This window comes from Numenius arquata, chromosome Z (genome assembly GCF_964106895.1).
Source record: "Numenius arquata chromosome Z, bNumArq3.hap1.1, whole genome shotgun sequence".
NCBI lineage: Eukaryota > Metazoa > Chordata > Aves > Charadriiformes > Scolopacidae > Numenius > Numenius arquata.
In genome coordinates this window covers 14,885,851-15,174,208 of record NC_133616.1, presented here as the reverse complement: position 1 = coordinate 15,174,208, position 288,358 = coordinate 14,885,851, and the positions used below count along the sequence as shown (strand labels likewise).

Below are 288,358 nucleotides of genomic sequence, written 5' to 3'. Positions count from 1 at the left end.
TCTGCATATAAATCTTGCTCTTGATTTGAATCACCTGGGAAAGCAGCAAGCTTAGTGGATCCTTTGCCTTTTTACTACAGGAAAAAAATATCCCTATCTGCAGCAGATGAAATCTGTAAATTAGTCATTCAACAGGTGCTACAGTGAGCCAGACCTATAAGAATATTTAGGGACTGTGAGAGAAGTACTCTTCAAAATCATAGCAACTGTTGTAATTGCTCAAAGGTATACACAGAGAGAAGTACACCAGAATTCTCAAAAAACTTCAGATATCTGAGCACCCTCCTACACCACTCTCACAGGTCTGCAAAACAAGGGAGTAAGTAGAGAGGCAGTATAACTCAGCCTCCCCCAGCAAGCAGCTGGGAAAGAGCGTTGCAGAGTATCTCTGGCCTTCAAACACTCCTGTCCAGACTGGGAAGGACTGATAGGTACAGTAAGGATGACCTTTCCGACCTGGTGCTTCAGATAGGGCTGGAGGACAAAGAAGTGCTGGGTTGCTGTGTGATGCTTGCTGGTTTGAAGGAATCTCAAAAAGAAGTACAGAGCTTAACATGACATGGAGGCTATAGCTACACCATGCAGGGCAACTTGTCTGCTGCAGTCAGCTACAGGATTATGCATCTATTGGTTGTCACAGGGTTTCTAGTCCCAAGCACTACTGTCCACAGGCATGCCTGTCTGGTGCAAAGAGGACAAGGAATGATGCCTTAGCTCTCAGCCGGAGCACAAACATCCAGACAGTTTAGGCTTACCCCATCATTAGCAGAATGGAGACAGAAATGAAATGCCCCATTTAGTGACAAGTGCCTGCTGGTGAGAAACTGGGTATTCCTTAATTCAGTGGTGTGAAGTGTTTACTAAATAGGCAGAGGAGGCAGCTGGAGCTTGTAGACAGGAGGGTAATGTGTTTATACCACCAGGTCCTTGCCTTTAAAGCCCAGCTGCAAGTAGATAAGCTCAGCAAACCACCCTCTTGCCTGAAAATAAAACAGTAGACCAAAGAAAGCTACTCTTGTAATTTCATCATTGATTTCTAGTGGAATAGTCAAATTACTTAGATTTTATAACCAGATTACTTGACTTTTGAAACTCTCAGGAGATGCCAAAACTTGCAGCTGGCCCTGTCTAGGTAAATGCATTATGGAGCTCTTGGTAAAGGCCTCAAGTAACTCCTGTATCCACACACGACATAGTAGCCTAACTTCAACTTGTGCATATTTTGCAGCTCCTTTGCTGTTTAAGCACCAGAGGTAACAGGATGATGGTCAGCTAATAAAGAAACTTAATTGTTTTCAAGTCTAGGCTCCTTTAAAATTAAAGCAAACCACAGTTTCTGTAAGAAGTTGAAGTTTCCTGCATGTCAGCCACAAAGGAGGATTTTTTTGCAATCCTCGCCAAAGACTGGGTATCCAAGCTCAGTCTGACCAAGTCCTCAGTGATGCTGTCTCTTCTCAGGACAGAACCACCATCTGTTAGAATCACATTCTGGCTTTTGTGTCTGGGCCATCTCAGAGAGACCACATTTTGATCCATCACTGAAAAATTTGACCTCGGCCCTTACTACGCCTTAGGTGAGCAGCCGGCAGCTGAGGCAGTGATCAAAGGCATTGACTGAAAAATTGGGAATAAGCAATAAACTCAAGCTTATCCTACTAGTCTGATAAAGCCAGAGAGTGAACATAGCCTTGTGCTCTAGGACAGTCAAGTATAAAGCAAACTACCAAGTTGGAAAAATTCTCATGAACCACACATCTAATATATGTGCAAAAATAGAGTGTTAGGGACTTCTGAAATATGCTGTTGCTGTGTATTCTTGTATAAGGACACACAACCTGTTGAAATATGATTCTGATAGGTGGAAAGTAAAGGGAGTTAGCAAATGGTTGCACTGCTTGGGCCTAACGGGTTAGGGCTGTGATCAGCAGTGCAAACTGGTGGCCAGTTAATAGCCAAGTTCCGCAGGGGTTGATTCTGTTAAGCTTTTTTCTTAGCGAGCTGGAGAGTGGGACAGAGGGCACTCTCATCAATGTTCACAGGGTATTAGGAGCAGAACTTTAGATACTGGAGGAAAGGGTGGCTATTCAGAGCGACCTTGACAGATAGGAGAGAGAGGCTGACAGAAGCCTCATGGAGTTCAACAGAGTGAAATGCAAACTCCTGAATTTAGGAAGCAATAACCTACACAATGGTACAGGCTGGAAACTGACTGGGCAGAAAACACGTTCTCAGAGCAGGACCTGGGAGCTGTGGTGGACAAAATGCTGGACATGAGTCAGTGATGTGCCCTTGCAGCAAAGAAGGCTAACGGCATACTGGGCGGCATGAGCAAGCATACCATCAATAGGCTGAGGAAGCGATTATTCTCCTCATTCAGGCCACATCTGAAGTACTGAGGAGCCCAAAACCGGAGGCAGTGCAAAATACACACTGACATCTTGGAGCAAGATGCGCAAACAGCTATCAAGAAGGTCAGGGCCTAGAACACATAACATACAAAGAGAGGCTGAGGGAGATGTGTTTGTCCAGCTTTGAGAAAGCTCAGGCTGGCTCATCATTCTGTCTACATTTCTACATCTACTACCCCAGTGGGAAGGTGTAGAGAAGGTGGAGTTTGACTTGTCTCAGCAATGGAACAAAAAGAGACACAAAGTAATACAAATTCTGTATTTATAGTCCATGTAAGGTACTAGTGCTTTTGGTCTAACTGGGATCATTTTTGCTACTTGTAACAAAATTTGTATTGTAAAGATGCCACTCAGCAAGAGTAAGGCAACCAGAACCTGATTCTTGATTGAAGAATGTTATTTACTGTAATTATGGTTAGTTTATTTTTTTTTATGAAGCATGAAATCAAGGAAGAGACGTTGCATGCAAGCTCATGAGAACATTCTCATAGAAAGGACAACTCAGTTTGATTTATGAAGCTATCACAGTTCAATTAAGCTCTGATCAAATGTAGCTATTACTCAACTAAATTAAAGGATAGATCCAAAATCAGTTTTTCCCTAAAAATTATGCATTCCATCTCTAAGAAAGAGGCCTTGTTAAACAATAGTGGGCTCATGTACTGCAATCACAAAGGGTACTATTACTTTGGACAGGAAAGCAGAAAAGCCTGATTTTAAAGCCACATGATGTATGCACACAGAACAAAGAAGAGACTGCCTTCAATACATCTCTGTTCAAGGACAACCTCCAAGACCAAGGAAATGTTATAGAACTGTCTTACTAAGGGCTCCCATGAACTTTTCCTTCAAGTAATATGCTTTATCATTGACAGAAGGAAATAGGAAACACATCTAGAAATGCTTTGTCTCTCCTGATAACTATGCAGATGTCTAGGACCCACCTGGCACATAACGAAATGATGTTTTGATCCTCAGCACTAGCTCCAGTCATGGGTTTGGTCTAATATCCTGTATATGTGATCCATTAGAGCTCCATTTCTCACCCTCACAGCTAATACATGCCCCAAAGAGCTCCCTCCTGAAAATAGCAGATCTTTCCACATGGCAATATGTACACAGAGAATGGTGTTGTACTTTTGTATATTCCTTAAATGCTGTTATGCGCACAAGGTGTTCTTCATTTTTGCTATAGAACAAATGTTTCACACCTAGTTCCTTTCCCTTTCTGTTTATGCAGGAGCAGTGAACAAGATATCACCCATGTGGTTTTTGTTGCTGACTAGAAAGGCATTTTTGTTTGGCTGCTGCTGGCTGCTTCAGTTACAGTGCTTGGAGAACACCTGTAAGGTGTTCCATAAAAGACAAAACACATCATGGTCATCCCTGCTATGCACACACACACATTCTGCATCTCTGGGCCTGCAGAGAGTCTGTGCAGTATTACCACAGGAGCACCTCTTTCCTCTGTTCACCACCAGCTTCCGAATCCCTACTGTGGGGTAGTCCAAGTTTCATCTTTGCATGTATCTTCATTTTTAACATATATATGGTAGGCATCCATCAAAGCAAAAACTATTTCCTTCATGAGTAGGTTTGTATGAGGAACTTAAGTTCAGTTGCAGCATTGCTTATATCTACATTCCTAACACATCTCGAAAGAATTCACAATTCAACAGTAGCCCCTATGGAATGCGCCTGTGGAGGGAACCAAGGAGCCTAAGAGCTTTCAGTGACCATACCTGCATATAGGAAGAGAGAAAGTCCTCTTACCTAAAGTGTTAAATCTCGTCAGTACATTCAGTATACAACACACCCCATATGTGATGCTCTTGGCTCAGTAAAGGAATAATGTGGCTCAGTAAAAGCACAGTCTTTTTATTACATCAGTAAGAAGTGTAAAACATAGCTAGACTTTCTGATTACAGCAAAAGTATAAAACTTACTACTTTTAAGAAATTTACTGCACTGGTCTTTCAAAGAAAATGCAGCAGTTGATGCCCTCCACCAGCTACCTGTGACAAAGTCATACTGTCCCACTCTGGTTTATTCAAAAATAGTTACTTCTGAGTTCTTATTTGGAAGAACATTTGAAAATATCAGTTTAACAGCCAAGAGACCTGAAACATTACTGAGCAGGCCAGATGGATATATTTGAACTGCATTTCTCTGAAAATCAGGTGGGAAAAGACTATTATTAATCCCAACTCATCGGTCTGTCTATTTTAAGACATGTTTGTCTCCTTGTTACTATAACAACATTTTGGTTTCGCAAGGGGACTCTGCTTCTTTTATTCCAGGCATAAATTGGAAATCTTATGTAACACTTGCCTATATCTGGGAAGGAAGCTGCTTCTTTGCACCAGGCAAATACTACCTACCATAAAGGAAAATAGACATACTCATAGGTTAGGCGCAGGCATAGATAGCTTCTCTACTGATGTTTAATTCTCTGCTGGAGTTACCCATTCAACAGGGTCATTTCTGTCTGTAATAAAAATGAGGAGGACTACTTTTATTTTAGGGAAACTACTCCAGAAAAAGCATAGATACCAGGGACACCTTTTCTAAGTAGAATGGATGGCTTTTGAACTACTTCCACTGCTGTAAAAAAGAAAATACATTCTAGGTAACATCTAGTCTGTGCAGAAGAACTTGCAAGTGCATATGAACAAATATAAAAGGACTGAAACATCAAGAATCAGGATGAGAAAAACAATCTTTCTTCCTATAACCATTCTGAGAGTCAGGGGAACTGGAAATACAAATTTAGGAAAAGAAATTTGAGCTAGCTGGTATTACTCAACTGCAGTGGTATGACTCACATGACTGGATATTAAACTCATTGGTTACAGACTATTTAAGAAAGACAGCAGGGATATTATATGGTTTAGAATTACAAACAATTGAGAAAGACAGGACCTTGATTGTATACTGATTCTTGTATTAAATTATAAATCAAAAAATGCTAAGACAATATAATAGGCTATTGAATAGGCTGAGGAAATAGAAATAGCAGTCCTCTTATTTCCTAAAACATTCAGGAAAACATGTGTCCATCCAGGGAATGTCAATTTAGGAGGTTTAGCTGCTGTGCAAGTACAAGTAGATCAAGTAGATGTAATTATACTGATGCTTTCCCCATGTGGAAACGGAATAAAGTGCTGATTAATAAACCTACTGGGTGCTTTAAAAGATCCAGTCTCTCAAAGCTGAAGACAAAAAGTGAATGGAAAGAGAAATTTAAGTGCAAAGAACTGGAAGGAATTACCTCTGCTGCTGCATGGCCTTTCCAGTGTCACAGCAACCGTGTTCTTGAATTAGTTGAGCATGTTGTGCCATAACGTCTACTCCACCTTCCCTGTATGATACAGGCCTCAAAAAAAAAATGCAGTGTTTTCTGCCAATCTGATATGGGTGTAAATACTTTCTTAACTTGTCTTCTGGAGGTCAATTTAATTTTGAGCACTTGAGAAGTAATGAAACATCTATAAGGCCTATAATACTAACACACCTTGCCAAATATCCCTCCTGTAGTTGTAATCAGTTATTAAGTATTTATTGGAGGGCTCTGTTTGGCTTTTTCTGCAGCTCATAAACCATGAAGAAAGAAGAAAGTATCCCCTGCACCACAAGGTGACGAGTAGTCCTGTAGAAATTTGGGACTGATACAGTTTGGTTTAACAAGCAGAACAAATACTGTTCAGAAATCCTTCAAACCTTCTTTGGGATACCTGAAAAAATGTGAAAGGTAATTGGAAATTGGTAAAGGTTTTCCTAAATGCTCCAAACTGACAATCATTACTGATGGTGGCTGTAATTTTTTAAAAAAACAACATCAAGAGGAATGAACATATTTATAACAGCTGAGTATTTATGCGTATGGAAAACACTGGGCCACCAGAAAGAATAACATTGGTTAAAACACACGTAAAGGAAAGGGGAAGTTAAAGAAATCACTGAAACTCCAGGGCCATTAAAATTAAAGATGAAAGGACGAAATTACTTGAACTTGACAGACAAAAAGTCTTACGCAATAGTTATAAATATGGTAAAACTATTGAGCATGTTAACTTGTGATTGCCACCAACAGAATTTTCCAAGTTTATATGTCGATGTTTTTGTATTGAGCTTGGAGTGAAGTTGAATTTGTAATTAGTTCATCTGCCAGTGAAAATTACATGGTTTTTATTCAAAAAAAGACTGAGAGGGTCTTAAAATACTCTGTAAACTGCATTTTTGTAAACTTGCAAAATGGCAAGCTAACATGAGCCAGGAAGATCATGGAAAGACTGTTCCATCAGAAAAGCATTACAATGTTATAACACAATGAATGCAAAAAGTCTTAGCTTATGGAAGCCCCAGGCAGCTGATATATTGTAGCAAGCATCTCTGAAGGGGAAGTGGATGTTTCTAATGGGATCCTAGCAATATCTGCATTTATCAGTATAATCCATTGCAGAGGTAAATGGGATGTGAACTGATCAGTTATACAGGCTGGCCTGGGTGACCTCTTAGGATGTATTCATTTCAGCAGCATCACTTTAACACAGCTAAATGCTATGCCGTATACCTAGAAACACAGGCTGCAAGGTATGCTGTTAGGGTAGAAGATCGTATCCTGGAAAGCAACAACACTAAAAAGCATATTCAAACATTTACTGCCTGTGCAAGAAGCTAAATGAAATTCTCAGATGCATTAGCAGGAAATCTGAAGGTGGGAATAGGGAAGTAATTTCATACAGAAATTAGAGAGCCTCTTACTGGAATAATCTTACCAGATCTGGTATCAACAATTCCTTTTAATAAGGAAGCTGACAACTTGGAAATTTTTCAGACAGACCTGCAATAGGGATTCAAGGAATTATGGTGAAAGATTAACGCAGTTAAATTTATTTTGCTTGTTCAAAAGGTGGTGTAAAATAGGTGGGGCAGAAAACTTTCCAGTAAGATCAGAGACTTGTGTGTGAGAGCGTGGTACATCATGAAAGATAAAATCTGTTCAGGTCTATAGTACATGGAAAAAATTACTTGAACTCCAGGCTTGTGAAAAACAAGATTTTTTAGCCATTTATTGCTTTCTAAATTTCTGTTGGAAAATCAAAATCATCTATGGATTTGTGGCTGGAAATAGTCAAGTGGCAAATTCTTCATACTTCATGTAAGTATCAAGGAAAATTCTTCCAACAGACAGTGTCTCTGTAGTTTAGCAAAGAAGTTATACTTCAATTAAAAAATGAAGAATATTTTTTGCCTTTTGTCCTAGTTTCAAAAACAAGGGACATTTCACCAGTCCTCTATCTTTAGAAAAGTTTCTTGTTGCACATCTTGAGAAATAGAAGAGAATTTTAGGGAACAGTTGGTGTATAGCAAATAAATTTAATATCCTGCTAGCATATTGTATTTATATCATATTCAGAACCTTCACTCCTAAAAACAAAACTCTGCATTACATTAGTTAACAGTGCTCATCTTCTAATCACTCAGGACAGGTCATTAGTAGGTGAAAAAACCAAATTTGCTTAAGCAAAATGCTAAGTTACTGAGTCAGTCCTGTTACCTTTCCAGTAATGGCAAAACCATCACAACCCACCTGTGTCATTACTTCACTGGGATTTGGTGAGGTGAATTTACTACGATTCTTAAAAATGTCCTAATTTTCCCTGGAGCTGAATTAGAGAGTGACTATAGCAAAAAAAAATTGCAAAGGCATGCAAGAAGAATATGAAGTCACTCAGTTTAGGACTTGTAAGAGTCCTAGGATCTTGGATTTGCACTCAGATGCCTGGAAACATTAGTAATCACAATCCACAAGGGAAAAACATAGGAGAAAGCAGTCTTTTGTGGATGTCACAAAGGAAAATCTTGTAAGAAACACTTTCTTTCATGAACTTCCCACTCTTGGGATCTGAAAGTTAAGTCAGGACCGAATGGTTTGAAATTGCTTACGTATCTCAGCAGCTACTCATTTATTAATCACTTTTGCAAGCAATGAAAGAGTAGTGAATAAGTATTCTCAGAACTACAAATTAGCTTAAACCAGAACTTTGACTTATTGGAGGCCTTTGTTGTTCATATGTAGAAATATTTGACTCATACAGATTATTTTTTTCAACACAGGAAAGATGCACTTCTTTATAAACACATGCGATATAATTTAAAAGTACACTATATGTATGATGAATGTACCGTGTCTCTGCATTAAAAAAAAACATGTTTTTTTTCAGACAAAATCTGAATTGACATTGTCACTGATTTTCATTCAACAATAAGGTATCCTGCTTCCTGTAGCACAGCAACTGTGAGTGATACTGAGTCAGATTCTTTTATCAGTTACACTGGCATAAATTCAAGATTACTTCAGTTACAAATCAAAGTAACTGAGAGCAGTATTCAGTTTGTCATGCTTTTGTTTCTGAGAACTTCACATACCTCATGAGTCCTGGAAAGCCTGTTTGAATCATTTTCTTAAGAAAATGTAACTGCAGAAACATTAAGATACAAGCCTATGAAGGCATGTTAGCTGTGTCCTTGCGAGGCACTGCATGAACTAAAGAACACAAATTCTTCCTGAAAATTGTTTCCTGTTGGAATTCACAGTCTGAGACTAGGAAAAATTTTCTGTGATGGCTTTATACTGTGGCTTATTTCTGTTTTGGTGGAAAATGCCAAATTTGCTGCTTAACTATTTTTATTTTTATATTATAGTGAAGTTTCCTGATTAACAGCTGCATTATCATATTTACCACTGCTTGTTTTCTGTCCTGAGTGAAAAAAATACATCTGTGATTCTTTCTTACTTCTTCTAAAATGTGTGTTTTTAGATAAGCAATGAAAGGGGAGAAGACACATACAATTTAAAGAAAAAACATGAAAATGCTCATTAGTAATCTTTTAAAGTGAGATAACAGGATGGTTTTCCTGTGTAGGAAATGCCATAAAAGAATCCAGGAAAAATTATCCGCTGAGAGTGCAATCACATGATTCCCACGGGGAAGGAAAAAGCCTGGTTGTTTAAGGTCACAGTTCAAGGGACAGAGCAGTTGATGTCTGTATCCCATCAAAGCTGAGTGCTTGAATCAAGCTTGTAAGACATTCTAAAATTATACCACAACGACAAGATGTGACTGCATGGTTGGGCCATAATACGAAGAAAAAAACCCCAACATTTTGTATGTCAGATTATTCCTGGGAAAAACAAATTATTAATAATATGGTAAGGGAAAAACAAACTATTAATAATATGGTAATGATTTTTGTAATCCAGGTTTTAAAATTTTAGCTGAGATATTTTAAGGAGTAACATTTGTGTAACTAGCTGTGATGGCACTCTCAAAGTAGAGACATGCACCTCCACTTTTCCAAATGGAGTAAATTAAAAAAATATTTTCAAGTGACAGCCATACAAAAATTTGAAGAGCGCTTTTTGTTTTGTTTTGTTTTGTTTTGTTTTGGGTTGGTTTTTTTTGTTTGTTTGTTTGTTTTAGTAGCAGCAGTCTGTAAAAGAAACCGATTGGGAAAAATAGGGGTGTTACTTCACATGGTTTCTTCAATATGGATTTTAGAGGGTATTGAAGCTTCATTTAACAATGTATTATAATATTATAATTGAGGATAATGTGGTGGCATCATCAGTTGTTTAATAGCATAGAACTTCCACTCGAAAAACAAAGGAAAATTATGACAGTATGCCCTATATGAACTTCGAAAAATGAGAATAAATATTTCCAGTGAAAATACACAAACTGATCATTTTCAGCTAGATCCATAGCTGGTGGGCAGAACTACATTTCTATGGAGGCCACTGGGCACACATGTTGCTGGGTCATGGACCCATGATCACTGGTTATGGAACTCTGCAGAGAAAAGGAAAAGGCCTGGGGAGACCGCTCTTCACTGCATAGCCTCTTTTCTAGTCTTACAGCACTAATAATTTGAAAGCATTGTTGTCTCTGAAAGCTGAAGTTCAATTCATACCGATTCTCTTAACATCATACAAATTCTGCCTAATCCAGAGGCAAAACTGGTGTATTTGATTCCAGTTCCTTTCTTGGTCTTTCTTCACTCTCACCCTGATTCCGTTTCTTTTGAGTGGGCGTAAGGGATTAATGAAGACATAAAAGGGAGAAAACACAACTACAATGTTAACACCTGGAATGAAGGATGTTGAAGGGTCAGAGTGTGATTTTAGCCAAAAGAAAATAGTGGAAAAGATGGAGATCTTGCCTACATAAGTAATGAGTCTGTTCTGATAACAGATACATGAGTTTGCTAGTTTTGATTCTTGCATAATTGCTAAAACATTTTCTTTCAGAACCTCCTGCCAGCTGGCCATGTCTTCCTCTCCCACGCCGTGTAAGTCCAGTGGTTAAAGCAACACCCAGGGTGTAGAACAACAGGTTCCCATCTCCTCTGTCCAGCTTGGAGGAAGGGTTTGATTTCTTGTCAGGCAAATATCCTAAATTTTATACATTGCAGTATGAAATGGAGGGTCTACCCCAGACTCTCCCATTGGACAGCAAAATAAGAGCCTGAAGCAGCAAGGGAGAAATTCAGAAGAAGTATAAGAGAAGAAAATGGAAATGTCAGCCTGAAAAACTCAGATTCCCCAGCCTTTTAGAAGCCTGAATTGTCACCAGCTTATGGTGGCAATTGATGCCAGGGTGACATTGACATTTGTCACCCTGGCAAACACATAACTGTGGAGCCGGCCCAATGGGTGTAAGGGGGAAGAGATATTAATGTAGGGGAAGAATGGTGTATAAACCTCAGATCAACCATCTTCATTCCTTCTTTTCAGCACCTGGATCTGGTCTTTAAGCTCAGTGGTACCTCTGTCTTTTCTTCTGACCTTTCAGACTCAAATCCCAATTGCTTTAGTACAGGAAAGAGAAATCACTAAGCCAAAATATTTTTAACAGTGAACCGAGGAACAGCGCTACCAGTGAGGAAGGATTTATCTAAAAATAAAATAATCAAGCATCCTAGAATAACTTCCAGACTGTTTCATTTTATAAATGAGGACTACTGGCACAATGTCTGTATCTCAAGGCATATTGTCTAATACACACAACTAAATAAACGTTGATAACCTCTAGCCTAACAGAACATGAATAGGAAAGCCTATGCTGCAACACTAATTTGATATATTGTTCTCCTTTATTTTTTTTTCTGCAGGTGCTATTGGCAGCTTTGCCTGTTCTGAGAGGAAAATTTCCAAAAGTCACTCTTTCCCTGCCAGCACAATGTTTATATTCATGCTACTACTTGTTGGCATATGATACTGAGTACTATGAATGATTATGCACTGGTGTATTTTTTCTTAATGAATGGGACACATTCACAGAGGATTAACACTGGCCTTTAATTCTTTTCCCAAAGTTATTTTTAATTTTATTTGTGCAAAATATAGGAAATTCAGTTCTTAAAGCAAGATTCTAGTTACTTAACATTAGCCATCTAAAAATTAGAAATTTAGTATATACCATTTATATAACTTCCCTTATAATCATAGAATGGTGTAAATTGGAAGCGACCTTAAAGATCATTGAGCTGCAACCCTCCTGCGATGGGCAGGGACAACTCCCACTACACCAGTTTACTCAAAGACTTGTCTAACCTGGTCTTGAACACTTCCACGGATGGGGCATCCACAACTTCTCTGGGCAACCTGTTCCAGTGTCTCAACACCCTCATAGTGAAAAATTTCATCCTGATATCTAATCTAAATCTACCCTCTTCCAGTTTGAAGCCATTACCCCTTGTCCTATCACTACACACTCCTGTAAAAAGTCCCTCTCCAGCTTTCTTGCAGGCACCCTTCAAATACTGGAGAGCTGATATATGATCTCGCCAGAGCCTTCTCCAGGCTGAACAAGCTGAATTCTCTCCGCCTGTCCTCACAGGAGAAGTGCTCCAGCCCTCTGATCGTCTTCGGGGACCTCCTGTGGACCTGCGTCAACAGGTCCATGTCCCTATGTTGGGGACTCCAAAGGTAGATGCCGTACTCCAGGTGAGGTCTCACAAGAGCAGAGTAGAGCGGGAGAATAGAGTAGAGGATAGATCAGTGATCTATCCATCTGAAAAGGCTTGTAAGGTGAATTTTCTACTAACAGCTCCTGTGCCTCTACAGTGTTGGAAAAGGAAAACACTCGTTCTGAGTACCTGTTCTAAACTGCTAAAGCTAGGTGAGATAGATCTCAGCTAGCTAACAGCTGGGTTATATATAACAATGGAAAACTGTAACATACAAATTATATTGATTACCTCAGGATAAGATTGATTTTCTCTCTTGAGGGTCAGTCTCTGTCTGGTAAGTTCCCAATGAGTATGGCTAGAAATTAAATGAGAAAGAAGCTTATTTGAGTTCATGGAGCAGATGCTCCCAAATTCATCTATGTTTTCAGCAGACCAAAGAAGCAATAGCCAAGAGTTACTTTTCATGAAGTACAACAACTGAAGTATTAGCATTATATGAACTGAAATAGCCTCTGCAGTGTTTTGGCACTTCACAACAAAGTTAGTATTACCTTCATTCAGTTTACAGAACACAATTATATTATCTTAGAAAACACATTGCTAGTTTGGATTCTTTAGCTCCATAAATTACATGAGAGCAATGGGCAATGCTGATTGTCTAATTCCTTAGTGACAGTACACACAAGAAGTGATACTACATGGGAAACTGGAGTATTTGTGTAATAATTCCTGTCCACATGCACACAGGCAAAGAAAGTAGACAGTGGTGTCCACCTTGTGCATTCCCGTTTATCTGAATGGCAATAGAGTTGAAAAAGACATTTAGATATGATAATATAAATCTATAGAATGAATTGGCACTTTTCACGTTCACAGATAGTTGCACTAAGACATGGTGTATTTTCCTGATGGCTCAGAGCCTGTTCTGCTGTCTTACTCTGTTCTTTTACAACCTGACAGAAGTTGATGATATAAACATATCCTTTTCCCAAACGCTGGGGTTGTGTGTGATTTAACCTTTAACTCCTGCTTGTTGTTATAGGTTAGATGTCAAATATTTCTTGCGAGCCTTTGGCAAGGGTTTCAATAGGTTTTCGTCACTCTTCCCCTAAGTAATGGAGGCTGCAGTTGGAGAAACATCGCAGGGAGGTCTCCCTTCCCCCACCCTCTGGCCGCTTCCTCCAAGCTCAAACAGGAAAGTGAGGACAATGTAGAGAGACCAGCCATGGACTCACAGTAAATCTGCAATTACTTGAAATGTCACTTCCTGTTTTTGAAACGTACACAAGAATAAATACCCTTCTGGGCCATGCCTCGAAGCCGAGGGGCCCCAGTGTGTGCACTCCCGGCACTGCTGGGGCCGGGGGCGGCAGGAACACAGAGCCGCATTGCTCAGCCAAACACCCTGACACTTCCAGGGGTGACAATCAATCTTCCTCTAGGGGCATATAAGTGCTATTTGAAATGTGTACATGGGATTTTATCACCACTAAGGCTGCTACTTTTGCCTTAGAAAACTGGGGGGTTTATGAGAAAATAGTTTATACACATATGACAGGCCAGTTTTCATGGCCAATCTGTATGGAGTTCAATTTGTCAGAAGTCTTGGGCCGTGGCAGTCCCTTCCACTTTTTCCCTTATAAACATCTGTGTAACTGTTTTCAGTAGATCCTGATGAAAACACACACCCCACACACACTCCACACTGTGTTCCTCCTAATGCTTGGGGTGAATTTTTTCCAGCTGTATGCAGCCTCCCGTCAGCTTTATCACAATGACAGCCCAAAGTGGGCTTGAGCATAGGCTGCAGAAGGGGCAGGAATGGATTAAGTCAACACTAGCTTAATAGAAAGCTACTTAGAGAACTGTGGTGTTACTGTACAGGATATTTCAACTCTGTAAGCAGTATTCAAGCTGTTGAATAAAAATTTACAGTAAGTTCCGGCATCACAAAAATGCTTTCCCAACTCCATGTGCTTGTAGACCAAGTTCCGTGTTTTGGAAAATGCAGAAGAAAGCTCTGTAAAATACTGCTTCACGCCTCTGAGAAATACAGCAAGGTGCAGTTCCACGCCTAACTAATAGTGCCTTGCAAGATTCAAATATATCCCATTCATAAAGCAATACACATGCCTGTATAATTTCAACCTGTACTCTGAGAACACCAGATCAGGCATAAAGGGGAAGCCAGTGCTGCTGGTTCTGAAAGGCTGACAGTGCAAAACGTGTTGCCAAAATGAGCAGATATTCAGTAAAGTCAGGAACTGTTCTGTAGAGTAAGCATGTGTCACTCACTGTCTAAACTGTTTTCTGAGAAACTCTAGTTTAAGAAAATTGCTTAAAGCTCTCCAAAAGTATTTAAAAAAACTTTCTGGATGTTGTTCCTGGACAACCCTAATGAACCCAGAAATTCACCAGAAATTTTCATTTGTTGCCGTTCTCCTTATTTATATTCACCACTTGTTCTTCCTGCTTTTATCTAAATAGTCATTAAAGAAGGAAAACAAATACAGAGATAATACAAAAAAGCTTAATGTTTGGTTTTGTTGTTGTTGTTAGAATGCGATTGCTTTTCTGATTTCAAAATGGCATGAACAGTACAAGCAGGGAATCAGGCCCAGTCAGCATGGGTTTATTAAAGGCAGGTCCTGCTTGACTGACCTCATCTCCTTCTATTACATGTTGACCCGCTCAGTGGATGAGGGAAAGGCTGTGTCTACCTGGGCTTTAGTAAAGCCTTTGACACTGTTTCTAACAGCATTCTCCCTGAGAAAGTGGCTGCTCATGGCTTGGACAGACGTACTCTTTGCAGAGCAAAAAACTGGCTGGAGGGCCAGGCCCAGAGAGTGGCGGTGAATGGAGTTAAATCCAGTTGGAGGCTGGTCACAAGTGGAGTTCTCCAGGGCTCAGTACAAGGACCAGTTCCGTTTCATATCTTTGTCAACAATTTGGACAAGGAGATCGAGTGCTCCCTCAGTAAGTTTGCAGACAACACCTAGTTGGGTGGGAGTGTTGGTCTGCCTGAGGGTAGGAAGGCTCTACAGAGGGATCTGGACAAGCTGAATTGAGGGGCTGGGGCCAATGGTATGAGGTTCCACCAAGCCAAGTTCCAGGTCTTGCATTTGGGTCACGACAACCCAGCAGTGCTACAGGCTGGGGGAAGAGTGACTGGAGGGCTGCTCTGCGGAGAAGGACCTGGGGGTGTTGGTCAACAGCCAGTTGAATACAAGCCAGCAGTGTGCCCAGGTGGCCAAGAAGGCAAACAGCATCCTGGCTTGTACCATGAATACTGTGGCCAGCAGGACTAGGGGAGTGATTGTCCCCCCTGTACTCATCACTGGTGAGGCCCCACCTCGAGTACTATGTTCAGTTTTGAGTCCCTCACTACAAGATAGATATTCAGGTGCTGGAGTGTGTCCAAAGACAAAGCTGATGAAGGGTCTAGAGCACAAGTGTTATGAGGAACGGCTAAGGGTTGTTTAGCCTGGAGAAAAGGAGGCTGAGGAGAGACCTTATCACTCTCTACAACTACCTGGAAGGACGTTATAGCAAGATAGGGGTTGGTCTCTTCTCCCAAGTAACAAGTGATAGGACAAGACAAAACGGCCTCAAGTTGCACCAGGGGAGGTTTGGATGGATATTAGGAAGTTCCATCTGAACATGAGGAAAAACTTCTTTACTTTGAGGGTGCTGGAGCACTGGAACAGCTGCCCAGAGAGGTTGTGGAGTCTCCTTCTCGTGAGATATTCAAGACCCACCTGAATGCGTTCCTGTCCAGCCTGCTCTGGGTGATCCTGCTTTGGCAGCGGGATTGGACTAGGTGGTCTTTGAAGGTCTTTTCCAACCCCATAGCATTCTGTGATACTACTAGGACTAAGGCTTCTTCCTGTGGGATAGATTTTCATGTCTGAAATATATCCATGCTGAGGATTTAGGGTGAAAAAAGCCCTGTTTATATCCCTGCTAAGCTTGTGACCACAGCTATAGTAATGAGAGCAGAGGTGACTCCATCAGAAAATCCTTGATATTGTGGGTTTTTGCAATTCCAAGCGGTCATTTAGGAATACAAATGGAAGTCTTGGAGACCCAATAATAGCTTTTTTTTTTTTTTTTTTTCAAAAATGACATAGTTTTTCATGTAGTACTATTCTTGTCAAAAATATTAGAAAGGGGTTTTTTGGAACTGTGCATTGTTTCCTGCCAGCTCACTTGCTGGCTCTGGATAAACTTATCTCCGAGATCACATTAAAGTTAGGGATGCCAAGGTTTCCATATTCCCCATTAGGCAGCTGGGGACACAGAGAACTCTCAGGGTCTACACACTTAGCTGCAGAACTCCTATGAAATAGTTTATAATAAGGTTCCTAGGGTTTTGAGACTTTCCACACCTTAGCTGGTAACCTAGAAAATGATAAGATTCCCAAATTAAATTTGAAGTCTCATCATGTTAGAAACTTCTACTTCCCATTGCAGGATACTTCAGCTTTGGCTTACTCAGCCAGGACTCCAAAGCAGCGGGAGATCTAAGGGACACCAGTTGTTCTTCATTTCTTTAAGAAAAAAATAAATTTAAAAAAATGTTTACATTTTTCCATAATTATAAAACACAGAAACTTCATTTCTGAAGAGAACGTCACCATTTCCAATAAATTTGGGGGGTGTAATTACTATAATTTCCTAAGGACAAGAAATGCTAATTGACCTCTTAATGGCTTATATGCTTTAGAATTCAGGAAAGCCTGTGGGATATTTTTTGTTGCTGGTATTGAGTAAAAATGAAAAAAAAATAAAAATAGCCAATACCTACAGAAGCAGATGCATTGATATTTAGGTACCCAATATGGACCTGCTGGCACCCAGTGGGTTCCACCATTTTAAGCTGGAATCACCCATGTTGTTCCACAAAACTAACAGGTACATAGAGCATTTGAAAATCAGAGAAAAAACTATAATTAATGACTGCAAATCTCCTTTGGATAAACACAAATTACTGGCTTCAGAGAGAGACATGGATTTTTAAGAAAAAATTATTGGATAAAATTGTGCATACATTTAGGTAGAAAGCAAGGCAGTATATTCTAATTCTCACTACTTTTAACACACACTTTATGCATATCATCCTTTACTTACAGTGGTAACAGAGAGAGGAAATCCCATTCACTGGGCCTAATAGTCTGCAAGCTTCTATTGCCACCAACGTGGAGCACAGGAATAATAGTTAAAAACAAGAGTGCTCTATAGATGTGTACAAATAGGGGTGGGCTGGATCCTAGCCTTGATGTTACTTCAGGGCTTGCACTGTTACAATGACAACAGTTCTTTATTATTCTAGGTGCATTTCTCTGTTGATGCTCTGGTTGTAAAAAATACATTAAGGAAGAAGGGGGTCATACAAGGCTAACTTTGAAGTTGGAAGTGTCCTACACTGTAACAAATACCTTTGTCAGCATGTCACAGCAACACACAGCATAAGCAGGTATCAGAACCATTTATATTCGTTTTTAAAAAGCTCCATCCGCTCTGTGCTGCTCCCATTTTTGTCTTTCCTGTACATGAAAAAACAGAACATTTTTTTCTTGAAAATCCATATACTGTTTTGATCAGATATAAAACTTCTTGATTTGAAAAATAACCCATAATATGAAATGGTCATCCTTTGCTGTCATATTTCCTTGGTGTTTTTTCACCGGCTGCCACACCTTGATCCAGTCTCCAAAGAAGCAGGGGTAAAACGATGCTCTGCATTGCACAGCAACTGCAATGTTATGTGACTGATACAAACACACCCAGTGCACATGTAGGGACCAAAAGCAGCATCTGAATTCTTCATATCCCTCCCCCTAAGAACAAAACCCATATCTGAGCTCTATACTGAACACACAAAGAGCATTTGAAGAATCTGAAAATAAGAATTAAAGTGTGCCTGTCTGATACAGATTCTAATCCTTTGAACAAGTGTCTTTGAAAGACTTTTTATTTCTTATTTCATTGTTCATATCTGGGTTTTTCAGACTCACTAGGCTACCCCACAGGTATTTGTAAATGGGAGGAAATGCAGAGATTTATATTTAGCCAGCCATTCATTTCTGGGGATTTGGTCAAACTGGAGTTCATGCATTCAGACATTCCCTTAAGACTATAATATGGTCATCCTTAAAAATCAGAGGATTTAGGAGACTTTCTGATTCAAGAGGCTTACTGCTAGTTTATAGGAATACAATTAGCATTTGCACGGAATGCTAATTTTACTGTAAGACTCCCATGCTAAGAATCCATGAGTAAATTCACTGTAATAATCACTATATTTTCCATATTACTTCTAACTAATGGATTTAAAACTGTTCCTTTCTAATACACTGGTTTAAGTGCTATATAAATCACCAGTGATTTTCAGTATTGTTTTATAGCAATTCCATGGCTAGCAATGTTCAGTTAATTTTATTTAATTTAGACAAATGTCTACATTCAGGAAGTCATTGACATGATTAACTTTATTTATAAGTACCCAAGTTCGACAAAGGTCTCACCTCCTTCTGCGAGCTGATTCATACAAAAAAAGTCATGATTAAATTCAGCAATTTATTGATTCAGCCTGGAAAATCTGTACAATTAATCAGATGGAAATAAAGTCCTTTGTTTCTCACTTTTCTGACTACCTTAGACTTTCCTATGATTACAATTGTTATTATATATTGTTAGCCAATATCTCCCAGTTAGCAGGTATCTCTACCTTGATGTTAAGTCGATTTAATTTCTTTATAGAGGCACAAAGGTTAGCAATATATTTTTGTACTCTTTTGTACTGTTTTCAAATGGATGTGGATATCTTCTCAAATTTCAGCATATTCTGGAGAATATCCAAGGTCAGTCATAAACATAAACTAGCAGATTATATGAATTCCATAAATTATTCAGTGTCATCATTAGCAAACCTTTCTCCTAATTTCCATTTCCTTTTGACAGGAATAATGACTTTGTTATGAAAAACTTTCAAAAGTATAGGAATGTGAAACATAGGCAGCCCAAATCTGTTTAATAAACCAGTCACAGATTAAAGTCAGTTACACTGTAGTTTGTGGAACAGACTGAATAGTACCAAACAAGCTCTTTTATAAACAACAGCCAAGCGTAGGAAATAACATAGCTTCTGAAAATTGCAATTTGTTTGTCATTAGTTCATATTAGCGTTAAACATGAAGTACCTCAAAACTGTAACAGTAATTTGAAATGATACCTACAGCAGTACGATCAAACTTCTGCCAATCGAAGTTGGCCTTTCGGGATTATGGCTTGTCTATTTTCCATTATCTTTCACACAAAGAAAATCAAATGTAAACTCCAACCAAAAGTCCCTAATACAAGTAAACGTCCTTCCTACTTTATTTGTGCTGCTAGCTAGGTGATCCAGTAGTCCTTAATTCACTTGACAACTTACTTCTGTAGACAAAGCAAGCAGTAAAACAGGAATTATCAGCCAAGACAAAAGTTTGAAAAGTTCCTGGCAGGACAGAGAAGGAGGAAGCCCCCATGTGATGTAACTCAACATGGCTCAGTTGAAACCACCAGCTGAGAACCTTTATAGCTTGGCAAAGATTTAAAACAAATGTCTCAGAACATACACAGCCCTTATGCAAACCCTCATAACACAAACTTTCTTTTCAGTTTAAACCCTAATATGGCTTTGTATTAAACTGCTTAGCTCATATTAATGGAGTTGCATGTTTTTTCCCAGGCATGACAAATAGCTGCTGCTCTTTCATGGTCACTTGAAAGTGCTGAAGCTTCACCAAGTCTAGTTATGAAGTTGCTGTTGCTGGTTTATGCCTATATCTTTCAATGGAGGTGCATTATAGGATTTGCCTTTGTACTAGTTCAGTCCTGTCTCACTGGGTCTCATTTCAGCAAACATGTAAAACACAGTGTCTTGTAGCCCACTGCTGGCAGCGTGTGTGAAAATGGATGTGAAATTAAGGGGCTTGCAATTGCTTTGAAGGGATGGTCAGACCAATATGGAGAGGTAGTCTACTGTAAAGGGAAAAAACACTTAAGAATACATATTCTATTTAGATTTTATTTCCTCAGTTCTGGCATTGGTAATATTCTTCAGGAAACTAAATGATGTCATTTCCTTTCTACAGGCAAGTTACATAAATGCTGGAATACAGCCACTTCAAACAGCCTTCAAACAGATGGCTGTGTGTATAAATGCCAGAAAGTGAGAGCAGCCACTTGCAGTAAAAAATGTTACCCCACACATGGTATAATGTTTATTTTATAACCTCTCTCATGGACTTACATGGTTCATTCTTCTAATTTTTCCAGGCACAAATCCCTTAGGAAGTAACTGTAGAATACTGAAGTAAAATAAATTAAAATTGTATAAATAAAATAACTTGAGCAGAGCAAAGCTTAATGTCTCAATAGGTATCAGCCACAACAGACAGCAGAATACAGACAGATCTCAATACCAAAAGTTTCATTTGTTTAGTTATTCCAGAATTGAACTTTGAGTAGTAAACCAGTGAGACTTAAGAAAACCCAATTCAGTTTAACAGCTTCATAAAGCCTGGTAAGGAACTTTAATTGGAGGTGTGATAGCTGAATCCCTTGAACATGACCCCATATTTATTGTAACAAAAGAAAACCTGTCCATAAGACAATGAGCTAAGGCCAGATGCTATACTCTGCCACATAGGAGGAGCAAACAGAGCAACTCGGTCCTTAGAAACAGAGACACAAGGACAGAAGCCAGTACTACATGACTAACCTTCCTGGAAAAGCTCATGCACAGGACTGCGAGCCGCTGGCAACCATAGTGGTACACATCAGAAAAGAGAAGGAAAACAGCACAAAGGAAGGGACTATCCTACAGGACACACTGCCCCCAACCCAGTAGACCTACAGCCAGTGCAGCTGCTGGAGGTAATGCTGTTCCTAGACTCATACAATCATAGAATAGTTTAGGTTGGAAAAGATCTTTTAGATCATAGAGTTCAACTGTTAACTTAGCACTGCCAAGTCCACCACTAAACCATGTCCCCAACATGTCCCTCCTCACATTTTGCCATAGTGGGATGAGAAGCAGGCAATACCAGGGGGTCAGCTGCAGCACTACTCTTACAGTGTGAGGAAGGGACTCAAGAACACCCTGAACGGATAATGCTAACATGAAAGAATTGGGGAGTCCACCTCTGGGTGTTACAAAATCCCACGATGCTTTCCAGCACCAAAATCTTCTGGCTTGATAAAACCATGCACTGAAAATAGTGGGTGGGATTTTTTTAAAGGAGTTCTGACTCTGTTAACACAATGGGAGAAGTCCCTGACTTCAAAAGGAGTGGCAGAAGGCCAAAGCACAACACTTCTGAAGTTTCTATCCAGGCAGTTTTGAGGCTATTTTCTTTCTTGCCTGCATTGCAAGCAAAAATGTTGCCTCCAGTGTCATGACTCTGCCATGTGAAAATTCAGCTCTTGAATGTGCAGACTGGTTTCCCTCAGGTGGCAAAAATCAGTGACAAAGGGGTCTGAGAATATCATCTCTGCAGTTTAACTTGATTTACTCATTTACTGTAGCCTGGTAATGGAGGCAACCACAAACCATTACAGGCAATTTCCTTTTTCAAAAGTTTCCACTCATACAGCAGTGTCTAGTTCCCAGGAAGCTTTTCTGTCCCAGCAGCCTCTTCCAAATACAGGAAATAAAGTGAAAGGAAAGTTTCAGCTGGATGCCGCAGCTTATTTCAAGGACTTTTGCATAACAAAACAATACAGAATTTCTTCAGAGTAGATAGGGGCATTGCCATTTGAATTCCTGGTAGTAATAATAACAAATAAAGTCTCATGATATTGCCAAGCATCATATTAAGCTTGTTGGACAAGGATCAGTGAGGTTTCCAGGGGGCTGTGATGGAAGGCAGAGATGTTTCCCTCTCCGTCCTTGCTCTCTGTTCTCCAGCCATTACAATGTCTCAGGGACGAGACCTATTTTCTGGGATGCTTTACTCAGTTGTAGAGGATGAAAAAAAGCAGCATTGACAATGCCAGGATCCTTCCCCACAGATCCTTGGGGGCACCACATGGGCAGCAGCTTGGCCTGGCTGCAAGGGAATGAAAGGCATGTTGCCTGCTGGAGCACAGTTAGTGAGAGAGCAGCCCATCTCTAACCCTTTCCCTCTCCGTGCTCTGCAGGAAGAAAGGCTGTGCACACAGCAGCATCCTGCCCTGGAGGAAGCACTGCAGGAGACTGAAAACAGGGGCACAGCAGGGATGGGGAGGGTAAGTCAGTACTGGATCGAGCCAAGGCAAGAATTGCAAGATAAGGTGCATGACTAGTATTGCAGATATCAATATCAATGGCAAATAACTTCAGCATCACTTGATAGCACACTATTTTTGTGCAATGGGGTTACTGTCCATCAGTCCTGCTACGGCTACAAACTTGCTCGCCTGCTAAGAATGGTAATTGTGAGATTCTGTGTAACAGTGCCACAACTGTCAATGCCTGCTATGTAATTCAGTTCTTAGTTCAAAGATTAGGCTAACAAAGACCACTCTGCAGTATGGCAGCAAATGGCACCAACCTTACTTTAGAAGGTAACAATCCATTTTCAGTGCCTCCGTGCCACGTTTTGTATCCTTGCACTACAGCCACACAGAAAGAGAACTGTCCTTGAGTACAGATACATCAACAAAATAAAGTCCCAAGCCTTAGCTTTCAGTCTTTTTACAGGACATAAAAAGTTGGTCAGAAGTCCATAAATACTACATTGGCCTGTAACACCTAATTGTATGAAAGAGGTTACACAAGAACAGGGTGTCCTTTCAATTCTTTGCAGTAGTGATCAAAGCTAGCAGTGTGGCGTAAAGACCCCGCACAGGCCAGTTTCATGTTCAGAGGAGTGTCAGAGTAGGCAAGAGGAAGGGAGAGAGTACAAGGGTTACACAGATTCCTCCACCCTTGTCTAATTCTGTCCCCAATGAAAGACTCTGATTAAAACTCTGCTCTAAGGCTACTCATGAAGCAGCAAAACCCAGTGCTATCTCTTGCTGTGGCTGCCAAAGCCAAAGTTTAGTCTGAGTCATTTGTGCGGTTTGCCTTATCGTTCAACACTGTGAGGGGAAGATCTGCTCACTCTGGCATTGCTCTGTGCTCCCTGTGCAACAGGGACAAGGAGTCACTTGGACAAAGGTACAAGCAGGTGCTGGAAAATGGAAGCACATTTGTTTCTCTCATCTACAGCACTGTCTTTTTTCATCTCCAAGGAGACTGATTGATCCCCACTGCCAATGCACCAGAAACACAGAAATCCACGGCAGTGAAACCATGAGTCAGAACTCCTCGATACAACTTGAACTGTTAAAGAGCCAAGAATCAATACATTCTGCCGAGGAAACAGACCCAAACATAGCAGTCATTGCTGCAATCAAACCACTACTTTTTTACTACTATTACAAGTTCTTTACTTAAGGTCTTGTGACTGTTTGGAATGTCAAACGTCTCCATTCAGGATGTTTCTTGCCTGTATTTTGTGTGTATTTGATTGCAAAAGAACAGTTTAGAGATCCTATTACCTTAAGGTAGAATTGTGTCCTCAAATGTTTTTATACTTCTCTTGGGCTCTGCTGCCTGAACTCCACCAAATAGTCTAATAAGTTCCATATGCACATTTTTTTGAAGAACACATTTTCAAAGCAGCAAATGTTTTGACGGATTGGCTCACAGAGAGCCTGAATGCTGTTATACACATCGTTTAGCATTCCACAAGGCCCCCACTGTTAAATTCTGGGAATGTGGCCAGGGTGACCTACCTAATACTGCACTAACTAGCTTAAAAAAAAAAAAAAAAGAAATAAAAGAGAAAAAAAATAAATTCTTAACCATTGTGCCGCACTAAAGCATATTTGGAATTTGAACACGTATTTGCTGCCCTGGTAATTTTTGTTTGAGGTGTGTGGGAATTAGGCTGACACATAACCGGACTCACAGAAAGAATGTTTTGCATAAAGTTAAAAATATATTTTAAAAGTAGCTCACACACTTCATCTAAAGCAGAAACTGGGGCCCCCATCTTGCAAGAAGTTAAACACCACCTGAGAAGCTGAGCCTCCCACACACATTGAGTTCAGGCGAACATGAGCATGTCCCACACTATCTAAAGAACACACCAATTCATTATAGAGCTTGACGCTTCATTGGGAGCATAGTGGAAATATTTAAGAGAATGCAGCAAACACATATGCCTGTAATTTAGCTATATGAGTGCATCCATTGGAAAAAAAATGCTCACACATTTATTTTGGTTAAGGAAATGTTCTAATATTTTTAAAGACTTAAACTCCAGCTTTGATTTTTCCATTTCTTTTTTTTTCTAGTGTCAATTTGTTATTTCTCTCTTCATTTACTGCACTCAGGTCATACTGTTCTGGAAAGCAGGTGTGGTTCTGCTAATTTCTTTACATGTTGAAGACTTGAGCAAACTGAGAAACAAATGATCGGTTTAATACTGCAGCCTCTGATCCCCCATGCTGAAACCAAATGATGCCTACTTTTTCTCCTGACAGAAAGAAATAAAGAAAGGAATTACAATGCATTTGTTTATTTGGAAGGGGAAACTTCCTGATCTAGCATACTCATTCTGTGTATATAACCCACATAAAATTCAGTATCTCACATTAGGCCAAAGAGAGAAGAGAGAAAAGCAGTAAGGAGGATATGTGGGTGTGAAGACATTCTGTGACTCTGCACATATGATGAAAGACAAGGCAGGGTTAACAGCCCAGGAGAGTTCAGCAAGACCGACATTTGGGAGTAGACGTGTTCAGTAGCTGATGTGGAAATCACATGTGTAGTTACCATAAGCCATATACGGCATAATTTCTTTCACCCAAGCCAATTAGACTGCAAATACAGAAAGAATTAAATGTATGCATATGTTTGTGTGTGTGTACGTCTGTGTGTCAAAGCAGCTGTTTAATGCAGGAATACATGTACCTGCAATAGTAAACTGGATTTCCAAATCTGTGCCACTGTCACACCACTATATTGGTGTCACACCTCTAGGCTTACTTACTGGAGATGGTTTTTGCTGAAGTAATGCTTGGTCCAACAAGATGTGTTTTAGGGAGCAAATAAGACTTTGTAGACTGAATGGCTTAATCAAAAACTGGGGATATTTTATGGTTACCTGCCCCTCTTCAAATGTAGGTTACAGGTTTCTGTTGTCACCAGCGGCTACGCTGACCTGTTACCCCAGAGGCTGGAATGTTGCTGGCTGTGCCTGTCACCAAGAAGCTGAAGGAATGGAAAAAAAATGAGACATTTGCAAGCTCCTAGCAGTCTATAATGACAAATATAACATGTCTGGGACATGCTGTCAAGAATAAGACACCAGCTCTGGACAAAGATCAGTGGGGGATGTAAGTATTTGTGCTAAAGTGCAAAGGTATAAATGTGATGTTGAAACCATGTATTTGAATACACACAACAGCAACAAACTGTAGGAGGCAGAATAAGGAAAACCAGCAAAATTGCGGTCCCGTAACCTTTGTCTGTTATATCTTCTTTACATTCTGAATACTACCTTGCAGTGCCTTATACAATTTACTGTGTGGCTATAAAGCAAAAAGTCAAAGTTTTATCTGTTGAAAGACAAAGTCTTTGGCATAAATGTCAATGTAAGATACAGATTGCCATCCTGTACCACTCTCCTCAGTTGTGCTGGCACAGCTGTTTGTGCAGCAATGCTGTAAGGCGCTGTGAACCAACTTACAAACAGATCCTATTTTTAGAAACACTCCCAAAAACTGTGTTTTCTAAAGCTGACGATCTTCTCAGTCTGATTCATCAACAGCTGCACAAACTGTTGTGTTGGAACATCTGAAGGGGTGATGCATTAACTGGTATAATTAAAATAGTATAATCGCCAAAGACTTCATTTTCTGAAAACACAGCCTGCTTTCTATGTATATTAGATGTTTTTTCTCCTAAGAAACTGACAAGTATTTCTCCTTTGAGAAATGTCTGGGAATTACTAAACCAGCTTATAGAGGTTTACATACTTACAACAACCCTCAGGTTTTACTGTCATGTGGTGCTTTCTAAAAAGCCCTGTCTAAAAGACACAATTCTTATTGCAGCAGAGACCTAGGGTTTACAAATGATATCTCTTCTATACCACTGATCCCCAAGGGCTGCAATGTAGAACAAGTTTTTCAAAATCAAGAAAAATAAATGTAGGGAGTCTTAGGAATTCAGGTACAAAACAAGGGTACCTTATTGCTCTGACCTCGTTAATGCCAATAAGTGAACAAAACATTGATTTGCAGTGAGTTTTGCTGCTCCTGCTGTCATCACCACTTCAGGACTACTTTGCTTAGAAAAGTTTAAGGCATAACTTTGAAATTATTGTTTTATCTGTTCTTTATTTTGTCAGAATACATGTTTACAGAAGAAAAAGAAAATCTCAATAGTATATTTGAACAATCCACATTCCAATAGCAAGCATTGCCACAAGAAACATTTTACTTATCCAAATGGTGATGTGGTCCCAAATTGTTTGGATTTGTGATGTTCTAGTGATGGCACAGGGGAGAGAAGCTTAATCACAAGAATTCTTAGTTCAGCTGTCTACTCATTCAGGTACAACAACCAGCATTTTTCAGATCATCCTTTAACAGGCAGTTTTCTGTGGAGAGATCATAGAATCATAGAATCATAGAATGGTTAGAGTTGGAAGGGACCTTAAAGATCATCTCGTTCCAGACCCCCTGCCATGGGCAGGGACACCTCCACTAGAGCAGGTTGCTCAAAGCCCCATCCAGCCTGGCCTTAAACGCTTCCAGGGATGGGGCATCCACAACTTCTCTGGGCAACCTGTTCCAGTGCCTCACCACCCTCACAGTAAAAAATTTAATCCTAATATCTAATCTAAATCTCCCCTCTTCCAATTTAAAACCATTATTCCTTGTCCTATCACTACACTCCCTGACAAAGAGTCCCTTCCCATCTCTCCTGTAGGCCCCCTTCAGGTACTGGAAGGCCACTATAAGGTCTCCCCGGAGCCTTCTCTTCTCCAGGCTGAACAACCCCAACTCTCTCAGTCTGTCTTCATAGGAGAGGTGCTCCAGCCCTCTGATCATTTTCTTGGCCCTCCTCTGGACCCATTCCAACAGGTCCGTGTCCTTCCTGTGTTGAGGACTCCAAAGAGGGACGCAGACTCCAGTCTCATGAAAGCAGAGTAGAGGGGGTAGAATAACCTCCCTCGACGTGCTGGCCACGCTTCTTTTGATGCAGCCCAGGGCGGGGTTGGCTTTCTGGGCTGCCAGCATGATGAAAATAGATGAAAATAAAGTTATTCTCATGTAATTACAGAAAAGACTTAGAACATTTCGTTTATGCACACAGTCTGCATACACAAAGCTCTGTATTTCAGATTTCTGGATGTGGTTTTAGCTGGCCTCTCACTTTAAAATTCTTGTTTATTTAAAGTCCTGAATGCCATTCTTTGATGAAATGGGTTATGGTTTTTTCATTGCATTTTGGCTGATAAGAACGCCAGTAACAAGAGATCTTCCTAACCACTGGGAAATCATGAAGAGTCACAGATTATGGCCTGTGACAGCTCTGGGATACAGGGACTGCCTCAAGATGAAAACCCCCTGGATATCACACTGCCCCAGCTCTTAGTGGGGTTTGGTATTTTCCCTGTGGCCTCATCTAAAGCCATGGCCAAAGCCAAAGTCTTTCCCAGGACCAAGGCAAGGCAGGAAAAAAAGAAGAGAGTTCCCCATCACTGCTCCAGTGTGAATGTCACTTAACATAATTTATGGACCAGTTTGTCTCAACCCACCACAGGATCCTACATGCCGTCACAAAACCTTCAACATAATATTTTCATTAAATTCAGTTCTGATTTTTTTTAATGTGGTCATCAAGCTAACTCTCTCTAACAGTCCCTCCTAAGAAGTGGGAGAGAGGATATGTGTGCTAAATGCATTATTCTGTACTTCCTGTCCACCAGGGTTCTGTTAGTAAAGGGCCAGCTGAGACCTACAGCTCACTCAGCTCTGCTCTAGGTTGCAACTACATCTGGGACTTCAAGCAGCTCCAGGGTTATGGGGTTGGCACTGGCCATTCTGTGGTCCATGCTCTCAGTTTTGCTCAACAGATGTTGGGTCTGTGACCCACACAAAATGTGGGGCTGTGCTGCAAATTTAGTAACAATGCTTGAAGGAGTGAAAGGTGAAATATTCTTTTTTGAACTAAATATACATGTAAGGCAAAAATGTAATTAATATGCATTTGAGTATTAGCGCAGGACGTGTGTGGAGCAATTATCTGTGTAAAGAGTTTGACAAAGCATTTAACTGCAAAATTTACAAGACTTAGTTTTGTCACAATAATGCCCATTATTCCTTCAGCAAATGCTGTTGTCGTTCTACATGCCCACATCACTTTTACTGTTGCTACTTGTAGTTGTTTGGAATAAGCCATAACAGTTATTAATAGCCAATGGGCTTAAATCTCCACCATCTCCTCTGTCTGATACTAAATATTTCTTCTTAAAAGAATAGCAGACATTCATTTGAGCTTGTGTAGGTGTTTAAAACGTCATTTGCATATAGAAAGAACAGTACATTTGTAAATGTCCTTTACAACAAAACAGAGAACCTGCAAGAAAAACCAAGCAGGATCTGTGTCCTCTGTGACCTGGTTTATCAGGGCGTTCACTTGGTCAAAATTTAATGTAAATAATGGTGGCTTCCTCTTGCTGACAGTCTGAGTGTTTTTGCTTGATCAGCCCTAGTAAGGAAAAGGGTAAGAGAAAGATTAAATGATCAGGCCACAAAGAAAAACCCTATGTGTAACACTGCAGAGCAGCAAGGACCTATCAGTGATGGCATTTGCTTATTTCTTGAGCCTATTTAGCACTGGTGTCACCTTGGAAACAAAAGCACACGGACTTATACACACTTCATTCAGCTACCACTACGTTGCATTGCCACATGATGATTCAAAGTGGGAGATCATTTTGAAGTGCAGGGAACCAGGAGGACGTGAGGACCACATTAACAAACCTTGCTGAAGGGCCTTGGGGCAGGGGTACCTGCGGCTGAAAGGGCTCAGATAGCAGGACAAGCTGGTGGACCCAGGAGGAGAGGCTGCTCATTGATTGTACACCTGCCTGGAGACCCAGAACTTGACAGGGCAACAGCAAGGACAGCTGTGTTCCTCTGGGCATCAGGCTGGAATGGCACCTGCAGAAGAGGTGAGTTAAAAAGGTTCACCCACAAGAAATTACGCAAACTCCACCCTAGAGGCTTTGATTTCCACAGGATGCAGTCTTGGTCTCAAACCAAGCATCAAACCAAGCACAGCATCATACTTCCTCAGTCAGTTTAAGGGTAGCAGTCAATAACAGTACCCAAATCTGGGGGAGCCTGACTACTCACAGTTTGTCTCTGTACCAGTGGTGACAGTGTTTAATTTTGCTGCAGCAGCAAGACACAACAAGGGACAGTGGGTATGGAGGGGCAGGAGGTATGTGGGGCGTTCAGATGAGAAAAAGAGTGTAGAAGGGATGAATATTATTGCAGAGGCTTTCAAAACTTGAAGCCCCTTCCCTTGCCCATGACATCCTTCTGCCTGCCCACTAGTGCTCTTGAATTAGAAAGTATACTAAGATAATAAAGGGAAACTAGGATATGGAAGAAAATATTTTCCCAGCCAGGAAAAGTACTACACCTATCCAAAAAAATCTGCTCAGATCTACCTAAACAAATCTGTACAAGTTGTGTTTCAGCTGATAAATACATCTCCATCAGGACTTTGCAGACCAAGGCAAGAAGTGTGTCAAGGCACCAGGGTCAAAATGTAATTACCTTGTGAAAGGGCCTGAGAAAAGTGTACACACCAGAAACCTGTCCCCAGAACCCAGGTGGCCTGAGAGCACTAACCACAGAGGAGCGTATCCAGCCAAGAGAAGCTTTGTGCACAAGAGATGCTTATGGCAGGGAATGTCCTCCTGAGAGAGGACAGGGCTGTGATGCTGGTTTCAGGGCTCAAGCTCCCTCCCAGCTCCTTTCCCCACTGCACCCCACATTGCTGCCAAGCCCCTCTGTCTCCTGGCTCCTTCCAGCCCCTGTATCCTCCCCCGCGGCCAGGCCCCTGTGATTTGCCTGGCACTTACCTCTTCCAGCCACCACCACCACGGGCCTGCCAACCCTTCACCTCAGATGCTGGCAGCAGAAACAGGCAGAGGTCAGATATATCTTCTGAATATTCATCATCTCTCTCCCTTTACAGCTTGGCTATTTTTGCTGAACCTGAACACTGAGCACTGAACGATAGCACCCCCACTTTCCCATTCTTTTCTCCTTCTTTGTCTTTCTCTTACTGAGGACACCCCAGCCTGTTGTTATTCCAGCCCGCAGTACATGCCCTATCTGTCAGAAATTTCCATGGTGAGGAAAATAACCTAATTGATGTATTTTTAGTATTTCACCTACATTTGCCAGATGGTCATCCAGCAACCATATGCCCTGGTGCTAATAATTAAACCCCTGTAGTCCATTATAGCCCACCAGCAAATGCCATGGGACCTGAATAACAGAGCCAGCCACATAGCTTTAGCAAAACTTGGCAGGAATATTCAGCTGGTTCTCTTTCTTGTCTTTTCCTCCTCCACTTCCCTGCCCTGACTCCTCTTTTGTTAGTTTTGGAGACACTCATTGACATAGCAAACACACTACAGAAATCAATACTTAAATTCCACAGGGTTCTGGAGGAGCTGGAAAGAACTTGTAACGGTGCTAAGATGTGCAATGTTGTCCAATTCCCTCCCACCTCCCTCCCCCTGGTGCTAATTACAGCAAAATAAAAATTCAGCTCTGTCCCAGGGATGGTGCTTGAGCCACAGCCATTATTCTCACTCCTCACCACTTCCACTGTCCAATCCACCCCCGACTCTGAGTCATCAAAAATGCCTTTAGCCTTCTTCACTACTAGCAAACAGGCCAGATTTAGTCAGGCAGCAGGGCAGCAACACCAGGATGTTGCAACACTTCCAGACTTTGCCACTTCAGTCATGCAATCAGCAGAAAATGGGAGAAAAGAAGAGGCAACCAAGTTTTACTTTTGTCACTATTGAATGATATTTATCATTCTCTTAAGAGATATCAAAAAAGCTAACTCAATGCTGCATCATTTCACATTTTATATAGGTGACCACCATTTAGTACTGTATGGATGGGAACAAAAAGTTGTCAACATAAAAAGTATTTTAATGTCAACATAAAAAATATATATATATCCATAGATACAATGAATATTTTTTCAACCACAGATAAGACTGGAATTGGTTTATTTCCTGACAGTACAAATGGAAAACTTTGGGGCCACATTTGCAGTGTAAATCAGCTCCCTTTCATTCAGCCACTAAATTCAGTCAAATTTGCTGCAAGTACTGCCTTTCTGAAAATGGTAGTTCTATTCAGGCTAAATAGAAGAAGTCATGGTCCCCTTGGAATCAGGCAAAAAGTCTTCATCTTTGAAATCCTAAATGATATTTGAAAGGAGACAAGAATAATTATTTCCATTTTACAGATGGAAAAACAGAGGGAGATCAATTAGATTACCCAAAGTCTCACAGCACATCACTGAGAGCATTTCCTGCCTTCCAGATATAGACCCAAAGCCTGGCATAGTCACAGAACACTACTGTAATCATCTTGCTGTTTGAGACACCAGCCTTGTTTTTCTCAGGTCTTCAATGAGTTTCTCTCCTATTTTTCAATCATTTCTACTCAGATGTGAACGATTTGTGTCATAAAGGCAGTCTAAGGTGTCTGTTTCACCATTAGGTCAGTGAGAAGTGTTGTAAACTGTGAAACAAATACCATGCATTTGGGTAATCTAAAAAACGATCTTTTCACTTTCGGTTATTTATTTGTTATCTCTTTCTTAATTAAGTTTTTAAAATTTAATTTTTCTCTTAATTACGTTTTTAAAATTTAATTTTTCGCTTTTTAAATCTTGTCTCTGTCTCTCTCCCTCTTTCTCTCTCTTCCTCCTTTTCTCTCTTTTTCTCTTGAGGCTAGCCTAAGTACAGCTGTTAAAAATAATACAAGATTTGTTTTTCTAAATATTTAAACAGGGATTCTTTCCAGTAGACAGAAGGAAGAACACTGCCTACAGGGCATGTTGTGCCAGCTCTCCTAAGACATTCCTTGTTATTTTTCAGCAGCCAGCATAATGATGTGGTTGAATAACATTAAATGAAATAAGAGCAATATCACTGTCCTGCATTCCTTTGGCTGAATCACAGGATCCTTTTCATGACAGCAGAAGGATTTTATAAAATTCTTTTAACTCTTTTAAAATAATGTGTGAAGCAAGTGACTATTTCTTCTGGTTGTTACTTCTTATGGTAGTTGTCAGTTCTTCAGGATTCTGTGTAAAAAGTTCCAGAACTTTTTTACAGAATCTGCAAACAGACATAAAAGCAGCAAAATCACAAGGTGCAATCTGCCATTTTGAGAACTACCACAGATATCAATGCAAATTTTTTAAATGTTAGAACAATATGCTGATGGTATCTTCCTTACTGAAATACCTGTTTAAGTCCTTCAGTAGCTGTACTTCTCTACTGTTAAGTTATAGTACTATAAGTGAACAAAAAGAAAATCCCAGGAACTTTTGAAGCCTGGGTCTTCTAACAGCAATGCATAATGAAATAATGATGTTCCCTATGGACATACATGGACTTATTCCTGGTTTTAGAGCACCCAGCCATCATTCCAGCTTTAACCTCTTGTTTACCTCTATTGCTTCAGTACCACACTGAACCAGGACCTCACACTGCTGTGAGAGACATCTCGTGGGGTAATGCCTGTGTCCTGTCTTTGCCAGGAAGGAAGAAGAGCAGAGCACTTGCTCTCCCTCTGTGTCTTCCAGGGTGCTGTGAGACTGCACTGTGCTGGAAGGGTGGCCAAGTGCTGCCAGGCTGAAAATCTCTCCATCATGGCAGGGAGCTCTGCTAGATCCCAGACTTCTTTCACTCTTTGCTTTTCAGGCACAAAATGGAAAATCCTTACCATTTCTGCTCTCGATGTGCCATGATACTGGATTTATTCTGGTTCTTCAGTAATAATAAAGTCTCCTTCTTTGCTTTATAGGATCGATGGATTTTTTAGACATTTCAGACCTGTTGTAAACACATTCTTCCTGCTGAAACCAGTGGAAACCTTTCTGTTGACTTAACTGAGAGGAGGCTTGAGCCAGTGACTTCCTTCCTGCACTTCTATTACATTATCATGACCAGTTACTTTTCTTACTACTGACAAATGTTCCAGGTCACTGTAGTAACCTCAAAACCTTTTTCAGCATTCGGTAGTACCAGTATCTGCTGTCATTTTAAATAACAATGTCATAAAATTCAATAGTGTGAATTTTTCTTAAGAGAATGATAAATATATGCTGAAGCAGATAAAGAGTTAAAGCAGAATGAACTCTAGTGGCTAGTGTATGCTTACTTTTCTGTAAACCAACCAGTTTTCTTTCATATTTACGTTCCTATAAATGCCCCATTTCCTGTTGTATGTATCTGTTATGCTCTGCTATTAACCTAAATTGTGACTGCCTGGATAGAAACTGCCACCTTGCCTTGGTTCTTTTTTTTTTAAACTTTTTTTTTACTGCACATGGTAAGAGACAGGCTGGCTGATGACTGAATACTGCTGCTTATACAAGGGGTGCACGTACAGGGATGTTTTGCAGGCTTGGGCCCTAGTTTAGTTGGTAGTGGTGCCAGAATTAATATCTATGATGGACTAGGGTGTCTGAAAAGATGGAGTGTCTGCAAAGGCTAGGGATAGCTTGATATGCCAAGCTTCCACAGTGCCCTCTGTACCAACAAGCAAGAGCAAAGCTGTCATGGTTACATGTGAGTTGCTCAGTGAGGGTCTAGCTCTCCATGTAAAGCATCATCTGCCTCCACAGTCTCTGGAGAAAGTTTATGGAGGCTGCTGATGTTAAATTGAAGTTAGGCCTAGCAAATGTCCCTCAGGCAGTCTCCTGGAGCTGTCAAACGTGGCCATCCCTATTCCACAGCAAGAGTCCTCCATATGTATCTTTACACCGTGCTCCATCAATTCTAGAAAAATAAAGCTGGCAGAGTAATAACAATATTACTAATTAAGCCTACTTGTAAAGCTGTAGCACACACTCAGATAACAAGTGTAAATAAACTCTCCAAATATTTGTTAACATCACAGAAAGACACTTCACCACAGCATTTCAATAAAAAGGAAATTTTAAATGTACTCTTGGCAGTAATGGTGTGTAGTATGACATACTACACAGACATTGACTTTACCAGGAGTGATTAGACATCAAGGTTTATTGATTTACGAAGTAAATATTGGTGCAGGATGAAGGCAAGGTTAATATTTGCCTTAAGGGACAATGAATTTTCATGATCGACAAAACTTCAAGTTAACCAAGGCCTCTAACACCCTCCAGGTTAGAGTTGTGTTAACCCAGAACAAGTCTGTTGAAGTAAATGGAGTTTGAAAAGAAGACTGGAGTTAGGCTTAAAGTATTTTCTCTTTTTCCTCAAAAAAATAGCCTGATATCACAGTTATAATTTTGAAAAATTTTTTATAAAAACTTTAGTCCTGTAGTAGTTACTGCTAAATAGAAAGAGAAAATGTGGATGTAGGTCTATTACAGTGTGACATGACTGAAGAATCAATGCAAGGAAAATTATTTTAAACTTCTGAGATGGGAGCCAAAATGAAATAAGTTAATATGTAAGGTAAATGAAACGGCCAAATAGTTTGAATAGGTACTAGTTGTAATGGTCACAGTTTTAGAAATCAGTAGCTAGTTTCTGAAAAGATTAAAAACAAGAAAATTCGTTTTGAGTTTTAAACCCCTGAATTTGCCTTGAGAATAATCCCACCAAACTCACATAAAACACTGCTGAACCCTAATTTTAAAGAGTTCCCTATCTGGTCTTTTCCATCTCATCACTAGTGGTAATTTTACTTGCATATAATATAAATGTAGATCTCTTAGGATTACCCGATCTGATCAGCTATTTTGTTACTTGAATGTCATATGGATGATTTCAACAGAATTAAACCAGTAAGACAATGGAAAAAATGTCCTTGCAAATGAGACAAACTCATCTCTTTTCTGAAGCCTGCCTTTTCTGCTGGAGATGTTCCACAGGTCATATGACCTAAACTCTAGCTTCACAAAAAAAACCAACCCAAACACTTTAAATGTCCTTTCAAGACTTTCTCAGAAGCAAGGATTTCCCATCATCAATAATACATCAGGTTCTTGTGCAAAGGGCAGCCACGGAGGATTCTTGCAACATCAAAAACAAATCCATCCTTGAGGGATCTTTAAAGCATATTTCAAAATATGTTCTAACCAAAACAAGCAGCACACACATGGCAGAAACATTTTATTGTCACTTCTCAGCCATTAGTCACTTCTGTGTGTAAATGATTTCTTACACTGTTATTCTACTACCTGAATGTTATGGTGTTCTCCCCAGTTCCTGAAAAGACGAAAAAGAGGGTTTATTGTGTCCCTTTCTTTACATGTAAGACTGATAACTTGATAACGGTTTTGCAATCGCTTTTCCAAGGACAAACAAGGAAGAAAAAACATCCAAATTCATATCACCAACGTGTATGGAGGACTTTGATACCAAACTCGCTTGCCCGATGTAACCTCAAAAGGCACAGCATAAGAGTAAGAAAAACATGGCTCTGAAAGTATATGATGTTGGTATTGGCAGTGAGTACTGCTGAACTGCAGTGAAATACAGGATGTTTCTGCTGTTTCCTTTCTGCAGAATACATTTGCTTTTGGAAGGGTTTTTTTAAGGCATTTTCTGCAAATATAAACTGTCTGATGTAAATGGGTTGTTTGCTAGTCTGATCACTTGTTACAAATAATTTATTTCTCCTCATCAGGAATAATTGTGTCTGACAAGGGCACATTTAAAGTTCCAAGCAATAGTGAAAGAAATTGTTTTTTTTTTAAATTGCAAAAGTCAAAGTAGTTTGTATTGTACATAGAGATTCAGGCAGTTTGGCACATGCATCCATGTAACCTTACATTCATGTTTATTTATCCTAACAGACAATAGAGCTGAAATATTCCAAGTTGAGTTCAGAATTCATGCTTTTACTTTCAGGGGGAATTTGCTCAGTCCAAAACCACAGAATTGATCCCAAAGTCATAAATTATATTTTTCTAATGACAGTCCTAATTGGAAGGAATGAGCTACATCATACTATGTTCTAATTCTTGGGTTTTTTTAGTAGTTAAAGTCTAGCAGCCAGTCTTAAAATATCTCGGTGGTGTATTTCTCTATGGAATAACTTGAATGGGAAATGGTGTGGAACTGTGTGCTAAAGTGAACTCAAGCCTCGCCAAAGACAAGACTGTTGGTTCATGACAACTGCAAACATTTGTAGCTTTGTAGCACCTTTCTTCCAAAGTGAACTTCAGCTGCCTTAATTATCGCTGCAGCTGGCAGACTGACTGGCAGAATCTGCAGATATTTGCCTTGGCTTTCTGACATGTGAGACCTGGAAGCGTGCACACAGCTTGTACAGACCAACTGGGCTGCAATCAAGCAGCACATCTGACAACTGAGTTAACTCTCACATGCGAGCAGTTACCCTGCATACAAACCTCTCTTCCAGGAGGTACCAGACCTTCTGTGTGCTCACCAGACCACTGACATCAGCCCAATCTCCCAAGACAAGGGCAGCAATAAGAGAAATTTGGCAGGAGTCAGTCATACTTGCCAACAACTCTAAAAAGCCCCACTCACCAGTCCCTTCTCTGTGGCTTTGCAAGCATCTTCACTGAAGGTGGGACTCTCAAATTGTGAACAGCCCATGAACAGTGACATATTTGGGAAACGCCAGAGAGACCGTGGCCACCCTGTATAATAAGTTTACAGCAGCTTACAATGTGCCAGCCCTATCTATCTGGGAAGTCAGAGTAGAGCCATTAGCTAGTATGCAAGAAATCTGTTTTTCACAATTTTGTCTGCAGAGAGAAGCTCCAGTGCCAAAACCGGTTTTCTCAAAACCCCACTTAGTTGCTGACAAATGAGTAACCACCTAAAATCTGTAGTTGATCTAGTTTTTCACACTGATGCGCTCCAGGCAATTAAAGTTCTGCTTTTCAGCATGCCTAGAAACATTTATCTCAACCAGTCTGAGTCATTCAGCACTTGTCTTCCCTTTGAGCATACATTTCTTTCATACACAGACCCTAACCTAGGCGTGATCTGAACACAGCATAAAATCAGAGTCTGCATAAAGCATGGACAGGAAGAGATGGGACAGATGGCTCCATTCCTGGAAGTGTTCAAAGTCTCCATGTTTAGAGCACTCAGGCAGGACACTAACCCCAGATTCCTTTTCTGAACCTGTCAAATCAAAATATCAAACCCACATTTGCCACAGCAGATAGACACCCTTTCTGCCAACCCAGAGACTCAAGTGCCCTCATTGCTCCCTGGGATTTCATTTTTCCATGGCAAGTGAAAGAGCTTCATTGGAAGAGATTAAACCTGATCTCTCCCTTTCTCTTCACTAAACAGTTCCTTGTACTCAGAACCTTCCTGCAACAAGAGGTGACTCCAATACCTTTCAATAAGAGGAGTTAGTACTTGGATATCTAGTATCTGCCTAGTTACAGGGGGAATGGCTGATGTCACCTCCTCTTCTGGAGGTGTTTTTGTCAGGGAAAAAAAAAGAAGAAAAAAAAAAAAGAGCTAAAGAGCTGTTTTTCTTTTCTGAAGAAAGACTGTAGGCATCTAACTTGGGGGATGGCTCAGAAAGCCAACCATATCCTGGGCTGCATCAAAGAAGTGTGGCCAACAGGTAAAGGGAGGTGATTCTGCCCCTCTACTCTGCTCTCATGAGACCCTACCTGGAGTACTGTGTCCAGCTCTGGGGACCTCAACATAAGAAGGACATGGACCTGTTGGAGTGGGTCCAGAGCAGGGCCACAAAGATGATCAGAGGGATGAAGCACCCCTCCTATGAGGACTGGCTGAGAGAGTTGGAGTTGTTCAGCCTAGAGAAGAGAAGGCTCTGGAGAGACCTTCTTGTGGCTTTCCAGTATCTAAAGGGGGCCTGCAGGAGAGATGGAGGCGGACACTTTACCAGGGAGTGTAATGGTAGGACAAGGGGTAATGGTATTAAACTGAAAGAGGGTAGATTTAGATTAAATATTAGGAAGAAATTCTTTACTGTGAGGGTGCTGAGACACTGGAACAGATTGCCCAGGAAAGTTGTGGATGCCCCATCCCTGGAAGTGTTCAAGACCAGGCTGGATGGGGCTTTGAGCAAAGTGGGGTAGTGGGAGGTGTCCCTGCCCATGGCAGGGGGGCTGGAACTCAATGATCTTTAAGGTCCTTTCCAACCCAAGCCATTCTATGATTCTACTGGAATCCCAAGGCAATTCCAAATAAAGAGAGGCTCTTTGCTGTAACCCAGAACAAGTTAACTATGCCCTGAAGAAAAGTGGCATTCAGTTCTCCTAAAGGTTTTTAGCCCCAGGTTACTTATTGTAAAATCTTTTCACATGTTTCGACTCTATTAGACATATTCAGGCCACTTTCAGGGGAAGAAGCAAACTCACAGAGAAGAGCTCTGGGGACATAAATTCATCAGGAACCTGGAAGGAACCCAGAAGCACCAGGGCTTTCAGACCCATTCACTTTGAATGTCACTCTGGGACTGCTATTCTGTCCCTGGTTGAGGAAGGCTGTTACTCAGGAACCTCTGCACTGTCCCCTACTGTGGGTGGATGTGCCCTAATTCAGACAATGGATCTTTTGCAAAACATGAATTGCAACCCTAAATTTCACTTTTGTCTACCCACCATATCTGCTGATGGAAATATGACACCAATTTCATTTAGTCTTTGACTTTCGAAGTCCGAATCATCTCTAGCCACAGGGATAGGCTACACACAGAAACTGAATGTTTCAAACAGCTTCAATTTAGATAAATGAGAATTATGGGACGAAGATGTAAAAGTAAATTATTTTAGACTGATTAATTACTCTTTAGTTGAGCAGTCCAGTGTGATATGTCCACACAAAGGAGTTGAAATATTGTAATAAACTGATATAGAAATTATTTTAGAAATTATTTTATGCAATGCCTGTGTGTAAACTTCATATAAGACCATTTTGCATCATGCAGTCTGTAAACAGAAAATAAGCAACTGTTCATTTTTGTAACATAAATTTCAGTTTAAAAGGTGTATATCTGTTTTGCTGTAAATAAGTCTAGCCAGAATGTATTTTCTCTTTTTTTTTATATTTAATAAAAAGGAAAATATACATCTATTTTTTAAAAAATAATAACTTAGAATTCTTATGCCTGAACATAATCAAAGTGGAAAAAAAAAATATTATGGCTCTTCTTTGTTCTTTGTTAAAGAGTTTTGTCACAGAATTTGTTACAAATAATACCCACATTCTATGAGTGTGATGAATGAAAATTAAGAGACAATGTTCATGAAACTCACCATTGTTTATTATGAGATAATAGACTCCTGCTGCTGTATGAATGTGATTGGGCAAAGCTGAGGCATTTATGGAAAATAAACATTGAGACAAAGATGACAATTTCACTTCTGAAACTCAAGATGTTTTCCATGTCTATACATTATGTTATTTGTTATATTATACATGCAATACAGTTCTTAACAATTTTATCTTATCAAAGTTGGCTCTGTAGTATAAGAACTTACTATTTCCACACCTCTGAAGACCTGTATAAGTCAGTTTTGTAAGCATAAGCAGTTCTATTAGAAAAAATAAAAAGATTTCTCCAAATACAGACTAGCCTAGTGAGTAACAGTATAACACCAAGTTCTCGGGGGCAGATTGCGCCTTTAAGATGCAGTTTTGCTTTTTTGCAGTATCAACATGCCTGATCCATCCCAGAGATTTCTGAAAGTGATTGTGTATCAAAGAGACCACAAACATATCCGGACAGATAGATTTATGCCATATATTCTGACTGAAAGGAAATTGCTGTGCCGCAACCAATCAGGGACAATGGTGTCCATAAATAAACAATTATCTTAAGTGAGCTTTTTAGTTGTTGTAATTAAGTTATATTCTCTGCTATGAGCACACTCTTGAACTCTAATTGGATACTGGAACTAAAAGCATGGGCATAGATTTTCAGAACAATAGAAACTCAGGGTGATAGTTACCACAAGCTAGTCATTTACCCACGCAAACAGACAACTAATGACAGGGTGCCACAAACTGCTCAAGAGATACCTGTATCTTCCATGGTCTTAACTAGAGAGAGGTTTTTTGGTGTCTCAGGCAACTCTGGTGGATGGTCATTATTTTCCAGCAGCTGAAAATGAAGGGACTGTGACATAAGGCAGATGTAGAAAGTTGATTCTCTATTAAAATAGTCATATACGTTGTGTATATGGCCTGTTCTGCTACAAAAGAGCATGTGATGAAACCTTGAAACCCATCCCTTCTTGTCCTACTATCCTCAGGTATTTTTGCTTATCATTACATTAATTCTGTAAGAGGATACAGAGGCCTTCATTGTTGATCACCATTTAATGGTGAACCCACATCAGCTGAAGCACTAAATCTTCACTGTCTAAGGATTGCTAGTACTTTATGTGATCACGTGTTTCGTGAGTTTTGATCCCATACTTCAGTATTCATGCGATATACTGGCCAATTGTTTTGTGTTGTGTAACTAGCTGTAGTGTCAAGATCTAAGCATCATGAAAAAGACAAGATTTTGATATATGTTTGAGGGGATTTGTTTCTGCGGTGAAATAAAACCTAGAAGTTTTGAAAAATGTCCATGTGAAATAAAAATTCTATGAGAGATCTACACCTAGAATAAGTTGGAACGTTTCGTAGCTCAGCTTTAGAGGGAGGTTTGGGAGGAGAAAGAGGAATCAATAAGAGGCTGCCTTATTTCTTCTACTTCCCATTCCCTTCTCTATCTGCATTTTGCAATCTGCCATCCCTAGTGGCATGGTCATTTCTGGTCTATCAGACCCTTGTGCCTAGCATGGCTTAATCAGTAGTCTAAGTTACTCTTTTACTGTAGCAATGAAAGAAAAGCAAATAGTTAAAAAGTGACTAGGAGTCTTTATAATTGCTGACCTTCAATAGTCTATATAATGTGACTTTAGGCCACTGAGTAATAAATAGACTAGTGTAATATTTACAGACATGTCTGGAATGCAGTGAGTTCCTCTCTTCTCTTTCACGAAGTCATTAATGGTTCTGTGAGGAATCAGACTACTGCTGTTCCTGTTCCCCAAAAACACTTTTATCTCATGACAGTTTATGCTGATCTTTCTATTTTGTTTTGATTTGTTGTTCCCTGATCCATTTCCCAAATCCTGGGTTTTACAAACTTTTGTAAGGGGTTAAAAGTTTTCAGCAAATCGTTCTGTGAACTCAGTCCTAACCATGGATTCCCCAGCCCAGTGATCAGAAGACTTCTTACAGACAGTGTTTCTCAATCAGTTCCTTTCAGGTGGAAAGGACCATGTTGTTTGTACGAATAGAAATTTTCCTAATAAAAGTACACAACTCTCCCTCTTTCCCACTCCAGCAGCCAGTTTCCACTGCTTTGAAATTCTGAACACTGAAGCAAACGGGCAAAAATAGGAAATATGTTTTGGAGAGCAGAAACAAAAACATATGGGGGAACAGTTTCTTGCTTTCCTTCTTTCTTTGCCTCTAAGACAAAATCTGAATGTAATGGTGGCTTCAAAAAGACCCAGCCTTGCAGAAAGAAAGAGTGGTCTTTGGTCTTTGAGCTGTATCGGGTACACAGGATTTACTTGTAAGAAGAGGGAAGGGATTATTTCCAAAGAATAAAAATCAGCACTTTTGAAGAAGTAGAGCAGATTCATAACGTTGCAGAGTTCCATTAAAAAGTTTAGTAATTGTTTGCAGCTGCCCATTAAAGCTATTTCCTTTAAATCCCATGGCACTGAAGGCAGAAAGAAAGAGTCTTTATGCCAATTTTTATGCATCTTAGTGTTGGATAGAAACCCCTCTACTGTGGTTCCAAACCATTTTTGGTTTGTTTCTGTTTTATTCCAAATACAGACAATACATACAGCCACTTAATGTTCCAAACCAAAAATAAAATCACAAAGAATTAAAGGAATTTACAGAAAATGCATTAAAATCCTTAAAAAAAATGCTGAGAACTGATCAGTTGATTAAATACTGAATCTGTATCTGCATCCAGTCATACATACTCTACAAAGGTAGAATTAAGCTTGGCGTAGACTCCGTGTCATATAATACCACAGTCCGACTCAAATCTGAGATTTAGTGTCCACTAAGATTTTCATTCCAAATTGTAATATGTTTTGATTTTAAATGTATGCTGGTTGCACTATGACTCAGCAAAGAATTTGGCCCGCGGGTGTATTACAGAAATGTTGCTCTCAGCTAAACTCATTTACCTTGTAATATTTACATTGTGGAGCTAAATTTGACTTTCAATAGAATGCTTTTTATCTTTCACATAACTCATGGCCTAATTACCCGCACAGACCTCACTTCCTTGGAAAACAGCATTATTAAGTAAAGGCCTAAGGCATTTTGAACAAAGCCCAGAGATGTTGGGTCCAAACAATATCTATTTTCCAAGCAGTACGTGGAATGGAGAGTGAATGGAAATTTTTTTGAAGGAATTTCTCTGTGAGGTCAGTACAAAGGCGATTATCACACTTGGTTATTTTTGCACAAGAGCAAATAAGGAAATGTGAGAAATCTGTCTCATGTTATCATCTTCCTCTGATATTGGACAAGCTATTCTTGGATTAGTTCAGCAATTTCTTTCCCTTCCATTCCCGACCCCTCCATTTCTGCACATGTGCAATAAACATCTGTGTTAAGACAACAACACATTTCTCACTTCGGACCCATTCCTTTCCCTTTTTAGGGAGAGCTGCTCTCTAGAGGACTCAACAAGTGGCAGCATGTTAGTATTTATTTGTACTTATTATAGAAAAGACAATTTTTCAGCATTATAACATCACTGTTTGGACAAGAGCGTGAGATACAGAGAGGACTCAGACCACAATTAAAGGTCATTTTAATCCTGTCTAAACTCCATCCACTTTGCCAAATGTTTCTGTCTGACAGAACCACTGCACATGATACACACTAAGGAGGAAAAGAGCAAACAGATATATCTTATGCAAAGACATCTTCAGCAAAGGAAGGGAAAGAGCTAGAGTCTTCTCGAAACTACTGTGTTGTTTGTTGAGCTAGTCAATGCACTTTGAGAAGATTTCTCTGACGCGGTGACTGGGATGCCACAAAAGGACAAGAGTAGAGACTCAGTTAAATACATTTTTCACAGGAAGAATTTATCATTGTGTCCCACAGAATCTGTGCATTACATCTTGTTTGGTAACTGCTCCACATCCAGTCATGCCTGGCAAGCAATAATTCTTCCATTTCAGGTTATGCTACAGTGCTCTCATTTCCCTCTTACTTTTTCTTGCAATATCCCAATAACAAATTATCAGCACAGGCATTTGTAAAAGAGAAGCCCGTAATATCCAGCTTCCACCTCCCATAGACAAAGAGGTGACTTTTGCTACACAGCTTTGTGTTTCTCCATGAAATATTTTTACTTCCTTTACTACAAATATAACTATAAAAAATAAGAATTACTCTCTTTAAATATACAAGAAAGGAAATGAGTAGTGTACGAAGTAAGTGCTTGCACAACCTGAAGAGACATAGCACATGAGACAGAAAAGCCACGTAAACAATAAAAGTAGTGGAGTAAGAGAAGAATGATGGGAAACTGTGACAAAAGGAGAAGAAAAATGTAAGCCAAGGCTTACATGGTATTCAATGTATTTCTACTTTGCAAAATGCGTTTGCTTCTCCCTTTATCTACGTCATTAGGCTTTTGTTTCTTACTTTCTTCCTCTTTAGCAAGAAAGACCAACAGCTCTGCTGCAGTCTGTGTCTTTTCTTTGTGGTACACATCTGCCTGCATGCTGAAAGTGTCCTTTTCACGTGCACAGATGGTTAGAGCTGCACCTCAATTTCCCTGCAATGATCTCACAACAGCTGATTTCTCCCTTGCAACCCATAAGGCTTTTTCTTGGTCTGCTCTGTTTTGCGTATCCGCCTTTTAGCTGCACCATGTGAAGTAGTGCAAAGGCTTCCTTCCAGAGCTGAGTCACTGGGATCTCATTGTGTTCACCTTCAAATCTATCATTTTTGCACCATGACATGGCTTTGAATATTATTCTTAATTAACCCCTGTCTGTCTTTTAGTCTTTCTCTTTGAACTACAGCAATTTAACGCTTGATGTTTTCTAGGAAACACACAAATGCATCCGAAATCAACAGATGACTCTGTGTTTACTCTAGGCCAGACCTTTCATATCCTGTCAATTCAGTTTTTAAATGACACACTGTGATCATTTGAGATGAATTTAAGAAGCCTGGCTTGCAGAGTTTGTGCTTTTACTCTTCACAGTGAAGGCAGACAGGAATGTCTCTGTTTCTGAGTTTGCTCCCCTTGTTTCTTGCTTATATTTTTTAAAAGCTTGAAATCAGAAATAGAGTCTTCAGTTTGTTCTCTAAATTTTCTGCCAATTCTGTCTTTTTGGAAAGGGCTTTTGAACACTGACTAAATTCCTTCCTCTTCCACTTATTTGATTTAAGAGACACAAAATTTGCACCAGTTCTGCAGTCTGCTAGACTAGAGACATTTCTAGAGACACCACTGCATTTTTCAAATGCAAAAATAAAATAGCTTTCAAAACACAACAAATATCTTAAAGTTTCAGACCATCTTCCTAAGTCATGCAAAGATGCACTCAACTGACTCCTCAAAAAAAAAAAAAAAAAAAAAAAGGCACACCCTAACCCCCCAAAATAGAAAAATTTCTTCTATCCTTCTAATCATTTCATTAATCACAGACTGTTTTACATTAACCTACATTTTACAAGTAGAGGAAAAATAACCATTCATTAGGTTTTTATCTCTATTGTACAGTGTTCCAAATGACTTATCAGATTTCCAGGATTCTTTTTACCACTATATTGGACACTCCACAAACTACTTACCCCATCATTGTCAGAAGGATCACAGTTCTGAATGAGCCCAAAGGTCTCACTAGCCTATCTCCAAGAGCAGCCATAAGTGGATACCTGAGGAAAAGTATAAAAGAAAAGCAAGCGTACAGTGTTTCCCATTTCTACTGTCTTAGCTTCCCATACTTTTTACCTCAGGATCTCCCTGGTCTGGCTGTGGTTTCCACATACTTAGTAACTCTTACTGGGTTCTTCCACCCTGAACTTGTCTAGTCATCACTTGAGCCCAGGTGAGCTCCTACTTATCATACCATTCTTTAGTGAGGAGCTCTGTGGTGTAAAGAACCACCTTCTCTGGTGCAAGCCTTCTTCCTGCCAACCTCACTTGAAATTCTCCGGTCCTTTCACTGAAAGAAAGAGTGTTTTCCACCCTTCCCATGCCTTTTGTGATTTTATAGACCACTAGTGTATCTCCCCAGTCATCTCTTTTCTACACCAAAGAATGCTGGATTACTAAGACACTCCCATATTTTTATGACAAGAGATGCACACTTTTAAATATTGAGTAACGTATATGTCTGGGAATGGAGTTTGTCCTTGAATGTAAATCACAGAATCACAGAATCTTAGTGGTTGGAAGGGACCTTTGAGATCATTGAGTCCAACCACATAAAAAAAAAAAAAAAAAACCACAACACACAAAAACAAACAAACAAGCAAACAAAAAAAAAACAACCCCCCCCAAAAAAAAAACCAAACCAAAAAAAAAAAGCACCCACCAACTAAACCCCACACCCACAACCTCACACACAACACCCCACCACAAACCAACAATCCCGGGCACTACAGCATGCCCTGAAGAGCCATGTCTACACGTTTCTTAAATACCTCCAGGGATGGTGACTCCACCACCTCCCTGGGCAGGCTGTTCCAGTGCTTGACCACTCTTTCAGTAAAGTAATTCTTCCTAATATCTAATCTAAACCTCCCTTGCCACAGCTTCATACCATTTCCTCTGGTCCTGTCGTTATTCCCTTGGGAGAAGAGGCCAACCCCCGCCTCTCTACAGTTTCCTTTCAGGTAGTTGTAGAGGGCAATGAAGTCTCCCCTCAGCCTCCTCTTCTCCAAACTAAACATGCCCAGTTCCCTCAGCCTCTCCTCATAGGACTTGTTCTCCAGACCCCTCACCAGCTTGGTGGCTCTCCTCTGGACATGCTCCAGCACTTCAATGTCTTTCCTGTAGTGAGGGGCCCAAAACTGAACACAGTACTCGAGGTGAGGCCTCACCAGTGCCGAGTACAGAGGCACGATGACTTCCCTGCTCCTGCTGGCCACGCTATTCCTGATACAAGCCAGGATGCTATTGGCCTTCTTGGCCACATGGGCACACTGCTGGCTCATGTTAAGCCGGCTGTCCACTAACGCTCCCAGGTCCTTTTCTGCCGGGCAGCTTTCCAGCCACTCAGCCCCAAGCCTGTAGCGTTGCTTGGGGTTGTTGTGACCAAAATGCAGGACCCGGCACTTGGCCTTATTAAACCTCATCCCATTGGCCTTGGCCCATTGATCCAACCTGTCCAGATCCCTCTGTAAAGCCTTCCGACCCTCAAGCAGATCAACACTCCCACCTAGCTTGGTGTCATCTGCAAACTTACTGAGGGTGCATTCAATCCCCTTGTCTAGATCATCAATGAAGATATTGAACAAGACTGGCCCCAAAACTGAGCCCTGAGGGACACCACTGATGACCGGCCGCCAACCAGATTTTGCTCCATTAATCACAACTCGCTGGGCGCGGCCATCCAGCCAGTTTTTTATCCAGCGGAGGGTACACTTGTCTCTGCCATGATTCTCCAGTTTCTCCAGGAGAATGCCGTGAGGGACGGTGTCGAAGGCCTTACCAAAGTCCAGGTAGACAACATCCACAGCCTTCCCCTCATCGAGAAAGCGGGTCACATGGTCATAGAAAGAGATCAATTTGGTCAGGCAGGAAATGCTCCTCAGCTACCTGTGGAAGTTCATCACTTTTGCCCTCTGACTCCACCATGTTTGTATTCAACTTCCTTGACTGAATGTACATACTTAGAGTTGGCCTATAAGTATCTGTGTTTGCTTCTAAAGCCTTACTGAATAATAAATACACCTACAATTTCTGAGCAGGTAAAGAGAATCTCTGTGCTATGGTTCCAGTGAGAATTAATTTCATTTACAATGAAGAGCTTAAGGATTAAAAGGAAACAAACCCACCAACAATTTGTAGGATGATGTGGTACAGTATCTCTCACAATCCATGGGAACTCACAAAGAGCAGTTCCTCATATGCACAGGCAGATTAATTTAATGCAGTATTGAAAACCAATACCCAAACAATTATATCACTATAGCCTCACAAATAACATTTTGACTGAGGTCAAAATTTCTGCCACGTACAAGTGGTGGGTGTTCTGGTTGAAGTCAAGGAGAGCTACACCCAAATATAGAAGGGCTGAATTTGACTCTTCCTGCCTGCAGGGAGAAAACTGGACTCCACACTACTTCTTCAGCTGCGCTTGTCAACACCTCCTCAAGCAAAAAGCTTTTTAGCATCAGTAAATACTGAGTTGCAAAATTGAGTCTTATCATATTGTCTTTTAGTAAACTAAGTAATGGCATGTAGTAGTCTAATTAACCCAGATTTATGGCAAGCACAGAATTATCTGTTTTATTTGTACACTGAACCCTAGATGACACATTTTATCTAGCTGTAGAGATGCGTAACTGAAAGCTTTGGAATAATCCCAAATATTATCTGATCCACCCAGTTGCATTTATGAGGATTTATTTCTCCACTTATGTCACAAAGAATTTCTTTCAGCTCAGCTGGTGACTGGCACCATCCTGGCTGCATGGCACTTGCAGGTAAAACTTTGACAGTACTTCAGAGATGTCCACAAGGAGAACGCCATCTGTGCCACGTGATACCTACTTCCTCACACATTAGAAATAATGACAGTTTTAAAAATACTAATTACTGTCTTTTTCAATATAGTCCTGACATCAACAGAGACACATAGGACGGGGTGCAGCTGCAGGCACCCACGATGCTTCTGTGACATGAAACATTTCGCTACCTGTCATTGCCCACATAGGGGTGCTATGTGGGTGTTGACAATTATAATTGCAGACCAGCCAGAGTTCCCTGCCACAGGAAAATTAAGCCTAAATTTTGAAAGCTAAAGTCCATGAGGCAGCAATATCCCTACAGCTCTTCTACCCAAGACAGAGGCTTCTTATATAGCACCCACAGAACCTCCCCTGCAATACCTAGTCTGAGCAGCTGGATTTATCACCCTCTACAGAACGAAATGAGGAAATCTCTAAAAAATCTCCAACTTTCCAAGAAAACCCAAAGATTTTCAGCCTTTCTATCAAAGCAACATCTATTGCAGAGCTCCACAAGCTGTGCAGAAGGCTGAAGCAGCTCCCACAGGCACACAGAACCCAGAACTAGACACAGGTAACTAGGTATCACGCTAATGCTGCTTTACTGTGCTCATGATGGATAAACTGGTCCACCCTTACTCTAGAGAATACAGCTCATTTAGGCACACCCTCCAGCTGAGTCAGATGTGCAACAGAGTGCAATAGGTCCCCCTCTTGTTCTCAGGCTACAGATGGCTTTAACCCTTCCTTTACCAATATATGTGTCAATTTTCCTTTGATCTTTTATTGCAAAGGTTTCGTAGTGAGACACTTAGTTAAGCTCTGTCTCTGAATAACAGGAGCTATAGACACAGGACTCTGTAAGTATAACTTGTGCTTAAACAATGACTGTCACTAGTCACTAGCACGCTGGCAGAGAAGTGGAGATTTTTTCTTTTCCCTGACAAATGCCATAGTTAGACACAAATGAATAAACACATCTATCCAAACCCCATTCACTTTTAACAAGTAGGTTTTTTTTTCCTTCGGTGCCATAGCATATACTGATTCATTTTTATGAGGTCCATTTATGCAACGTCTGCACTGTCTTCCAATTACATCAGATTATAGAAGGATTTCCTCACAGTGTCAATTACTTCTCTGTATATATTACTAACTGAATGCTGATTAGATCTTCATTGCTGTACAAATAAAAGATCACCCTGATAGACATGAATAACACAGTTATTGGATGAATAACACAGTTAACAAAATAGTATAAAATACCAAATTAAAGGTCATAACTGCAGCTACTGATACAATTAAATGAAATATGATGATTATTATTTATCTTGGCTTATTACAAAAAAAGGTAATCTACTTCATCTCATTAGCTGTTGAATTTCAGTCACTAATTATGTACATTCAAAGAATTGCTTTCCTATTATGCCAATAAAAGGTTATATTTGAGATCACTGATTCTTATTTAAATTTTACTATCAAATACATCTTCCTTATATAGCTATACTAATTTATCTTTGCTATCTGCATAGATGCACTATAATTCTCTACATACAAATAAACACATGCATACTTGCACTTAATCATGTCCCTTCAAGTAATATGAGTTTCCAAGCATATAGTTATGTTCTTTGGGCCCTTTTTCCTATTAGGAATGCACCTTTTGACAAACAGAAAAGCAGCAGAAACAGGAGTTCCAATACACTGAAAATAGCCCATTTACAATCAATATTGTCTAAGTCAATTCTCCTCGAAAGAAAAGAAAAACGTTCACAAACTGGATGATTCAGAAATTCAGAACACTCAGTTCCTCAATTTGCCGCAGCTGTAACACTGCACTATTATGAATAAATATCCCTGTGTCATAGTTATCTTACTCAATTTTCACTTCTCCATGATCCAACTTTATTCTCAGTCCTGGAAGTGCTGCGTGAGTCACTCTGCACTTTGCATTCATAAATCTGCACATGCAAGAGTGGGATCTAACTAGCTTGGACCAAATTCTGAGGTCCATTCTCACTGGGGCAGAGAAACATTCAAGAGGAACCTTGAATGTGGCTCCTCCACTCAAGCAATGCGGTGGGAGATAACGCTTCTCCATTACCTTATCTGGTAGAGGTTCTCTGCGTCCCCAACAGAGAAATGCTACCACACACATACCATCCATGGTCCCCAGAAGAAGGGGTAGGAGAAGGAGGGATGTGTTCTGAGGAGGTCTTGGTGCGGGCCCCAGAAACCAGAGAAAAAGACAGTGGAGTCCCACAGAGAAAATTCTGGTCCCACAACAAAACCGGATTACTTGAGAACATGGACATAATGTGGAATAAGTGAAATAATGGAAAAAAACCCTCCTTGCCCCTACCCACAGCCTCCTCTTACCCCAATTATAGCTAGTTTAATAGTTTCACAATACTTTGTGGTTTTGCAATACTTTTTTGGTGGTTTTTTTGAGAAGAATTCAAGTATATCACTCATCACGACTATGTACTGATTTAGCAGAAAATCAACATACAGAGTCTTACTTAACTTTCACTTCTCCATGCAGACAAGCCATAAGGCCCCAGAGTTCATCCTGTACTCTTGGTGGAATTAATTATTAGAGACTTGGAGGAGTTGAAAACCTTCTCTCAAGTCAGTAGACTGGAAAGAAATACGTAGACGTAGTAAATGGAAAGCCACTTTACTCTCCATTCTTTTCCCTTTACTTCTGACATGGGCTAGAACAGCTGCTAATTCACCTACCCCATGCAGTGAAGAACCTTGCTTTTCCACTCTAGCCCCCAGGTAGAAGTAGGCAGGAGTGCAAGAGATGGGCTACTCCTGAGGCAGTTCAAGTGTGTAAAATTGCAATCTAGATAGATAATGCACTTCCCTCCCTTAGTCTTTTTACTTCTGGACCTTGTGCTGTATACATAAAACAGAGGATCCCCAGTCAACTTCTATTCCCAGTTCTCCATTTCAGTTACAAACTCCCATTTTCAGAGGTTGGTAATTGGGTTTCAGGATATTTTTACTGCACTGAACTTGGGTGTTCTTTTCAGAGAGCTGGAAGGGAACTTCATGCTTCTGTGAGTGCCGAGATGATAACAGCAAACAGCAAAGAGTGCATCATCTGCAGAGCAGATACATTCAGCTCCTTTAGCACAACCTGCAAGTGTACATTACCTTTTGCAAGGGAGAACTATGCTGTCATGGTTCTCCTGTGGTGTCCTCTCTCTTGCAACTACAGCTCACTAGTACTAGTTCTGGTAGAAATTTGGGGATTGTTAAATAGGAATTAGACTGAGACCAGTGGCAGTATTTGACATACAGACTCCCCAGCCAAGAGCAGTAATGGCAGCTTTCAAGAAGGACCTTTCGCCAGCTCAGTCAGTGTGCTGGCCCAGCACAGCCTGCAGTGTAGCTCAGGTTCAGTTTTCAGTTTGTCCCAGCATCCTTGGCCACTACAAAATTGTCAGATGGAAATATGCACGCAAGCTGCAAATTGTGCTGAATTTGAATGTCAGGTGAATTCAATTGCAGGTCTGTTTTGAGCTCATGTAGCTATACTATGACATGAATGCAGTTTATATGTCTCTAGTTTGCAGGGGTACAATTAGGTCATTGTACCACTTAACAGCAGCTCTGACAACCCATGTCTTGTATTGTCCTCTCTCATCACATTCCTGTGGCTTTTCAAATCTCATCATAAGTATTGTGGATTTTAGCCTTCTCTGGGCCTCCTAATTCTTCTAAATTTCCCTCTCCTGTTGAGTTTATACTGACTGAAAGTTTTCTTTCCTATCTGAACAACTTTCATGTACCACTTTTGTTGCCCATAATTTGTACCATGTACTCTGCCTGGTCATGTGTTTACTCAGTTTTGCACACTGAGATGCTGGGAGTCCTACTCTCAGATTTGCTCACACTCAGCTGTACTGTTAGGGACTGCCTGTCAGGGTACAGCGGTACTTTACTGATCATGGATAGCAGCAAATGACAGGGCTTTTTGAAACATTTTATTCTACCTACAACAAGAGGTCCCAACCTTTGCTTAAGTCTCTAGACCCTATCAAAGTAAAACCGTAAATAGGGAGTTGAGATGGGAGCTGTATTTTTAATTGTTAGTGAAACTAAAGCAAATAAAAACCAACATGATTCACACATGCAAATCCAAATATCTTAACACTTTTACACCTCCCGAGAGTTTTATCAGGGAGATAAAATAGCGGGGCTGCAGTGTGAGGGAGGGCAGGCAGGGAGCTGAGGGGATGGCAAGGCGGGCAGGAGCACAGCCCATTCCCGCAGCACCCAAACAAGATGAAGAGAGCAGGTCCAGTGGCAGCAGCCAGGGTCAGCCATAGCCCACTGGCTGCCGGACACAAGGATAAGGCAGGTCTGAGGTCAAAACTCATACTGGTGAGGCAAGGCGAGGAAGAGGAGAGCATGAGGGCCAGCACAGCACCCCTGCAGGGACCTCATCCCGAACACGGCTCCCAAGCCGAGAGCCACCCCAGGCCAGACTTCTATCAACTGTTTTCACAGCAGCTTGATCCAAGGCTACGCAGCTGCACCATATCAAGGCTGACCTTGAACACAGCTTCCTAGGATGGGAGAAAAAAATTTCAGGGCCAGGTGGTGCAATCAGCACCCTGGCAGGTTTCTGGTGGCTATCACTGAGGGCTTTCTGTTTTCATTATTGGTCCCCACACTCTGCAGCTGGCCTGAGCCATGCAGGGTGATACTAACGGGGGCACAGGACTAGACTCTGGGGTCTGAGCATGCTACGATAGTTTTCCATTTGTGTGATGTCACAGAAGTTTGGAATTGCAATATCACCAGCACAGTGCCTGTCACTGGTAAAAAGGTAAAAATGTGAATATGTACAGAGGCTATTTCCATGCAATGTCCCCACTCCCAAACTATATCCTCAATATGCTGAAAATCTACAGAAAAATGTCTAACACACCGATGCACAACTGCACTAGAGAGACCTGCTAGCCTTTGGCAGATGTTTTTCAGAGAGTACTCTGTTCCTAGAAGGAAGTGGATGCACACATTCTCCATAACTTATATTACTAGTTTACTATTTTCTGGCTACCTTTTTTTCCTATATAAGCTACATTCATTTTCCAGACAACAACAGGAGAAGATTCTCAACCAACAAACAAAATTAAAGACCATTAGGAACATTAATGTCTATCATCACCACTGTGTCATCCTGCATACTTAAACAATGTTCATTATAGGAGCTCTACAAGTAGACTCCAAGTTACCTTCCTGTGAGTTTTCAAATTCTGATTATCAGGTTTCTCAAAATAATGGAGAAATTCCATTCTTCTAGAAGATGGACACGCTTAAAAATGTCTGTCCTGTCACTAAAACAAGGTGTACTCGATGTGGGACACTGCTGCAGCACATTCTTTGTGCCCTTCATCACCTCCCATGCTCTGCTTCACAAGGCTACTGGCTTTGTGAGATCTTGGGAACAGGGATTATGGGTTTTTGTACTTGGCTCAGATGGCCTGATGTCAAATTATAGCTCAAAGTAAGAAATCAGTGGAAGACAAGCATTTATTTGTTGTTTACAAAATTTTTATAGTTGTTTATGTTTGAAATTTGAATTTTTAAATATTATGGGTTTTTCCCTGAAAAGGGTTTAAAAAGTAGACATTTAAAATTATCCAATTTTTTAGCCCATAACCAAGGCTAAACAGCCTGTACCTTCCAGATTTAGGGATTCCCAAAGGCTGAAGTGGCACAGCCCCTCCATGGAGTCTTGTGAAAGGGAGGTGCAACACCAGAAAAAGTCAGAAAATTACTGGCTGCTGTATTTACAAGAGTCCGCACATAGCAACCTCAGCAGGGGAACACAATCCACCCTCGAGATCAGCTCTGTTGCAAATGAAAACAAAGTTTCCGGAATCATAGTACTGGAGAGGACCATAAGTCCAGTCTCCTACAGTCACAGACAACCATGTAAAAGAGTTCTTTAGTCCAGAAGGGTCCCCACAAACCACAAAATACTTCCCAACACCATGTAACAAGCCTATGACCTGTGGTGTGAAAGACCAAAAGCCACAAAGACTCCAGCATGCCACAGGAAGAGGGCAGGAAAGATCTAGCTCAATCCTTGGCCTCTGCAGAAGCAGAGATGAATATTTTGTGAATTGTTCTTGGGTTGTGCGTTTTTGATTTGACAATTGTTAGTTAAATAAATTTCCACTCATGCTAGATACCTAAAATTACCTTTAAAATAAGCCCAAATATTATATTACGTTAGGAGGAGAAAATTGAATAGCCATGAGTCCCTAAAACCATTTGCCTTTTGCCTCAGCTTTGTTAACTACTACTCAGCTGCTTCCCAAAGGAGCTGTGCATTAGCGAACATTAAATGCAGATACGTGTTATACTGAAGTGTCCTTCCCTGTAAGTAGCGACTGAAGAAAGGATTCTTCAGCCTATGTTACAAACTGTATTTGCAAAAACCAATCAGAAAATGTGTTTGAGACACAAACCTGTGATTTTCCTTTTCTATTTTAAAGCTCCAAATTTGGAGCGAAGCCCGAATTTGGATTTTGCCCTCTCAAAATATCCTATGAGCATCTGGTTGGGCTGGTGGTTAGTTTGTTTTTGTGCTTCCTACATGATAAATGATATCCATGGTCACATGTAATGTAGCACGTATTTTTATTGCATTTGCAAAAGAAAGGCAACAACAACAATAGCAACAAAAGTTTGATTCCAGAGAGATGTAGAGACAATTTGGACTTGGCAGGCAAATGTTGCTTTAAAAGTGGCCTGACAGACCTCCCAAAATATAATGAATATGGCATCAGAATATGCTGAAATGGGAATTTTGGTTTGTTGCAAAATTAGAGTATATTATTTTCCCTTCATTGCAGTTTTGCTGTCTAGTGTATAGACTATTTTCTTAAAAAACTCTCAATCCTGCTGTTCTCAGTAGGAGTTGCATATTATGGCAGTGCTGTTGGAAGTCTTCCTTAGAATGACTGAAATGTTTTTGCAGGGTGTCAACTTCCAAGTCATCATTAATGTTTACAGTCTCAATAGCAGCTTGCATTGCTATAGTAACCCTTAAAGGAACATTCCTAACAGAAAACTATAATAAACGGAAGGCACATTTTTACCAAACACTCATAACACAGGGATTGTTCCTGTGCTGTTTCAGAAATTTATATTTTAAACAAAGGCGACCTAAAGAAAAAGAGGGCCTCTCATGCTAGCAAATCAGTTTTATATACTGCTTCATGATGGGATGTGACAGAACTTGGATAGATGCCCCCTCTTAAAAAATATAACTTCTGTCAGCTCTGATTAAAGCAAGTATGGGAAGGGGGTTAAGGAAAGTGAGGCTTTTTGCCAGAAAACTTTTTTGTGAGGAATTCTGTGACTATTAGTATAGAAAATAAGTCTACCATGATCTCTGTATTTACCTCTACGCCAAGTTACAGAAAACAAAGCTGTATTCTGAGTATTTAGTGCCATGCAATGTAGAGAGATCATCGATATAGTAGTTTATGGTCTATAGTGTCACTTCCTCAGCATGCGCTACAGTATATGTGGTAATCATTTTCCCAAGCAGAAGCAAATTCTGTTAAACCTTGTACCTTTTTATAATCCGATTTTTGTAGGTGAATTTGTTCCATGTTTCTCTAATATTTTACACTGTTTATCAAAAATCCAAATTTATTTCACAAAGAAGTAGTTTAGTATCTTGCATTTACTAGGAAAATCCTGAATCTCTTTTACAAATCATTTGTCTCCTAATAACAACAGTGTGCTCTTATCTTCCAGACTGCTTGGAATGTTACAGCTGGAGAAAGCAGATCAAATTTGAGTGTTTTCAGATTTGTCAAATCATAATAATTTTACGACATTGCAAATGTCTTTTAACAGTGTTTTACATTGGCTATGACAAAAAGAAGCACAAGGTCTAATTTTACTTGTAAAAATATCTGAAAAGCAGCAAGAGGAAGCTTTTTATGAAAAAACCCTTAGCAAACAGGAAGCTTAGAGGAATGAGCAGTCAGAGAAGTAAGAGTCATATCCTGATGCTGATCTCACAAATACCCTACAAACTTTATTTAGTTTGAACTCAGAAAATGGCTTTTCCCCAACTTTCCTGCCAGTGTGAGTAAAGCAAAGGCAAACTAACATGGTCAAAGCCACAAAATGAGTGTCAAAGCTCCAAGATCTCAGGTGTCTAAGCTGAAAACATTTTAGATTCAAACAGAAATCATCTTAGGTTGTTAAAACTCAGTACCTCAAAGAAAAGTCATAAAAGATCTCTTGTTTTCAGACTTTCAGCCTACAAAATGGGAAGAATGAGCTGACCTAATGAGATGAGGCTGTGGAGCCTGCACATTTGACAGCGATCATATTGAACTATTCTATTTCTTGTCTTCTGTACCCAGTATTGTCAAGCCTGTATCTTTGGGGCCCAGATGGGTTCCCATAAAATTAATATCAATTAAAATAACAACAAAGATCACTGTTTTTCCATTATAGGCAAAGCACCACAAACCTGAGCCTCCATTTTCTGCTACAGGTCAGGAACATGTAATAGGAATTTGCCTAATGATGCCTTATGTCGCTTTCTGTAAACTAAAACCAAGTACAATAACTCTGGGTGAAATATGAAAAATTTTATATGGCAGTAAGGATGGGCCATCTTGAACAAAATATTATTAGCCAAATTTTGTAAATTTTAGAATAAATGAGATTACACATACATGGGAAGAGATGAGTCAGTGCAGATGGTCTCCAAATGTGCACCTGTCATTGATGTGGACATGTGTCTGATCATGAAGCCTGGTACAAAGCTTGCATTTAATGAGCTGATGCCAGAGGCTGACAAATGAAAGAACAAAAAGGAAGAGGCAACAATTTAATTTCATTCCTCATGATGTGTTATTTACAACGTAGAAAAGGAAGATGCAAAAATGGGAGTTGCCAATAAGGCAGCAAAGCTACCAGAAGTCAAGGAACTCCTACCAGGAAAATCTCTTCTAGAAAATCTGGATGAAGGACAACCAGAAAATCCTACCTAGAGAGGTGGTTCCAGAGAATTCGGGAAAAGAGAACCAGACAACAAGCAAAGGCAGTACATGCTGTCTTATGTGAAAAGAGCAACAATAGTTCTAAAAAACACTGAGAAATAACCAAAGTGAGAAGAAAGGCATAATGAAAGGTGAAAGGCACAGAAATTATTGATTGTTCTCCCTACAGCATGTACTATGTGGCCAACACCTAAATACCATAAACGTATTATTAATTTTCTACAAATTATCACCTATGTTACCTTGAGGGTGTAAATGGGATGAGGAGTGTGGAAGAACACAATTTACCCAGGGCACTGTTAGCAAACAAGTTAAAGCCTCTACCGAAGCAGGTTAATTTCAGTATTTGCATAGGAGACCTGAGTTCTAAGCACACTTTGAATGTAAAGTTAATCTGTAGCATAAACCAGATCCCTGAAGCCCAATCTAAGCAAGTCCAGGCACTAGAAGCAATTTACTTATGAAGGACTCTGTGAATGCACAACACAAATGTTATGATCTGTGTTTGGATGGAATCGGAGCTCCACAGAAAAATACCCCAAACTTATTCCACTATATTATGTGTTTCTAACTTAGAGGAACAAGGTACATGGGCTAAAAGAAAGATGAGCATCAAAACTCTACACAGGACTGCATTGCTTACTTTCATCCAAAATTTTTTTGAAAGTACTTGTACCACCTGTTGAGCATTGTTACATAAATATGCCAGGTCTGGCCTTTCAGAACAGAATACTACTCTAGGATGCACTAACTGAATCAGGATGACTTAACCTACACAGCAAACACCATTTGAGGAAAATTTCTGAAAGTACATGGACACAGAAAAGCTGCAACCAAAGTAGCTTCTTTAAAGACAATAGAAAAAAGAACAGTGTGTGTTTCTTCTTCTGGATGACTGATCCCAACAACGTTGTTTCCTGGCTTTGACTATTTCTGAGCTAAATACAAAGCTAATGTCACAACCTCATGTAGATGTATCTTATGCCCTTTGGGCACTGGTTTATACTTATAGAATCATCAAATCATAGAATGGTTTGGCTTGGAAGGGACCTTAAAGATCATCGAGTTCCAACCCTTGATGTACTTGTTTGAGCTCCTTAGTTATGTATTCATTTGTTTACTTGGCCGAATTCAAAGGTGTGGCTTAATTCTTAGAATTTCAGATAAAGTTATATGATATCAGATTCCCTTCTTCACAATCTCCATTATAACTCTAGAGAAAATCTTTGAAAATGCAATAGAACCCATATTGGCAAGGATATCTACACCATATTATCTTACATCAAATAAGATTCTGTGGGTTCTTCTGGATTTGCTTGGATCTAAATTGTGTACAATGCGTAATATATGCAACTTCACTTTACCTATCACAAGGGTAAAGGACAAGCTTGAATGTTGACACAAATAGGCAGGGAAATGTGCAGAATGTCAAAGGCAGGTTTCAATTGACTGAAAGGAGTAATACCAGATTTATAAAACTGTTTAGATACCTAAAAGTCAAGGCATTTCAAGAAGAATTTGCAAACGCAGCTGATCAGGTCAACTGTCAAACTCCAGTTAACAATCTGTTCAGGTTAGGAATGATGGGCAAGACCCCAGAAGAGGCTCACATGTTTGCATGCTAAATATTTTGAAGCCCTAAAGCCAGGCACCAGCTGTGGACTCGAAAAACAAAGCCAGAATATATAACGTGCACAAACAGAAGGAGCTACAGCCAGCCAATGTGAAACACTGCCAAGAGGGAGGTGTCTGAAATTCTCCCTCTCTTCTGGACATAGAACCTCTCCAGAGAAGAAGCACACTGTAGCCTAAATCCCTTCCTGTATGCAGGAATGTATGTGCACATGCACTGTCATCCAGGCTACAGATAGTGGCCACTCTTCCTTCAAGACAGAAAGTGGTCACTCCCATTACTTAGACAGTAGCCTCACAGTCAGAGACCGTGGCTTGGGTATTGGTCTTTCTTCGTCTTGATGGTTGCCAAACAAAATACTGTGTTTGTTTATTTAGCATGGATGGGGGCAGTGTGCTCTTTCAAATGAGATTATATTGCCTACCAGCATATTTTTTGCTCAGAGGAATTCATGGTCCTGGTTGACCGTATCAGTGACCAAGCACTGGGTTTCAGTGACAGAAATGTCACTTCTGCTACAATTAAAATCTGCTGGCCATTGAGCCAAGTACAGCCATGCTAGGAACAGAGGCACTACATAACCTGCACACCACGACCATAATGTCACGTGTCAGTGTCATTTTATGTCACTATTGTGTAACATAAAAGCATGCCTACCCTCCATGCTGGTAGGGTGACACAACCACAGACAGGCCTGAGGCAAACTATAGCTGTAGATGTGAGGAGATATGAAAAACTGCTGAACAATTCCACAATGTGTCTCTTGTTTTGGAAGCCTGCATTGTGATCTAAATCTAAAATAATTGATTTTACCTCACATTGCAGCTGGTTAAGGCACAGACTGAGAGAGATGTTGTACATCAGCTGAGTGGCAATAGCTCTTACGTTTCTCCTGCTCAATCTCTTCTAAATGGCTGAACATATTACCAGTTTCATAGAATCATAGAATGGTTAGAGTTGGAAGGGACCTTAAAGATCATCTCATTCCAACCCCCCTGCCATGGGCAGGGACACCTCCCACTAGACCAGGTTGCTCAAAGCCCCATCCAGCCTGGTCTTGAACACCTCCAGGGATGGGGCATCCACAGTTTCCCTGGGCAACCTGTTCCAGTGTCTCACTGTCCTCACAGTAAAGAATTTCTCCCTGACATCTATCATTTCTAATTCTAATATTATCTAATCTAAATCTACGCTCTTCCAGTTTACAACCATTACTCCTCGTCCTATCACTACGTGCCCTTGTAAAAAGTCCCTCTCCAGCTTTCTTGTCTGCCCCTGTCAGATACAGGAAGCCTGTTATAAAGTTTCCCTGGAGCCTTCTCTTCTCCAGACTGAGCAACCCAAACTCTCTCAGCCTGTCTTAATACGAGAGGGGCTCCAGCCCTCTGATCATTTTCATGGTCCCCCTCTGTACCCACTCGAACAGGTCCATGTCCTTCTTGTGCTGAGGAGTCCAAAGGTTGATGAAGTACTGCAGGGTGGAGAGCAGAGTGAGAGCCGAATAGAGGGGGAGAATCACCTCCCTCGACCTCCTGGCCACACTTCTTTTGATGCTTGAAATTTAAATTTAAATTTAAATCCCTGGGGCAGTCAAAGCCTGAGACACCCAAACGCGGGCCTCAACAAACAGCCCTTCATTTAAATAATTATTCAAGTCTATACTTGATTGATTTCAGGAGAAACTATTTCCAAGACAAGTTTGAGGTCTGTTTATGATCCAGCATTTGGGTACCAAGGCTGTTGATGTGTGGACTGCACTTCCCAGAGATACGCCTACAGCTACACTAAAATGAACTATAGATTGTAATTTTAGATTTTAAAAGAGTAAGGATGCTTTTTTGCTTCAGATATTCTGCGGACTTTATCTTTAACTGAATTTATAAAAAGAATTGGTCAGCAAGTCCAAGTCACATGAGAAACTTGGCTGAGAAGTCCAAAGGCTGAAGTACAAATTCTTCCTTCATGTTTCCTTTGACATACTTTGCCTTCTCCAGTTGACAGCAGTGAAGCTTCACTGAAAACGTACATTCTAGGCCAGTTTTCCATTAATTTTTATTCACATATATATTGCAAAGTGAGAATCCTGTAGGGACAACTTGAGCATCAGAACTACTACATCATTTGTGTCAGCCTTTTTTTAACACTAAGACACAAGTTTGCCAGTCCTCTTACATTCAGTCACTTATTGTGTGTCTGCAACATCTGTAGCAGCACAGGGAAGTGTACAAGAGCAGACAGTTTACCTTATGGCAAATTCCAAGGCAGTATTTAAAGTTCAAATGAAATTCCAGCATTCAAAGTGGGAGGTTTAAGGAAAAAAAAGTCCCAGATCTGTCAGTGAAAAGTTTAATTATGGACCAGATGACACACACATAGTGAAGCCCACAAAGGCAGTGACACCACTGTGGAAGCACATTCCAATAAAATCTTAAAAGATTACTTTAATAATAAACCATGCATTCCTGAGCAAGCCATCGCAAGATTAGCTACCACATTGCTTTGCTGCAAGCAGATTTTTCACAAACTGTTACTGATACCATTTTCAAGGCATTCACGAAAGTTGATGTCTTCTGAAGGTCTCTGCACTTTGGTGTTTTTATTTCATGCTGCTACCCCAGTTTCCACCCAGACTGGAATCTCAGTGATCCTAATGACAGACTGTGGTTTGGGCAGAGTTAACGTCCAGAAAAATGATAGAAAAACTCACTGGGGTGAAGGTTTCCAGCTGCAACTTCAAGGTAATTTTAGACCTGCTGAAAAACGGCTTGTGTTTGCGAAGTGCTGAGGCCGATATTGTTCTATACAATAAGCAGTTAACTTAAAACAAAAAAACCTTGGGCAGGGACTGAACTTATACCAGCAATAGTAAGATCAGACACAGCAAGTATGAGAAAAAAAAAAGTCATCATCCTGAAAAACAGCACTCTCTCAACTATAATCTTTTAATAGTCAAGTTTAAAGTTATAACAGCCATTGTCCATTTGATTCTGTTTTTACTGTAGAGAAGTAAAAATCCTTTTACTTTTCATAAAGTGTAAAGCATGCCCTTTAAGTCTTGCAGTGCAGTATAGACGAAATAACTGAATTCCTGTGGGACTTTCTGCCTGGATTCCTCCTACACTTAGAAGGCAATCCTATTACATATGTTTAATGTAACAGTTCTGAATCTTAGCATTTAGCTCAACAATGTGGGACATCAGGGGAGCTGTTCTAAGTTGAATTACAAAATAGATAGTGCAGTCCTTCAAGACTCGAGACATTTTTTATTCTCTAAGAAAAATGTAATTTCTTCCAGTTTGCTATTAACCATTTAGCAGTAAAAAAGTTTTTCTGTGAGATTATTATTGATGTCCCAAGTGCTGGTAGACAGTGAAGGACCTCTTGGCATTTCTGTAGTAGATATATTTTCACTGCACCTAAAAAGGGGCTCTTAAACTGCTCTCTATTGGAAAATGAAAAGTATTTTCATTTCTTGCAAGTTCAACAACAAATAGTATAAATCATATTTGTAACCCCTAGTGCAACTAGTCAAGACATTTTAGTGAAATGTGCCTGGGCTTTGTGTTGGGCAAAGCACAAATGATAATCCTGCTTACGCCAGCAGCAGGCTGGACTGCTTTGTAGAAGTTGCTTTGTTACTGCACCATGTTTAAACTCGGCACAATGTCATCCTTCATGTTAGGCAGCCTGTGTAACTCCCACAAAGCATGCCGAGCAAAGTATTATTCTTTAAAATACAGACTGCCCCAGGACCAAGAAGCTCCAGTCCTGCCAGTAGGCATCTAGCACAAGGTGTTCAAAACAATGTACTGTGTGGTGCAGGCTGTACAAAACCAACATTGTTAAACATGAATACGACAGTGTCCTGAGGAATTCAGACCTAATCCTGCAAATACTAACGTGTGTAGCCAGCAACCTGTTAATTGTAGCAAATGCCTCCTTACTTATGTGGCATGCACTTCCTTCTGTGAACACTAGGCTAGTGTATAAAAATATGTCCCTCGTGTCCTTTTTGGTTAAAATTAGCACTTCTGAAATGAAAGACAGATACAGGCAAGTGAGACCTGACTATCAGCTTTTAGTCACCTCAGGCACAGGGCTCCTACCACTTTTGCTATTCACAAAAAAGAGTACGACACCATACCAAGGAAAGTATTGTATTGTTTGATAGCTCTGGATGTGGACGATGAACAAATGCACCCACCAGCTCTGAACCCTGAACTCTCCAGTGGTAAAATAATTTTGCACTAAATATTTCCCTCTTCCAAAATACTTAGAAGTATCTATCAAATGAATTAAAACTATTTCCCTCTTCCAAAATACTTAGAAGTATCTATTAAATGAATTAAAACTATTTCCCTCTTCCAAAATACTTAGAAGTATCTATCAAATGAATTAAAACTGCAAGAAAACTGTTGCTCTTTTTTTCTCTTCTTAAATGTGGTATTGCTCTAGAGGGCATTATAACAGTTTTGAACAGGAATATTTTGCACTGTTTTGAGAAAATAGATGTTAGGCTAAGTTTACAGCCTTGAGAAAAAAAAATAAGTTCTGCTACAAGGACAAAAATGTGATTTTTTATCAGAGGCTCTTTCATACAAGTTGGAAAACAGCTGTACTGCTCTGGGAAACAAAACATGATAGATGTCTGAATAAAGATGAGTGGGAAGTACAAAGGTCAGGTCTGGATGTGACCCAGAAACTGAATTGCACCGACCCAATATTTTGGTTCAGCTAGCCACAGATTTGTGGGTGCAGAGAGGGGTATTTTGGGTTTGACGGTTTGGGGAAAAAAAAAAAAAAAAAAAAAGCTGTTGGTTTGGTCTTGGCTTTTTTTACCACCACCACTGCACCCACCATGTTCATGCAGACACATGAGGGGACCCATTTTCCAGAAGAGTGTTTTGGGCCCATTGATGCCAAGGAAGCATAAATACCTGTGCCCTGCAAACTGTAGGCGCCACAGGTTTTGGTGCCCCCCACAGGGTCCCCCGGTCTCCCACACCACCCCACTCCCCTCCCGGCGTGTCCTCCGTGGGGCTCCGACCCCCTCCCAGGAGGCTTGCTGCCCCGGCCCCCAGCTCCCTCCCTCCCGCCCGCAGCAGGGGCCGGAGCGGCGGCTCGCAAGGGGTTAAGCCTGTGAGCACCGACACGTTGAGGGGGAGTAGCCGGGACCGAGCAGCAAAAACATCATAGCACATTCCTGGGTAGTCCTCAGCTGCCAGCATCTGATTAAAACCATATCTCTCGCTGTGAGTGGCTAACTAATCTGAAGGCGAGAGTACAACTGAATATTTAACCGGGCCCCCGGTCCCAGCCAAGGCTACCAGCAGCAGCCGTCGGATCATGCACGAAGCGGCACGGATCTAGCCTGTAAGTAGCTTTGCGAGCGGGGCTTGGCTCCCGCAAAGCCACCGGGGGAGGGAGGAGGAAGGGGCTTGTCACCGGGAGGGGGTGCGTGTGTGTGCTTTTCCCCGAGGACGTGCCAGTGTGTGGCTGCGGCCGGGGGCTAACAAAACGGGGCGCCGGGAGAGCGGCTGCTGCAGCCGCCGCCGGGCCGGGGCTCCGCCGGACTCGGCCGCTGGCATCTCCCCGCAGCCGCGGGCGGAAGGCTGCGGTGGGGCCGCGATCCGATGCCGGCGAAGTGGCGGCGCTGGCCGGGCGCCCGGGAGCGGCTGGGGGGGCCCGGCCCCGCAGAGGGGAAGCCGGGTTGCGGGGAGCGTGTCCCGGCTGAGACAGGGTGGAAGCCGCCGGTGTCCTGCTCCCGGCTCCGACAGGGCCGGCGCCGTGAGGGAGCTCGAGTGCAAAGCAAAATAAACGTGCATTTTCACTTTTGGTGTGTGCAGAGGAGGGAATTCAGCAAAAAAGTAAATCAACACTAAATTTCACATAAATAGCTGATAAGAAAGAATCTCTCTAGTAGCAGAGGGGAGGAAAGGGTTAGGATACTGTGAAACAGGGGTGGGTTTTTGTTCTGTTTTCTTGAACAGAGCATCCTTGCAGGGCACCCCTCTGTCTGCTGCTGAATGTCAGGATGCTAATGTGTCTGTGGTAAATGGGTATAGTTAAAGATGTCCAGGACTTACTGGAATGAGTCTTATACCTTGTCAGAGAAACTGACTTCTCAGCTGGTGAGACTTAAAGTCTAATGATCATCATATAATGGCACTTACTGCTCAGAGCACAGGCACTGCTCCAACCTAAGATAAATGCAGGTGTTGCTAATACAGCTGGACTTCTCTGTAGTAGAGCTTCTACCCGTCAGATACACTGTGGCCAGTTACCTGAGCGTTTACTAGGGAAGCATGCAAAGCCACTGGTAAAGTAGGATTAACTTGACTTTTTTTTTTTTTGGAGGGTGGTGGTTTTAATCTTCTTTTACTGAAGGTAGCTTGCCTTAAAATACTACGTTTTTTACCTCAGGGGTCTTCTGTAACTTCCATAAACAAGGCTGCCCAAAATGGAGCAAATCTGAGAGCATGTAGGCTTAGATTTGCCCCTTGTGTGCTAAGGAATGGGCATAAGTATGTTTAGGGATGGAAATATCTGTAGAGATCAGCATAATAGAGGTGTGGATTCAATTAGAGAAAAGTAATTATGAAGCTACATATTCTAGCTGGCTATGAAGACTTACCAGACACTGGTAAACTGAAAATACGTCCTTGTGTCTCATAGTGATCTGTTAGGCAGCTATAACGCTAGCAGGTCTTCAGGTCAGCTTCCATTACGACCTTCTAGGAGGTGGGTGAAGCAGAAGGTGGATAATTGGAGAAGTGAATCAGAATCCAAAGAAAATACTTTGCACTCAAAAGGGGGATTGTCTGAGGGAATCATCCATTATGCTTGTTCAAAGAATCACTGCAGCTGCATCCAACACAATGGTTCTTGAGGTATAATCGGGTTTCCAAAATCCTCTGAATGGTCTGAGGACATGGTCAAGTCTAAAGCAGAAATTTCTGTTAATAGTAACTCACCAGAGAGTAGCTCACTCAGCAGATCTACCTGCAAACAGCTGTTAATAGTAACTCACCAGAGTTACTATTATCAAGTGGTAGAAGTGGTAAGGAGGCTGTGAGTGTTAAATGAATGTCAGGTGAGCCATCAGAACAGAGGTTCAGGGTGAAATGGAGCGAATACCAGGTGCTCCAAGTCTTAAATAAAGAGGTGGTTTTTTTGAGGGGAATCTAACAGGGTCTTGTGTGCTTGTCACTGCAAACAGGAGACTGGGAGAATGGCAGGCACTACTTTGGTAGTCCCGTGGTTTATAATACTTCTCATCTCTTCTGCTCTTACTACAAACAAAACTATTGGCCAAGCACCAGAGGTTGTGCTTCGGCACTGTCAGTTGGAAGGATGGGCCAAATGCCAAAAACTCTGCATGTTTCCTTTTGTGAAGGTAGAGATGTTTATCAGTTAAGATGTGCATTCTGCTATGTTTCTAAGTATCTCTGTACATGTTCAGTACACAACCTGCTTTCTCATTGAGAAGAGTATTGGTTGTCAAAGTGCCTGCATAACCCTATTATTGAACAAGGCAGACCACTAGCTGCTGTGGATGTACTTCTTGCTTCAGGCCTTTGCTTCATGAGCAGATATGGAAAGAACATTTTAAACAGGTGAATATAATATATGCAAAGGGTGGCAAAAAGAGCCCTTGGATCTTTGTCTCTGTGGGAAAGCAAATAAACATACTTAGTGTCAAAGAATGGGGAATCAAGCGCTGATGTCTGGACAGGAAGTTTAGGATAAAAACCATAGCTTGAGACATGAAGTAAACAAAAGTGCATAATATGCTGTAGTCATTGAGTATTGTTGCTGAACCTACAGATTTTTCTCTCCTATTGATGCTCTTCTCTCCTGGTGAACTTTAGACTGCTAGGACATTTCTGTGACCAGCTGGGTTAACCCGGTTCTTGGGAATATTTGTGAACTTCACTCAGCAAGGCTAGCGATATGTGAGCACTACAGGGCATGAATTTGCTTGGACAATGAAGCAGTAAATGCCACATCCAGAGAAAAGCAGCTTGTTCTGGAAACAGTACTGATGATGCAAATCCTGCTTGCTGGCTAGATTCTGTCAAAAGAAATGAAGAGATAGCATGAAGGTAACTTGTAGTCTGCAAGGATTTTAAAGGAAAACCTAGACCTTGCATGTAAACTAAGGGATTATTAGTAGAATCAAGACTCTACCTCCTGGGGAGGGGAGGAGGAATGCTAAGAGGTCTTAATGAGCTTCTGCTGTGAAACACAAGCATAAGCCTCTAGTCTACCTCTGCATGGATTCCACAGAAATACAAATTTGGGCTGTGTCAGAAGGATTAAATAGAATAAGATATCTGGGTAGCATAACTGACAAAACAAACTGACTTTAGAAACCTGGTTTTGGGGCTGTATATGGGTTCAAGGGTCTCAGGGTTATAAAGAAGCTGGATGAAGCATAGTGGCAGGCCTAGTCAATAAACAAGAGGTACCAGTTTTAACAGGATTAGCTTGTTTATACAAGCTGGGCAGCTGAGTGCTGAACAAAGCATCTTCTCCCATCTAACTCGTCAGCCCTGGTTGATGGGCATATAGACCATTTCAGTTCCCCTCTTATGAAAGGATGTGCCTTGCATATGCTGTGGAGTGCTTGAGGATGAAGTGTCTCAGCTGAAATGTCTTGCAGACCTTTAGTCCCAACTATCTGTGGGATTTTTATTTTTCTTAGAAGCTTCTAATAAAGCTTCATAGCTGGTGCATGTCACCTTAAATCTCAAAGCTCAGACACTACAGGGCCAGTTAAGGACAGGCTATTGGCCTTGGAGATGAATTTCCTGCTGCTCCGTCAGTTCATGTTGCATCCTTAAGCAACAAGATGAGAGGTGAAATACTTGATGAGGATTATCTCTTGAACAGAAAAGGTAGGCTTGAGAGACAGGGTAATAGACCTTTACCTTGGCAGTCGGGAGACTTCCTGACAATTTGAGCTAGGAATTGGCTCCTCTAGCGAAGTGTACTAGACTCTTAATGCTGATGTGTTACACAACAGCAAGTCTCCTTGCCCTATGGATAAAATGCCTATGGGTGATACTTCCTTCCTAAGAAGGGATAAGACAAGTTGAGAACACTGAGGATGTAGTGTTAATATTGCAACCTGTATGTCTACTGTACGGATATCATCTGTGCTCTTTCAGAGGAGGGTGATTTGTGCTTTTAGGGAGGGCACTGTATGAGTAAGAACTAGTTTTGTAGTAGCTCAAATAGCAGATCTACCTGCAAATAGCTGTTAACCTGGCTGATGTGCTTAAACTCTAGAGCCGTAGTGAAGACTGACACTTGTCCTTGCATGCCTCTGAATGGGGACGTCTACATAACACGATATCAAAACCAACATAGAGATGGAATATTAGACAGCCTGGTCAGGATTACTTTAGAGTCTGGATTTAAACTTGCTCTAAGGTACATCACAAACGTATAACTACAATTGCTAATAGGGAAACTTCCTGCAGAATAGTCATCTCTGGAACTTTAGTAGCTGTTTAGTAGGACAACCACTGAAGGAGCTGTAGTGTAGCTCTGAAAATCCTGGTTAATCCTTTTTTACCTCTGGTATAGAGCTTTCTCTACCACCTTTTTAGACTTGTGTCTTGTTTAGTTATTCATTGCCTGCCTTGCTGTATATACAAGGGAGAGCTGGGCCCCTTAGTAATGACTAATCTTGAAGGCAAGAGTAACCCTTGGATTAAGCAGTATCCTTAATAATATCAGAGGACTGAAACTGCTATAGAAGTTTGCCCTCATAAGATGCAAACAGAATTTTCATCTGTCTTCTAATAAGTTCACATCGTGAACATAACTTGCATCTGTTACAAGAGGCTATGAAGTGACTCTTGTGACAATGACTGCTACAACAGTTGATGTAAAGGAGTGGCAATGTATCTGGGGGCTGGGTGGAAATACATCTGAAATTAATGTTTAAGGACAGGGTTTTGGCTGCTTATGGGATCATCAGGCTGGGTAAGCAAACTGCAGCACTTGACATTGTGGCCATGACTACATGGGTTTAGGTTGGGTGAACACAAGAATAATACAGCAAAATCCTGTTGCTCATACAGATACATTTGTGAATAGGTATAGAACACTTACAGTTCAACACAGGCTATACAGAACATATGCAATATCTCTCAGTACAGCTTGCACACACCCAAACTGTAAAGAGGGATAACTCTGCCAGCACTGGACAGTTAACAGCATGCAGCTGAAATAACCTATGATAACAGCTTCAATATGTGTCAAGTTCCTGCGCCGAGCAAGGGGGTGAAAAGCATGGTTATTGGCAAGAGTCCTTTGCTCTACTGATTAGCAAGAACATCAGAAACAGTCTAGAAGGAGGGTATTAGGACTACAGTTGGAAATTAAGTGTTTGAGCTGTTGTCTAGTTGAGACTAATTTGCATCTGAGTAAATACTAGCTGCCTTGATGAACAACTGCTTTGCTTCTAGGTTGTTTGGTATGCCCAGTGAGTCTTAACAAGTCATGTTGGTGGAAGATCAATGGGTATGCACTGGAGGCACATTGACTGGGATTCCTCATCCTGTGAGGAGGCAGGTGATGCTTTCCTTAGCAATAGCTAGATCAGACAACTGAACTCTAGCTCAGGGGCCATGGATTTATGAGGCTTCAGCACTGGAAACTGGATAGAGTGGTATAGAGGGGTGGCTCCTTAGCAGGCTGCAAAGCACGCTGTCTTTCTGGAAGACTGATATGAAGACACTTCTTCTAGATAATCTAAGTATGTAATCTAATAATGAGCCTGCATTACCAACCGAATATCTCTCTATCAAGAAAGAGCATCCTGGGATATCTGTCAATCTCTTTCTAAAAGAATCTGGAATTCAGATGCTGGTATTGCTAGTACTAGGAGTGAAAGGGTTTCTTAATTTAAGTGAACTAATAGGTTGGAATGCTAAATGCTGAACAGATGTTGGAAAGGCTGCTACCAAGACTTGTTGCAAGATGCTGCGCTGTTCCTGGAACAAATCAAAATTTGAGATGGTCTAGCTAGGTGTCTGGACACTACCATTGGACACTGAGGTTCCCGGCTGAAGAATAACTTCATCAAACAGACTATGACAGTGCTGGTTCTCTTCAGCTTGAGATGAAGTCTTCAGGGAACCAGATACCACTAGCTCATGAGAAGCATTTCACTTACTTTAAAGGAAGAAAGTGGAGGGCAATACTTGCTAGTAAGGTACAGCTTGTTTAAACTGGTCATGACTTTTCCTCAACCTTCTGTTCTAATATTTCTGCAACAGCTGTATTTATTTCCATGTCAAGTGGAAGAAAAATCCAAAATAGAGGTAGTGTGGTGGCTGGGTTGAGAAGTAACTAACTATCTCATCAGAAGTTATGTGTTCAAGAGCATAGTACAATGGAAAAAAGTACTGTTCCAATTGCACCACGTGAACAGAGTGACCTGGTTGGTTCCAGCTGCTAACTTAGCAATGTTCACTTGGCTGTGATTCAAGTGTGAAGAAAACACTTTTGGGAACTTAGTTTGAATTTCTATGTTCTTGCTAAAAACCAAACTGATATGATGAGAACAGACTGTTCTGTTCAACTGATGAAATAGCAGCCGACAAACTGACTGAAATGGTAAGATGTCTGGGTAGTTTCATGGGCACAATCCTACAGCAATGGTACATGCCAACATCTGGAGCTGACATGACTGATTATAGAGTACTAAGATCTTTATCTGCTTCACCATTGGTACCACGGAAAGGGAACAGCATGAAGGAGGTATTCCCTGATGTGTCCATTACCACACTTCTATCACACTAAGCAGATGAATGTCACCTTCCCTATTCTCATTACTGGTTGTGTATGATCAAGACAGCTGGACCATGTGACATATCCTGCAATATGTAAGTACAGTTGTAGTTTATTCCTAAAGGGTGTTCCTCTTGGCAGAGGAAGCCCTTGAGATAAAGCCACCTTAATATCTCAGCAAAGTATTGACCCATCTCTTAGATGAGAGGACAGAACATTAAGCAGTGCTTAAAGTTGCATCAAAAGTTCCCTAAAGTAAAATCCTGTTAGTCTGGAAATATTCTGGCCAACAGGCCAAGTGTCTGGCTTAACTGAGGCCATGATACCAAGCAAATGATCTCGTAACCACAAATTGTGTTTTCAACTACTTACAGCCTAAACAAGACAGTTAAAACAGATTTTTTTAACTTGGGCTGAAAACACTGGTCTTGGTTTCTCTGCTATCAAGGAATCACAGGAGAAACAGTGGTAGGGACATCACTAATACTAGACCTTACTGACTGAGGGAATGACAGACAGCTTCACTTCTCAGTCAAGGCAGGTCAACATACTTTTCAGTTTTCGCTCTTACAAGACTACCCACAGGGTCTTGGGTTAGACTTAGTGTAAGAGCCAGTATTCAGCCATTTTTCTAGCAAGTGATGCTGCTCTTGCATTCCAGACACAGCATAAACTGGAGGGGAACAGTTCCTAAGCTATCTATGAACTCTCTTCATAGAAGCCTGGAGAAGACTCTGGGGAGACCTTGTAGCAGCCTTCCAATATCTGAAGGGGTCCTACAGGAGAGCCGGAGAGGAACTTTGTCAGGAAGTGTAGTGACAGGACAAGGGGTAATGGTTTTAAATTGGAAGAGGGGAGATTTAGATTAGACACTAGAAAGAAATTCTTTATTGTGGGGGTGGTGAGATACTGGAACAGGTTGCCCAGGAAAGTTGTGGATGCCCCATCCCTGGACGTGTTCCAGACCAGGCTGGATGGGGCTTTGAGCAACCTGGTCTAGTGGAGGTGTCCCTGCCCATGGCAGGGGGGTTGGAACTGGATGATCTTTAAGGTCCCTTCCAACTCTAACCATTTTATGATTCTCTTCCACCACTTATGTTCAAGCAGGTACTTGTTATTTATAAGTGTGAACAATGCATATCAGGTTTTACTTACCTGTAGGTAAAGCTAGTATCTTTCATGTATATTAGTCACTGCCTATGCTACTTGCTAACAGACTGGTTCAATTGTTTTAGTAGTGGAAACAAACTAATGGTAGAGCTTGAATCGGAACAAGCAGCTGGAATTTTCCATCTAAATCATAGTAATCTTGTGTCATGTTACAGAAGGTTTATTCAACTTGAACTTTTGGACACTGTCTGATGCTAGAGCAATGGGTGTTCTAGTAATGAAACAAAACACTTAAGATGATATTTTATTTGACTCCTCAGCATGAATAACCCTGTTTAAAAGGCAAAAGTCTGAACAGCACGTTCATGTGTTTCTGATTTATTAATGCATGCCTAGTGTTTCTCAAGGCTACTTAGGGCACTACTATTGCAGCAGGAGCTAGGCAGAAAATATGATAGTCAGTTATGTATACAGGGATTTATTAAGATGCAAATGTAAGTCAGTCATACAAGGGCTCACATAAATGCACTATTATACTTCTAATGTGGGTAGAATGCTGCTAGTCAAGTTACATTTAATAATAATGGACTATCTGACTTTACAGCTCTGACTCTTGCTGGTCATTGTATGTACTGCTGATAGCTTTTAGTCTCTTTCCTCAGCCTGCAAAACTGAAGTCTTGAATTCACTCAAGTGGACAGCTTGATTACCAGCCTTCTGAAAACAGCTCTTCTGTCAAGAACATGATGGCTAGAGATATTTCTAAGGATACATTGTGCAGGGCCTGGTACAACCTTCTAACCAGAAGAACCCGATGAACTCTTTAAGAAGGCACGTGTGAGGGAACAACCTGACTTGGAAGCATGTTCAGCACTTGAACTATTGCTGTGCTTCCGGTTACTACTTCATTCTAACAGACTATATTGCACTTGGCAGTAAAAACTTCTCCTGTCCTCTGCTGGCCTCTCATATTCTAATTTGAGGTTAATATTTACATGCAATAAGTCTTTAAGCTGAATCATGTACTTGCAGTATCAAGGGACAAAGAAGGTGCACAGGCTGTGAAGAGGACAAAGTATTAGACTGCTGAGCAGATGTTTAGTTTATCTGCCTTGCCTCTGACTTTTTCAGTGTCCCTAACCTCTTCTTGAACAAGCTTTCATCAACATTGAGGCAATTATGTTTGTCTGCTGAGGGGAAGAAGCCTGCCTGTTGTGAAGATTATTGTCCAGTCTTTAAATCCCATGACAGATTACAGCCATAATGAAGATTCTCAATGCCCTGTGCACAGACAAAAATATAACCATTAAGGCTAGCTGCCATGTTGCCATCCTTTGCTCAAATAAGGGATAATTGCGAAACCATCTCTTAAGGGAAACTAAATGTTGCTCAACAAAATTGTTTGGCATCTGCTTCAAGTCTTGCTAAGAAACAGGTATTTCAAGGATGACTTGTCAGTACCAACAGCTACCCTTGTAGGGAGTACAGAGAAGAGCATACCAAGAGCACGGTATGCTCAAAGTCTTAAGACTGACTTTGCCCAGGGTGGATGTGTGGAAATTAAGTAAAATGCTTGAATGCAGAGTTGCCTGACATAAGACAGTAAGTAGCTCACACTTAAAGGCCTATGTGTTGAGGGCCAGAAATGGCCTTTCTCTAAGGAGTGATTCAGTACTCGCTCTTGGCAGGATAGTCCTTATAGGAAAGGAGGAATATACTATAAGCAATCTCTTAACTAGCCCTTTCTGGAGTAATTTGAAAAGTGGGTGAGCAAAATGTGATGTATATCTACTGATACAGGCAAGAGTTTGGGGTGCTTCTCCCAGGGTAGCAACATCCCTAAATCTGCAGTCTAAGACTTTTGAAATAGTGCATTTAGAGTAGTAGTTAAATGGGCCATACAATTGCATAGTGAGTAACTAAACTGTGGCAGTAGCAACAGACTTAGCTACATGGAGAAGATTCAAAATTCACCCCTTAGCAGTCTGCTGACATGGTTGCTGTGGGAATGATCTTGTTCTTCACTATGCCAGTATAACTAAAGGCGTGACTGTCATTGCATAGATGCACATGCATCTCAAAACCTGCCACACTGCTGACTGGCTCTTTTCAGTGAATTCAAGTGTAATAGAACAGTTCTAGGCTCTTGTTGCCTTACTCCTGCAAGCTCAGTAAGTAAATACTAAGGGACTGACTACTGTGAAAGGAAGCCTCCAAGCAAATACAACTACAAACAGAAGATTTTAACTTAATTTTAGTTACTTGCATATAGAGCACACCAGCACTTTCCATTGAGGTAAGCCAAACGTAAGTGTGACAAAGACCTTGCACAGCTTAGCTTGGGTCTAAAGCGTAGAATCCAAATTTAGTTGTTGCTGAGACTCTTGTACCACAAGTAGGCTAGTTTACTGCTGGTTCAAGCTACATGGTGTTGTTCCTCACCTCAGTGAAATTTTAAGGTAGGCAATTTTATGCTGGTCTTGTGGCTTAACTAAGATGCTGGGAAGTAGCTATTTAAAATATGAATGTGTGTCAAGGCAGCCTTTGTCTATCCTTGCATTTTTAGTTTTGCTAATTCTCTTGCTCCTGAGATATGATTCTCAAAGACATTGAGTTCTCCAAAGGTCTGATAAATAACTGTCATGTACTGTGAACTCCCGCCAGATGAGATGAGCTGTACCAGTCCTCGGATAGGAGAGCATGGCCTATATACTGGCCAGAAAGCCCTCACTAACCTTCTCAAATTACATCGCTACTACTGAGAATGAGCTTCTCTACAGTAGGTGGAGGCAGTATTTGCAAGGGTTCAGCCAGATTTGTGTGTATCCCTCCCCATCTTCCTCCACCTTGGGGTTTTGTGCTGTCTGGCTGTATGCAAATAAGTGGTCTGGCTTCCATAGGATGGAGGGAGATGGCAGTAATGGATGGATGACTCGAGTTCAAAGGTAGCAACTGCCCATCTGCATTTCTACCATTTTACAGTTGCCAAAGTAATGTCTTGCTTGTGCGTATTTGCTCCTCCCTAGGTTATTTGCTTTGTTATTGCCTCTTAACTTTACTTCAGAATGAGATACTCGCAGTGGTTGTATATTGCCAGAGCTGGGTGTAGCTCTACCAATTAAATTGAGGAAGAAGAATCATGGACAGGCAGGACTCAATGCCTTGAGGTTGTTATTTCTTCTTTCCCACATGGAGCTGAGCAGAATGTCCTAAAACTATGATTCGGCTCCTAGAGAGCATGTCTTAGCTCTGTTTTCTCCAGGCCTATTCCTTCTGTTCTCTAAACAGTAGCCTTCTGGGTGGTTAACTAACAATGCAGCCTTAACTCTGTCTTTCCTTCCTCTCTGTTTCTGAAGGATTTGATAAATCTAGGGAGAGGCTTATTATGCTGAAGTCTAAAGACTATCTCCATGGAAAACTATACCATCAGGCAAGCTAGTTAATTTCAGAGTAGAATTCAGTTGGCTTCATTTTACCTGCTTAATGTGTGTGCTGTTCTTTTTCCAGTGGGCATGCTCCTTTTTAGTACTGATGCAAGTAGCCTGCAAAGTCCCTGTTGGCTGTAATAGTTTCCCTTTTTGATTCATTGTCAGAATCAGCACACAGGCCAGTCTCCCAGTGATAACATTTCCTAAATAACCATGGCTTGCTCTATCAACTCTTACTCTAACATCTGTTTCTACTCAGAACCACTTGAAATTTTCACAGCAACACCTTTGTTCCCTTGCATCAAGTGTTCCCTAGCTGTGGCCAGATGATTTGCTTACAGAGGAGAACAGGTATAGCTGCCAGAGATCTTTCCCATATGAGCACTTTTATCTCTGATTTACTTGAGCAATGCTAAATGCATTGCCATCTAGTAAGCAGCTAGATCGAACTTTGCTTATATTGACAGCTAGCTCCCTAATGGCCACCCAACTAGCGAAATGGAGATGAAATTCTCTCTTAAAGACCTAGGAATTTGTGTTCTTCCTAAGTTAAGAATCAGTTAAGCATTGGCATCCATTACTGTGTTAGTGGCGAGCTGGATGAGTTAGTCTGTAGCTATTGACTTAGTAATGAATTGAGGGAAGGGGGGAAGGCAGGAGTGAGAGCAAAACCTCAAAAGTAATTTCCAAGTAACGGATAAAGCATTAGCTATAGCTGAGGCAAATGAGGAACAGGCTATTGAGAATTACAAATTTCTAATGCTAGAGGGTATGCAGTGCTTCAACACTTGTCTCAAATGGTGTGCTGGATAAAAGCGGAGGCTTGGTCTGTGGCTGCTTTCCTGGATATAGAGGAAATTACTGGTAGAGAGTAGGTATCCTGGCTACTTAATCATCTAAACAATCTCTTGGCTTCGTCACCCTAAAATTCAAGGGACTAACTGAAGCCACTGCAGTACCCCATAGAGAAGATTCATAGAGCAGTTTCTGCAGCAGAAGCGAATGTCCAGTTCTTTCTGGCTGGGTACAGATGATCTTCAGAACTCCATAAAGTCAGTATGAGTTCCTCTATTTGGTAAGTGCAACTCAATGCTTCAGTTGTGTAGGAACAAAACATGGTGACTGCCAATTATTTTTATTATTTTTTTTCCTAATGTATCTTATATCTCAGAAGCAAAAGGGTCTTGTGGCATAGAGTTAAGTCATAATTGTCCATAGTTTCTGTTAACTTGCAGGGTTTTTTAAAAAAATGTAAGGTTACTTAAGACAAGTGCGTGGGATTTTGGTTTTGCATTTTGTTTTGTTATATTTTCCTGGAACAGTCTTTCTGCAGTGTAAGGAATTTATTTTCTTTTACCTGTTGGGTGGTATAACCTCAGACATCTTCTAGTTATAGAAACAGGAATAAGATCTAGTGGCTTCTTTTGGGTGTTCTGGTGTCATCTTCATGGATGCTTGGAACAGATCCTCGCTCATGTTTCTCGCATTCTCCCCTATCCCACTACAAAGATGAAGCTGGCAGGGCTGAAGGAGAATACAGCAAAATATCTGAGGTTCTATAAATAGCTTTGAAGGGTAAAAAGCTAAAGGTTGATAGATTAAAACAGAATTATGCAAGTCCAGTCTGTGGATGTAGGTCAGTGTGATCTACTGATTAGGTATTACTGAGGTGAGGGTTCATCACCTAGTGGCCATAACTTGATGCTCTCTGCAGCCTGACATGAACAGACAGTGAGTCAGACTTTTGACATGATCACCCCTAAAACTTTCAGGCATTAGTGGGCTTCGATGTTCAGAAGCACAAAACTGGACTAACAGATCTAATAAGAATATTTATTCTTCAAGGTAAAATATAATACCTTCCTACTTATTGTTACTCGAATTTTTAAAACCTACAGCAAACATAGCTGACCACCATTTCATCATGTCTACTGAAGCTGAAACTACTACCATCAACAGCCAGCCTGAGCAGCAGGCTCCACCAAAAGCACAACCTTCAAAAAAGGAAAAAAAGAAAGGTAAGAAATTCTTATCTCTTGAACACCTCCTCTAGTCAGTGCCCTTAATCTTTTGCACTTTCTTAAAACTAAGATCACTCACAGCATAGATAAAAGTAACTCTGAGCTTTCAAGCTGACTGAAAGAGTAATAAAATAACTAGGAAAATAAATCTAACCAGAACTAATTTTTTTCTTTAAGTTCTAAAGCTCTCAGTTCCACTTGCTAAGTGACTCATTTGCTAAGTCTGACAAGTCACCAAAAGTGAAAGTGAAAAAAGAAGTGAAAGCCTGAGGAGATGACCAGACTGAGAACCATCCTGGTAGCTGCCAGTCTGAATCTGTACTCTCTCCCTCACCTCCCTCCAGAGAGGGAGTGATGTGCTTGGCACAGGTACAGATTCTAGTCCAGAGAAGCTAGAAAACTCATTTAATGAGAATTATTGTAGATCAGATAATAGACTTCTTTATGGATTAGGTCATGTAAATATAATTACCTCATACAGAAGTACATACCTAGGTACTCGCTCAGAGTATGTTTAGCGTGCAGAGAAGAAAACCAAGCAGTTCTAAGAAGCTGTAAGAACAGCAGAAATATCAAATATAACTAAAATCCCAAGTGATTACAGGGATGGGGTATGAGGACTTGTTGTAAAAATGCTGATGCTAATAGAAAGTTCTAGCACAGGAACTAGGAGATTCTTGCACACCAAGAAGAGACCTGACTACACCAGAACTAAGGGCTAACATCTGAAAGACTTATTGAGCATCCTGTGTGGCCATGGGAAGTTCCATTTCTGCTTGGTGTTTTTGCTTAGCACTTATATGTAGTTGGATATTGCCTATAAATATAGTAGTCTTTTACGTGGCAAACAATTGTTGTGAAGTCCCTGGATACTAAGCACTGGACTCCACTCTTTGAACCGAGGCCAGGTTCTGCAAGAGCACTGTGACCTTAAAGGAGCGACTATCTTGCAGTGCACCCAGTACTGGAAAAACTAAGGGTGGTTATTTGGCTATACTCAAGGGACAGTTTTAATATGGACTTATATGGTATATTTTTTTAAAAGATATCTAAGCCATGACATAGACATTTCTGTCTTAAATAAATAAATAAACCTTTTCTCTGCCTCCAGGGCCGGAAAAGACAGATGAATCTCTCTGGGCTAGATTCAAAGGTGATGGTGTAAGATACAAAGCTAAACTGATCGGCATAGATGATGTCCCAGAGGCAAGAGGAGACAAAATGAGCCAGGATTCAATGATGAAGCTGAAGGTAAGGGCTTGAGCTGGCAGGTAAGGACCACCTATGTAGCCTGCAGAAACCAGATCAATGGCCACTGTGGCACAACTTCAAATACAGCTTAATGGTAACATAGCGATAAGAGTAACATTCATCTAGGATGGTGCTGTTACTACTTCTAAAGCTGTAACCCCTTGCTCAAAGGACAGTGTTTTTCTAATAGCTTGGGAATGCTCCTTTGGGTCTCTTGTAGGCATCCAGTATGGATGATGATAGCGTGAACTTGATCACAAATAGTGAGCTTGGGTTTTGGATGGGGAGGGGGGAGCTCTGTGCGATTTAACACTGAACTCAAAGTTCGACACCAAGAGATATAGATAAGCCAAAGATTAATTGAGATCTTGCAGCAACAAAGATGATTACTTCTGGAGTGCAGGGCACTCATACAGCTTCAGTCAGGCCAGGAAAGCTGGTAAAGATGCTGCTACTGCAGCAGTTTTGTGAACTAGGATAAAAAATTTTAAAGCTCCAAAACATTTACAGAGGAAATGCACTCTAGTTCTGAGGTATCACTTCAAACCTCATCAGGCATATGTTGCAAGAGGAATACAACTCTAACTGTACAGTTGCATAGGAATAACTACATGAGCACTAATACAGTCAGCCATAGGCTTATGAGAAACGTAAGGAAACAAGTTAAAGCTCAACCTAACAGAAGTCTCATCAATACTCTTGATAATCACCCTATTCAGGGAATGGCAGTGGCAGCTCGTTCCCAGGGTCAACACAAACAGAAGATCTGGGTGAACATCTCCCTCTATGGTATCAAGATAATAGATGAGAAAACTGGGGTAAGATATGACTTATTCTCTTAATGTGATTCTTAAAGCAAGTGCGGTGCTTTGTAGTTAGACCAATCTGAACTGGATTCGTTAATGGTATTATGCCCCTCTTCCACATATAAAAATTGGCTTGTGAAATGGGCTGTAATGCTGAAGTCTCCTGCCAGAAATATAGCTACATCCTATTGCGGTTAGTCAAAGCCCAATAAATCTGAGTCTTGACCTGAAACCTTCTAATATTTCAATCATTCTAACTACAGAGAAGAGCTGCTATGTCTCCAGCAATTTAAACCAATAGGGTTGTGGTGGTTTTTTCTTTTTCAATTCTAGGTCATAGAGCATGAGCATCCAGTAAATAAAATCTCCTTTATTGCTCGGGATGTAACAGACAATCGTGCCTTTGGCTATATTTGTGGAGGAGAAGGCCAGCACCAATTTTTTGCTATAAAAACAGCGCAACAGGTATGGATCAGATACCCTCTTCCACTTGCTATTGTATAATGTAATGCTATTGTATAAACACTTAACATGTGATAAGGATGTACTGTTTTACTGGTAACCCTGTGAGGTGTAGGGGAATAGCAGCACAGATTGATAGGCTCTTTTAGAGGAGGGTAGTAGGAATTGACTAATGGCTTCTATCTTGTTCAGCTTCTCTGTAGTCCAGTATAAAAACACTCAAGTAGCCTTGCTTGCTATCATTAACCCTATGTAATGTGTCTATGCACCATGGAAGTTACCTCGTTAGTGAGGTTAGCAGAGCCATTATCATGGGCTATCCTGTACAGTGGCCTGTAACTGTCAATGAGAATGCTAATTCTTGAGTTAAATAGTCAGAGTTTCCTTCAAAATTAGCAGGAATGATGTTAGAACTCCACTTGTCTAGTTCTGATGATGTTTTGTTTTGTGCAGCAGTGAAAACAGTCTTACTCAATTGCAATAGTGTTTCCGGGGCCAGTGAATGGCAGGTCTGGCTCTCCTGGAGTTACTTGTGGGAGGAATTCTGATCCTTCTGTGATAAGTTTCTCAATGCAGAAATCCTGTATGCAGAGTTTGTCTCTGAAAAAAATATGTACAGAAGCAGCATTGGAAACAAGCTACTTGGAACTATTGCTGAGCATTATGCAGCTTTCTAAATGAATCATAGAATCATTCAGGTTGGAAAAAGACCCTTGGGGTCATAGAGTCCAACCATCAACCCTACCCTACAAAGTTCTCCCCTATGCCATATCCCTCAACACGGTATCTAAATGACTCTTGAACACATTAAGGGATGGTGACTCAAGCATCTCCCTGGGCAGCTATTCCAGTGTCCGACCACTCTTTCTGTGAAGAATTGTTTCCTAATGTTCAGTCTAAACCTACCCTGTTGCAGCTTGAAGCTATTCCTTCTTGTTCTATCGCTAATTACCTGTGAGAAGAGACCAGCACCAACCTCTCTACAATGTCCTTTCAAGTAGTTGTATACAGTGATGAGGTCACCCCTCAGTCTCCTCTTCCTCAAACTAAACAGTCCCAGCTCCCTCAGTCGCTATTCATAAGATTTATGCTCCAGGCCCTTCACCAGCTTCATTGCCCTTCTCTGCACTCGCTCCAGCACCTCAATATCTCTCTTGTATTGAGGTGCCCAAAACTGGACACAATACTCAGGGTGTGGCCTCACCAGTGCTGAGTACAGGGGCATAATCACCTCCCTACTTCTGCTGGTCACACTATTTCCAATACAAGCCAGGATGCCATTGTCTTTCTTGGCCACCTGGGCACGCTGCCGGCTCTTATTCAGCTGCTTGTCAATTAGAACCCCCAGGTCCTTTTCTATCAGGCAGCTTTGCAGCCGCACTTCCCCAAGCCTGTACCGATGCATGGTGTTGTTGTGGCCCAAGTGCAAGACCTGGCACTTGAGCTTCAACAAGGCTATACCATTAACACTGGCCCATCAATCCAATCTATCCAAGTCTCTCTGTAGAGCCTCCCTATCCTCATTCAGATCAACACTCCTGCTTAACTTGGTGTCATCTGCGAACTTACTGATGACACACTCTATACCTGATGACCTGAAATGAGGTGAAATGACCTGAACTTAAGTTATTAAGCTAACCTAACTTCACTTATGTTGTCATTATAACGTCTTTATAATAGTGGTTTCATAAGCCAAGAATTCAGAGCTAGTAACTTCTTCATACACATTCCTGCTTGCCCTCCTGGAGAACCTGTGGGCAGCTTCAGACCCAGTAGAGGTGGGACTGAGGGGCTCCTTGTTGGAGCATATTGCTACTTTAGTAACAGCTATAACACCCTCTCCTAAGCCTGTTTTATTAGTTTATCAGAGTCCTGTGGTGTATTTGCTTCACAGGAATTGTAGATTAAGTACAAAAGCCTTCAGTGTGTGCTCTAGAGTGGAGTCTGTTCTCTCAGAGCTTTTCACTGTGGGGTGCTGCTTGTCAGCCTATAAACTTAGCTGAGCTGTAGGCAATTCTTGACTTGCTGGTAGTTGTTTTTAACACAAACTTGTCTAGCTGAAAAGTAAGGACTTCTGCAGCTATACTGTGTGTCAAAGTTGATAATTCTTGAAATGGCTTTTCCTGCAGTTGCATGTTTAAAAACCCTTGATAAGGAGAGGGTGATGCTCAGATGTAAACACTGAGACCTGTTCACTGCTTGAGAAATTCTCTGCTTGAGAGAAAGCTAGTGGCTGAACAGAGGGACTTTTCCTACACTAGACACTGACACAGCTGCTATATGCCTTAAGAAAAAGTTGAAAATAGGTATAGATGAACCTGCCATCATCTCAGCAACCACTCAAACATTCTTGTTAATGGGTGTGCAGGGAGTCCAGTGCCTTTCTAATTCATGCTAAATTTTCATCCTGATACAGATACCACTTAAAGCTGGTGTCTGCTCTGCACATTTGAGGTGATGATAATCTTATGCTATGCTTGCCTCAGCGATTTACTATTTGCATCCTGTTTAAAATAAATGTAGTATTAGCTATAGAAGCTTTCTCTAGGTTCAGTATTGGAGTTGGTAGAAAATTGACAGATGCAAAATGTTTGTCCTCTCATGAGACTACCAGAGAGCTTGGATAAACTTTGCACTTTTGAGGAAGTATGGTTAGGACTTGCCATGCACTTATGAAATACTGCGCTACAAGCCTTTTAACAAAAACATAGCAGGCTTAGCACAAATACAGCCACTTTCTCCATGGAGTTAACAACAGTTCCAATCTGGTTTTGCCTCATTACCCTTGGATTCTGTGTAACCTCTCTAGTATGGAGATTAGACAGTCCTTTAAACTCTTGCTTTTTCTGTTATCTCAACCTTACTGTTGCACCATTTAGGAAGGTTTGGCTTGCTGCTCCCTGAACTTCTACTACTTCACAGCTTGTTCCAGTAGATGGCCTAAAATCTACATTCTTTTTCAGGCTGAGCCTCTAGTTGTTGATCTTAAGGACCTATTCCAACTAATATATAATATGAAGAAGAAGGAAGAAGACTACAAGAAAAAGGTGAGTAAAACTATAGAAACTGCATCAGTCTGCATAGAAATAAAGCTTGCTTTAGCTTGGCTTTTGGGCTCTTGTAAGACTTGACACTGAGGTCTGTCTAAATTTAGAATCACTTGAAGCTATTGGTTGGTAGTTGTACCAGCAGTTTGATTACCTCCTAGATCTGGTAAACTCTCCAAAGTGAGAGTCTTTGGGTATTCTACATGATGTCTAGGTACTAAAAGCCTTGTTCTCTTCTTTAGAGTGAAGAAGCAAGTAAGACTGAGGTAAGTCACTCCAACTGAGCCTCACTTGATTGTATGCTGCCGCAACACAACTAGCTTTGACTTTGTTTACACTGCCAGCATTATGGAGGCAATATCAGATCCCCAATTGCATTGAAATGGGAGTGAAACGGGCCTACAGAACTGATACTGGGTACTGATCTCCCTCATACTTAACTCCTTCCAACACTTGCTCTTTGAAGCTCACAAGTCCCTTACTTAAGTCAAGTTTTGACATTCCAATCATTGCTGACACTGTTATCCATCTATTACAGAATGGTAGCGAAGCACTACCTGCTGATCAGGCTGACAAAACGAAACTGGTAGGTTAAATTTTCAACTCTATGCTGATGTCATAAAGGAGTTCATAACCGACTGTCTCCACATTGTGTGGGAAATGCAGTATTTATAGGTGTGTTTACAGCATATCTGCATAATCATAGATTTGTCTAGGTTGGAAGAGACCTTTAAGATCATCTAGTCCAACCATCAACGTAACTGTGATTAAAAAAAAAAAAAAAAAGAAAAGAAAACATACAAACTACCCACCCCCACATTAATGCTTGATTCTTGCCCTTACAAGAATTCTAACAGATACCAATTTTTTCAATGTTCCTGGCTTAAAGGGAGTGGACCAGATGGACTTGTTTGGGGATATGTCAACACCTCCTGACATGAGCAGTCCTACAGTAAGTAGAATCTAGTTTAACTGTTGTGGTTCTTGCGTTGAGACCAAAGTTAGTCCTAGTAATAAGATCTGTTTCTGCTTTGTTAGTCCCAGTTTCTGGTTGCACCGAGTCATCTGTCTAACTATTCTAGTTAGTAAGTAGATACTATTGTAGCCCTAAGATACTAGTATAATGATAGCTAATGTCATTCTTACCTAGCAGGGTTCACTTGAGACTGCATGACAGAGATAATACTGTATTGTTAGTCATAGAAAGGTTTGGATTGGAAGGGATCTTAAAGATGGCCTTTTTCCCACCCCTTTGCTGTGAGCCGGGACACCTCCCACTAGGCCAGGTTGTTCAAAGCCCCATTCAACCTGTCCTTGGACACTTCCAGGGATGGGGCATCCACAAATTCCCTGGGCAACCTGTTCCAGTGTCTCACTGAACTCCCAGTAAAGAATTTCTTCCTAATATCTAATTGAAATCTACCCTCGTTCAGTTTAGAACAATTACCCTTTGTCCTATTGCTACACTCCCTGGTAAAGAGTCCCTCCCCATCTTTCCTGTAGGCTCTGTAGGTACTAGAAGGCTGCTATAAGGTTTCCCTGGAGCCATGTCTTCTCTTTATGCTAAACAACCCCAAGTCTGTCAGCTCGGCCTCACAGGGGAGGTGCTCCAGCCCCCTGATCATCTTTGTGGCCCTCCTCTGGACCTACTCAAGCAGGCCCATGTCTTTCTTATGCTGGGGGCCCCAGAGCTGAACACAGTACTCCAGGTGGGGTCTCACAAGAGCAGAGTTGTTGTGGTTTAACCCCTTGGGGGGGGGGGGGGGGGGGCGGTGCGGGGAGGGAGAGGACGGAGGGGGAAGGAGGGAAAGGAAGAAAAAATACCCTCATGGGTTGAGATAAAGACAGTTGAATAGAAACAACAACAGAAAAGGAAAAGTAATAATGACACAGGTCACTGTCACTGCCTGGTGAATTGCCACTGTCCAAAGCAGTGATTGTGGATTCCTGCCGCCTGGCTAACCCCCATTTATATACTGAGCATGACATCTATGGTATGGAATATTTCATTGGCCATTCCATTGTTCTGTCTGTTCATCTATGGGAAGCTGAAAAAAGTCTTTGAATAATGTAAATATCACTTACCTATTGTTTTTAGTTGTTGCTATTATTGACATTCTTTTCACAGCAATTACTAGAAAGAAAATTAACTGTTTCCCAGCTGAAATCAAGACAGGAAAGGGGAAAAAATCACCTCACTTAACCTGCTGGCCACATTTCTTTGAATGCAGCCCAGGATGCGATTAGCTTTCTGGGCTGTGGGTGCACATTGCCAGCTCATATTCAGTTTTCCATCCACCATCACCCCCAAGTGCTTAGCCACAGGGCTACTTTCAATTCACTTATTGCTCAGCCTGTATCCATGTCTGGGATTCACCTGACCAGGGTGCAGGATCTTGCACTTGGCCTTGCTGAATTTCATGAGGTTTGCATGGGCCCCCTCTCTAGTCAGGTGTTTTAAAAATACATAATAGCAGTACATGCCTCTGCTGCTATGAGAACTATTACAGAAACTGCTAAAGACCTTTTAAAGCTGAAGTGAATCCTTAATTGAGTCCCTCAGAGTGGACCCCTGGCCATTCTAGATAAGTAGCCCTGGCTCAAGACGTGTCCTAACCCCACAAAAGCGTGCATAAACCATGCCATAGCTCAGTAAGATCCCAGAGATCCTATTGGTTTATTCTGGCACTGTAAGCTACCATCAGCCATGATAAAACTGGTGCTGTCAATCCAGCCAGTGACCAAGTCTTACCCTTCTACTGCCTGCTTATTGGAGAGATGGCATGTTAACATCTGCTAGCAAACAGCTCTCCAATCTTACTCTGAAGCTGAAACTGCAACTTGAAGTCACACTAAGGCAGTGTGATTTCACAACTTGTCAAAACAAAGAACTAGAACTCAAACAGGGGTTCTTGATTGAAGTGAAAGCCTAGGTGTAATTAATGCTTAATGACTCTGCGGTCTCTAGGCTATAGAACAAGCACCTGATATTTAACTAAGGGATCTTAAAATAGGTGCTTTTAACATTGAGTTCTGAAATTAAGTAGCTGTGACTTGACCACAGCCAGCAGTGCTTGCTTCAATTACTCAATAGATGAAGCTTTAGTGCAACTTCACTGTGACACTGAATACTTATTTGTATAATGTATTGGATACTACGATCTCTCCTTTTGCAGCTGTTTTCCTTGAGCTTATGTACTATGCAGCAAGTCCTACATAAAACTAACTTTATTTTTCTTTCTGAACAAATAGGAAGCTAAAGAGATTCTGTTAGTGGATCTAAATTCTGAAATTGAGACCAAACAGACTTTTACAAAAGAGGATCTCTTCTTGAATGGCATCACAACCTCTCTTCCACAGCCAAAGCCACAGCCACACTTCTTGCCTGAGAGTTCTTTCTCTGCCAATCTCAGCTTTTTTCCTACACCTAATCCAGACCCTTTCAGTGATGATCCTTTCACACAGCCAGACAAATCTGCACCGACTTCATTTGATTCTCTAAAATCTGCTGATCAGAAGAAGGAAAGTCTGAGTACCTTTACACCAGCGGGTAATGGTGCTTCAAATGGTGATATCGACTACTTTGGTAAACAGTTTGACCAGATTTCTAATAGAACTGGCAAACGAGAAGCACTAACAAGCCAGTGGCCACTTGAGAGTAAGTCACCTGCAGCAGGAACTCCAAATGGGGTACCAGAAAAAGAACAGAATGGCCTTCTTAAAGCCCCATCAAACCTGTTTGTGGAAGGTCCTTCCAAAGGAGTATCTCTGCAGAATGGAGTAAAGCTGGATTCTGAAAGCAATATCCAGCTCATGTCACATGAGTCTATAACAATTAGCCCACCACCACAAAATACCAAGCCAGGAAGAGGAAGGAGGTCTGTCAAGGTGAACAATGTTCAAGTAATTAATGATGATATGCATGCTCTTATTTAGAGAAGCTGGGTGAGGGAAGCTTTTCTTTCTTTATACTGTGTAAATGGCTAAACAGCCTCACAACGCATCTACTTGTCTTCTACATGCCATGCTTGCTCTAACCTCTCTGCAGCCACAGTACATTCTAGCATTCATGAATGCTTCATAGTAGCTATATTATATAATATACTTATTATATACTTATAATTATATACTCTCTTCCTTAATGCTGCCATACTTCTGTAAAGGTCTGGTAAGTATGCTGCTACATACATTGACACTTGAAATAATGCCAGAACCTGTTATGATAGTTGTATGCCTATCAGCCTGAGGTTTCATAATAATGAAGTACTAGCTTACAGAAACCTATGTGGTTTCTCAGTACCTGCCTACTGGGGTCAGTCTCAATGACTTGCCTGATTAGAGACAGGGTGGCTTGGCGTCAGCTGCGTTTGCCTTGCATGCAAATGAGGTAAAACTCTTGCTAACCTTGCCTAAACCGCAGGGATCACTGCAGACTGAGGAGGGATGTTTAGAGACATGGGAGGCAGAGGGAAGCTCATTATGATAGCAAATAATTCAGTCACTTTAAGTTTTATTGTTCTACTGTTGACTTGTGACCACTATATTTTATACCTATTTAGTGCCGTGCATCTCAGTAAGCCTGAACAAAATGGTGAAGTTTGAAACTCTCAGACATGGTCTCTAAGGATACATCAAAGCTCTCTGCTCTGCTGTAGCTGAAATAAAAGCTTGTAGCTCTGGTTAGAGTCTTGATCATACTAGCATGTGTTCAGCTATGCCATCTCACAAAGTTGGTTTTTTTTTTCCTCTATAGACTTCATCGAATGACTTATTTAGCTCAGACTTCTTCGTGCCAACTACAGAGTGCCTTAGCTTGACCTCAGTGGCACAGACAGGACCTGTGCCAGCTAATCCACTGGATCTCTTCAAAACAAATTCTACCACAGCACCTCCATTGGCTGGTCTAGGTTAGTTCACAAAGTGAAGGTTTTGCTCCAGTCTAAGATACCTGCCAACACTAAAACAGGGGTTCAATTTTACTTTACTTCATGCCCTTTAATTCATGTGCTGTCTGCCCCAAACTGTTAAGTTCTGTGAATAGGGGCTTAAACTCTGCTTCCTTAACTGGAACAGTGGTTTTTGCTCAAACTTTGACAGCAGATTGCTCCTTTAGGCACATAAGGTTCAAGTGAGCCAAGCACAACTTGGGGGGGTAGGGTAACATGCTACAGAGCCTTAACAATCATTTACACAGAAGTGACTATATCACAAACAAATCTGTCAGTTCTGTGCTAGGACTATGTTTCTCCTTCTGTTATATCAACCTCAATTCTGTTCTTCCAGGATTGAAACGGAGCAAAGTGGAAAAAAAAAAAAAAAAAAGTTGACCTCCTTCTATCCTTCTCCCCCCCACCCCCCTGAAGTGACTTGATTTTTAAGTGTAAACCAACAGATGTTTGCAAACAGTACATGAAAAATGTTTTGCTCGTACTCTCAGTGGAATTGACACACTCCTGCTTGAGGTCTTCAGATCACTGAAGTGTTTGTGTAACAACCATCTCCCCCCAGGTGGCTTGCCAGTAACTCTATCACCATGGAGTGCACAGACACCTGTCTTCACTCAGGCTGCATCAGTCTTTCCCGGGTCTATGATGCCTGCTCAGCCTACAGGATTTACTCAAGCGTTTGGTACTCATGCAGTGCCAAGCTGGAACCAGCCTGCATCTTTTGGTCCAGCAGCCCCTCAGTCCTCTGGTCTCTGGGCACAGCCAGCACAAGCTTCATCTAGTTCATGGGCACAGCCGTCCAGTGCTGCAAATCCCTTCCAGAGTAGTGTGTTTCCATCTTCAACACTACCTGCTCAGACACCATCTGTACTGCCCTCCGTGTCAACAACTAGCCCGCCTCAGCCACCACCTAGAACTGCACCTCAGAAGGAGCTATCCAAGAAAGAGAGTGATGCTTTTATTGCTCTGGATCCCCTTGGTGATAAAGAGATGAAGGACGTCAAGGAAATGTTCAAAGACTTCCAGCTGACAAAGCCACCTGCAGTACCAGCAAGGAGAGGAGAGCAGCAAAGCCTTTCAGGTGCTTCTGGAGCTTTCAGCAATTATATCAGTAGTAAAGTAGGTATACCTCAAGATAGTACAGATCATGATGAGACAGAAGATAGTAAGCTGTCTGTCAAAATGACTGGTAAAATCTTTTTTTTTTTTTTTTTTCCTTCTGCTAGGATAGCTGATCAGGGATTGGGATGGCTGATCACTAGTCTTTTCTGATAGAACTGAAAGTTAGAGGGCTGAAGGACTTAATAATGTTACAGAATTGATCAATGTCAGTGGCCAAACACTGACACCTAGTGCCTAAACTACTTGACTAGAATGAGGTAAACTAGGTCTGTACAATGTTAGAAGTCTTATCTAGCTTAAGTATAATGAGTGTCAAGCAGGAGATAAAATTGTGAGGTCACTCAAAATGACTTCTGTGTGGGTTTTTGTTGTGTATCTAATTAGGTGAGCTTTGACGTTGCTATACAAGCAGACCTGAGTGCTGCTATAATCACTTAAGAGCTTTACATTCTTTTCCTTAGAACCACCAAAGCCTGTTCCCCGACAAAGTGTGCTGCCAGCTGATGGCCTGTTTGAAAGTCAAGCTAAAACAGAACTTTTCAGTGCCTCATCTGTAAGTAGTAAAAAAAATAAATTTAAAAATCCCCTCCCTTCCACTGCCTCTAAAAAAAAAAATTCCCCCAAAAACCTCAGCCTTTCTTAAACTCAGCCTTTCTTCCTTCTTAACAAGAATGGTGCCTGTGTTTGAGCACTGGCTTAGTTCTGGCTTAAGAGGCTGTGGAAAAAAACTTGCATGTCTGAGGCTAATATTTAAACTAACCAAGAATATTTGTTGCAAGATGGCTAACAGAGTGTGATTCCATTTGGCTTGGGTCCATAGCCAGTTCCCCAAGCTGCAAGCCCCAGCAGCACGTTCTTCAGTATTGGGAGCTTCTACAAAAGACTGTGAAAAAATAATGTAGCTGTGGAAGTCTTCCACTTGGGTTATACTTACCTTTCTGTGGAGTAGACAGAGCGGTGCAGACGGTGCAGTTCTCTTGCTGAACAAATGGGAGGCTCCTGTGTTCAGTACCCCCTGGGGGAGGAAGTGGCTTAACCACATCACTCCATTTGGGACACAGCACTTCAAGCCCTTGGTAGAAACTCTGGATCTATTCCAGAATGCTGACTTAAGACATCTAGCATTTCTCTAAAACAGATCTCATCATGACTACACTGGCTCAGCTCCAAATGGGTGTGCAGTAAGCACTCATGGCTTTTCTGAAAGATACCCTGCCTCAGAGTAGGATAACTGCTAACACTGTTTTAGAGCCCTTTTCTCATGTCAAAGCAGTGCAGTTAACATGTATTTAGTAGGGGCTGTTCAGTATTCTATCCAGAAGGTGTTTGGAAGAGGAACTAGCTGATAGCCATACAGAGTAAACCTAGTGAAACGTGGAAATCCACTAAGAGCCTATGATCTCTCTTTCCATAGAAGGAATCTCAGAAACCACCTTCTGATCCTTTTGGCGATCCTTTTGGCAACCCATTTGCATAGATCAGGTAAGTCTTTCACTAATAAGACACCTACCTCATTCTCAGAAATTGATTCTGAAAAACCTTTGATAAAGAGCTTGCTAAAAACTACACTACCATAACTCTAATGCTCCTCTGAAGTACGGTGAACAGTTTTGCTAGAGTACCTCTACTCAGATTTGTATGTAGCTGCATTCTGGGTAAGCCTAGCCAGATTCACTTTCTTAGAAATAAAAGATTTTATTCATCCACAGACTTAATTCTCAAGCCCACAATAGATCTAGATTTCATTTCCTTGAGGGAAGTTAATGAGTAAATATGTACTGTAAAACTCAGAGGGGCTGACTAAATTCCTTCAGATGTCTCTTTAGGAGAGCCTTATCACACAGTGCCCCATACAGCATTCTGAAGTTTAATCCCCTAAATCATTTCAGGTATGTTAAAAAATAAATAAATAAAAAAAAATCGTCAAACAGAATAAGGGCTCTTTTGAGAGCATTTGTTACTAGAAACTAATGTAACTCAAACTTTCACACCATTGAGTAGAGAGCATGAACTGTCAAAGTAGCAAATCTATTCCTCTGTCACACCTCTAAGTCTTCCCCTGAAATACTGTCTTCTAACAGAAGACAAGTGTTTTGCTATTTATTGCTTTAGTTTTATTGCTTAAACTAGCTTAGAGCTGCTAAGAACAAAACTATCTTACAGCCATCCTAACCCTGAATCCTCTTCATCATACTAGGCATAACCAGAAAACAACAAATGGAATAACTGGACCTCTTCTCAACATGATTTTTCTACATGTTCCACTTTCCTGTCTGCCACTCTTGCTGCCGTTCCATGATGTCTGTAATCTAAAACACATCCAGGTGGATTGAAACGCAAACCCTCAAAGAACATGCTGTGAAGATGATAATTCAGGGCAAAGCAAATGGAGAGTTGGAGCCATGCTGGAGACCCAAATTCAAATTGGTGGATGTTAACTTTACTTTAGTTCTTTGCAATCTTCCACAGGAGAGCTTAGCAACACTAAGTCATGCGTCTTGTAAACATGGTCACCACAATTCCTCTTTTAGTAGCACTTCCTGTCCTAAAGTATAGGAACTGAATGTACCTGGGGAAGAAGTGTTGCCTTGACATAAGGGAACTGAACTAGTAGCTAAGACTCCACACCTTAAACAACTTGGTCACTTGCCTGTTATCACAACAGCAGCCAGTTGTAAAGTTAAGTGGACACTACTCAGTTCTAGTTGGTGACTGGATGTACGACTTGGTCTCTGAGCCACAAATAAGTAAACTATACGGTAGGGGAAAGAACATCCAATATTTGCCTATTTAACTAAAGGTAAAAGTATCATTCTGCCATGAAGATGTAATAAAGGGACTAATTGTGCAGTCTGTAACAGAACTGCTGGAGTCCTGAGTACCAGAGGTCTACACTGTAGGGTCAGATAAGCTGAAACACTTGTTGCAGAACATTGAGGGAGTCATGGACACTAACTGTTGTCTTGGTGCTAATACGGCTTTTTTCAGGGAGGGAAAATACTAAGATTATTTTTCTATTAAGGTGGCTTGGCAGACAAATGGAACAAGCAGATAGGTTTCTTGCATGTGTCTCAGTGAACATCCCTGATGTTGCTCAGTTTGAGTTGTCACATGGTGTAGTATGGCATGTGTCCAGTATGTTAAGAAAGCAAAAAGACAATTATGGCTTTACTCCATGCCTAGATTTCTTGTGAACAGATGCACCACCTCTCTGCCATTAATGTGAGGTAGTCCTCCATCTCTTGAAAACCGTGCCTTTTCTAAAGAACCTCTTAACCAACTGCTTGAAGGATCTGTTAGTAATAACTGACTGTAACAGCTACATTCTTGGCCAGTGGTGGTGACTGATGTGTCAGAGGTTTTTCTGTTAATACTAGGTATAAACTTGAAATAGCATTGTTAAATCAAATGCCTAAGCAGTTGCTGAACTGGAGAGCTAAGAAAGTCAACTTGAATACACCCTTAGTATCCGATTCAGCCAGTCATGCAATTAGTCTTGTATATAAACCTCTCTTGCACTTTCTGTAATGCAAAAAAAAAAGCTATGAATTTAAGTATTTGTCTCAAACTGGAAATGTAGAAACTTATGGATGTTACACTGTTATATAAAACCATAGTATCTCAAATGATGTTACCTAATGACATTAAACAGAGCAACTCTTCATACCAAACAAACATCAGTGTGGCTGTTGATTCTGTCCTCCGTAACTCAATCTTGTGTTCTAGTTGACATGAGGAGTTCAGAGCGTGCTAAGAATTGTTTCTCACAGAATCTTACTGTAGCTGTCTGATAGCAAGGTCTTAAGTCTTTCTCTAACTTCATCTGTCAGGCCTGTTCAACAAATGCTGTCCCACAGCAAAAAAAAAAATAAATAAAATCCTCAGCTGACTTAGACTCTCACTAGAAGCTTGTCCCATTAGCTGCTCAGCCTCAGTTTGCTGCTACTAACCATGCTTTCTTGCTTCCTTCTGCAGAACCGTGGAAGTTGGGTACTTAAATTGCATTGCATGCAGAAGTTTCATTAATTCGTCTGCTCCAACTTTGTAGGAGGTCTAAACTGATGCTGGGAAAACTAAATTTAAAACATCTAGCTCATGTTCAGAAAAATTTTACAACTCCTTTAGTGGATATGGTTAAAAAGAATAAATCCATTAGAAAGTTGTTATTTTGAGCTAGCCTTTAGTACTGGAGACAGACCTGTAACTGTCAGCTTAATGTATCACTGAATAAATAGAATGAGGGTTTGCTTGCTTACTTTTAATATTGTCCGATTTGGTATGGTTAAGGGGTTGAAACCAACTTATTGAAAGAGTTGGTATCCAGCTTGAAATGTGGGTCTTACGGTGCTTCACAGAGAATCACTGATTTTTTTTTAATGTTGTTTTTTAACTTTTTTTTGGCTGCATGGTAACATGTAATTTAGTACTCAAAGATACCATTAGAACTAAAAACAAAAAAAAATTGGCTGTCTTGGTGCTTGAGTGAAGGAGTGTGTTTACCAACATTTGAGTTAAGCACCTAAATGAATATTTACTGGTCAAGCTAAAATTAAGTCATAGAATTGTAGAATGGTTTGGGTTGGAAGGGAACTTAAAGATCGAGTTCTAACCCCCCCTGCCATGGGCAGACACCTTCCACTCAAGACCAGGTTGCTCAAAGCCCCATCATAATCCTGTTATACTGAAACTTTGAAATAGCTATCAGGATGATCACTAAGAATTGCTTAGCAGGACCTCTTACAAGCTGGCCAAAGATGCTCACTGGTCTGCTAGTTTAGTTTGAATAGTTGTTTACTCTGATTTAGTCTCTGTTCTTAAAGAATCATGAACTGTGGTGCTGTATGTAGCATCAATTGAACCATGTATGATGAAACAATACAATATTACTGGTGTCTGTGTCTTGCATTCTTGCTCAACAAATGAGTTTAGTGCAACTGGAATCATCAAGCTGGACTGAGGCTGCATCAAATTTAAGTACTTCTAAATGAAATTTTCCCAAAGTTGAAGGGGGAGGGAGGGGAAGAAATTGTCTGCCCTATTCCACACCCTCCCCTTTCCCTGCCACAAAAAGGGGGGAACAAAAAATTAAAAGTAAATTTTTCTTACTTACCCATGGTTATTTGGAATATTCTTATACTGATTGATTATTTAAAGCTTGCATCCAGATACTTAATTCCTAACTGCTAAACAGCGAGTTATTTATGAGTTACTCCTGTCTTGTGACTGTGTCCAACACATGATGCCTTAAATCTGGATTACAGCAAACTGCTGAATAGGAATGCCCTTCTAAAGAGCCAGCTTGTGGTTTGAGTTTTGGTCACAAGAGTGAAAGCTAGAAGAGTTTTAGGCTCCTTCAAAACCACAAAGAACTGTGTGGTGTTCTCTTATATTGGCTGGGGGAGAAAGGAAAAAGGAATCTCAGGACTTTATTCCTCCAGTACTCCAATAAGAATTCCAAAGATGTTCAACACTGAACTTGCTCTTGTAAACAGCTCTGCTCTAGGAACAATTTGTTCCTTACATGAATCACTGCTATGGCAGCTTTTTACTAGGCAGTTAACTGTTCTCTAATTAAATAAAAAATGTCTTTCCCATATTTAAAAGGTACTAGTAAACAAAATTATATTTTTTTAATCTTGAAAGTACTTTACACTATTTCCCAGTCTCCATGCAGGTAAAAGTGGAATTTTCTGAAAAGTGGACTTTAGAGCACTTACCGTAAGGCAGTTTTGGCCAGTAACTGGCATTCTCCAGTAAGCATTGCTTTTTGTTTGTTCTCTTGGTAATAAATAACAAAAGTAAGAAATAAAGACATTATCATTTCAGTCATAGCAATTCTTGTTTATTCAGCTACAAAATGGGAAGCATGCTTGTTATCCTGCAGTTTATATCCATACTATGCAATTTAGAGGTGGCTGCCTCGCTTTTGGGGGAAAGCAGAAGGTAAGTGTCCTTTGTCTGCTGCAGAGGTCTATACTGTTTTATTTCTCTAACACAGAGCACGAACCTCCAGAGCAAGCTACTATTAGAAATGTCTGCACAGGTATTTGATTAAAAAGGAAGCTACTTTTTGCTGTATATTAAGGAATCAAATAGAAATGGTTTATCCACTTCTTTTGGATGTATGTGGTACAATAAAGGTGGCTGATAGCAGTTGAAGCTGTGTTCGTGCAGGGAGGTGGAGCTCAGGCAATTTTTCTATTACACGAGTGTGAAAATACAATCTAATCTCAATTTGTTTCTATCCGGAGATGCACAATTTTATGCTGACAGCAGTTCTATTCCTATTTAAAGTCTTCTAGACTGCCTGTTTCTAATTCTTTAGAAATCTAGCCTTTGGTTTTTCACTGTAAGTATCACTAGAAGGAGAACTAAAGGCTTAATCTCTACAAAAATACCATGTGAAAACAAGTGAAGAGCTACACTACTTGAAATAGAGCTGCCTAGTCTATATGTAAGTTATGACAATGGTCAGTACTAAATGGTGAACGAATGTGAGTCTCAGATATAGGTATGTTAAAAATAAATTTGGATCCATCTGTTTTAAAACATAAATTGCAGTATGAGAAGCATTTTGTGATGATGTGAATGCTACCTGAACAAGCATGTATTGCCCCTTGCATGTGCGTCTAGGTCTGAGGGTGGCTGCTGCCATTATTGCTTGAAATACCTGAACAGACTTTGAAAAGCAGCCTTCAAAACTATAAAGACTGCTGCATTCCTCTCTCCCTATGTTTTGATGGTTATTATTATTTTGGCATTCAGATCTAATTAAAGCACAGGCTTGATATATTCAGTTAAAAACAATCCAGCCAGAAGATATGATTATTACAGAGAGTCACTAGCAGGAAACATGGGCCAGCAGCTTAACTTCACATCATACCAAAAACTATGCGGCTTCATGACTGTGCTAGCAACTACAGTCAGCAAACCTATGCCCTCATGAGATGCTATCGTGTCTCCAAATTCAAGAGCACTGTGACTCTTCTCTTGGCCAGTGCTAATTATCAAACCAAGACTTTTTCTTAAGTTTCTAGTTTTGTTAACTGATGAACTAAACAGCTCTGTATTTTGAAGTATGGATCAACAACAAATCACCAAAGCTGTGTGGCCTGAGGGTGTACAGAGTGTATTGTGTAATCCAAGACAAGGTATGAGCAATTTTGTGTACTGTCTGTGAAATGCCTTTCCATTCTAAAGAGCACTCTTCCATCCCTCAAAACTCCTCAGTAATGGACAGCAGAGAAGATATTTTGATTTCCACTTGTGTCTCTGAAGTTCTTGCTCCCAGCTGCCACCTTCAGTGACATTCTTTTAATCTCCACTCCTATTTAAATTGTGTGACTTAATAGCTCCTGTTTCAGCATGGTTTTTCAGTAACACTATCTCCTTGGGTTTAATGTGGAGGTGACAAGCCTGCCCATTTTCCTTATATCTTTGGTTTTTCTAAACAATGATATTGAATAAAATGCTTTTTCCACATGTGTCCCTTTGAATTTCCAGATCAATCTGGGTAGTGGATGCGTTGTTGGTGTTTCAGAGTTCATGAAACTCATTTGCAATGAGCTTTTTATGATTATGTTTTTTTCCCTCTTCTCTAACCTCAAGTAAATCCAAAACCCTAAAGCTGGATCTGCTGCAAATCATGTGAACCTTGTACATTAACCCAGAGGGGGCCCTGGGGTGTGTGTACATCACTCAATGAATATTCTTGCAGAAGTTGCTTAGTTGGGATTATGTGAAAACTTGTGCCATCTGAAAGTCAGCTCAAAGACTACCCTTTGCATTTGAAAGTGCAACTCAGCCTTTCCTGCCTGGAATTTTTATTTTAGACTCAAAATAATGACTTATAGGAATTTTTGGGAGACTCTTTAGGATCTCTTGAGTCTGATCACTCCTTTAGGTGCTCCTCCTAGACACTGCTCTTCATGGGTCATTCTTACTGCCTGCAAGGGATTTTGGCTGTGTTTTTAAGGTAATAATTTAAAACTTCAGAGATGCATTTCAATGTAAGCTTCTACAGTACTTAGATACCTGATAATCGCTAGGAATAAGATATGCATCTGCCTTTAGAATGGTATTAGGTGCCTCAATATATTTAAGGCCTAGTGTCTGAGGTTTCCCACTCCTACTATCTTTAAGGACAACCTGTCAGTCTTCAACCCGAGATGTCCAAATAGATATCGTTACTCAGAGGTTTACAGTACTACATCAGCAAGGAGGGGGAAAGGTCATATATGCAGCCATCTTTGCAGATACAGGAAGGAAAAAACTGATTCTCATCCATTTGCCAGACCAGCAGATTTTCATTTCTTCCCTCCGTTGATGTTTCTGGCATGCTGAGCTGTGGAAAAATACTTAATAGAATACTGTACAGCAATTTTTCAAAGAATTGCCTACTTATTATGGAGTTATAGTAACTTGTAATATTGCTGAAGTATTTGTAAGATGAGCTAATTACAGGCAAATCAGTTGTTTTTGAAGAGGCTGGAGGGCAACATAAAACTTCAAATGCATTATAACTTTCCAAAATTTCATAGAATTGTAGCATACATTAAAAAGTCTAGGTTGGAAGGGATCTGTGGAGATCTTGTACAATGTTCTGTTCAAAGCAGCACCTTAGATTAGGTTTTTCAAGGGTCCTGTCGAACAGTCTTGGATATTTCTGGTGAGGGACATTGTACCATTTCCCTAGGTAACCTATTCCATTATTTAATTGTTGTCATGGTAAAGTGTTGGGGTTTTTATATTCAGATGGCATTTCCCCTGCATGCTGCCTTCTTCTGCATGGTGCCTCCATCTTCTGTACAACTACCTTCTAGGACTTAGCCTTTTCTATAGAAGTTTCTAAGAGATGCTGTATATTTCTTTCTTTTTCGTTCTTTCTTTGAGTTGTGAATCTTAATATAACACAGAGTAAGTGTGACTGCAGTGCAAATTTAGGGGGAATTTCAAAAATATGTATCAGTTCCCCTGCTGGAGTATCATGCTGATGTATGTAAACACACATTGCAGAGCGTTTTGGGATTTGTAAACCTCAACAGCACTGGAGCAAGAAAGCTGGGCATATGAAAGCAGAAGACAAGGCTCAGATTAAAAGTACCACATTGAATCTAATCACAGTCTTTCTGTGTCAGAGCAAAGAGCTGATCCATTACCCTATTCGTGATAATGATCATTAAAGGATGCTCAGGGAGAAGCGTAAGAACAAGGCAGGTACTCAATGCCATCTCCCCAGTTCCCAGCACTTTCAGCTGCCAACCAATGGGTTATTGATTTAAGTGCTCAGAATCTGCCAGAGAATTAGTAAAAGGGAAATCTGTGTAAAATGCACTTGGATCTGCATCCTTTTTCAGGTAGCCCAATTCCTGGTGCCAGGCACCCAGCAAAGCTTCACGCTTCCCTGCCAGCTAAGAGTTTGGGAGGTCCCTATTTTATGGAGAGAATTCTTAATTCTTTCTCTCATTTCTGCTGTCCGTAGCTATTGGACATATATGTGGGTTTTTTTCTGTTTCCTTTTTTTTAGAATCCCACCTGTTAAAAGCAACATCCTCAGCCAAGGATCCATTTACTGCAGGCCCTAGCTTGAGGTCGGGAGTCTTCTGGGAAGGGAGCTGTTTAGGAGCAGTGGGCGAGACAGTGGGAGTGCGTGACACAGATACTTCCAGCAGCAGCTGTGGTGCATGGTTACTGCTGGTGTGTGTGACAGCGGAAAGTTTGAGGCATCAGACAGGGACAGCTGAGTGCATAAAAGGTTGCACAACAACCCTGTGATCCCTGAGCTGTTTTAAGATTCAATAGCTGGAAAGAGACATAAGTTGATTTAGTGTCTCAATAACTTACTACATATGTAACCTGAACATACAATAAATGGCACCAGAAAGGTGAACTAACTGGTATATCTTCCTTGTCCAAACTGCAGATTTCTCAATCTTGTGGATCAGGTTATGTTTGTTTGGACTCCTGATGTATTTGTACGAGGGAAGAGGGTCAAAGAGTGGAGGCCAAGGCCCTGCCTGCAACAAAAGCCCATACATCACGCTGCAGGAGCTGCAGATCTGCCAGCCAGCTGGGCTCAGCAAAGAAGGTCTCACTGCAGAGCAGAGGCAATAGCATTAACCTGGAGAGGTGCAGAGAGAGAATTGCTTTTCAGTGGATAAATACTCAGCATGTGAGGCCAAATCAGAATAAATTACAGAGAGCAAACCAGGCGAGTGAGACTTCAGTGCTCCTCCGTTCCTCTGCTTTCCAGCACTGTCACCTGCAAAGATAAGGCCACCAGTAAACTATTGGCCTTGGTTTTAACTAGGTACAGTATAACTTGGTTTAACTTGGTTTTAACTAATTGTACAGTATATCAGTTTTCAATGTCTAACTGTGGGTGCTTTAAAGAAATTCAGTATCTATAAAGTGATGGCCTTTCACTTACTGAGAACCTGGAGTTCCATGGTGTTTAAAACTGCACACCAAAATGAAGAGTCATTCTAGAAAATACAGGCCTAACTGGCAAAGTATTCAACTTAGCAAGATGAAGAATACTTAGATAGCTAAACACTTCTCTGTTTTTTCAAACTATGTAAGTTAGCTTATTAGCAAATAATACCTTTATTTGTAAGCCTTCTGTCAGCTCAGGAAAGCATTTAAACTTTTATCTGGGCTTAAGGGCAATACTATTAAAGCTAATAAGCTCAAAAATCACAGACATACTGAAGTGCCTCATCTATTTGAGATGTGCTGCTGGGCCTCTGTCTTCAGCTTTAAGTACGGCGAGCACAGCCGTTGTCTGAATAGGGAAACTGCAGATGTTTTCTGTGTATTATTTGAGTCTCTTCAATAACACAACCCACCAGAAGAGCATGAGTACATACAAAGATCTGAAAAGGGGAAAAAGAGCTGGTTTATTAAGTCTTCAAGTTTTTTCTAATGTAATTTTAAACTGCCTAAGAATTTTGGATTAGGCAGCTGTTTATACATCTAAGTACTAAGTACTGCTGTGAAAATGAAGAAGAAAACAGCTTGAAGATGCTTCTAAAATATTGGCCTATGGTTTAAATACAAACTCATGTATGATTTTAGTGTACTGTCTAGGACTGTACTGGAATCTTTTGTTTGACAGCTCTTCAGAAAAAGCTTTCCACAGGGGAACAAGAGAACTGAATGCTCCATCTCCGATAGATTGTGAGCTGAGCAGCTGGAGCGCGTGGGGGACCTGTGACCCATGCACCTCTCAAAGGGTAAGCAATAGCGGGAAGTCTTTGTTCCAAAGCCACAACCAAAGGAATGTTACCTGTCTGCCTGTCTGCCTGTTGGTTATGGGAAAATATCAGATTGCAACTCTTAGTATTGTATGTTCATGTTTTGATGAAACCCATAATCATTTCAAATCTGAAGTCATAAGAGTAAGGAAAGACTACATCCAGATGGACAAAACTGATCAAGCGTTCTCATTCAAAATGTTTTGTTGATAGAAATTATGTTTGGGCCAAGTGGATGTTTCTTTTAAGAACATACATTTCAATACATTTTCTCATTTTAAAAGAAAATCAATTTTTTGTCAAAAGCAGGTTTTTATTGTCTTAGGGGAATCCTTCTTATGAAACTTCAACAAAATGAAAGACTTGAAAGCATAGAAAATATATATGACACATTTCCTCCCTGGACTGAAAATAATGAAAATAGTGAAATAAATTAAATAATGAAAAATAAACATTTCTACATACTTGCTAAGACATTATTATTAATTTGATGTTCCTATACACTTTTTTTTTTACACCATGAGCTGTGCCTATGGATTTTCAACCAAAAATTTCACTAAAGATGATTCATTTTGAAAAGTTCTAAGTTCAGCTGGAAATCCTTCAGATCTGGTAGTTCTGTTTTCTCTCTAAGTGATGTTAATAGTGTTATTTATCTTTCAAGTTTCGCTCGAGACGTATTGAAAGATTCGGACAGTTTGGTGGAACACCATGCCTGGAGAACTTAGGAGATACACAAAGCTGTAAAACCACCCAAGTCTGTCCTGAAGAACCAGAACCAGACTGTGGTACTGATTTTCAATGCAGTTCTGGTAGGTTTTGGTTTTGTGTCATAGCGAGTTATGTAATAACTCAGGAAAAAACATTTTACTTTGTTCTGTGACGAAGTTAAATCCATTTCCTTTGAGGAAAAAATACATACACAGAGATATATGCTTCAGTGCTTTTCTAGTTGGGGATGACTTCCTGAAGCAGTGCCTTATTTCTAGGATTTAAAGAGAGTCTCCAGTATGTAGGCAGGTGGTTTGTAAAGACACAATGCCAAAACCAGAGCATGAACAATGCTTGAGAAAAGGTATATGCCTCTCATCTCCCATTATAATTGCATCTAGTTTAAAAGCTTCTCCTATCATTTCTACTCTGTAGTTAAAAGCTGACCATACTATGAGTGTCCTTTCTTCTGGCATAACTGCTTCACCTGCTACAGAATCACTATTTTATGAAGAATCACTGGGAAAAACTAACACGGAAGGAACTTTAACAAAATGGATAGGGAGGTTTACTGACCGAAGTAGTATGACAGATGCTAGCTGGAGACCAGAATGCCTCTAGATCCAAAGTAAGATGTAAACTTTGAAGCGATACATGCACAGCATATTAATCAATGTAATGTCCAAGACTCATCATAAATTAAAATAAAATAAGAAAATGCAATGGTAATAAAACTGTTCAAAACAGAAAAGACTGTAAGCTAATTTTGAGTCCCAAGCCATTGTCAGTATTGTCTTTACCTCAAATACTCTGAGGTGCAAGTGGACAAAGAATGAGAAACTGTGTGTTTAACTACTAGTTCATAGCCATTGTGTGGCACTTATAGGTGAGACAGTTGATATCAACAGGTGTTGGTTTATTATGCTAGGGTAAACTTACTATAATTTTGGACATGACAGTGTTAAATAATGTAGTCCAAAGAGCAAAAATTTAAACAATTCAGAAAAAAATCTTTGTTGATATTTAATTACTATTTTCCTGTGTTCTCTTAATACAATTTTTTTAAAAAGCACTAGTAATCAAGATTGATATAGGAATAATCACAAGAAGTAACAACTTACTGCAAATGGCAGCAATTGTCCTGTCACTTTTCTTAGCCATCCTAGTAAACTCATAATTAAATATAGTAGTATGGGATATTTTTCATTTGAAGGAGGCAAGGTGTAGGAGTCAAATTCCTCATGACAATAATAGAAAGTTAAGAAAAAAGCTAAGAGAAAAAAAGGACTGCTCCTCCTCCACTGTTACCAGTTTGCTGGTCTTGCTCACCACGGGAATGTACACTTTCTTCCACCTTCCTTTTCTGGCTAACATACCTGTAGAAGCCCTTCTAGTTATTCTTTGCATCCCTTGCCAAGTTCAGTTCCAGCTGTGCCTTGGCCTTCCTGACCTCATCCCTACACAACCAGGCAGTGCCCCTGTACTCTTCCCAGGATACCTGTCCCTGCTTCCACTGCCTGTGCATCTCTTTCTTGCCCTTAATCAAGAGTAGCTGGGGGTGTTACTTAGACCCCATTTTGGAAAAAAAATAATGCATTCATTAAATGTTCTATTCTTTGATTAGGTCGATGTATAAAGCAACGACTTGTGTGTAATGTAGATAATGACTGTGGAGACTTTTCTGATGAAGATAACTGTGAATCCGACCCACGATCACCATGCCGTAACCATGATATTGATGTGTCTGAAGTTGGCAGGACCGCAGGGCAAGGGTATGTAATGAAACAAAAAGTAGTATTAGCCCTTGTGAAGAGTGTGGGACTGTATCCAAAGCCAGCTGAAAATACTGGGGCACACTAACATTCCCAAAAGTGGAACCTGAATCATGCTTGCATATGTATTTAGAAATGCTACATAGCTTTATGGAAGGAACACCTAACTACTGTTCTATTTTGTGTACTTGGGGAACATAAAATATTCATACAGACAGTGTAAATCTATCATTATGTTAATGCATAGAATCATATACAGAAGTTACATGAATATACTTGCGATACTTATTATTTAAATGTAAAACTTATATAGATGTGTTTCAAGTGATATTTCATAACGAATCAGTCATTCCCAATTACTTTACTAACATGCATGTCTAAAATGGAGAAAATGTATCTTGGTTATTTATACAATGGGATGCCTGACTGCAACAACACTCTTGCCTGTGGCTTTTTTCCAGTATTGCATTCTCCACTTCCAAGATCTTCATTGTTTACAGGAGTTTTCCTCATTAATCTACATCAAAAATTAATCTCTCTGTTCTCTGACCCTGCTGGATTTCTTTAATTTCAAACAAAAAAGAAAGTGTGACATACTGTTTATCTACAAATCTAGTTAGAAGGCAGCTATCCAAACTAGAAGAAATGAAAATAAAAGTATACTACAGCACCACCTTGTGTTTAAATGAAAAGGATACATCCTGCCATTTAATTTTGATGCTAGTGTTAACCGCACAAGAGCAAAAATGTTGCCCCTGTAGCATGGCAAAGTAAGCTAGGCATTTTTAGAAACAGCTTATTATTTCTATTATAATCCAATGCTAAAACCTTCCATGACAAAATGTTGTATAGGTGTGCAGCAGTGGCACTGGCAACTTTGATGAATTGATAACCACTTTCTATACTTGGACAGGTATATGGACATGTATCAGACGTAAATATTGGAAATACTGAAAAGATTTAGATCTATGAAACAGACATAGAAAGGCAAAAAAATTATATAGAGCCCTCCAAGGAGCAGCTATTTTTGGAGGTCTCTCTTGTACATCAGTAGGTAGATGCATAGAGCTATACAGCCAATATGCCCTCTTCTCTGGGTTTGTAATGGTTCAGATTTCCTCCTCGCAGCTCCAGGGAATGCTATTACTCCACAAGGTCACACCCTGCAAGAAGAGACAATGCTAGGAGTAGCTGTATATTCCTTCTACAGATTTGATGGAAGTTGTATACACTTGATACCAAAGTTCCTACCAGCAAACAAACTAATATACGTTATGAAAAAAACCAGGTTAAAAATGGTTATTGAGATGTCCATTTAGACTTATAAGGAATGCTTCCTTACAAATACTTTGGTCAAGAAGAAATGTCTTTTACTTCCTTTCATTCCTAAGGTTCTCACTATGTTTGATATTTAATATCTGTCTTTTATTTGGTTATTTCTTGTACATGGCCTTTAAAGTACTTTACAAAATATTTATCATTACCTCCATTACACAGATGAGAGAACCACAAGAGATGAGGCAAGCTGCTGTGGATGAAACAAGATGCAGTTCCACAGATACAGTCTTATCTCTTACAGGTTCTGACTTTTCCAGTCATAACACCATTGTCTACAGGCTATGGGTGCTGACAGCTCCTTTTTTGAAGCATAACCTCTCTTGTATTTCTCTTGTAGAATCAATGTTTTAGGAATGCAGCCAATGGCCAGCCTATTCAACAATGACTTTTTCAATGGTCTTTGTGAAAGGGTGCGTGATGGAAACACACGGACATACTACCGCAAGCCGTGGAATGTGGTCGTTCTCAATTACGACGTAAGTCTAAGTCCTTCTGTGCAAATTAGGATTTGTTTAACTGGATGCTGAATCCTGACATGCTCTTGGAAGGCTCAGTATATCTCTTGAGTCAGGCAGCAGCAGCTTTTTAGGACCAAGCTTTTGATAAAGTCCAGACAGAAACACATTATGTTATCATTTCCTTCAGCAGTTAAGCTCAGTTGTGCCAGATAAATTCCCACGTCTTTATTGCTGCACCTGTGCCAAGTAAATGAAACATTTCTGGAATGTTTACAGCACAAGCAGATGAGATGAACAGGAGATGTCCAGAAAGGAGTATGATACTTAACTTCTATTGGGTAAAGCAGCAATCAAGTTATTTTTTCAAGGATGCACAAAAGACACTGATAAAAAGGCAGGAATAATATTATGATATTAAACCCCTGGACCTGCTTGGGTTTTGTAATGAGTGATGACTTTCTCTTCCCACCAAAAAGAAATCTAATAGGCTTTTGAAAGTCAGATTATGACTTCCAGTGAGGCTTGAAGACCAAAATTGTTGATGATCTTAGAAACATCAATGTCAGATGTATTTCAGAAATCAAAGCAGTATTTTGCTTACCAAATGCTTTGCCTGTCACTGTAAGTAGGGACTTCATATAACAATTCCAATTTAAACCAGATCCTGCCCAAAATGAGTAAATCTGACCCAGAAATAATTGCTCATATTTTATTTTGATGCATAACCATTTTCAGTTACTAAAACTCTATACTCTGCTGAAGTATACAAAAATAAGCAACACTCAAATAGGTATTCAGAATTAGCTATTGTCTGCTATAAGGAAAGAAAGCAAAATCATAATTCTGATTCATTTCAGATGTCAGGACCTATTAGCAAATCTTGTCTGCATTCTATGACGGAGCTGGACACTACTGTTCCTTACAGACAAAGGAACTGTTGACACTGAATTTCACTGAATTTCACTGAATTTTTAGAGTTGGAAGGGACCGTAAAGATCATCTAGTCCAACTCCCCTGCCGAAGCAGGATTGCCCAGAGCATGTCAGAGCACATTACTCAGGACTGCATCCAGGCGGGTCTTGAAAATCTCCAAAGAAGGGGACTCCACAACCTCCCTGGGCAGCCTGTTCCAGTGCTCTGTCACCCTCACTGTAAAGAAGTTTCTCCTCATATTTGAGTGGAACCTCCTATGTTTCACACACCAATTACTTTGACAATGTTACGTGCTGAGATTTAACAGTCACTGAAATATTGTCACTGCAGTTTTCTGTTCACTTTTGAACCACTGAGCTGATCCAAATAAGGTGGTTTGGGGAGGCAGTGATTTTTCCATTTGTTTTCTTTTAAAAGTAAAAAGAGCTGTAAGAAAACGTACTGATAAGTTAGGTAAAACATAAAACTTCAAAGTGTTACATACATTTCCCTATTACTGCCTATTTTGTTTTCTCATACAACCTTTTCATTATCTTTCCTAAGACAAAAGCAGACAAAACCTTCACATCGCTGTTCTACCATGATCGTGTAAAAATGTTAAGAGAGTTTTATGCAGAAGAACAGAAACACTTTAATGTTGACCTGTCTCTGAAATATACACCTACTGAAGGAAATAAGAAAAATGGTTTAGAAGGAAATTTCAAGTATCGTTACAGCAAGAATTCAAGTTTAAGTTCTATCCTCAAGAGCTCCACAGAAAGGGTAAGTTTAATCAAGCTGAAGGTTTTAATGTAACTATTTTACAAACAGTTACATTTACAGTGTTAGAATAATGAAATATTAATCCTTCTAAGTATTCTAGTTGCCTGCTACTTTTCTGCCATTTATTCACAAAAATGAAATACTGGCAATACTAGGGGTAAGATTTCAGATGTGGCCAATGGGTAAACAAATGTAGCTTCATTTTCCCACTGTTTACCCTTGACTGGCTACCACCCTCATCTTCAACAGGAGCTTGATGTTAGAAAGGGCCAAAGATCTCTGATCTCATCTGATCTCATGCAATGTGGACAAATTAAGTCAAGGCTTGGGATAAAAAATTGCCACTGAGTACACCTACACTAGGTAAATGCAAAATAGACATGTAGAATAACTGAAAGGTCAGATCTCAGCCATTCAGGTATGTCTGTACTAATAAACTAGCCTGGGCTAAGAGGCATGAATGTTAGCACTGGCCCACGATAATCCCTAGTTTTACTAGCGTACTGCCATGATTTTGGTCTGTGCCAGCTCTCGTCCTCTCATAAGCAATGTCCATCCTGTATTCCCCCGCAGCATGTTTGAAGGCAATGTTCTTAGGAGGCAGTCTGGAGAAAGCAAGCCTATTTGGGGATTGCACACAAGCCATACCACTCTACTTGCCCATTGAGACAGAGGACAGAGACATTTTATTTACTAGTAAAGTAGCCCTGGCATCTGGTGAGGTCAAAGAGAGAGAGACCAAAAAAGTGATACTAGACATGCTATTCACTATGGCCTAATGCAGCAGCTGGGTTCTAGTAGAATTAACTGACCAGGTCATATGGCTTTTCCCTCCATATATACCAAAGTCTGGGATCGCAACATGCCATCACAAGGTACATCAACTCCTTAATGCTGAAATGCACCACATGCAAGGAAGAATAGATCTGCCTCAACTATTTCAATCTTTCAAGTTTCTTGTCAGCCTTGCTGTCTAGGGCCCACTCAGAACTCTGGAGATCAAATGGATAAAAAGGAAAATTAAGGTAAATTTTATAACTGATTAACTAACATAATGCTGAAAAGTCTGCCCTACAAAGCAAAGCCGACATACAGTACTGATTATGTATTGGTATGAGTTTTCTTGGGATAGACACAGAATCACAGAATGATATGGGGTTGGAAGAGACCTCTGGAGATCATCTAGTCCAACCCCCCTGCCAAAGCAGGTCCACCTAGAGCAGGTTACACAGGAACTTCTCCAGGTGGGTTTTGAATGTCTCCAGAGACAGAGACTCCACCACCCCCCTGGGCAGCCTGTTCCAGTGTTCTGCCACCCTCAAAGTAAAGAAATTCCTCCTCATGTTTAGGTGGAACTTCTTATATTCAAGTTTGTGCCCATTTCCTCTTGTCCTATCCCTGGGCACCACTGAAAAAAGACTGGCCCCGTCCTCTTGACACCCACCCTTTAAGTATTTATAGCATTGATCAGATCCCCCCTCAGCCTTCTCTTCTCTAGACTAAAAAGACCTAAGTCCCTCAGCCTCTCCTCATAAGGGAGATGCTCCAGGCCCATAATCACCTTTGTAGCCCTCTGCTGTAGCCTCTGCAGCAGTTCCCTGTCCTTCTTGAACTGGGGAGCCCAGAACTGGACACAGTGCTCCAGATGGGGCCTCACCAGGGCAGAGTAGAGGGGCAGGATAAACTCCCTTGATCTGCTGTTCACACCCTTCTTGATGGACCCCAGGATGCCATTGGCCTTCTTGGCCATAAGGGCACATTGTCAGCTCATGGTCATCCTATTGTCCACCAGGACTCCTAGGTCTTTCTCCTCAGAGGTGCTCTCCAGCAGGTCAGCCCCCAACCTGTACTGATGCATGGGGTTATTTCTCCCCAGGTGCAGCACTCTACACTTGCCTTTATTGAAGTACATCAGGTTCCTCTCTGCCCAATTCTCTAGCCTGTCCAGGTCTTACTGTAAGGTTTGCACAGCCTTCCGGTGTGTCAATGACCCCTCCCAGTTTTGTATGGTCAGCAAACTTGCTGAGGGTACACTCAATCCCCTCATCCAGGTCATTGATGAATATATTGAAGAGGACTGGACCCAATACTGACCCCTGGGGAACACCACTTGTTACACAACTCCAAATAGATTCTGTGCCCCTAATCACGACTCTCTGAGCTCTGTCTGTCAGCCAGTTTTCAATCCACCTCACTGTCCATTCCTCTAATCCACACTTCCTAAGCTTACCTATGAGGATGCTGTGGGAGATTGTGTCAAAAGCCTTGCTGAAGTCAAGGCAGACAACATCCACCGCCCTACCCTCATCTATCCATCTTGTCATGCCATCATAGAAGGCTATCAGGTTAATCAGACATGGGTTCCCCTTGGTGAATCTGTGTTGACTACCTCTGATATCTTTCTTTTCCTCCATATGCTTTGACATGACGCCCAGAACGAGTCGTTCCATTGTCTTTCCAGGGATGGAGGTGAGGCTGACCAGCCTGTAGTTTCCCGGGTCCTCCTTCTTGCCCTTTTTGAACACTGGGGTGACATTGGCTTTCCTCCAGTCCTCAGGCACCTTGCCTGTTCTCCAGGACCTTTCAAAGATGATGGAGAGTGGCTCAACAATGAGTTCTGCCAGCTCCGAGCAATGACTTCTGCCAGCTCCAGAAGTCAGAAGTTGTTCTGCCAATAGACCATTTAAATCTCAAAGCATTTATCTCCAAAGACACAAAAGATGGAGTTCTGTAGTTCAGGATATATTACAGGCTGCTTATAGTCTAGTGGCTTGTGATAAGAGTTTTGGCCTCAAATTCTTGCTTGGAGATCAGTTCAGAAAATGGGTTGTGTTTTGTCACCAGCAGAGGTCTATCACTGTAAACTCACATTGCTGCAGGTTAGTGGAGTGGCAGTCTCTGGTCAAGAACCCTCCAGGGCTCACCCGCAAGTTAAAGCCAGGGTCAGCCTGGGGACACCAGGAGGGATTTTGTACATGCTGGATAGCAGGAATATTTGCACTTACAAAAATTTCCTCCCACAGACTTAGATGCCTGAAGATTTTGCCAGTCCTAAGCAGCATCTGAGTCAGCAGTTTAAGATCCTTTAAACAGTGACAGCTAATGTGATGGTCATTTGCTAAATCCCTTTCAGGCACCTCCTGTTAGGCACTACTGCTAAGGGAGTCACATAAGTACTGCAGATAATAATGGGATTTGGAAGGCATGTGTCTGCTTAGAAACTTAAGTGCAACTATTTCACAAACGTTATGTGTTACAGGCAGCAGCTACATCCTAGTTTAGATTATGATATAAAAACATCTGCAGTGTAATTTATGAAAATAACAGTCAATAAACCTAGAGTTAGAATATATGTAGGGGTCAAATGCCTCAAAGGGACTTTTTCCTGATTAATTTTCATTTTATGATGTTATTTTCATTTTATTTGTTTTTAACTCAAGCTTTGCCCTTCCTCCTGACAGTGTGAGAATAACAGAGAAGTGATCCAAAAAAGAGAACTCAATTCTGCTCTGACTATAAACAAAGACAAAACTCCAGCTGACCTCAGTGGGCAGCTCCTGTTATCTAGCGAGCCACATGGAATTACTTTCCAATGCTATGAAAGTCAGAAAGACACTTTCAGTAGATATTGTACTTAAAGAGAAGACCTTCTTAATTAGATTTTGCTGAAAGGGCTTGCTGAAATTAGTAAGGGGAGAGTTCTGCAAAACTACAAGACCTGAACTGATCTAAATCTCTCGCAGCTTCCTCAGTTTAAATAGGAGAACTTTGAATTAAACCAGTTTGTCCCTGTTCCAAATGCTAGATTGAACACCACATCTAAAAGTACTGCAGATTCTTTATAAGGAAAATAAAACAGAATTTCCTGCTGTGCTGCATACTAGAATGCCATTCTCATCTGCTTTCTTCTCCCTGCGTTCAGAACCAAACTTTTCTGCATGTAAAAGGAAAGATTCAGCTGGGAAGATTCCAAATGAGGAGTCGTGATGTCCGCCTCACGGATAGTTTCCTTGATGATCTAAATTTTCTGCCTGCTGAGTATGATAAGGGGGAATATTTCAAATTCCTAGAAGATTATGGAACTCACTATGCGGTATCTGGAACTGTAGGAGGAAAATATGAACTTGTATATGTGCTGGATAATTACGCTATGTCTCAACTAGGTATGCATTTTGTCCATCCTACTATGGTATGCAGATTATCACCAAGTGTCCAGTCATGGAAAGAAATATATGAGAATAGATTTGTGTATGTGGAAACTACTGAGAACAGCACAGTTCGGTGTGTGCTGCTTGTGGCACACCAGTGACATACAGAATTACACAAGTTCAACAGAGATGAGATTCAGTCTGTGTAACTTCCAAAATTATTTGAAGACTCTACTTTAAGTCTGTAACTGAGGAAAAAAAAATCTTTAGCAAACCTCTTCAAAATATTAGCAATACAAATTGGGGTGAAATGATTCACAAGAGGTCCTCAATGCCTAGAAAATCTGCCTAAACCTTAAATCTGATTTGTTAGTTGGTACCTTTTTGTGGTAAAATCACTCTAAGAGTATGGTGGTGGCAAAAAATAGGGAATAAATTTATCCTAGAAATCACATAGTGCACTTGAGTGTGTTAAAGCTGTTCTTATAGACTTTAGCATTCACACTGGAATTTCACTTGCCCTGGTTAAGAAAAGAAAGTAGCAATTTCATCTTTCTTAATGTACAGTTCAGATATATGTGGTTTAGTGATAGATTAAAATGATCACTCTGGAATAAAGTTAGAAAAGGCAATACTCAAGCTGATTTTGGAGATCAGAAAGTAAGTACCTGCTGCATGCAACACCAATAATGTTACTATCAGATGTTCAGACTATGCAAAGGGACATGGGTCAAAGATGTCACTTATGTATCCCACTATTACTCTGTTCAGCACCTGGAGATTGTGCTGATGGATTTTTTTTTTTAAGTACCAATCTTAACCGAAATTCTTTCTGAATACAAAAGTGAAGTTCCAGACAATATCTTTGAGTTTAATAAATAGAAAAGAGGTGTTGGAGGCAGTAGCAGACAGAGGAGGATTAGAACTTATGGAAATGGAGTACTTATAAGACATTAGTGGACTTAAATAACTTTATGGGGAAAAGGAGTGGAGAAACATGTTTGAAGACGGGCAAGAGAGACTGGGAGGGCTGAATAAGTTAGCACATAAAAGGAACAAATGATAAGCAGCTGAGAAAGACAAAATTCCAGTAGATTATATGGAAAGAGTGATCCCTAGAGGGACATCTGCTTTCAGCTAGATCAAGAAAAACAGAAATCAGTTTTTGGAGGGTTCTTTTATTTTCTGAATCACCGTAGATCTCACCTGCCTCAGTGCAGGCACTTCAAATACAACCATCCTCACATTCATTTCATGGAAAAGGAAAAAGCAGAAGATAAATGGGAACAAGAAAGCCATAAACACTTGCAATAGCCCTGAAATTTATTCTCCAAGAATAATATCACATTACTTATGGTCATTCAATCCCTCTAATCACCTAATTACTTCCACTTCCAGGTATCACTGTAGAAGATGTGAAAAAATGCCTTGGCTATCAGTTAGGTGCTGATATTGCATATAAAGACATACATGCCAATGTTAATATTGATGGTGGTAGCTGTGGAAAGATTAATGCAAAGGACAGATGTAAGTATATCCCTAATTTTACATTATATCTTTTGCTTAAGGAAAGATTATACCAGCTCCTTACCCTTTTATAATCAATATAGTTATTGCTGTTAGGGAAAGGAGAGCTCCAGTAGACCAGTAGAGGTGAGGCTGCTGTACTTCCATGCTCTCAGGTCAAGCCAGGCTGAGTATGTGTTCCCCGTAGGCACACACACAAACACACTTAGGTAACACCTACGTACATGCACACATTGCTGGCCACACAAGTCAATATAGACAAAAGCATGGCACACAGACAAACACAAACAGCACCAATGGCTTCATCCTGTTCTCTCCATCCGATCAGGGTGAAAGCCTGTTAGTGGGAAATACCATAGAATCACAGAATGGTTAAGGTTGGAAGGGTCCTCCAGGGACCATCTTGTCCAACTCCCCTGCTCAAGCAGGGTCATCTAGAACAGATGTTCTCCTTAGGCAGCACAATTCTCAGGTATTTCAGCCCTTCTTTAATGTACATATATAGCCAACACAGACCCCTCCAGCAGCTGACCTTAGACATTCGATTAAATAAGGAACTGGATCCTTAGTCTCCCCTGTTACTGGCACCCAGATATATAACACCCAAGGCCCACAGCTCCACTCCCATTGCTGGTAGAGACCACCTGATGCACACCAACACACACATGCTATGGATGCTTCCAGTAACTGGCTTTAGGTGCTCAGTCTACCAAGTAATTTGCCCTTGGATCGTCTTATCTCTAGATGCCTTACACAGACACACACTCACATTTAAAGGGGTCTCAGTCAACCCTAGGACCTTGGGGTCTCTCCACTCTTTGGCCTAGAACCACTGGTCACCCCAGTAGCCAGCTCCTCCAGTTGTCTCACTCTAGAGATGTGTACACATCTAGGCACGACTAACAGCCACTTTGATACTTGGCTTCCAAGCCACTTACCCTATTCACCTGCTAGTCTGGCTTGATCTTTGCTACTGATCACACACTGACATATGTGTCCCAACTCAATCCAGTTATTGGCACCACAATTGGTGTCTGCCAGCCGTCGTCCAACTCCAGCTGCTGGCACACAGATCTCTGTACACATACATACACAGAAAACAGAGTACCCTCACACAAGAAAAAATTTAGAAATGGAATTTACTGGCAAGCCAGGGCAGACCACAAAGGTCAATGACAGTACACAGCAGACAAGCTCACCGATCAGTCACCTTTCTATATGTAATCAGTCTCTTTTTTGCCTTTAACCCTCTATTTTCCCATGCTTGCTCCTTCCAAAGCTACCTTGATACTCCCTTATCTCTTCAATGGCACTCCCCTAAATATACTCTAAGTATTTAAGTTTATGCAATCTCAAAATGCCCTTCTTTGCATCCAGAGAGCCTTTCCATTGAATCATCTTGGTGTTCACTCATCCTCAGCCCCATCCTCTATGGCTGGGACAGGCCTAGGAGGAGTGAAGGCAGGGGCTACCTTTATCTGATTAGGCTACTTGTGTTCCCCTGCGTGTCATTGGTCCTCTCTGCTCCTTCGTGGGTCTGGAGATGAATCTTTTGTCACATGACCTAAAGGCAAGGAGATTTACTACTCAGCACAGAAGAGGCTATTTTCAGTGCTCTGTTTTTGTGCTGTAGTTATGAAGCAAAACCTCCTACTATTCAACCTAATTCCTGCCCTCTTCTGGCTCAGCTCAGGTGATACAGTAGCATGACTCATATGATCTTTGGCTTGTTATCAAATGGCTATGATCTTTCATTTTGCTCTATTACTTCCTCTCCTTTCAGATATAGGGTTTTCTGATTTAATTGCAAAATAGAAGATTACCTCCCACATAAGAGGTATGAGCAAAGAAAGGTTGAATTCCACCACAACAAGTGAGTGAAGTGTTCTTCTCTATGGTCCTTTTATAGAGATGGACTGGTTGCACTGAAAGGACAACTGTTCTTCAAGATGCATGGGCACTAAATGTTCTTCAGCCTCTCTTTTTTCTTTCTGCAGCAGAACTTCAGGATGATGCTGTCATTGATGATGTCATTTCCTTTGTTGATGGAGGCACAGTTGACTTTTCTGTTAAAATAAAAGAAATGTTACTGCGAGGAACCAAAACAGTTGATGTAGAGGATTATATAGATTGGGCTAAGTCTTTGGTTGATGCTCCAGTAGTGATACAGCAACGGGTAAGTACAAATTCTTCAAATCTATAGCTCTTAGAGTCTGACAGCTTTTGTTCTAAGATAGAGGTGAGACTCCATGTTTACCATAAACTTTCAGGTATTTTCTTCATCTGGACAGTTTCTTCAGACGCTTACTCTAGTGATGGGTTTATCAAAGGGATTCAGAACTTCAGAAAATTCTGTTATGCATGGACTTTTTTCTTCTACAGCCTTCTCCAATACATACACTTGTTCCAGTTAAGATGAGAAATGCATATTTAAAGAAACAAAATTTGGAAAGAGCAATTGAAGACTACATTACTGAATACAGTGTGTGCAAATGTGAACCCTGCAAAAATGGAGGGACCCTTGTGCTGGTAGACGGAGCCTGTACATGCATGTGCTCAAGCTACTTTAAGGGAATTGCTTGTCAGATTCCCAAATCTACACCAATTAAAGGTTAGTAAATACTCAAGACAGACTAAAATGAGCATATTTGTTATTGTGAACAATATCCTGACAAAATGAGCCTTCATAAGGACAGAAGGATGTCGTAGTTCTCCCTTATACCTACTGCTGTCCAAACTTATGGATATATGGTGTAGAAGTTAGTGTAAGTTACTGAGTTCTTTCCATAAAGAGGGCACTCTAAATTAGAGTTCATTGTCCTACATACATTATTTTGTCTTGGAATGATGCCCCAAGTTCATTTAAGTAAATAGGAGCATTATTGAAGCATGGTGCACTAATGGTAAATTGATCTCAGGCAAAAGCAATCTCACCACTTCATAAGCTATTTTGTCTTCAGTTTCTTGCAAAAGAACTGTATTTGCTAACACATGATCACATTTAATAATTACTGTGCTAGCTTAATATTACATTGGTCCACAAAGAGGAAGAGGGAGATGATTTTCAGTTCTGCAACTGAAAATGTAAAAAATTTATTGTGCAGTAAATTCATTCTCTGTGGCCAAGTTTTTAAAGCACAGGTGCCCAAAATGAGGCTTAGAACTTGATATTAAAGCAGCTTCCTAGGGTGAAAAAAATATTGAAACCTCTGGGCTCGTAAGTAGTGCCACTGACAAGAGCATTTTCAAAAGCCAAGTCTGTGTGATAATTGTATGCTGTAGGCTGAAATGATCTGCAGAGCCACCGTAACTGAGAATGTAAGAATTGAATCATGGTCTTTTGTCCACCTTTAAAAGTACCAAGTAAAAAGCTCTAATTGATCTTTCTGTCACCGCACAGAAGGCAGAGAGGTGTTGGACTAATCTTACTATGGTGTCTTAATAACAGTTGTCACTGATGGAGGCTGGAGCTGTTGGAGTGCCTGGTCCGCCTGCATCAATGGAGAAAGCACTAGAACTCGCCAGTGTAATAATCCTACACCAGAACCTGGTGGCAGACCATGCCAGGGAGAAAGCATTGAAAAACGGCCCTGTGGAGAACCATAATAGTTATGCTGCTCAAAAACAGGTAAGCAACCTCTCTAAGTACTAATGTGTTATCGCTGTTTAAAATAAATGGTCAGCCAATATCTGGGGCATTTCAGTGACACAATTGAAGAAGTGATGGGTAAGTCACTTACATGTTTCATTTAAATCCATTACTTGATACAGATTTTTGTGACTGTTGAGGTTTGTGTTAGAATGTCTTGACAAGTAATGCTATATCACAGAACTTCAAGAGTAAAATGGACTTCTGGAAAAGAATGAACTAAAAACCCAGCTCTTAAAACCCAAATTTCATTTCCAGTCAGACTTTCCATCAAAAAGTATGTGTCTTAGGGAGAGGGAGAGAGACATACTTTCCAGAAACAAAATACAGACACAGTTTAGGAGTTTGGATTTTATTATTTGGTAAGCAGAACGCTTAAATCCAACAAAGCTACTGTTACAGCAGTGTTGAAACATTTAGCTTAGAAATTAGACCATTTATCTTGGTCTTTTTCAATATAAATCTTTCTGCTAAGAAAACAAAAAAAAAAAATACGATTTAGAGGATCAACGCTTTGGTCCACAAAATGGCAAGGTGGTCTCAACTTGCTTCACCTGCTGAGAACAAGCAGCTAGCATGCCACTTGGCTGTGATAGTTTTCAGGCCCAAGAAGAAGTGTTTGGGTTTTATGTTTAACATGATACCATAAGTTCCCTCTTTTCTGGGAGGCCACAAAAGGAAAAGAGCTGGCAAGATAAAAGATTTTTAGTGTTTCCCCACTGAAACACCCTGATGGTAAGTCTTGCAACATGACCTCTGCCTGCACCAAAAATATTTATCAGGATTACAGAATGCTTTGGGTTGGAAGGAACCTTAAAAACCACTTAGTTCCAATGCCCCTGCCATGGGTAGGGACACCTCCCACTAGACCAGGTTGCTCAAAGCCCCATCCAACCTGGCCTTGAACACTTCAAGGGATGGGGGATCCACGACTTCTCTGGGCAACCTGTCCCAGTGCCTAATTCTTCCTTATACGTAAATGTAAATCTACCCTCTTTCACTTGAAAGCCATTACCCTCTATCACTGTATGCCCTTGTAAAACATCCCTCTCCAGATTTCTTGTAGGCCCTCTTCAGGTACTGGAAGGCTAAAGAGTCTTCTTTGAAGATTTCTTCTATGATTGCCCTCTCCTAGCTTCAGTAGAGTTCAGTTATATCTACTGTTCTACTTCTACCTGAAAAAAACATGGCCAGCAAGATATAACACTCATGGGCCATACAGGACCACATCTCCAGGCTATCAAGGCTAATTAATCCATAAACTAGTCCATAGATGGAAGACAGAAATTGAGAGAAGAGTATGATACAGAGCTGCAAAAGTAAATAAAACTACCAAGTGGCAGATTCAAAACAAACTAAAGACTGGTCCTTCACACAGTGAGCATACCAAAAGTAAATGCATTTTAAATGCATTTAAATGCATTTTAAAAACCTCAACACAAGCTAATGGAAGTTTCTCAAACATGTAGAGATATTCATGCTTGCTCAGGAAGTCTCTGAAGCATTACTTTTGGCAGGATGGGAAAGTATTCTGTGGAAGTGTTTCCCTAGTCCTGGATATTTCCTAGGTTGGTGCTATTGCTTCTTGTTAAAAGCAAGGAATCAAGTTAGCCTTTTCTTGATGCAGTGAAGTTGGTCTCATTTTAAAAAATTCTCATAAGCAGCTTAATTTTATTCCTGCACTGTATCATTGACATGTTTCTATTCAGCCATGACAGCAAGTACCATGATGATTATTCATGATACATACATATTCCGATATGTTTCCTCTGGTATGAGATAGTAAAAGCTCTTTTTAGAAAACTAACTTAACTTTGGCTCCTGATATATCAGACATATTGAGTACTCACTCTTCCAGCAGAAGTAAGATGCTTAAGTCTTCTGAAAAACACAGTAGATGTTTTGATTCATTCTTCATTAGATTTACTTTACGTTACAGTCATATTTGAGACACAGTGAAATCATGTTCTCGGTGAGCCATGACAGTACTATTTCATTTAAATTTTGACCAATATATACATTGTAGCTACTATCTTCTATCATTTCTTTACTACTTTTTCTCTTTTTTCAGAAGGCTTTAATGAATTCCAAACCAATTCTACAAATCACAGTTTCTGCTGGCCAGCTAGCTACCCAAGAGCAATGGAATGCCATGATTTAAAAGCACCTGCAGCTTAAAGATCACAAATCAAAACAAAGTAATACAGCAATAAACATCTTAAAAGAAATGAGCTGATGCAGTGAATGTGGTCCATCTTTTATTTGTCTGTGGCCATCATTAGAACATGAATTATCTAACTTTCTTAGTCAATGGCATAATGGTGTCCCCTTGTCAATGTTTTTTTTTCATAATTCTTTATGGTATTTTCTGATTTTCAAGAACTCAAGTCCAGCCTGAGTATCAGAATAATGTATATAACTTTATACGAAATCGGAGGTACATTACAAAGGGATAGAAGAGTTGCTATGTTAATATCCATATTTTAGCAAAACTTTCGAAGGAAACAAGGCTGAAGCAATTGTACTGTCATTATACCTACCTGTCAGTCATTCTCAGTGACTTTTGAACCTAGCAGACAATTACTGGAATATTTGCTTGGGGTGGGGAGGAAGGATAGTTCTCAAAGAAGTTTCATGGAAAAAGGCAGCTAAATTGATTTAAAAAAAAAAAAAAAAGAATTGTCCTTGTTGAGGAAAAGGTATTAATGTTAACTTAGCTATTCAACTAGACACCAGAAGACCTACATGGAAGCAAGATACAAGAAAACAGATTTCTTTTAAAAAATGAAGAACAAAGGTATATGAGGGATGAGTGGTTTGGAAACACAGGAATGGTCAAAGCCATCATCAGATCAATAAGTCCCTTGCATACCTGCACCCCAGGTCTGGAAGAGACCCCTGAAACCTACTTTCCCTGCCTCCTGTCCCCCACAAGTGACTCTGAAGACACTCAGTACCAAAGACCAAACCTTACAAAAGAAAACAGGATAGAGAACTGTTTCCCAGGCCCCTATGGCAGGAGAGCATTCAGAAAGTGAAAGTGTACTGATGACCAAAGAAAGTGAATCACACCCTGTGCTACAAAGGCAGACAAAAAAGGCCTTTCATGGGTTCCTGCCACCATGAACAGTTCCCTTCACATGCCACAGAAGTGGAAATAGGCTTCTGCTAATTAATAGGCTTCCACTAATTAACAATCCCAAGTGCAAACACAGGATTTTCTCAATGGACGGAGCACACATGCACCTAGCATCCCTGCAGTCTTCCTGGGACATTTCAGAAAACCTGAAACCTAATATTTATGTACTTTGCTGCACTGTGCACCTGGAATAAAGTTGCCCTTGGTGGAAGATCTGATGTTATTGCCTCACTGTGAGAACAGCAGGAATCTTAATCAAGAGCTATCAGATATCAGGAAATCCTTAGCAGACAGAGCAGCTCCTCAGAAGCTGCACATGCAAACATTCCTGGTTAAAAAAATAAAAAGAGGACAGGGCCAGAAAAACTTCCCATAATCTGAGATTTAATCCTCAGTGTGTCCAGACATACTGACCAATCACCTTTCCAGTACAGTTACTATTCTCCATCGGACAAACAGAATCCTCCCTGTCCTGTCAGTAGGTCTCTTTCATAAATAGATCATGTAGCCTGTGGAAGCTGTACTGAACTCCTTCTTTCTCTATCCTCTTTGGAAAATCATTATTGAATATATATATATATATGAATATTGAATGAATATAATTGCACTCTCAGTAAGTTTGCAGATGACACCAAGTCAGGTGGGAATGTGGACCTGCTGGAGGGTAGAAAGAGTTTGCAGAGGGATCTGGACAGGCTGGACTGATGGGATGAGGCCAACGGGATGAGGTTCAACAAGGCCAAGTGCCGGGTCCTGCATTTGGGTCACAACAACCCCATGCAGCGCTACAGGCTTGCGGCAGAGCGGCTGGAGAGCTGCCTGGCAGAAAAGGACCTGGGAGTGTTGGTTGACTGTTGGCTGAACATGAGCCAGCAGTGTGCCCAGGTGGCCAAGAAGGCCAACAGCATCCTGGCTTGTATCAGGAACAGCGTGGTGAGTAGGACTTGAGAGGTGATCGTCCCCCTGTACTCGGCACTGGCAAGGCCCCACCTCGAGTACTGTGTCCAGTTTTGGGCCCCTTACCACAAAAAAGGCATTGAGGTGCTGGAGCGGGTCCAGAGAAGGGCAACGAAGCTGGTGAGGGGTCTCAAGAACAAGTCTTATGAGGAAAGGCGGAGGGAGCTGGCATTGTTCAGCCTAGAGAAACGGAGGTTGAGAGGAGACCTTATCGTTGTCTACAACTACCTGAAATGAGGTTGTAGAGAGGCGGGGGTCAGTCTCTTCTCCCAAGTCACAGGCAATAGGGCAAGAGGAAATGGCCTCAAGTTGCGCCAGGGGAGGTTCAGATTGAATATTAGGAAAAATTTTTACACTGAAAGGGTTATTAAGCATTGGAATGGGCTGCCCAGGGAAGTGGTTGAGGCACCATCCCTGGAGGTATTTAAAAGACAGGTTGACATAGTGTTTAGTCACATGGTTTAGTGACGGTTTTTTATCAGAGTTAGGTTGATGATCTTAAAAGTCCCTTCCAACCTAGAAAATTCTATGATTCTATAAATTAATACAAATGAATATAAATTTTTGTCTAATTCCCACTTTAAATGTACTTGCAACCTATTTATACTCATTCAATTTCAATGCTTTATCTTTTAGTATAAATAATCATTCTTCCTTGGTACCAGACCTTGTCATAGCTGATTTCATCTCCACTTCCTTAAGTTAGACAAGGCAAGCCCTTTTAGTGTCCTTTCAGAAGCTAAGAAGCCCTTCTACTCATGCTAGAAGACTTCACCTGTACCTGTGTCACTCAACATAGTCACTCAGTATAGTTGACTAGAACTGCACACAATACTCTAATTGAGGTCTCATCAGTGCTCTGCACAAATTCTTTTCCTGCATCTCCTGAAATCATTTGCCTACCGTGTGTTTGAATCACATGTGCTTTTCATATGTGCATGTTACGTTAGTGACTCATACCATCTCTCTGGCTCAAAGCAAAAATTCTTGTTCTTAGCTCTATGTATATGACTTTATTATTAAACTTTGGTTGACTTCTATCACTCCAATACACAAAGTCTTCTCATTCTTCCTGTGTGTTGACCTGATTATCCCCCATATTAGTAGAACCATTCCGTTTAGTACATCTTCAGATAACATCGGTATAGGCCTAGCTCTTGAACAAGGCTCCTGATCCAAGTGCTGAGCAGAATCTGCCCCATGACTTATGCCTGCAGAACACTGCTAGTAATCCCAGTTAAACACAGGAATTCACATTCCACTTCTAAACTGATGTTGCTTTCACCAGCTCCTTATCTACCTCGCAGTCTTCCTCACAGGTCACATCCTCTCTCGACTCTCAACACTTAAAATCCAACAAAGGACATTATATGAAATAATCTGCTTAAATCTAGACAGATCAAGTTAATTGTATTACCTTCGCCTAAAATGCCAGTTAACCTTTGTAAAACAGATACTAAGTTACTCAGACATAATCCATCTTTAATGAAACCTACCTTAGACGTAGCTACATACACCTATTTTTTCTCTTTCAAATTGTTTTTTCAAATCTGTTCTTTCAGTTGCATAATGTTGTGATCAAGCAAATAAACCTGTAGCCACCCTAGTAATTTTCTGCTTTTTAGAAAACGGATAGTATGCTTGCTAATTGCCACTATAGGTATCTGCGGTAGTATTTGCTATTATCTATATAATAGAAAATATAGATATATTACATTGAAAGTTTAAATGAAAACCAGTGGTTTGGGACTTAGAGCAATGCAGCAATCCTTTCAGAGCTCTATTGCTGAGATTATGGAGAAATCCTGATTTCATCACAGAATGCAGTGCAAAACTTCCTTGCGACACAGATAATGTATTTTCTGTTACTCTCTTCTTTCTTTTTTTTTGTCCACCACTGCTTCATACTGAGAAGCTTGCTTACTGAAAACTCATCTTATTTTTTTATTTAGTAGTTGGACATTACCCAAAATATATTGTTGTCTTCCTCCCTTGCATTTAGCATGTACTTCAGTCTTCTTCTTCCTTCCTTCATCTCTTTTCATTAAGCCCTCGGTTTTAGGTTTTTTTGCTAGGTCCAGCTCAGTGACGTTTATGGCTGCATACACTTTTTTCCTTCAATTTTTGTGTATAGGAAGTCTGCATCAGTGCAGAACTTTAATATCCTGTTAGACCAGGACAACACAATTTTTCTGATAATATCAGCTATGAAGAGCTGAGTAGTCAAAGGTTAATTAACAGAAATATAGCTCGGCTTATTGGAGCAAGAACATTACTTTAGATTTTAAACATCCCTGAAAACCTGAGCCAGAAGGAGACACAAATGAGGTTAGTAGTGAAGCCTGGATATGAGAAAATTCAGGAACCCCAAGTATGAAAAACAAAAAAAAAAAAAAAGGCCTTTTTATCAAAGATTACTAAAAACATAACTGCATAATTTTCTCATCAGCATAGACCTGTTTTTCATTACAATCTTTGAGGTCATAAAATGTATGAATGCTCATTCATTGTCATTCGTCCTTCACAGTGGTGCAGTGTATCCCAAACAAATGCTGTTAAAAATTCTGTTCAGTCTCTGATAATATGCAAAACAAGGATTTTGCTGATATCTGTTCCTGTGAAGGCTGGATAGACCACATACACTTTCAAAAAAGGAAGTGCACAGTGAAGGACAAAGAACATTTTTGACTCTGTCTAGTACAGCACATAATCTTTAGCAGACTTGGGGAGACAGAGAGCTTGAAACTATGGTAAGTACAGAGCTCTATTCATTTACTTTTTATTACATGGATACATAAGATTGAGTATGAAAACTGCAGTGGATGTGACTGTAGAACTTTAAATGTATTTCTATTAGTTTTCAATTCAGTTCCTTGCAGCTGACTTCCTGCTTTTGAGGGCATGAAGAAACTTTAGGCTTTTTAGCTCCTTCATCATGTGAACTGGTTTGTATGTGCCTTACAGATTCTGTTTTTCAAAATTAAGGAAAACAGTTTCTTTCAAGGCTAAACAGACAAATTAGTATGTGAATCTAGAGGAATTCCACAGTCAAGTGTCAATGTGACACCAAGCAAGAAATGGGAATGGTTGAAGCCTCTTAATTAGATTTCCAGAAAGCAATTGCACTACCTTGTTTTGATTCAGAAGTACTTCATAACTAAAAATAAAAAGGGAAAAAACTCCACTCAAGATTTATCCGTTTATGTGTAAATCTTCAGCATAGTTGGGGGACTTTTTTACTTATCTGTAGAATTTGTTTCCTTAAAAAGACAGTTAATTTAAAAATCCAAAATTTACTTATGCATCTGCTTCTATAAGTATTTTATTAATAAACTAAATTAATAATTTCAAGAGAAATGATTTTACAGATAAATGTTGAAAAGTGTGAAATCTGAATAGCTTTTCAGGCCATTTTTTTTTTCTGGGAAGTAGTTTAGAACTCCTGGAGTATCTTGTACACTTTTAACATGATTCTTATGCCCAAATAAAGCAGTCTTTCCCTGAAGATAATATTGCTAAAGAGGTATTCTTTATTTGAAGCTGTCAATCTTGTTTCAAGGGAAAAAAGGTATCATCTCATGAAACTTAGAAAGGAACTACGCTATAGAATTCAGTGTCTTCGTGGGGGAAAGGTCTAACTTTGCCCATTGCAAGAAGCACTTGAAAAATAGTAATGCAAAATAAAATTGAATGCAGAACATAGTTCAAATTTAACAATGCTTCAGAAAGTTTGGAGGAGTTTGGTTGGGTTTGTCTCTGTTTTACACAATGATTGAAGTCTTCCTGAATCTGAAGCAGTGGCCTTAGTGTTTACATATGTAATATTTTTATATTTAAAATACAAAATAGATATTTCTTTCTTATTCTATTTATTTCTGTTGTAGTCCCACTGCATAGAATCGAGTAATAAAGAGCAAAATGCTACATTTGTTTACACCAATAATTCAATTGAAGTCATTTCACTTACTCTGGTTTTACATATGGATATATAGGATCTGAATAGAGCCAAAGGTTCTATCAAACTAGCATCCTGTTGTGCTGTTGCCTGCTGATTTCTAGTTGCCTCAGAGATTCTCTAACTTGAGCTGGTCATTAAGGAGCCCAAATTATACATGAAGCCTTTCTATTTGCAAAATTCTACATTAAAATTTGCAAGGCAAACACACAGTTACTCTTCTGGCATGATTCTGCTTTCACAAAAGGGTTTGTTTAGAAACTATGTAAATATGCAAATATGTTGAACACAGAACTTCTGCTGTTGCCAAATGCAGTTTGAAAATAAACAATTAACAGTTTCACTTTTTTGTTTAAATCTTTTCAAGTCTCCAGGTTGTTTTCTCTGAATCCAAATATGAATGACAATTCAAAGTAATGCAAACCATGAATTCGTACACAAAACTATATTTCCTTGACAATGTTATATAGCACTATGGGGAAAGGAGTGCTTTCATCTTTGCATCACAGGTAACCCAGAAGCTTCACCAAGGAGGCAAATCACATTCTTTGTCTTTGCTTTGAAGCTGCACAGGTGGAAACTAGTATTATAGCAATATGAGAAGACAGGAAAGAATTTTAGAAGGAGAGAAAATCAAGTAACTGAAAAATGTAGAGTGAAGACTAATGTAGGAAAGTTTGTTTTCTGGCATTTTTACAGTAGATAGAGGTTGGAGTGGTTGGGAAAACAAACTTATTCCTATAAGAAAAAAAAAGCCAATGAACCTTTTGAACATGAGATTGGGCACAATCTGTTTGAGGCTGACTCTATTTTTAGTGCATACAGGAAGAGATGAAAAGAACAGACCTAGGTCTGTAGAATTCAAATGAGGACAAAAACAAAGAATTCACTATTTCATTTATGACCATCATAACAGCCAATTTTAAACCAAAACACTTAGACATAATATCAGATGAAAAAATGCTAGAACTACAATAATAGCTGTTGGCAGGTGTAGCTTCATGTGAGATTGAAGCTGACGAACACAAAGGAAAAAGGCTTTATTTTCCTTTGGCTTCAACCCATGACAAGCTGTGTTGATTTCTGACATAGAGAAATAGCCCTTAACATGCCTGTCTTCTTGCAGTGATACTGGTAATTCTCAGATATACTATAAGAAGCAGAAGAACTTTTCAGACATGAGAACTCAGATAAATCTTCTGATGCAGGTCAACCAAGGAATTTGGTTATATCTTTGGATCTACCATTTGTTTCAAAAAAAAAAAGGAGAAAAAAAAAAGAAAATGCAAAGAAAAGAACTTAAAGAAAATCTGGACAAGCAGGGAGGGCTGCTGGGTTCCATTTAGCCATAACATCCATATGGAGGTAGAACAGCAATTAAGAAGTGAGGTGCAGCACATTTTCCAGGTATCTCAGTGTGGAAAGCATTCAGGTTGCCTCATCAGTGTCACTAACTGCACATTTAAATTGTGGCAGCCTCTGTCATTCACCTCATATTACTACAGACAAATAGTCTCCACACCAGCAGTTCCTGGAGAACAGCTATTGTACCGTAACTTGCCCTGAAATAACTCAGCTGGAGCTCAGTGCTCTTGTTCTCTAGCATTCATCTTGGAAAGGGTTTTGTCTTTTTCCAGGATAGTCAAAATACTTTAATCCTTTGGGATCAAATTTTTGTCATGCAAAATATACGGCTATTTAGTGAAGTGGTCTCCTTGGATGGTCAGAAAAAGCTTCCTCCTATTCACAAGTGTTTACATTGTACGTTATATAGCAATTCTGGGAGTTGAGACTGAAGCAAATAATCCTAACTACTAGGAAGGTACTCACCATCTGTTCTTTAATGAAGGAAACGCCTCCTTGGGTTATGCTTTTGAAAGAGAGCGCCTAAGTATGCACAGCCAAAAGTGGAATCAGGCACTTGTCCTTAGACAGGATTCAGGCTTATAAAGTGACAAAGAGGAGTGAGAAATATATTAAGGGTTATCTCAGAGCTAGGGATGTTTGTTTCTTGATATGCTTGCTAAGATTGTCTACTGTGATATTTTTGTGTAAAATTTATCTGTTAGCATTTTGAATGTTTCCCTTGTCAACTAAATCCATTAATTTAATCCTGGAAGGTGCCTCCTTTGGCGCCTCTGCAGATCATTTAGACACCTAGATCCACCATTTAGGAAGAATTTTCAAAGTTAATATTCATCTGCAACTTAAGTCTGCATCATCTAGATGCATCAATCTAACATCTGCAATCTAACTCCGCACGCCTTAAGGAAAAGTCCACACCTCAGAATGCAAAGCTACTCAGAGATACACAAGGAGTTATACCAGATCAAAATCTCTGTAATCTGGAGATATAACAGTGACCATAACTTGGGCCAACAACTTCATGAAATACGAGGAATGGAGAAATTCCTCTAAAAAGGAGAGGTTTCTACAGCTAGCATGGAGCAGAAGCGCATATCAACCTTCAGTCATTTGAACTTGCTTTTTCTTATAAACTTTCCCAGTGCTAACTCACTTGCCCAAGTCAGGTGGCCCAGCTGAGATGCTGGTTTCTACAAGGGTCTCTTTGTCTTTCCCCTTGTCTTGTAGGAAAGGCCTAGACTGAAAAAAGATCCATTATAAGATAGACAGCCAAGAGTTTGAATACCTCCATGAGGAGCAGCATAAAGTTTTGTGGATTTAAGAATGCAGTTCTAGTGCAGCCCATGCTCTGCATTAGATTTAAAAATGGTAGCATTCTATCCGTATGTCATTCTCCATTTAAGAGGGCTTCTGTCTCATTCCATCAGGTTCACAAATGAGGTAGCCTCCTCCATCTCATCAGATCTAGCAGGCCCATTTAGAAAGGACTCCGCATCACCTTCATGCCAACGGTTCAATTGTTCAGTGACTAAAGCAGACATGTTGGAAAGAGGTGCTCTGGTCAGGTCAAAAAAAACCCTAAGCAGTGTTCAGAGCAGTGCATTGAAACTAGGTCTACCCACTTTTAAGTGAGTGCTATAATTACTAGGCTAAGAGATGCTTTTCCCTTTTCTGAACTGAAGAATCCTCACATCTTTCACATAAAGCAAACCACCATCAAGATAGAGACAGAAAGTTCTACCATAAACCATTAATCAGCTTTGGTCTGATGTTTAGGGAACTCTCAGGAGAGCTGTGGGTTTCACAAACTTTGGGCTGTGTTTTCTGTAAACTACATACAAGTAAATGAAAGTAAAGAGCAACTGATCATTTTTTTTTTTTAAAAAAAAAGGATTCTATTTCTCCTCTGGCATGGGCAAAAACAGGGATATGAGGGATATAAGGCCATCACAATACATTTTAAGAGTATTAGTTTCACCAGGAAAAAAAAAAAAAGGAACCTTTGTCTTTCAGAGTAATATTTTCCAGCCAACTTTTGTGTATCGGTGGACTCCTACTGTTTCTGCACAGTAACACATGACAGTATGACAGATGATTATATGACAAGCTGAAGGTCTAACCACACTCAGAAGGAACATTCTCACAAGGAACCCTGTGTGAAGGGACCTCTACCTTCCTGCAAAGATCTCTGAGGTCACTGGGCTTCAGATAGCCACAGAAGACCAGCAGGCCCAGGTGTCTTGCATAACTGGGAACTCGGCAGATTTTTTAATTGATTTGTGCAAAACACAACTCAATGGGCTAAGAATTATAAAATATTAACAATACTATTGTCTTTGTGAGCCAGGCACAATTTCTGTCAAGCCCAAGTGGAGCACAAAAAGTGGAGAAACACTTAAGAGAGAAAAAAATTTTTCCTGATCTTTAGGCTACTTTCAAAAACATTATAAATGAACATCTGTCCCAATGAAATCCAAAAATACTTTTCTGCTCACTGTATAAGACACCGTGGAAAATATTGTAATGGTAAAGCCAGTCAAGCAGTGGAACAGTAGCAAATTGTCCACAGTGCTTGATGACAGCTATGCTCTGTGCATACGTAATGCCCAGTGTTGCTTCTAGATCAGCACAGAGGGACAAACTGCACTCACAACATCCCAAACTCTGGCATCCTAGTTATTCAACAGTGTCTTGCTGCCAACTGAGAGTCCCATGATATTACTGTAATGTATTAATGAGAGCCCCATGATGTTATTAAGGAAAACTATTGGCAAGCCATGACTTGCTACATGCAGCCACGTCTGTGCTCAGCCCATTCACACAGATAACAGGCAACATCTTGACCTGTTTAAGAGAAGTGGAACTCCCACCTTCCCCACCACTGTATTTTGCAACCTGGACAAAACACAGACTTGCAGAAACCCCTAAAATCCAGAACAACAGTACCTTTGCTGAACCTTCATCCCATATAGTTTTTCCTGTTCCTGAGCCGGGGGGCAGGGGAGAAAGCGCTAAGACAGGGAAATGTGTTAGGCATGTAAATTAGACAAAGATAAATCACATTCATAAACAAATGCAAATGTGAAGCTGATACAGAACATACCATGTTCATTTATTTCACTCTAAAATACAAAATTAGCCCAATCTTTCTCTTTGCCACATGAATTATAACATGAAAAATATTGGATTTTATGTGTCAGTTTCTCCTACTCTAACAAAGAGTAGGTTACGCAAGTTAATGCAGAGCTCATAGATCTCCTTCTCCAGTGCTGCCAAGCTATCTGCATTTTAAAAAGCATCAAAGTTGTTTGAAAGAATTGGGAAAAAACCACCGAAACACTTTGCTTTCAAGAAGAAGCTGCCACACCTTGATTCCTTTCTTTGAAACTGTGTTCAACCACCTTTTCTTAAAGTTATTGCCTTTCTCTACGGTAACACTCAAAGGTGGGAATTAGCAACATTTCCCCTAATATCTTTTCATAACATTATCATTTGAATGTTTTTATTGATATTATGTAGTCATTTATTCCAGACCTGTCTCATGTAAGTATACTGTGAATGTCTCCTGATTGTTTAAGACAGATGACACAAGGATATCCAAAGATGCACTTTTTTGTTGTTGTTCTAAGTTTTAAGTACAAAGTTTTAATATTTATCAGTAAATCATCTATACTGAATCAGCACTCTGGGATTAAGAACCTGGTGGGATTTGTGGGTTCATTTCAATAAAAAGTCATCTTTTTAAGACATCTTTTCTTAGGAGGAGAACATCCATGCTGTTTTGTATTCTAATTAAGAGAACCAAACAAACTGAAAAGGAATAAAAGTAAACTCCATCAGAGTTCAGGACTGTTAACAGGAAAAATCCAAAATGAAATGAACAAAAATAGCAGCTGCCTTCAGCAGCATCCCTCAGTGAAAAAAGTTGGAGTATATAGGAAATTAAGAATGGAAAAATTACACAGGAATGTACAAAAAGAAATGCCCATCCATGTTATTGCACTGAAGCTGTGTACAATGGCCCCCAACTTGTCATGTCATCACTGAAAGTTGTAGAAAATTCATTAGAACAATTCATTATACATGCTTAAAAATGGGGTACGCAAGAAATTTGCCATGTTCAACCTATAAATATTGGCAAAATACTTTTTTTAACCACTTTGGGGGGTTCACTTTCAGAGAATAAAATGGGGATCGGAGGATCTTGTGCAACTTGGATTTGCAGCTATGGCTGAGTGCTCCTTTCATTTCTGCTGACATATGTCTAACAGCTTTTCTTCCCATTAATCACTTGGGTAACAAAGTTTTGGAGAAGTGTCACAACCTCTACAATACCATGACCCTTCTCTAAACCTCTGAGGGCGTCTGCATTTTGATTCTGACAATGTCATAGGGAAATTGGTTTTCTTATTCTCTTTCAAGAAGAAAAATGTTTGGAAATCATGTCCCCAGGCTCTCACTTACTTCTCTTGTACAAAGCCTCTCAAAACAATGATTTAGCCACAACCATTGATCTGCTCCATCTCTTAGTAATTTTTTTAACGAATTTCCAAATCCTTTTGACAATGTCTTTTATCTCTTAAAGTGCTTGCAGGCCCTGCAGTTTATCTCCCAATGGTCCTGTCTCTACATCTAGTCCCACCTTATCCTTTTTTGGACCTCAGTCTCATTCACTCATTATTCCACCATTAGATTTCCATTGATATGTGTGTTTGCTTACATGACATGAGTTTTAAATCAAATCTCTTTTCTTCAGCCTCTAAGAGCAGATGCTAGGGCTCAAATTTATGCACTAGCCCACAAGAACAAACAGTCACTATACGGACCTCCCTTATCTGACTACTGGTACGTTTCTGCTTCCTGCTGCTCTTCTCCCCGCCACATTCAGTAGCTGTCCTATCCTCCACGATAAAAGTATCCTGTGCAAACAATGATCTATCCAACGGCCCACCCTTTAATGAATGCCCACCCAGCAGATGGGCGTTACCTTTCAATCTAGCCAGTACTCAGCAACAAATTTGGCAGTGTGATCCTGAGAGACAACAAAATTGAAAATTATCTTTTCCCCATACACTTTAGCCCTTGGAGCAGAAAGGCTGGTACATGATGCCTCCTTATCTGTCATGGCCTGTAGCCTCTGTGAGGAGACAGCAAAACTGAGAGACCCTGCTGAATTTCCCCTTCTCATTTGTACATACCCTGTAAAACAGCAGATGCAAGTGCCTGCAAATAATAGATTTCATAAACAACTAAATTTGCATGATTAAAGTTAAGAAACCGTCTATAACTTTTTTGCCTGTTAGGCAAGGCAGCAGACAGGCACTGAGCACACATAACAGCAACAACCCAATCTGTTGTGCCCACAGTACGTGGTCAGGGAAGTAGGACATGAGAGACAAGAAGCTGAGAGAACTGTGCCTGTTCAGCCTGGAGATAAGGTAAAGCAGAGACTTTACTGCTGTCTTCAAATACCTAATGGGAGGTGTCAGACTCATCTCAGATATGCACAGAGATAGAAGGAGAGGCAATTGAAAAAAAGAAGCATTGGAAACAAGATGCAAAAAAGGAAAATCCTAATTAAGTGGGTTTTTCTCTTTTTTAACATTAAGGGAAATCAAATACTGTAACAGCCTAGAGCGGCTGCAGATTCTCCATCCTTGTATGTAGTCAAAACCTAGCTGAAGAATGCTCTGAGCAATCTGGGGATGCTGGCCCTGCTCTGAGCAGATAGTTGGACAAGATGACTTCTAGAGGTCCCCCCCTACCTAAACTATGCTCCGAGGCTATGATTTGTAATGGGAGTGCCTACTCCATTAGAGGTCACTGTTGTGCAAGCTCCCGGGAATGACACCACAAAACGTACGTACCCACACCATAATTGTACAGAGAAAGTGCTGCATGAATTAGGGTTCCCTTCTGCTCAGTAGCTGAACAGTGAGATCCATCTGGCTCCATGGCAGGGGTGTGATGGAGGAGGGGATGCATGACCCACTTACCTCAGGTTTCCCAGGTGTCTCATTCTAGTATGGGATAAAAAGGGGAAAAGTAAGGCTAGCAGAAGAGAAGGGAGTCTTGGAAAAAGACAGGAGAATAGGGCAGGAAGGAGGAAGTGTTCTTTTTAAAAGAAGAAACTCTGCATGTACCAGCAAGGCTTCAGAAAATGAGGTTTGTGAACATCTCCACCTAAGCTGACTTTACAAAAAGGACTCTCAACAGATGGAAAACTGATCCTGGCTGGGTTTCTGCTGTGATTGTCAGAGGCACAGCTGAATGCCTTCTTATTTAACCTAACTTCGAATTTCTTTTTTTTTTTTAATGGGTTTATATCACAGGTTAACCAGTTATTTTGAAGCCAGCAGGCTTTGTGACCAACCTGATATCACCTGCTAAGGATCAGGGATCAAAAATCATTGATATGTCAAAATAAACTTTTTTAAAAGTCCAAAGGATCGGGACATTGAAAGTATATTAAACATTATGCAAATCCTGGACAGAAGGGCTCAGGAAAATTTTTGTTGAAACATTCTTTTTAAAGATGTTTGGATTAAACTGGGTTTTCATTTTTAAACTTCATTGTCTTTGATTAAGACTCCCATGGGAACATTTCTGACGTTGTTTTGTGTTTTCAAATGTTTTTGCTGTGGGAGCATGCTCTTTGTTTATATTGAGGCAACATCATTGTCTTTGTCACTGGTGTCAGGAATTGTATTAACTAAGAAATCATATAAGGGGCTGCATTTATATTTAATTAAGCTTTAACATTCTGGATTGAACATTTTTTCAGATGCCTGATTTCATGTCTGGCAATCCTTGAAAGTGTGTTGCTCACACAAGAAAATTCACAGTAGAGAATATGAGATTGCTTACATGAAAGCAATTCTGAGGTTTGAGCAGTTCTGTGACTGGTCAGACGGTCCAGGAAGAAAAGTGGAAAAAAAAAAAAAAAAAAAAAGGCTTATATGGGAGACCTTGCAGTACAGCACTGGTTAGGAGCTGGAAACAAGAAGGATTCTGCCCACGTGTAGCACAGAAATTACTCTATGTTTTTATATTGTTTGTTCCTCTCTAACCAACCAAACTGTCCCAAAACCGTGTTCCAACTTTCCTTCTCCTCCACTGCAAGAGTAATTTAGGGACTCCCCACCTAAGCACTCCTCTCAGGCAGTTAGTCTAATCCTGTGTTTCTTTGTATTGCTGGTACAAATGCTGTGTCCTGTAACCTCAACCAATGAAATAATCTGGATTGAAAAGCACCTCTCCTCCCATGCCCCAGTCCCTTTTCTTTTCTCTCCTTTCCTTTCCTTGAATATTTTTAATCTGTGTTTTTTCAGTGGCACATGATAGATAACAGTCTTCAACAGCAAACCTGAGGGGAGGTGGGCGAGGCACCTTTACAGACTGCAGTGAAAATCATCAGAGGTCATTACACACGCTTCTAGCCTTTGGGGGAGACAGTTTAAAAATGTAATTGTTAGGTGTCCCATGTCCCACATCAACACTGAGAATGTATTGCTTTCTCAGAAGCTATAACTAGTCAAGGTGACCGAACACCATGACAGCATAGGCTCGTTTTTTCTATCGTGAATTTTCCACTGATGTGGTTAAACTGTTGACTCACAGGAGGAGTTGCAGAAACAGTGCATAGGATGTGTGGCAAACGGGTGAACGATGATTTATAAATTAGTATGGGTCTGCAGCAAAAAAGAATGCATGCCAGGCCTACACAGGGGATTCCTAAATTCTGTTTGCACAGTGGCAGTAGCTGGACATCAAATGTGTTCTTGTCTTCCTTCCCCTACTCTTCTATCATATATCTTCTCTTCCATAACCCAGACCCTTATTCTACATCCTCATCCTCCTACCTGATACCACACACAAACTGGGATTCCAATCTGTTCCCTACCTCCTTACAACACAACTCTAGGTCTACCAAAAGGAACCCTTACTGCATCCTGTCACGGACTCCTGTTTCACTCTGCTTTGGCCTCAATCCTGCACTTTCAGCCAGTGCTCAGAGTCTCTGCACTGATTGAACTCATGGAGCAGACTGGGTCCCAGCAGCAAAGTCCAGCGAGTATAGCCGATCAGCTGATGGGTAGTAACTGCCTGTGTGAAAGTTCTCTTCAGCCATGTGACATGCACACTAATTACTTGCATGGAGGCACCTTATCCTGCAGCTCAGGCGGGGAGGAGGAAGTGTTCCAACAGAACCAACTGCAAGCAAAACTGAGAGTCACTGCTACCACAGAATCATAGAACAGACCAGGTTGGAAGGGACCTCAAAAGATCATCTAGTCTAACCCTTAGGGCTACATCTAATTTTGAATTAGTTCACAAACTGCTAATAGCACACATCACTTTTCATCAACTGTTCTGTATGGGTTTGCACTGCTTACGAACTGTGAGAGCAGAGAATCTATAGGGAGGTCATTAAATGCTGCTGAAGGACAAAATGCGTGAAAATGCTTAGCATTTTTCCCTTTCTGGCCTTTGCAAATCAGCTGGATCTACTAGAATCAGCAGTATTTTTCAAGAAATTTCTCAATGCAAAGGGCAAGAATATGAAAAAACTTCATAAGAGATTGACAAAAATATCTGATTCTGTATTAACTGTAACTGAAATTGTTAAGCCTTGCTAAAATCAGTTCCTGTTGTGCACATTTCTCATCTGTTAAGAAGTTTGCCGTTAAAAGACTAAGGATGAAATAGATATTTTTGTAAATACTCCCCAGTGCAAAGAACAACATTAGTGACAAAAAACAGACATGACAGAATGATATCAGAGATCAGTGCTACGTAGTGTTTTAACGTGGCATTTGGTGAGCTCTACAGTGTAGCTCCTTGTTGGACACTTGTGTTATTCCTGGCAGAAGAAAAGGAGCTCCAGCCTGGAAAGTGGAGAGTTTTCCTTCCTTATCCAGCTCTTCAGTGAGTCAACACAACTTGCATGAGAAAGTAATCATCTATTTTCTGAAACTTGTTAATGATATACAGACAAAAATACACAGCTGTGTGACTGCCTGGGAAAACTGACTTGATAAAATAAGCCAAAAAGGTTTCACTGCAGCATAGAAAAAACTCCTACTATATAAATCAGGTTAAGCTGTAAAGCACTGATTTTTTTTTTAACTTGTCCTTTCCCACTTCATATCTCAGAATATAAAAATACTTGTAATACATCATATAAGGTAACTAAAAAGTTAAAATTCAAGACCATAGGAAGAGACTTTAACATTATTAGCTGCAGTTATACTAAATAATACTAATTATCACAGACACACTGTGAAAGGATACAGAAGCAGAATGGTGAAAGAATCATGGCAAGTGAGAATTTAACTTGAGCCTTCATTTTCTCTGTTTCAGATGTTCTCAAATTTGGCCCTACCTGTGGCAGGTACTTTCTTGAGAGCACATAAAGCACAGAAAGATGTCAATTACATTTCATTAAATCTCATTTTTGTCTTAACTTTATCAGGGATTGTTTGACTTATCAAAATGGACCATGAAAATCTGGTTTTGACTTTATTATTTCTTTTAAGCAAGCATCTTTTTAAAGCAAAAGCAGCCTGACAACCTCTGGTATGATTTGGTCAATAGCTACTAAATGCAAGTCTCATCTTCAACTTATTAAAAGGAAAAGATTGAAGATCTGTTGGTAAGAAATCATATGACATTAACAGAGCCTAAATGGCTCTCATCTGAAACCTTTTCTTCAGAGGTTTAAGGAGGAGATTTTGAAGGGTAAAGGCCCTTTGCTACACACTTCCCAGAGAAAGCTCATGATAATGGAGCTAGGTGATACCTGAAGAGGCACAAACATCAGCTGGGAGAGCTCTGTGCCCCCATAAGCTCGTGCAGAAGGGCAAACACTAAGAGCAGGACCTTGCCTGGAGCTGGGATGCTTTTTAGGAAACATCGGTTTCTGTTTTGCTTCTCTGCACTAAAAGCAGATGAGAATTGAAGAGCTGATGGGGGTTTAACATATGAGAGGGCAGGAAAGGAGGTTGTTAAGTCTGAGTGCGAAATCATGGGGTATCCAGACAGATCCCTCTCTCCCTGCCACAAGGTTTGCACAATTCTTGTTGAGGTATTTGCATGTTCTTGCACATTTTTTTGCCTCCCATGCAGAGGCAGGGAGGTATGTATTGAGGAGAAAGGGAAGTCAGGAGTGTTTTGCTAAAGCTGTCTGTTCCTCTTGCTTTTCCACTTCCTCCTGGTATCAGCAGCTGGGGGGATGCCGAAAGGGAAGCCTGGATAATCCCCTGCCCAACCATTTACATGAGGGTATAAGGCGAGGAAACTGAAGTAACTTCTTTCTTGAGAAAGTTGTTTCCTCCCTCTCTTCCCACCCCAACTCCCCTTCCCCCAGTGCAGGCTCCCTCTCTTCTCTTCTCCCTTCCCTGGTGATAGCAGCTGCTAAGATGGCTACCCCCATGCCCTCAGCCTCGCACTGGCTCCAGCCAGCCCTGGGTCCCTCCGTGACAGGCTGAAGCCCCAACAGGGAGGTGCAGAACAAGTCACGGCCCCATGAGATAATGGCGTGGAAGGCAGGACACAGGCAGGGCCATTGCTGAGGGGCACAGGGCAGTGGGGCTGAGGCAGGACATCATGAGAGCAGGAAAAAGGCTGCTGACCCTCCCCAGCTGCCAGAGCTCCTTTCCCCACACAACCACTCATGCCCAGCTCCTGTTAGCCCTGCCATGCTCCTCCATCCTCCCTCTCACCCCAGTCTCTACTGATTTGTCCCCATGCACAGCTTCTAACAACCTCCCCAGCAGCCAGCCTGCCTTACCGAGGTAGCCACCAGGTCCTCTCCACATGCCCCTTGCCTCAGGCCAGGAGTTGGTTGCTGTAAACTCTGCTGTGACAGCTACATGCACATCACCTGCAATTCAGCTCGTTAAGTCACCTCATTAAGCTACCACTGGTGATCAGCTGTGGTCCTTAATGAGGACGAGCTGTAGAATGTGTGGGTGTTGTGATGAGTTCTGTGAGTCCTCTCAGCTCGTGTTTCATGGGGTTGTGTCTATATGTGTCAGGGTTCTTGATCACCATGGTGAGCTCTGTGCTTTCAGGAGGATTTTCTGGCACCTGTGGAGGGTTTAGTGAAAGCCTGGTGTTCCTGTTTGGTCTGTCTGGAGCATTTGCTGCTGCTGCATTGCTTTCAATTCCCCTGAACTCCGGCTGCTGATCCTGGGAGCACCGACATTGGCAAAAAATGCACTGTTTGCAGGGCAAAAAAGCGTAACTCAGAAGCCACTTAATCTGAGCCCCCCCGTGTGTGAACAAGCTTTGCAGCAAAAGGGGCAGGGCAGAGCCTGTGGCACGGCAGTGGCACTGAGGGACAGCCCGGGGCAGAGCATGGAGCGGGGAGTGCAGGGCAGTGAAGGTAAGTAATTTGGAGGAATATGACAGTTAATATCTGACCAAAAGCTTTGTATTCAAAGAAGAATTGCTAAAGATTTGAGACAACACAGTGCTTCTAAAGTCAAGTCACAAAAAAGATAGACTTGCCTTTTTGCTTGTAAGATTGTTTTGTATGGCCAGTGCTTTGCATCAGCTTTAGGTGTACATGGAAGGATGGCGCTCTGGAAGGAGTGATGTGTTACAGGGCACACACCCAAGCAGAAAACCAGGAGTTTAACATGCACCTGACTGTGATGCTCTGGATTATGCTAGGCTTTCCTCTGTGACAGAAATCCATCTTTTGCAAAGCATAGTCAGGGTAAGGAGGCTCTTCCAGTGTCATTTGACTTCTTTCTTGAATTTGCGAATTCTACCTTTCACTAGTATAGAAAAATATAAATAGTGGAAACAGATTTCTGCACTCCTTGTTCAGACAAATACAAATATAGGATTGATGGGCCAATGGTATGAGATTCAACCAGGCCAAGTTCCAGATCCTGCATCTGAGTCACAAAAACCTCATTAGGCACTACAGGCTTGGGGAAAAGTGGCTGGAAAGCTGCACTGTGGAAAAGGACCTGGGGATGTTGGTCAACAGCCAGCTGAATACAAGCCAGCAGTGTGCCCAGGTGGCCAAGAATACCAACAGCATCCTGGCCTGCATCAGAAATAATGTGGTGAGTAGGACTCGGGCAGTGATCATGTCCCTGTACTCAGCATTAGTGAGGCCCCACCTCAAACACTGTGTTCAGTTTCAGGCCCATCACTACAAGAAAGACATTGAGGTGCTGAAGTGTGTCCAGAGAAGGGCAACAAAGCTGGTGAGGGGTCTCGAGAACAAGTCTCACAAGGAGTGGTTGGGGGAGCTGGGGCTGTTTAGCCTGGAGAAAAAGGAGGTTGAGAGGAGACCTTATCGCCCTCTACAGCTACCTGAAAGGAGGTTGGAAAGAGGTGGGGGTTGGCCTCTTTTCCCAAATAACAAGTGATAGGACAAGAGGAAATGGCCTCAAGTTGCGCCAGGGGAGATTTAGATTAGACATTAGGGAAAAATTGTTCACTGAGATGGTTATCAAGCATTGGAACAGGCTGCCCAGGGAAGTGGTGGAACCACCATCCCTGGATGTATTTAAAAGATGAGTAGGCATGGCGCTTAGTGGCATGGTTTAGTGATGGTTTTGTTGGTGTTAGGTTGATGGTTGGACTTGATGACCTGAAAGATCCCTTCCAACCTACGCAATTCTATGATTCTATAGTGATAACAGTTAATGGTTATAAAATTATAGGGATTGAATTATGACAATTTAAAAGATCCACAGCATGGACTGAGGAGCTTTCAGGGAATCCTGCATGGTAGGTGTCCACAAAGGGTATCTGTAAAGCCCGGTTGTTCCTGTAAGCATGACCGTGCATATAAACACGAGAGAAACCTGCTAATTTGCTCATGACCACATCAAATTCTGTCAGAAACACTAAAACCGCCTTCAAATGGCAACCCAATGGAAATGCAACAGCACATTTTTCAGGAAGTCTAGCCCTGTCTGCAGTCACAAAGATAATGTAGACTGACACTACAAGAAACATTCATTCTCACAGCATGCTGTAGCACTGGCAGAAGCTCCTGCCAGTGTTCAGGAATATCAAGTTTCTATGGAAAGTCAGGTACTTTCCAAACTGATGCTGTAACAGGATTGCCACAGTGGCAGGGTGGCACTTTTCCTCACAAGTCCTGACTCTGGGGAGTGGCAGAGCATTGCTAAGCAGGACTGCTAAGTCCTTGCTTTGCCCTCTGATGATGTTCACATACTTGAAACGTTATCCCCCAGGAGCAGCATGAGACCAGGTAGACTGTAACTCTCTCAGTACAAACATGTACAAAGAGATTATCAATTGCAAAATATGTCATTTCTGCTGCAGCTCCTGGTCTGCCACTAGGAGGCAAATGTCTGATGAGAGTAAGGAGGAGGCAGGAAGAGCAGTTTCCATGAAAAACTGTTCTAACAGTGACTTTCTCTTGCTGAGCACTCCATATATTTACATGTGTTGTACATTGCAAATAAACCAAGCAACCTTCTGACTTAGGAGGGAGATTGTCAAGCTTGCTTTAATGACATTAATTCACCTGTCCAAAGGTGCTCTTCCATATACTTTTTTTCCCCCCCCCTATATATAAATGGTTTAAGGATGACCTGCCACAGCCAATCATTTCTGGCCTTTTCTTCTCCCACCATCACTCGACGTTAATTCTGTTATGCTGTGTCGCCTGTTTTGGGATCATGTAATAGAGTAAGATCAGTGAAACTAAGCAGGTTAAAAACAACATGGAAAGAAAAAAAGACATTTCTATTTTGTATCCTGTCACTTCAGCTTACACCACCTCCAACAACGGTACTGACACAGCTGTGGGGGTAACAAGATGCTGACTATGACTTTCTTTGTGACCATTGAATTGGAAAGCCAGAGGTGTTCAGAGTGCTCGACCTTTCAAACCATTTCAGAGCACAGGACAACTTCGGTAGATGAAAGATACCTTAAAAAGATGGACTAACATTTGTGGAAGAGAAAGTCAGTGAGGGTCTCTTTCTCTTCTTTTTACTTTCCTGTATTTTTGACAAGTCTAATTCCTAAGCAGCCATTTTTCCTGAAGGTGCATGGAAACAGAAAGTTGAATAGATGCCCTGATTAAAAAAAAATGTAATTAAAAGCTGTAGTCATAAAAGTTGCACATGGGAACGCAATCACACGATTGCTATGCTGGGATATAGATGCTGGTTTTGGTCTATGCAGTCTGGAATGGGTTGCTCATATGTGAGATGTCATTATCGTTATTTATATTCTTGTCTTGTTTAAATATAATTTTTTAATTTTGCGGTGCTGCTGCTGTTGTTTTGTGAAAAATAAAAAGGCAAGATATCTATAGGCTGCTTTCAGGCTTGCCGATCTTGTTCCTTAAAATATTAATTCCTTCAGATTCTTTCTTCACCTAAAAATAACTAATTCCTCCCAATCACGCACAAACATCCTTCACAGAAGTGGGAAAAACAGAGAGGACCTGGGAAGCTATTGCACCTGCATGTGTATAATGAAGAATATGATAGACATTGCAGATGGTCCACTTTCACAGCAATTTCACAGCATAAACGGTTATTTTCATTGTGTTTGTTGCAATTTATATTCTTAGCAACATTCTATCAGTTAGGGATATATTTATTTCTGTGTATTGGATGAAAGAGAAGATGACAGGAACCGTCTAGCATTCAGAGTTGCAAAGATGAGCTCCTTCTTTGATCATTGCATGATTTGTCTAGCTCTGATACTGTGCACAAAAATTTGCAGCATTGTTTACCCATGCAAAATGACTGTATTGCTACAGTTAGCATCTTAAAAGTCATGAAGACTGCCAGGTAAAATAGCAAGTCACAAAGTCTGGTTTGCCTTCATATTAATAATAAATGCTTCATCATCAGTTGCTTATTTTTACAAATAAATATGATTTTATAAATAAAATACAGTGTTCAGCAGAACTAATAGCAAAAAGAACAGCATTTCTGCCACTAAGAAAAAAACCACTGTGTTATGTAACAAAAGAAAAAGTTATCATTGGCAAGTGGCAAATATAAAGCATGTGGCAGTGTTTTTAACTCAAATAAAATCCATCCAGCACTCTGATAAACTTCTGAACTAGCTAAGATGCAAATTTTAATTTGCAAACTAAGCTGGAAATATCAAGTGCCTCCATTGCTTTATTTTGACACCCAAAAATGTTTCGAAAAATATGAAGAAAGCCATGCAGAAGGAGAAGTGATAGACAATGAGGAAGAGTCAAACAACCTTTTACAAAGCTCAGAGACACACAATTTTTCTTCTGCAATCCCATCCGTGTGCAGAGATCCAGAAACTTCACTGAGCTGTGTTTAGTAGAGGGTTCCACCTTCATGGTTTGGGTTTACCTTCAGCACAAACACAGGTTTAGTATTTCTTGTAAAGCTTATTTTCTCAATACCAGCTTTCCTATCCATCCTTCAAAGTCTTTGATTTGCGTAATGAATTCACAGGCAGAAGGGCAGAAGAAATGTATGATCATAGTTTAGGTATGTATAGTTTAGTTTAGGTATAGTATAGGTCATAACACAGAGACGTGCTCGCCAAACCACTTTCTATTATTTATATGAAGTCATGGCTAACTGGGAAGGTCCCAATGGACTGGAGGGTGGCAAATGTAACACCCATCTACAAGAAAGGCAAAAAGGAGGATCCAGGAAACTATAGACCTGTCAGCCTGACCTTGATACCAGGGAAGGTCATGGAGCAGGTCATCTTGAGTGCCATCACAAACCATATAATGGGCAACAGGGGATCAGGCCTAGTCAGCATGGGTGTATGAAAGGCAGGTCCTGCCAGACGAACCTGATCTCCTTCTATGACAAGATGACCCGATTATTGGATGAAGGAAAGGCTGTGGATATTATCTACCTGGACTTTCAAAAAGCATTCGACACTGTTCCCCACAGAATTCTAGTGGAAAAACTAGCTGCACATGGCCTGGGCAAGCATACGATCTGCTGGATCAAGCACTGGGTGTCTGGACGGTCCCAAAGAGTGGTGCTCAATGGAGTTAAATCCGGCTGGTGGACGGTCACAAGTGGTGTTCCCCAGGGCTCAGTGTTGGGACCATTTCTGTTTAACATCTTTATTGATGATCTTGATAATGACATAGAGTGTATCATCTGCAAGTTCGCAGATGACACCAAGTTAAGCGGGAGTGTTGATCTGCACGTGGACAGGGAGGCTCTTCAGAGAGACCTAGATAGGTTTGATCGATGGGCCAACATTAATAGTATGAACTTCAACAAGACCAAGTGCCAGGTCCTGCACTTGGGTCACAACAACCCCATGCATCGGTACAGTCTTGGGGAAGTGTGGCTGCAAAGCTGCCTGGGGGAAAAGGACTTGAGGGTTCTGATTGACAAGTGGCTGAATATGAGCCAGCAGTGTGCCCAGGTGGCCAAGAAAGCCAATGGCATCCTGTCTTGTATTAGAAATAGTGTGACCAGCAGAAGTAGGGAGGTGATTGTCCCCCTGTACTCAGCACTGGTGAGGCCACACCTGGAGTATTGTGTCCAGTTTTGGGCACCTCCATACAAGAGAGATATTGAGGTGCTGGAGCGGGTACAGAGGAGGGCAACGAAGCTGGTGAAGGACCTGGAGCACAGATCTTATGAATAGCGACTGAGGGAGCTGGGATTGTTTAGTTTGAGGAAGAGGAGACTGAGGGGTGACCTCATCACTGTATACAACTACTTGAAAGGACATTGTAGAGAGGTTGGTGCTGGTCTCTTCTCACAAGCAAACAGCAATAGAACAAGAGGGAATGGCTTCAAGTTGCAACAGGGTAGGTTTGGACTAGACATTAGGAAGAAGTTCTTCACAGTAAGAGCGATCAGACACTGGAAGGGGCTACCCAGGGAGGTGGTTGAGTCACCATCCCTGAATGTGTTTAAGAGTCGTTTAGATGTGGTGTTGGGGGATATGGTGTAGGGAAAAACTTTGTAGAGTAGGGAAGATGGTTGGACTCGATGATCCCAAGGGTCTTTTCCAACCTGAATGATTCTATGATTCTATGATCATAGTTTTTAGAAAAAGTAAATCTCCACATAGCAAAAGCTTTTAAACAACTGGTCATTAAGAACCTCGTGAGATCCTGCTGGCAAAGGTGGGAGCAAGCAAACACGTTAGCTGACACCTGATGAGTGGGAATGTATTCAGTGATTCTCAGTGGTAGCAGGGGCCTAGACTTGATGACACCAAAGGTTGGTCCACTCTTGTCTACACTTCTAATTGCCACACACATTTGATCAGCTGTTATTCTGTAAAGACTCAAGCTTCTGTGCACCAACATAGCTTCACGGGACTCCACAATATGGGGTAAATGCAATACTTTTAGATATCACATGGTGAATACTGCTGATGGCAGCAGCCAAACAGTCTGAACATATTTAGTTCCCTTTTCCTCCACCACATCTTGCCTAATATCCTGAGGAGAGCAGTTTTCTCTACTGATCATGATAATGAAACCCACAAGCAGCATTCTTATGCAAACCCTCGCTGAGAAGCAGAACTCCTCTTAGCAAACAGACCAGGCTGTTGAGGAGATACACCCCTAGATTGTCTCATTGAGGGAGCCGGTTTTTCTGCCTGCATCAAAATATTGGAGATCTTTGGGGAGTCCAGGTAAATTTTTGTACGTGTTTGTCTTAGAAGTAAACATGCAAAGTTCCAGGAGAAATAGAAACACCACAAGGTTTTATATACAGCCTCATATAGCTGGAAACTTTAACTTTATTTTACTTAAGTTGTGGACCTGAAAAGACACCAAGCTGATGAAATGGACTTTTCTCTCTCAAAGTTTTGTGTTTAGTTCCCTGAACTAAAGAGTAGTCCTAATTTAAGTGTCATTACATTTTAAATAGTAACAGCAATGGTATCACTCAAAGGCAATTATTTTCTGGTAATTCCTTTTGCATTATTTGTGGCTGGTTGGTTTGTTGGGTGGGCTATTTTTTAATATACCATAATCTGAATTGAGATATCAGTGCATGTATTTTGTTTGTCATGGTCATGGAAAAAATTTTTCTTTCCAGTGATGAGTCAGAATGGTACTCAGTGTCACAAAACTGCACAAAATTTGCTTTAAAATCATATAGGATCTTGAAATTTTTTCAGTGGAAGGAACTCAAGTTTTTCTTCCTTGAGACTTGGAGATGTTACATTAGCTTTAGTGGAATAACCAGAGTAAAATCAAAGACGTTCACAAAACAGTCACTGTATAACCTATATATAAATAGGGTTCTGCATGAAGAGGGATCTGTCTGCTTCATTTCTGGGCAAACTGACTAGAAAGTTTACATTATTCTGAAAGCTGTTGATTAGCATATGAGAAAAATAGTTTTAAAAGCCCAAATTATTAAGTATCATAAAACTCTGCTTATATAAATCCATGTTAAAAAAAAAAAAATCATAATCCTTTTTCAGAAAGGGATATTAGTTAATCTATTCTTATTGGACAGAAGTTCTTGGTGGAAAATTAAAGCTGCCAGGCTTCTGTTGTTGAAGACTGAGTTGCAATGGTTGATAATTTTTCTAATTTTGGATGTAGACATGTACCAAAATCAAGGTGGAAAATAAAAGTGAAACCTTGTGTTGAACTATTGGGACATAGGATGAAGAGAAGGCCATGCAAGGATTGATGCTTTGGCCTCATGCATAGGCTCTGACAGCAGTAGTTTGGGACCAACCTGGGGTGTTATCTGGCTGTTCTGCCCAGGTCCTATGCCTTCACGTGTCCTGGTCTCAAACTGACCTGGAGTGGATGAATTATATTGTCCTCTCATGTTCCTGCAATATGATGTAGTTGGTCTTATGATTAGGTAAAAAATGAGAAAAAGTGATAAGAGAGGGACAATAAAGGTGTAGAGGAACGCACAATGTAAAAGGCACAATACAGTGTGATCAAGCTGGAACACTGTTTCATCTGATTTTGACAACTGCATGTCCTCATGTGTATGCTGGTTTTGTCACGTTGGGGTTAAAGGGATGTTTGAAAAGATGCTCTCAGGATAACATAAAGGTTGTCAGCCTCTCACCAGGGAATCTCTTAGATTTCTGTCTATCCCCTCCATCCTAGAGATCTCCCTTTAAAAAAAAACCCAGACAGCAGAATAGCCTGCCTTTTCATTTTTCAGTTTCTGAGGTCTCAGGTTTTTTTGTATACCAACCATTGTATTAGCAAGTCTTTTTCTTTGGGCAGACACTATCTTTCTGCTGCCTTCTACATTCATAGGTATAGAGTATTGCAACACCTTAACTCCACTTTTCAAATGCTGTACTGACTATTAAAGGGAGTCTTCTTGAACTAGTAATTATAACTAGACTCAAGTGGAAGAAAAGCAACTTGGAAATTATTTATCTCTTCTGGAAACAAGAAAGTTGCATAATGATAATTCTGAAGTCTCTCTGTCTGGAAAAGGAAATAGCCAAACAATAATTTATTATGAATTCAGAATGGCACTAGCATCTTCTGCAAGCAGCTAAACTCGCTCAAATCCATTAACTTCGGGAAAAGTTAAATGAGGCCTTTATAAAGTTGCCAAATAATTTTCATATCTGTATTTTTCTACAACTTTCATATGTAATTTTCCTTGCTTTTTCTGTCCAGTTCCTTATTGCTTATATCCTGTCCATGGGTTAGTGCTCAATTCCCTTAGTGTTTATCAGCTTCTCTGGTTATTTCAGTCACAGAAGTCATGAGTATACACGTTTTTCTTCTTAAAGGGAGGGCTTTATAATCTTTATTTTACTACTTTCTAGAAAACTCATCAAGATCTGATTCTGTTAAAAGATTATGAGTTCTTAAAAGGGTTGTTTAGACTCAATCACTTGGAAATAGAAAGGAAAAATATATAGGTGAGAAATTAAAAGATATTTTTCCTTTATAAATTAGATCTGCATGTATTTTGACGAACTGCACAATCAACAGTTACATATATTTCATTCTCTTAATTAAGGGTCATATGCACACACATCTGCTATTCCTTTTATTGATCCAGTGCTGCTGTTTGAAGAAAGAGCAGCTACAAGGGGAAGTTGAAGTCAAATGATCTTTTGGCTTCACTGAGACTGGAAAGCAAATAATGAAAACATGTTGGTGCCAAAGTAACCCAAATGTTTTTTGATCAGGCTGCTAGTTGAGGCTGAAATATTCACAGTAAATTCAGGAAGAATACAATTGGAACCTTTATATTTCTTGTGTTCTCGTTACATTGTACTTCTGTACAGAAATGTGCAGTTATATTGTAAATAATAGAGAATTTCACTTGTTTGCACTGAGGTGTAATTAAGATCTAGTTGTTGCAGAATTCTGTACAAATGTGTCTTGGTATCTGTGTGAGTCTCTATTGAAGGCAGTAGGAGGCTGGGGAAGTACTGCATATACAAATCTTCTTGATGAATCTGTGGCATAGGAACTAAAAACCGAGTAATATTTTAGATTTGAGAAAACACATTTGAATAATGCAACCATCTCATATCAAAGCAAATGTTACTGTGCACCTTATGTGCTGCTTCCAGTTCAAATCAGAAGCTGAAAAGACAAAATATTTTGCACTGTTTCCCAACAGAGCTCAAGGAGAAAGTTCAGAAAATAATCTACGTACTTCTTGCATGAGACTCCTCTGTCCCACGGGCACTTTGCCCTTTAGAGGGGAAGGGTAGTGTGAACTTAATCTCACTTTAGAATCTTTTCAAGTTCCCATTTCATGATTTACAACCTATTATATGTGCTAATGGAATAGGTAACTGCTGACACTTCTGTGAAGGGAAACAGAAACTGTGGGGATTACTCTATGAGCAGGGCCACAAATAAAAGATTTTTTTTTCCCAGTTCCCCATCTGTTGACCTGTCCAGACAGGTTGTGCACTAGAGTCCACAATATGGCTTCTAGAATACCATAGCTTATGAAAGCAGGATCTGGTGATGTACGTTAAAGAGAAGTAGAAAGATTTCTTACTCTTTTCTGATTCTTAGTATTGCCTTTACCACTTACTACTCACGTAAGTGAGTACGTAAACAAGAGAGACTACATTGCTGATTGTAAACCCTTCCACATGCCCATAAGCTTTTTACTCTTGAAGAGCTTGTAAATCTACATGACTAAGGCAAGGTTTGTTCACAGTACTGGAAGGAAATTTATTAAAAGAAATCCATTGGTAGTCCTAACACGGCAGTAGTGAACGGTTCAGTGCATTTCAAAGCATGTATGAATGTCATTGATCTTGCTGTTGCAAAGATGTAGAAAACTTCTCAGAAATTATACAGCATAACAAGAAAAGTTTCTTCAAAGTCACATTTCCAGCTTTCCAAATGTCTGTTATGCTGAATGTCTCTTGTCCAGAATATGAACGTTACTATAGTTTGACACAGTATGTTTTCTTAAATTTCAAATGGAAGAGGTAGCAGAAGAAACAATTTATTCATAGAATCATAGAATTGTCGAGGTTAGAAGGGACCTTTCAGGTTGTAACTTTCCTAGAAACATAGAATGGTTAGGGTTGGAAGGGACCTTAAAGATCACGTAGTTCCAACCCCCCCTGCCATGGGCAGGGACACCTCCCACTAGACCACGTTGCTCAAAGCCCCATCCAGCCTGGCCTTGAACACCTCCACGGATGGGCATCCACAACTTTCCTGGGCAACCTGTTCCAGTGCCTCAACCCTCACAGTAAAGAATTTCTTCCTAATATCTAATCTAAATCTGCCCTGTTTCAATTTAAAACCATTACCCCTCATCCTATCGCTACACTCTCTAATAAAGAGTCCCTCCCCATCTCTCCTGTAGGCCCCCTTCAGATAGTAGAAGGCTGCTATGAGGTCTCCCTGGAGCCTTCTTTTCTCCAGGCTGAAAAACCCCAACTGTCTCAGTCTGTCATCATAGGAGAGGTGCCTCAGCCCCCTCATCATTTTTGTGGCCCTCTGCTGGACGTTTTCCAACGGCTCCATGTCCTTCCTATGTTGAGGACTCCAAAGCTGGACACAGTACTCCAGGTGGGGTCTCATGAGAGCAGAGTAGAGGGATAGAATCACCTCCCGCGACCTGCTGGTCACACTTCTCTTGATGCAGCCCAGGATGCGGTTGGCTTTCTGGGCTGCCAGTGCGCAGTGCCGGCTCATGTTGAGCTTCTCATCCACAAGCACTCCAAAGTCCTTCTCCTCAGGGCTGCTCTCCAGCCATTCTCTGCCCAACCTGTATTTGTGCCTGGGATTGCCCTGTCCCAGGTGCAGGACCCAAAATCGACAGAAATGAGCTGCTGAGTTGGCCACACTGCTGATCAAATTGTAATGTATAAGTTCTGAAGACTTGAGACACTGATGTAAAGTTACAGTATCTCTGATGGTTTAGATTTTGTTATAGAAGATTAAAAAAAAGCATGCATTGGTACAAAGTCAGAGATCAGAGACAAAAGGCTTAGTTATTCTCTGTAGCATTGCAATTAGCTTAACTTTCTGTTTAAGTGGATAAAATCAGTGCTTTGTGAGGTATTGTGGGAGAAATCTTGAATTATTTGAATGATTAGTGATACATATACTTCTCTCTGCAGTGTAATTCTGTGTTTATGTGAGTGCATATGAGTCAACCAGCAGTAGATGGCTTAAACCTGATAATCTCCATAGTAAGTGCGTACATCCTCCCTTCCCTATATGTGCAAAAAAGATAACAATGTGGTGCTCTGGGGATAAGCTTCATACATCTCTCTTTTTTTGGCTGCCTTAATTGTAAGTAACTTTGTTGCATAATACAAACAGTTTGGAAAGAGTGAATTTCTTGGTGATACTGAAAGAGTAGGAAGGTTAGCTTTAAGTTGCAGTATTCACAGGTAAAACTATTCCAACATAACAGGCAATTCATGTAATATGATACAATAAAACGGAAGGCAAAAGGAGCAAAACCCCAGTTGAGAAGCTCTTGTTAGTAAAGTAAAAAAATTACTAAACATCCATTGAACTGTGTTGAGCGAAGACACAGTTCATCCTTCAACCTCTTTCTAAAATTTTTTTTCAGACCTTTATTTATTGTGCTTTGTAGTGATACTCCTTTGTTTCCAAACAAATGATTCAGAGCCCTTCTTAGCTATAATATTCCTGCTTTATACCAGTAGTCTTACATTTTAACTTTCACAGATAAATCAGATCCTACTTAAACAAGTTGTGAATCACATACGCCAGCATATCTGCCGTAGCTGCACCCAGGCTGACAGTGCTGGCTGGGAAAGGACTCCCTGCCACAGAGGGCTCTTGGAACCCAAAGTGGCCCCAGCCCAGTGCAGTGGGACCAGTTATTTCTCCTTTGCCCCCAGCCTTCACTGTGCTGTGTTTTAATTATACTGAATTAAAATGCATTGAGCTTTTGCTCTCAGTTCATACTAAAGGCTCGTCCTGAAAGGTATTGAGTAGGGCTGACCAATTAAAACATTTTCAGATGAAGCTAGGTGTTACCCACTTGAAATTGTTCAACTTTCTCTCCCTACCACCACAAGAAGTTAAGTATCTTGGACAGTATCTGCATGTATTAATTGTCATTTCTTTCTGTTTTACTCCACATATTTTCATTTTCCATCTACACATGCACAGTTTTTTTCAGATTAAAAATGGAGAAGAGAAACAAGGACAAAGTGAGGGGGGGGGGTTGGAGCAGCAGGGAAGAAAATTGCTGAGAAGGGAAAGAAAAAATGATATACACACCCCAAGTAAGAAGAATTTCTGTTTTCACAAAGGAACTTGCAGTTCTCCAAAGAGTTGGCAGGAACAATATGAGTCTGGTACATAATCCAGTTTCTAGTCTATGCTTCTCACCACAGGACACTCATATTTCTAAGGATACATTCATATTAAAGTAGTATGTATTTTCTTATATTTATTAGGCATTCAGTTCCCAATTCCACAAATAAACAGAAATTATAGCCCAAAAGGAGCTGCCTGACAACTCTCTAAAGACAGTACCTGCACTGAAAATTTTGAAACATTGTATAACCACTGCAAGTCTATAACAAAATACTCAGCTTCTCTAACCCTACAGGAAGATGTGCTACAATATCTCCACAGCCAATCAGCAGTACTACAAGCCTCAGACCAGGAAACCCTTTAAAGTACAGTATGTGTGAACATTGCAACAGGGACTTTCTCATTGCTGCTCTTTCTTTTTTTCTTCTTCATGCTTACAGGATGGCAAGACAGATGTGAAGTCACTCATGGCGAAATTTAGCACGGGTAATAGCCCCACAGAGGATGTTTCTGGTATTAGTCGACCCTTCAAAGTCCCAGGACAGCATATCCATACAGGATTACAGACGAGGAAAGCAGCACTTGAGAAATTTGCAGGTCAAGGAAATGCAACTTCTTCTTCAGGACCCAATACCTTTCACAAACCTGGTCATCCTAAACCTCCTGTGGCAGCCAAGCCTTCAACTGATGATAAAACAGAGAAGGATCCAAAGCCCCCATATTTGAAACCAGTGGCACAAAGGTTTGGGGTTCAGCTTCAGGCAACCAACAGAGAAAACGATGGCAAAGCTGGATGCACTAAACCTTCCACCAGAACCAGTGACTTGGCAAAAGAAGAGCCAAAGTCTCTGTATCCAAAACCTGCAGGGAACAAGTTCTTTAACTCTGCTCCTCATGAGAAAGAAAAAAATCCTTTGGGAACAAAACCAAATTCAAATTTTGTGCCACAGGAGATTGAAGCAAAACCAGTATTTTCAAAACTATCTGGAGCTAAGGAAAAGTTTATGTCTGCAACACAAGAAAATGAGCCCAAGCCTTCTGTCTCTAAGCCACCTCTTGCACAGAAACCTTCTCTAAACCATGAGGTCTCCCACAACGAAGACACTTCAAATAAGAATGCTTTTCTGCAAAAAGGACTATCAGGCCCTAGACCAAATATACATTCATTTAAAGCGGCAAAGGAAATGGATGAAAATAGTAACTGTGTTGCAGAAGCTGCAGGCAGTCATTCTTCTAACATTGCTCTGAAGCCCACTGTTCACAGGTCCAGCCCATCTCAAGGTATCCCAAAAAACGTGGATGAAAAGACTGAAGAAAAGGGAATGAGTGCTGCCAAGAACATCTTTCTCAACAAAATTATCCAGGAAGAATCAGGTTCAGCTTCTCCTAAGTTCCATAAGACGAACTCAGCTCTTGCTGCAGGAGGGCCATTAGGTGGATCACAAGAGAACGAGAATGGGGACAGGACCTCAGGAACCCCCAAGCGAAAAGCCTTGCCCCCGCTGTTCAAACTGGGACAGCCCCCACAGAAGCCCAGCAGACCTCCCAATGTGGACCTGGAAAAGTTCCAGAAGAGCAGCCCAAAAGATAGTGAGTCCTCTCTGTATTTGCTTTCTTGGGTACTGGCTTTTTAACACATTTAATAATCTATCCATTTTAGGTGGAGTCCCCTCTTCTATTCAGAAATAACTGAGACTTGTGCATCAGACAGTCCCTTAAACCTCTAACTTATTGCTTGTGTCTCTTCTGTACAGGACAGAAATTAAATTTATATTCTCCCTGCCTCAGTGATAAAGTGTAGGATTAATACTTTCTTATTGGGTTTATTTGTTTTTCAAAACTATTTAGATGTAGCTATAACTTTTGTCAGGGAGTTTAAGTATTTTTCTCAACAGACATTTTAGTCCTGACTTCCTATAAATCAGATGTTGATATTGCATGTCCTGTTCTCAACAGTAACTTCCTGGGCACAGCTTGAGGGCCAGCAAAATGATATACTACAACCTGTAGTAACCACACTTTTTTTTTTTTTTTTTGGCCTTTTTGCCTTTCACAATGACTAATCACAGTGTGACCCTATAAGTTGCTGAATTCTAAAGTTTGTTTAGAAAGATGAATACTGTGCAAAATTACAGAATTGATTGTTCCCACATGGAGCTGCATTGATTCTATACCCAGATCCAAATCCAGACTCCAAAAGCAACTCCTGGACTTAGTGTTTTCTGTTAGGTTTGCATGACTTCAGTAGTGTGGCACTTAGTAGCACCTGAGGCTCTGCCTCATTATTTTTGTGAAGAACCTAGCCTCTGAACTTTCTGATGGTCGTAATCCAGACATTAAGGCTTGTCACTAGGTTTCTGTAAAATTTGAGATGGTCTTGTCTGTGATGAGAGCTTCTGTAAATACATTTGAAATATCTGGGAGGAGATAAATCCCTGTGAAAAGAAGAAATTGCTGTGACTCCACTCCCGGAGAGTTCTGCTTCAACAGATTCCTTTCACTGCTTAAGACAAGTTGCAACAATGATAAAAGCTGTTTCTGACGCACTTAAAATACGCCCTTGAAAATCTCATATAAAAATGTAGTTCCCTAAAGTTAGACCCACATATCCACTGTTACTACTTTGAAGCAGAGATCAGATCTGAATGTCCTAAATTCTCCCTTAAATCGCCTGTATTTTAAACTTTTGGGTTAAGGTTTTCCTCCAAAACTTTTAGGCACTCTTTAATAATTCTAAAAAGTTAAAATCATCTACTCCAGCTGGAATGGGTGATATCAATTGACATATTTCTATTACAAGTTTTATAGTAGCTGAAGGAAGCTTTTTCTGTTTTCTTATTGGACCAGATACTAGGAACTATGATTGCTTAAGAAATTCTGATCACATTTTTAAAATCAGAGTTTTAGGTTGTATGGGTCCAGAGGAAGTCTGTTCCCGATCTCAGTGCGTGAGAGAAACAAAGAGAAATAAAAATTTAGTATTGCGTTAAATTTTTATGGTTTAGAGGTTTTCTCTTCGGTTTTTTTTTGGTTGGTTTTTGTTTGGTTTTTTTTTTTTTTCCCTTAATACATTGCTGTCTGCATTGAGCTCTGGAAGCACAGAATATATTAAATCCTCACATTTATTTTTTTAGCTCATTTAGTAATTTTAACTCAAATAATTGTAACTAATTGTGTCAGCTGATGCACACAGAGAAGTAATTTCTGATATTGAGGGGCATTTCACCTACATTAGTCTGCCTTAACCATCTCTCTTAGATTTAATTATACAGATCAGACTTAGACTCTAAAATTTTCAGTGTAGTCAGTGGGAAAGGGAGATGCCCAATGCTGTGATTCAGAGCGTTAATGCTAGATGCCTAATGTAGCTGATGATAGATGCTCTAAATAACTCCATACTGTGCATGTACATTACATTAGGTAATATATGTAATATAATTGATACAAAATTTGTCCTTGTGCCTCCCATATTTACAATATAGTATGGCTTGTTCTTCAGCAGTTTTGAATGCACATGAGATTGGTCTTCCTGAGACAGCAGATATTCGAAGGGGTTATGACCGGATGACAAAGCTCAGAGCTGACTTTATCTAAAGAAAAAAAGCCACACTGAAAACACAGTGTGCATGCAACTATATATTCTGTTATTAATTCTGCTCAGAAATTAGAAGCGTGTCAATAACATCAAATGTACTTCCTTGTCAGCTGCTAGATTCTGATTTTCCTGTGTTAACGTACAGTTATGGAAATGCTCTCAGAAATCCATGATCAGGGCAGATCCTCAAGTGGTGTAAATTCATGTATCTGTTTAAAAAAGATAGGCAAATATACAACAGTCTGAGCAGCTGCCCCTTCTCCATAGAGCACTGTTCAGCATGACTGGCTTTACTTAAGTGCCCAGAGCAGTCTCAAAGTGGAAAGGGAGCATTTTCAGCAAATAACACAAGCAAATGTTTTGATTAAACAGAAACAGTAAGAGCTTTGCCAGTTAGAAATTTGAGAAGTCCTGACGAAGGTTGGAAACACTCAAAACTGCAATTAATTTTTTAAAAATACATTTTTATTTTATTTTTCAGTAATTAATGGAGGAATTATTTTATTTGTTTATTTGTTGTTTATTCAGTTATATTTTTTTCCTGGTTCCCATGCATTTATAAACACAAGGCATTTTTTGATTCTTTTTAAAACTGAGGGTTAGAAACATTTATCCTTACATTTAAAATTAATACTGTGAACAGGGCTGTAAGGATAACAGCTGAACTTTTGCCAGAAGGAGGATCTCCAGTTTTATCACTAACCAGCACTAGTGCAGCCACCAGCCAGGATGAGTGGCACTGGGAACATGAGCTAAGGATGCAGCTGCGCAGTGTGGTGGCATGGCTCGTTCCTCAAACATGTTGCAAAATACCCTAAGCAGAACTGAAGGGTCAGACATGGTCTTTTCCATTTCACAATCTTTGGGTCAGGGCAAGACTGAAAGATTTAGAAACCACAACAGTACATAGCTCTTTATAGTGGCCCTGAACTTCAGCCTTCTGCTGTAGAGCTGGCATGTACATCTTGGCGTTCTGTTTGGCTTTAGTTAATGCAGCTCATTTCTTCATGGCCAGAACTCTCTGTAGAACAGTTTTGGTGGAGAGACCAGGTGTTCTAGAGTGAATCCTGAACAAACTCGTTTTCAGCTCAACAAAATTATTCATCGCTGCTGGGTTTCTTGGAACGTTAACATCTAACGACAAAATCTACCTACTTTGGAAAGGCGGTTATACTGAACCGTTTTGTTTTTTTTTTTCTTTAACTGTCATTTCAAGAATCAAAGTCTTGTCAGGAGGATGCCACCCCCACAGCACAAATTCTTCCTGCTCATTACTTTGTCCTGATAAATAGCAGCTTGCCATAGCTACTTAATTTGATGCTGTGATTCAGGTGCTGAGTAAAAAGAACAAGCAAATGGAAATGGTTTTCCAATCCAACAAAGCTTTATGAAATCTAAACTTCAAAGGTCTTGATCTATACTAGGGCAAAAGTTAGTCTTTGTGTTGTCCTTTGAGAAAAGAAAAACTCCACACATGGCGGTTGTTATACTTGTGTTAGGGTCTTCTGCCTGGGGTGCAGAAAACCTTGTATTGCCTGATTTAAATCAGGAATTTGAACTCGGCTTTCTCAGAACTATCAATTCACCCCTTTTTCTTTGGTTGTTATCCTCTCACATGAAAGCTGCTTTACTGGTTTTTCGTAACTTTAAATGTTAGAGGCTGAGGGACTTACCTTAGATGTAGCAGTCATAGTCATGTGTGGGAGAAGAATTTAAACTGTCCACCATGCCTACATGAATACTAAGGGATGCTGGTTTGGCATTGGCCTTGCTTTAGATTAGAAATTTTCACCTGGTCCGGAAAAACTTTTCTTCATAAAACTTCTGTAGACATGAGTGTCTTGCTGAGGAAAATTTGCTTATTGATGCATTACTATTTTCCAGTGAAGGCAGGATTTAAGAAATTCCTGCCTGGGCCTGTGAATACATGGCACTCTGGTAAAATTCCTGTGTGATGTCCTATTACAGCAATTTTCCCTAAGAGTAGATCATATTTTCATCAGCTTAGAATCAATTAGAGGCATGTGCTTTTTAGAGTCAGAAAATAATACTAACGATACTGTTTTTTGATAAACACTCAAAGTGCAAACAGGCCTTTGTTAGAAAAAAAGAAGTAATTTTGCAGACAGCTTTCCCTGTGAGGCCACAACTGTACGGCTGCTTTCAGAGGAGAACTGCACCTGGGGTGACCTCAGTGGGATCATGTGTGTACAGATGGCCACCCACATAAAGTCAGTTGAAGGCTCAGAGTCCCAAGCATTCGAAACACCCCTGAGTGCCTCGTGAACGATCAACACCAGGGGTTCAGCTAGGGAGAACATTTTGAGCTCTGCCTGGAGAAACGGAAGGAAACTACTGAATCTAGGAGGAAAGAAAAAATGTGAGAAAATTCTCATGATTTATAATTTGGGTTAGGGTTGCAGTCCTTGTTTAGGTTCTGTTCTGTAACGGATAGTGTACCCACACAGTGACATGGCTATTTGAGTTGGGTAAAACAACCAGAGATAAAGGAGGAATTAAAATTTGAGGTGCATTGTTAAAGTTCTCCCAACACGCTGTTGGCAAAGTAATTAACAGCCAAGCACCGCTCCCAAGGACAGTAAATGTCTTAACGGTCTTTGCAAAGCCCCTTAGAACCAGTCAGTTGTTGCTCTTACTTGATGGCAAAACAAAACAGCAGCTTCCAAAGTTTTAAAGCACAGGGGATTTTTTTATAACAGGATGTCACAGCTGTTTACTGCAGAATCTGGACTTAAAAGGTCAATGCAGGTTTTCTTTTTTTACCGCAGTGCTAGATTGGATAAAGTTATACAACAGCTCAGTATTAAGGTGTAAGGGGATAAAAATAACTGTAACATGATCCAAATCATCTGTTTCTAAGTCAGATGAAACTAGAAGTAGGTGATGATATCAAACAACACTGTTCAGGGTGGGGTTGGGGTGGCTGTGTGAAATGATATGATGCCTTTGTTTGCACAGGTGAACTACAGCACCCCATAAAACCCTGTACAGCTCGAGAAAGTATCAAAATTGCAATTTCAGAACAGCATGATAACTATGTGCAACATAATGCCTGGACTTTGCTATATATAGCTAAAATGTTGGATTTTAAGTAATATCAAAAATGTATTGAAGTGAGAATATTTGTGGGAATTTGAAGACTTTCAAGGCTTTTTACCGAGTCTTTTATTAGATTTTATGCTGTTGAAGTCTATTATTATTGGTCTCCCATACACTTACCTGAAAACTATGGAAGTGAAGTTGAAATTATGATCACAGACCTCCCAAGAGCTTAACTTTGCTGGATCTGCTTAAAAATCTGGACAAGTAGTTGTATGTAGTTTTAGTGGAAATGAATGTAAAAGCTTTTCAGGTTTCCTCTTTCTCCTTCTCTGAAAGTGAGAGAATGTAAGCAATTCTTCTTTCAGCAGGATTATACGGAGATATTTTACACCTCTGAGAAGCAGGAGAATCAATTTTAGAAGTTCCTAGAACTGAAGAATGATGCTCAGCTGAAACAGAGTCAAAGTTGTGCATTTATCATGAAAATCACACTGCAGTGTATAATCCCAGACAATGTACATAGTTTGGTACAAGTGCAATGACATCACCTATGTGGTTCTGACCTCAAAGGAGTTGTCTTGCTCATGGGATTGGTATAAGGTCAGTTTCAAAAAAGAGGTTTGAATTCCTTTCTAATTTCAATATTATTTCTTTGGCCATCTTTCAACAGTTAAACCTGTATGTTCCAAAAGACCAGTTGAATTAAATTTCCCTTAGTCTTTTTGTTCACATCTTCATTCTCCAGCTATAAATACATGCACTATAACTATAGAATATGCATGTAAGACTAAATTTTTTCAATAAACAAAGAATGGACAAGTGCTTTCAGTTTGCTTCCATCAGAAATTTTTTTCAGTTTTTTTAAGAGCCTCCACAGCAAAGAATATTAATGCTATGGAGGAAACCCTGCCAGACTGAAGTTTTCAAAGCATTACCTTTAATTGGCCAAGGATTCACCATAGAATTCTGCTAAAACATGTGGACAAGACTACAAATTAAACTGCTACCATGGCTTACAGCACTGAAAAAAGATAAATCACTGCAGTTTAAAAATGAATGCAACCATTCTGATGGAAATATGAATGAGGCAAGTTATTTACCTACCTAAGGAAACAGAGAGATCTAACCCAAGTTATAGATAAAATAATTCTTGGGGTAAACCAATATTTATTATTTGCCTGCAGACGATTGTTCCAGGTACAACTTTCTGTGTTGTGCATTGGGAAGAAAAAGTACACAAAAAACCCGCTGCAAATTAGTATTTAAACTCTTTACTCTTTACTATTTCCTTAGCTACAACAGTCTGCAATATCTTTCAAATAACTTAATGTATATTTTTAGTTAAAAAGGAATAAAACGTATCCGTCAGTAAGCCACAAAAGGGCAGTTCTCAGTTGTGAATTGTCACAACATCCACTATTGCCACATTCTTAGATCTTCCCCTAAATATCTCCATATTTGTTTATTAGGCCTTATGTGTCAGACTTGTTTCCTTCCAGATGATCTGATTCTAGTAAAAATAACAATAAGATATGGGTTGGTTATATCATAGTATAGAGGCATAGAAATAAATTTTTCTCATGTAGACACTTGTTATAGTCTACGTATGAATTCTAGAGTAATTCCTGCAGTTGGTTATGCTCAATCCCATTGAGTCAGCTATAATAATTCCTGAGCGGAGACCAGAATCTAAGAGGTAGAATTTAGGACTCTGAAAATAAAGCATGCCAATGCACCTGTTAACTCTGTTGAGTAGGCCTCAACGAACACTTACTAGCAGTTCCAAATAGCCATTGACATGCAGTTTGAATTGTTTTGAGACCGCTTCTGTTTTGAATCAAAGTATATGCCTGATATACTCTCTCAATAGATCTGGACTTCTGCAAAAGACTGAATGAAATGCATGACCTGTTATGTTAGAAATCAGTGTCCACCCTCCAGCAGGGTCAGTGCTGGATGGGCTTAACACAATGTCTTTGGGATTACACCACACACAAAAGGAGTCTTTGTGAAGGAGTGTTGAGAAAACTCTAACTCTAACCAGTTAGAAAGGAGAATTTATAAGGAGGAAATAAAAAAACAGCTATGACTTTATCATGGAATGTGACAGAAAGGAAATTGCTAGAGAGAAGAACAGTAAAACTGATGGAACTGAATAATTATCTGCTTAATTATGTTATCTTTCTCTAGTTTTTGAAATCTTATTTCCTACACCTATTTTGATTCACATGACGAAACACTCTCGACGAACCTTTATCATTAGATTGCATTACATTACACAAGTAGCTCTGCTGTACCAGAGCCGCAAGTATTCTGAAACCTGTCTATATCCCAGCAGATAATGTGAATATAAATTATATTAATAATTGTAATTTAGAGCTCAATAAGAATGATATGAGCTGGCTGAAAGTCTCCCATTCCTTAAGTTGCTACATATTTTGCTGAAAATCTGTTTTGCAACTAATTGCAGCAATGAAGTGTATCCGGCATTACTTTATAGACAGCTTTCTGGTAAAGCTGGAAAAAACTCTTTTTTCCCAGATATAGAAAAATATTCTGGTGATGAATTTCTGCACATGTTGCTGGTACCATTACTGGACAATCAATCTTGAGCCCTAAAAGGTCTTGTGTTCAGCTAGCTAAAAAAAATGCTTTGTAGTCTGTTTACTCATAATTACAAGAATGTTTGGCATATATTTTTCTCATATTTGAAGTCTGATACATACTGAAATTTCTTTTTGAGTTGGGAAGTCTTCATTTCTCTGTACTGTTTAAATAATATATCCTTAGTGGCTCACAGATGTAAAACCTACACAGCATGCATAATGTTTGCGTTTGAGACAATATATACAATATTAGAGCAAGCATTTCCACCTTTTTTTTTTCCTAGACCTATTTTGGCTCACAGGAGGAAACACTTTTAATGAATCTTCTTAATTTGTTTGCATTACATGGGTAACAATGCACAAGTTAATAAGTTGACTAATTAAATTAGTCATCCAAATAGTTCATTAGAAGAAACAGCCAGTCATTCCTGAAAGTTTTGATCCGAATTATCGAATACTGAATTAAATATTCAATACTAACAGAGACAAAAAAAATATAAAACATTTTGTAGTAAAAATGATAGGAAGCTTTTGAAACAGTATACTAACAATTAATTTTACCCTAAAATGTTAATTTTATTAATGAACATCTCTGAGATCATCGGTTTCCACTCAAAACCGAACCCTCCTAAAATATGTGCATTTAGAACAATGATCCAGATCCTGAATGCAGATCCTGAAGAGAAAATGTGCAAAACCCCGCTATTTGAATGCAAGACTTTGTTGCATGGGAATTTTTTATGCAAGTTATGTTTTATATATCAATGTTTATATTCCTATAATTAAAATCTAACTAGAATTGCATGCTATGTATGATGTAATTATTTTTCAGATTGAGCAACTGGTTTATGAAATTATCAACCCCTTCATCAATTTGTTGGTTCGGGAAATAGTCATATTTTAAGTAAATTTCTTTCAGTATATTTTTTTTTTTGCTTGCCTTTCCATCATTCTACACATTTTCTTTTGCCTTCTTTTTCAATTGGAATGATTTACTGATGATTTATTTTAAACTATTGTTATCTTATATGTCCTCCATCTCTGAATACTTCCAATTGCTTTTTTCTTGCACACGAAATGATACCATGCAATATAAAACTAACTGGCTCATGTTTAGAAATATTTCTTATTAAAAAAAGAAGTAAACATTAGGCCTTTTGAAAAGACAATGGAAAGTTTCACCTATATTTCAATTTTTATGTTCCCTTTTAGATAAGGGTAGGCTTCTGTGTATGATTACACACCTGCAGTTAGAAATCCCTTTCCTTATGCAAGTCAGCACTGCCCAGATGAAGCGTTCTGAATATCTAACATCATATTTAGTCACCATAAGCCTCAGTCCCGCAAGCTTTTACATACCAAAGTACTTTGGATGAAACCTGTGGATTTTATTTTAGGAGTAAGATTACGTGCATGCTTAATAATTTTCAGCTGTCAATCTTAAATGTAGCTGTAGATGCTCACTTTCAAGTGTTGTTTATCCTTTATCTGTTTTTTCCCTACATTCTCACACAGAAGGGGAAAAACCATCTAACACATATGTGGTCTGGGACTTAGTATATCATCTCTATGCCATTTAGAGAAAATAAGGCATTGAATAGGTGTTAAGTGTTACGTGAAATACCCTTGAGGTAGTCTATGCATCTGCTCTGGAAACAAAATTTCCCAGTTGAGATCAATAAGAAGTTCTGCTTTAAAAAGAACAAATTATCCATCTGCTCTGATCGTGTTTTTCATGATGTATGAGCAGTGATCAGCAAAGTAGTCTTAAAATGGATGGAAACTTGTACTAGGTCTCCATTTTCCTCTTTTCCCTTCCTCAAAACTCCCCCATTTTTTGGACATGATGTCCTTTGTACAAAGCTGAAAAAACAGCTTTACCATCAAACTGGAAATAGAATCAGGAGACAGGAGAACAAAAGAAAAGAGCATACCCAGGCATTTCTTAAAGTGGAGTCTGGGCTTGAGGAGGGCAATAATCAAGAACCTTCCATGGTCTTTGTTTTCAAGGTGTGAGTAATGTCTTCAATAATCTTTGTGCCTCTCTTCTTATGGTATGTGGGACAACAGCATAATCAAACGCACCGAGCTTCAGTAAAGTTGTGTGTTTACCTGCCTATTTTGAGCAGCTCCAAAGCAGCATCATTATGAAACCTGAAACCATGGCTTGTACCTAAGTGAATATGCAGGTTAGGGAAGCGGAGCAGAGAACAGCTCTCTGCACATAATGAATAAAGTAGGAAGTGGGTGATCAGCTGCTGCAGATGTTGTTGCAGTTTCTTAGCAAGCCCTCTGTAAAACCCAGAAAGCTTCCCAGATCTTGTATGTAGAAAAGGTGAAGTGTTTTGCAGAAAACTGAAAACTGACGTTGCGTTTGCAGAGTAGCTCAAAAACATTTTGTTTTACAAAAGGATGCTTCTTTCAAAATGCAAAACTTTTGATTATGTAACTGCTTAAAAAATGCTGAGGTCCTTTTTTATAAAAACTAAATAAATTCATTAAGAAATTTAAAATTGCAGGCACTTTTTCCTGCAGAATGTTTGGAGTCTCCTTGCAGTAGCTGATCATTGTCAGGTTTTCTTCATGTTACTAAAAGCAGAAGGGGTTGGCACCCCATCAGTAGCTCACTGCATCAGGGGTCAAAGGGAACAAGGTCTTGGTAAAGGACAAAGAAAGAGGGAAATGGTCTACTTTTTAGGATATGAAGTGTAAAAAATGGTTTTCCCCTGTACATGCAAGAGATTGCCTTGTTAAGGAAGGGATTTTCTTGCACATGTATATATTGGTGAAGTAGATGAAATCAGAGTGAACTTGAAATGGAAGGTAGTGTGATATGCATTGCTGTTCAGTTCCAGTTTTGTTTAGTATGCAATCTTGGACTAGACATTCCTGGGTCAAGGCAATGGATGGCTTAGATGCTACAGCCTGACACCTTAAACATAATTCAGAGTTGCCTTTGCGGTTAAGTCTGAACTGCATAGAGGTTGGAGGCCAGCCTAATGCATTTGCAAGAGAATGTGTTGCTGATCAGATGCAACACAACTGTTCTGAGCTCAGTGGAATTTTTTAAGCACTATTGACTTTGATAGCAGGCATATGTTACTGCTCCGGTCCAGCCAAGGTGTGAGAAAAATATGAATAGCTGAAGCAGACCACCCGCTACTAGGATGGTATAGTTTCCTACTTCAAGGGAGATTATCAAAATTATTATTTGTCATTGTTGACAGTTAAAAGCTTTCTACCGAGTAATCACATTCTAGTGCAGTACAGGTTGAATTGATCATCAGAGTTTGTATTTTCAGTCAATGGATGTTGAACTGCAGGTGTGAGGGCTAAAATGTTTTTGTTTTTTTTTTTGTTTTGACTGCATCTGTTCTGCTCAGGTTGATAACTAGATACTGTTCTTCATCTATGTGCCAGTCTCTCCTCCAAACAGTGAAATACCCTGGCATTTAGGAAGGGGATAGAGAGAGACATGTCATTTCAGCTTTAACAGTATTGGAGCCCATATCACCCTTGCACATGAGTCAACCTTATTTTACAGTTTTGAAAAGGACCAGGGAGAACTGACCTTGGCCAAACTACTGGTTCCCATCAGATCCCTGTCCTACGGCATACTGCTTGTTGCATGTTTTCCTCCAATAAGGTCTGTAGGCACTGCTGGGATTTCCTTTCAGTTTGCCACACATTTCTGGTATTAGCAGCTCAGGACAGAGTAACACAGCAGCTCAGGACAGCACTGAAGATTTCAGCAAGGTGAGAATATGGATATCTTTGTCTCATCCTGCCCTGAAACTTGCTTTTGACTACATAGAGCGCATGGATTCCAAATAGCTAGTTCTTTCTCTAGATGTTGTGTTAGCTACCAAAGAGGTATCAATTCTCTTTCACAAACCAGGAATGGCAAGGGTCAAAATTGCAAGTTTTACACCAAGGCAACCTCAGTGTCCTGAACTTCCTGATAAATAAACATTCTCCAAGAATGTAGGTGACCTTTTGGTCACTGCATGTATGGAAGTTGTTTGAGAAAGTTCGCCAAGATCACAAGAGAAGTGTTTCCAGTGTTCTGTGTGCAGTTCAGCTGTATGCACTGAAGCTCTGGGCGCAATTAAAGTTTAATTCAACAAGCAGCAGCTTGGGATATTTGGCACTTTATATGGACAGTATTTATGGCAGGTTTCTCTTAACTGCTATACAGCTGCACAGGTTTTGTGGAACTCTTTCCTTTTCATCTGTTCTTTCACTTCTTTGTGAAGAGCTTCAGTTTCTGCATCTATTTTCTCAATGTGGCACAACATGTGAAAAAGCTGAGAGTCCCAAGAAGAGAGGCTATTTGGAAACTGAGGTGCTAGTGGTCAAAGCTACCACACAATGATGGTCCTTAACACCATTTCCTGTGATAAGGGTGTGCTTTGGGTGCATATGAAGCCAGGATGTGGTTTCAATTTCACTTCTTGTTCTGAGTGTCCAGAGGTGACTTCAGTTCCACTACCTGCACGGAGCTCTTCCATGTTCTCAGAGCACCAAACGTCTCCGAGACACAAAAAGATGGAACTGGAGTCAAAATGAAATGCTCCATTAAAATAGGAAACAAAACACTACTGAAACATTATGATAGTTTTGGCTCTGTGGGCCTCATTATAAAAGCTTTTTCATGCTGAATGTCACCTTCCTACCTAACTCATCCCATTATTTTCAGTATTAGAATTAAAGCAGTTTACACCCACATCAGTTTCAGTCAATGTAAGTGTAGGTAACTACAACTCAAAAGGCATGGAAGAGTCAGTTAGACTTAGAAAATAAAAAAGCAGTGTTTCGATTATTATGATGACCATTTAGTTACTGTTAGATTCCAGCAATGTACATAAATTAAAAGGGACAGGTTGTTCAGCCCTTATACTTAAAAATAAGCACTGAATCTAAAATGTGTGTGGTGTCCTTTCCTGGCTCAGTTTCCTGTTGCCTGGACTTGGCTCTCAAGAGACATCAGATGAAAGAAGTATTATGCACAGAAACTTGGGTAGAATTTTCACCTTAGTCTTACAAACTAATCACAATGCAGTAATGCTGTATGATGACATAATGCATGTATGCATGTTGTGTATATACATAACACTGTACTAGGGCAACATAAATATAACCACGGAAAAAAACTGATACAGGATTCCCTGTTAAAACACAATAATTTGAGAGTATATTTAACACCAATTAACATACCTTTTATGAAAAAAATCTTTCCGGTTTCTTTATTTGGTTAGAATCTGCTTAAAAGAATTCAACGGCAGATATATGCTTAGATTGTCAGTGTTATTCATCTTTATCAAGGATTTTAGAGCAATAAGAGACTATAGCTGACAAAGTCTGTGGATGAATAAAGACTGTGAAGAGTTAAATGTGAACACACTGTCCTCAGAGACTCAGATACAACAAAAGCACAATCATGTGTTATCTTGGCTCATTTTAAAAAAGTTTGTCTGTACTCAAATGCAAATATACATGTAGAAGGAAGGAGTGTAAATCATACCTGTGAAATGAGGTAATGTAATGCCTTGGGAAAAAATCTAGACATCATAAACAACACTACAGTTGAGTAAGGACAATGATGTGGCAGAAAAGTCTAATGCATAATGGTTGTCATCCTGTAACCCTAAATTCTTGCAGATTTACCCTTAAGGAATCTTCATATAGTTACGAAGTTTTTGAAGAAAAGCCTTTTGCTAACGGGCCTTAGTTTGATATTCAGGCATCTGCACTTCCAAAACAGGAGGAGGGATGGTAATCAGAGAAAATACTGAAACCTCCTGGATGCAACCAGTAAAGATATGGCCAGATGAAGAATGACTTGTATTTTTCATCACTGCATGTGGCAGACAAGTGCATGCTGTGTAGAATTCCAGTGCCAGATTTTTTACAATGCTGGAAAAGTTGCAGAGTTACAGAAATAGCTACAAATTAATTGCTAGATTGAAAAAACAAATGCCTTGAGATGACATTAAAAAGGTTGGTTCTTTAAAGTTATCAAAAAGAAATCTGAGATATTGGTCAAGTTTGGTGGTATCAATACCAATATGGGTAGAAAATAGTGGTTATTAAAAGGCTTTTGATCTATTAAGCAAAGGTAGAAATAAAAGTAATAGAACCTGAAGCCAGATGAACTTAGCAAACAACAAGGTGCAGATTTCAACAGCGAACAAACTTAACAAGTTAATGTAGTGGTACATCCTTTCTCCCATATTCAAACAAGTGGGACATCTTTCTGGAAGACAAGTTTTACCCAGAACGATACTTTAGTAGATCTCTAGCTGTTGGACTCAATATTCAGGCAAGTATTTTCAAGGTGATGTCTTATAAAATATAGGACAACAGAGGATGTCATCATTGAATTGGAAGGGACATAAAGAAGTTGTTTTGTCCATCCCTCTGTGTAGGATAAGGACAACTGTACTAGAACTTAATCATGCTATCAGTTTATCCTATTTCTTCAACATTGATCTCAAGCCATGGAAATTCTACCTTCAGTATTAGAAAGCACCTAACAAATTTTGCTGGCCTTTAGACATATTGCTTTTCACCTTCATGGAAATGAAGAAAAAAAAATTTAAAAAATTATCCCTTTCTTCTTTGCCAGAGATGTATGGTTTTGGTTTTTTTCTCCCTTGGTCTTATCATATTTCCCAAAACAATCACCATTTGTTCAATATATCCAGGAATTCATGTTTTCTAGGCCTCTAATTACTCTCACTCTTCTCCATTGGGGTTTCTCCATCTGGCACACACTAACCCTGCTGTAGCCTTCTCAGTACTAAGTGAAAGGATTATTTCACTTGACTTTTAGCCTATAATTTTGAATAAAATGCCAGAAAGATATGTGAATAGAAAGATATGTGAATAGAAAGATATGTCATACCATACAACTTTAATCTTGGCATATCTTAAAGCATAAGGGTATGCTTTTGCAAGTTGAGTGTTCCTGAACAAAAACACCAAAGAATTCACCTGTGTAGTCAGCAGTGTTGGAACATTTAGTGTTTTGCTGTTTAAGTAATGGAGGAACTTAATATGTTTCAAAAGCAGTGTTGTTGACGTGTATGTTGGAAAGTTTTTCCAAGCAGCCATGAAGCCTAATTTACCCAGAAATTTTTGAGTTCCTTGTAAGTAAGCAGAAAACCTGTCAAAGCTCGGTAATTTCGCTTTGATTTCTGTGAGACACAAGAGGTCCTTCTAATAGTTATCAATTCCTGTTGTCCTGTCTATCCCAGGTACAGAATTTCAGACTCCCAACCAGCTAAAGAAAGCTCTTTCAGTGTTTTTTATAACTTTCAATCTTGATATTAAGTGTTATTAAATATTTGTCGCTGTGCTGTGTTTAAGCCACTTTTTTCCAACGTGGTGAAAGTTTCTTTTTATTGGCAAGATTTTAATTTCCACAGTACAGGTGTGAACTTGAAGAAAATCTCCAGAAGACAAAGGGGTTCTTTTCAATTGTAATTGGTTTTAACTGAACTGTGAACTTGCTTTTTCCTTCCACTCTCCTCTTCCTCAGATTTTGTTGGACTTCCCTCCATACAGCTGGGGACAACTTTTTTAATCCAGCTTTTAATCCACTCATGTTATCTGAAACAAAGTTCTAGGTTTAACATCATGGCATCCAAACAGTCATTTCATTTGGTTGCGTTGAATAACTTCTCTCAATGTGAACTCTCAAAGCAATGGTTACTATAGTTTGGTTGTGGCTTGTACACGGAGCATGAATTCATTTCAGCACACATGCACACCAGCCCACTCATGTAATAATGGCTTCTGTGCGTGATGCACTGCATCATCTTGTTTTTAAGGCTGTACCTGTTTGTTGAGGGTGTAGCTTCTGTGCAGCTTCTCAAACTGCCACTTTTCTAGTACGGACTTGCCAGAAAATTAAGTCCAGCCTTTTACAGCTCACGTTACAAATGTATTTGAAGATGTACAGAGACCTGTACACCTCTTCATCGATGCCAATCATCCCTTCCCTTGAAATTCAGTGCTCATGTGAAACTCTGCAGCTGGTCTTTTCAAGAAAATTTTAGAATTAAATGATAATTTAAAGCATAAGAGCTTATATACCGGATGAACTGATGTTTTTGTGTCCTATTCATGTCTTGGCAAAGACATTGTCAAGAACTTCTGTAGGCAGAGCCTCTCTATTCTGGTAAGATAAGGCACCAAATATATCTAAGAAGCAGGTTCAATAAAATATATTTTCTCTGGGGTGTGTGCAGCACTGATATTTTATCCTAATACTTCATGTAAACAGCGAGGTTCCTTCCTCAGTAAATTCAGTCTGTTCTGCTTCTTTTTCAGGCCCTAAAAATGAAGGTTTGAAACAGATAGCACCTTCCTCAGCAGCACTCCCCCCACCTGTACCTCCACCACACTCTGCTACGCAGTTGCCACCTCCTCCACCAGCCTCTCACCCAGCCCTGCAGTCCCTAGCAGCTCCCAGTCTGCCTCCCAGAAACATCAAGCCCAGCTCTGAAACAATGTAAGTGAACATAAAGCTCAAGGTCTTTATTTTCTCACCTTTTTCTGCCTATTACTTTTCTCATGCAGCAGCAGATTAAGATTGGAGGTGTCGCAAGTTTCTGGGGGAGTGAGGTCCCACACCACTTTCCTTGTCCTGCCCAGTGTCTGGCCTGTTTGGAATTGGTTTTTAATAGCTTGAACCCTCCATCTATTCAGTTGTTTCCCTAAATTGTCTTATCTATAACACTTTTTTTCTGCCCTATTCATAAGGGGAGGGAGGAGGCAAGAGGCATCCGACAGGGTTTTTTGATCCAGAAGGGTTCAAAGACTTCATCCACTGACAGAAAATCAGCTGTATCAATAACTGAAGCTTCCCCCTGCATTTTTCTGGGGGAAGATGCCCAGCAGGATCAGGTCTATCAGTCCATACCCCAGGAAGCATCTTTGCAAGCCAGAGGCACTGTGCTCAACGCTGGTTGTGAAACTGCACCAAGAGCCACGTCGTGGCCTGCTGTGATAGCAGTGAGAAGCCTCTGTGGCATATGGGGCTCCTTTCTTTATCTTTCTTCAAACAGCTGTGTACGAAAGGGCACGACGAAGAGTTCCCAGCGACGAGGAGTTAAAAGTACTTCACCCTAATGTCAAAACTGACTGGAAACAAGCTGAGCCTGAATAATGAGCTGCTCCCTGGCCAGCGGTTACTGCAAGTAGCAGCAAGCGGCAGACAGGGAGAATATATTAGGCGTTGGAGAGGTGTGTGCCAGCACACACACCGTACTTCGCTGCGGATGGTGTGACAACATCAGTCCCGCGTTGCTGCCGCTGCCGCTGCCGCCGCCGTGCCCGGGGCTGTGGCGGCGGCCGCGGGGCGCTGCCGTCGCCGCCCCATCTAGTGGCCGCAGCCAGCCCTCCTGGGTACCCTCCGTGCCAAACGCTTGGGAGCCGAGTGTGTCCTCTTTGCCTTCAGGGACCTGCGAGATTTACCTCCAGATCGAGCTTCTGCTGTCCCCTTCCTGCCTGCCTCTCGGCTGAAAACGTGTGCCTGGGTGCTGACACGTTTCCTTCCACCCTGTCTCCGTGCTTTCTCCATCAAGCTGATTTTAAAAGATCACTTTCTGCTTTCAAGTCCTTTCTTTGATTGCACCTCTTTGATGACGACTGTCAGCTCTAGTTTTCTTTCAACTATTATAAGTTATTAATAAAGTTAAAATACCCTGATATTATTATTAGTTACATTCTCAATTTCCTGCTTCCCTCAGTTTGACAGCACTTTTAAATCTAACATCAAAGACCTGTGACCTGGCCTAACTTTATACCACTGTTTTTCTTCTCCCTTGTTTAGACTTTAAGCTCTACAAGTCAAGGAAAAAGTCTTAGAGCTATATTTAACATTGGGCAAAAGTCTGGCGTTGTGTTGTGCATTGTGTAAGAAGCCTGCACCTGTGAAGATGGTTAAAAAGCCCAACAGATTCTTTCCACTCAGTCAGCCCATCTGCCTATTATATTTTTCATACCACACTCATCTCCATGGCATCTGAGTGCCTTTGGCTCATTTTCTCCTTTTATACTCAGGATCAAGGTGTCCCCATGCGGAAAACAGAGTCACAGTCAGGAAGAACAATTTAGGGAATCTAATGGGTACTTGAGTAGCATATAGCTCTCAACAGACTGTCCAGCCATTCTATAAAATAGCTGGAAAAAGCACCAGGACAGTGCTGAATGAAAATGCAATCATAAAACCATCTTCATAGGTTTCATATGTCCTCTTTTTCATATTTACAGAACTCCAGACAATGAAGAAAATTATGATGATGTTGAATTTGTTTCACATGGTAAGATGCATACGTTTTAATTAATAGCAGCTATATGAAGCTGTAAGCATATTGTATTTATTGTTTTTATCATTATTATTACTGCATTCATGAGTGACTTGTGTAGCTAATCATGCTGGTTCTACAGTTTTATCAGTAAAAATATCTGTCTCATAACACTAACTGTTCTATAATTAATATGACAGACTCTTGGGAACTGTTTTAAACATCTCCTCTCTTACCTACTTTTTGGGGGTTAATAAAATGCTGGGACCGTAAATTACCAGATTTTCAAATGTAAAGTAAAATGAATGCTGCTCTGTCAGAGCTGAAGTCGTGTGCTCTGGTGAAGCAGGCATTGTTTTATACTTGATTAAAAAAACATTGTTGACTGTGCTTTTAATGCTGCTTTGTGGTCTGCCTTCAATAACAGGCGGCGAGTCCCTATATTGTACCAGGAGCAGCCAGGGAAGCAGACTGTAACACAAAGAATTTCAATCTGCCTTCTGATCTCTCCTCGAGAGGACTTGGTTTGTGCCAGGCACAGTATGCTTCCTTTAGTGTGCTAGCCATCCGTGCCGTACAGCCATAATGTGGGCTGCGGAGCTGAAACTGAGCCCAAGCTCTTTTCTGACTTAACTACCTGCAGAGTAAGGAGATTGACAGAGATCCTTCTCCTGCAGCCCAGGGTAGAGGCTGGCTCAGCAAAACAGCCTTTGGCCCCCTTATTCAGCTGTTGGGCTAGTGTGAGCAAGTTACTTGAGGTCTATTCAGTTTAACTAAGGTTTTAACAATTACTTTCTTTTATAAATAGGCATTTTGTAAACAAATGGCATAGGTAAGTTCATCAATGTCACGAAAGAATCTTTAAAACATTTTCCACTTTTAAAAATACATGCTGAAATATACTATTTTGTAGATATTTCTGGTTTACGGCATTCATACCCTCATTAAAAGCCAGAGGCCTGCACATATTTTTAGCTAATTTCACTGGTATTACTAGCAATTTGTAAATAGTTAATTCTAGAATTGTTTTCTGTACAGCAAAAAATAAATACCCTGTTTTTATTTCTTGTTATATAGGTCATGGAAATACAGAGGGGGTAAGTGCTATGCTTCACAATAAACCTATACTTTTTAGCACAAACTTACAAATTTAGTAAAATCCCTTCAACGTATTAGAAAATTAATGGCAGAATGAATCCAGTATATATTTACAGTAAATTGTAGAAGCACTTACTTATTGTGAAGGACAGAAATAAAACCAGGTAAGCAGAGCAAACTGGAACTAATTATCAAAGCTGGCTAGACACCAAAAAACAATTTTAAAAAAAAGAAAAACCACCCTTCTATTTCCACTGATATTTCATTTCACTGAAATTTTCCAGAAACAAGGGCCCTGTTCTATTCTAGTAATAAACCACTTGTTTCAGTTAAGCACAGGTTTGTATCATGTCTTCAAGTACCTAGCTATATCAGGACTAAAGCAGTCTCTGGTATTCTATTTAGATTCCCCAGCATTCCAGTTTAACTACTGCTAACCCTGGCATCTTCATCATGGCAGTGCAATCATCAACACCGATAAAAGACTTTCCAGTAATAACAACGCCTTTAAAATATCCATTTTGGATTAAGAGATGTGCTAGTGTGATTGCAACAATCCCGAACTTCAGACCTGTAGTACTGTACAAACAAAATCAGAAAAAAAGAGTAGTGGGATTGAATAACGTAGTAACTTGGTTTGGGAAGATTAAATTATTTAATTTGTATTTACATTTTGCTGTAAATGTTTTTATATAGTTTTTATGAAGCTTACATAGCAGGTCCATTTTCTTCATGTCTTTGCAAATGTATCTAGGCCATATTTTTCTTATAGGGCCAAGGAAGTGATGGAGAGATGTATGAAGACATAAATGACATCAGGTAGTAATTTTAAACTCTATAACCTATTGTATCTTTATTACCAGAAGCTTGCTATCAAAGGTAATTCATCTGGCACAAAAGTGTGATTCCACTGCAGTCCCTGCCAGGTATTATTGAGTTCATTCATTTCACCTAGAGAAAGTCAGGTTGTTCACAGGTTCGGTCCTATTTAGACCTGCTATGCCCTGGGTTGGAAAAACTCCTGCAATAAAACCATGTGTTTACTGTGATCTAGATAACAGGAGTCTGATTTCTGATCTAAGGAATATGTCTGGATCACTGTTTGGAATTACAGCCTAGAGGAAAAATAAGCTCAGCCCCTTGGTACTATGGTTCCAGATAGATCTTTTGTTGTGGTTTTTCTTGCTTTCTAGATAAATATACTTAGAACTCCTATGAGAGGCTGGATTTACCATTCTCATGACCTGAGTTCCCTAGCATAGCTACAGAGCCGGAATACAAGCACTGGTCATTCTTCTGCCATTTAGCCCTTTGCTTTGAGGACTCCCTTGCCCTGTTAATGTCTAAATGTATGGGATTACTGTATGACCACAGCCAAAGAAAAGCTCTAAATCCCGTGGAATAAGTAACAGTCTAATGTTCCTACACAAAAATACCTTGTTTCAGATGTAGAATGACTTTCAGCAAAAAAATTATTGTTGGATTCTCTTTGAAAATACATAATTTTAAAACTATATAAGTAAAACAAGTGATCCTCATTCAGTCTTTTTTTAATATAATTTGAGCATATCAGTTCAGCAAAATTACCAAAAAAGGAAGGGGAGGGAGCCTCACTCAATCAGTTCCATAGGGTTTGCAGAGCACAGCTCTTCGAGCCACGCTGTTGGCAGCAAATGGCAGAGCCGTAGCTGTAATCCTAATTACATCCCGGGGCCCAGATCTCAGAAGTCCCCAGTACATGAGGCACAGCAGGCGATGTTCCCTGGTGTGATAGACACATTTATGATGCAGTGCAGAAGACTGACTGTCATTTGTGTAAACTGCTGGAATAGGCTGCAGTTGGTTTTAAAACTGCAGTCCAGTGATTGCTCAGGCTTCAGTTCAGGCTGCATCGACCACTGATGGCCTGGGTAAATATTTAATAGCTGCAGCCAGTGCCACGACACCTAGACTGCTACCAGTTTCCAAGCTTGCCAGCCAAAATTAGCTCAGAGATGTTTGGACATGCACATGTAGAGCTAGTCTGCTACCTCCACATAACCTTTTCTGATTTATCATCCTCTTGAGGACAGCCACTTTAAATTATATATGTAATGTAAGAGAAAGGGCTGCTTACTCTATCTATTGCTGCCACACTAGGGTTTAGAATCTGTAGCTTTCATTTCACTGGGAGAACTCTTTTTCCATCTCATGTGGTCCTTTGCTACCTTGGGTAAGAATGCTCTAATGAGATTTTCTTCCCTGCTACATTCAATCCCGGCAATGCACTTTCAGATCTTCAAGGGAAAAAGAGAAGAAGCGGGACAAGGAAGAAAAGAGAAGAATGGACCAAGAGAAGAAAGAACAAAAGGAAAAAGAAAAGAAAGAGCATGAAATAAGGAAGAAGTTCAAAGTAAGTTTTTCATTTTGTAATCTGGCCAAATACACGTAAAAAGCATTATTTGGCATTGTCAAGTTCAAAGTGCACTTTTCAGTTGGCTACAAAACTATTTGTTATGTTTGGTAGTTCAAGCACCTGGATAAATTCTGAATAAAGGTTTAAGCTACCCCTTTATGTTTGGCATGTGTTTGACTTTGGGTTCTGCACTGCGGGCAAAGACATTTTTTCAGTGCTTATGTAGTTTTCATTAAATTCCCTTCTCAAGTTCTTTCTACGTAAAAAAAAGCCTTAAAAACATTTCCTTTCACTTTTCTGTTTAAAAAGCATTTATGTCACTAGAATAGTATCAAAAGTCCTTAATAAAAGTGGGATTTGTATCCCATATGCTTAGTACTTTTTCTTTCAGAGTATCCAGCCCTTGAGAGATTTCAACATTATATTACAACACATTGCCCTTGCTGTGGTCTAAATGGACCTAAAGGGACTTCCAGCCTAAATGGGGAGGAAGGGAACTGGGCACATGTAGGGGAGCTACAGTCACTGTCAAAGCCTACAGGCTAAATGATGAGAGAGTTCTTTCTGGTTTACATCATTTTTATATAGCTAGTGGTCAGCATGCTCCCACAGTTTACAAATCTCCCAGCCGTTTTCTGTTAACTAATGCCTGTTCACAATGCTCCACTCTGCTTCTCTCAGGGTCATTGTACCTAGTGGGCAGCTTTGTTTTTCTTCCTATTATGCTCTGTACACAGTAAAGCCATGGTGATTCTCTCGCATCATGGCCTTGGTCTGCTTTGGAGAGGAAAATACTAATAGTTAATAATAGTGGGTTAGCTGGCATTTGTCAGGCCCAAAGTCTATTTTTCAGACCACTCCTGTGAAGTACAGTCATTAGTCCACTGGATGCTTTTAGACTGCAGACTGCTCTCTTGCGGCCATTAAAGTATGTTGTTATTCTTAAATGCAAGCAAATATATTTTAGTGCATATTTTCTTTCCCATTTCTTCGACACCTATACAGGATAGATATTCCCAAGCTAGTCTATAATTGTCAACAGTCACATGCCTCTGAAAGATCACATATATCTTAAAGCCAAAGATACTGAAATCCAAAGTGGTTTCTCCGTAACACATATTAAAGATCTCACAAAGAGAATCCTGAATTCCAGTAAACACTGTGATCATCTCTTCTGAGTACTTGTAGGATTGTTTATAAAGTAGAATTGTAAACACAGGACATTATGTGGTAGACTTATTTCTGTTAATGAATATTTACTCGTATGAATAGTTCTGCTGAAACTACATGGAGCTGCCCATTGGGATTAAATATGTGTGTGTTTTGTGAACCTGTAAAAGGCTCCATGGGTTAGCCTGTTTGTATCACTGTGATTTTGCCAGTCACTTCTTCAGCTGCCATGCTGTTATGCCATTGCCCTCTCTTTTCATTACTGATTATTAATTTAAACTGGGTAGTTGGGGGCAGGATTGATGCCTTTTTGTTTATTTGCCTAGACTATTTCAAATATCAATGAAACAAGTAATCATCATTATTGTTATATTCTCTTTTGTCTGAATGTTTGGGAAAGAATTTCACTTTTCCACGTGACTTCTTTTGTTGCTTCTTCTGTGCAGTTAACGGGACCCATCCAAGTCCTTCATCAGGCACGAGCTTGTGTTGACCACAAGGGAGGGAAGAATGAGCTGACTGTCAAACAAGGGGATGAGATTGAAATTATTCGCCTCACAGACAACCCAGAAGGAAAGTGGCTGGGCAGGATAAAAGGATGTTGTGAGTTCTGTCTCTTCACTGTGCTCCTGAATGTTTTCAATGTATGACAGCAAACGTGAGCACTACACCAATGAGTAGCCTTACCAAGGCTGAGTCACTGGCCACCAAAGTAAATAATTACCACAACTCACCCTCCTGTGCTTAGTTGGCATGCGAGGCTCAGTCCATAGTAGGAAGTTATTATACAACATAATGTAACATATACAGGAGCTAGAATAAGTTAGGAACAATATGTTGGGATCTTCATAGACCTGTTGAGAGGTAATTTCATGTCAGCCTTCAAATAGCATCACAACTTGGCTCTGTGCCAGTAACAAGGATCACATTTTTTCAGGTATTTGTATTAAAAGGAACATGGGTGTTCCTGAAATAGAAGCAGAGAATATAAGGTCCTGTTTTAAGTGTTTTACTTGTTCCTATTCCTATGGAAATTTTTTAACTGATTTCTAGATTTAATTTTGTCTGCAATCCAAGATGTTTCTTGAATTGTAGAAATATCATCAGTGGATCTATGAGTATAACAAGGTGTTTAATCTCAGTCCTGGGTTATAGTAAAGACATCAAAAGACCGGTTTATAAAATCAATTAAAGTTATTAAAAGCACTTGCTTGATTTTTAAGGAGACTAAAATGACAAGAAGTTCAGTAAGACAGTTCACACGTGTAGAACCAGCCAAGCACTTGGTAGCACTGGATGTAAAATACGTTCAAGAACAGGATTGTGTCTCATATGAGGAGAGGCTGAAAGAGCTGGGTTTGTTCAGCCTGGTAAAGGGAAGGCTCAGATGGGAGGGTATAAAGAAGATGGAGCCAGGCTCTTTCCAGTGGTGCAAGAGGTAATGGTCACAGGCTGAAACACATGAAATTCTGTCTGAACATCAGGAAATACTTTTTTACTGTGAGGGTGATCAAGTAAGGGAACAGGTTGCCCAAAGAGGTGGTGGAGTCTCCATGGATGCTGGGACTGCCCAGGGAAGTGGTTGAATCGCCATCCCTGGAGGTATTTAGAAGACAGGTAGACGTGGTGCTTAGGGATGTGGTTTAGTGGTGGTTTTGGCAGTGTTAGGTTAATGGTTGGACTCGATGATCTGAAAGGTCCGTTCCAACCTAGACGATTCTATGACTGCGCTAAAATATGTCACAAGACTGCAGGTTAGCTAAGAAAGGGAGCTTGCCTCATGATTCCTGGACTCTGCACAGAAAATTCTCCTGCTGTAGTTGGGAAGTAAATAAAGGTGAAGTTAACTTGACGCTAGCAGAGGAGAGTTTGGGTCAAGATACGAAACAAATCTGAGATTTGTAATTGTGTAGACAAATGGAGACTCAAGCTATGGCTGCTTGGAATGAGACATTTCTCTGAAAGTTTTCAAAGATCATAAAAACAATTCAATTCCTGATTCTGAACCTTCTGTTAAAATCATCCCTTTACAATGATCTTTAAAATTTTCTCTGCCTAATTACATAGTTTCATTCATTTAGATGGATACATTAAAACAACAATGGTGGAGATTGATTATGATTCTTTAAGAAGAAAGCAACAACCAGCTACCAGAGCTGCTGTGAAACATTCAGAGAGTGATCAAGAAGTGTATGATGATGTTGGAGAGCAGGACAGTATTAGCAGGTATGTATTGTATGTATTAGCAAGTATGTATTGCAACAACAAAGCAGACTCTTGTCACAAAAGAACAGCCATTTATAGCAGAAACATCTAACAGAGCAATTCAAACTGAAATAGTCAGAGGAACAAGAATGTATTCTGGAATCTAACACCTTTAAGTACTCATACTCAGGAGGAATCCAATAGGATGAGGACCTACAGCTTTGCAGCCCAAAAGAGAGCAAAAGGCAAAATATGCAGGATTACAAATCACCTGCGGGAAGTGCGGTTCTCTTCCCTCCCTCTCTTTTCTTGTTCTGTCTTTTGAAGTCACATTCTGCCCTTACTAACATGCAAGAATAAAATGGCTCTAAAAGCAATGTCAACACTCACTGCACTGGAGAACTCCTGACCACCCTCATTGATCTCAAACTATGAGCCTTACTGCCTCTTTCCTTTTGAAGAGAAGGGACTTCTGGAGGCATGACTAAGATGGCCCTTCAGAAGAGAGTGTGGCTAATGTGTTTAGTCCTGAAAAATAAGGCCTATAAAACCCCATGAGCTGGGTATGAGCTATACTTTTTTGACTTAATCAGAAGCTTCTCCTCTACGGCACAGTCTCACGTGTATTGGCAATGCAGTGCTGTGCTGCAGACTCCCTACTTCAATGTGCCATATTTTTCACATCAAATAGATCTGCAGCTAGAGAATTGCCATCTCCAGCAGCGTATCAAACTTGCTGGCAGGGAAATATCCTAGTGATCTTGTGACAAGACTCAAAGGCTATCACATGACCCAATATGACGGTGGTACCTCTGTTACCCCACCTCACACAAAAGTCCACTTCTGTCATGTGATGGAACAAACTAGTGCTCATTCTCCATTACATGTCCTGATGTGCAGAAACACATACCTCAGGATTCAGATCACAGATCTGCATATGGGCATAGAGGATTTCAAAGTGTAGGACAACCACCTGGAAACTCTCAGCCATTACACCTGCTCTTACTGCTTCCCAGTACCTTACCTTCGAGGCCTGGCTGGAATAAAGGGACTGCAGCCATCTAGCTGCTGGTTGCAGCTGATCATCAGCTGCTAGAACGTCCCCATGAGCTCTAAAAGCAGCACTTGGAAAGATCTGCCTTCAGGCTGGCATTCTTCAAGCAACCAACACAGTTTTGCATCTGATATTTTTCCAGGTTGCTCAGTGTCAGTTTTCCTCCCTGCACATTGGTGTATGACCTGACCTACACATACAGTCTCACAGCATCATAGCCTAGCTGGAAGAGTTGCTTTAGTTGTTCTAGGTTTTAGGTAATCCGAGCATTAGGTACTTCATTGTAGAAGTATCTTTGGCCAATCCTTTTCACTATGGCAAGCATTACAGTTAGCCACCTCAATGCAAGGAATTTAGAAAATGTATTGAATTCAAAAGCAAACAAGAATGCTTACACTGTTGCATATTAAAATAACAGTGTAAGGAACTTGGAATGATGAATGAATGGCTCGGATTCATTAAATCCTTTCAGCTGTATTTTGACATTTTTATCTTCTGTAGTGATTAATAGCATTCTGTTCAGCTCATGAGCATGAATTGTTGGAAGGTCTGACATACATCAACATGTTTTGAAACCACTGTAAGAACACCATACTAAAAAGAAAGCCTCTTGACCAAATAATTTTATCTCATTATCAGTAGTATTATTAATATTGCAAAATTAATAAGTGACTAGGGCTGTTGTATTTCAGGATTTCTTGGTGCAAGAGTTTAACAAATATCTTGTTTTGATGTATAAATTTAAGTAAGGTTCTGACCTGGAAATAATCCCTGTTACTCTGAACCTATCAGGTTTTTTTTTCAGTTACTGTTAGTACACTAGGCTAATATGGAATCCTTGAAATGTTAGAAGCATGCAGTTAGAGGTTTAAAGCATTGCCCAATGAAAGCTATTTGAGCAATAAATCCATTTGTTTACCATTTCACCTCAAGAAAATCCCCTCATAAGGGATGAATCTAAATGGTATGGATGCCCTTTCTAGTGTTCAGTCAGATTCTATTCCTGTTGGCATCGTTTGACTACATGACCTCCTGAGATCCCTTCCAACATGAATTATCCTATGATCCTTAGTCATACTTTCTACTTTAGTTTAAAGATATTAACAAGAATATAAAATATATTCTCAATATAGTAAATCATTGTAGCTGTAGATATCTGTTTGTGTTTTCTTGAAAATGACACTATTGGTAGCTAACAGTTGTTAACAATTGCTAACAATTAGGATTGAATGTTCTGTTTGTGTCAAAGTGTGCACCTTCACTGACTTGAAATATCTGCATTGATTTATGCAAACAAAGAATTTGCTTCACAGCTTTACTTATAAAATACTGTCCTTTTTTTCACATCAACTAAAGATGGTACTGATAACTGTCTCTCTTATAACCCCTTGAATTACTGTAAATTATATTTTAAAATTCTCTTTTTTGATTTGTAAGGAATTAATTCCAAGGGGAAAAAAAAAAAAAAAAGTATCTGTTCCTTCTTTACTACTAAAAGTTAATCTTTCCTCATCTAAGAGCAAGTTCCCCTACAAATTACATGACACATTTTCTTCAGCCTTAGTGAGAATGCAGCTGCTATTTGACTGTAAGAAATCGGTGTGTATGTAGTGAAAACAGAGAGAAAGAAAGAACCGGAACATTTAGTTGTTGTCCATACAGAACACACAAGCGTGTGCCTGAGATTCCAGTGCAGAATTTATAGTGGTCATCTGGAAATGCAGAGGAGTGCCAAAGCCAAAATGTTTAGAACAAATAACTGCAAAAATGATGGGTGATCATGGTGTTTTGTTTTTGCAAAGGATAACTGTTTTTATCTAAAATATCTCTCGTTTGCTTTTCCAGTCAGAGTGGTGGTCCAAGTGGAGCTGGAAGTAAGTTCTACATACACTTTTGGGGGAGAGTTATTTCTATTTACTGCTTACCTTCAAATCCAGACCTCTGTAGCTTCCAAATAACACAGTAATTATCCATAAGCATGCTAAATGTTTAGCTACCAGGCAACAAACAAGGAGGTATAGTGGTCAAATTAACTTTCCTTCCACCTATGGAAAGGGTGAGAAAGAAGTTTTGTCTTCAGATACTGTAAATCAGAAGTATGCCAGAAGATGAATAAACTTTATATTTGTGTGTGTGTGTGCGAAGGTAAATCATCCCATAAAACAGCACAGATATACCTGGCAAAATGACCAAGAGGTTTGGGGCAGGAGATAGCCAGTTCTGAAACAGCCAGTAATACTACCTATTAAGGCTGCATTTTGCTGACAGAGTTAAAGGGATCTTCAGGTTCAGCAATACTCTGGAGACCCAACCAGTATGACTGCAGCAGTTTCACACTGTCAAGAACACACATTCAAACTCAGTTTCCTCTTTGGTAGCACATATATTTATGTAGCATTCTCTGTTGATCACAAGAGCACAGCTCATCTTCTCAGCTTAGAGTTTAGATACTAGTCACAGCTGAAGCATCCCCTGGCAGTCCTGCGTGACGCTGCTGCCAGCTAAGTACAGATTTCACTGATCACTCTGACAAGTGGCTAGAATTGGACATGCAAACTGAGCCAACCCTGCACTGAAGAAGGTGGGGCTCAAAGGTCAGAACTGAGACCAAAATGGGAAGCTTACCTTGCATTGCTTCTGACTCCTGTGGGTGAACACAAGATGTCACTTGCTCAGAGTGTTGGTCTGACACCCTCAAACACCACTAGAATCACCCACAAAAATCTAAAAGTCATCAGCCATCATAACGACTGGGGTAAAATCAGCCCTTTAAAATTTCATCGAATACAGTGTAAATGCATTTGTTTACAGTAGTCATGCGCTTGTGATTGGCAGTGCCCAAATGCTGTGGATGGTATTCCAAACTGGGATAAGTCTAAATCACCCTTCTAAAAAATAAGCTGTGCCGGTTTACAGTAATTCCATTTGGAAGTATATTGCACAGCCTGCACACACATCTGACATACTTAAAAGGCCGGTAATGAATATCTTATTCAGCAGCATTAAATATAATTGCATTAATTCACTGTTTGATCTGTTAAAGAGATGTTCCCACCTCCTCCTTCTGATCAAGAAATTTATGATGGGATTGATGATGAAGATGATGCAACTAAGTAAGTTTTTTATATCATTTAAATAATTTGTTTCTTTAACAAAGTGTTTTCATTTCAGTTTTTAGTATTTTTGAATTAGGTATAATAATTAGCAAGTATTAGGATGATCAGCAAGTAGGTACACATCAGGATGGTTTAATGAATCTAAGAAAAAGGGTTCTTTGGTGTTTTGGAGAAGTTTTGCCCTGTAATTAATTTTGGTATGTCAGCAAAATCAGCTACAATCATGAAAATCCCCAAATCCCTAACTAGACAGACTAGCTCTGAAATGAAAATAACAAATGAAAACGTTAGCTTGCTGAGTAACACCATGAAAACAATAAGGCACTAGATTAATATCTATACCTACAAATATATCTCAATATCTACAAATGACCTAGCATACATATTTCTACTTTAGCATTTTAGTGTTTAGCTTTCAGGTAAGTGTCCTCACCCTTGTGACATATACATTGTTGGCACTAATGAGAATCATGTGCATCAGTGGAGAATTTAAACTGGTCCTTTTAAAAAGAATGTTACATTTTACATTGTGATAATTGCATGCATACTCCAAAGGTCTGTATCGCAGGATGAAGATAAGAATGGTATCTGGTCCTGGGGAATCTTGAAGATGTTAAAGGTCAAAGATGGCAAAAAGAAAAGTGTACGAGAAAAGACAACCAAAGTCAATGGGGCAGAAGATAATGGAGATTTGTTGTAAGATTCTGCCAGGAAATCACAGTGCACATTAACTAATTCTAACAAAGCATCGATCACATGCTACTAACATGTTCTCACAGCAGTCTAATGAATCGTGCATCAAATTGCAGCTCAGAATAGTACTTTTGTGCAAAAACACTGACCTCCTTTCTTTTCATCTGCAAACAGTAATTACTCTCTTAACAAGCTGTATTTGTTGCACAAGTCTGGTAATTAAAATGCACCAAATTTTTTTTTTTTAATGAATAACCCCAAAATAATCCATCATCTTTGTGCCACCCTAGTGATGTAGGTTTGATATATCCTCAGTTAAAATGTACTTTGCTCATCAGTACCACGTAGCTGAGATAAACTGGTAAATCTAATCTCATTAATCCAAATTTTAGGAATAATATGCCAAATAGAAAATGCAAGGATTGTCCTCTACCCATCTTGCTTAGAGGTTAGATCAGCAACTGGTGTTTTTACCACCATCTTCTTTCATTCAGTTCTGAACCAGTTTACTTTGATTCAGTGCTACATTTAGTCCATGAATATTGCTTGTATCAGTGGAGTTTCCAAATATCTGGAGATTACCCGGAGCCCTTGTGTTGCAATTTTTTAAAATTATTTAAATGATGCAAAAGACTATTAATGTGATATAAATACTTAATGAGCATCTTTTTTTTTTTTTTTTTTTTTCAGCATGTCTCCTTCAACAAAGCAGTTTGGAAAAGGTAATTAATAGCCTATTGTTCAGCCTCCATATTGATTCCTGATCCTTTTTCTGTATATATTACTCTGTATCACTCTAGTCACAAAAATACATCCAAGGAAGGAAACAGGATTTCCCATTGCTTACCCAGTTCTAGCAAACAGACTTCAAATATTGTCACTAATTTGGCTACAGACAAGGAGAAACAAATACATTGCAAGCTCTCTAGAAAAAAAGTTAATGTATTTTAAAAGAAGTCATGATTTTTCTATGTGAGATTTCCACTAGTTCATTTTATTTGGCATTAAGTATGAACAGATACACTTGCAAAGAAACACTTAATGCAAGACTTCAAACATTAAAAGACATGCTTGTTGTTATTTTTATCATTCGCAATGTCTTTGTAAGATAACATATACTCATAAATATCATCTCAGCCATGGAATAAAAAGCAAGTTCTTATAATTTTTGAGGCTCTTGCCAGAACTGAGTTCTAAACCTTTTATATCCTATTGTGATTTTTCTATCTGTTGATTTGATGAGTTGAACAATTACTTCCTCTCTACAAATATGCTGAATGTGATTCAATGTGATTTTTGGGGTAAGAATTCTTTTCACTGCTTTGGCACTGCAAGCTGGCCTAAAAAATTACATACATGTGATTCATATCCACTTCCAAGCAATGCTGCATTGAGCAGAGTGCTATAGAAGTACTTGAGTGTACATTAACATTGAACTCCAAAAATATACTTTGATGCAATGCAGTGGGAAATGGTCTAATTAAAATGAAGATTAAAGGCTATTGCATTAGCCAACATGTGCTAAAACCTGCTTCAGTTTAAGAAGATTAAAATACCAGTGAATACCTATTATTATTAATAAAGAGTCTTACTCTGAAAATGTTGGCTTTGCACAGTACATTATGCAAAACAGAGAACCCACAGTTACTATAGACGATAAATGACTACCGTTCTTGCTGCCATTTCTTGCCAATTTAGCTACACTACCATAGATTGTACCACTATGTATTCACTACTCAAGGACTGCATAATAATTTTCCATTCTTTTGAACACTATTGTTTCAGATTGTGGAGACAATGATGTTTATGATGACGTAGATTCTTCAGACTTCCCTCCTCCACCGCCTGAAGTCAAGCAAGTGAAAATAGGAATTACTCCCCTGATTAGAAATCTGTAATACACTGTGAAACATTTGCAAAGTATTTACTAGAGGCATATTGCTACTAATGTATGCATTATTTGGTGTTGTTAGGTTTTGTAGTTCTCCTAGCCCTGCTGTTGACAATGGCAGTCGAAAGTTCCCTGCCTCTGGTTTTATTATTGAAATAATAATTATATTATAGAATAAATAAGCATGCTTTGAATTTCAACAAATTTAGTCCCTCATGGACAAGAGGTAGAAATTAATGCATGGCCTAAAGGTACTTCATTGTAGATTCTCTGCATGCAGTCCTCTTCTTATCAAAATCTGGGGACTGTTAGGATAAGTCCTTGATCCCAGCTGCTGTACTATTTTAAGAGAAAAGGAGATAGTGCTCTGTGTTATAAGTATGTAATACATCTGGAGGTGTGAAGTTCAACTTGGAGAACTCCTATCCCTGGACCAGGAAGTTATGGGCCTCTCTGGAGCACAGATGTGTTATGAGCACAGATGCATCTGTGAAGATGACTGCAGCGTGTCATATTCTGCTGTCACTAACTCCACTCAGGTGGAGCTACAGAATGCACTACAATAATCTAGCCTGGAGGCATTAAATCAGAGAGCACTTTGAACTGTGTACCCTAAGGAAAAGGCATAGCCCTCCTAACCTAAATCTAGGTTAGTTCACACACACACACACACACATTCATCATCAGTGAAACTGTGATCCACAACTCTTACAGAGATCAGGAACGATCAAAATGTAGAGTCAGACTTTACAGCTACAGCATCATGAAGGGCAGATAAGGCATGAAAGCTTTCCATACTTATTGGCCTAAGTCAACAGTATCAGGGATGTGGAAAAACCAACAGAACTTGAAATGGGTCATGTAATGCAGATTACCTGATGTAGCAAGGTCTTCTCTGGGAACATAGGACTAACACAGCTACTGTAGAAAAGGCTAAGACGTTCCAGCTGCCTCCACAGTGGGGCACATGTTTTTCAGCCTACTGCCCAAAGATACATAGGCTTCATGAAAATTGCTCCTTGCCTAGAGATTCTAAAGTGATGGGCATCATTTACCTAAATTATTTTTGGTTCTCATTGCTTTACCCACCAGATACTTCAAATAATTTTCCATATTCATTTATGTGATAGATATATTAACATTAGAATTCATTAAAAGAGAAATGTAGGAAAGACAACCCCAACATTTTATTTCTTTTGAAATCAAATCTGTATTGTATTATCCATATTAGTTTTGTAGAGAAACAAAAACATACTAAAGACACATGGAGGCAAATGCATTTTCACTAAAATTATCGGAAAAGTTGGCAATACCTCAGATGTGTTGCTAATTTTGTTTTCACCTGTAACCTCCTGTTTTAGTTCATCAAAATCAGCAAGCCTTGGAAAACATAAACCAGATGAAAAAGATGCACAAAAGCTTAAAAAGATGGAAAAAGAAGAGAAAGAGTTCAGAAAAAAGTTCAAAGTAAGTTTTGTTTGTATAAAATATAAAGATTAAAATATCTTTATGGTGTCTTCTAATTTGTATTCTCTAATTTATAAATAATACATTTTGCCTTTGAAAGGTAAAGTATTACTACTTGTAAAAATACTGTGATCTGAGCATTTGTAAGTCCAAATGGTGAGCATGGGCACATACCATAAACAACTATTTGCCTAATTTTCAAAAATTTAGTAATAAAGGGGAATATGTTGGTCTAAAAGCTGCATGTTCATAAGCTTTACATGGATGGTTTTTAACCAGTATATCTTTATTTTATTTTTACAGTTTGAAGGTGAAATTAAAGTTCTTTACTCTACCACCACAGTCCAGGATTTGCCCCAGAGAAGATGGGGACCTAAAGACTTACAAGTTAAACCAGGGGAGTCACTTGAAATTATAGAAAGTACAGATGATACCAAGGTCCTGTGCAGGAATGTAGAAGGAAAATGTAAGTTTTATTAAAAAGCTGCAGTATAAATCAAATTGTCAGAGAATGATTGAGTCAGGACATGTGAAAAACCCTTTTCCCTTTCATATCAGGCAGAGCCTAATACTCATCTTTTTCCTTACTTGGTGGTTGACAAGAGGTAGATCGTTATTGTTACTGTGTTTTAAGAGCAGCTTGCCTTAAAAAAATTAAAACTCCAATACACAAGAGATACCAAATGTGAGAAAAGGACATCATAGTTATGTAAATCTTGCTTTGCATCAACTAATATTAGCAGATGTTTTTTATTGCTTCTGTCTCCCTCTATTTGCCAAAAAGAGTATAGCTGTAATACCCCACAGAACCTAGTAAAAGTTAAATCCTTGCTGCATCTCTGGGAAGCGCTTGCCCATTGATTGCAACCAAGGGAAAATCAATAACAATATTCTTACTATGGACTGCCAGAGATGGAGTTTAATCTTTTCAACAGGTTGGGGCAGAAACTGCTTAGGATTCTTCCCCCTAGCTCCCAGCTGATCCAAGGCATATATCCTTGTTGGCATGACTGCTTGTTTTGGGAGCCGCACGAGGATTTTCCGTGTTTCTCTGAAACCCTTGACCAGAGCATGCGTTGGCAGAAGTTTTTGCATTTTTCAAGAAGTCTGGACCATCTTCTTTTGGTTTCAATTTCTTAATGTCCTTCTATTAAAATGCTTCTCAAATCTCCTAATGAAAATTCACTTTATGTAGGAAAAGACTACGTTCAAAGTAGCAGCATCCTTCCGCTCACCTTTACTTTTTACCTCTGACCTATGTAGAAGACTGTCCAATGCCATAAGCCTCTGAAGGGGACTCAGTAATTTTCCTTCTATTCTTTTTTCCCCTCTATACTAATCTGTTACAGTATGGAGTGTAGCCTTCTTCCTGGCAGGCCTGCAGGGTGAGGAAGAATTTCTTGCATAACAACACATATGTTTTTCAAAATATGGATTGCACTCATGTAGCCACTTCCCAAAGAGCAGCTTTCAAGGCTGCCCTTTTTGAACCAAGCTAATAATAAAGTAGAAAGTAGTTTATGTCGGTTGTTTTCCTCACATAGTCTTCAAAGCCTTTCAAATGGTGACAGGAGCTACTGCTTTCCTATGCATAAAAGAGCAAAACAAATAAAAATATGCTCCCTGAAAACCTGTGAATAGATCTCTGTCAATTTTCACCATAATTAGTGCAGTTTGAATCCGACTTTAGTTAAGTGCATGACATGTTTGTTTATTTGCTCTTGTTGCTCTAGTTCCTCATATCTTGAAGCTATGATTTTAAATTTTGAAGGCCAGATAGACTGAAAATCAACAATTAGAGATGGTTTTGTTACTTTCTTGTACATGAATTCTTCCATTTGATTGTTAACTTATGAAGCACTTCCACAGCTTTCTGGCTCTACCAGCAGTTAAATGAAATTACAAATTATATTATAAAGTCTTCCCACCTTTTTAAGCAAGGGCTGGTGATTTTAGGAATATATTCTGCTATCACTTACTTTAATTGTTATGAAATGATTTGAAATTTCAAAAGTGGAATGAGGAACTGATTCTCATTTACCTTCTCAAATTCCTTCTTACTATTGCCTTGGTCTGACCCATGTACCTTTTGAAATACACAGAAGACTTCAATTCGCTTCCGTAGATTTTGCTTAAACATTAGATTACAAATGGACTTCAGTACCTGAAAATTTAAGTTGTGTCCTCTCCAGGTTTCCTTTACAGTGTCAGTGTAGCTGACCTGATGTGCTCACAGCTTTCAGTGGTGCTCAGTACTCAAGATGGAACATGCTTACCCTCTGTGCCGTTCCCTATTATGGAAGCCACATAAATATGAATAAATTAGTAAGAAACTGAAACTTTAGATGTGTAATTTTGGATTAGCAAATTTGATAGAGTGTGAGATCAGCAGGGACTGCATCTGCCACAAATGTAGGGGCTAGGGCCTGTGAGAAGAACCTAGATCATGCTTTGCAGTGAGAGAAGGACTGGCATATGCACGCCTGGCTTGCAAGCCCCCTGTGTTTATGCACCATGACTGTGAGCAAAGACATTTCGCTTTCATGTATTTCACTTGAGAAAATTAGGAGAATAAACAGAGAAGATTAGGTGAATCAAATGATTTTAAATTATTCCCAGTGAAACTTCATGGACTTACTGGACTCTGCTTAAAGAGAATTTTAAAAAGATTACATCTTTTAAAAAAAAAATCAATTTCCATGCCTTTATCCCAGATAATAAAATCTGAGGAAAGAAAACCGGGCTAAGAATATCCTGAATAGACAGAGCTTTCCCTATGTGTACTGACTTGCAACAGGCCTGAGAAAACAGGCAGATGACTGAAAATCTGCATTGGGTTCTTTGACCATTGAAGATTACCTGCAGTTTAACAGCTGCTAAAGAGAAATATTATCACATGAAATTAATGCCTTTTTATACAACCCTCAGCTCTAGCATAAGATAGTTTTCTTTAAAAATGCAGTGTTTTTAATGTATTTTGACTTTCAACAGAGCAAATTGCTAATCTACTTTATCTATAGCAATTAATACAGCATATTCTGCAAAAAAAAAAATATTTACCTTTGAGATTTATAGCAATATCTGATATCTATCTATTTTAAGATGGAAATATGCCAAGTTAAAATTAATTATGGAAATTTTTCTTTATGAAGAAAAGCTGTATATAAGAAATAGTTATTTATTACTATTTGGATAATAACCTTGTCAGATACATTTTCCAATATCCAAGGTATCATAGGACATGTTTATATATCAAAACATTGATCAGTTGAAGACTCTGATAGTTCAGCAACTTTTCGAAACAGTACTGGTCATTGTGTCTGATGCCAGTTTACAAGGGAAGGTTTCCCCAACTAGTAAGTAACAGATCTTGGAACAGGAAATTTCAGTTAGAATAAACTTAGGGCTTGGATGTAAAAAAGGCTTAACACAAAATATGACATTCGTTAGCTGGACATTACTATGCATTTAAAAAAAGAAAAGATACTTTCTTGTCTTAAGTATCAGAAAAGAGAAATTCATGTGAAGGAGGGAATAACTCCAAGGTAAAACAGTAAGACCTGGGGATTCATCTAGACTGACCTGAAGGATCACCACCAGAAATAATGGCAGAAAACAGATACTTTCTGTACTATATAATGGTTACTCTAAGTACGTGGAGCTCCAAGAACTGAAGGAACTTTACAACTCAAGCTAATAAATTTATTCTAAAACGTATCATTTTAGTGTGACCATTTAAGCCTCCTAATGAATATAATAAAGGAAACTTAGTAATTTCAAATATAGCACAAGATCACATTTCTCCTTCAGAACTGTCATAATTTTGTACCAACATACTAATGTTTACCTACAAATATGTAAGTATTGTTATGGATTTCTCCTTGCTTGTACCAATTGACAAGTATTTCAGTAGATGTCTTTTACGAAAGATACTCGATTTTTTCAAGACATTAAACCTATTGAGGAAGAATACGTATAGTTTTATCTGATTTCATTAGTAATGTGACAGAGTAATAGAATAATTCTCTAGTGAGTAGATATTCTAAGGTATTTCCATTATATATAAAACCAGTTCTTATCAATATGATACAGTTAAAATTTTTTAAACAATTACAGCTAATGGTAATTAATTGGTTTATTCATCTTGAAAAACATTTTTGTCTTTGTAGGAAACTATACATATTTCAGTTATTTATTATTATAAATATTATTATGTGGTTATTACTATACCACACTTTTGTGGTATAGTTTGTGAACTCTCCAATATTTTATGTCAATACCTATTGTTTTACATCCCTCTCATGCAACCAGGAAACTGAAATATAAGATGAAAACCTAATCTTGTATAACCTGTATTACCATTTCCTCCTTTCAGCAGTAGTTTTGTACACAATGGAAACTATTGCAACGAAACAAGAGAAATGGCATTTTATGAGTATGTAAAGTACCCGGCACAGTAGCTATCTAACTGGTCTTGGAGCTACTGTAGTATTCTGATTCCCTATCTAAGGCACCACATTGTACTAAACAAGCAGATAAAAATAATTAAAACCAAAATTTTTAAAAACGTTAAAAGCAAAATTTTCCTTGAGTACATATCTACTGTATATTGTTATCCATCTATTGTGTCTTTCTGTCTGAAATACATAAAATAGAAAAAGTGCGTAACACTAGTGCTAGCAACAGAAGAAATAACATGAATATTTAAATTTAACTTAAATACCTATATATTTCAATTTTACAGATGGCTATGTTCTGAGAAGCAATTTAGTTCAGAAGTAAGTACAAAGTGATCCTTTTGAAAAATTTGTTACAACGCTCAGTTTTGTTCTAAACTGTCTGTTAAATAAAAGTGAAATGTAATCATTTTAGTATGTCATTCGAGTCCTGCAAATTGAGTTATTTTTATGGAGTTTAGATTTCTCAAGAATTAGTCATATACATCCACGCTGGAAATTTTCCAGGGCCCCATTCCTCATTACTTAACCATAAACTCTTGTTTAAACCATGAAAAATTACATAAATTAAGCATTATTTGTACTAGAATCTATTACTGAAGTGCACAGTAATGCGATTAAGTGTATTGATGCCATTTTCAAATGTTCAACTAAAATGGACCAATTTTTCTTTAGGTTTATTTTTATTTCAGTTTTATTGGGATTGAATAGATTTGGCTCAGTGTGCTCCAAATAGTTGCATGGAGCTCAGCATTTAGGTTCTAATCCAAAATTCTCGTCAGACATAGCCTTTCCACTTTCTTCAATCGGCTTTATGTTAGACTCTTAAATATCAAATCATATGTCACTTTTAGAATTGAAGCCTGCAAACACTTATACACACATTTAACTTATATATAAACAGTCTTACTGACCTCCATAGGCATGTTTGTGTATCTACATGACATATTTTGAAAATTCCCATGCATGGAATATTCATTCCTATAGACATTACCTAAATTCATTATCTAAAAAGCTGCCCCTCCGAAACCATTACAGCATTCTCAAGTACAGAAAGAAGTAAGAATTTCAACGGCATACTGATTTTTTTTAATCATCTTTTCCAGTTTTCATTTAAAAAAATCAGTATTTCATTTTTTATGGTAATATTTCTATAAGTTTGTTAGAGTAGCTACTTAAAAACTTAATTAAAAAATCCAACCTCTTAATAAAGCAAGCCTTTCATGTTAGAAAGAAATGTATCCAGCTCTACTCTTCACTGAAAATCCTTTGACCATCTTGTTCAACACTGTTCTGTTACCACAAACGTTGCACTTTCCTAATTAGCAATTGAACTATTTTGTATCTACATGCAAATAGTAATATATATCTGATGTCTCTGTTTTTAAATATATTATTTTTCTTGCTTTAACTTACAGTGATGGAGAGATTTACGATGATATTGGTGACGGTACGTTGAACATTTCAAACAATACAGTAACTAGATTGAATTACATCAAACAACTTTATCCTTGAGTATAACACAATACTAATATTTTTGCATTATATTTCCATTTCAGATTGCATATATGATAATGACTGATGCAGAATTCTATCCAACTACAAGCTTCATTAAAGATCAAAATCTATTTCTGACTTCCTAATTGTGAAAGCAAGAGAAGTCACTAAAGCTGATAACAAGTTAAATTGTTTACACTCTTCTAAATGTACAATTAATCTTTTTTAGGATTTCAGGGCTTTGCCATCCCTTGCTTTGTATGACATTCATAATGGCATTTATATGACAAATTAAAATTCAGGGAATATGAGCTAAAGTTAAGGTTATTGTTTTCCACTTCTTTTCCACATTTGTGACAGTCCATGTAAAAATTGTTCGTCAATTACCTATACCCAAAGAGGCGAGTTCAGATCTATGAAGGATACAGAGGGCAACAAACCCTGGCAACAGTTTTACTCTGGTTCTGGTCTATTAAACACCAGGGACTGCCACTCTGGGGCGGATAGTATCCTGAAAAGAAATGCTTCCTTTGGTGATAACATCCTGTTGTGAAAACAGGAAATCAAAAGTGGGCATCAGAGAAGACAATACATTGCTGACCCGCCATTCCAATTGCAATAGCATTAGCTACACTGACATGTACAGCCACGTGCCATTACTGCTGAAGTTTCTTTTTCTACGTGGTACTAATGATAGAATACCATTTTCTAAAATTTATTTGTCCTTTTTTCAAGTACTTTTTGACTAATATTAATAGTAAAAGTAACAATGTCATATGTGTTGCATACATCACTGAGATATAAACCGTAGAAGAGTCTACTTTATAGGGTAGTGTCGCTCAAAATATATTCAGAACATTTAGGTTAAGATTTAATTTCTGTTTACCTTGGAGATATATTGTTGTTGTCACTGTAGTAATTTAGGCATTAAAATGGACCTGTAAACTGATGAAAAACTGGTTGGAAATAACTTCTAGACTAAATACATATGTATAGATACCACACCATTTTGATAGTATCTTTTTCTTTTAAGTACTATATTTTACACTAGACTTGGCTAAATGAGAGTATAGAAAGTAAACATTTCCATGCTTATCCACTGAAGAAACAACATTTACTCCTGAAGATCGTTGGTCATCCTGTTCTCTGAATGAGAAAATAGTAAAATGAATGGATGAATCATAATAATAAATATCACTTTGCACTTATGTATCAAAACTCACTGGAAATCAAAGGGAAGCTCCCAGTAAAGAGGGTGAGCACGTGCAGAATATGGAACATCTATTTGTAACATGTGATGCTTTTGCTGTAGTGCAAGATAATCAAAAACCTGCAACAAGCAACGGGGCTGGATCAGTGTAACCAACTCCTCCTGATAATCAAGTCTCCTACAATCCTCAAGGGAAGTGAGGTACAGTGTACAAACCAGTGCAATGTAGCAAGCTAGCAAGTTCAGCTTATAAAAAAAAAAAAAAAAAAAAAAAGGCTCTGTTAAAGTCAGTGAGTTTTGATTTTGCCTTCAGTGGGGCTGAGATTTCATCTTATACAAGTGCCTTTTATTGATAGTTCAAAATACAGTATATCTCTAAGGAGGTATAATGCTATGGGGATATGAAACATAAAATTAACTGTAGAGATAATAGCCTATAAGCTATTTTATACTGTATTTAAAATCACTGATAATATACTGAAAAGTTATATGCAAACTTGAGTTTCCTGTTCTATATTTGCTTTTCAACCAGTATCCAGGCATACAAATACCAATTTTACGTGTAGACATCAGCACCAGCACCCAAATTTAAACCATGACCTTGTATATTATGCACAATGAATGTGTCTGGCTATTTGGCTACATCACTGCTGATGGTTTATTTATTTTTCAGGGGCATTCAAGAGGGTATCTGCATCAAATTAGCAATATGCCAAAGAACTGAGAGGGAATGCAGATATTTAGAAATACACAAGGACTTGTCAGCTAAAAAGAGGGTAAATAGTTTTATGCTTTACACAGTTAATTATGTCAAAAAGAGTTTATGTTAAATTCTAACATATATTCCCAGTCTTCTTTTTGCTTTAAACAACAGTAGAACTTCATGGGTTGCAGTAGGACCAATAAAGGAACCTTCCTTTTCAATATAGTTTATCTTGTATTAAAGGACTTCAGTAGAACACAAACCTCTTTTTTGCCCCTGAAAAATAAGTGAATTTTATTCTTTGTGAGATTTTTCAATCATATATTTGGAAGAGCTTTTCCATGTTCTTAGCCTTGATATGTTGTAGGTACTGTATTTCCTCACTGATTATACTGATTGAATTGGTCTTATGATACATTAAATCATCAAAACAAATAATCATATGATACTTAAGCTAAAAATCTGTGCATTGTTTGCACCGATCAAATATAATGTGATTGTTACAGGGTGTTGAAATGTATTTATAAGGTACTACACACTGAAAAGTTCCTGGTATTGTGTATTTTTTCTTTTCACTATTTTGCCGATGTTATTCACTGGATGCATTTTTTTCTTTCTTCTGAATAAAAGTGTGCTTTCTGACAAGAAATGTGGGTACACCATCTTCTTCCAAAGTAGAGCAACAGTAGCTGTACAATAACTTCTGAAAATTATCACTGAGCAGCTGACAGCGAAAATCTATTTTATTATTGCTGCAGAGGCAGCACAACTACAATGTGGCATTTGTCAGTAATTACTATCCAGAAAGTGAAATGTAAGTAGAAAATCTTCCAGACAGGAAAATCTATACTTAGGCAGCTTAATAAAGACTGTATTTTAAGGGGTTCTGATCTGTGATTTATTCTATTATCTTTTAAAAGTCATAAAGAAAGAAAACGAAAGCTGTTCTCTCTCTTGATATTTTTCCCTCTCCAAACTCAGTCTATAATCCTGGAGTATTTGGCTGTGCCTGCTAAAACATTCAGCAGCGAAAACATCAAAATATTGACATAAAAATTAGACTTCAGCATGAACACTCCGGTTAAGGTAAATACAGCTGGTTTCCATCTGTGTTGTACCTCTACCCTATCCCAGTAAACAGCCTAAGCAAAACCAGGACTGGGAGGGAGGGAGGGCACAAAGGACTTCTCTAATTCAGGGGCTTTAGAGCATTTCTCTGCTGTTACCGCAGGCTCCAGGCTGCAGGAATGCAGCTGATCTCCTGTGCATTCCTGCCTAAGAGGTTTATATTCTCCATCCACATAATTGCAGATCCCTTGGCTGCTCTTCCCACGGTGTTAACAAAACCCCCCTCTGTGTATGATCTCGTTGCATAATCTCCAGCTGTGGGGACCAGTGGAAGAACCTAGATTTGCTGTGTGAATTAGGTGACCCCTCACCACTACATTACTTCATGACAGATACAGGTGTAAGCATTTGTGTGCGTGTATTTTGTGTCAAATAAGACAACTTCTGAGGAAACTAATGAACCTGTAAAAGGACACCCTTCTGGCTTCTGCAAAGCAGCTCCAGAAGCGCGAAGGTTCCAAGAAATGAATCTGTAGCTGCACAGCCTCAGGTCTGCCTCCTCGTGTGGATACGTCTTTAACTGTGTGCGCAGTCTATAATTATGTGATGGCTCAGTATTTTTTTCCACAGGATCCCTGTCTCATTTAGTGCATGGGCTGGATGAGAGTTAACAGAAAAGGCGGTTGTTCAGCCCTGCTTATTCAGTTTCTGGCCGCTCCTTTATTTAGTGCAAATCTTCCCAGCCTCTGCTGCACCCAGAATTATTAGTTTCCCATAGCATTCATCACAATGATATCTCAGATTCCCATGAATAGTAATGGGTTTATCTCGCAAGACAGGAAAATATTTTATTGCCATTTTTAATGTATGAAAGGATGGCATGAACAGAAGACAATTTGTGGCACATATCCATTAATGTTGGATATAAAGCCAAACTGCTAGAGCTAGATTAATTATATTTTTAGTACTTTCCTAGGTTAGCACTAACTATTTTCTCTTCCTCTTCTTTGCCTCTACTCGTGGTTAGACACAAAGAGAAGAAAGAAAACACCTTGTGTTTAAAAAGTATTAGCATCCAAAATGTATATTTTAAATATACCATGTTTTCAGTAATGAAAAGGGGGCAGATAGGGAATACTGATCATAATTTAATTTGAATAATAGTTTAAATTATATCCTGAAACTTAATAAAAACTGGGGACAAATTCTAGAATTGAATGATCTGCGTTATTATCTCCACTTACATCATTTGCTATGTCCCAACTCCCATGTTGACAGCAAGTTTGTTGGCACAGTTTTGAGTCAGGTCTACACCTTTTGCCAGAATTAAACCCTTGTGTGTAGGTGGTCTGGGGATATGCCAGGCTGAGACACCCAAGCCCGATCTGAAATAATTAACTTGTTGATCAGAAGCTGTTCACCCACGACAGCAGCACAGCCCTCCCAGTCCTCCACCTCGACTACTTAACCTGGCTAGGAAACAAGGCAGTAGAGCAGCTGAAGGTTATCCTAAGCAGTTTCCAGCACCCTAACCAGCTGGAAGACACTTTGGTGCCACTCGGGCTCCCTGCGGTACTGCAGAATGCCACCGCAACATGTCCCAGCCTTGCGCGGAGCAGCAGCGTGGTAGCCTCCGGTCCTCTTCTTTGCCTGGGTGGAGCAAAATTACAATGATCTCACAAAGCCTTTCTTCTCTGTGTTTCACTCTAGCTACCTGGCTCCTGAACATATGTAGAATTTCTCAAATTGTCTCTATTTGCCTCCTTCTAAAGCACTTTGAGAGAAAGGATTAACTGTTATTAAATGTATGGAGTTCCTTGCTCAAGGCATTTTATATTGTGCACCTTGTTGAAAAGAATATGGGAAACTGTATGTTTGTTCTCTTTCTTAACAACACAGACACCTAAATACCATTTAAACTTAAAACATTGACTGTTAGACAGAAAGGAAGTATGCAAAATGTCCACACAAAAGTGAATGAAATGTGAATTACGTGGATACCAATGGTTTTAAGAAACATTATACGATTTGCATTTCTTCAGTAATATTGCCAAATCCTACAGCTCAAGCATCATAAGACAGACAAACAAAAGAAAAGTAAGCACTGGCTTTTTTTTTCCTGCCTTTTAATTCTTTTTTTGGCCTGATTCCTGATTTTCAAGTTCTTAGCAGGAAAAGCTGCCTGCTCCTTCACTTGCGTGTGGGTTGCACTTCAGGTGGAAAATGTACACAAAACACAGACACAGAACCCGGGGCTCCTGTCCCCTTTTTTTGCTGACAGAAGGGACACTCTGCCAAGCTCCCTTCCCCTCTCCTGCATCTCAGCTTCTGTCATGTTCTCCTGCCCTGGACGACACCGTCACATGCCTTCCAGCACACACAGGTAAGCCCAGTTTCTTCTTCTGTATTGATCCAAAAATATCCTTATTTTTTTTGTTGTCATTGCCTCCTTTCACTGCCTGAGACATTCCATATTCTCCTCTATTTCCTTTTTCGATTACTTCCTGTTGCCTATAATTATTCCTCTTTCCCTTGATCCTCTGACCACGGTGTTCTGTCCTTTGCTTTTCTGGTTCCTTGTTCCTTTCTCTTTTCTTCCTTTTAGACTGTTCCCCTACTTCTGCATTCCTACCCCTGGCACTTTCATTTTTATCCCACTTTTAAAAGCTGCTCTGTTTAAATGCTCATTTTTTGTGCAAGATTCCGAACTCTGTGGGTGACACCAGCAGAGGTTTCATGACTCACTAACCACTGAGAAGACTTACAATTCTTATATTTTGCATTCTACGCTGTTTATCCCATAGCATTTAAAGTCAGGCCAAACATACCTTCCTTCTGCCCTTAGTATTTGGGGGAGTTCTTTTCAGTACTTAATTGGGGTGCTATATATATCTTACTACTGCCAACTTAAATTTAAAAAAAAAAAAAAAAAAAAAGAAAAGATATCTTTTCTATCCCATCCCATCCCTTTCTCTGCTCCTTTCCATACTGCCAGGAATGTTCATAGGAAGGTACTTGCTGTGCAGGAGGCTGAAGCCTGTTCTAACGATATCCACTCACTGCCGAGCATCTCAATATCCAAGTATTTCAGTATAAATACCGTGATCTATAACAGCACCGCTACTAAAGTGTTTGCTAGCCTTTTTCAGCCAGTGCCCAATGAAAATGTTAATGGGCTTCTTCAGTTTTAAAAAAAAAGACCATGAAGACTTAGAAAAAGTAGTTTCTGCTGCCATACAGATTTTTAATTAGATGATAAATTACCCTTACGCACAGCTTCAGCCCTATTACTGGAGTTTAGTTGGACTGAAACACTTAACAACCATGCGTTTTTTAATTTTTCTTTCCTCAGGTCTAATTAATATGCCAACCATACCCAAACTCAACACCTGTTGCTTTTCACAGCTTCAGTAGCATTATGCAGTGCAGAATGCTGTGAAAAATCTTGCATGAATGGGTGCCTAAATGTAAGGCTGCACTAATTAACAATCTAGTTAGCAACCTGCCCAGTTAATCAGGAATACTTGTTACATCACTTGACATTCTGTTATTTTGCAAAGAGTTGTTGTTGCCCTAGGATGCTACTTATTGCTACTCTTGCATAATTTTCTGCTATATGCTGTATGTTCTTTTTTAAATTTCTTCCATTACTGGATCCTGAAGAAATACTAACATTTTACCCAGTTGCAATCAATTAAATTTTTTATTAGTAGTTTTTATTTCTAGCTGGATTTAAGGGTACTATATTCATGAGTTAACTTAGATTATGCTGTTTTCCAAAATCAGAACAATTCCAGAAAAAAGTATTTACTGATCTGAGAATTCTTTTAGGAATTGTTTTTCCTTTAGCCAAATCATGTTCCTTTTGCAAACTTTATCACTGATACTTAAAGGTATCTATATTATCTATAGAACTCATTTTCCATAACAACATATGTAGGAATACACCTATTGGATTATATTTGAAAAGGAATGTATCAGGAATATATGAGGAGCCAGGAGAGCAATCACACCCCAAAAAGCAAATCCACTGGAAACAGCCTCCCCGGGGAGCAAACGGAATTGTCCCTTGCTTTTTCTCCAAGCTGCCTGGTGAATGTGAGACCAAAAGGGACGAATAGAAAAACCAGTACGTGGCTCAGAAGTTCAACAAAAAGCATTCAGCATCCACCTAAACCTAGTGGTTACACACTTGGGTCCTCTGTGCTTGACTTACTCTCTGTGCTGTCCCTGTCTGAGCAGTCTGGTGGCCCACCCCTTGCCTGTCGCTGCATGGAGCCCAGGTACTACAGCTGCATCCATACTAGTCACTTAAAACAGTGCCAGGAAGCAAACATCCCTGTGCACGGCACCTCGATGGTCTGCGCTGTCACACTGTCCAAAGCAAACAGTTTTGGCTCAGGACCAATGCAAGGCTGTCCAAAGGAGGCCCATCACATATCTACAGCACCTTTGTGTCACCAGTGCCCTCCCCAAGTGACCCCAGGAGCCAGCTGGATTCCCAAGGGAGCAGATGTGTGTAAAATGCAATATCCATGCTTTCACATTGCACTCGTGTTTCAAGACATCTGTCCTTCCTGATGTCCCAAGTTCTGCTAGGTTTGCAACCAAGTTCTGGCCGCATTCACATTTTCTCAGGTGCTCTGGCAAGTAAAGAGATGTCGTTCTCAGGAGGCAGCAGATTTTATACGCAGGAGGAAGGACCTTTCCTATTTCTGCTCATTGCTGTATTACAGAGACACAGAACACAAATCTCAGGAATGGCTCAATACAGGAGTTTGATTTATGTAGATTAAGCTGCAGCAAGTAGGGTCACCTTTTCCCCCTTGTTTCCTTTTCCACATCCTCTGAAGTCTCAGCCTTTTTTTAATCTTGCAGCAGAACCCTCTCCCCCGCAGATCCTCGCGCCTTCCCTTGTGCACCAGGCACAGACGCCCGGGGCTGCAGCTGCATCCTCCCGCAGTGTGTCCCTGCCTGTGTGTGCCTGGACGGAGGTGCTGCGTGCGGGCTCCAACCACTCCACATCCACCGCGTGGCACTCAGAGGTTTGAGAATATCTGTGCCGGGCTGCCCACAGGCCAGGCATTCTGCAGGTCTGCTCTAGCTCCTGTGTGTTGCTGCAGAGTGACCGCTGGTACCACGGAGCTGCCAGTAACTTAATTCGGTATTACGCCTTTGTCCAGCTGCTAAAATTGTACGGATGACCAGGATTTGATTGTCTTGAACTTCAGAACTTCTAAACCAAACGCCCACCAGCACCTCTTCTTGACATGACTCTGAGCTGCTGCTAAGCCAGACGTTTTCACAGTCTGAGATTTTTTTACGTAAGAAAAACCAGGTCAAGTGATTCTTGCAATATCAAAAGGGCAAACCGACATCTGTTTTTCCAAATATTGTTTCAGCCACCTTTGGTGCAGACCAGTTCATCCATCATGCTTGGCCACTGATCAGCTTCTGAGATACTTCATTCAAGCAGTGATGGCTTCTTTATACCTTCCTTTTTTATACCCCCGTTACCAATATTTCTTTGCTGCATAAAATACATCTCATGTCTTATCCTTTCCTAAGCAGTTTGTCGGGCTTCAGGTGAAGAATAAGATTAAACAAGTATAGCGATTACAATAATTCTTGCTAATAATATAGAGATAGCAAAAGAAGCAATGGGGTTTCTCTAACCTTTAGATCTCACTAGATTTTCTCCTCTTCTTTTTTGTCCCACTGTCATTGAGGAGTTATCAATTTAAAGCCAATTTCATGATATTGCAAACTAAGGAAGAGTGTTACAAATACATTTGGAAAAGATAAAATGCTCAACAACTGAAAATCACTGTAGCTCAGTTGAATTAAATAGGTTAAATTCTTATCTGCATAGCTTTCTTCAAGTTTATGTTTTTTCTCCTTCTACATGTATAAAAAGAGCAGGCTCAGCTGGTGTAAATTGCATATCCTTATTCATTTCCACTGAGTTTAAACAACTTAAGCCAGGTAAGACTCTGCCCCTAGCTAGAGTGAAAAGCTCTGCTTTTTGATCTTCATACTAGATTTTAAACATTGAAGATCTGTAATTCACATAGTAGTATCCTCTACAGCAAATTGCAAAAATTGCACAGCAAATATTGCAAAACCCTATTCGGCATATAAAAAGGCTGTCACTGGCAAAATCCCAGATGTGAACGGACAAAAGGGACAACCTTCTGATCAGAAGAGGATGGAGCAGAGTAGTTTCTTCATGAGTCCTTTGCACGTACACGCAAAAATGTAGCTCTAGCTGCAGAAGCCCCTACCCACCACTGAACACGCAGAAACATTTTAACACCGTTTCAAGATGAACCTGCCTCTGCAAACCTCCAGATGACACTGGAGGTTTGTTGTTACGTTCTCGTATGTGGTGCTCTGCAGGTGGGAAAGGAAGTACGCCAGCAGCTCACAGGAAACTCCACTTTCAAAGTGTGTCCCCGGCTTTAGGAGATTTATTTATCTATATAAAAAAGTTATATTCACATAAAACCACAAACTAAGAAGTGGCTCTAGGAGATTTACTCATCTATATAAAGAAGTTATGTTCGCATAAAATTACAAACCAAGAAGTAGAATTGAACTAGTCTGATTCCCCATTTGGCCATTAAAACATCTTTTCTTTTCTTTAATTTGGTTTATAATAATTTGATTTATAGTGACTTAGACACTGAAAGACAAAAATAATAAATCGAAGAGGCTGCCTTATGCTGGATCAACTGTAATTTGTGACACAGACAAGCCATCAAACCAGTAGAGAAGTTCATTTTCTCTTTGGTGTTAATTTCTCCCCTCCAATTATCCAAAATAGTTTTGTTTTTTTTTTCCTCCACCTTCCTGCATACTCAGGAGCAACAGTGGCTGACGAGAATGTGTAGAAAATTTCATACATAAGGAAGCTTTATGTTTTTTTTTTTTAAATTTTTGTAATTCTTTCCCACCTTTAATGGGAGAACACGGTACTCCCTTGAGAGGGGAGGAAAAGCTCCAAAAGTTGATCCCAAAATGTCCTCTGCTCTCACAGGCTGAGGATTTCTCACACCAGTGATGACCATGACATTTTAAGGCACAGACTCACTTTGCAGCATGCTTGGGGTTTTTTTGTGGGGAGCTCCCTCATACATAAGTGGTAGTAAAGGTTAAGGCATACTTGCTATTTCGCCATAACAAAAAGTTAAAAATCTAATGTTGGGGTTTTTTTTTCCCATTTGTGGCAAATATTAATTATACCCCAAACTACCTTCAATGTAGCCTTGTGGATTACCACTTATAACTGGCATTATTTTTTGTGTCATTATCACAAACAACCTCAATTTTGTCTGCATAATTCAAATATAACTAGAGGGCTAAAAAAAAAAAAAAAAAAAAGAAAGAGAAAACTGGAGCCCAGCAAGTTAAGTGAAATATTTTGATTATTAAGGAGTGTCTGCAGGAACAAAGCTGCAAAAGAGTGCTCTGGAGTTCTGAACATTACTCCCTTCTTACTCTCCCTTGTTGGAAGAAGATGTGCTTTTAAAATATTTCGTTTCTCTAACTTTGTATCTATAAGGGAAGAAATAAGCGTCGTATGGCACTAGCACTCAGCACGAGGGTCCAAAGCATTTTACATGCAGATTACAGTTCAAATCCAATCCAGAAGTTTAATAGCGGGCCAACGCTTAGTGGTACTTCAAAGCTTATGTGAAATTAGTTAGTCCCAGCAGAATTTGTAGTAAACAGGATACAACATTAGCACCACAATCAACAGTTAATTTGGCATTTTTGGGAAATCTAGGGCTCCCTGGACACGAAATTTTAAAGGGCAGCCCTGAGGCATATTGATGAAACTATTTAAGGAAGTTTGATACACATGGTCCTGTGTCATGAATGGATGAGATTTTATTGTTAAGGCCTTTTAATTTTGAGAATCTGGGGTTCTTCCAGAACATTAGCTTCATATTTAACAAGCAAAAATCAAAATAGGAAAGTTGTTGAAAATCGTGTTTTAAATATACTTAACATAATCCTATCAAAACAAGATTTTTATACACGTCATGAACTGATATGCCAGAAAGCTTTTCTACTCTGGCTTTACAAATAATTAATTTATAAATAAACAGTATTAATGTTTCAGAAGTGCAGCAACCATTGTAAAAACTAATTTACAATTTTTGAGATGAAACTTAATGTTCATCTTAATAAAACCAGGCATTTATGAGTAATGCAGGATGTGAACTGAAAGACCTTGGGAGTGAGGTGGAAAAACTCGAGTGGAAAATGATTGACTACAAAACAGAAAAACAATTACCTGAGCTTGTGAAGCTACTTTTATACAGCTGGCTACTTTTACAGTGCAGTTCGATTACTATTTGCTGGTTTTGTTCCTGAGAATTTGGGAAGACTGGATGCAAAAAGCTGCCTTGTCTACAGCTATGTGAAGTGCCAGGCAGCGATGTTAAGTTGGTATCTGATTATTTAAACTTTCGCCTGAGTGGGACAAGAGCAATTATTTAAGTATACCATTTCTTGTAATGGGGCTTTCAGATTTTTTTATATATATACACTTATTAGCTAAGTTTAACAAATATCAAGGTAAGAAATGGATCAGCACTTGAGACAGCAGAGAGACCCACTGTGAAGAAACCAACGAAAAAGCTTTTTTCCTGTTTTTAATTACTTCACACATTAAAAAGCAGAGTGCAGAAAACATCCGGTGACAAAGCCAACGGTCATGCCACATCCATGTGAATTACCACCTCATCACAAGGCAAGTGCAGCTTTAAAAAAAAAAAAAAAAAAAAAAGAAAACTAAGAGGGCAAACCTCATTAAAAAAAAAAAAAAAAAGAAAGAAAGAAAAAAAAAGCCATTTCCCTTGACAGGCCGAAAGCTTCAGATGTGGTGACGGAGCAGCGATGTAGGCCGCCAGCTCTCAGCAGGGAGGGTTTTTGAGGAAAATGAGGCATTTCGCCCCCTCCGCCGCCCCGCTTTCCCCTCAGCTCCGGCCTCCCGGGGCCGAGCCGCCCGAGGAGAAGCCCCGCAGCGAGCACCGGGCCGCAGCCCTCGGCTCCTTGAGGAGAAGGAGGCCGCCCCTTCTCTTTCAGTCACGCTTCCGGCGGCCGGGTGTCAAAGAGGGGCGCCGACCCGTCCGTCCCCGTCAGCGGAAAGCGTGACGCAGTCCGGCCACCCCCCCAGGCTGAGGCTGAGGAGACCCCACCTCGGAGCCACCGGAGCGCGACGGCGGCCGAGACAACAGCCGCTCAGCCTCCGCCCCGCCTCGCTTCAGCCGCCCCCGCGGCGACGGGGCGGAGGGAAGGGAAAGGGGGGGGCCGCTGGCCGTGGCGACGGCTCCGGCGGCCTCTCCTCGCGAGAACGGGCGAGGTTTCCGGTGTTGTGACTGCGGGGCCGTAAACATGGCGGTGAGTCTCCGCGCCCGCTCGTTGAGGCACCTCCGCATCCGAGGTAAGGGGCTTCGGGCAGGCCGCGGTGGCGGCAGGCTGTGTCCGTCCTCCGACTCTCGCTTCACGCCGCTGCCCAGCCGCCTTCTCCGTCCCCTTCCTCCCTTTCTCCTCCTCGGGCTCCTTCCTCCTCGCCAGCCTAACGCGCTTCTCCTTCCCCGTCCCCGCAGGTCGCAACGACAGCGGTGAGGAGAACGTCCCCCTCGATCTCAGCCGAGGTATGGGCCGGCGGGGCGGGGGTCGCCGCCTGCCCCTCCTGCGGGTCCGAGGCAGAGGGGCGGGGAGGGGAGCCGGCGGCGAGCGGCCTGGTGCTCCGGGGCGGCCGAGGGGGCTCGGTGGGCGGTGGGGGGAGGTGACGAAGAGGTAGTGGGGTGCCGGTGCCCGGCCCCGGTGGTCTGCCCGGCGGCCTGTAGTGAGCGGAGCTGCCCGTAGGTGGAAGCCTCTCCTCAGCCCCTACTGCCGTGCAGTGCCGGGGCCACGGGACTGGCCTGCCTCGGCCAGAGCCGAAGGGAGCCCCTGCGTGTGGGCAGAGCTGCCTCGGCCGCTTCTGGGCTTGTTTTCGGAGGAGGCCGCTGTGGCAGACGGGGCTGTTTGCAGCGTCCGTCCCGCAGCGGGGCCACCCGACCCTCCGGCCTTGCCGCCGGGACTCCCGCCGGCTCGGCGGGTCGGGCCCTGCGCCTCAGGGGAGCACCGCGACGGTGGCGGCTCGTCCTGCTTCCATCCCTTGTCGCATACCCCTGCCTGTCCTAGGCCGGCTTGGCCGCGGTGCTTGCCGTGAGCCTCTTGCTGTCCAGAAGGCGGTCATCTCCCTTTTACTTGTTAAACTGCTTCTGACGCCCTCCAGTGCTCTCAGATGTATGGAAACGATAAGAAGAAGGAAGAAGCGACAATAACGCTAAGCAGTTATGTCTCAGACAAATAGGAATTCATTCCCTACCCAAATGTGTAGCTCATCTTGCCTTGATGAGGGCTCAGGTAAGGGTTAGACTCTCCCAAAGAGCTGGATGAAATACAGAAAACAAACCGGCCCACTAGAAGCAATGATCTTCCCTGGGACAGAAGATCTTGGTCTGGGGGAGGGAATAAAGGTGATGCTTGGAGTATAACTGTTCTGCCTTAGGAGATCCGGGACTTGCCGTCCTGAATAGATCCATTTTGTGAGAAAGTAGGCAGGGAGATGACAGAATTGATGAGAAGAAAGTGGACTGTGGAATGTAAAGTACAAATATTAGCAGCATCAATAAGGTTTTCAAGCTTAGTAAGAGGTTGTATCAACAATTGAACCTTTAATTCTTTTTCCCCCCAGTGTGACTTGTGTTTAGAATTTTTTTATTAAACAGTTTTACAATGGGCTGAAGGTTATCTTGGCATATACATCTCATATTTACAAGTGTATTTTAGTTCCTGGGAAAAATCCTGAGGTTTTCTTTCAGTTTAAAGAAGCAGGCATTTACGTGTCCTCCCACCCTGTCTCCAAATGCACGATTGCTTTAGTGAAACACTGTCTTTAAAAATGAAACAAGTGAAACTTTTATTAACAAAATGTGGGACAAAGGCCTTAACAGTTCAAACACATGACACAATTATTACTGTAAGCAGTGTTATCTGTTTATGAAATTTACAGAATCAGGGTTTTAATGAATGGGGTTAGTAACTTTTTTTATGTTGTGTAACATACTGAAGTGTTTTGATGTGAAAGAACAATACACAAAATTTAAATGCTGGAGTGGTAATTTTTAGATGTGGTCTGTTTGAAATCTTTTACTCGGAGTTTGATAGGTGACTCTCATGATGGTATTGGTTTTTGCCATGAGGTGTTTTCAGCCACCCACTGATTCTATGAGACCTGTAGTAATAGCAGTATAAGTACTCCATGTATTATAAAAGACACTCTCAGGTAAGATGCAGAGCAAATTTTTAATACAATGAAAAAAAGATGTTTTGCACTGTGATTGTATGTAGTCCTTGTTTAAAAAAAAAAAAAAAGAAAAATCACTGCTGTGGTGGTAGCAGTTGATTAAGAAGCTGCTTCAGATTTAGTTGTGAACCTCATCAGAAAAATGAAGGAGGTTTTTCTTTTGTCAGACAAACTACAGCTGATTGATCAGTAATCATATAGCTAGCCGTGCTGGGTGTTTGTTTCATTTTAAAGAGAAAACAAAAGTAAAAAGTTAAAAAGTCTCAGCAAGACATTAACCAAGCTAGATGATAACTTGATTTCCACACTAAACACAGTGAATGTTTGTTTTTCCAGCTCTTACAATAGTTGTATAAGCAATTAGTTTAAGTATTTTAAATCATTACCCTAATTCTGTACTACTAATACATTGTTTTGATTCACCAAATTGAGCGCATCACAGTTTTCCACAGGGCTCATATTTTCAGTAACTTAAAAGAATATTCTAATTTTTTTGTTTCCCTGGACAACTGAACTTTATGTTGATTAATATGAAGAACCTGATTTGGGCAAAGTAGAGAATCACCATAAACAGTGCCTCAGCCATATGTTTCTAGTTAGAGTCGCCTCTTTGTTACAAACATTTGAAATTATATTGGTATTGCCTTGTTTTAAACAGGTTCTTATTAGTGATGGCTTGATGAACATGACTTAGCATAAAAGTCAGACCTTCACTAGTCCATACCTGTGGATGGTATACTAAATACGCTCTTTCCATGCAAGAGGCTAGTGCTGTTATTAAGTATTTCGGAACTAATAATAGATGAGGGGAGGGTGCTAGCCCTGTTTGTGCTGCTTTGCTCCTGCTTCTTCCTAGCTTTTTTGCAGTAAGGCTCGGGGAGTGCTGTGCTGCTTGTAGAGCTGGTGTACTTTTCTGTGCTTGCTTTTTGTTTGGTCTTTTCTCTGCTGCTGTAATTCGAGAGTTGCCTGTGTTTTTGCGGAAAACACCATCTTGTTCTCTTACGTATTTTTGTCATGGTTTTACTCTTTGGAGCTTCTTGGTGCTCTCTCTTTTTAAAAATGATATATAATAATGTTTATGAAAGACATACGATGGTGCATTTTAAGTGTGTGTGTGTGAACTCTTATGTGCAAGATTAGCATGGTGAAAGATGATAATGTAAAGTCTGTAGTTTGCTGTTTCTGGGTTGTTGGGGTTTTGTTTGTTTAGTTTTTTTTCAAACTTCTGGGCCACTCAGCCTGGCTGTACGCCATCTTTTAAGAAGATTCAGGTAAATCTTTTGGGATAATAATTTTCTTAAGAAAATCAGTTTTCTCAAATGATGATCAACTCTGGAAAAATTGTGCCCAGCAGAAATATTGTTGGGCATAGTAAGAAAAAAACTGTGCAGATACAGGTTAGACTCATTGCTTGTGTCTGCTTAAAGTCATATATCGTGTCTTCTGTTGATTACTAAATTGCAGTTAATAATTTGGGTTCAGAGTACTCGGGTTTTGGCCTCGTGTTACGTTACCTGCTCAGAATAGAACAGAAAAAGAAAAGGAGGACAGACTTGCCACCAAGTGCAACTCCCATTGCAGTCATCTGGAAGGAATTAGCAATGGGATGAGGCAGATTGGTTTAATTAGACTACTGAAATCAAGCCTGTAACTTCTTAATGCCAGAAAGGACAACTGGAGTTATTGACCAGGTTAGTGCATTTTGTAGGAATTCTTGCACTGAGTCCTGTCATGGTTGTGTATGTCACCACAATACAAGTATTATGTGCTTTTAGCATAATTCATCTTAATTTCTGACTTTTTGACAGGTGTTCCAAGCTGAATTACAGTTTATATACCTCCCAAAGCTCTGGGCATTGTAAAAGGCTTGTGTAATCCACACTTGATTTGCTGCTGAGTTCTTTGCTCACTTCTGTAACTGAATTGCCTTATCCTGTTGGGTGACCAACACCTCTTATTTTTTTGGAGTTTCAGCTGTTGCCTTTGGGTTGTGAAGGCCCAAGTAGTTTAGAACTTGCTTAGTTGAGAGTTGTGTCTCACAGTGCCTTATCTGTAGTCAGGCTCCTTTAAATGTCCTTCCCTCAAGGGTTCGCTGGATTTTCTTGGATTCCTGTAGCTCTGAGCCTGTGATCGCTGTTAGGAACAGAGCTTGTTCCCTTACTGAAGCTTTGGAGGGATACAGGGGTGCCACGTGCTTATGGTCGGGTGCTGTTCGTGTCTGTATGTCTTCATTTCCTCCTTTTTGAGGGTAACAGTCTTCACTTTCTGATACTGTACTCATTAATTAACTGAAATGTACCTATCTCCAACATAAGTACTTTCATTTATTATTCATAAACATGCATTACGAGATACTACTTTGATTTAGAAGCTTTTCTTGTACAGCCTATTCTCTCTGTTTTGTAAATGTTGAGACTTACAGCCACAGCATGAGACGTATGAGTAAAGTGGTTGAGAAAACTGGCTTTCTTCTTCTCTCAGAGTGAGTTTCACAAAATTGGCCAGTGTTACCTGAAAAAATACCCTTTTCCTTTTTTTTTTTTTTTTTGCCTCCATTGTCCATTATTTCCTTGTATTACATAAGTGAAAATAAAAGATAGAGAAGTTTCATTTAACTTTACAAGATCTGGATAGTATTACTTTTCTTACTGTGCTTGCCTGACTTTAAACCATGTTGTATTTGATTCCATGTGCCCACATGGCAGATCATAATGCATTGCATGCAGGGCAAGCATCTCAGGATGCTATTTGCAGTTTACAGCCCACAAAAATGTTGGGCATTTTTAAGGGTTATTTGCGGGATAGTCAAAGAAGGCTAGATGAATTTTGTTTCCAAATTCAGCTTGAGATTTGATGATCATGCTGTTTCCAGCTTCCTTCATCAGTATGGAAGAAGCAGGGTGGGACACTGCACACCTGTCTGGTACTGAGAGCTCAAGCAGTGGGGGAGGGAAGAAAAAACCCTTTTGGAGTGCTTGCAGCAAGGCAGCAGGTAACCAGTGCAGAGGTGGTAGCTGGTGTATGCTTTCTTGGTGGCTCAAAGGCAGTTCTTCCACACTGATGGCAAGACTGTTAAGGAAAGCCTTTAAATTCTTCTTTGTGTACGCTTTCAGTACGTGGTCTGGCTTAAAAATACAAAGTGGGGCTCCACCACAGTGTAGAAACAGTATTTTAAAAATACCCAAATAAACAAAACATGTGTGCACCTTTCACCCTTGCTTTGCAGTATGCCATCGTTGTGATGGGTAACTCTCAGCAGGATGCTCGTGTTAGAGCAATGACATAGAGCAGTAGCTCGTTTTTTGCTCCCTTGTTTGTGAATCTGTAACAGAAGCTGCGATAGGAGCAAAAGGTAATCAGTAACATTTTTTTTCAGTTCTTCGGAGATATAAAAGGGGCAACTTGAAAAACAGCTGGGGTGAGATCCTACATGTCTTGCTGTCTGAGAAATTTTCTACTGTGTTATTCTTGTATTTTGGGGTTTTTATATATGGAGACCAAAAGGGAAGTGATCAGTGATGGTGGCCTGCTAACTTTTTGGGCAACATGTAACCTTTTGGTAGGTTTTAAAAGCAAGAAAGTTAGAGATGATGAGTATAGTCACTCCAAATTAAGGTGTGTGCTTAGCTTTCTGTGCTTTAGTTGACCGTTGTTTTGTATTGTGTAGTGCACTGACCTGGTTAGATGAATAATGCTTGTGTACCTTTGACTTTGCTTCCTAAGGTATTACTGCTTTTACAATCTTAAGACTTCTCAGAATTACTAAAGTGGGGTGTGCTTACAGTATTTTCACTTTTCATTTCTTGAAAACAGGAACAACCTTTTTAATGAAGGAAATGTCTTAACAAAAGGCAACTCTAAAACCGTAGGACTTGCTTATCGAGCATTAAGGTATCTGTAGGAGCTGGGCACTACCATGTTTTTCAAGATCTGTGTTTGTATCTGTCTTTAAAGTTTTTGTGTACAGCACCTCTGAATTTCTTTTTATGGGTGTGTTCTTCATGTTTTTGCTGCTGTGGTTCAGATTGGTCAAGAAATGTCAGCGCTTTTCTTCTGAAGGGCAGAGAATAAAATGACTGTTCTGATATCTTGTGGATTCTATTTATATTTGGCAAAAGAGATTGTTCTGCGATTTGGATTGGTATAAATAGCTTCTTAGGTGTTTAAGCAATGCTGTGTTTCCACAACATTATAGTATTCTGCTTTCCAGCACCCCCCTCTCCTCATCATGTGAATTGTAGAAACTGTTGAAGTACCAAAATCTCTAGCTTCTGTCACCTTCTTGATATGAATGTTTTAGTCTTGGTCATAAATATTCTTCAGGTTTTTTCCTTCCATCCCCCTCCACCCCATCCCACTTTGAGATTAATGCATTGCTTAGTGTAAGGATTTTTTTCTTCTGTCAGAGCCTATCTAGTGTAGATGCTGTGTAAAGAAACACACCCCTCATCATAATTACAGTAAATAAAGAAGCTATGTCAATGATAGCCTTTCCAGAAAGATCTACATCACTTACTTGCCCGATCTCATGATGTTCATGCATACTTAACCCATTACTTAGCAATCTCGGAAGTTTTCCCCTAAGAACATGGAAGAGATGCTCAACATCAGGTAGAGTTTTTCTCTTTAAAGTTGGAAAGTCAGTGGTAGTGGAAAAACTGCTCTTTTCCAACTGATTATATTCATACAAACCCAAACACTGCAGAAAACAGCAGTGGTCCAGAGAGTTACAGAATGGCTTGAGAATCTGTCTTGAAATGATGGCTGACTAGATTGGGGGAATGTACTGAAAAATCAGATATGCATTTTATCTTCCATACTAATTGAGACTCTTGCCTGAGACTTTTAAAAAAAATAATAAATGACAGGAGTCATCTACCTTAAAAACAGTTAGCTTCTTACGATTAAGACATAAGCATGTGACTTGAGGCTTTCATAACAACATAAAAGATTAGATAAAAGGAGAGGGTTGCTTTTCATGAGAAGTGTACGCGGGTAGGCAGATGCTTATACTGTAGAGCAGGTGAATTTGCACACTGAGCAGCACTTCTGTCATGACTTCTCATACAAAAGGGAAGGTGCCATCGCACTGCTACACAAGTGATGGCTGATATTTGACCAATTGTTTTAACTGGAGCACTCACAACTTTTACTCTCACAATAACATGTATTTTGCTTTATTCTACTTTAAAAATCTGTAGTATTAGTATGTTCATCTATACTGCACAAATTATTTTTTTTTCATTTGCCAACCATCTCTTGTGGTGATGGAAAATTTGGGTAGAAGGCATCAGGAAAAAAGTAAGAGTTAGCAAAACTTCAGAGCATGATTACTGAAGAGTGTATTCTCCAAGTCCTTGCATCTGGTGAAAGAGGATTAATGGTGGTAAAGATGCACAAGTGAGAAAGTGGATTAAAAAACCCAGCAGAAAACCCAATTAAAAAAAACAAAAACAAACAAACAAAACAAAAACCCCCACAAAAACCCACACAAAAAGACCCAAAACAAAACCCAGCACTAAAGAACAAAAAAACCTACTTACAGTTGTATTTCCTTAGTTATGTGACTGAATTTTACTGTTAGCACATACTTGAAAGCCCTGTAGGACTCATGTTCTTATGTTTCTGTTATATTCATCAGAATACAGTAAGCTACGTCTCAGCAGTGCCTGAATAGGTTCTGGTAACTAAATATTATGAGGAAGTCTCTTCTCCCGAATTCTACCTGAACAGCAATATCTTTGGAATCAACATTGTTCATTAACAAATTAGTCTGAGTGATAGAGCCTTTATGAAAATTTCCTTAAAAGTTTCTAAATTTACTGATTTTGTTCTTCACTCTTTAGACTTCCCTAAGCTCATTTTAGTCCACATGCTACTTATTGTTATGGTTTTAGCTTCATCTGACCATCTATTTGGGCCCCTGGGAACATTTCAGACAGTTATCTTTTTAATTTTTTTTTGATTTTGTAGAAATTAAATATGCTTAATTGCCTGAGATGTAGAATGAAAAGCGCAAAGATTTTTGTTCACTCACTTTCTGTTGGAGAGGTGGGTAGCTAACAAAACTTCGTCCTATTTCAGTGGTACTTTGAGTAACTCTGTGTATCTAAGACCAAAAGGATGGCAAAATGGTAAAGATGAGCTAGGACAGTTAGTAACCCATGTTTAAAATGGCTACTGTCAGTTAGCACTTCTTAGGTTAAAATGAAAGAGGTACATCTCCATACCCCATTTGCATAAATTTTATTCATTGTGAAATAAACTACAGCTGTTGATTTCAGGCCACAGAGTGATTAGCAGAAGGTATATGTGCATAAAGGTTAGGTATTTAAAGCAAAACAGTATGGCCTTGATTTATGGAAAAATATATAATAATTATAAAAGAGTAATAAAGAATAATCTCATTAATCTTCACTTAAAGATGTATGGTGAACAATGCAGGGATATTGTGGTTTTTTTCAGCTGCCTAAAAGATTGGTTTCCTGTTTGGAGTGTACACAGACTAAAAATACATACATATTTTTAGAAATAATTACTGCATAAAAATAGAGGACTATCAAGAACAGTTACTGCCTGAAATTTACTGTATTTTTTTTTAAAAGTGATTAAATCTGTAAGTAATCTTTTTTTCCTTTGTTGCCTCCTGAATATCAGTGAAGTCACAATTCAGCTTTTGCAACCTCCTATCTAGAGAATTTAGAATGTGTTCATCTCCTTCTTTATGCAAACCGTATGTGAATCTCATGAGTAGACTTGCTGGGATATTTTTTTCATGAAATACAAAAAATGAAATGGAAAAAAATTTGCTGTTTTCATAAATGTAGTATTTCCAGCTCAGTTTTTTAGGTTAGCCTATTCGTTAAGTGGGATAGATTCTTCTAAGTTTAAATTGACAAACAAATTAGGTGTCTTCTGTGTTTAAAGAATTGTACTTGGAACTTGTTGTGGAATTTATAAATACGACGCTTCCTGTCCCTTCTCTGAAAATGACCTTTCCATGAGAAAGTTTAAAAGTCGTGAATGGTCACAGCTACAGACAAATGAGACCTATCCTGGCCCTAGTACGAGGGTATAGGCTTCCCAAGCATCATCACTCTGTGCAATATTTTGAAATGTTCTGGTTATAGCATTTTAAGAGGAGTAGTTGTCACCTCGCACATTTGCCACAGTTTAAAGGTTTCCTGCTGCAGTTTGTGCTGTTTGTGAATTACTTGTAGTTTCTAATTGTGTACCTTTATTAATGTTTGAATTTGAAGATGATACTACTTTGCTCTTTCCATGGCTTGCCAGATTGCCCTTCATGTCTGCATCAGCAAACCAGGTGATGCTACTTCTGCTAATGTTGCTAGGCTTTTTCTTCTTACATGACACCCCATGTTTCTGGGGACGCTGGCTACCTCCTGGCTGCTTGGAGGTTATCAGTGAGGGCCATGTAACTGGACAACACTTAGGTTTTTGGGTTATTGAATGAATTATAACACAATGCAGAGAAGAATCAGAATATTAATTGGGAAAATGTTCTTAGATATGATCATATTTCTCCCTTTCACAGATTTTCTTCTAATGTCACTGATATTGTTATTAACTTGCTTGTCAGTTTGATAATGTTCAGAGAAATACATGATCAGAATTCTTTTGAGAGGAGATTTGCCTGATACGCTCACCAAACAATAGTTGCATGATGTGAAGCAGTCACAGTATATCTTTTGTTAAAGCGACAAAAAAATATCATTGTTCTGAATTACTTGTTTCTAAAATTGGTGGCAGGAAAGAAGAAAATGGGTTGGAGGAATTGAAGATAGTTTTCTAAACCATTATGATAAATTTATATTCACTATTCAAATTCATAGTTATTATTTTGGAAAGTATTAATTTGATTTCTATACCAATGTAATGAATGTTGTGAATTTGGGAAAGGCGTAACCTCCAGCCTTTTTATTGGCTTTTGAGCATAAGAACAGCTGTACTGGGTCACTCCAGCCTTCTACATCCTGTCTTTGACAGTAGCTGATAACTGATGCAGAGGAGAGAGTAGAACGACAGAGCAGACAAATGCGTAGTCATGCTGCTATGGAGCGTTCCCCAGCCTCCAGCATTTTGTGCCTCTGTTTGTGTTCTTTTTGTCTGCTTTTTTCTTTTAAGCATCTAAATTTTTGAAAGTTTCAGAGCAAGTTCTTCTAGAGTTTAAGTGTGTATTCTGGAATAATATGTATTTCTGTTTTACTATGAAAATGGGAGAAAATTTGTTAGGAGACTAATCTCAGCTTGTTTTTAGTCATCATAGTGTGCAGTAGTTTTAGTTGTGTATCCAATGCTGTAGGATGGCATTATGTTTTTCATGGTTGGGGGTGGGGTGTGGGAAATAAGTATGTAGTGCACAGGAACTGTATATACCAAGAATGATTGCTAAGATTCTTGGTGCTAATATCATGTCTTCCTGAGAGTTGAGGACCTAACTGTAAATCTAAATAGAGAACTAAATCAAATATTTTTTCTCTATGAGTAGAGAAGTTATTTAAAGAACAGGAGTTTTTTAGATCTGCCTTGGTACCCTATGTTGTCCTAATTTTAATACTATTTTCATAATTGGTCTTTGAGGAAACTCGTGCAGGACAGTTTTTTGTGTACTGCTGTAAAGCATTTAAAGAATAATTTGTTTATCAAAATCTGTATATAATTAATTTTCAAATCAGCATTGTAGCTATCCTTTGGAATGGTCCTTCAGTTTTCTTTTTCTGTGTTCAAAGTTTAAAGGTATTTTGTCTCTAGCAATCCAAAATAAACTATGTGGCCAGTCATCAGCTTTGTTCTGGGCTTCTGTTTAAGTAGTAATACTGTAGCATCAGTTGCTAGAAAAGCTGCTTAATACATTTCATCTAGAAAGCCTGTTTTTCAGAATTTTTAGCAGTAAAGCAATGCTGTCTATAAATTTGGCATGCAAGATCACATACTGGGAATAATTAACATAATGCAGGATGTCAGGATGCAAGAATGTATTTTCTACACATGTAATTCCAGTGTCTTGGTTAGAAATAACATTAGAAGATAATAATTTGGGACATGGTCCATTTTTGAACTGCGGTCATTACTTCAAGGTGACTGCAACACCAGAATGTGTGTTTCCTGCCATCTTCATCCATACTTAAGAATATTTAAAAAAAAAAATCCTTTTACAGTATTTTATGCACATCTGCAAAAGAAATCTATACAGTCACAGTAGGCATTTAAACTTTACTTTCCTGTTTGCTTACAGAAAGGCATATGTACAAGTGTAGATGTTACAGAGCTAAAACATGAAGGATTAGACTGTTAAGTGTAATCCTGTTACAGGACTTGTTATGTGAGGTCCTAGTGATTCCTGGATGCTATCTTGAATATGCTGTCTTTTTCACAGCTTTCTAGTTAGTAGGCATTCTTGTAAATGTGGAGGTTAATTTCTACCTGATTGATGTAGGAAAAAGAGTAGTTCTTTTACTTCCTTTGCCAACTGCCATGAAAGAGGTGTGCTTTTTTCTGTATTACTGAGCCATTCTCATCTATTCATTAATAGCTTTCTTAAGCAGCAAGAGTGAAAATAATCTGAGTTCTTCGCTCTTATTTTCTTTCTGTTTTCATGAACATGAATTACTGGAACTTCTGTGTTGTATTCCAAATAAAGTGCTATACATATTGTTCACCTGTGAAAGTTATGAGAATCAAACTAACTAAATCTCTAGGTACATTCTGCAGAAATCACCTGATCTTTTTAAGGGGATGTTCTCGATTTGTCAAGATTTGTTATACATTGTGTTTTATAATCTAAAACTTATGAGAATTATTTGGCAAAACTTAGGCATTACACTATACCAGCACAAAGTATTTTGCACTTTACTGATTCAGGTGTGATAATAGAATTTTAACAGTGATCACAGAGGATATATATCTGGCTTAGTATTCAGTATATTTTTTAACACAATACTAACTACCTAAACTTGATACTACAAGCAAACAATTCTTTCTGTTATTACCTCATAAATTGAGACATGCCTTCAATCTAAGCATATATTACTGTGGTTTTGAAAGTTGTATACTGAATGTAAACTGCTAATGTATTCGGGTGTCAATATAAACAAGTCAGGAGTGATGTCTGTGTCATGCAGTTTGCTTTTTTTTAAATGTAGTTTTCTCTTCCTCCATTGTTCTCAGAACCTGGTTGTTTTTCTTCTGTGCAGTTTCTACATGTTGAATTAGATGTAAATTAAGAATATGACATTACAGAATTGTCCTGGTTTTTATTTTTTTCTTCAGTAAGCTGGTAATGACAGGATATGCCTTCTCATTGGTGTTTCATTTCATTATTAAAGGTGTTGATAAAAAGTGTTTTAGAAGGCTGATTACCTGTCATCTAGGCTTACATAGACACCTCTAAGTACTGATTTCTAATGTTTCATTGCTTTTAATAACTTGTAACTCGTGACTATTTCAGTGGCAGTGGAGAACAGTGCATTAATGTTTCTAGTTGGTGTGTGTTTCACTCAACTTCCTTTGTTTTGGCAGCAGGTAGTTGAACAAGCCGCTAAGCAGCTTTGCAATATACAGTGGTGTAGTACTTAGACTTTAAAAGCCTCTAATAAATGTAGAGGTGTGGAGTAAGTTCCTCAGGATCATACATTTTATATTGTGATTCTTACCTTCCTCTTATAGAAGGAATCTCGTGTGTTCTTAGTCAATGATGAAATGCTTAACTGTAGTGAAGTACAACTTCCTTCTTTAAGAGAAGCCTTTGGGCATATTTAGACTTGTATTTGACTTTTTGGCACTATGATGCTTGTAGGTGTGATAGCAGCTGCTAGTGCAGTCTCTCACTTGAGAGTTGACTTACTGTACCTACATTGGCTACTGTGTACAGCTGCTGTCCTGGCATCTACCAAGTGATGCATATAAAATATTCACTCAGTTTAATTCACTATGCCTGACTTGAGAGTTACTGAATTATTTGTGTGCTGAAGCCTACTCTTCTTTCTGTTTGCTTTTTATTCACATGTATATAACAGGCTAGCAAACTGTCATCCAGATAGTGTACTGAACGTAGCCAAATAATGCTGCCAAATCTGCGAGGGGAAAGGAGTTGTCACTTGTGCTAATATAGCAATTGCTGGTCCTGTTTCATCCCTGCATTAGACGGAGAGCTAGCTGTTTTGTGTAGCTGGAGCTCTGTGGTGTTCTTTCTCTCTGGAGAATGGGATCTGTCAGAATGCATCATGATTCTCACTGGGGAAAAACAATGTCATAGTCCTGAAAGGGTGAAAAAATGACTCAAGCCCTAAAAGGTCATCAGAGTTTAGGAATAACACAACTTTGAAGATTTTTAATATGCATGCATCTATGAATTACATAGCATATAGAATCACAGAGTTCTTGAAGCTAGGGTTTAAAACATACCAATTTCACTCTGCTAAAGATTATTATTATATTTGCTGGGTATTATTCAGTGTAACAGTTGTGGGTGAAAAACTGTGTTTAGTGTAACAGAAGTACTCGGAACAAAGATATCTGCTACTTCAAAGTCCTTGCTGACCAGAAAAAGAAGAGAGAGAAACAGAAAATGAGACAGTGGTTTAGCAAGCTAAACTGTTGTTGCAGAACAGAGGTATGCTGGCTTGAAATTTTTCTATATATGAACAAATTTTTAGATGAGATTTGAGGCAAAGTGGCTTTGTGTATAATAATTGTGACAATTTGCCAAGTGTAAAAGTGCAGGTAAAAAAAAAAAAAAACAAGTTATTTTGACTTTTTTCTAATGAGTCTCTTCCGGAAAGGGTATGTCCTGCTTCCACCACTCTACCTGAGAATGGATCAGTGGCACAGCCACTTCTGTATGGATTTTTGTAGCAATGTAGGATTAGTTTGACTTGGTAACTCAGCAGAAAACTAGCATAGCTGAAAGAATGGGAAGTATTCTGCTCAGTTAGCAGAATTTTTTTAATGTGAAGTCGATGGGTGCTTGAGTAGTGTAAAGGATAGGGTGTGTCGTATAGTGGGACAGCGTAGAGGGAAGAAAAGTAAGGGAAGGGGTTTTGCATCTTTTGGTTTTGGCAGAAGAAGGCTGTAAGATCAGCTCAGTCATTTTGCACAACTCCACCCTCAGAAGCTCCATGGGAAAAAATGTGAAGATATTTGGTTGTCATTATGGGCCAGCTCGAGATGACTCAGCATCTCAGTAATAAATGAGGTAAGTCAGGAAAGAAAGACTCTTGAGGGTCTTAGAATCAAAAAAAGTAGCTTCTCTTCTTTGTCTCTCTCTTTTTTTCTTTTTTTTTTTTTTTTTTTTTTTTAGATAGAAAAGCAAGAACTTCTGAAGAGCTAAATAGTAAGGGTTAATTGGATAAGAAATATCTGAATATCTGCAGGAGTGGTCTGAACCATTTAAAAAAAAAAAAAGCACCAACATGAGCTGTTAACCTTGAAAATGAAATGTTAAGGCCATGGTATTTCTTTTGGGAGAGGACTTGCTGATTTTCTGCCATGTTTTTTCAACTTCTGCAATAGACCATGTTCTTCAATGCTGTTGCATGAGATTTTGAGACAGGAAGATACGCAGTGCTGGATCTGATCTTTGATTACAGGAAAGCCACATGACTTAGTTGGTAGAAATCAGAATGTACTTAATCTATTTTCAAGACCATTGTAATTTAAGAGACAGACTAGCAAGAGGCTACATATCCATTTGTGAAATCCTGTTATTTTGTTTAAATTCTTTTACATCTGTCATATGTGAAGTTCTGTTAGGCCTGCATACCTTCCCTGTGGCTTTAGTTTTAATAAAAATGAGTTACACTTGAGTAACTAAGTAAATTTTCTACTTCTTTGTAATATACCATGCATTTCCAGAACAGAAAAAAACAGGATAGTCAGTCTTTACTTGAAGTTAATATGTTACAATTCTTCTGTTAAGTTTTCTGGAAGAGATTTTTTGCAACAAGGTTCTTCTGAAGTTTAAAACAAGACTTGAACTGACAAAGCTTGACCAAAAAGGCTTCTGTAATCCTAGCTCTTTCTGAGGTAGTATGCTATTAGAGGGTATTTATTTCTTGACTGTCTTGGTTTTTCTACTGCTGTAGTGTTGTTGATGTAATTGAAGTGTGAGCCAGTTCATATTGTGAGTTCAATGGTGAAAATGTCTGCCATGTTCTCAATTTTCTCACAGTATTGTAGATCTTGTACTGGAGTCTCCACTTTGCTTCAAATTAGTTATCTGCTAGTAAAGCTTCTGGGAAATACCTGTCTGCTCTGCTAAGCACTGCCAAGGTGGTTTTCTTCTCTCTAGAAATGAGAGGTTTTCTCAGCAGAAAGAAGACAATGTGAGGAAAAGTTGCTATAGTTGCAGTTTTCAAACACACATAGAGTAAAATGCATTTAGTGTACGTCTTAATTCAGCAGCCTCATTATAAAGGTCTACCATTGCTACAGAATTGTTGACATGGGAAGTGATAGCATCATGTCCTGGTTTCTTCGCATCCAAATTGGCTGCCTTTCTATACACCACACCTTGCTCGCATCTGAGTTAGTGCAGACTTTATCAGCTAGCTGCATAGAAGTGTTCATTGCCAGTGATGTACAAGAGGTTTTCTGGGCTAGTCTCATCGTCTTTCCTGTCCATGTAGTGATTTCAGTTTCGGTAGACATCTACCTTGAGGATGTAGCCATCTGCACTTTCAAAGTTAAAACTTACAAGCATATTTCCAGTCATTTTGGAAAGTTACTGTTGCTGCTTGTTCCTCAGGGAATTGGAACATTCTGGAGAGCTATAAGGCTGCTCACCTGGGATCCTTCTTGTGGCATAACGAGGTTATCTTATAGGTCCAAAAGTTGGATGAGCCAGGGAAATGCCTAGCCGTTATCCAGGGCAGGCCAAAGAATACAGATCAGCCAAACTGTATATTCAGAGAAACCAAATTATGAGGAATTTCCTCTACTATTTCTCGTGAAATGAGGGGCTATGATGTAAACTATTTGTAGCACCATAACTATCCTAACCTGTTCGTCTTCTGTGTTTCTCTTGTTTCTATGGATTCTATTGCAAACCTCTCAAACTGAGTTAAGCCCTGAAAAAGTAAACTATGCAGAGGAATCGTAAACTTGGGGTGGATCTAGTAAGAATTTCACTGTCTCTAATTTCTGTGATCGTATCAAAGATATTTTTTTTCTTTGGCTGGGTTGAGGGGAGTTCAAAGAGATGCATACATATGTTCTAGTTTAAATTCAAAGTTATTGAATGTTTGGTTTCACTATGCATGTTGTTCTGCAGTGCAAGGTAGCTCTGTACTTGTGCCTGTGTATCAGACAGTTGACTTTACTTATTGCTGTGACTTAGGTTTGTGGAAAAGTGTATTTCACATCAAGCTGGTCATGATTGAGATCAACACCCACATTTAGGAGCCTGTCGTGTCTTCCCAAAATTTCACTGATCCTGTGTCTGAATAAAACGACAATTATATGGCACGGCAGTAGCATGTCTGTACACGTGCTAAAGTTTCATTATAAGCAGTGTAATCAATACAATTGATTCACCTTACCCTTGCATAGGCACCTTGCAGCAAGTCAGGTTAATTGTTTTCAACTTCATTGGCTGATGAGATCTCCATCGACTACAGTGGGCTTACAGGTTTACACACCTTAATTCAGGTACCTACCTGTAGGTGTCTTAATCTTTAAATACTGTCTTGTATTCCTGATGGTAGTGCAAGTACAGGGTCTTGTCTTTCCAAATACATTCTGACTATATCCTGATGAGATTGCTAGTTATGTTTTCTTCTTCGAACTTGTTGCTTTTTTAAGTTTTTCAACTACAGAAGGTGATAAAAAAAACTCAGCTTGGTTTCTAGAGAGGTTGTGAAGAAGGTGCTTTCTTTACATCTCTGGCACTTCTGGTTTTCCTTTCTATAACACAAAATGTACAAATATCCTTTCAGGATGAACAGGGAAGTAAAATACTCTGTGTACACCACAAATTCAGCAGTAGCTGTTCATACCGCAGTATGAACAGCTAAGTTTCTTTTACTGAAGTTAGTATGGGGCACCCCACACAAAAACCTGCTTTTGCTGCTTTCCAGATATCTGGTGTTTGGACTCTTAAGGCTTTTTCTAAAGACTTGGTTTTATGGCATGCAGTTTTTTGTTTTTTGGTAATGTAATACACTATGCTGGAGATGTGAATAGTTAAAAAGTATTTCATTTATTTCAAACTACAATGCTATTAATAGTATTGTCGTAGTTCCTACCACACAGTGTCTAATCCAAGACAGCATGAGAATCCTACAGTTAAGCATCTCCCTTTGAAGACTGTCCTGCCACAGCACCACCACCACATACAGAGCTTACTGCAGTTTCTGTTACAGGAACTCTACCTGCAGCTCTCTGTGCCCGGCCCAGCCCGGTGCTGCTTGTCCCACTCTGCCTCAACTCCCAAACTCATTCCCAAAGGCGGGACAATGTTGTCTGTTCTCACCACGTTTGGTAGTCCTTTTCCATTTCCCAGCAGAATGCTGGGTCGTCAAGTGGTGTCTGAATCCTGGTTTGCGGGCTTTAGGGTTTGGGGTTTTTTTTGTTGGGATGGTGGACTCTTAGGAGGGAAACAGAAGATGTTCCTAGTCCCTCTGTTTACCTTGTAGTTCACTGCTCGTGTCCCTGGAAAGTCCTAGCCCTCTAAAGTTTCGGATGATTGTAGATGGAGGGTAATATGGAGAGCAGGAAAGAGTCCTATCTTCCCAAAATCCCACCAGCCCTTTGGAGGGAAAAAAGTCATATGTCGTGGCAGTAATATGCTAGCTTTTTTATTCCATCTTTAAGTTTACTTCTTGTCTTTAAATTACAAGGGGATTAAGGATAAAGCCGTTCAGTTACGTGATGTTAGGACTGGAGTTTCATACACTAAATGGATTTCTTTGTCAGTTGTAAATCCAAGATACTGATTAAAATCTGCTTTAAAATAGGAGTCTCTCTCCTCCATGAGCTTTTGCATTTATTCTAGAGAATTTGGGTATGCCTCGTTGTGGTTCTAAGCATAAATCAAATTGATGCTTCTTGAAATGAAAATGATCTACACCCTTAATTAAGAGTAGGACAGTACCTGTTATATTTAGGAAACTGCATGTTGAATGGATGCTTAGATTTTTTATTATTTTTTTCAACTGTATCTGCTAATAACCTGTTTTCTTTTGCAGAACCCTGTGATAATATGAGAGAGATACTCCAAAATGTGGCCAAATTACAAGGCGTTTCAAATATGAGAAAATTAGGTCACTTGAATAATTTTACTAAGGTAAGAGCTCAAATGGTGTCATAGAACAAGTGATCATATAGGCAAAATATTTATATCTACTCTATCACACACAGGCAGGGAGATTCATGAAACAGCTTAATATCATGGAACAGTATTGAAATCTAAATACTATGGAAGAGGAAAGGAGCAACTAAGGACAAGCAAATAACGCAAATGAGGGGTTATGCTGAAGTTTGTCTACATGTCTCACTGGCCAAATTCTTGTAGTATTTGAGTGCTTAGAAGCTTGAAATATCTCCCAGTTAATGAGTTAAGTTGCACAGGTAGAGCTGAAAATTGGTTCCTGCTCCACAGAATTGAATCAAAAATGTAAAATGCCAGGCTCTCTGGATGTAAACTTTCTAAGTATGATGAGGGGGAATGCTCTGTCTATGAGCACGATACACAGTGGTTTGGACACTAAATAGAATAGCAGCCATCAACTTCCACTGCAGCTTTTATAGTGAAAAAGATTTAGAGGGGTGATTTCTAGAAGTGGTCTGTATTGCTGATTTTTGCAGTGCTTTTTCCAAGTACACGCTTCCAAATCCTGAGAATGTTACAGGTACTTTGGCTGAAAGTCTGGTGGATATGTTGGAAGCTGTCATTGTGAGCTGACAGGAAGCAAGAATTTAAAACTTACTGCAGGATGAGAGTGTAGGCTGAAGAAAGATGACATGAAAGGCCTTCAGAAGGAGAGCAAGTACCATTTTTTGGGTAGATAAGGAACCTGTGGAGAGGTTCAGAGAGGACTGATGAGAGGTGGACAGGGAGTTAGGAAAAGGGTATGTGTTCATAGCATAGTGAATGGCTGTGGTTGGACCAGCGATCCCTTTGTCAAGGAAAGGGAAAAGTGCATTGCAGCCAGTGAGCTAGGAGAGGTTGGAGCTTCAGTGTGAGTGTTACCTGGATGGATGGACTCACATTCAGAAGGAGCTGGTAAGTTGTACACCTTTCTGATAGAGTGCCACAGATAGGGCAACATGCCTGAAGATGAAACCCAAGTTTCTGTGACAGAGGATGGATCCTGCAATCAGCAGTAGCCAAGAAACAAGGCCGTAGTGGAGAATGTTGTGAGTAAAGTAAGGTTTAGATTATTGTTGTTGTAGATGAGCTGGTAACAAATCTTTAAGTAAGATAACCAGGAGGCTACTTGACAGTTTTGAGACAATCTCAAGTGAAAAAATGAGTGCTCAAGGGCAGGTTTGGGGAAGGACAGACATGCATGATAATCTTCGAAGTAGGCATGCTTTTTTACTGTTAAGAGTACTCCTTGTAAGATTGAACAGCACTTCAGTGGTGGTGTATGGGATTCAGTTAGCAGGAAGGCGAGTACTGAGAACAAAATCACAACAGCAAACAAATTTATCTTCTAGTGCATTAATAAGTAGTCTGTAAATCCTCCATTTTTTGAACTGGTTCAGAGCACATGTAGGTGCATAGCATTCACTGAGGAGCTGAACTTAACACTGAAATTTTTTGTTGGGTCATTGCCTATTGTGTCTGTCAGACATCCACCATTGACAAAATGCTGCTGTTTTTACTGAGATTCCAAACTGTGTTGCAAGAAACCCTTTATTCTGCAAGAAAAGGCTGATGCATGCCTGTGTTTTTTTTTGTGCTAATCTGGAAGCTTTTAAATGTGAGTGCTTCCAAATTCTCTAGTTGCCTTAAAACCAAAGAGCTGGATTAGGTTGGCAGATGTATGATTCCTATTGAAAAGGCAATATTTGAAACTATGGATCTTAAAACAATGTTGATTTTGCTACTGAAAATCAGATGTTAAGCACCTCCAAATGTGGTAAATTACTAAATTTGCATATTATAATTGAAGGATGAAACAAAAATTCTTTTTAAAAGGTAGCTTTGAAAAATTGAATAATTCCATAATTGAATATTTGAAGAGTGTGTTCTTTATACTTAACCCGGTGTTAAAAATGGAAAATACTTATTGAAAACACAAGGAAGGTTTTCATAAATTGGCCTTAAGACTGGCAAGAAATTATGAATTTGTGAAAAGCAACTTGCTAAAATTAAATACAACTTTTGAAGACAGACTGGTGTTCTTAACCTGGTTTTGATCCTGAAACAGAGTGACCGTGTATAAGGGAATCATCCTACTCTATCTAATATTTAGCACTTGTTCTTATATTCATCTCCCTGGAATATCTGCTTTATAAAAGCATAACTTTGTACATTTGGTTTTGAAAACTCTTCCTATTTTTGTTTGAACTGTAAATGCAGTTATGAAAATAGAATAAAGACTGCAAATTGTATTGTATTGTCTGCCTTGTGGTTGGAACAATTCTGCGCTTTTCATTCCAGTGGTTAAGAGTGAAAGCCTGGAGCTTGGAGGAGATGGTTTTGTTTCCTTTTTGCACTCTGGTCTTCTACCATGAATTAATATAGTCTCAGTTCCCCTTTTGTGAGATAGGATTGTGGGGAAGATAGATGTGCTAAGACCTGAGGACGTTTGTATCCTGTCTCAGTATTATATCAAAGTTGAGCTTGATATGTTTTTAAATTCTTGCATTGTATGGTCCATTTTTGAAAGGCTACTAGTAATCTAGGATATTTATCCTACAGACAGGGAAAGAACCTTTGAATATTTTTTTTTATAGCATACTTCTGATAAAATAATAAAAAAAATCTATAAAATTTCACTTTCCTGCTAAGAATATTATTATACTTAAAAGAAAGTATCAACACCAATCTAAGCAGTTGCTCCCCACTGCCCCAGATTTTCCTTCAAAGACTGGGGAAATCTCCCATTTGGAAGAAATATTCTACTTTTTTGGTCAGGGGAAGCAAAATGTTTGTATTCATGTAGAAACAAGTAATTTACATTAATGTGGACTTACCTGACAGAGATCGTGGTATTCATTAAGTTTTGTATTAATGTCAAGATATCTGAGGTATGTTAGGTTTAAGTTTCTTTCCTTGAAAGAAGACTGAATTTTTAAGGTGAGGGTTTGTTCCCCCCATTCCCCTTTATTTAAGGAGAAGGAAACTAATCACCCTTTAAAAATTACTGAACTAGACTCCAGGATTTTATGCAGAAGTTAAATACTTTAAATAAAATTTATTAGAATAGTGGTGGTCAGCAGTCAACAGGATTTGTTACTTTATCTGCAAGAATGATACTGTAAGGCAGCTACTTTGTATGAAGCTTGTATACCTAAGAGATGCAACTCCCTTTTCATTTGTCTTGCCCTTCCAGAGCAGTGTTCACTAGTAACATTCAAGTCCCCACAACACCCACACTTACTGTACAAAGTATGCTGTATACAATGTATTTTACAAAAAGTTGCATTTCATTCACCAAGTTTTAACTCGTGCTGCTTCTTAGTAAAGCCCTTAATGTTTGTGTTCTTGGATGTTTGGCTGCAGAACATGTGTTGTTCTTGCCCAACCGGTGCTTTAAGTTTTTTTGCTCTAAGAAATTGGCATTCCCAGTCTGGTGATACTCAGGCTATGGAAAGGTATGTTTAGTTCTGAATTGCAGCAGTGGCAGACTTTGAAATTTTTCTCCTCATCTGCTGCTTGTGACCTAGTAAGTGAAGATGCAGTATTGTGGCTGAAAACATTTATGAAGTACTGTTTAATCTGTGTTAGACAAAGGTAATTTTGTTCCTTTCAAACCACCTGTATCACTATTTAAGCTAACCTGAATTTTTACCTGAAAACTGTGAGGGTTTGACCTCTAGTAAATGGTCAGTGACACTTTAAGTTGTCACAGCAGTTCACAAGCTCAGTATGTACCTTTGGCCTTAGTAAAATGAGTAGGATTACCCGTCTTTGATTTATAAGGCCAGCAACATAAGGCAAGCACCTTGAAGTTTCCCAGCTTCTGCTGATTAATACCAAAACATCATGGTTACTTCTTTGGGGTTTTCCCCACCCCCATGAGAAGTAGTAAGTGCTAAATTACTGAAAACCAGAAGGAACTGTAAAATTGCATTTACCTAGTGGAAAATATCTTTTGGATTCAAAGTATTTATTAGAATTTATTAGAATCCTTTATTACAGACGGTTTATCCCACTGTTAGGTTCTGAGAGATCCTTTATACCTTTTAAACCTAAAAGCATATTTAAATAACGAACAGAAAAAAGATCCACACACATTGTTACAGGGATTTCTATTTTTCATTTGAAAAGAAAGGTGCTTCTTTAAGGACAAAATAAAACTTAATTCATTTTAGCTTAAACTTAGCAATTGAATAACATCAGTGATATGGAAAATTATGTTTTCAATCTGCTCAAAAGTAATTCTGTCACTATTTAACGACGCTCTACTATTCTGCTCTATATATCTATTAGCTTTTTACTATGCTGCTAAATTTCGTTAGTATATGGATTGAGTGTGGGGCTATAGAGGCTTTCACAGATTCTGTCTTTGATTCATAGTCCATTATTTTAGAGTCTCAGCTGTCCTTTGCAAAACGGAATCTGACCATAGCATTCATCCAAGTTGCTAAACCACTATGGGCAAAACTTGAAATCTCATGATGAAGTACATAGCGGGTAAGAGCAGAACATCTGCTTATGAGCTTTCAGCTCTGGAACAAACCTAATGGTCAGAAATACAGAGTCTAAATCCAGTGTCCGCAATTTTGGTAGGGTCCTCTCTTAAGAGTAGCATCTACTGTGTGGTCTCCTCATAAATATTACCAGTGATGGTTCAAACTGTATTTCCAAAACTACAGTATAATAATTACATTTTGAATGCATAGAATAATATCATACTTCTGCCTCGTAATTGCTGTGCCTATTCTGTTAAATATAAATTTGAATGGTCTCAGTGTGCAGTCAGCTTGTGTATGCTGTTGACCTCCTGTGGTTTTGTTGTTTTGACCTACTGTTTCCAAGACATGTTGATGTGTTACTCATATTGCTATGACTCATCCAAGTAGCATGAAAAACTCATAGCTGACAGTAAACATAAAAAAAACCTTCACTGTAAGTTAGTCACTGTCTTGCCTAGTGTAAGTACCATTTTGTCCTAGTATTAAATCATACCCTCAAAAAGGCTGTGCTGTTCATGTTCGCTGACTGTTATATCAAAAATTCTGAATTTTAGAGTTGACTTAATGGCAGTTTTAGCAAGAAAGTACACTCTGTGTTTGTGTGTGTCTATATATATATATATAAAATTGATTGTGTATTAAAAAATTCATTTTATATATGAGGGAGATATATGAGAAAAATATAAAGTGTATTTGCATAATTCCAGGGATTTACATGCTATGATAATCTATTGCCATTTTAGTGAACTATAGCAACGTATAGCCAAAACAAGATTTTGGTGTTCTGGTACTGCTTGCCTACAGACTTATTCTACAATGATATGCATGTTAACAGTCAGAGATATGACAGTTAGTTGGCTTTGTCAGGAATTCAGCCATTACAAAAATCACTGCATTTGGGCCGGAATCATTGACCTGTTAAATGTTGGTTGAAGGTGAAATGAGAAGAAAGTGACAAAGTTTTCTCTTTTAATATATTTAAGAGCAGACATTTATAACTGAGCAAATATGCAAAGCATTGAGACCAGCTGAACAGTATCTTCTTTATAGCAGCTAACATGACTTTTTTTCCCCTTTTAAACATATATCAATCCAACCTTACTTTCACCAGATAGTTGGTTGTTTTCCTGTGCTAAATAAACTCAATGGCTCAGCCTTCATGGGTGTAGTTTCTAGCTGCCTTGTACATTTTTCTGTGACACTTTTTCGAGTTTGCTTTTAAAATGTGGCGCCTAGAATTTTATTCTTCATGCAGTTTTGAGAGCAGTCTGTGAAGTGAAAGAAAAAAGGTATCTTAATATCAAACGTAATGCAGTACAATTAGTATTTCCGAAGGTAAAATTTCCTTTTTTTTCCTGAAATAACATCACATTAACTCATTCGTTTTATAGTTTGCTGTTAACTTACAGATTTTGCTTTCCTTTTGAAATTTATTTTTGTATTTAGCATCCTGAATGTTTTCCAGATATCTGTACTTCTCTTCTGGGCTCCTTTTAGTTTTTATGTGTCTGTTAACATGTGGTACCCTGAAAGATATGATACGCTGTTCCTTTTATTTAATAGAATTTCTTATTGAGTTTGGGCACTCCTTTCAAATCACCAAAACATTTTGAATTCTGACCTTGCTGTCAATCTTTTACATTCTTTTCTGGCTGGAAATTCTGTAAGCACACTACTGTGTATAGATTGCAAAGAAAGCAAATACATAAGTAGTGGTGGCCCATTGGAATGAGAGTAAACTAATAGCTAAAGTAGCTAATCTTGAACTTACTTTTTTTAGCCAATTTTATCTGTTGGTTCTCTGTGAGAACTATTTCACATGTGTGCACAGACACCATCCAACACTTTGATAACGATTATCATCACATTCAGAAATTTGTATCTGCACAGCTGTTAAACTTGATGAAAGTTGTATCTGTTGTCAGATTACATGACTATGTTTGAGTTTCAAGGTAAGATCGAGTTTCTTTCTACGTGAGTGAGGGTGTGTGCAGTGGGAGCACATAGATACAATTGGTATTGAGGAGCTAATAACCACATTGAAGGTATTTGGTAAGAGTGGTTACTGACAACAAGACTAGAGCTGGTCTAGTGAACTGAATGCTCTTTAGCAATTGCAGCAAGTTAGGTGCGTTCCTGGAACACCTCATGTGCTTCAGTTTCATTTTGGGACTGCTCAAGGTACAAGCCAATGGTAAGTGTGATGATAGGAGGCTCACTTCAGAAATGCAGTGGTGCGCCAATATTGGTTTTTCCTACATCAGAATTACAATTCTGGTGGTTTTGGGTTTGTTTTTTTTTAAGTGGGGAAAAAAGACAGTTGAGGATAATCTGGTATGTTAGATTAGGATTTCTCATTTGTGTCTGGGGTGGAATGATGGGAAGATGTTTAGGTCTATAAATGATTAGCCTAAATAACTATTGATGTACTTGTCTGAAACTGAACAATGAACTGGTTTTACTCACTATCTTCTCACACTGTTTTGCTTACATTCTGCCAGCCAATTTTTACAGTTCATAAGATGTCAATAGAAATGCTAAAACAGCAGTAGTGGCCTTAGGCAGTCCAACAACATGGCATAAAAATAGATTGATGCTAGGAAGTGACATACTGTCATAACCAGTTAATGCACCAATTGTCTAGTTTTATTATAACTTAAATCTGAAAGATGGGGAAAAGAGGTTATGTAATAATTTTCCTTAGGTTTTGTAATCGTCTTTGGCTATAGCTTCTATTAAGAAAAATGCAAAATCCAAAAGATTTCAATTAACTTGGATTATTTGAGCCCAAATATGGGGCTGATCCAGGCCAATTTAATACTCTGTCTCATTAACGGTTTGAGATTTGGAACTCTTGGATTTCAGCATTATCACTGTATTTTTCTCACAACATGAAAAATAATTTCTTAAAATGTAGCATGATCCTTGGAAGAATTTGTACTCATTGAGCATAAACTGAAGCATTGTTTGAATTTAAACCATCATCCTAATAAAATGGGTTTACTTAAAAGCAGAATTTCTGTGCAATATGCTGTTTTTTCAGGTGGAGGTGAACAGTAAGATGGGAGCATGGTACGTGTTAAATATTCCAACTTACAGTAGCCTTAATTTAACTGTTTATTTATTATTAATATCTTATTATTAGCAGTAAATACATGTAAAGAATGTGTCATAGGGTTTGATATATTTTAATACTTTCAGAGGAGAAACTGTTAATACCGTGCTGGCTCAGAACTGAACACATGCCTGTTTCGAAAAGAGAGGACAAAGTGCAAAGCTATTGCAATCAGTATTAGTCACTTGAGTTTTTGGAAGTGCTTGGAAAAGTGCTTTGGGATTGGTTGTGGTAACAAAGTATTTTAGCATTTTAGCTAGGGATAGTTAAATGAGATTACTAGGAATTTCTTTGCGGCTCTTGCAAAGGGGAACAGCATCCACTCTTTTTACAGAAGAGACTGTTTTCCTTAAGAACCTAAAATATTAAGTACCCACTGGATTGCTCCTTTTGAGATTGACTTTGGACATAAAAACTGCACTTGTGAGTCTTCAGTCTTGCGTTCAAAATGGATAGATAACGTTGAAACGTTCAGGATTTGTGACGGTTTATAGGTGTCTTTTTATGTGCATAAATTCAGCCTTTGCACTGATTTTTTCAGAGGTACAAGTTCTATAGAGTTGACGGCAGGCCAGGCGGAATGTCAGTTATGGGACACTTAGCATGGCAATGCCTTCTGGGTTTTTTTTTCCTACACCTGGTCTGCTGTGGCAAAACATACAGTGGACCCTCAGTGCCAGTCTTTGCTTCAGAACTCTCAATGGAGCCCTCTTTTTTGATGTGGTGTGCTTCAACTTCAGTCTTTGTCATCCCTGCTCAGGTTACCAATTGCCCAGCTAGTGGCACTTCTGAAAAGAGCTTAAAGGCATCAGGAAGAGCTATCTGGATTTGAAAAACTGATCAGAAGGCAATTTACACAATTGTGCAAGCTCTTCTCTAGCATAAGAGGCCACAGATTTGTGTGTGTCTGGTGTATATAGGAACAGAATACTGACAGCAGAAATTCTCAGGGAACTCTGAAGTTCATACGCGTCACCTTGCCATGAATGAAATTTCTTAGGCTTCTTTGAAAGCATGGCCAGAAATGTACAGTTTTACATAGTGATTTTAAAAGAATTATAAATAATAGGTGTTTTCTTTTATTTTCAGCTTCTTTGTAATACTGGCCATGCTGAAGAAAAGCTAGGTTTTACATATGACAGCATCATAATATGGTAAGTAGTAAGATGCACTAGACCAGTATTAGAGTACTTTAATTATTCTAGGTGCAATTAAATAAACTTTACTAATATTTTGTATTTCTAATGTGTTTGAAATTTCATAATGCAAACATGTATCTTACAAATAATTTAATGAGTAATGTCAGAGATAAGTTATTTGCTTTTGGGCAAAGAGGGGAAAAAAATGTCCAAGTTAAAAGTGTGAATTTCTTTCTTATATTCTTCATAGATGTAAAAATACCTCTAAATATCTCAGTACTTGCAGAAAGCACTTTTAGTAAAAATACACAGCTACAGAATTTAGAGCATACTCTTGGTGTAGAATCAGGATTTAAAGATAAACATTTTATGTTTGTTTGGTGTGTATATATGTCTTTGTAGCATTGCTTTCCCTGCTGCTAAAATACCCTGTGTATGTACTTTCAAGTGGAATTTTCCTATATTTTGTTGCCGTTTCTGACAGCCTAGAGTAACTACATGCTTATTTCCAGAACTTCTGTGTTTTTACATAGACATTGGTAAATCTGTCCTGAGGCTCGGCGTTGTTGGCATAAACAACTAAGATCTAGTATTCAGTACGATATTGTGTTCTGTCAATTTAATTATCTAACTTAGGAATACAATTTTAGAAAAGCTAGTAAAATGTTGGGAAAACTCGTGTAATTTCTTTTGAAAATATTATAAGTTGTATTTTTAAATAGAACGGATTTTCCTTACTAGAACTAAAAATTTTTTTGAAAAATAGTATATTTTTGTGAATGCATATTTTGCTGTAAGCTTTAATAGATTATAATTTTCTGATCTTATTTATGTGATCTATTATAGTGCTTTTATGATGGGACTGGATGTCACTTAAGAGTATAACTTCAAAATTGTTCTTAACCAAATATTTTTAAATAAAAGTCTTGAAAGGTTATGCAAATACTAGTGTTTGTTTTTATAGGAAGAAGTTTGCAGAAAGATCTGCTAATCCAAACACAATTACGGATATTGATAAGGAAGAGATAAAAATGTTGTTCTCAGCAGACACATGAAGAAAAATAGCCCACCACTTAGAAAAATGCCAAAAATACTTCTCAAAAACTAAAAAGACATGTAGCAGGAAAATTACCTTGGTTAGTGTTGTTACTTTGGTAGTCCAATGGTTCCTCTGTGTATGTACATGAGAAACAATTTTTTTATGCATATATGTAGGTTATTGTGCTATAATAATTTTCAAATTCAGGGATACCACTCAAATACTCACATTTTAACAACCATAATTGTGCTGGTTGATGGTTCTTCAGAAATATTTATAGGATTAATTGTTTTCATGAAATAAAGACCTTCCAGGCAAATTTTAAAATTTTGCTCTATAGAGTTAGAGCCATTCTGCAGTAGTACTCTGCAGATTATTTTGCCATACAACATACAGCCATCTGAGTAATTTGCAAATACTGACGTCCTTAATCAATTTTGGAAATGACCTTCAGGTAGACTAATTACATGTATTCCTTTGGAAATACCATACAACTTCTGTAACTCGCTCTACTGATGTTCCCAACATTACCGTAGATTTCCATGGGGAAGCCTTTTTGTTCTACAGAACAAACTTGTTTTTCTTTGAAAACACGAAAAGTTATTTGGATGCAAGAAATACTTTGGAAGTTTTCTGTGTTTGTGAAGTATGAATGGCTAACCTAAAGCATTGAACTGTAAGGGAATCAATGATTTCAGCAATAATTGCAGATTTCCTGTAAAGTTTTAGGTTTTGGGGTCAGTAACCTTGATAGAATATTTACCCAAACCAAAGATAGTTGCAGGCTTCAATAACTGCAGTTATTCTCAAGATAGAGATCAGGTTTTTAGAACTTGCACTCTTTTTAGAATTTGGTTAGTTGAGCTGCCTGGTTATAGTTTCTTCCTTCCAGCATATGGAAATAATAATGACACATTTTGTTGTCATTCCCAGTGTAGATGGGTCTTCCCAGTTCCCAGAGGGCCATACCATTGACAGTTGAGAGGAACCCTTGAGCCATGAACAAAATGGATTGTTGGTGGGCCTTGGAAACAGCTGAGATCTCTTAGTAATGTGCCAAGAGGCTTTGGCCATAAAAGCAAAATTCAGAATATTCACAATTATCTAATTTGATCAAAAGAGAATCTGTCAAAACCATGGTTATCTTTCTGTATCATCTTTCTGGATGAGATGCTTTAGAAAAAAGTGCGAGAATGATCCTGTAATAGGTAGTGAAAATCCTTTCTTATTCCATCCTTTGTTAGTTCTTCCAGACTTTTTGTCAATCTTAATGTTTATGAGCCTTAATGCTGTCTTAGGAAGTTACTTTGATTTCTGCAGTGACACTTAAAATACTGGGGCAAGTAGTATTGCGCTTACTTTTTCTCTTACACAATCATGGTGCCTTTTTGGCACTTTGAGCCACAGATGCATGCAGAGTGTGCACATCAAAATAATTTTCTTGATCTGATGGCTGTTTTAGAATCATGTAGTGTGGGTTTATAACACAGTTAAAAACCACAACAGTCTTGAATTTCTTCATCTTGTGAACTGTGTATGCAGATAATTTTTAAGTTCCCTTGAAGTTTCTCATAACCCTGTCCTATTCTTAGTAATATAAACTACGTTGCCCTCTGTATTTCTGCCCCCACCCCACTTCCTCCAAACCAAAGAATTGTATACTAAATACTGCCTGCAAAAGGAGATTGTGAACCTGAATAAAAATCAGGACAAAAAATTGTCAGGATAAAGATCCTCCATTCACCTCTGCTCTTTGAATTAATCTTTACAGATTTTGATTTGTAAAACTCTGTATTATAGATGTATTACTCTGAGTTACGTCACTCGGTAATATTTTTATATTCCTTAATACAACCTTCAGCAACACCTTAGGCCTTTTTATACACTATTGTAATAACTCCTTTCAAGTCTTTCAAAAGATAAGAATATAGTTTGCGAAGCTTCTGCGGGTTGGTTCACATGGCTAATGAGTTTTATTTTAAAGTGATTTTATTTTAAAGTCATGAACAGTCCTCTGGATGTCCTTTGGAGTCCTTTCTGTATACACCTGTTTATCATTTGTTCTCCACCTTGGACACTACCACGTAAAATACAGTGCTAGCAAATATATGTAGATAGCTCCTGTTAATGTTGTTTCCAAATACAGATCTGATGCATGGTGGGCCACTGACAATACTTACGCGTTTTCACATCTTAGTCTAACTCATATTTTGTATTTAAAAAAAAAAAAAAGGCTTTGAGGTGGGAATCTTCATGCAGATCTCTAAAGCAATGACTTAGTATGAAGAAAATGATTGTTTCTGTCATACCTCTGTCAGTCTCGTTTGCTTCATTCCTTCTACTTTTCCTTTGGGGCTATCCAATGGGTCCCATTTAACTTTCAAAGTTTTCTCCTTGTGGTACAGCTGAGAAGTCAGAAAACATGGACACATACAGACACGTTCATATAGGTTTTCCTATGTATTTTTTTTCTGCCTGCTGTAGTGTATCTTCATTGTCATTGCAAGGTCAGGTTTCTCTCAGGTTTTTGCAGTTTGGTCATTGAGTGGTGAGGTTTTTTGTTTAGTTTTTGTTTCTAATACATTTTTGTTGAGCCTTGTATACTTCTATATGTCATTGCTTTCACTGGACCTTTATGGATTTTTATGGCCTTTATTTTAGGTCTGTATCTATCTGGTTAGCTATATATTCTCATTGCATTCTCACTCTGTGAAGATAGTGACAAGTCAATTTTTGCCACCTTCTACTTTTGGATGTTGAATCTCATGGTAGTGTTGTCCTTTATAGTGATTTCACTGTTGCGAATTCTTCAATTTACTTCTGTCTGCAAATTAAGAATATTCTCCTCTTGTGAGCTGTAAAACAAGCTTTGAAAGCTTTGACTGCTTTTGAGAAACTATTTGTCTAAAGATTGTTTTGGTCTAGATATATAGATTCAGTATTTGGCTGTCCCAATAAGAAACGTCATGGTTAGCAACAGCACCATTTGCATGAGTAATGGATAACCTTTGCCCTAGAAGAAAAGTCTGCTAATTGTCTTAGACCGGAATATCCAAACCAATTGTAAACTGTGAGGTAAAAGTCCAAATAGGAAAATACCACCAAGTAAAGCTGAGTCTTACGTGCTCATCCCTCAGATTTCCATCTGCAAAGCTGCAAACTAGAAGCAAAGCATGATTCATGATCTAAAGAATACCTATTATCTGCTCAGCACAATTGAAGAGTTACTTGTCTGCTTTTCTTGCATGACTTTGGAAATAAATCTCTCCTCTAGTACAGCTTTTTATAGAGGAAGATTTTTTTTTCTTAACTTCACATTGTTGAAAATATGTTTCTTAGTTGCTTCTAGCTCAGCTTAAGTAAATAAAGGCAATTAGTGGTACTCTTCTTATGAGAAGAATCATATTTGATACTACAACAAAGATGGTCTCTCTGAAGCAATTCCCTACTTGGTGCTGAAATTAGTTATCGGATCATATGGTGTATGGTCATACCAGATACTACTGCAGCCTTTCTACTTTGTATAGATATCACCTGGAATTAGGTTCCTGTTGTTACAACTTTTACACAGGCCAGTTAATCTCCACTGAAGAAAGATTCACAAGATTTTTGGTCTTGGAGTAACTGATTACTGTGCATGACAATCCTAGAATAAGAAAAAAAAAAAAGCCATTTGTATTGGTAGTGATTCAGTATCACTGGCTGAAGTATTTACATTCTTAGATGTGCACTGAAAAAATCCTACTAAAATATGCCACTGGGAGGTTGAGGGTTTTCCTCCCATTGTGTAGTCAAAGAAAAGGAGTAATCTTTTGAGGCCCTTCAAAAGGACAGTGTGTCACTTAACACTTTCAAGCTTAATCTCTAGGCCTAGGCGTTCAGTATCTCATTTCTTTTTGCCTAGATAGTGAATTTGGGAAGTTACGTTATGATGACAGTTACGTTTAGGAAAGCTCACCTCCATATGAGCAAAAATCTGTCTCAAGAGAAATACGTTTTGGTTCGATGTTAAATCAGTAGAAATCTGTGCTGTGTGGGGCTGTTTGTTTTAAGTTATGAGTCTGTCACACTTCTTGTAAACATAACCTGGTGCCATAACGTCTTTACTGCAAATTTATCTCTATTTGTACCTAACATGCAAATTTGTCTCTATCCAGTGTCAAGATTATTGTTTTGAGGACTCATGCTTACAGGTTGGCGGTCTGGCAGAGGAGGAAATGTTCCTGTTAATTTTCTTGGACTAATATTGCGCTTAGCTCTCTTGTCAAATAACAAATTATATGCAAGTTATGTGCAGGTCTTGGTCACGTATGGTTTCATGAATGTACAAGCTGCTTTTTTGGGGAATAAAATCGTTTTGTCACTTTTTCAGACTAATGTATTGTCACATTGCCAGCAGATGTAGACAATTTGCCTTCTAGGCAAAAAAAGCAAATTAATGCAGATAACTTCTTTCTAAAAATCAGACTTCTTATTTTAAATGAGGAGGTAGTAGCTGCATGTCAGATTATAAAGTCTACCTGCTGCTAAGTAATTGTTTGTTCCCCTTGTTTTCTTCATTGTAGTCTGAGGTTAGCTTTACTAAATGAAGCAAAAGAGGTGCGAGCAGCAGGATTGCGAGCCCTCCGCTATCTTATTCGAGACTCCAGTATTCTCCAGAAGGTGCTAAAGTTGAAAGTGGATTACTTGATAGCCAGGTAATTTTTCTCTTCCTTCTTGTTGTAAATTGTTCAATTGTAAATAATTTACTTTTTCATGGTTGAGACAGGTGAGAAAAGGTGCTTTCATATCCTCTGATGTTCTTGATATGTACTTTTATAAAAGCCTTTTTTCTTCAATATGATCGTCCTTTAAGAATAGAAGAGTAATACATTACACCAGGTAATCCAAATAAAATGCAGTCCTATTATATGATATATTATGACTAATCTAAAAAATGTCTATGTTTTTCAGTCATAAATGCCATTAATCATAAATTAATCTGTGGTGTTATTACAAAGTTGAAACATCAGTTATTTTAATGTCTTAAGTTGTTTTAAGGGAGTTGTTTTGATATTTTTTTTATTAACATAGTGCTTTCGAGCCTCTAGTACAAAGTCAGGGCTAAGAAGTTCCTGCCCAAGAATTTGTAATCTAAGTATAACCCATGATACAACAAAATAATACCAAAGGGCAAATCAACGAGATAATAAGATAAGCATTATGAGTAGATGTAAATATTAGCATTTCTAGTGCTTCCTGTGTTAAAATCTTGTTGGATTTAATATACTGATATAGATGTATGTGTTTCTCTTCATAAACATACACACATAATCAGTTTTAGTGTGCTGTCTAATTTTGTTAAAAGAACTTTTCTGATCTGAGAACACACACAAAATATGTTGATATGAAACATTGCAAATACTTTTAGTCTCTTTTGAAATGACAAATGCAACTAGCTCAGAAAATATTTGTTGAAGCTGTTATGCCTTGACATTGCATATTTGAGAACATTCTAGTGATTAATTATAACAAAGACAACTGAAAAAAATAGAAATTGAAGCTAATTGGCCATTCATAATGCGTATGCTCTTGCTAAAAGGCAGAATTTTTAAACATCGGTCATAATACTATTTTCCTTTTGTTTATTCAACTGAATAAATACTAATGTGAGATGTTAACAGTTAAGGTAAAAGTTAATGTTGTTATAAACAAAATGTGTTTTTTAACCTATTTTAGGTGCATTGACATACAGCAGAGTAATGAAGTAGAAAGAACACAAGCACTTCGATTAGTCAGAAAGGTAAAATCTAACTATATGTGGTCTTATCAGCTATGCCGGTTAGTTGGCCTTCTCCATCAGCACGTTTTTTTCCAGAGTCTCTAATACCTTATCTTACTTTTTCATGTGAGAAGAAAGTACAGATGATAACTCAAAAGAGAGAGTAAGGCGTAGTGCTGAGGGTTGTTTTGATTTTTAATCTCTTGCCACTGAAATCTTGAGTGGGCTTGAAAAATCCTGCTGAATTTCCTTTGATAGAGATCATACTGGACCAGATTTGGGAAAAACTTATCTAATGATGAATGCAAGAGTATGAGAACCATATTGCTAAGTTACATATAATAATTTAACTTTGTTGTGTAGAGTGTTTCAAGCATCTGTGAATCAAGGATGGGAGATTTTCTGCCATTTGAGAAATGAATTGCCGGAATAATCAGTTGAAGGGATGCTCCTAGCCTCACTGCTTTATCCTTAGAGGTTGATGCTGTCCATAGTTCCTTTCTCAGATGCACACTAAGACATAGATAGTCTTGGCTGGTTACCGTATGGTGTACCCATGGATATGAGATGTTTGAAGCTGTGTTAGCTGCGTTTTCCAGTTCATCCTAGGGAAATTGGCATATACAGCTACTAAAGGTAGTTTTTTCAGGCAATATAGTAGTCTGCCTTTGTACTGGGCTTCAGTGTTCTTTATCGAGCTTATGTTCTTCTACTGACCATCTCAGGAAAAACTGCCAAAGACTTGAGTAAAGTTTGAAGTAGTTGGAAGAATGGTTCCCCAGGAGCACTGTGTGTGTTTCATCTTTTTTGTGTGTATATGTATTTTTACAGAATAACAGTTGCACCAAAAAGAGAGTTCTAAAGCTTAAATGCCACCAGCACCCCAAACCCAAACAAACAAAAACCCCAACCATAAAGAAATGGATCCTTGAGGAAGTTGCAATGTATAAAAGTGCTTTGCTAATCTGCTTTGAAAAAAGAGCTTCAATGTAGAGCTAGTGTAACTTAAATCAGAAGGTGGAATGGAAACATATTTAGAATGAATTGGTTTTGTTTGAGTCAGATATTTGTCCTCATTATTCTTGGACTTTTTGAGTGTTTACTAGTTGAGCAAAAGCTTCTGTCTTGCTTGAAAGAAACAAAGGAAAGCAAGAAGAATAAACCCATTAGTTTGATTTGAAAAAATGATCTTGAAAGATAAGCATTTAAAAAACCACACAGCTAGGGAAATTGGCATATACAGTGCTTTTTGTCTCCATCAATGTAGAAAGATGCTGTGCGTGCAACATACATGCTGTACAGGGATGCTGATGGTTCTTTGATGCTTAGAACTATGCTGATGAAAGAAGCTTTCTAATGTCTTTTGCTACCTAGAACATCCTTTTTTCTTAAAGGACAATGTTATACAAACAAAAAGCCACCCAATCTGGCTACCAGTAAAGTTAACACCTTCTTCATGTCCTGTCTGGGCTAGAGCAGTTAAGGATGGATTAGCATAGAGCAGTCAGTACTTGAGAAACTCTCCGAGACACAGATCCTGAATGGTACATGCTGTATTTTCATGCTTTTTGTTACCCTGCTCTTGCCCTTTTCCCATATCTCTTAATCTCCCTCGATATCTCAGACTCAGTGGTTTGACACCAGAATTCATAAAAGAATGTATGAAGGTCTAGAAGAGGAGAATGAATGGCAAATAAAACAATGAGAGTTAATTAATTTGTGCAGGAGGTAATCTAGTGTGAGCCATGGAAGAGCTGAACTGAGTTCCACCAGCATCACAGAACTATTGTTTTGCATTTCAAAGTCTAGATGCAATTCTTTAACCTCATTTTTGATAGCAAAAATGCCTATGTAAGAGCAGCATAGGTATCTAAACTTTAAAATTAAAACATTCTGTCACCTTCCTCTCTTTTCATAGAGTAGGAGAACAAAATTTGAAATATTAATCCTATTTTATAAACTTATAAAAGACATTTTATTAAAAAATTATAAACTTGTTTTTAAAATGTGCAGGCTGAAGTAGTGTAGGAAGAAAAAACAAAGTTTTTAATTTTGGTTTCTGATTGATTGTGAAGGCTTTGAGTGCTCCCTGTCTGTTTTGACTGTAATGATCTCTAAATTTCCTAGCAAGAGCTTTGCAATTTAGCAGCGTCTTCAGCCATGAGAAGGATGGCATAACGTTGCTTCAGAAGGCATTTTTCCATGAAATAGAAGTTAATAAGACCTTTTTTTAATTAATAATTTCATAGGCAAGGTATTTTATTTTCAAAGCAGAAGTCAAGGTTAGGTACAGTATGAACCACCTTCTTCCTCTTTTTTAAAGGAATCTGTAAAGACCAAATTCATAGTCTTTACTTACTTCATTGTAGCTGCTTGTAAGTAGCCTTGCATCACCTGTCCTCAGTCTTTAGAACTGAATTTCAATACCTAAAGCAAAATGAAAGCAAATGCAAAAGCTTGTATTTATTCTACTAATGTACTTGGAATTGAATATTAAAAGAAAGAAATCTTTACTACTTATGTCTTAAAGCTAAAGAAAACAATGAAGCAGACAGCCTTAAGAGGCTGCTTCTTATCTTTGCATTAGGTACATGCCAATATCAGTAGAAAAAAGGTTGTAATTTTGTAGAGTGGGTTGATACACCCGTTCTATTGCTAATTCTTGTTACTTCATGCTATTGTAAAAGTGAAAGACTGTGTGGGTGGGGAAGAGTTTGTTTTTTCTTTAGAGTTCTGTCTTAAAGCTTCCTGTTTAGTGGGTGACAACATTCTGTATGACAAGAAGTGTCTCAAAAACATGTATTAAAAATCAACTTGTTTAAGTGTTCCAATATATTTGTCATAATGATTCATCCTTTCTCATTTTTACATCCTCTGCAAAGAAGGTGAAACAATTCCCTTTCTCTGAACAAATATTTGTAAGACATCTAAGGGAGCTGTATAATTAATACAGGACAAAGCAATTTTGGAAAAATAATGAAGATAAGCCTACTTTTGGAAAACTAGCCTTAAGGTTTTTAGGTATTTGATGGATATTGAGGTGTGTTTTTTTTTTTTTATTTCTCACTCTTATTTATTAGTAGAAAAATATTTGACATGGGTGAGTGGGCTATAACACATTGCATTGTTCTTTTTTTAAGCAGTCAGACAAAAACCCTACTTCCTCTTTAGTAATACATCTGTTTAGTGATGTTCTTGTTCCGTTGTATAGAGGGTATGTGTATTTAATTTTCACAAATTGTGAAAAATGTGAATAGCTACTCAGCCTTTGTAGTCAAAGCCTCGTTTTGGGGACGATGAGGAGTCGTGGTACTGCTTGGTTGTTTTGGGGTGGGTTTTTTTGTCTTTAGTGTGTGTACAGGGTGTTGCTTCTTAATCTGATGTAAATTCTGATTGTCCTGAACTAGCAGCTGAGGATTTCCATGGTGCAGGACCTTTTCAGTAGTGTAAGTGAGCGTTGGCTATTCAAATCTGTTCATCTATTCTGACAAATTTTTTTGGTTAAATAATGACTTGATTAATGGACACAGGTCTTGTTTTCATCTTTGCTTTCCACTTTTAATGTGTTTTAAGGGGGGAGGGGGAGGTGTCTGTTTTGTGCCAGAGCTGTATAACTTACGATGAAGTTGAATTACGCTGCAATTCTAGGAAGATCAGATTCTATGCAAGAGGATATAGGGTTGTTACTGACAGTAGCCTTCCAAATACTACAGCACCTTCTTTGTTCACTGCAATCTAAGGATTTCTCTGCGAAACAGGAGGTTTTAGTCTTAGCTAATTAAACAGTTAAATAGATATTGAAGAACTTGCTGCGGTATGAATCAATCTTCTGGAAGAGTTTTTAATCTACTCCATGTCATTGGATAGCATTCTTTGCCAGTAAAGACATTTAAAAAATTTGAAAAAGACAGTCATAGTTCTCTTTGGAACAGCCACTTTTAACCCTTTGCTATTACGATTAAATAATGTAAAAATAAAAAACTGAAGAACGAAGAGAATGATTACTTGAGAAACAAAGAATTTCAAGAACAAAAGGAATAGTTTTGAGGATTCGCCAGTTACAGCCAAGTATTATATGGAGTGGTCTGTCTGGTTGTATCTGGGAAACAGAATGCTGATGAATCTGTGAGTATATTTAGAGAAATATTATGAAGAAACTAGAGGGCTTTTTCTTTCATTTTTGGCAGATGATCACTGTGAATGCTTCATTGTTCCCAAGTTCTATTACTAATTCTTTGATAGCAGTTGGAAATGATGGTCTTCAAGAAAGAGACAGAATGGTTCGAGCATGTATAGCCATTATCTGTGAACTAGGTAAGATAACAAAGCTAATTAAGACAAATTTTGACATGGTTGTCTTTAGTTTTCTATGAGATTATTTTCTCTGGGTTCATATTAAATAGATTTTATTCAAATAATTAAGGGTATTTGTTTAATAATGAACTTTATGTTACATGTTTTTAATGTCAGTTTCATGGGTTTTAGTCATTAGTTTGATATAAACCAAAATCACTTTAACTTAAAATCAGAATCTCTTTAAGTGAAGTACCTGAAGATTTCAAGTGCTGTTCTTTCCTTTAAGACTTGCAATTTTTCATTTACCTTAAAAACTTTTCCCTGCTGTGATTGATGTTTTTAAAAGTAATACAGTGGAAGTAGGGAGAATTCCATACATGTGATGCTGACAAATGTACAAGAGTTCAGAGAACTACAAAACATCTTCCTTTAAAAATTTTTACAGTGGGTTCTGTGGTTAGCTGGCTTCTGGAAGTCAGTATTTCTATCCAGGTAAATATCCAGGTAAAAGGCTATCTGAATAGTGGTTTATACTAACTCGCTATACTTGTATGTGGATGCTGACTTTTAAAGGTTGTTTTTTTTGTTTTGTTTTTTTTTTTTTAAAATCAATCAGTGAGAAATAACTTCAGCAATGTTTTCAAGTTACGAGCTTATGTTTTCAAGAAATAAACAGCTGTTACTCTTTGATATTATAGCATAAATATTTTATCTGTGTCAGTCCACTGAAGCACAAAACCTTTTTGTGGGGAAATCCAGAAACCACTGTATGGAAACTTTGTGGGAAATAACTTGTGAAGTGGCTGCCCAAAGGTGACTGACCAGTATTTTTGTTCGTGGTAAATTAATCCAAAGTCTCGACTCATTTCTAATGTCAGTCAGTTCTATTAAAAGCTTTACATGTGCCTCAGCAGTATTCAGGAAGAAAAAGATATACATACTAAAGAGATGAGAAGTTTGTCATCTTGGAAGCAGTGAAATGTTTTCTTTCCTATCACTGGCCAAAGTGACACATTTTTCTTTATTTAGCACTTCAGAATCCCGAGGTGGTGGCTCTTCGGGGTGGTTTAAGTACCATCTTGAAAAATGTGATTGATTGTCAGCTAAGCCGAATAAATGAGGCTCTGATAACTACAGTTTTGCACCTCATTAATCATCCAAAGACCCGACAGTATGTGCGAGCAGATGTAGAATTGGAGGTGGGTTCAGTTTTACTTGTTTAGTGACAGAACATTGTATTACTACTGAAAATGTTTAACTGTCATCTCAGATTTCACCGTCTGTTAGTGCAAAATGTTTAAAATACAACATTTTAGACTAAGAACATAATGATTTATAAAGCAGGAATAAAATGGTAGATTGGAGTGGGACTGAGAAAAGGGTAAGATCCATTTGGCTGTATTCTCACGTGAAAGTAATGCATGTCTTTCTTTTGTTTAGCGAATTTTAGCTCCTTACACAGATTTTCACTACAGGCATAATCCAGACACAGCAGAAGGACAACTCAAGTAAGTTAGTGCTGCGACTTGTGCTACCAGTTGTGTTCATGGTATTGCAATTAAGCTATTTTTTTTCCAAAGTAAAAATAAAAACAGTGACCTAATACTAAACTACTTGAACTTGAATACAGTAGGTTGCAACTTCCTAAAATACTGTTAAGCACTTCAGATTTAAAAGGACTTGCTAAGCCTAGAGAAGGGAAGGTTGGGGGGCACTCTCTCCCAAATAGCAGTCTTTCTAATACCAATGAAGATTTTATGAAGAAGATGTAGCCGGGGCCCTTGAATAGTGGTGAAAGGTGGGAGGATAAGAAGCAGCAGAGCAAAATTGAAACGAGAAGTTCCAACTTGATATAAGGGCGGGGGTGGGGATTTTCTGTGAGGCCAGTCAAGTCTTGGAACAGGCTGTCCAGAGAGGTACTAGAGCCTTCATCCTTGAGAGTTTCTAAGGTCCAGCTGGATAAAGCCTTGAGTGTGTGTGGTCTCATAGCTGACAACTTCTTTGTGCAGGAGTTTGGACTAGAGACCTCCTGAGATTGCTTCCAACTTGAATTATTGAGGTTTTTTTAATTACCAAGTGGCATTAGATGGTTAAGTCTGGGTAACTGACTAAGGTCCAAATCTTTAGGTCCCTGCTGCAGACTCACTGTTAGTGGAGATGCAGAGTCATTCATCTGACCACATCTAGGTGTTTACTTTATGATGTTATCCTACCATGGAAACTCCCCTGAAAAAATAAAACCAACAATACTTAAAAATTCCTTATAGGATGTGTATTGCATAATACACATAAATAGGTATACACACATATATGCCTATATAAAAGATTACTCTTACCCTGGATTTTGTCCCCCACCTAAAATTTCAGTTAACTACTTTTTACTTGCTATATTAGTAACACTGTTTGTTTTACAGTACTTAACTGTATTGTGACATCTGTTATTCTGATGACAGGGAGGACAGAGAAGCACGATTCCTAGCTAGTAAAATGGGAATAGTGGCAGCATTTCGGTCATGGGCAGGTAAGATTTTTTTTTGTTTGAAGCTGCATGATTAGAAGGGGAATTTTACTTTGTAGTACGAAAAAGCAGTTTGTTTAAACACAGAATCTGTCTTATTTGTGTCTTAATTTCTACTAATACCTTCCTACAATGCTACTATGATGTGTTTTGATATTGTAAAAGTGGAGAAGACGTACATAGTTTTCTTTGACTAAGTCTACTGACAAGATGCAGCTTTTTTCCTGCCCCATAGAGAATACCTTATAAGCTGTGTCTTGATGGACGTACTTGACATTTGATGGGTGAGAGGGTATTGAAAATAGCAATATAAGAATTTGTCTTTGAGATGGTTCTCCCACTGTAAATAAGTCTTTGTGTGAAGGGATACCAACAGAATGGTTTCATTAGCACCTGCTTTTACCAGGTGCCATAGCCAAGGAGAAATTGAAGATGGACGTAGTTTGGGGTTTTTCATGTAGAAAACAGGGGGTTTGTATTTTTCTGAATCCTTCCTCTGCAATTTTACAATATCTAACATGAAGATACTGCATCAGGGACTGTTTATTCTTTTAGTCAAGGCGATGTCTTGCAAATAAACTAAATCAGTTGATATGACCATTAAGCAAAATTTTGAGTAGGATTTTTACAGGCTGTACGTAGGAAAGATTCAGATTGTATAGAAGGCCTTTTTTCTTTGTAAGACTATTTGCTTTATTTTTAATGTGCTAAAAGTCATCACTAAGCTTAATTTAATGTCCAGGTTTCCTTCAAAAGCTTCTCATGTGTTCTCACTTGCTTGTGGAGAAAACTTCTAGGAAGCACTTTCTGATAGGAGTATAGCTGCATTTTCCCTTACTCAGGCACTTAGAACTAATAGCGTATGCCTGAAAGTTCAAGTGACCAAAGAAACAATTGTCTTGGAATATGTTACTTGCCATGGCACTTTCACTTCTACACATTCATCCTTTTTTATATTACTTGTTATGTTGAGGACTCACATTTTAAATGTTTTTAGTACAAAAATGTTCTTACACTGTCAGTCTTCCCAAAGGACATGTAGCTGAACCAGGCTTGAGGGTATTATTCTTGGTATTCTTTTGGCTTTTCGGTTGGGTTTTTCGCCTGTCTGTACAATCTGTTGTGTTCTACCGTTCTGCTCTCCGTATTTTGCAGGCCGGGTTATTCTTCAGAGCTGATGGTTACTATGTCCTCTATCCTTATGTGCAGTAATGGCTGCATGCACCCAAATCTATTCCTGCATTGCAGTTAGAATGTGGTTGCTATATGCTCTTGGGAAAGGTCTCTGAGGTGCACTGTGGGACATATTTATATGCCCTTAGTGTGTCTGTGGCCACATGTACATGTCATAAGTTTTTGCGACATGGAGGTTTTGTAACTGAGGATGAGTAGAGGATATTTTTCATCTTTTAGTAATTTTTAATAAATAATGGATCGGGTGTATTTATGATATGTAAGACAAAAAGATGTACAAACCTGAGTTATTCTTCATTTAAAGTTGGATTTTTGAGAAACTTGTTTGTTTTCTGGATGGCATATTTCTGTTAGTTTTCATTTGTGAAGTATGAAGGGAAACGGTCAAGGAAATGAGCAAGGTTACTGTCTTTGCAGCTACGTTTTTGATGAAGACACTGTATACAAAGTGAGGCTGAAAATCAGTGTAAGCTTCAGGTGGTATCCTGCAACATGAAGAAAGAATTTGAAGGTTTTCTCTATTAATATTGAAATATTAAACTAATTGATTCAAAGCACAGTGTTAAAGGACCAAATTATAAGAGAGGCTCTGAGATTTTGTGCAAAGTTAAATATACTGGGTTGAAACTTCTGGAGATTGAACACTGATCTTTCGGGAAAAGATGGTTTATATCAGTGCACAGAGAATATTATTCCAAGTAAGTTTAAACTTGCTGTTTAGAATTCAGCTGATACTAAAAGTAACTGAATAATTTGTTAGGTCAAGTTACAGTTTTTGATGGAGAAACTTCTCACAGTTCTACCAAGATGATGCAAGTATTTCAGGTTTAAAGTTCGTTCTTTATTGAGAATTTTGTCTTTTCTTTCTACCAGTTCTTGCATGTAAATGTTGGGTTTGCAGGTAATTTGAAAACACTTTTCACAGTAGAAAGAGCTATAATTCTAAATGAGAAACTTTTGTTTTATGGATTGGATTTTATGGATTTTATTATGGATTGGAAATTAGATGACACTATAAAATGTCATAAAAATAACAGATGTATAAAAGATGACATTACAAAGGTGAAAATATTTATGATTAGTAATTTTTGTCATCTGTGCTTGTACTCAAACTGGAAATCAAATTTAACAACGTGTCTAATGCTTTTTTTGCTTGGTGAGGGAATATTGTAATGTATTTAATGTTTTCTAGGTATTATCAGCCTGTGCAAACCTGGAAATTCTGGGATTCAGTCTCTTATTGGGGTACTCTGTATACCAAATATGGAAATACGGGTAGGTGGTAAATATTTAGGCCTGTTGTAGGAATAATATTAAATGTTTTAATTAATATATTCTTAACATGTTAACAATTTAGTAGTTTAAACACAGTCTCCAGTTACAAGACCCCTGTCCTCAAGTTTATTTGACCCCCAAGTTCAAGTCTATAATTCCATTATAAAATTCCTGTGAGAATGGAAGCACACCCTATATGTCTGAGATGAGGGAATGGAGGAGAGAAAAGTACATAAATTAATTTTTACTCTGTTCATGAGTCAAAGCAAGTTCACAGTAAGATGCAGTTACAAGCTTAATGCATAATAAACAGAGTTGAATCAGAGATAAATAAGAAATGTTTCTTCCCAGTTTACCAATTAAATCAAGAAGTTGATGGTGGCAGCAGTACCTGTTCTAAAAATCTGGAATCTAAGTAGCCTGAACTTCTGTAGAATTCACAGTGACAATGAGGCACAGTTCTAAAGTAAACAAGCCCCTTCCCTTCTTCTCTTCCCCAAATTATTTCAGTTATGCAAATAAGCATGTTATCAAAAAAGAAATGCTGGGAGAAATACACCAATTTTAGCACTCTATAGAAATCTGAACTTCAATACTAATTTTGAACTAAAGACAATTTTTTTAAATTTTTTTTTTTTTTTTTGCTAGCGAGGTCTGCTTGAAGTTCTCTATGATATATTTCGTCTTCCTCTCCCTGTTATTGCAGAAGAATTTATTGAGGCACTTCTCAGTGTAGGTAAGTATTTGGAACCGGGTCACATGAAGTCTGTCTGTCTGAGCTCTTCTACAAATTTAAACCCTTCACTGTCTCCTCTATATTGTAAATTACATCAATATTAACTGTCTCATTACTGTATTCATTGGGTGCTCTGAAATCCTGGATAAAATTCTTTATTAACTATTAAGTGGTGTCAGTTTGATAAAAGATGAGCAGTGGAGCATAACGGAGCATTTGCAGAAAAGACACTGTAAATACTTTACTACAAATTAAACTTCTTTGAAGTATTGGAAGCATTAGTAATGTAGAAGTGCTAGTGAATGTTACAGAAAAGGTACTAAATAGAGTCTTTTCTATATATTGTGTATCTGCTAGCTATCTGCACTCGGCTTTAGCAGACTTTTACTTTTCCTAGGGCAAGTGTATGCTCTTTCATGTCTTTATATTTAGTGGAATTAGTCTTTTACCTTTAGAATCATTCACTTGTAAACACAAGGGTACCCGCTGCTTTGTCACACAGTACAAAGTATAAGGCCAAAGGAAGCAAGTTTCAGCCTTTAATGTTCCAGCAACTCTCTTCTCCAAACTCTGGTTATAAATGTTTTGTTGTGCAGTTGATTATAAAAGCTTAATCCTTGTTCCACCCGCATAAGTAAATAAATCATTCTTTGTTGTGAACTTGCTACTTTGCAACATATGGATGTACATTTTTAAATTTCAGTTATTATGATATTTTCTGTTAAACAATGTGTTCATGAAGTGGAAATATCATTATTTTGATTGATACTTAGATACAATCTTTGTCCTAGCTCTGAAGTTAGTCTTACCTTTGTTCAGGAGTGTGGATTAGGTGGCTTTTAAGAGATCTCTTTTGACAAAGTATTCTATAATTTGAAAACTGAAATAACAGATTGGCAAGAGCTATTATTTACATACTGACAACCATTAAAATAACACTATGAAATCCAGTGTTATTACCATTGTCCTTATGGTCTTGTTCTAGATCCAAGTAGGTTTCAGGACTGCTGGAGACTTTCTGATGGCTTTGTAGCTGCTGAAGCTAAAACTATATTACCCCATCGAGCCAGATCAAGGTGAACATTTTATGAACTTAGTCTAAGCCCTTGTTTTTGTTTTTTTTGTAGTGTTGGCAAAATATTTGTTGTTTTCTTGCAGACACAATAAAAATGAACTTTCTAAACTCTTTCCATACTTTTTTGCTCCATAGGCCTGATCTCATGGATAATTACTTGGCTTTAGTACTTTCAGCTTTTATTACCAATGGACTTCTAGAGGTAACTAATGACTTTAAATTTTAATAAGTGCTTGCTACTTTTTTGCTATCAACATTAAAACGAGATTTTTTACATTAAATGGTGTAATAATTTTTTAACTTTTTGAAGGGTCTGGTTGAAGTGATCACAAGTAGCGATGACCATGTATCTGTTAGAGCAACTATTCTTTTAGGAGAACTTTTGCACATGGTAAGTAAAACTTTTTGCTGTGTATAAATAGTATTAGTAACTAACTGTAAATAGCTATTTCCTATTATATCTTTGAATTTGTGTTACAAACTTGGAACGTCTACTTTTCATCAGAATAATGGGTTAATGTACATTACATCTTTTTGGCAATTCATATACTAAAACCAGTATGAATCAATAGGAAGGCTGTTTGGAAAGTATTGAAAGTGCTAGGGGTTCTGCTCCAAGGATAATCCTCAGCTCTCAAACTCTCACCAATACACTTCCTCGCCTCTGTAGACGGTTGTATTTATAAGCTGGAGTCCTACAAGCTCACTCACCAGTTACTGTGTTTGGGAAAGGACCATTGCTGATTTTTGCTTTTCTTAGAACGATGGTAGCCCTCTGGCAACATGGTTTGGCTTTCTGCCTCACAGACTAGGCAGATGAAATTTTTTTCATGTTCAGCTGGATGTGGCTGTGGCACTTGGAGTTGCCTGAATGAACAATATCAACTTGGTGGCATGCTCTTAGCACTTCTGTGGGTAGCCCCTGCTACAGAGAAGCTGAGGAGACCTTGCTTCGTTCTGCGTCTCTCTACCTAACCTATCCTTTACAGTAGCTTCTCTCTCTTAACCTAAACCATTTTGGTATAGAGATGATGATGCTGTTTCCTATGCAGTCCAGTGCTGCCTCTCACCCTCCCAAGGACCTGTTAGTCATGTGAAGTGATACAATTTTACCTTTCTTGCAAATCAGTTATTTAATTTTTCACATCCTCTCTTGATAATAAGCTTAGGGTATGCAGCAGAGCACTTCTTGATGCCTTTTCTTTTTGGTTTTTATTAATCTTTTTTCCAAAGAAACTACTTTATAAGGTATGGTAAAACTGTGAAATACAACTTTGTTCTACAAGAATTTGAATATGGGTTATCAGACAGAGCCTGCATCTTCATATTATCAACTCATTTCAGTGGTGCTTAAAGCTCAAAAAAAATAAAAAGAAATCACAATCTTCAGTTATAAGATTCCTTATTACTACAGTGATTTCAGCATTTCAGATCACCAGCATGGGTCACAACCACAACAAATTTCGTCTCTTCAGTGATTTATTTATTTAAATACTTGTGTAATTTCTTGAGTATTCAGTCAGCCATGGAGTTTAAAAAGAGGAATCTGTAATAATGTATGCTATTTTTCTGGTTTCTGGAATAGTTCTGAATGGGAGCAACTGTTACTGACATTTGAGTCTATTGCAAAGCGTAGGTATTTTTTGGATTCCTGAAGAGGTGATTTATTAGCCAGAGATGACTGTTTATCAAAGTACTGAACAGATATTTGTACTTCTATTTAGTTTTAAGAGATAATTTATCTTCGTTATTGTTTTAGTTTCCAAAAGCATTTGCAGAAATACCTCTGTGTCCCAAAATAAAAGCAGTTAAATGTCTAGTAACTTAGAAAGTTGTGTTAATTGATCAGAATTTTTTTGTGCAGAAAATTTTTAATAGAAATCATCAGCTTAAATGGTATTTCTGATTTTAGATTTTTTTAGTAGTTCTACACACATGACATAAGGATATCTGACACTTTACATGTTTTTGCGTGCTACCACTTGAAAAAACTCTAATGCAAACAGTACAGGTTAGAAGGTTCTGAAATCTTCCAATTGTATTTCAGATTGATTAGCTAGATCAAATATTCAAACTGGTATGTGTAATTATTGCTCTGACATCATGCAAAAGGTAGTTTTGTTGTCATGTTTTTGTGAAAAGTGGTGAATTCTTCAAATGTGGGTCCTAAGGAGGTGGCTAGAAATGTTGCAATAAGTTATTCTAACTGGTCTTTCATTGTTTTTTAGGCAAACACAATTCTTCCTCATTCTCACAGCCATCACCTGCACTGCTTACCAACGCTAATGAACATGGCAGCATCTTTTGACATCATGAAAGAGAAAAGACTGTAAGAGTTCTAAGTTACACTTAAAAGCAAAAACATTTACATCTCCTTTTTCCCCTACAGTTAAGTGAAAACCTACATTGCAAGTTTTGTGGTGGCTGAAAGCACATCTGTCTTTGTTTACTAGCAAGCACGCACATGCATATAGAAATGCTCTGCCACACTTACTAGGGAAATAGTTTTCAGTGCATCACAGAATCACAGAATGATGATGGGGAAAGGGACCTCTGAAGATCTAGTCCAACCCCCCTGCTACAGCAGTTACACCTAGAGCAGGTTGCACAGGAACGCGTCCAGGCGGGTTTTAAATGTCTCCAGAGGCAGAGACTCCACCACCTCTCTGGGCAGCCTGTTCCAGTGTTCTGCCACCCTCAAAGTGAAGAAGTTCCTCCTCACGTTGAGATGGAACTTCATATGTTCAAGTTTGTGCCCGTTTCCTCTTATCCTGTCACTGGGCACCACTGCAAAAAGACTGGCCCCATACTTTTGACACCCACCCTTTAGGTATTTATAGATGTTGATCAGATCCCCCCTCAGTCTTCTCTTCTCCAGACTAAAAAGACCCAAGTCCCTCAGCCTTTCCTCATAAGAGAGATGCTTCAGGCCCCTAATCATCTTTGTAATCCTCTGCTGTATTCTCTTCAGCAGTTCCCTGTCCTTGAACTGGGGAGCCCAAAAGTGGACACAGTACTCCAGAAGTACTGGAGTACATAATTCCAAAAGTGTTTACAGTAACAATTTAGAAATTTGGAAAGAAGGTTTTGATAGTAGATTTCAGAACAATTTTGCATAGATTGCAAGATTTTTACATGAAATTTTTCTTAAATGAACTCTAAGGCACGGTATGACCAAGCAACATCTGAGACATATTCTGTGTGTTTGACCTCTCCAGTGTTTCATACTTCTTTTTCAGCTTTTTGATGCAATTAAGCTTTCAAAACTAAAAAAGCCCATACCAACTTTTTCCTTCTGTTATTGTTTATCTATAGCTAATTAAATAATAGTAGACCAAATTGGTAAGTGGTTATTAGTGTTAAGCAAGAGCAAAAAATGTAATATTGGTATGAAGCTGGGTTTTTGTTGTTGTTTTTTAATAATTTTTTTTCTTCAGAAGAAAATGGTGATCGTAACAATAGTAATTATGTTAAAACTTTTGGGTGATTTTATTTGAAATTTGCACTGATAACTTTTTCAGTTCCTTTCAGTTCCATTTAGATATAAGAATGTATAAACAGAAGTTTTAAATTTAGTGCAGCAATCTCTAGTGGCATGTAGTTAAGCAGTATTAGAGAACTGTTTGGCAGTCGTGGTGCCAATCAAATGAGGTATATTTAGGCATCTGACTCAAAAAAAATGTTTATAGAAGCTTTTTATTCCTTTTGGAACTAGAAATACCTGAATTTTGAGATTTTAAAAATTTATGGGTGTTTTATTTTAGTTACTTTTTAGAATTTCTCTCTACATCTCCTAATCTTGCAATTTAAGCTCTCAAGTGCTCTGTCATAAAATACCATCTCCTGGGTACTTCCCACAATTTAAACCTCCTGAGTAAAAAAGTCAAACAATGTAGTAGATTCACGTGTCTTTAAAATGTGTTTCTGTAACTCAGTGTTCTTGCATTTCTTTGTAGAAGACCATTTAGACCATTCAAATTGTGTGTTGGATTTTTTTCTAATAGTAAATTATAGGAAATGTTTTTGTTTACTACTCTTGCCATTCCTGATCTGCCTTGTCAGATCAGTATTCTGATAAATATATCATGGCTTTCTGTTTTGTCTTTCATTGTATTGTCAGCGATAAATTACAGAACCTTCCTGAGCTGCTACTGTGAAATAAATGCTGCTTGTAGAGTGCTTCCAAGAAACATAGAATCATAGAATGGTTAGAGTTGGAAGGGACCTTAAAGATCATCGAGTTCCAGCCCCCCTGCCATGGGCAGGGACACCTCCCGTGGGAGGTTGCTCAAAGCCCCATCCAGCCTGGCCTGGAACACTTCCAGGGATGGGGCATCCACAGCTTCTCCGGGGAACCCCTTACAGTGTCTCACAACCCTCACAGTAAAGAATTTCTTTCTAGTGTCTAAACTAAATCTCTCCTCTTTCATCTAAAACCATTACCCCTTGTCCTTTCACTACGTTCCCTGACAAGGATTCCCTTCCCATCTCTCCTGGAGGCCCCATTAAGGTACTGGAAGGCCGTTATACGGTCTCCCCAGAGCCTTCTCTTCTCCAGGCTGAAAGAATGATGCCCTTCTGCTTTTTAGTTTTGAAGGCTTCTTGCTTGTCAGTAGGATATTTTGATAGGTGAAAATACAGTTATTTTTCAAAAACAGCATATCTGAAACTCCATCGTGGAATATTTCACTTGGTCAAAGCTGTGGGATGAGAGGAAGGATGAAGAGCAGAATGGATACTTTTGTGGATTACCTACACTAGGTTTTTTGCTTTTTGGCGTGTGTAGACATACCTGATAAAGTAGTAAAAAATCCCATTTTTGTGGAAGAAAGTTATTTAGTAGTAGTATATTTTTTAATTTGGGGATCTTAGTTTCGGTCAACAGTGTATGTTGTCTCATACTCTGAAAAACTGTAAGCCCTGTTACAGATTAAATTTATGTTATTTAGATAAGTGACCATATTGAAAGGTGTTTGTTTGAGGATAATATAAAATAAATACACTCTCCTACGAGAGTGTATGAGAATTCATTCTCGCTCTCCTGCGAGAATTTTTATTTATGAGGAAGAAAAGTAAACTTACCTCCTCATTTTTAGACTTCCTTATTTTATTTGTTCAGCAAGTGGGGGGTGGTGGTAGTGGTGTTCAGCTACCACTGTTTTGTAATTAACTGTTTCTGCCGTTGTCAACTGCCATTTCTATTACTTCTATCTTTTCTTGGAAAACTTGCTACATGCTGTTGCTGAACTGTTTAGATATAAAGAGCAGAAGAGCAGGAAACATACTACTGATACTCATGCCACCCTCTGGGGAAAAAAAAAAAAGAGAATTTATAGGAAATACTTTGTTAGTCAAAGTTGAAGCTAGACCCCTCAGCTCTCAACTTCACAGCAGAATATTGATCTACTGTAAGATCTCACAATACTTTATCAACTTTAACCTTTCAGTGTCTTCTGTGAACTGTGACAGACACCACTGATTGCAGAGTAGAAGAAAAGGTTTCAATAAGGCTCATTCTTCAATACTAGAAATTCTGAAAGATAATTCTCTGTATAATTTCAATACAAGACTGAGGCCTATGGAAGTATGAAAACTTGTATCAAGAAAATTTTCTTTTTATTTGCTTTGCAGTTGTTGGTCATTTCTTTCTTGAACTATGTTTATTTTCTCAAGATATAGCAGTGGCGCTCTATGGTTGCATAACAGTTGCCAAATACTGGTTATATTTTTTTCTATTAGACGAGCAAGTGCCGCACTAAACTGCTTAAAACGTTTTCATGAAATGAAGAAGAGAGGACCTAAACCTTACAGCCTCCATTTAGATCATATTATTCAGAAAGCGATCTCAACACACCAAAAAAGGGATCAGTACCGTGTGCAGAAAGACATCTTTATTTTAAAGGTATTACCATTATTCATGTTTCAAATCTGAATTTTACTTTGTAATTTGGAGACTGCCCCCCAAGCTTCACTCTCTCATCTAATTCAGAGACATTTATGTGATTTCTTTGTAGTGTTTTTTTTGTCATTTAGTTTGTCTTGTAGGTACCTGTGGATACTATATTGCATTTCTAGAAATTGAGTAGTGAAATTGCCATAATTTTTAGTACTTTTAGGACCAATTGCGATCTGTTACTATTACATTCTTAATGCAGTACTATAACCGTGGAATTTACTTTCAAATGCAAATTTCTGTGGAGCATAGCCCTTTTAATGATTGTTACGTGGCCAGTAAGTATATCTTGTGACAAGACTGAAAGAAATGATGCAAGGAAACTTACTGTAGTTTTTCATGTCTGTATTCCAGGATACAGAAGAAGCACTTGTAATGAATCTTCGAGACAGCCAAGTTCTCAATCATAAGGAGAACCTTGACTGGAATTGGAATCTAATAGGGACCATACTGAAAGTGAGCTTAAAAAGGGCGTGATATTATTTCTGTGAAACCGTCTGGAAAAAAGTCTCTATTTCACGTGTGAACTTTGACTTTCTAATATTACTTCTATAGTAAATCCCATAATCTGCTTTATTTCAGAAAATGAGGATCTCTTGGATTTAGTCAGTGGTGATACAGTGTTTTTGTATACAGCTCTTAAACTTTAAGCAAAAGTACAGTACAGTTAATTTCACAAATTTATTAACAAGAATGTATTAAATTTCATGTAACTTCATTTGTATAGAAATAGATGTTACAGAATTAGCAGCTTTAAAGTCATTACAGCTAATACTTCAGACCTCAGTCCAAACTACACAGTTTTGGACTGAGGTCCCAACAAACTATACTGCCTTGTTCAGCTTTGTAGCAGATTTTTTTTATGTAATGTGAGCTGAAGGTTAAGGCTGGAGGTGGGTTGTAGATCAAACTTCAGATGCTTAGATTGAGCCACGTGAAAACTCCAGTAGTTTGCAGTCTCATTGTATGTATTTAACTTCTACAAATACTCCTGTATCATCAAGTTCATAACAAAATTAATTTTTTTTTTACAAAATGAAGGAAACTTTTCATGACAGGGAGGGCATTATCTTAAATATTTTTCAATGCACAGCTTTTAAGGGACTTGCTCCACTTCATTTCACTTTTCACAGGTTTTTTACTGCAGTGATTAGATGTACTGAATTGGTAGATATCTATGATTGCTAATCACAGATTTTTTTTTTACCTTTGATTCAGTATTAATGATGTTATCAACGAACTGGTTTTCAGAATCTCACTGTTAATTAGTCTGTGTCATACTTGGACAGTGGAAGTTTTATGTAGTTGACTACTAAGGTGGTGGGGTTTTTACCTGAAATTTCGGTCAAACTGTCAGTTTCCCTGCTATCTCAGACCTCCCCAACAGTATATTTTCTGGTGTCCTATCAACCAGTTGTTAATGTCTCAAAATCAGGGACTTCTGTCTTTCAGAATGAGAAATCTGTATGTTTTCATGTTTAATTCTAACCACTATTGTTCCTATTAAACCGCACAACACCAGCATAAACTAAAATAACATTATCAGAGTGGTCCATCTTTAGTGCTTGAATGACCAGGATCCAGATTCCAGTGTTTGGACCTTGCTATCTCATGTGGCTACTTGCCTCCCTTTTGTCTCTCTCACAGCCTTATGGCAGTGGAGCATCACCTTTCTAACCACCTCACCACTTGCATCTCATGTGTCCCTTACTGCCTTTTTCACTTGCTCTGCCTGTTGTCTAATCTCCTAAAGTGGCAGTGGTCAGGATGGAGGAATTGCGGCTTTCTTGTTGACAGTAGAGCTTTGTACTGTCTCTGGCAGTGTTACTGGTGCAGTCAGTTTTACTAATCATTAAGTAGTGCACTATATGTCTTAATACTAGTATACCAACAGGAAATGCAAAATTTACCACTTAGGTAGGAGAGAAGAGTGTTTGATGTGCTTTTTTCCATCCCTTCCAAAATATACTTACTAGTAGCAACAAAAATAAACCATAGAGACAACAGATGGGGGTAAAAACAGAGGAACATTTAATAGGAAGAAAGGATAGGTCTAGAAGAGGGTACTAAGACTTCATGTGATCCTTCTTAAAACATCTTATAAGTATCAACAGAGGAGTTTAAGTACCATTTTAATAAGCAGCATTTAAGTGAGCTATAACAGAATGATTATTTTTAAAACAAATCTGATTAATAGTGAAAACAACAAAAAAAAATATTTCCCTATTATGCTCTTTTTTTTATTTGCAGAGAAGAAACGGAGAAAAATTGTTTATTTTTCATTAGCTTTTCATAATTTGCTCTTTTCATTAGGCTTGTGTCCTGGTACAGAGCATGCAACCAATGTTCCCTGTCCTTGGTCCAAGAACAGTTAGATTTTTTTTCCAGAGAAGTGTAGGCTTTGTAATAACATCAGGGTTTTCTATAGGTAGCATTAGATGCACGAAAACTTACACTTCTAGTTATTAAGTAAATATAACTGTAATAGAAATGGGTAAACTTTGGTGACTAATCAAGGACTGATGTATAAGTTGCATATAATGCTGTATTTGCTGTTTTTCTAGTGGCCAAATATAAATCTGAGGAACTATAAAGATGAACAATTGCACAGGTATGTAAAAATTAGGTAGAGTTCCTTTGATGAAATAAATTTGGAAAAACTGGTTTTTAATACTGCAAAAAACTATTCCTTGGATATGTCACATTTCTAAAACTTAATCTCTATATAAGCAGCAGAAATGAAAATTCAGATATTAGGTTACAATATTTGCTTTAAATAAACAGGTCATTAAGCTTTAGTGGTTTCTTTCCTATGCACAGATACTTTATATATCTGTTCCCTTAATGAGAATCCTACCAACTTTGCAAGCATTCTATTTCATTTAAAACCCTAAAGTATTACCTCTTTGATGTTTGATGTCATCACTTGACAACTTGTCTACAGTTGTTCAGTTATATGGTTACAGTTTTCATCAAAAACCAAGAGGAAGTTATTTCTAGTTCCTATTAATGGCAAGGGAAGCATATGTGATTTGAAGAGGAAAAAAAAAAAACACCACCAAAAAAACCAGTTTGCCTCTGGTTCCTTTCCTGTCTGTTTGACATTAGACATTTTTATTACTTCTGTGCATGTGTGGTGTAATAGCTTTACTAATTAATTCTTGGATGATCCTTTTAACATGCATTTTAGAAATTGATTAGATTAAATTCTTTTGAAGACTAGTTCTGTATTTGTAGGCATGGAAAGCTACTTCAACATGAATTTGAGGAAAAACCTAAGGTTAAAACACATGCTGAAAGGCTCACACTGCTCCATTTTAAATTTTCACTAGAAAGTAATCATGCTACTTTTTTATAGTATTCCCAGTATAAGCAAATACAACTTTGCATTTTTTTTCCCTAAACATTAATTGCTAATCTGAACCTTGTGGTAAAGGACTGTGTTCCAAATGTGATGGTTTATAACATTGCTTCTTTAAAGCAATGTCTGCAGTCCCAGCTGTGACACCCACACCCATCCCTGGTTTCCTGCTGCACTCAAGCATTGTTCAGTGCCTAAAGAATTTAATTTCAAAAAAATTGAGATAATCTAGGATTGAGTTAGTGTAAAAATTCTACAGTTCATTGATTCTTTCTGCAGGATTGTGGGGTAGATGCTTTAATGGCTTTAAAATGCTGTTGGTCTTGTTTAATTGTAACTAACTAAGCCCCAAATCTCTTTAGTTTCACTGCTGATCATAATAAATTTTCAGCCACTTTGATTTTGAAGTGTAATGTAAATTTATTTGTCCTTCCATAAGTTGATTTTTTTTTTTTTTACTGTTCTTGTGATGGTCTTACAGCTGTTACAGTGAAATTCAGAATATTTGTGATACAGATTCTTTCACTTCATACAGATACAGTTAATGCAATGTGTGTATACATATGTATGTGTATATACATACTTACACAGCTAAGCACACACATATATACACACACATAAAAATGCGTGTGTTAATATATATAATATACTTATTGCTAATAACCCAGAATAAAATACATTTCTATTGCCAAAATTTAAAGAAGCCCTCAGATTTCCTTTACAATTGGTCGTGTCTCTGGAGTTGGGGATAGTGGCTTGCTCACACTTTTTTAACTAAAGGCACAATGCTTTAGTTAATTTGTCTTTATGCCTCTCATATGTACCTTCAGACAGAACATTGTGTTATTTTAAAGCACAAACGTGTTCATTTTTTGATGAAGAATTGGTGAAGGGAAATTCTTTACTGAAGATTTATTCCTGCAATGCAAAACTCGAGCTGTATTGCTCCTCATGATTTCAGAAAGTCTGAGGGAGAGTCTGTGTTTGTCGTCACTGTGTTATGTTTCAGAAATGCTGAAGTGAGGTGAATGAAAATACTGTTGCTGAATAAATACGGCCTTCTGGCAGAACAGAAAAATGTATTTTTCATAGTAACACTTACTATTATAGCTGAAGAAAATTCATGTCACAGATTTTTTTTTAGCTCTTTTTAAGTCTAGATAGCATAGTGTTTGAAACTCGCCACAGAATAAATTATAAGCATGGAAATGAGAAGGAAGCTATGGCTTCCAAGAGCATAGGGATTTAATAACTTTTGAAAATTTATTTCCATTAAGCTAATTTAATGATAATATATCTTTTCTATCAGCATAACTTTGTACTGTGAGACTGTCCTTGTCATACTGATGCACAGCAAAGTCTTTTTTTACTTTTCATAGGTTTGTAAGGAGATTGCTGTATTTTTACAAGCCTAGCAGTAAACTGTATGCCAACCTGGATCTGGACTATGCCAAGGCTAAGCAGCTCACTGTGGTGGGTTGTCAATTTACTGAATTTCTTCTTGAATCAGAAGAGGTAAGAAATTTTCAGCTACAAGACTGGAGCTGTGTGCCACTTAAACTAAAAACCTTCATTTTAGAAAAGACTTCTGTAAACTTTGGGGGTTAAATAAAAAATGATCAATGTAATTAAGAAATATAACTTAGAACCTTGACTTGTCCGAATGAGACACTGGCGAGGACAACAATGTTTAAGTGGAAGTTTTATTAAATACAGCTTTATTAAATGCAACTTAGGGTTTGGAGTTTTTTTAATATGTATATCCTTTCTTTACCTCCTTTCTTCTGTTATGCTAAAGACTTTTATGCCTCAGGCAAGAAGAAAGTGTCATTGAATAATCCTTTTCCTGGAAAAAATGGAATTGGTCCTAAGATGTCTCCAAGCTAAGCTCCTTTAATTTGCTTTGAACCTTTGTTAGTCTGAATTGTGTTTGCCAGCCAGCATTTCTATTTTGTATCTCTATTATGTTTGTACATTTTAAGAAATTTAAAGTCATGGGTTTCTGTAAAGAAGAGAGACCCAGTTCTTTACTTATAAATGCTATTACTCTTTGTTCTGTTAGGATGGACAAGGTTACCTGGAGGAATTGGTTAAAGATATTGTACATTGGCTCAATTCTTCATCAGGAATGAAACCTGAACGTAGTCTTCAAAACAATGGATTGCTAAATACCCTTAGTCAGCACTACTTTCTGTTTTTTGGTACTCTCTCTTGTCACCCTCATGGAGTGAAAATGCTTGAAAAATGTAATGTGTTTCAGTGGTGAGTGTTTTTATTCTGTTTGAATTGTGCATACGGGTATAATGCTTACGAAAATTGTAAACTCTGCATGAGGACCACAGTCTGTAAAGCTGAAAACATTAAAGTTATTTTGAGTTGCTTCCAAGTAAACGTCCCCAATTGTGGGGGCTTTTCATGTTTTTTTGTTGACTTTTTTTTTTTTTTTTTTTTTTAAGAAGGGGTCTTTTAGTTTGTCATTACTAATAGATATGGAAGATTGTGTCACAATAGCTTACTTTTTGCTGTCTATACTTATCTGACAGAAATCATCAAGAAAGTTAATAGTGAACTGAAAAGATAGGGCGGGGGGGGGACGGGACACAACGAACCCTACCAAAAACCAAAATAAAATCCAAAGAAAACAAAACAAACACAGAAACTGCCAAGACCGGGCAGATACTGTACTGTTTATGAAATGTAATGATGCATGTTGTACCTAAACATCAGTCCAGTATACTTGAGTGAAGCTGTGAAGTTCAAAATTCTGTTCAGGTACAAATAAACGTAACTTCCTTTGGGAGTAAATTGGCTAGTGGCTAATACCAGTTTATTTTCTATGGTAAATTTTAGGTGAAAATTCAGGTGTTTTGATGTACTCTGTTCTTTTTAATTGTTTTCATTGATGAATGGAATGCAAGGTTTTTACTGGCTTTGGAAAACTTGGTTTATAACAAAATCTAGACAGCTAATAGGACTAACCTCATGGCAAGCTTTATACACAGAATGTTTTACAATGAGGAATTGTTCACAGAGCTTCACAAACATTAATTTTTTTACTCATAATCACTATATAAAGTATGCTGGCAAAATTTTTACAGAGCAGTTATAAAAAGTGTTGATTTGGGGTTTTTCCCCTTGCACTTCAGTGCATTATTTGGTCCCCATTTGACTCTAACAGCTGTAACAGTTCAAAGTTACTCCATTTCATATGAGGACTTACTTTGTATACTGTGTTTATAGAAATGATAGTCTATTTCAAAGCACTTAGGTTTAAGTTATTGATTGAATAAATAAATGGGTTCGAGTGGGTTCAAATAATAATTTTTATCTTCTTTTCCCTCGCCTTTATCCCTCAGTCTTCTTAATCTTTGCTCTTTGAAGAACCAGGATCACTTGTTGAAATTGACTGTTTCTAGTTTGGATTACAGCAGAGATGGGTTAGCAAGAGTCATCCTCTCTAAAATCCTGACAGCAGCTACTGATGTAAGTTCAGTTCAACGTATGTTCCATTGTTGTTTGCCACTAAATATTTATTTTATTCAAGGTGTATTATTTTTAAGCTATTATATATCCAGAAAGGACTTTATTTTTGTATTCGGGGAAATGAAACTCCTACTCATGTAGCTTTTGAATTTGCTGTTAACTTCACAGTGTATTTTGTATTTGTGCTCAAGAAATTAAGTATTCAAATAGAGGCTTCTCTCATGTATGAAGGGGGTTAAAGTCTTTAAATGCATAAACCAGGTGTAATGTTGTTGTCTAGGTCAACGGACCTCCTAAATCAATTGTTAGGGCAGTGTTTTCACGAACAGAAATGTGTATTTCTAGCAGTAATTAACAGGTTAACCTTCCAGTGGTAGATACTGTTTTGATAATAGTGAGGTTACTGTGGTGGAACTGAGTAGAAGCTCCTGGAATGAGGGGGTGTTTCAGAAACAGACATTGGGATTTGTACTTCTGAATCCTAGAAGGTGAGTGGAAATAAAACAAGAGTTAAGTAGATTTGGGAGAGGAAACTCTTTAACTTCTAAGAAAAGAGAAATCAATCGGGTGTAACGTCACAGACAAGCAAGCATTGATGTCAGGGAAATGACAATAAGTGGAAATCTAACTAGGAAAGAACTGTCACTACTTCAGGGAGAGCTGTTCCTCTGTCACCCGGACAAGGCAGAATATATTCTAGAGCGGATACAAGGAAGTAAGATAGATGCTAGCTTTAAATGTCTCATTGTATCTTAGAAGAGGAGAGGGAAGGAATGAAATTGACAGTCTCAGAGAAATATCCTCAAAGATGTGATGATTTTTATGGGAAAGAGTGGAATCTGAAAGTAATGAAGATGGTTGGGGCTGAAGGAATGAGTGATTGAAAGAAGAGGGTGAAGTTCCCTACTGAATAATTATTAAGCAGTCTTTCAGTGAAGTGATGACTTTGATACCCTTTCTCCACAGTTGTTGGAGAAAGTCTTGCTTTTCTAGTCTGAGCAAGAAAACAGAAATCAATATATTGTGAGGATACATGCCTGTGTCTTTGTTAGACTTCTAAGATCCTGTTAGATGACTGTCAGTTAGGAGCAGCTTAGACTGTGGAACTTAATTTATCTGTTTCTATTGAGATCTTGTGTCAATGGGGACTGCCCCTTCCACCACCTCACTGCTATTTTTTACCTTATAAAAAGGGACCATACGTGGAGGAAGAGGACTCCAGCATTTCAGTTTCTTCCAAATGCAGCTAGTTAACAATTAGGAAGAAATCGGACATGCTGTCACAATCTCCTCAGCAAAGTATACAGTTACACTAATTACTGTTTGTAATTCAGCTTAATGAACAATAGGTAGTCAACACTTTTTGTACTTTGGACATGAATAGGATAGACCTCACTCTCCAGTACTTTAGAAATTAAGAAAGCTTGTAGGGCCCTCAGGTTTACTATTTCAGTTCTGGTGTGTTTGGGATTGTGAAAAGGATTAGAGATCATGATCTGATCACAGGTATTTAATGCCAGACCTTGTTAGATGTCAAAGTAGAACTCTTTGGAGAAAGCTAAGAGACATTCTGCAGGCTCAGAAGCTTAAGAATGCAAATTTTGGAGCTCCAACCAAAATAATTAGTTTTAAAGTTAGAGATCTTTCTTGCCAGATACACTGATACCTTCTCACATCCATGATGTTTTAAGGTGTCAGCCTACATTAGTAGCCAATGGCTACTGAGTTCTAATGCTTCCTTTTCCCAGTCCCACATTGATGTATGGATCTAGCAGCATTGTCTACGGAAGCAGCAGATATTAGGTAACTCTATTTTTGGCAGTCTCCTGAAATGTAAAGGAATATAAATTATTCAGATATATCTTCTCAGCTGCTGAGCACTTCTTGCTCTGTAAGTAAAAGTGTAACCTTTCTCAGATGTGCACAACATGGGTCAGTAGTACTTAATATCAGTGTTAAGTATACGTGCAGTTATAGTAGGGCTCTAACCATAGTGAACTCCAGGCAATTTCATAGTTGAGGTGTGTTGTGGTGTACATTCTACTGTTTGGAGTTCAGTGTTGCACTGGATGTGACTGTGACCATACCCTGATTTTTCTGTGCTGCAATACCATGAGATTCCCTTCAATATTTTCTTTTTTTTTTAATAAAAAAAAACCCAACAACTTATGACACGCTTAAGAAATATAAAAAAAATTAAATCTTGTTTGTTTACCAATAATATAAATGAATCTTGTACTATTAGGATACTAAAAAAGAAGGAAATTTTACTGTTTGAACCTCTTAAATAGAGCATAGCTTCCTTTGTGAAAGACACTGAACATTGAGGCATGGATAAAACTACTTCAGGGTGTTTTGTTTCCTGAATTAGTTGACCTGCTTGGAATTCTTGGAAATCATAGGGAAATTTCTTGTACACTTCATCTAAAAGAGGAAAATCACAAATAGAATGGATTCTGTCAGCCAGCAGAAATGGGTCTATGTTTGCATCAACCACAGATGATTTCAGGCATTGATAAAATTTATTGACTTCCTTAAGAAATTCTTTTCCTGTTTTACTATGTGCCCATACGTTCTTATAGTGGAAACTGAACTACTGGGGTTTTGAAGGGAAAAATTGACTGAATTTACTACTTGACAAAAAGGCAAAACATTGACCTGTCAGAGAACCTTTTGTCAATGCTTGGTGTACACAATATTGCCAGTATCATCTGTTGGACAAAGTGTTTGTCTTCAGTGTTTCTGGTGTTTATGCTTCCAGGACAAGATCAAAATGTAAAAAGCTAATCCAAAGGATAAAACCTTTTGATTATTCTGGTATTAACTGTATCCTTACTGATATAAACAGTATTTTTGAACTGCAATTAGCAAAAGTCACTTCCAGAAATTAAAAAATTAATGTGGGGTGGAAATAGTTTCAATTCCAAGAAAATAAGTTACCTGAAAGAACATGGAAATATTGCACTGACAGGTATTTGCATGGGCAGTTCCGCTGACTGAGGAGTAATTGGGAATTACGTGTGCTTTGATGTTAGGAGAAGGTGTCTGCCATTTTCTGGGTTTTACACTATGGAATTCTGAAACAGTAGCATTGTCAACAGCAAAAGAAAATTTACTCCTTTGTATGGGGCAAGCATGATATGAAAAAATCGAAACTTTGCAGTTTATGCCACTCACTGCTCTGTCCCATAAGGAGAATATATTTTTAAATATTACTAGAGCTGATAATAATCGAAAACAAGTTGTGATTTTGATTTCATATGCTGCATCTGGCCTCTAAATTCTGTTTAAAAGCAATAAAAATGTATGGGCCTGGACATAATTTCTGAAAAAGCTATGTTTTGTAAGGTAGAAAGACCGTCTCCAGTAAGGCTTCTTCCCTTCAAGAATTTTAATTCCCTGAGACATTTGTTAATGAAATCCCTTATCTGTTTATTTCAAAAGCTGACAATGCTCTTTTTCTTGGGTTAACTGAGACTATAGCCTCATATACGATACAGCTACACAGATCTGTGAAGCAGGTTTGTTAAGCTTTTGCTCATTAGTGTCTCTGAATAAGGAAAATTAACTTCTGTAGCCAGCATAGTGTTAGAAAGGGAGAATAGCATTTTGGGGTGACTGTATACAACAAAAACATCTGCAGACCAACATCCTTGCGTATCAGTGAAGCAGAAGCACACCTTAACGTACTTCCTCATACTGCCTCAGCTGCCTTTCTGCCCGTTCATGGTAGAAACAGCAGAGCAGCCAGTGTGTCCTCAAGTGGTGCACTTCATGACCATGAATTTTACTTTATAGGAGGCTAAGGGGCAGACTTATCCTGTATCTGTTGGCATCTATGCTGAGCTTGATGTAATCAGCTCAGCGTAGTGACCTCTGAGTTACTTCTTCACTTCTGAGGGTTTCAAACCCCTTTAACAGTAGAAGTAAGGCACTTCTGACAGATTTAGTATGGGGCTTTATCTGTGTTTTTCATGTTGTTCATGCATGAGGGAAAGAGGGGCATGTCTGTTTCCCTAGATATCCTCTGCGCTGATTTTCTTGACAGTTCGCCAAAAGCAAAAACATTCCAGGATTTTGCTTCATCTGGAAAAGCTGTGCTGAGCTTTGCCCTTCTGATCTGGGAAGTGCATACGGGTGATCTTGCAGCACAAAGGTGGTGGCACTCCTTGAAGACTTTAGGGCTGTTGGCAATGCATGCAGTGGCTTGCACCCCAGGTCTGAGGTTTCAATGTCTTAGCCTGTTGAGTCGTTCCTTGTTGTAAAGACCCTTTTTCATATCTGCAGTTACTTAAACCCCATTCTGCTGCTCTTTACGCTTTTTTCAGTTGTTCCTCTTTTTCTTTCTGATGATGGTAGGAAAACTAGAATTGTACACAGGGTCCAGGATGTCAACACCCAGTGGACTTACCTAGTGACAATGCTGACCCATTTTGTTCTGTTTACTTTCAGTGGTTTTGGTTGCCATTGAACTTCTATCTAGCACTTCACAGAACTAACTAGTATTAGCCCCAGGATCTCTTCCCTGGGTGGAAGGAACTGGTTCAGAGCCTGGTGTGTGTGTAAAGCTGGGATTATTTTTTCACTTTAGCTCATTGTTTCAAATTTATCTTCAGTAAATTTTATTTGCCATTTTATTGTCCCATCAGAGTCATGAGTTCCTTCTTATCTTTTCCTTCTCCAAACAGAAAATAAAAATGGTTCTAATTCTGTACTAGCTCTCTGGATAGATTAATTCATATTCAGGAGGTGAACATTATTATCTTTTGTTCTCTGTATCACAATGTATTTGTAGCAGTAACAACATTTCTTTATAGGCAGATTTTAACACTTGAACTACATGATACTGAATTCTGCTTTCATATTATTGTGTTATTCTGTAGGTTTAACATCTAGATCAAGACATTCTAGATAAGATCTTGTTCTCATTTTTAATAAATAGGCGCTAGTCATCTATTCCATGTACAAGGCACACCACGTAGCCTTAAAGGTGTAGGGACTGAAGATCTGAAGAAAGGTTTGGACACCTGATTTTCTCTTTTGCAGCTATGCTTGTCTAAGTATAGACAACACCTTCCCTAGTAAGCATACATTATTACGGTTGTTTGGTACTTACTCCAGAACACTGCAAATTCTTGTAGATTCAGCTTGTTTGCTTCTATTTTCTGTGTATTTTTTCTAATAGAAAATGGTGTTAATCAGTTTATGCTGTTTATTCAGCCAGTTTTGAACGGCACTACAGGAAACGACAGGGTATTTACTTCATCCTGCTGCCATTTGGAGAAATTCATAGTAGTAGACCAAGTGTTTGGAAATTGTTTTATGACAAAAAATAATATTTTTCTATTTAGAAGGTTTTCTGAGAAGTTTTGAAGACCAGACACTTTTGGAAAACAATTTAAAATTTATTAAAATTAATTCCCCAGAAGTCCTAGTACTTGATAAAGTTTTTTGCAAAACACTGCAGACATGAAAGTACATGCAATGGCACTAGCCATTTACAAGGTATTTTTCCTGTTAACCCTGATGACTTTGTGTGGTGTTATCACAGTGAATGACTGGTAAGGGCTTTCCAAGGAGACTTGCAGTGACCAGATTACTTGTGATCTCAGACTCCAGTTTCCCACTTGATAAGATAGAAATAACTCTAATAGACTGTACTTACAATATACAAGGTGTGCATCACAGCTACTTTCTGTAAAATATGGTAATTGAAATGTATTTTTTTAAAGTGATAAATCATCATTAACTGCATTAACTATTGTTCTTCCATTCAAAAAAAGCATTTTCCTTACTTTTGCAGAGCTGCAGGTTGTATGCAACAAAACACTTACGAGTATTACTGAGAGCGAATGTAGAGTTCTTCAGCAACTGGGGGATTGAGTTACTGGTGACCCAGTTACATGATAAAAATAAAACTATTTCTTCTGAGGCACTTGATATTTTAGATGAGGCATGTGAAGACAAGGTGAGCATCCTTTCCCTTTTCAGCCTCTCTTTGGTGTGCTACTCTGTAAGCTGTTCCCCACCTCCTCCCCCAGTAGCAAAGTAAAAGTATACAAGAGGCTGCTGATGATTACCTTTCTTCATTGTCATTGATGGACTTCATAATAGTTTATAGAGCCACTTCTGAAAATACTGCAGTATTAATGACAAAATATGTAGACTTCTGGATTATGCCTACTTTTAAATACTAATTCAGACTAACTCAGCTATTTTGATTGCTATTTTTGTGAATTAATGCATATTTAATGACAGAAGGTACCTAAAGTGGGTAATATTAGGATGAGGTTAGTGCTGTTTGATAGTTTCTTTTGTGGAAAACTTGCTGCTTCATTGCTGGCAGACTGTTGCAATCGTTGTAGTTTTCAGAACTATATAGTGCTCAGACACTCCTTGTACATTTTTAATTATTTTAGGCCAATCTCCATGCCCTTATCCAAATGAAACCAGCTCTTTCTCATCTTGGAGACAAGGGTTTACTTCTACTCCTAAGGTAAATGTTGAATGTGCTGTTTGACTTTATGCTGTGGAAACAAATAAGTGGGTTTTTTTTATTCAATTTATGTGATTTGTTTTAAGAGGAGTACTAACTGTCTGATGTTACTTTACAGATTTCTGTCCATCCCAAAGGGGTTTTCATATCTAAATGAAAGAGGTTATGTAACAAAACAAATGGAAAAGTGGCAAAAGGTAATGCTAAGAATAAAAAGTATGCTTGATAATAGGAGGAGGAAGGGTGTGAATATTCACGTTCAGAAGGTCAAAAATTCTTTAAAAATATTGCATATTCATATAGATATATTGCTAGTGCCAATACATTTATTGCCTCAGTGACTTAAGATTTGCTGAAAAGGTTGTCAGGGACTAAACAGTTCCATAGCACCTCTGTGCATGCAAGCTTTTGATTTACCCAGGTCTTTTATATAATTTTGATATTTCAGCAAATATTTCAGGAGTGTAGTGACTTTCTAAAATAGGTTGTTGTGTAAAGTCTTATCTAGAGAAGTGTGTAAAGGAATACTATGTTTCAAGATACCCGTTACCTCTGGTTGTTGCTATTAAAGTTAAATCTAGAGCTCATGAAGGTAGAATTAGCTTAAGGTGTTAGGAAGTAAATAGGAATGCAAGACCATTAAGAAAAATGCATCGTTGTCAGGACTAGAATAAAACTCTTCATACATTATTTTGTTTTCATAATTGATTATAAATGCTTGGTCTCATTCCTGTTGGCAGTTTTTTTACCAACTTATAAGCTGTTACTTCTCAAGGAACACTGAAATGCATGGTGGTCTGTTGAGGTTATTTGGGTTAAAAACAGATGTGAAGTATTTCCTTCTTTCTTTTTTAACAAAAACACTGTAACAATTATGGAATCGTCAACTCTGCAAACTCATTGTATGCATGAGGGGCAGTAATTTTGGTGAGCCCCACCTTCAGATCATAAAGAAAATCAGCCTTCCTTCAATTATTCCTTCCTTATTAAAATACTGTACTATAAAAACATAAACCGCTAAATGTATTGTGTCAACCTTTGTCTGTCTTCTTTTAGGAATATAACTTAAAGTATGTTGAATTGATTGAAGAACAACTTAATGAAGCACTTACAACATACCGCAAACCTGTTGATGGTGATAACTATGTTCGTCGGAGCAACCAAAGGTAAATTTGGGAAAATGCGTCTTTAGGCATAAGCTGGTGGGGCTGATCGAGAGACCTTTGAACTAGAATCAGGGAGGGAAGGGGATACCAAGGGGATTGCGGTAGATAAGCCAAGGGTTGGCATGGCGTCGCCTGAGGGTGGCAATGCTAGTGGGAACAGTTACACTGCTCCTGGGAGCATGGAGGGCTCAGGAGCATATCTGAAACACTTGTACACCAGTGCACGCAGTATGAGAAACAAATAGGATGAACTGGAACTGTTGGTCAGTTCCCAGAGCTACAATATTATTGATATTAGAAAGACTTAGTGGAATGAGTCTCACAATTGGTGTGCTGGGTTGGAGTGCTACAGGCTGTTCGGGAAGCATAGGCAGGGCACGTGAGGTGGAGATGTCACTCTGTAGGTAAGGGAAAACTTTGATGATACAGCCCTTACAGTTAGTGGTGATGTAGGTGAGAGCCTCTGGGTTGGGTTCAGCCGTCTGGGTGAGGGTTAGGGGAATGGGAAACAAAGGAGATGTTGTACTGGATGTCTACCACCCATCGCTCAACCAGGATGTTAACACTGATGAATTGTTCTATAGGCAATTAGGAGAGATTTCTGGATTGGGAGATTTTATCTTCCCAGAGGTTGACTGGTAATACCGTACCACTGTGACAAGCAGGTCATGTAAATTCTTGAAGTTTGTAGGTAATAACTTCTTGTCACAAGTACTCAGCCAACTAGGGAAGATGGCCCCCTAGACTTGCTATTTGTGAACTGAGAAGGATGCACGGGAGATGTGGTAGGTGGCTGTCTTGGCCACAGTGACCATGAAATGGTTGAGTTTAAAATTTTCAGTATGAGGAAAAAAAGGCCAGGAGAGTTGCTGCCCTGAAATTCAGGAGAGCAAACTTTAAGCTGTTCAGTGAGCTATTCAGCCGAGTATCCTTAAAATTGGCTTTTGAGGGCATAGGAGTCTATGAGTGTTTGTCAGTTTTTAAGAACTTCCTTTTAAAAGCACAGGAGCAGGCAATCCCATTGTGTCATAAGTCAAGCAAGTGGGGCAGAAGACCAGCTGGGTACTGTTGAAAGAACAATTCAATCAGCAAACACAGTCAGCATGGGTTCACAAAGGGAAAGTTCTTTTTAACCAATGTGATTATCCTTGTATGATTTCAAGGTCAGGCTGGATGGGGCTTTGAAGCATCTGGTCTGGTGGGAGGTGTTCCTGCCCATGATGGGGGGGGTTGGAACTAGGTGATCTTTAAGGTCCCTTCCAACCAAATCATTCTATAATTCTATGATAAGGTCACTCATCTAGCGGATGAAGGGAAGTGGAAGGTGGTGGATGTAGTTTTGCTGGATTTTAGTAAGGCTTTTTATACTGTCCCTCACAGCATCCTTCTGGAAAAATTGTCTAGCTGTGGGATAAACAGGTTCATGGTGCGCTGGGTGAGGAACTGGCTGAAGGACAGCGCTCAAACGGTTGTAGTGAATGGGACTACATGTGGCTGGCAACCAGTCACCAGTGGTGTTCCTTGGGGATCAATTCTAGGGCCAGTTCTGTTCAATATATTTATCAATCGTCTTGATGCAAGAGTTGAATGCACCATTAGCAAGTTTGCTGGTTTGCTGTGATACCACAGTGGGAACTGCTGTTGACTCTTGAAGGGCAGGAGGCCTTCTGGAGGGACCTAGATAGATTGGAGCATTGGACAGTGAATAATGGAATGAAATTTAACAAGTCCAAATACCAGATTCTGCACCTGGGACAGAGTAATGCTGGGCACAAGTGTAAATTGGGAGAGGAGCAGCTGGAGAGCAGCCCTGCAGGAAGTGATCTGGGGGTGCTGGTGGGCAGCAGGTACCTGTGAGTCAGCTGTGAGCCCTGGCAGCCAAGAGGGCAAACCCCATCCTGGAGTGCATCAAGCACAGCACAACCAGCCGGTCAAAAGAGAGGGCTGTCCTGCTGTGTTCAGCATTTGTGCGGCCTCACCCTGAGCACTGTGTGCAGTTCTGGGCCCCACCATTTAAGGATGTGGTGGAACTTGACCAGAGGTCATGTGGTGAATGTGACCAGAGGAGGGCAGCAAAGCCGGTGAGAGGACTGGAAGGAATGTCCTGTGAGGAGCAGCTGAGGACCCTGGGCTTGTCTAGTTTGGAGAAAAGGAGGCTGAGGGGCAACCTCATTTCTCTCTACAGCTTCCTGAGGAGGGGACGTGGAGGGGGAGGTGCTGAGCTCTTCTCCTTGGTACCCACTGACAGGATGAGTGGGAACGGTTCAAAGCTGCACCACGGGAGGATTAGACTGGACATTAGGAAGCGTTTCTTTGAGAGCGGGATCACACACTGGAACAGGCTTCTTAGAGAGGTCGTTGATGCCCCAAGCCTGTCAGTGTTCAGAGGCATTTGGACAATGGCCTCAATAATATGCTGTAACTTTTGGTTAGCCCTGAATTGGTCAGGCAGTTGGACTAGATGATTATTGTAGGTCCCTTCCAACTGAAATATTCTAGTCTAATCTAAATTCTCCAAATCCTTTTTGCCTGAAAAAACTTTGGAGTAACTCATTGGATTATACTGCAGCGTAATTTATTTTTTAAAAAGTCAGAATTGCTGGGAAAGCATATGATTTCTCTTTCTGGCAGATTACAGCGACCACACGTCTACCTGCCAGTTCACCTTTATGGCCAACTGGTGCACCATAAAACGGGCTGCCATTTATTGGAGTCTCAGGTGAGGATAATAACTATTAATAACTTGAAAGATTTTAAAGATTACTGTAACCCTTTTAAAATTTGTTTTAAAAGAAATGACATTTAAACAGTCATTGCAAAATAACTTGATTATAAAAGTCTTAAGTTATATGGGGCGAAAAAACTTGTAGAGAGAGTCTTTGCTATCTAGTCTCATGTAAAGCTCTTTCATGACACTGAAATATCAGAGAAATACCTGGCAACATTTTTCGTAAAATGGCTAGCAAAATCTTAGAATCGAAAGCAACTCACTGATAGAAGTAATTTTTCAGTCTGAGTGAATTGTATATTGACAAGTAGAACTGTGCCTATCCTTTTATGCATAGAAAAACGTGGAGATGAGGGGCTAAAATCTTCTTTCTAATATCCTGAAAAGTTAAGAAAACAAACCCTAACCCAGTTCATTGTTGCTGAATGAATTCGCTTTTAATGTGGGTCTGCAAGATGATGTAATGATTTGAATATGATAGTTGAGGGGTTCAAGGGACAGCTTGTAAATTGCATTGTGTTAGTCTGGTTAATCTGTTACCTTTATAAAATCTGAATTAACTTGATGCAATCAGTACATCACCATTGCTGTTAATTCATGCTTATTCCAGATCTATCACTGTTCATTTTAGGGTGCATACTTCAAATTAGTGCTTTACCTTTTATTAAAAATGCAAGAGAACCTGTTTGATGGAGGTTTCCTCTTCATTTTCAACTGAGGTTGTCTTTTTTTCTTCTGTTTTTCTCCTTCAGAGTATTGTTACAGATCTAAGTTACACTGTTCGTTCCCCAATGCTGGATAAGTGGGAAGGAATTAAGCAGCTGAAAGCAGCCCTTTGGGCCTTGGTTAGTAATAGATTTACAAACTTTTTGCAGTTGTTTGAGTTCTGTTATGACTCTTGATTCTGAAATAACTATGCAAAATCCCATAAAATCATTAATTAGGGTTTTTGTCATAAAATGTTTGTGACTCTTCCAAGTTGATGTTCTGTATCCTAACTGGACTTACAGTTGAAAATGGTTCACTGCACCTTTTTTGTTCTGAGTTTTTTAATAGTCACTTTTTCTCTTTTCTTTTTTAACAAATAAAAATAATGGCTTGCCACATGGAGCAACAGTATAAGTATGGGACCAGTTGCTGTGGTCTGATTCTAATGTATTTACTGCAGTGGTCCAAAATTCAGTGTTTCTGGAAGAAAGTTGGCTACCCCTATTGATGCGTGTGAATATATATGGTTACAAGACCCCTGGTACCCCTGGATAGGCAAAAACCTAGTGTCTGTGGCTATCCAAGCTACACTTCTAAATTTGCTTTGCCATCTCAACTATTTGCTGCTTTCTTGTCTTCCCCAAAGTTTATTTTGGAACATTTGTCCAAGGTGACTGTTACTGGGAGATATTGTAGGCATGTGATAAAATGCCTGTGTAAGAGGAATGTAAAATGAGTAAACGGAGATGGTACTGCTGGCTATAGTAGGATTGGTACAATGAGGAATACATAGTGGTTAACTGTGAGCAGTTTTACATATTATGCATAGTGTGCTGAGAATTTTGGGTTTCCACAACTAGGAAGTGCCAAAAAGGATGCTCAAATCTCTAATTGCTTTGAGAAGATGTGCCTTGAAACTACTAACAAACAAAAGTGAAAAGCTTTACAGTTAGTGCTGCAGATCACATCAAAATCAAAACTTAACTTACTCGACAAACTTTTATTCCAGGGCAATATTGGATCATCAAATTGGGGTCTTAACTTGCTTCAAGAGGAGAATGTAATTCCCGATATAATGGCACTTGCTCAACATTGTGAGGTTCTCTCTGTTAGAGGGTATGTGTATCTGATTTATACGTAAAATTTACAGATGGTAGTTGTCACAGGTTTTCAAATAGTCTTACCTAATTTACAGGAATGTAGTTTTGCACTTACTTGGAAATCAGTTGTTAAAGATCATTGATGACTGAGTATCAATCTCAGTCCTATACAATCACAGAATTGCATACCAAGTCTGAAAGAACATGCAGTAAGCAAATGAAATCTATGAAAAAAGATACATACTACTTTTCTCCTTTTTAAAAAAACAATTAAAATATTTGCTACTTGTATCTCTGTTGGAATCAATTTATTATTCCATCATTTTTATTCATATATTTTCTGAGTCTGTAAAAGTATAAATAGATGGTCTTTTGCCTAATATTGCTACTGAGTTAATATTTGTCCTTTTTTTTTCTTTGAAAAAAAAAGGTACTTTTCTACTCTGTTATCTGGCTCTTGTAATATTTTTTTTTATTTTTGAATAGTGTATCTCAGATATTTTAGTGCATTTCTTAAGCTTCTGTTGATTTACACATAAAAATTAACACAAAGCTACTTGGCAGTTTTGTGAAGTTTCTGCTGAATTGTTTTGAAACTGTTTCGTTTCAAAAGAGAAATAAGTTTAGTAAAATTAGATGCTATTATTGTTGCTCTTTTTTCTATATATACATGAAATACAGAACCTGCGTCTACGTGCTTGGTCTAATAGCCAAAACTAAACAAGGATGTGACATTTTGAAGCATCACAACTGGGATGCAGTGAGACACAGTCGTAGACAGCCTTGGCCGGTGGTGCCTGATGACATGGAGCAGCTCTGCAATGAACTTTCTTCTATACCCAGTACTCTTAGCTTGAACTCTGAGTCCACTAGTTCTAGGCATAACAGTGAAAGCGAATCTGCTCCTTCAAGTAAGTAACTACAACAACAAAAAACAACCAAAAAAAACCCAAACCCACCACAAAACAGCATTTTGGTGTTCTTACCAACCTTTCGGCGGAGTGATGTTCAGACAAATGGTGTAAAGTTGCTATTGTAAGAAAGAAGAGTGCAAGAAAGGGGACGGTTACATGCATTCAGAGAGATTTAGACAGGTCGGAGGGAAGAGAACAGTGTCTGAGGTTTACATTTGGTGTAGAAGTAAGAAATTTTAACAGTGGGGTAAGTTACTAGTTTTTATGTCAAGTTATAGCAGCTTGTAATATCCTGCAGAAATCTCCATGCTTAGGTATAAAGATACATTTTATTTGGTTGTCCTCAAAGGCATATTCTAGAATGTAAATACATATATTCTGTGTGTATATATACACACACAGACTATTGCTGTATTTAAAGTCTTGTGTATTTTGAATATCTAATACATTTTAATTTTGCTAAGGATATTTGAATTTAAATCCAGAAGTATACCATATTTAGATATCTTTAAAGGAGCGCATCGGTTGTAATCCTAATAGCTGGATGTTTGCCCTGAAATAAGATAGTGTGGCTTTTCTTTTGAAGCAATAAGACTTTCTGCTCAAGTACTCCTCAAAATACTTAATTTAGACTATTAAGTTCTGCAGAAAAAATGTTGAATTAAAATTGGAGTAAATCGCGTAGTTTCTCACTTTGGCTTCTATAGAATTGCTTTCTTTTTTGCAACATAGTTTATACACTTTGAAGAAATGTTGCCTTTCAGTGACAAAGTTTCATATAATTTCAGGTATGTTCATCATGGAGGATGACCGTTTTGGTAGTACTTCTACCAGTACATTCTTCCTAGACATTACTGAAGATGCAGAACAAATATTTTATGACAGACCTGGACCTTCAAAGGACAAAGACCGTAGTCCCTTTCCTTTTTTTTCTTCTAGTAAACTTGTGAAAAATCGCATTCTAAACTCTCTTACTTTACCTAATAAAAAACACAGAAGTAGCAGTGATCCCAAAGGAGGAAAGCTGACATCATCTGATGGTAAATCAGGCCTGAGGCGAAATCGTACAGTAACAGAACCTTCTGGTAGCATAGACTTTCCTTCTGGGGAAGAATTCAACCCTGTTTTCAGAGTTCCTAAAATCCAAACTTTACGATTAGAAACTTCTTTTGTTGGAAGTAAGCACATGGAAGATACTGATAGTACACCAAGTATCGGAGAAAACGATCTGAAGCTGCCAAAAGGTCTTGGCAATGAAATTCACCGGGAAAACACAAGCAGAGAAAGGCTAATAGGAGATGGTACTACACAAACACATTTCAAGAGTCGTAGCTTAAGTTTTAATACAGATACCACAACAAGTGGCATAAGCTCAATGAGCTCCAGCCCTTCAAGGGAGACTGTAGGTGTGGACACTACAAATGTAGATACTGACTGTGGAAGTTTGAGTACTGTGGTAAGCACAAAAACAGTTAAACCAAGTCACTGTTCAACACCACAGTCTAACCACCTCCCTCTCTCCAAATCCAACTCGGTGTCCCTGGTGCCGCCAGGGTCTTCTCACACACTTCCCCGGAGAGCCCAATCTCTTAAAGCTCCTTCTCTTGCTACGATAAAAAGTCTCGCTGACTATAACTTCAGCTACACAAGTTCTCGAGATGCCTTTGGCTATGCTACACTAAAACGCCTACAGCAGCAGAGGATGCATCCTTCACTGTCTCACTCGGAAGCCCTAGCATCTCCAGCAAAGGACGTGCTCTTTACTGACACTATTACCATGAAGTCTGGCAGCCTGGATTCTCGGCTCACCCCAAGCCGGTAAGAGGTTACCATGTGCTCATTTCTTACTTCAAAGCTGTAAGAGTAATTAAGTAAGAAAAGTATCTTTCTAATATTTTTTACAACTTAAAAAGTGATAGTTGTTGCAGGATGATTCACAACTTCACTAAAGCAGTATCAATATTAGGAGAATTATGTAGTAGAGAATTCTCAACTGTTTAAGTGCTGTCAGAGAAGCCTGGATTTCATAGCTGTGTTTAGCCCCTTTAATGCTGTTAGTGACAAAGGAAAATGTTTCTTTTTATCATATTTGCTTCCTGTTTAACTTTTGTAATATTTAAATGCAGTTACACTGCTAACATTCCTAAAGCAGCAATAACACAAAATTGCCCATGTAGTCAGAGCTATATATCAGAAGAGAATTTTCTTGATGTCACTTGGTGAGGTTTTAGGACAGGGTCTCCGGCCAATATGCTATATTTGTGTTCACTGTGGCATTGAGGCCAGTGATGAGATACTGGTACCACTGGCAGGAGAGTCAGTTTGGCTGCTTAGCTACAACAGAGCAAAGATTTTACTCATAGCATTTATTTTTAGATGGCAGTGTCACCTCTTTATTTTTGAGTAATATTAGATGTTCTGAAGACTAATTGGTTCGTTACATAAGATTTCTAGCTCATGACATTGACACTGTTCCCAGCAGCTACAGTGAATGCTTAACAACTTTCTCTTAAAAGCTCTTTTACAAAATTTTTCTTTTAGCTAGTGCATTAGATTTTCACATTACTATTGAAAGTGAAAAGACACTTTCTATCTCTGTTATTACCTAAACGTCCTCTCTCAGGTGAGAGAAAGGGGAGAAGCAACCAGTATACTAGTCATCTGCTTACAACACAGAACAGCAAATGCCCAGTCCCTGAACTGTACTCCGCAGACCCAATAAGAGTCTATGTAGTGCCTGGTTATTGTGCACTTTTGTCCTGACTAAAGCAACATTCATTTGTTGATATATTCATGTGATTCTGCAAAGGTGTCATAAAAGGTAAGTTTTGTCCCCTTGTTCAGTTAAGTTAGAACTAGACTGAGTGTGCTGTTTAAATTAAAGATGATTCAGTAGTTAAGCTGCGCTATCCTGGAAAACAGTAGTGCTGTTCCTTGCTCTGTCACTGGCTTCCTGTGCTAATGCAGGAACAAATCAGTGCCATTTCAGTGGCAGTATAGGTTCTGTTGTGGCTGCAGTAATGTTGCACCATTCCTTGTGGTGAAGTCCTTGATAAGCAAAGCAGCCTTGCTGCAGTGGACTTTAATCCTGAGACTCTGCATGCAATCTAATGTTAACAGTCAGTATCCCTGGTGCTTAGGTGCTCATGATCTCTTATTTCAGTGGTTAGGCTCAACAATTTGAGCTGACCTGTTTAACATTGAACTGAAGTGGTTGGGGTGCCCCTGTCTCTGAGAAGGGTAAAAAATTGCAGACGTACATATTAAAGATGTCAGATTTTGTTGGTTACTAATATAATTGATTGAAAAGACTATGATGTAACTAGTGTATGTGTTTTTCTTACTGGTTACAGCTGAATGTCTACACCAAATAATTGTGGTCCTTTTAATTTCAGAGTATGTTACTACTTCCAGCTAAATATTGTCCTTAACTGCTGTTTAAGTAATAAATTGGAATGAAATACTCTGTCCTTTTTGACTGCCAAGGGTATTTTTCTGTCAGTCTTCAGAAAAATTTCTTTGATTCATGCTTCATTGGTAAATTCATGTGTTCATAGCAACTAGCAGCTGTAAACTGAATTTTGTGATGTTTCTAGTTGTTCTTTTTGTTCAAAAGGTTGAAAAGCTTATTTCTTTGCATAAACTGTGAGACTAATTTTCCACCTCTGTATTTAAAGACCAACCAGAAATGTTAACGTGCATGTCTCAAATCCTGAGTGTGGCTCTTACCCTGTCACCTGCAGACATGTCTACATGAAAACTTACCAGTGTTTATCTCTACTAGTGGTATATCTATTAGCTTTTCCAGGAAAAGCAGGGACAAACATTTAGGATTAATACTTCTATGTTTAATTTCATGTTGAAAGTAATTGTAGAATGCTTTATTATCAAATAACTAATGCAATTGGTAACTTTTTGGGGTTTAGAATCATAGAACCATTTAGGCTGGAAAAGACAATTTGAAGATCAAGTCCAACAATTAACCAAATACTGCCAAGTCCACCAGTAAACCATTTCCCTCAGCACCACGTCTACCTGTCTTTTAAGTACCTCCAGGGATGATGACTCCACCACTTCCCTGGGCAGTCTGTTCCAATGGTTGATAACCCTTTCCGTGAAGAAATTTTTCCTAGTATCCAGTCTGAACCTCCCCAGAATGAGAAATTTACCAGGATTGTGACTTATTATTTCAATGTTACAGGTTCATGAAAGCTTTAAGTTATGCTTCATTAGATAAAGAAGATTTATTAAGTCCCATTAACCAAAACACACTTCAGCGTTCCTCCTCTGTTCGCTCCATGGTTTCTAATGCTACGTATGGTAGCTCTGATGATTACATTGGCCTTGCTCTCCCAGTGGATATCAATGAAATATTTCAGGTATGTATGTGATAACTGAATTAGTTCATTTGCATTTTCATACTGAAATGAAAATAGTCAACTATTGCATTTCCATCAGAATATATTCGATCTAGAGACACCAGGAAAAATGGATGTAGTACTTTAAAGGAATGTATTTTGGAGAAGAAGAGTTTTTGTAACCTGTTCACAGAGAAGTGCTAGTCTGTTTTGTATTATTGGGCAAATAATGACCCAGGCTAGAAGAGTGCTAAACAGTGGTAGCATAAATATGCTGTCAAAAGATTTATAGTTGACAGCTACCTTTTCTCCTAAAGCTAGCATAGTCTGTGGACATTTGTTAATACCTCATTAGCCAACTAGTTGATATGTTCATTGGTCAACCGTAAATGATGTGCATAATCACAGAGTTAATTTCCAGCTACCAGGATTAAATATTACTTTAATTGTATATATATCATATAGCATTAAATTATATTGTCTTTGTTTAACCTCACAGATGTGTATATTTAAGTGTTTTATCAATTGCCTTCCTCTTTCTGCTTCATTAAAACACATTCCTCTCTAACATACTGATGTATCACAGGGTTTAATATTGTTCTTAATTATCAAAAACAGGACATGGTCTATATCAAAGGTAAATCAGTGGCTTCCTTATCTTTAGTTTACTTAGTCTTTACCTTTCAAACCTAAATTACTTTCTTACTAATCTCAAAAAATTACTAAAGCTAGCGGAAAGGCAAAATTTTCTATCATACCTGGTTCTATTTCCCCTTTATGAAATGACTGCTTTTTCTTTCTCCTTTAGAGTTTTTTTGCTGTATTTATGTTGCCTCATTTCTTCTCTCAACTCTTTTTGTAGAGATGAGACACATCTTGACTCTGCATCTTACAGGCAACATTTTAGATGTCCTGGGTGTTTTTGCACCGCTCTCCTGAGTTCTCCAGTGGTGTAGAGTGATCGTGGACAGATAGATCATTAATAACCACTTCCAGGACACTGGTTTCCTTACAGCCTGTCACCACTGTATTTGAGCATTTACTGACTGTTCATGAGCCTTGCTTAAGAAATGTTCATTCACAAATGTATGTTTTTCTCATTGGCTTTTCTTTAGTACTCAGGACCCCATTTTTAATTTCTTCTTTTAATTAGACCTTTTTCCTACAGTAAAAAATGGACATTTTATTTCCTCATGAAATCTGTTTTTCCTTTGTATATGATCACACCTATGCTAATTTTAATTTTCATGTGAATATTCCAGGTAAAGGAAACTCCGTATTTCCAGAAGAAGACGACACCTCCATTTGATGACCGTGGAGCTAGGGTTTTTGTACCTGATGCAGGAGGTACTGGTTTTGTTCCTCTTCTGTACCTTTCTGTTGTTTATTTGTACATTGGGGGCAGGATGGGGTGGGGTGTGGTGGTCTTGGTCTAGTTGCTGATTTTTCTGCACAGGAAAGGTATATTTCTAGCTGTTCAGTTTTGAGAGCTGTGTTCTGGATTGAGGGTAGCAGGCCTTTAATTCCCTGTTCTATTTAGTTTGAGATTGTGTTGTTGCTTTGAAGCAACGTAAGCGTGGTCTCGCTTTGATTACATATCTTTGATTGTAATACAAGCTTATTCTAATCGAAGCCAGATTGTTACTTTCTTAAATGCAGTATCACTAAACTTTAGCTGAAATAGTGTACGTTTGCCACATACACATTTAGACTTCTCTTTGATTACACATGAATTTATAGGAACCTATAAAGGTGTTAGGTATGTATTTCGGAGAGTAAATTTTGTCTTTCTCTGATGTTTCTGTGACAGTTGATCAGTGGTTGTGGTGGGACATGGTACAAGAGAGTGCACTTCCTTTTTTACTCCAGAGTAGTCAGAAATCTGTGGGGCACCAATATGTGTCTTTTCAGTAGGTCGACTGAAAAGGAAGCGTTGGAACTGGTCCTAAAGCAGTATGGGGTAGCTGTTGTCTTGCCTCCTGATTAACTGGAATGTTATTGCAAGTGCTTTGAACATCCAAAGAGACACACCTTAGTGATTTTATTTTTTCTTTCTTTTTTGTTGTTAATGTATTATATAAAGCTGATTTCCCTGAAAGTGTTTCTGAAGTTGCTAAGTTTCTGTGTAAACAACTCCTGTTCAAAATTCTATTTGTTGATATGTTCCACCCAGGGGAGAGCACGGCACTAAAGTGTCTTCAGCTTATTGCTGCATTGTCAACTCTAGCTTATTCCTATTTCAGGCACTAAGTCATAGGGGTTTTTTAAATTGTGTTTCTGTGTTCATTGGTGCATGTGTCATTTAAACATCTGGTATGTTGTTGTACTAATCTTGTTTGATACTATGAAAATTTGTAACATATTCGTGTTACATGGCTATTACTGTTACTAATGTTGATATAATGTCAGGATTTACCACATATCCTCTTACAGTATGCGTGTTTAGAGGTTGAGTTCTGTCCTTTGCAATGTTTTGTTGTATATGGTAAGCTGGGACTAAAATGTGCTGTCTGTTAACCACTCAAGAAAAAGTTTCTAGATCTTCACACACGCCACCTTCCCAGCCTTGAAAGGGGAAATCTAGTTGCAATAATGTTGGTTGCTTGGTTTTGGTTCTTTTCTGATGTCTAATTGCTTACCTATAGGTCTTCCATCAGGTACAAGTGATGTTGTCAAAAGCCCTTTTCAGATGCTCCGACAGCAGATCAGTCTCACAGAAATAATGAATACCAGCCGTTCAGATGCCTCTCAGTTTTTAGAAAATACAGAGGATACGGGGCTACAGGAGCACACAGATGAGAACTGCCTTTACTGTGTCTGCATTCAAATACTGGGTTATCAGCCTAACAACAAAGTGAATTCTTCGTATAGTCGTACAGGTTAGTGTTCCGTGTGGGGAAGGGTGATAAAACTGAATGAAAATAGTGAGGTTTGCTCATCTTCAAAATTTATTGATCTGTAAGGCTTTTTTCCTTACTGGCTGACCTTGAAATTAATTCTCCTTAATGACCTCACTGTGCAACCAATGGTATTTCTACAGTTATTTCTATCTTTTTGATTTCTAGTGGTGGTAGTATGACTAGGTGCCTGCATGGATTTTTTAAATATTTCTAAGAGCTTATCAAAATACAAAATTTGAAGCCTTATTTAGTACTTAAAATCTGTGTCCTGAAAAATGATATTTGCTGTCAAACTAATTAAAAGTCTGACTTCAAAGCAAGTCTATACCATAAAACAAAACTAAGGAAATCTGAGGAGTCTGAAGTTGAGCTGTAATTTCTGGTAGTTAGTTACCTTTCTTCATATTTTGAGATTCAGAATTATTTTTTCCTGACCTCCTTGCCAGAGCTTGCAGTTGCATGCCTTTTTGCAATGTCTGTAATAAAAAGATAATCCAGGAGTGGATGCTTAGTAGGAATCATCACTGGTTTACAATGGTTTTACATGTTCAGGTAGTAACACATAAATAGTACTGTTGGCAAGGGGGATGATGGACAAAATGTGAGGAATGGCCCAGAGAGCTGAGTTTGAGCTTGAGTTTGGTATTGAGAAGGGGTGGCAAATAAAATCCCAATTGTAGTCTTCAAATAAGCATAAGGGTATTACAAGTGTGGCAGAGACAGGCTCTTGTCGGAGGCACAAAGCCAAGGGACGGGAGGCCACCAACATATGTTGTAGGAATAGAAATTCCAGTTGAACATGAGGGGAAGCTCTTTGCCATATAACCTCATCTCATTTTGAGGTGAACGCTTCTCTGAGCAAGGGTGATCTCCAAAAGTCCCTTCAGACCTGTGGTTTTCTGTGGTTCTATTAACTGTGCAACCATTAAGAGCTTAGCTTTTATATTCATGTTTTTACATTCAAAGTGCTGAAGGCTGTGAATAGTGAAACCTCCAAGACAAATCTTATTTGTCATATCTTTCTGTTAATGAAGTCAGAGCCCTTTCTGCAACACCTGTGATAATTGTGTGAGCAAAAAAATTTATGCGTATGCAAGAGGATCTTTATTGTGTTTTGTAAAATAGAGCACAGACCTACCAATAAGAGCTGTCTGTGTGACTACAGTTTTTTTGCTTCCATCACTGTCTAAATGAGTTTATAATTTTCACTTGAGTATTTTAAGATTTGAAAAAGGTGATTTTTAGACATTTTAAGTATGACTTGTCCAAAATCCAACATCTACTTTCCAGCTGGTTTATATGCGCAGTACTTAGTGCGCCAGTGCTTACCATTGTTGAAATACAAGAAAAGCATTTGAAGTGAGGAAAAGTGTGAATAACAAAGATGCAACATCTTGTTTGTGTCAGATTTTTCAGACATTCCATATACTGACTGGTGTGGGCAGACCATACACAATCACTTAGATGTGCATTCCTCCAAGTTTTCTGGAATTTCAGGCTGTAGTGATGCAGTATCGCATGGTTCAGCTAGCAGCACCAAGAGTACAGAGCTTGTGCTAGGTAAGTTTGGGAGCATTATGATTGTTAGAGACTAAAACTCTTAAAGTATTTTTTAGATAATTGTGGAAAAATAGTATTTCGTTTATACACACTGCCAGACAGTAATGCCCATTATTTAAAAAACAAAAACAAACAAAAAAAAAACTGACAAAAGAACAAGAATAAAAACAACAACCAAAAAAACCCCTTTGGATGATTTAATTGTTACCCAAGAAAGTAGTTGCATTGTCCATGGTTATGGCAGATGGGAGAACATACTTTTAAACTCTTCTTCTTTTGCTATGCAGCATTTCTGCAGGTGGTTCAATACTTCTGTATCCAACATTGCAAGCAAACTGATTGTGCTTTTTTTTTTCCACACTAGTGTTAGTTTAAAAAAAAAAAATGAAAAAAATTACTGAATTTCTCTAGAGAGAAAGACATTTCATTTTTAGGCTTGTGTTTTACATTTTGGATTGTTGTAATTTCGTATGAAGTAGCTGATTGCTAACTTCTCCACCATCTGATAGAAAGAGACCAGGTGATAACTTGCCCAGTTTGCAACATGATTTTGTGGTGGAGACAGAGCTGTAATTGAATCTCACAGGTTTTTCCATTTATGGAAAAGTTTACCTTTTTGAAATATTTCTATGTTAAAATTCCATGGGAAATATTTGTTGGTACTTCAGAATACATACATAACTGCATGTGTGTTGTTTATGGAATGCTAAAACACTCATGTGGCGTACAGTTAGCACAACCAAAGACTATTCTGTTTAAACTCCATACTGTTTAATTTGTTTTTCCAGGAGTGAAGTCAATCCCAGATGACACACCGGTGTGCAGAATACTTCTGCGGAAAGAAGTCTTACGTTTAGTCATCAATTTGAGTAGTTCAGTAGGAACTAAGGGCCATGAAACCGGACTCTTGACGTAAGTTCAATAAATCTCAAAAGTTTTAGCAACATTTAGTTGTATCTGTTGTCTAAGGTCTCTGGGATAGTGATTCACTTTATTTCTGACTTCTCAAAAAATTATTCGGCAGATATGATAGAATGATTAAATGTAATGTACAAGCTAAGCAAAAAATTTTCCTTGTAATATTTTTGCTCCTTCTTTAATTCCTTATTCTGCCTCAGTCTTTCTAAAATCAGTAATTCAACTGCAGTGATATTTCATTACATACCCCAGTATATCGTGCATCTTTAAAAATGAAATAATAATTCCTTTTGAGTAATTGTTCCAAATAATATATATATCAGGTAAGCAGAATAAAAAACTGAAAGTAACTTCTTGAGAAATACAGATCTGCTTTGAGCAAGAGTACAACTACTGGAATTAATTTATAGAAAGATTCCTATATTTTAACATGATTTTAAGTCCAGAGACCAAATGTTATAATAAAACCTGTAGGTTTCTGGGCTAGTGACATTGGAAGCTGGCGTACATTTGCTTAAAAAAAAAAATGCAGAAATGCTCAGTTTTAAAAATGCTTACAGATAGTTAAATTAGGTTTTCTATATTTTTTGTTACTGCCATACAAGGGGATGCCAGTTTTTTGATAAACGGTTTTCTTTCTATATGTATTATTTTAAGATGTACGGAAACTCTGAGATCACCTCAACTTTCAAATTATATATTCTGTTTCATCTCGTTGATACATATTTCTTCCAGTTTGGTACAAAGTAACGTTGTCCTGATTTTTCTTGCTTCGTCAGATCCAGAATTTATTGTGCCTATTACTGAAGAGTTTTCCTTTATTTAATAATGACAATCAAAATCTAATTCAACCTTTTTAAAAGATATGATGGAAATCTGTTCAAGATTTAGAAAATTTTGGTTTTTCTGTTTTTCAGAATTAAGGAGAAGTATCCCCAAGCGTTCGATGACATATGCCTTTACTCTGAGGTGTCCTGCTTGTTAGCACATTGCACATTTCGACTCCCATCTCGAAGGTTCATTCAGGAGCTGTTTCAAGATGTGCAGTTCTTACAAGTAAGTGGAGGGTTCAAATGCGTTGAACACTCCAAAATGTGCCAGCTGGGGGCAGGTTTCATGTTTTGAATAAAAGATGCTTGCAGATATGTCTTAAAGGAAACCATTTAATGATGTTTCCCTAGTAAAATCCCTAATAACATTAATACTTCATCTGTCTCATTCTTTTAGATGCATGAAGAAGCAGAGGCAATTTTAGCAACACCAACAAAACAGCCAGTAATCGATACATCGGCTGAGTCCTGACATCTGTCTCACACAGCGCTTTGCATATAGACTTTCTGAAATCCTCAGACAACCTCTGACTGACTGGATAAAAAGCTTGGAGCATCATCTTCTAGACCGTTCCAGAAGCTACTGGTACCTGAAGACTGTACTGAAAACTTTTCCTTCCTCAACCAATTACTGCCCTAGTCTTTTGAGCCCTTTGGGGATTTATTAAACATTACCATAGTTTTAATAATAGTAATTACCAGTATATGCAAGAGCTGAGCACTGAACACCTCCACAAGTTTTCATTTCATTTTCTACCGTAAATTAAAACAAATAGGACAACACGCAGAGACGTCTTTTTTGATTGACTGCTGATTCTGTTCCAGAGAAGCAGAACAATGCCTTGCTTTTTAATCCCTGGATACCAGGAATCAGAGAGATGAGGGTGCGTTCCATTGCCAGCAGTGGGGAGCTGTACTGTAAATGTGGACACCAGGGGATTAATGTCAGCCCTTCTCTGTTGGTTTTTGTACTGTTTATAACACTACTTGGGGGTTTGTAACTTCAGACAGCAAGAAAAGCCTCTGTGAATCTGAGGTTTCTTTTAAGTTATTTTAATGTTGCTATAGTTCTAAGTCATTTTATTAGCAGGCTCTCCATTTTCATTACATTTACTTACATGTACCTTATCTGAACCAGTTAAGGATTTTCACTACAGTTTGATTTTTAAAAAGTAACAAATCATTTAAACTTAAAATGCTGAAATCAGATTGTTTTCCCTGAATGATATGCATGTGTTTGCAGTTTCTACACTCATGCTCATATAGTACAAATGTTGGTCTTACTCTTAACTAAAATCCTTTAAAAAGCATGATTTGTATCAGATAAATGAATATTGTATAAACTAAACTTGAAGACATTTAATCATTGCTGCTTTTGTGAAAAGACATAATATGAGTGTTTTCCAAGTTACATGAAAACAGCCTTTTATAAAAACAAAGGTTTATTTGAATTTTCAATGGGTGAGTGATCAGGCATCAGATAGTACTAATAATTGTAGTGAAAAGCCTTAAGTACCAAATTGTGGAGCAGCAGTACTTATAATTTTGTATTGGTATTTAAGACTACTTGCAAAAGTTAAATGATACAGCGACTGTTAATGACTGAAATAGTTGGCTCTATCATGTTACTAGTGAGGTTTCTAAATTACTGCGTGCAAGCCTAAAAAAAAAAGTAAGAATCCCCATCACTTTTATCATGATCTAAAGATTCAGAAGCCTTTATATGAAGGTAATATAAATATATGCAAATGTGTACATACAGTAGCATGGCCACCTTTGTTAGAATGCCTGTAATAGAAGGGATTACCCTTTGATTTTGATATAGGTGAATAATTCAGCTGGACTGTACTAAGTAGAACATATTTTTATCCATTCACTTTTACCATTTTTTATAATTGTCAGATTAATACTTAAGTGAAATTTATCCTGATGCTCATAACTCTGTTCTTACTAGCTATGCTACTGGAGATTTCAATAAGTGGTCCTGTGAACAGTAAAAGACAACTCTAGTGAAATGTAGAATTTATTTGTACTTATTGGAAATTTCATCTTGCCACATAAGCACTGCTTTGCAGCTATCACTTCACTGAGTTCTTTCATGCACTGCAGACCATCAGGTTCCGGTAAAGCAGATTGTAAGTTGCTGCTCATAGTCAAATTTAGTTCCTAAGATTATCTGTTCATGAGTTCCCACTGAAAGAAGGAGCAAAAAGAAACTTGTTCAACTCTTGTGTGGTCAGTGACACAAACAATGTATCTAAGTGTTAAGGCACCTTTGAAATGCTCTGAAAACATACCACACCAGTAACTATTGGACTTCTCTGGTCATAAGAAGTAAATGCTTCTGTAAAACCAAAATGTCAATCACAGTAGACCAAATAGTGGTATAAACTCCAAAGGAAATAATGTAGTTTTCCCAAAAATGGGGCTAGCATATCTTATACAGTAGTTTCAAACACTACCTCAGTTAGGCTAGAGTATAAGAGACTTGTTTTAGTAACTAGATGGGGTTACATCAAATAACTCCATGTTATTTTTCTGCAGTTTAAGCAAAATAAACAAGTTTTATCACCTGTATTTAAAAAGCCACCTTTGTTTATTTGTTACCAGTTTAACCCATAGCACTTATTGTAGAAAGCGCCATAGGAAGGCCTCTGATTATAAAAAGGTAAGCAAAAGCGATGTCAATATACTTTTGAAACAATCTCCATCCTGAAATGCTTATGTATTCTGAACTACTCGCTTGTTTGGGGATCCATGACAACAGAAGCTTGACGTATGAATTATGGCTGCAAATTCAGTTGTAAAACGTGATTATTTTTTTTTTCTAAAAGTGTATGAGTGTCAGTAGATTTCAACAAGTATGCATCAAGGATGTAAAGTCTGTACTGTACATAATACAACATTTCTAGAGTTAATTTACATATTTACATTAAGCTCACATTAATGTGTTTCATTTTAATTGGCAAATGAAGGGATATTGTTATTGAAGGAATTTGATATTGGCCTAGTTATAAACTGTGAATTTCTAATTCTATAGATTTCTGTTTTAAAACATCCCTTTCAAAGTTTGGGGTTTTATTTGTCTCACAATAAAACTTCAAAAGAAAACAGTAGTAAATAAAAATCATGCTTACATTAACCCTAGTAAAGAATCCCTCCACTTCTCCTAGAAAGGTTTGCAAGGGACGCTGACAGACCGCCTGCTCTGTATTTTTCCAGTCCGAACGATTGGTGATGCCGTCGAATAAGTCGTAAAGCATCTAGAGGTCACTTACACTCTATACAAATACAGTCTGGTTGCCGTGGCAAAGAAAACTCCTGAATGGCCCAGCGTGCTAACACAAATGCTCAGCCTTTGTGGGAAGAAGCTGTGAAACCAGTCACATTTAGTCTGCTGCATCAGCTGGATAATTTTCAGTCTCCTTTTGCAGCCAGCGGGCAAGTGCTGCCCGCTCCCAAGGGCAGAGAGCTCTGACTGAAGGGCTCCTGATTACCTCCCCAAGGGCCTGTTTCTCTCCTCTGGGTGAGGAGATGCTGAGTGCTCCCAGCTGCCATGGGTGTTGCTTGGAGCTGGAGATGGTCAGGCTTTGAGGTGCCTGACCTGTACGTTGGGCCCTTGGCATCCTGTGTTTGAAACAGTTGCTTTTCCTCATCTGGCAGCTCTTATTTGACCTGACGCACGTACCCTGAATGTCCTCCCATTGGGGTGAAGTCCAGAAGCATTTGGTAGAGTAGGGCTCAGTGGCTGGGCATGCTGAGGTTAGCTGCCCTCATAAACATTTGAAGAGGCAGCAGTGAGAATCCTCATCTTTTTGTTATCTTGTTTTTGAAACATGTAGTGGTTTTGAACAGGAGTTGTAATTTGCAGTGAGAGATTGGGAAAAAAACAAACAAACAAACATACAGCACCTTTACTGTGTGCCTGAAGAGAAAGGCAGCTGTGGGAGAGCTAGGCAGTAATCAAAGCCTCATGAGAGGTGAAAGAGTTGTTGTTTCTTCTTCTTAGTCTGTGTCCTGGACTTGGTATGTGGCTTTTTGGACTGCAGGAAACTGGTGTTACCTTGTAAGTGAACCTAAGCTCAGGCTGAGCAGTGCCAGCAGAAGGATTCTTGCTGGGCTTTGAAGCATCTCTGAGGTTTCTGCTCCCCTCCTGGCAAGGCTGCACAAGAGTCCTGTTACTCAGGGCTTCACTGGAGCCAGTTGAAAGCAGCTCCCATAGCTTGTTTTTTTAAGTTATGTTTCTCTGATCATGTGCTTATTAAAGGTATACTAGGCGAGAGTAAAATCTGAGACCTGTAAAAGACCTTTGGGAACATGCTAGAAGCCCTCCATCTCCTTGGCTTTTGTTTAACTCATTCTGCTTCCCTGGATAGTTTTGCTTTCAACAGGTTTGTGTGTTCAGTAAAGAATGTGGATTTTCTTTGGCCTATTTTTGTAACAGATAAATGCCACAGCATGCAGAAATTGCACATTTTGCTTGAGTTGCTTTGTAAAATACGCTATTTTATTTGAGAAATGTAATTTATGCCAAAAGTGTAACATGCCATTTTGCCACTGAGTAGGGTGTTTTAGCACAATAGGCAACATCTAACTAAGAGTGTAAAAGGCAGACATTTTGTAGATTTAATTGAAAAATTGTTCCAATACTGGGCTGTCAGCATCCCTAAAACTGCATTACAAGAGATTATCTAAATTAATCACTTTGAGGAGGGAAGGGATCAAGGAAGATCTCATGACTAATTCTCCCTGTCCCATGTGGTCTTTCTCTTTATTTAGTAATACGCTGCTACATATTTGGAGGTTCTAGTGTTTGTAGGTCACCGAACAGACATTGAAATTGATTTATATTGTATACCTGTAACATAGAAAGAAAAAGTATTTATATATTTTCTGTAAGAATATTGCATTGAGCTGTGTATAATTTAAGCAGAGGCTTGTTCCAAAATGGTATTGCCCACTTTGATTTTTTTTTTTTTTTTGGTCGGTTTTTTTTCTGTTTTTTTTTTTTTTTTTGTATAGTGTGTACAGTTCATGTCAATGGGCATTAAAAGCCTCCTGAAGCATAATCTTATCAAAGGGAT

At 39.0% G+C, this 288,358-nt stretch overlaps 4 protein-coding genes across 5 annotated transcripts; all 4 read left to right on the top strand.

Moving 5' to 3' along the window:
- The first annotated feature begins 64,237 nt into the window (after positions 1-64,237).
- On the top strand, positions 64,238-92,812 carry DAB2 (DAB adaptor protein 2). Its single transcript, XM_074166275.1, has 15 exons — positions 64,238-64,516; positions 77,388-77,507; positions 78,622-78,761; positions 79,481-79,579; positions 79,901-80,032; positions 82,993-83,076; positions 83,319-83,342; positions 83,615-83,662; positions 83,966-84,028; positions 86,329-86,964; positions 87,830-87,983; positions 88,585-89,103; positions 89,606-89,697; positions 90,559-90,626; positions 91,342-92,812. Exons 2-14 carry the CDS (start codon positions 77,414-77,416, stop codon positions 90,619-90,621), a joined length of 2,148 nt encoding a protein of 715 aa, XP_074022376.1. The 5' UTR covers positions 64,238-64,516; positions 77,388-77,413; the 3' UTR covers positions 90,622-90,626; positions 91,342-92,812.
- Positions 92,813-95,001: 2,189 nt separating this feature from the next.
- C9 (complement C9) lies at positions 95,002-115,654 on the top strand. The gene is given in 12 exon segments (XM_074166654.1): positions 95,002-95,087; positions 100,221-100,248; positions 100,250-100,378; positions 101,064-101,211; positions 102,735-102,882; positions 104,558-104,696; positions 106,155-106,373; positions 110,296-110,536; positions 111,920-112,048; positions 114,046-114,224; positions 114,431-114,659; positions 115,497-115,654. Coding segments are annotated over 12 exon segments (1,833 nt in total).
- Positions 115,655-122,428: 6,774 nt separating this feature from the next.
- FYB1 (FYN binding protein 1) lies at positions 122,429-190,797 on the top strand. Its single transcript, XM_074166001.1, has 19 exons — positions 122,429-122,543; positions 149,291-150,440; positions 166,452-166,632; positions 168,396-168,445; positions 169,508-169,527; positions 170,301-170,347; positions 171,803-171,920; positions 173,540-173,696; positions 175,175-175,319; positions 178,198-178,226; positions 179,396-179,465; positions 180,024-180,164; positions 180,852-180,883; positions 181,947-182,016; positions 183,414-183,519; positions 183,823-183,985; positions 188,264-188,297; positions 189,395-189,426; positions 189,536-190,797. The coding sequence occupies exons 1-19, from the start codon at positions 122,541-122,543 to the stop codon at positions 189,556-189,558; spliced, it is 2,571 nt and encodes an 856-aa protein (XP_074022102.1). The 5' UTR covers positions 122,429-122,540; the 3' UTR covers positions 189,559-190,797.
- Positions 190,798-220,035: 29,238 nt separating this feature from the next.
- On the top strand, positions 220,036-283,746 carry RICTOR (RPTOR independent companion of MTOR complex 2). Of its 2 annotated transcripts, none has more exons than XM_074165732.1 (36): positions 220,036-220,125; positions 228,856-228,920; positions 234,510-234,641; positions 235,663-235,726; positions 239,893-240,019; positions 241,031-241,200; positions 241,442-241,509; positions 242,455-242,522; positions 244,906-244,988; positions 245,637-245,724; positions 246,710-246,800; positions 246,935-247,001; positions 247,110-247,190; positions 249,028-249,128; positions 252,539-252,701; positions 253,107-253,208; positions 255,317-255,363; positions 257,493-257,628; positions 258,176-258,375; positions 259,470-259,596; positions 265,400-265,564; positions 266,016-266,092; positions 266,211-266,289; positions 267,149-267,258; positions 269,890-269,977; positions 270,739-270,831; positions 271,704-271,810; positions 272,476-272,705; positions 273,497-274,526; positions 276,910-277,087; positions 278,329-278,413; positions 279,712-279,945; positions 281,374-281,526; positions 282,315-282,438; positions 283,362-283,500; positions 283,672-283,746. In XM_074165732.1, the coding sequence occupies exons 1-36, from the start codon at positions 220,042-220,044 to the stop codon at positions 283,744-283,746; spliced, it is 5,031 nt and encodes a 1,676-aa protein (XP_074021833.1). In that variant the 5' UTR covers positions 220,036-220,041. The 2 variants fall into 2 exon arrangements, with proteins under 2 accessions (XP_074021833.1, XP_074021834.1); XM_074165733.1 differs by having other exon boundaries at positions 220,042-220,125; positions 279,826-279,945.
- The last annotated feature ends 4,612 nt before the right edge of the window (positions 283,747-288,358 follow it).

Bases quoted from the DNA above. Each gene is read 5' to 3' on its own strand.
- FYB1 (XM_074166001.1), top strand. The intron at 175,320-178,197 runs GTATGTATTGTA...TTGCTTTTCCAG, and splicing joins GAGCAGGACAGTATTAGCAG to TCAGAGTGGTGGTCCAAGTG. The intron at 183,520-183,822 runs GTAAGTTTTGTT...TTATTTTTACAG, and splicing joins AGTTCAGAAAAAAGTTCAAA to TTTGAAGGTGAAATTAAAGT.
- RICTOR (XM_074165732.1), top strand. From the start codon at position 220,042: ATGAGAGAGATACTCCAAAATGTGGCCAAATTACAAGGCGTTTCAAAT. The intron at 247,191-249,027 runs GTAAGTAAAACT...ATTGTTTTTTAG, and splicing joins TAGGAGAACTTTTGCACATG to GCAAACACAATTCTTCCTCA. The intron at 259,597-265,399 runs GTAAGTTCAGTT...TTACTTTTGCAG, and splicing joins TCCTGACAGCAGCTACTGAT to AGCTGCAGGTTGTATGCAAC.
- DAB2 (XM_074166275.1), top strand. From the start codon at position 77,414: ATGTCTACTGAAGCTGAAACTACTACCATCAACAGCCAGCCTGAGCAG. The intron at 86,965-87,829 runs GTGAACAATGTT...TTTCCTCTATAG, and splicing joins GAGGAAGGAGGTCTGTCAAG to ACTTCATCGAATGACTTATT. The intron at 89,698-90,558 runs GTAAGTAGTAAA...CTCTTTCCATAG, and splicing joins AACTTTTCAGTGCCTCATCT to AAGGAATCTCAGAAACCACC.